The sequence below is a fragment of the Octopus bimaculoides genome, chromosome 1 (genome assembly GCF_046866305.1).
Source record: "Octopus bimaculoides isolate indiv1 chromosome 1, ASM4686630v1, whole genome shotgun sequence".
NCBI lineage: Eukaryota > Metazoa > Mollusca > Cephalopoda > Octopoda > Octopodidae > Octopus > Octopus bimaculoides.
In genome coordinates, this window is record NC_142928.1 from 130,021,501 (window position 1) to 130,309,858 (window position 288,358).

At 36.1% G+C, this 288,358-nt stretch overlaps 6 protein-coding genes across 14 annotated transcripts in view; 2 read left to right on the forward strand and 4 right to left on the reverse strand.

The window, feature by feature from the left end:
• The first annotated feature begins 10,860 nt into the window (after positions 1–10,860).
• Positions 10,861–38,968, forward strand: LOC106870825 (transmembrane protein 231). The gene is made up of 7 exons (XM_014917048.3): positions 10,861–11,082; positions 13,097–13,266; positions 16,447–16,575; positions 17,769–17,912; positions 24,130–24,211; positions 26,163–26,268; positions 37,010–38,968. Exons 1-7 carry the CDS (start codon positions 10,944–10,946, stop codon positions 37,179–37,181), a joined length of 942 nt encoding a protein of 313 aa, XP_014772534.1. The 5' UTR covers positions 10,861–10,943; the 3' UTR covers positions 37,182–38,968.
• An 11,660-nt stretch (positions 38,969–50,628) lies between these two features.
• LOC106870829 (dihydrolipoyl dehydrogenase, mitochondrial) lies at positions 50,629–77,283 on the forward strand. The gene is made up of 14 exons (XM_014917053.3): positions 50,629–50,719; positions 58,300–58,378; positions 60,626–60,705; positions 62,224–62,359; positions 64,088–64,188; positions 66,480–66,623; positions 68,274–68,375; positions 69,886–70,110; positions 71,188–71,324; positions 72,087–72,148; positions 72,834–72,961; positions 73,881–74,018; positions 75,797–75,886; positions 76,929–77,283. The coding sequence occupies exons 1-14, from the start codon at positions 50,684–50,686 to the stop codon at positions 76,992–76,994; spliced, it is 1,524 nt and encodes a 507-aa protein (XP_014772539.1). The 5' UTR covers positions 50,629–50,683; the 3' UTR covers positions 76,995–77,283.
• Positions 77,284–82,178: 4,895 nt separating this feature from the next.
• Positions 82,179–95,141, reverse strand: LOC106870826 (ankyrin repeat domain-containing protein 45). The gene is made up of 4 exons (XM_014917049.3): positions 94,725–95,141; positions 88,877–89,044; positions 86,767–86,852; positions 82,179–83,711 (listed from the first exon to the last, which is right to left on the reverse strand). The coding sequence occupies exons 1-4, from the start codon at positions 95,014–95,016 to the stop codon at positions 83,565–83,567; spliced, it is 693 nt and encodes a 230-aa protein (XP_014772535.1). The 5' UTR covers positions 95,017–95,141; the 3' UTR covers positions 82,179–83,564.
• Positions 95,142–104,552: 9,411 nt separating this feature from the next.
• LOC149137723 (uncharacterized) lies at positions 104,553–117,209 on the reverse strand. 4 transcript variants are annotated; one of them, XM_089358133.1, is made up of 5 exons: positions 117,128–117,209; positions 114,869–115,034; positions 110,491–110,568; positions 108,036–108,130; positions 104,553–105,924 (listed from the first exon to the last, which is right to left on the reverse strand). In XM_089358133.1, exons 2-5 carry the CDS (start codon positions 114,930–114,932, stop codon positions 105,733–105,735), a joined length of 429 nt encoding a protein of 142 aa, XP_089214259.1. In that variant the 5' UTR covers positions 114,933–115,034; positions 117,128–117,209; the 3' UTR covers positions 104,553–105,732. The 4 variants fall into 4 exon arrangements, with proteins under 4 accessions (XP_089214259.1, XP_089214278.1, XP_089214268.1 ...); XM_089358152.1 differs by lacking the exon at positions 117,128–117,209 and adding an exon at positions 115,601–115,840; XM_089358142.1 differs by lacking the exon at positions 117,128–117,209 and adding an exon at positions 115,566–115,838.
• Positions 117,210–137,353: 20,144 nt separating this feature from the next.
• On the reverse strand, positions 137,354–222,280 carry LOC128248161 (uncharacterized). 4 transcript variants are annotated; one of them, XM_089358167.1, is made up of 6 exons: positions 221,805–222,280; positions 198,338–198,404; positions 144,430–144,507; positions 141,826–141,920; positions 138,584–138,774; positions 137,354–137,571 (listed from the first exon to the last, which is right to left on the reverse strand). In XM_089358167.1, the coding sequence occupies exons 1-6, from the start codon at positions 221,835–221,837 to the stop codon at positions 137,562–137,564; spliced, it is 474 nt and encodes a 157-aa protein (XP_089214293.1). In that variant the 5' UTR covers positions 221,838–222,280; the 3' UTR covers positions 137,354–137,561. The 4 variants fall into 4 exon arrangements, with proteins under 4 accessions (XP_089214293.1, XP_089214298.1, XP_089214301.1 ...); XM_089358172.1 differs by lacking the exon at positions 198,338–198,404 and having other exon boundaries at positions 221,805–222,234; XM_089358175.1 differs by lacking the exons at positions 198,338–198,404; positions 221,805–222,280 and adding an exon at positions 179,632–179,953.
• A 48,869-nt stretch (positions 222,281–271,149) lies between these two features.
• The window catches only part of LOC106870823 (uncharacterized), a 46,301-nt gene continuing 29,092 nt past the window's right edge, over positions 271,150–288,358 (reverse strand). For all 3 annotated transcript variants that reach the window (XM_052970335.2, XM_089358186.1, XM_089358185.1), the window contains 2 exons: positions 281,204–281,420; positions 271,150–274,127 (listed from right to left, as the gene is read on the reverse strand). In XM_052970335.2, the coding sequence (XP_052826295.1) occupies positions 272,282–274,127; positions 281,204–281,420 (2,063 nt within the window). In that variant the 3' untranslated portion in view covers positions 271,150–272,281. The remainder of the gene's footprint in view (positions 274,128–281,203; positions 281,421–288,358) is intronic.

Below are 288,358 nucleotides of genomic sequence, written 5' to 3' on the forward strand. Positions count from 1 at the left end.
TCATCATCATCAAAATCATTGACATGATCATTGTTGTCATTGTCATCATTGTCATCATCATCATCACCGACAACAACAACAACAATAACATCATTGCCGCCGCCACCACTACTACTACTACTACTACTACCACCACCACCACCACCGCCACCATCACCACCACCCCCATCATCATCATCATCATCATCATCATTATCATCATCATCATCATCATCATCATCATCACCATCATCAGTGTTGTCATCATCACCATCATCATTGTTGCTATCATAAACAAGGCCAGCAGTAAATATGATGTAGAACAAACACAACAAATATCAAAAACTTGAGTGAGTGGGAGAGAGAGAGGGGGAGGGGAGAGGAGAGAAAGGGGGAGAGAAGGGAGAGAGAGAGAGGAGAGAAAGAGAAAGCTTGTCATTTTGTTGCATTTTGCATTTCTTTCTTTACTTGAAATTTTTATTTAATTTTGTTTGTTATTTATTCTTTTTTTTTCTTATTAAATAACATTTATAATTACATTAAGTTAATAAAGCAACACCATTAATAACAACAACAACAACAACCATTACCCAGATGTGTGGCACTTTCTAAAGCTTCTGCTATCTATTTTGCTTCAGTTTTAAGTCTTCGCATTGCAAATGTAGTTTCCCTCTAGCTTGATTCTAACAAGCTTTTAATACTATTCTCATTTTTGGTCTTACTTTGGTATTGAAGTTTACGTTACGTTAATTCTGTTTATTTAGTGATACCCTGTCAATATTCAAACATGTTGTGCTGATCATTATATTAGGATGAAGTTAAGGTGGTGAGCTGGCAGAAACATTAGCATGCCAGGCGAAATGCTTAGCGGTATTTCGTCTGCTGTTACGTTCTGAGTTCAAATTCCGCCGAGGCCGACTTTGCCTTTCATCCTTTCAGGGTCGATAAATTAAGTACTAGTTACGCACTGGGGTCGATGTAATTGACTTAATCCCTTTGTCTGTCCTTGTTTGTCCTTTCAGTGTTTAGCCCGTTGTGGGCAATAAAGAAATAAGAAATCTTTAGCACACTGGATGAAACGCTTAGCCATATTTCGCCCGCTACTGCTATACTGTTGCTAGTTGTTCTTTTTTTACTTATATTCTGACACACAATAAGCACCATTCATGCGTGGGTCAATGTCAGTGCTGCCTGACTGGCTCCTCATGCTGGTGGCATGTAAAAAGCATCATCCGAAATATGGTCGATGTCAGTCCTGCGCCCCCCCCCCCTCCACACACACCCCACTCTGACAGGCTTCTGTGCCGGTGGCGTGTAAAAAGCACCCACTACACCCTCAGGGTGGTTGGCATTCGGAAGGGCATCTAGCTGTAGAAACATTGCCAGATCAGAATGGAGCCTGGTACAGCCTCCTGGCTTGCCAGCCCCCAGTCAAACTGTCCAACCCATGCCAGCATGGAAAACGGACGTTAAACGATGATGATGATGATGATGATGCTGTTGTTGTTGTTGTGATTGTTGTCATCATTCTTTTATTTGTTTCAGTCATTTGACTGCAGCCATGCTGGAGCACTGCCTTTAGTCGAGCAAATCGACCCCAGGACTGATTCTTAGTAAGGCTAGTACTTATTCTATCAGCTTCTTTTTGCCGAACCACTATGTTATGGGGATGTAAACACACCAGCATTGGTTATCAAGCGATGTTGGGGGGACAAACACAGACACACAAACATATATGTATCATCATCATCATTTAACGTCTGTTTTCCTGCTGGCATCGGTTGGATGGTTTGACTGAGGACTGGAGCACTACTGGCTGCACCAGGTTCCAATCTGATCTGACAATATTTCTACAGCTGGATGTCCTTCCTAATGCAACCACTCCAAGAGTGTAGTAGGTGCTTTGGCTTCTTTCAGTTTCCATCTACCAAATCCACTCGCAAGGCTTTGGTCAGCCCAAGGTTTTGGTCAGTCCAAGGCTATAGCAGAAAACACTTGCCCAAGATGCCATGTAGTGGGACCGAACCCAGAACCATGTGGTTGGTAGGCAAGCTATTTGCCACACAGCTACTCCTGTGTCTTGTTATTTATTATCAACTTTGCTTTTTTTGTTTTTCATTTTTGTAAGGCAGCAAGCTGGCAAAATCATTAGCACACTCTTTTACTCTTTTACTTGTTTCAGTCATTTGACTGCGGCCATGCTGGAGCACCGTCTTCAGTCGAAAAAATCGACCCCAGTACTTATTCTTTGTAAGCCTAGTACTTATTCTATCGGTCTCATTTTGCCGAACCGCTAAGTTATGGGACGTAAACACACCAACATCGGTTGCCAAGCGATGGTGGGGGGACAAACACAGACACACAAACACACATACATATATATATATATATATATATATATATATATATATATATATACATATATACAACGGGCTTCTTTCAGTTTCCGTCTACCAAATCCACTCACAAGGCTTTGGTCGGCCCAAGGCTACAGCAGAAGACACTTGCCCAAGGTGCCACGCAGTGGGACTGAACCCGGAACCATGTGGTTGATAAGCAAGCTACTTACCACACAGCCACTCCTGCGGCAAAATGCTTAGTGGTATTTTGTCCATCTTTGCATTTTGAGCTCAAATTCCGCCAAAGTCGACTTTGCTTTTCATCCTTTCAGAGTCGATAAATTAAGTACCAGTCAATCACTGGTGTCAATGTAATCAACTAATCCCCTCTCCTCAAATGTCAGGCCTAATGCCTATAGCAGAAAGGATTATATAAGGATGAAGTTAATATTTTATTTTTATCTTTTACTTGTTTCAGTCATCGGACAGTGGCAATGCCAGGGCATTGATGTGTTTCATTAAACAAATCAACCCCAGTACTTTTTTCTTTTAAGCCTGAGCTGCTAAGTTGTGGGGATGGAAACAAACCAGCACCAGTTGTCAAGTGGTGATGGGGGACAAACACAAACAAAGACAGGTACACATGCATACTCTCTCTTTACTCTCTTTTACTTGTTTCAGTCATTTGACTGTGGCCATGCTGGAGCACCGCCTTTAGTCGAGAAAATCGACCCCGGGACTTATTCTTTGTAAGCCTAGTACTTATTCTATCAATCTCTTTTTGACAAACAGCTAAGTTACGGGGACGTAAACACACCAGTATCAGTTGTCAAGTAATGGTGGGGGGACAAACACAGACACACAAACACACATACATATATATACACATATATACATATATACAACAGGCTTCTTTCAGTTTCCGTCTACCAAATCCACTCACAAGGCTTTCGTCGGCTTGAGGCTACAGTAGAAGGCATTTGCCGATGATGCCCTGCAGTGGGACTGAACCGGGAACCATGTGGTTGGGAAGCAAACTACTTACCACACAGCCACTCCTGCGCTTATACATACATACACACATACATACATATATGCATGCATGCATGCATATGTGTGTGTGTGTGTGTGATTGTATCCGTGTAAGGGCATGTGGCCAAATGGCTGAGGTGCTGTATTTGCAATCACGTGGGTTCAATCCCTGGACCAGGCAGGTGGTTATGTTCATCAGCAAAACACTTCATTGTACATTGCTCTGCGATCACTTCAATATCTGATGTGGGACCTACTGTGCACTTGTACAGGCAATATTCATTTGAAGGAGGGACTGATCTAACATACAGTTCATACATTTGATCACTACAAACAAATCATTTGTGCAGGTTGTTCAGTAAGAAATTGCAGAATTATCTTTCTCAGACTCAAGAGACTATCATTATATATATATATATATATATATATATACTAGCTAGTCCTATGCTGTCAAAATTGACAGCTAATTGTAGTATTTTATATATATAAATAAGGTATAAAATAAGGTACATAATAATCACAGCTTTAATTTAGCTGGTAGCTTGCTGTGCACTCCATCCATTGAAAACAGTGAGATGTACTGTTGCCTTTCAGAAAGCAGCTGTTCTATCTTTACATCATTTTCATCCAACCAGACAGCATGCTTGCATATAGGAAAGCCAATTGAGGTGCAACTGCTTTATAGAGTATTCCATACAGCAGTGCCCAGCAAGCATCCAATTGTCACTTATTGTTATTATATCTATAACAATAGAATATTTTGGATTGATCGGCAGATGGAACAACAAAAGTTTGTGCGAACTTCCAAATGCAAAATATTTATTATCATTAACAAAAAATGTTGTCATCATGACAAACAACAGAGAAGAAATATTTACATCATGTGAAGCAATTCATGTGAGACATGTGTTACAAATGATAATAGCTGTTGTTGAGTGAACAAAAGTTGTTGAATTCTGTAGCTAAAGTTGAGTGGCATAAATTCCTACAGCCATTGGTCTTGACTATATACAACTACAATTGTTGTTATCACATTCCTTAACCAAAGTTGAGTAGTATAAATTCCTGCAGCAAGTTGTCTTAAACTGCGTCATGATCACTTACTAGCTAGTAGGTGCACCATCTATATATGGCCAATATCTGACAAAGAAAAGGCATCAAATTGGAAATTTTTAATGAGATTTTGATGTTGTTTGTTAAAAAAAATGCTTGTTTACAACAAATGGATTTCATATGAGTTAAACATCTGTTAGTTCAATTGTGTTTTTTCTTGATGGTCAACCCAGCCACTTATAAAAAAGAGACAAATTCTTAGTGAGCTTATCATAAATTTGAATGGGTTGGTCACTTGTTGGCATCATCAAATGTTGTCAGCATTCTGCTTATTGTTTAGTTCGGTGATTCAAATTTGATTCCTAGGCAGTGAATTGGTGTTTTAGACTCTGCCAATATTCCTGCTACATATCCAATATGCTAATGACAGTAAGGTCAGCCCTTACTAGAAATCAAACTGTAACTCGTTTTAGGGGTAAGCTTCTCTGATACCAAATGAGTAGAATTAGAAGTTCGATAATTCACTATACAGACACTTGGATAATGTGTCAACAATTGACAAGCTGCTGGCAAATATCTATTCCAGTTACTAAATTTATTCCCCCACTTATGTTCAGACAGATACAATACAATGGGAACAAATTATTATTAAACTTACACTCTTGTCAAATTTTCTTCATTGCCACCATCCACTGCCTTTCAATAGTCTAAGTATGGAATAAGAACATTGCATTGTTTCCATTGGAGATTTTCACTTTCTGTTTTCAGATTTCACTTCCATTTCAATCACATTAAAATACAACTAAGTGTTCATTCACAAAATAGTTACATACTTATACATATATGTATGTGTCTAAGTTTTGTATATATATATGTGCATATATGTGTGGTGGATGGATGCATGTGAGTATGTGTGCATGTATGCATATGTTTGTATGTGTATGTATTTCATATTATGTGTTATGTGAATGTGTCTTGTATTGTTCATTCAATGTTTGTATTGTTTATCTATTTTCCATGCAAGTATAGGTTAGACATATGTATTACAGGGGACGTATGTTTTACAGCCAGGTGCCCTTCCTGTAACTAACTCTTACCTATTTTCAAGTAAGAGATTTCACACTTCTTTGAATGTTATGCAAGCAGGCAATTTATTGACACAAGTGACAACAACAATACCAGTCACAGCAAACAGCTTTTATAAATCCCAAACATAAACCCCAAATATAAACACACACACACACACACACATACATATATAGATGCAGATGTGGCTGTCGGCTGTCTGGTTAAGAAGTTTGTTTCCCAACCACATAGTTTGAGGTCCAGTCCTGCTGTACAGTATCTTAGGCAACTATTTCTACTAAGGCTAACCAAAGACTTGTGAATGGATTTAGCAGATGGAAAATGAAAGAAGCTCGTCATATAACAGCAGATGGATAATGCATCAATCCACTACAGCTGTTTCCAACGAATTTTTAATTGATTAATAAAGACATTACATCATTAGAAAAAAAACCTTTTGAATGTTGTGATTCATGTATTCACCTGATGAAAAGGTTTTTTCCAAATGATGTAATGTCTCCATTAATCAATTAAAAATTTGTTGGAAACAGCTGTAATGGATTGACATATTATCCATCTGTTGTAATTTATTTATTTATTTATTATTCACCTCACTTGGAACCTGCTCTTTGCATAGATCCAAAGTATATTATGGACCAAGGCAGCAAGCATGCCAGGCAAAATGCTTAGCGACATTTCATCAATCTTCACATTCTGGATTAAACTCATCCTTTCGGGGTCAATAAAATAAATACCAATTGTGCACTGGGATAGATGTAATCAACTTACTCCCTCCCCTGAAATTGCTGACCTAGTGCTAAAATTTTAAACCTATATTTCAGTTCACCTAACTAAAAATAGATGGTCACAGGGAGTAGCTATACTGAATCATTAGGTGCCTTAGTGAACCTAAGGCATTTATGTAGAATTCTTGCATAGAATGAATTTTAATTTTTTTTATTTCCAAGCATTTAGTTAACTTTCCATGCTCAGCTCATATCCTTCCCAAAGTCTTGATTAATTTGAATACGATTTTAATTCACAATTGAAGCTTATTCCCATCACACCATTTATGCTAGGCATGACTCTGTAGTTAAGAAGTTCACTTGAAAACCACTCGGTTTGGGCCTAAGTCCTATTGCATAGCACCTTGAGCAAGTGTCTTGTAAAATAACTGTAAGCCAACCAATGTCTTGTGAGGAAATCTGGTAGATGGAAGTTACAGGAAGCCCATTGAGTATGTAAAAGTATGTGTTGCATGTGTGTGTGTGTGTGTGTGTGTGTGTATGTGTATGTGTGCATGCACTGTGTCTGTGTGTGTGCTTTTGTTCACGTGAGTATGTGTGTGTATGCAAAAGTACTGCTGACATCTGACATCTCACAACATTGAGTAAAACAGTGAATGATGTTTAGATTTCTTTTTGACACTATGACCTGTCACTCTGATCTTTCAAAAAAAACTTGAGGAATAAAAGCAAAAAAAAAAAAAAATCCCTTAATTGAAAACTGTTAAGGATAGGTGATAGGAAAGGCATCTGGCCATAAAGTCCTATTGCAACATATCCTTGTCCAACCCATGCCAGCATGGAAAGAAAGTAGAGATTAAACAAACAAACCAACAAGCAGACAAACAAAAGAAAAACATCACAACATATTTGTTACCATCCCCACCACCACCACCACCATCATCATCATCATCATAATCATCACTATCAACGACTACAGTGTGAACATCACAACATTCCATTTCCCTTTCTTTCCCCAGTTGATTTTCAATAACTTCAATGTTTCTATTCTGCTCAAAGCTGTTTCACATTGTTTCACATCCTTTCAGTATTTTGAGGTCATTGTTTGTACGGATGGAATGGTCATCAATATAGAAATTTTGTGAAATATTCATCTAATTTTTAATTTTTTACCTCTAAATAAGTATTTTCAGGAAAGGATTTTATTTTTGTATTCTGTGTATTTTCATCTCAAAATATAGGTTCTGTAATTATTTCTTGTGGCAAATGATTTTTTTTCTTTTTTTTTTTTTTTTTTTTTTCATGAATTGTTCTGTGGTTTCTAAATTGATATTCTTCCTCAGTCATAGCATCTTCACTATTCTCTGCATCTTTCTCGCTTTTGGTCTGTACTCAAATAGAATTTCTTGTTGATACTCAATGCCAGAGTAGTAGTAGTAGTAGCTGGTGGTGGTGGTGGTGGTGGTGGTGGCAGCAGTAGAGACAGCAACAGTAGTGGGCGGTAGCAGAGACAGTGGCACTGGTGGTGGTGGTGGTGGTGGTGGTGGCAGTAGTGGGCAAGTGGTGGCATCACCAATGACACTGGTGGTGGTGGTGGTGGCTGTGGTATAAGTGATGGTGGTGATGGTGATGGTGATGGTGATGATGATAGTGGTGGTAATGGTACAATGCTTCTGCTCTCCTAATTATTGTTGCTGCTGCTGCTGCTGTTTTTACTCTTATTGGTTTTCTTAAGATGAATGAGAAAGAGGAAAGAAGGAAAAAGGAAAAAGGGAAAAAAATAGGGAGAGAGAGAGAGAGAGAAACAAAAGAATGAAAAAATGAAAGGAAGAAAAAAACAGAAAGGCAAAATAAAAGAGAAGGGAGAGAATTTTTCTGTGTGTGTGTGTGTGTGTGTGTGTGTGTGTGTGTGTGTGTCTGTGTGTGTGTCTGTGTGTGCATGTGCGTGTGTGTGTGTGTTTGTGTGTGTGTGTGTGTGCACCTGTATATGCACACACACGCCCCGAGAGGCTAAAAAGAGAGAGATAGAAGTAGGGAGAAAGAGGAAGAAAATAACAGTACATCAAATTTCTATTCAATCAGAAATTTTGAAGATTTCCTGAGAAATAAAAATAAATTTGAAGAAAAATATTCTGTTAAATCTATTTTGATACCAGCTTTCATTTTCCCCTTTAATTTTCATTTTATTTTATTCTATTTTATTCATGTGTTCTTGATTTATTTTCTTCATTCCATTTGATGAGTTTTATAATATTGAAAGATTTCTTTAATAATTCTGTCAATAGACTTCTCTAAGAACAGATCAAAAATTTATTCGTAAGATATTAGCATTAATTCAATACCTAGTCGTGTGAGGTGGTTAAATTCTTTGCTGAGTCTCTGATTTAGCTTCAATTCCTGGCTAGAAAAGTTAACTTTATACTTCCAAAATGTTTCTTCACCCTTAAAATATACAAGCTCTTCAAACCCCTCTGTGTAAATAAAGAATAAAATAAATGCTAAAACAATGATGACAATGATGTGTTTTCATTATGAAAATGTAAAAAAAATGGAAAGTGAGAAAGAAAGAAAAAGAAAAGAGAAATGAAGAGAGAGAAAAAAGAAGAGAGACAGCAAAGAGTAAGAAAAAGAAAAAGGAAGTGGTCAGAGCATCAGAGGTGTATTTCCAGAAGAGTTCATAGACAGGGAGAAGATGGGATGGAAGAAGGGATACTGGGAAAATTCAAAATGTATTGTTGCAATAATTTTCCTCTTCCTTATCCTCTTCTTCATCGTCATTTGACATCCATTTTCCATGAATAAAAACATAGCAGCCTCTCGCAAACAAATATGATCTGGTAGTGTGTTTTAGGTGCCATTGTACATGTGAACAGAAAATAGGCAGCAACACATTGCTCAGTACAGAAATCACCCACAAGCTTATGAGTGTTAGCTTAACCTTCTAACCATTAGGCTATGTACCTTCACACACACACACACACATATACAGTTGTTAAATTTATGTTAAACTGGATAACACTGTTTTGTTTAATGCAAATGTTTCACTTAGAGCATACCTACACAAGTGTGCCCCCTGCCAAATTTGTTTCCTTGTAACTTTTGGAAAAATGGATATTTTGGGATGAGATTTTCTATAAATACTTTTCAGATAGTGCAAATTAGGATTATATTAGAATTTAAAGTAGAAAGAAAAAAGATTAGTGGGCACACACACATACATACTAACATACATCACATATATATCTACACAATGTGTTTGTAGGAAATTTAATTAGAAAATATCCATTTTTCTGAAAGTTATGAGGAAATAAAGTTGGCAGAGGGACATACTTGTATATGGATGCCTCATATTGTTACATGTATATGCCCATACTAGGATTAGCTGTTTAACATAGAATTTAGAATCAGCCAAAGTTCCGGGTGAAGAATTGTGCTTATTATAAAACAGTTTGACAATGTAGTTTAGCCCGGGTCAAAGTTGATCAAAGACGTTTCAACCGTTGTGATTTGGGGTAAGATTTGGTTGCTATTTCCAGCAGATCGATCGACCTGATAGAAGCTCACTTTTTGAATTGAATACAACTTAATTTTAAAGAGGTGGTGCCAAACTGCTCTAAGATGGACTGCAGAGATCTAATTCGCCAATCATGCGAGAGTAAATTACTAACGCTATAGTAATTGTAGGCGTGGCTGTGTGATTAAGAAGCTTGCTTCCTAGCCATATGATCCTAGGTTCAGTCCCTCTGCGCGGCGCTTTGAGCGACTGTCTACTACTATAGCTCCGGGACGACTTGCGAGTGGGTTTGGTAAACGTAAAGAAGTCTGTTGTATATATGTGTGCGTGTCCCACCACCGCCTGACAACCGGTGTTGGTTTGTTTACGTCCCTGTAACTTAGCGGTTCACCTAAGTGACCGATAGAATAAGTACTAGACTTTAAAAAAAGTCCTGGGGTCGATTTACATTTCATAACGCAAGATCTCGTAACTATCTGCTTTAAGTACGCTTCTTACCGCTTTAGAGATTAGGTATTTCATTAATTCTATGGCATAACTTTAAGGAAAATGGATATTTTTTTATGAAATATTCAAAAAAGTATCTTTCAGATTATGTAAATTACGATCATTTAGGAATTTAAAGAAAAAATGAGAAAAAAAGTGAAGGGTGCGCACACATACGTGCTGATACATCACACATATATCTAGAAAATGAGACTTTAAAATTTTGAAAAAGTTAATGTTAGTGTATATGTGTTCGTGCCCACCATATTTTATTATTTTTTTTACTATATTAAGTTCCGATATAACTGTAATCTACATCATTTGAAAAATATTTGTAGAAAATTTCATCAAAAAGCACCTATTTTCTTAAAGTTATGAGGAAACAAAAGCAGTAGGGGGACATTTATGTAGTTATACTCAGTACAAAGGAGATAGAAAACTAAACGTAGATTGATTGATGGAAATGGGAAAGGGACAACGCACGATTATGGTGTACTATTTATCAAACAACGGACAGCGGGAGACCTATAGTGTCTAGCCCCAACTCCTCAACTTCAACCATTTGAACCTTAGCGTACCCTTAATTCCTAACACCAACTTCCATCACTATAAATGTGTTCAGTAAACATAAACACACAGTATTAGGGCGGGGTTTCAGAACCCGGAAGTGACGAAATATCCATACTATGGTTACCGCGGTTACATTTCCGATGCAACTTTAGTTTGAACATGGCGGTCTTTGAAATCTTTTCTCATGCTGAATTACGCCGATATCGAAGTCACATTTTCTCCAAAGCTACAGCTCTACAGGTTTTCATTACTCTTTCAACATACATACTACCTTTTGTAGTAATTTACCTAAACAATGGTAAGCTTTTGTCGCCAAATCATCGAGTTTATTAACTTTCAATATATAACAACGTTTATGATTGCGTCTGCTACTCAATTTTGTCTATTGTACTTCTCATTGACAACGATACTATTTCCTGCTCACTTTCTCTCTCCTATAAATTTCGAGTATTAAGATTGATTAAAAAATAAATTATCATTTCTTGTAAAAAATGAATACTTCCGAGTTAATTTTTTTCATGGCAAACTAGTTGCTATACCAAGTTGAAACTTTAGTACTATACTTACCTACGGATTACTTCTTAACACACCCCCTAAAAACAGGTGTCCCAAACATCATAAAACAAACAGAAACTTTGCGCACGGCCGTATTTTTAGTGCATGTACAAAATATTTCAATATAAGTATGGCTTTCCAGCCTTGACTAGCCTGTTACTTAGTTCCTCACCCTAAACTTTTACTTAACTCTAACCGATCCCCTACGTCATAAATTTTACTGGCTATTAACCTTATATATAAAAAACGGAAATGAATAGGACCGTCAGTTTAGTGTTTCGAAAATTTTCTGTAATTTATTTCATGATAAACTAAGGAGAGAGTTCTACACTATCACTTGATTTACTAGAAATAGCCACTAAATCTTCCACCTATCACACCAAGCAGATCTCCAGGGTCAAAAACATAGATCAAGACTCTTTTGAACAATTCAGCATATCTAATTACAATCTTGTTAGGCATCATAATAAGCGATTCAGTATCGTGCAAGTGTGGAACTCTCAAGGTAAACATTTAATGCCCATGTTCAATGCTGGCATGGAATGGATAGTTTCACAGAACCCAATGAGCCCGAGAATTATATCATGTTCCAGTGTCTGCTTAGGCATAGTTTCTATGGCTGGATGCCCTTCCTAATGCCAACCACTTTACAGTGTGTACTGGGTGCTTTCTTTCATACCACCAACACTAGTGAATTGACCATGCAACTTAAAGACTACAAACCCTGAGGAGATGAGAAATAAAGAGGGGTAAAAATGAGAGAAAAGTGTCAGAATAGAACAGGTTTATTGCTGTAGAGCCGCTACATGGCTGGTTTATTTCAGAATTTGGTTTGAAGTTGTCAGAAGTGCTAGATAAGCCCTGACAGAGCTACTTCAGTGAAGTTTGATTGCAATTATGAGAAGAAACTCAGTAAGTGTTAGTTCTTGTGCTGCTGCTGCTATATTATCATGTATAAGTTATGCCCTATATATTTGATAATTAATAGTTGCACAGATTGATTTACTTTACCAGAAGACACTCAAAATGTTTCAAGTATTTGCTCAACCACTCTGTTTCTTTCTCCCCCTCCCCCCTTTATTATTGTCCCACAACTGCCCAAACTTATTGTCATCATCAAATCAAGCTTCCTCGGATTTGCATGACCCTGATCATCCATCTCTATTTTCCATAGTATGTGATAGTTCCACTTTGTGACATCCTGTGTTATCTGTTCACTAATCAATGTATGCCTTCACATGGCAACTGTTCTGAGGTGTCCAAAACAAAGTGTCACTAACCAACTCCACTTCTTCAGCAGTGTCTAGCAAAGCAGATCCTTCTTTCTCTAATGATGTCTGATACATCTGGCAGCTTATTATATGATCTTTTTCTGCTTGGGTAGTCCTTCAAAGACACATTCAAAATGATACAAAGCATGCATAGTTTCATGCTTTTTGGTTAGTGTCTAACTGAAAGAACCATTAAGTAATACAGTTTAAAGTAATGTGCAGATGTTCCTTTTCAGATTGTCTGAGAGCTTAGATTTCCATTTTTGTGCTGAGACTTTTTAGTGCTGTCCAAGCTCTTCTAATACATAGCTTAACATCTGCTTCTGTAGATATTATGCTGTTTCTTCTTTTTAAATCACAATAATCACATCAAATTATCATAGGCACCAAAAAATACATAGGACACTTAATTTGTTTAAAGACAGTACCTTCGTTAAACGAGCTATTTTGAGCATTTATTTTGTTTTTATTCTGTATTTATCTCAGGTCTTTGGATTGGTGAAGCTCGTTTCAGAGATCAACCCAAAATTGTGTTCAAAAAGGAACTGCTATTTCTTTTATATACTACTGGTAGCACTCAGTCATATGTCACATACAGTACTTTTGAAAATTACAACAAATTACAACAAGATTCCCTAAGGATTCCACTGATAAAAGTAAGACAACTCATATTGATGAAAACTAAAATCATTCACATCGCATTTCTGTTATTATGGTACCTAAATTTTTTTTTTACCATTCTTCTTCACTCCTGGGCTTTCAATCATCCCAGTATAGAAGTTGTCACTTCCATTCTCATTGCACTTGGTAAACCTGGTAGCACCCATCCCCTCCTCAAGAAAGGGGTGTCATTGGCCCTCAAGGAGTTCATCACTTTTGACAGGTTTTGTTTTTATTCTGCTAAAGATCCACACTTCCTCCTTATTGGGCAGGCCTAGTAAGAGTCCAGTTTAGTCACCAACTACTTGTCTTGGAGCAAGTGATACTGGATTACATGGTTACCAGCAGCAGGTTTCCCTCAGCCTATGATACAATTGGTCCTGATATATTTATGAATGGAGGAGTAGATATATTTAACTTCTATTATTTTACTTTGTTTTGTTGTTTTTATTTTGCTGCAGTATTTTTAAAGTGCTATAGTACAGAGTGAGTCAGAAGCCACACACCAAAACATTTGATGTTTTATTTATTTTATGTTATTATTATTATTATTTTATGTTTGACTTTTGCTTTGCATTTGTACAAGTTGGATCCAAGTCTCATATTATTATTATTATTATTCATTTAGTTTATCATGTACAAGTAGGTGTGTAGTCATCATTATTTTATTTATTTTATTCAATTTTAGAAAAAATAGAAGCATGCCTTTTGATAATTCTGGAATGTATTGAACGTATTTTGTGCATGACTTTTGGCCCATGTTGTACATTAATCCAGCTTTTCCCATTATAATCATCATCATTGCTTTACTATTTGTTTCTCTATACTGACAAAGCAGAGATGTATCTACACATCAGAATATTTCCAACCATTGTAAAATAAATGTTCTCAATAGTACTCAGCCATTTTTACCTATGGACCCCTTTTATCTATATTTTACTTGGGTGGGCCCTCATAGCCATGCAATATTTTAAAAATCCTATTATATTTTTATATTTATATATTATTAGGCATTGTACAAAAAAAAATGGTTGAAATATTTCATGTACTGTAAAAGTATAACCAATTTATTGCACATAATTTTTAACAATGAAATCTTGTATGGACCCCTAAGGGTCATATGGAATCCAGTTGCAAACCACTGGTTTAAAACCTTGATTCAGCAGATACGATCAACTTTGTGTATCTTTCTTCCTTTCAGAGTTAATAAAATAAAATACCAGTCCAAGGCAGTGGATTGGGAAAATTCATAACATGTTGGACAAGATGCCTTACAAGTAACTGTTTCAGCTCTTTGCATTCTGAGTTCTTGGTTAATAGGTCTAACCTGTTACCCAGTTTAACACCGGCACCTGGTCCTTGGGAACCAAAGGTAGGGTTCACTCTACTAAACGCAACCAAGTATTTAAACCAGACCTCTTGATTTAAGGATAAATTCCTCTTTTTCTCTCACCATTCTTAAATTGCCTGTCTTGCCTTAAACTAAGTGATAAAAAAGGCACTCCAGCCATGACCATGCCATCATTTTGTCTATCTAGAAATACATGTATTCCAGTGTATTCTTCCTTTTACAAGACAAGGATTAATTAGAGGGAATTTGGCTATTTGTGGCCGGTTGAGAGATTATATATTGGCTTCTCCATCTAGTTTGAAAGTTAGTATGTTGGTTATGGTTTAGAAATAGCAATAGTGGTGATGCCAGCAACAGCTGAACTTTTTAAAGTTTAGTAAACAAAAAGGGGTAGAATAGTCCAGAGCTCTGAAACAGGAAGCTCAAACTGTCCAACATATTTGTAGCTATGTTGAGGATATGAAACTCCAAAATAGGATGCTATAGAAAATTCAAAATACTGTGTACAAAAATTGTAAAAATTATAACTAAGAATTGTAAAGATTCTAATTCTTGAACAAAAGAGGTGAACTAAATTTTATACATTATTTACATTTGACGAATATTTGTCCTTATCTTGTTTGTTGTTAAGACGTTTTGGCTGATATACCCTCCATCAGGTGTTTTGGGGAAATTTCAAACCTAAGTTCTCATACCTAAGGTATTTTTTGATGTTATTATTATTATTCAGCTCACTGCTTGGAATTGAACTTGGAATCTTGGGGTTAGTAGCCCGCGCTCTTAACCACTATGCCATGTGCCCATCGGCAATTATGGAGTGAATTTCAGGGCTTATAAATCTATTATTTTCCTATCCTTCCTTAATACCGGTTCCCATATGCTACTCATATCTGCACTCGGTCTGCTTAGGAGGTTGTTGTGTCCTAGCATATATGCTGCTTCTTTTAGTTTTCATATTTTACAATGGTGTTCTCTGTCTATTATTTTAACTTCATTCCACAGGGGGAGGTGGTCTCCATTTTTCCATATATGATCAGCTATACTCGATTTATCAATATCTCCTCATGTCACAGCTTTGTGATGTTTGTCTACCCTTATTTTGAGAGGTGGGGGTATGTTTCGCCTTTGTATATCCTACCAAAGACTGCGTGTACTCCATCCTATGCAGCTGTGGTAGGTTATACATAGGTGAAATATGCTGCCCCCTCAAAATAAGGCTAGACAAACATCACAAAGCTGTGACATGAGGAGATATTGATAAATCAGATATAGCTGATCATGTATAGAAAAACGGAGACCACCTCCCCCTGTGGGATGAAGTTAAAATAATAGATAGAGAACACCACAAGAAAATACAAAAACTAAAAGAAGCAGCACATATGCTAGGACACAACAACCTCCTAAGCAGACCAAATGCAGATATGAGTAGCATATGGGAATCAGTATTAAGGAAGGATAGGAAAATATTAGATTTATAAGCCTTAAAATTCACTCCATAATTGCCCATGGGCATATGGTGTAGTGGTTAAGAGCGCGGGCTACTAACCCCAAGATTCCAAGTTCGATTCCAAGCAGTGACTTGAATAATAATAATAATAACATCAAAAAATACCTTAGGAATGAGAACCCAGGTTCAAAATTTCCCCAAGATACCTGATGAAGGCTGGAGTGTATATCAGCCTAAATGTTGTTAACAACAAACAAGATGAGGACAAATATCCATCACATATAGAACTGAACTAAATTTTGTTTGTATTTTTGTAGTTGTTTATTTGGATATTGTAAAGAGCTTATTTTTTTAAAAATCTTATTGTAAATATTGCAGTCAATCGAAGAAGACGTAAATGAGGATGAGAAATTGGATAACTTACAGCTTACCCTTGAAGTGCCACTGTATGATTCAGAAAATGTTGTTGCCATTGAAATGTTACTGTTTTTCCATTATGAATTGCATGTAAGTTCATTGTTAAACATTTCATATCATTGAAATTAGAAACAGTTTTAACTCTATTGATTCACACTCAACGGCCTCCATCAATTGATAACCTGTAACAGAAACAATAGGATAATGTATGTAAAATCTGTTTGTTATATGGACTACTCTTTGGAATTCAGCATGAGTGTATGACAAGTGAACAGTTTGTGTATCACACTTTTTAACATGTTAGAGACAGGGTTATAAGAAGATTTTGTGAGGTTGGTAAGTCTTCTTGAAATGGCATGGTTTCTACGGTGGCAAGAAATTCTCTGTTTTATCTCATTTAGCTGTAAGAAAGTAGGATAGTGTTAACCCATTAGCATTTAAACTAGCCATATCCAACTCTAATATTCAAACTGGCCAGATTTGGCTTTTCACACATACCCTACAATGTCATTTTAAAAATAAACAGTCACCTCATCAAAATCTCAAAGCTATGAGATAATACATGATTAATTCAAAACAATGTCAATAAATAAGCATTACATTTGAAAGAGTAATCTGAATCCTGAAGGGTTAAATGTATTTAGTTTTTTAGTAAGACTTGAAAACAATATTCAAGGCACTCGTGAAAGGTAATATTTATTATGAAGTATTTTTCTCTGTATTTCATTTTAGAAGAATTTTAGTACCTTACAATCTGTCTACAAATATATCATTTGCTTCAAACTCCCAATACACTAGCTATCAACAATCAGTTCAGTAGCTATCAGTGATTTATGTGCTTCCACCAACTAACCCAAGTATAGATTACCACTCTATTAGCTATCAACACTCAGCATGAATGTCAAGACACTAGCTTTCTGTAACAAACCCACTAAATACAAATCGCCAGCCTTTTACCTATGAACAGACTTTTTATTTTAAAATATTGACTGTGTTGCACACACTCAATTCAGTAGCGTACCAGTCTATCAACTAAAGTATTGATGGTTCATATCTTCACACTGGCAAAGACATGCAACCCTCCATGTGCTTATTTGTCAGTTGTAATGCCATGAAAACACTTTAATTCTCAAGTATTTTGTTGCCTTGCTGTCCTAAGTTCAAAATCATACTATGGACTTAATAAATAGCAATAGCAAGTTACTGTAGTAATCAATTTAGTAATGTTCCTAATGGGTTATATAACATGACATTTAAATTCCTTATTGTCTTTCTTTTTGCAGAAGCATGGTTCATTGTATATGAATTCTATGGCTTATATTCATCATTCATCTGTAATACCAGGTGCCAAAATAGATGTGTATGGTACATTGGAAACTGTGCAGAGAATACCTCTTCACTATAAAGGCAATGATATACGATTTAACGTAAGTTTAATGATGTAATTGTTCTCTTTTCTACTACAGATAAATCACCCACTTCTTTTAACATTTGTTTTATTTTGTTTACTACTGTACTGATGGCATGTAAAATGCACCCAGCACACTCTGTAGAATAGTTGGTGTTAGGAAGGGCATCCAACCATAGAAACCTTGCTACAACAGATAATTGGAATCTGGACAACTCCCCAACTGGCCAGCTCCTGTCAAACCATCCAACCCATTCCAACATGGAAAATAGATGCTAAATGATGCTGATGGTGATTGTAACTGCTATTTTCCCATTATGGAAAGCTGAAATGATATCCTCTTTTGGGGAGAGAAGTTACTGTTTCATTTGTTAAACATTGCTGAATCTGTATCTAAGAGAATGTTTGTTATATGGACCACTATTTGTAACCCAGCTTGAGTGTATAACAAGTGAACATTTGTGTATGACACCTTTTAACATGTTAGAGATAAGGTTATTGGAAGATTTGGGTGATTGGTAAGTCTGCTTGCAATGGCATGGTTATTTACTGACTACTTATGGGGATTGTTTCCAAGCACAGCAAGAAGAAAGCCATGCTCAACAAAATAGAGCAATAGCAATGTTCATGCATTTTCCCAATGCTTGCAACATTTTTCCTTTTGTGAACAACCACTGGAAAAAACAGAATATTTATACTTCAGAAATTGTGATACTCAGTATTAGAAAAAATGAGAAAAAGTGATGGTCTCAGATGAAATACCTCTATCATATGTCTTCTCAGTAAGAGTCAATCTGATGCTTAACAAAAATAGCAACAACTGTTAATGCAACTAAAACTCCATGACCTTTAAAAACATTATTACGCAGTTAAGTTTGGTAATTTATACCAATACTCATTGTTAGAGCTTTAATATTGGTTTCATATTTGTGACAGCATTAATTTGGACTGTTGTTTCTAGCAAAAGGTCCTGTCTCATCTACACTCACGCATTAAATCCACTTCAGAATCAAAACAACAAACATTGTGCTGTAATTTTTAACAAGTCAACACTGCCCTATTTATCATATATCTCAGGAGAATTTTCTTCAGTGAGGAATTTCCAAACATTCTGTGTCACTAATACCTTTTGGCTAGAAATTCACCTCCTGTAGACTGAATGTCCTTTCTTACAAAAAAGAAAACAAACACAATAAGCATGAGTTTGTTTTTTTGCTGGAATTTTTTTTTCTGCTTTCATAACAGAGTAAATTTCTCTGTGAATTTATCAGACTTTAAGCTTTTCCTTGGACAGCCTTTTGTTTCATTATTTTTGTCTTTTCCTTCTAAAAGCCATTTTGCTTCTTATTAATCATGTTGGCAGAGAGACAGACAAATGAGAGGAGTGACATTTATTTTACATTCCTGTGTCTTTCTGTAATTTCATTTCCATTTTAAGATATTTAATGAAATTTTTTTAAATGTTAATTCATATACATAACGCATAATATATTTATTGTACTTATATATACATATATAATACATATACTTGGAAATGGATGCGTGGCATTCGATCATATAATAATATAAATAATATATAAATATATGCATATATCCATACATATATGTACATACCTACATATATATGTATATATACATGCATATATGGGTACAGGACATCAAGAAAACGTTGAACACAATGAGAAACAAAAACATAGAAAACAAACTTTGTTTTTGTTTTCGTTTCTCATTGTGTTCAACGTAAATAGCACCATTTGAACATGATCGTTACCAGCGTCGCCTTACTAGCACTTGTGCCGGTGGCACGTGAAAAAACATTCAAGCGAGGTCGTTCCCAGTGCTGCTGGACTGGTTCCTGTGCAGGTGGCACGTAAAAATCACCATTTGAGCATGGCCGTTGCCAGTACCGCCTGACAGGCACGAGGGCCGGTGGCACGTAAAAGCACCCACTACACTCTCAGAGTGGTTGACGTTAGGAAGGGCATCCAGCTGTAGAAACTCTGCCAGATCAGATTGGAGCCTGGTGCAGCCTTCTGGTTCACCAGTCCTCAGTCAAATCGTCCAACCCATGCTAGCATGGAAAGCAGATGTTAAACGATGATGATGATGATGATGATATATATATATCCTAGGATCACTACCCTCAAACCAAATTAAATGAATGGTTTTTAAACATATATATATATATATTTATGTATAGGCATAAGTGTATGTTTGTATGTACATGCATCTATATATATATATATATGGGCCAAGTTTAGAGAGCTCTTACCTCTGCTGGCGACAAAGGGACTCTCACTCAGCGTAAAAGGCAGACTGTATGATGCATGTGTACGAACAGCCATGCTACATGGCAGTGAAACATGGGCTGTGACTGCTGAGGACATGCGTAAGCTCGCAAGGAATGAAGCCAGTATGCTCCGCTGGATGTGTAATGTAAATGTGCATACCCGTCAGAGTATAAGTATCTTGAGAGAAAAGCTGAACATAAGAAGCATCAGTAGTGGTGTGCAAGAGAGACGATTGCGCTGGTTTGGACATGTGGTGAGAATGAATGAGGATAGCTGCGTGAAAAAGTGCCACTCCCTAACAGTTGAGGGAACCCGTGGAAGAGGTAGGCCCAGGAAGACCTGGGCTGAGGTGGTGAGGCAAGACCTTCGAACATTGGGCTTCACCGAGGCGATGACTACTGACCTTTGGAAATGTGCTGTGCGTGAGAAGACCCGGCAAGCCAAGTGAGATCGCTGTCAGTGCCCCTGAACTGGCTCTTGTGCGGGTGGCACATAAAAGACACCATTTCGAGTGTGGCCGTTTTCGTGCGGGTGACACGTAAAAGCACCCACTACACTCTCTGAGTGGTTGGCGTTAGGAAGGGCATCCAGCTGTAGAAACTCTGCCAAATTAGATGGAGCCTGGTGTTGCCATCCGGTTTCACCAGTCCTCAGTCAAATCGTCCAACCCATGCTAGCATGGAAAGCAGACGTTAAACGATGATGATGATGATGATGATATATATATATATATATTTATATATATATATTATGTGTGTGTATAGGGAAGAAAATGTTGTAACTGTAACAATTTCTTCCACCTCTCTTGTGTCAAACTCACTCGATGCACCTTGGAATCGCTGCATTGGTGGCACTGCCCAAGCTGCCTAACCTCCAGAGGAGAATGTAATTCTCAATACTATGAGCGAACACAGAGGTGTGGCGTAGTTGTGACTTGACCCCACTCAGTCATGATGAAGTCTTGGTGTCAATCTCCGGCCTTACACAGTGGCAGAGAATCATCTTCAGAATCCCCAAAGCTGCCCATACTTTTGTGGCTGAAGTACTAGTGTCATCTATAGACCAGGCACTTGCTACCAACAGCTTGCAAGACTGGAACATCCAACACACTCATGGCTGCTGACAACAGGGTTGCTTTTTCCACAGGTATCCAGCAGGGTGACCTTCATAGTCCACTCCTTTTTGTGTTGGTTGTCAGTGATGTTGCCCGACCAGTCCACTGACCCTTCAGTGTCTGGTACCTGGATGACATGACCCTGGCTGGCTCAGCTGAGCCTGTAGTTGGAGACTTTCAGCAGGTCATCCCAGCCCCAAAGCTTCTTAGGTTTGAGATCAAATCTGCCCAAGTCAGAGGTGATAAACATGAACTGTGATGAGGTTGATTTCTAGGACACCATATTCAGCATCCAACCCATCTTGGCAGGGGCTCAGCTGACTCCAAGAGATGCCATCTGCATTCTTGGCTTCTCAATCCTCCTGAAAGCCATAACAGAGTGCCTGGAGACTAAGCTTGCAGACTTGTCTAGGATGACTGAGAGATTGCACCTCATTGACACACATCATACTCTTCCTTTTGAGGAATTGTTTTGCTCTGCCTAAGCCCCTTTTCTCACTATGTAAGATGCCATGTCATCCTCTCACAGATTGCCTCAGGGAAGTCAATGCCACCATCTGTTATTGTGCTGAACTGATCTGCAATGTCAGTTTTGACAGCACCAGCTGGCAACAGGCTAAACTACCTATTAAATTCAGTGGCCTTGGCCTCCATTCCACTATTGACCTGGCTCTGGTAGCTGATCTTTTCCTCAATCTCCTCCTGCCACACCCTCATCAACAAAGCACCCCACAGGATGACTGAACCCAATGTGACCCAGGAACTGGAACAGTCAGCTCTGGCCAATTGGACCATTGAAGGTCTTGCCATCCCCCAGAATACAGATGTCTAATGTAACAGCAATGACATCAAATCAAAATCTACCTTCAGGCAGAATGAGACATCCTTAGACCAGCGCTGCCTTGCCCACCTCCATTCTGCTTCACAGTCAAACAGTGGTGCATAGCTCAATACAATGCCTTCTTCATCAACTATCTTGATCGTGAGTGCACTCATATCAAGGTGGCTCAGGACCTTGGTCTGTGTGTGTGTGCGAGCCACACAAATGCCATTATGGAACTGTAGTCAATGAATTCAACCTGCATCAATTATTTCGCAGCCATAGTGCAGGCAGGTTCTCTTGACATGCCACCCTGAATGGTATAATTAGAAGGGGCCTCCACACAGCCTGCTGCATGTCACAACTGAAGCCAGTTGGTCTTGACTGCAAAGATAGTAGGCATCTTGATGCTATAAGCTTCTTATATGAAGGAGACACTGCAAAATGCTGCAACACGTTCTCCAGCTCCAACCATGTAGAGGAGAGAAAGATAAGCAAATACATGAGCCTAATCAGCCGTTGTCTGTTTGTGCTAGTCACCATCTAGACCTCAGGTGCTCTTGGATCCTGCACTGTTGATTTTCTCCACAAAATCAGGATGACTACAGCCCCTCTGAGAAATGATCCCTGCAAGATGGGGTAGTTGTTGCAGTGAGTATTGCTAGTTACTCTCTATGGCAATGCCTTTGCAGCTATGTTCACAAGGCATGGCTGCACACCACACCATTTAGTCTGGGGTGTACAGTACAACTTGTTACTCCCTCCTCCTCCTCCTGTAAAAATATGTTAATAAATAAACAAAAGATTAAACAAAAAAATTATGATGATTATTTTTCACCTTTACATTGGTTGGATGGCTTTGCAGAACCCAGTATTTCTACAGTAGAAAGACTTTGGTTTTATACCCTTTCTTAATATTAATTATTTAATGAGAAAGCAGTTTCTAAAACCAATTGGAGCTTGTGGAAGAGGAAGACCAAGAAAGGCATAGGAAGAAATGATGAAAGCTGATCTCAGGAGAGGATGAAGATGAGATCCAATACAGAATCTCACCAACTAGTGTGATGTGCTGTACAGACAAAGACCTGCACAACCCATGCAAATATGGTAAAATGGATGTAAAGTGATAATGTGCTGTATCCAAGAATACAAGGCAATAACTGTAGCAATATTTGAAAGCACAAACTACAGTTAAGTCTGAAAACAATTGTCTTTAAATTTATGATTAAGAAAGTAATTATTTAAGTATGTGGAGATTCTTATCTTATTAATTACTATCAAGAATTTCATTTAATTGTTGTAATTACCTAAGGACACAATTTAGGTAGAACAGTTTGCCAAATTGGCACAATAAATTGCTCTTAGCAGAAGTTGATATTTTGACTTTCAAGGGTTTGTAATCAATTCTTTTAATTTTGTTTGGAATTATGTTCATGTGAATTTGCTTTCCAATGTCAGTCAGTTATAAATCATCATCTGCAGACTGATGATTGGTAATGTCAATCGCAGTTGTGAGGGTGATGGTTGTGGTGGTAGCAATGGAGGGAAGAGGAGGAAGAGGAATATTACATCGGCAATGATATAGACATGATAGTGAGTAATGAGTATTATTGTGCTGCTGGTATATGAGGACAATGACAATTACATTGTTGGTTCTAATGATGTTAACAATAACAAAAGGGGGTGATCATTTCTAGTATAGGAATGATCATTTCTAGTATATGTTCAAGACTTCAGATTTAGTGGGAGGAATATGGTCAATTTAATTGATCTCAGTACTTCACTGGCTCCAATTTTTGGCTCTGGGACTTAATGCAATAGTACATGACATTTTATCCAACATTTTACTATTGGAATTATACTTATAATCATAAAGATGATTAGACATGCAAAATTGCTGTAAAACAAACTCTATGTTATATAGTTCATCTTGACACAATATTTCATGAGATATATTAACTAACATTCTTTCAATGTCTATAATTCAATCTGTTCTCCCATTCATTTCCAGACATCCGTAATTGATTCTGACAGTGCATTTGCCTCAGCTTATGATTTGTCTAATATTCTGAAGAAGTATCATGAAAGAAATGGTATGTTCATTCTTTTGTAAAAATTTGCTGGAGGAACAATATCTTGCTTCATTTAACACCTGTCGAGTGTCCTAGTCTAATCACCTATTTGTCCAAGTTTTTTTCCCCTATTTGCTCTACTTTAGTCACTCGCTTTTCTTTATTTATTTCCCCTATTTGTTTGAGATTATTTTCCTTATTCTAATTTTGGCCACCTACTCATCCATATTTAATTTCCTGAGTAGTACTACTTTAACTTCCTTAGTTACTATTCTTTACTCCACTTACTAGTTTACTCCACCAATTTCATCTATTTTGATTTATCTATTTGTCCTAATTTAGCCAAACTATTTGTTTTGATATAATACTACATTTCTCAGTGTAACCAACCTACTTGGCATGTTCTAGTTTAGTCTCAGTTTAGTTCATTTATTTGCCTAATTTTAGTTTAAACCACCTACATAGTTGGTCTTAGTTGAGACTGCTTACATTACCATTCTCACTTTAGACCACCAAGATGATGTGTCATTTTCCTTACCTTCTTAAACATTTCCAGGTTTTATATTTTTGCAAAAAATTCCTATACTATTAACTCCATATCCCTAGAACTAGTAATTATCTTAGTTCAGATGCAATCATAAACACAAGAGATATGTTAAACAACTTTTGGATTACCTCTAGAAGATAAATTGCTCCTACAACCATCAATTAACCACTAGGAAGATGAAATTTATTAGAGCTGGACTTTTGTTGTGTTGGTAGTTTGGTAGTCTGAACTGGGATGCATTATGTCAGTGGACAGGTATCAAGACATGACAATAACCTTGATTTATTTGTCAAATATCTCACTGGCAATTTTTTAAACAGCTCATATTTATTGCTTTTTTTTTACATGTGCAGTAAAGGAAGTGGTATTGACTTCATCATCATCATGTGTGATGTTATCATCATGATGAACATTCAGCACATTATTAATATCATCATTCCTATTCTCACACATATATTGTTTGAAAAACATTGTAATCATCATTATTATCAGTTTAACATCTATCTACAAGTATGCAAGGGTGAGAAATATATGAGCTGTGGTTAAATATGTGTTCTAGTATAAATTTTATAAAAGTTTTTCTCTGAAAATTTTTTAAACCAAATTTTATCGCCTGTCAAATAATTAAAAACTTGACAATCTCTTTCGTAATATATGGTGTTTATATATGTTTTATCATCCATCTTGTTTCAAACTTGAACTTCTATACTGAATAGTAAAGAGTTCAAGAAAGTTATATGTAAAAGCCATATTACACTATTGCCAGCAACTGTAGATTACACAAAAGTAACTAATTGACATGAGGATTTTCAGTTAAAATAATTACATCTAGTAGCAGCCTTCACATAATGCTGAGAGCAGAAAGAATTAACTCATTGACAACAAGATTTATACAGCTGTTAGTGGTAGAGAAATATCCTATTGTGGAAAGAGTTCACAGTTGTTTGGTATGTCAGAACGTTTGTTCTTCACATAATGCTGACAGCAGAAAAAATTAACTCATTGACAACACGATTTATACTGCTGTTAGTGGTAGAATAATATCTAATTGCAGAAAGAGTTCGCAGTTGTCTAGTATGTCAGAATATGTGTTTGAGATATGGTTAGGTTTGGATTTGAACTAGTACAGACATTTCAGAATGATTGATGATTTTGTGTTTAAGACAACAGTCTCAGGTTGAAAGGAATACAAGAGCAAAGAGGAGTCATGTGCTATAAAGATAAAGTTCCCAAGTGCAATGACTTCAGGCACAGTTAGATGCTCATCCTATCACCAATTTTTATAACATCAACAGGATTTAAAGAGCATCATTTCTCAAAACCATCACACCCATGCTAACATGAGAAAATAAATACAAAATGAAATCAGTTTTGTTATATTTTACCTTATCATAACAGTGCACTAAATTTTCTGTTTCTTTCCAGTGACCACCAAATTGATAGAACCGTACTATGTTTGGACCATTGGACGTGGGGCCAAAATGCCATTTATTATTTCAGTGACCATTAACTACCCACAGCAAGAATTTATGTATCCTTTTAATCATTCATTTGTTTGTTTTTCATTCATATTTCTATGCTAGCGGAAGTGTGCATCTGTACATTTACATTCGACAATTCATATAAAAAAAGCACTGAGCTGTAGATGGTAATATTGATATTTGTCAATAATCATTTGCAAATTCCTTACTTTTGAAGGCAAGTGGAATGAAAACACCTTTACTTGTAAGATAGGTTAGTAACAGGAAGGGAATCTGGCTGTAAAACAATACCTCAGTAATATGTATTTGTTTAAACCATGCTAGCATGGAAAAATAAGACAAATGAATATATTTGAGGTGCATTCTAGAATTTTTGAAACTTTTTCAGGAGATACATTTACTAATTTCAAAGAGGTACAAAACTCTGACTTCAATGCACTTGTTGTAGTGCACCAGCCACTTCATGAAAGCCCCATGGAAGTCCTCCAAAGTGAAAGTGTCCAGGACTCTTACATTGTCCTGGTGCAGGTGCCATCAACCCAAGTGGAAGAGCTCTGGCCTTTTGCAACAAAATCTTTTCTGAACTCCCTCAAAACCTCCACAAAGTATTCTTTGTTGACCATCTGATCAGGGAGAACCCAATAGATATAGATGATACCCTTGCTGCTAAAAACAGGGATCATCATCAGCTTCCTAATGGACTTGCTTTGCCTGACCTTCTTGGGTCTAGGACTGACAAGATGCTTTCATTGGGCACTCTGTCTCTTGGTTTCTGGATCATAACAGTAGGCTCATCTTTTGTTACAGGTCACCAGAGATTCAAATACTCTTGGACTGGAAGTAATGAGCTCAACCATCTCCATGCTGTCACAGCACCTCTTCCTTTCTGTTCATCACTGAGCACTCTGGGAGCAAACTTTGCATAAATTTTTTGCATGTTCAGATCTTCATGAATAATTCTGTGTACAGTTGCCACACTAAATCTAAACTATGCTGTTTGTCTTTATAGACATACTATGTTCTTCATCCAAACCATTGCAAATTTTCTCAGGATATCCTGATGTCCCTCTCCTCCCACACTTCTCATCGTCTCTCACCTCCTCTCTATCATCCTTGAACCTCTCTTTCTGGCAAAAAACATGCTCAGCTCATACAAGTTAATCTATGAACAGTCTGTAGCATTTCACAAGTTTCTGTAGCATATTTGCTTTGTTTAACACAACACTTTATTGCATAGCAAGCTTCTAAATTGTCTTCACATCTCAACTGCATTCTGCAAACTAGCCAGCTGTGGCAAGCAATGTTTAGTAGAGTATGTTCAAAGTGCTGTAACAGCTGTCTCTTTCAATCTGGATAAAAAAAAGTTGGCAGGTCAGGTAATAATATGTATAGTAATGACATGCTAAAATTACAATCAATAATCTAGGACAGTTATAACTGCCTCTCCTAAATAAAAAGTCTCAAAACTTCTGGAATGCACCTTAATTTGAATGAAATGACTACAATTTTACATCCAGTTTTCCATGATTAGGATGCCTTTTTGTTGAATTTCATCATCCTCATCATCATTTAACGTCTGTTTTCCATGCTGGCATAGGTTGGATGGTTTAACTAAAAACTGGTAAGCTGGGCATTATGTACATTATTTACATTTGACGGATATTTGTCCTCATATTGTTTGTTGTTAACACGTTTCAGTTGATATACCCTCCAGCCTTCATCAGGCGTCTCAGAGAAATTTTGAACCTAGGTTCTCATTCCTAAGGTATTTTTCGATGTTGTTGTTGTTATTATTATTATTATTATTATTATTATTCAGGTCACTGCCTGGAATTCAACTCGGAATCTTGGGGTTAAGAGTTCAATACCAGGCAGTGACCTGAATAATAATAATAATAATAATAATAATAATAACAACAACATCGAAAAATACCTTAGGAACGAGAACCCAGGTTCGAAATTTCCCCAAGACACCTGATGAAGGCTGGATGGTATATCAGCCAAAACGTGTTAACAAACAAGATGAGGACAAATATCCATCAAATGTAAATAATGTACATAATTCCTCATCTCTTAAATATAGAACTGGTAAGCTGGGGAGCTGCACCAGGATCCAATCTGATTTGGCAAGGTTTCTACATCTGGACGCTCTTCCTAGCACCAACCACTCTGAGAGTGTAGTGGGTGCTTTTTACGTGCCACCAACATGGATGCCATTGACCTGACACTGAGATCAGCCACAACTACAGTCTCACTTGGCTTGAGAGGTCCACACAGCACAGTATATCACCAAAGGTCTCGGTCACCTATCACTGCCTCTGTGAGGCCCAATGCTCGAATGGTGCTTTTTATATGTCACTGGAACAGGTACCAATTAGACAGCACTGGCATCAGCCACAACTACGATTTTACTTGGCTTGACAGGTTTTCACAAGCACAACATATTGCCCAACATTTGAAGGGTGCTTTTAACAAGCCAGTTACATGACACTGGAATCAGCCATAACTACAATCTCACTTTGTTTGACGGGTCTTCTCAAGCACGGCATATTGCCAATGGTCTCAGTCACTCGTCATTGCCTCCATAAGGCCCAACATTCGGGGATCACGCTTCACCACCTCATCTTGTCTTCCTGAGTCTACCTCTTTCACAGGTTTCCTCCACCGTTAGAGTGCAATACTTCTTCACGCAGCTATCCTCGTCCGTACACATCACATGTCCATACCAGCACCGTCATCTCTCTCTTGCACACCACATCTGATTCCTCTTATGCCCAACTTTTCTCTCAGGACGCTTACACTCTGTTGTGCATGCACACTAACATTACACATCCAGTGAAGCACAGAACCTTCGTTTCTTACAAGCCTACACATATCCTCAGCAGTCACAACCCATGTTTCACTGCCATGTAGCATGGCTGTTTGAACACAGGCATCATACAGTCTGTCTTTCACTCAGAGCAAGAGGCCCTTTGTTACCAGCAGAGATAGCTCTCTGAACTTTGCCCAACCTATTCGTATTCTAGCAGTTAGACTCTCAGAGCATCCACCCCCACTACTGATCTGGTCACCTAGGTAATGAAAGCTATCAACTACTTCTAGTTTTTCTCCCTGGCATGTGATGGAATTTATTTTCTGTACGTTCTTAGTGTTAATTGTACCTGTGCACCTTCCACACACAAAAACTATTTTCCTTGTTAACCTTCCTCTGTTATTGCTGCACCTCTTATGTGTCCATAGCTTACACCGGGTACATTTTATGGAGTTTCTACCTATGCTTTTTCTACAGATCAAGCAAGGCCATCTACCTAAAGTGATTTGTGATTTGTCTGCCTTCCTACTTACTAAGACTTTGATTTTTGCTAGGTTAACTGTAAAGCCCTTCGATTCTAGATCTTGCTTCCACACTTGAAACTTCTTCTCTAGTTCTGGTAGTGATTCAGGTATAAGAGTAAGGTCATCAGCATAGAGGAGCTCCCAAGTGCAACCTGTCTTGAATTTCTCTGTTATTACTTGGGGGACTGGGGGGGGGGGGGTGTATTTCCTGTGAGAAACTTTTTTGCCACAAGATTGTCTGGCTGCAAAGGAAAGTAAATTTAAGTGAATACTGATTGCAACCTCTGAAGAAATACACCATGCCAGTTTTTACACATGTTTTTCCTGTAGTATCAGCTTTCTCCAGGTTTATTCTTATCTTTTTCTCCAAAGATCAACTAATTTTCCTCTTGGTATTAGATCTTAGGTTTCTTAAAAACCACTCCAGCAAGCACATCATCATTATCATTATCATTGTTTTAATGTTCAATTTTCCATGCTTGCATGGACTGGACAGGATCTGTTGAGATGGATTTTCCTTGGCTGGATGCCTTTCTTATTGCCAATCCCTACCCTTTTCCAAGTGAGGTGATATTTTCCCAAAACCAGATGTTTTCATGGAAGACTGGAAACAGAAGACACCACGTGCATAGCAGCAAAACTCATTTACAACTACAGTGGCGACTCATAGATAAAATTGGTGGGGGTGCTACATCAGAAAATTTTTAGCTGTTGTTTTAATATTATGTAAAAGGAAACAAACATATAAAAAGAAAATTTATGCATAAACTTGATCGGTTCATGTTTTAGCCACTGACGGGTAGGGTGTTTAATTTTTTCACTGAACACTGCCACAAATTCCCTCTTGTTTTTCAAAAATCCTCCCTAAATCACAAAATAAGGGGAGGAAATGTGCCTATTGTTCAAATCCTGGCAGCAACACTGAAGCTGGAAGCAGGATAATAATCTAATCCTACACTTTATCACTTTCAAGCATATAAACACGTTTTTAACCACAACACACACGGAATTAAAAAGAAACACTACCTTTCACCCAGCACTGTCGTTCATGCAGTGCTGTCTCTCCCTTGTGTAAAGCTTCCTATCCTGGACATGTGAGCATGCATACAACAGCCAAACACTGTGTCGCTGGAACTGCGAAGCACACAGTTCTATACAAGGATTTTTGTATTTTTTCGTAAACTAGGGGATGGCTACTGACATTAAACTTAAGGATTATATAATGTACAAGTATAAAGAAAGAATTAAAGAAAAAAAGGACTCATTATGTTGAATGTTATCAATAGTATCGACTAGAAATAGGGGGTGCTGCAGTTCAGAAGTTCCTATACACAAGTCACCACTGTACGACTGCCAAATGATGTCAAGACTAGGAGACAGCAATGCACACACACAGACACACATACACATGAACAGTATGAATGAAGACAGTTGCATCAAGAAGTGCCAATCTCTAATTGTGGAGGAAATGTGGAAGGGACAGACCCAGAAAGACGTGAAACAAAGTGGTGAGAATGGACCTTCAGACATTGGACCACACAGAGGGGCTGACAAGGGACTGAGACTTGGCAGTTTGCTGTGCTTGATATCATGGTTGACCTTGCATACAGATATGTCCGCTGCATCCCTCTCCAGCTGAGCATTCCTAATCTTGTTGGTTCATGGGTGCTGGTGCCACATAAAAAACACTTTTACCAGTGTCACATAAATGCACTCATGCTGCATTTGGCATTAGAAAAGGAATCCAGCTGTAGAAACCATGCCAAAACAGTCATGGAGCCTGGGAAACTCTTCAACTGGCCAGCTCCTGTCAAACCATCTAACCCATTTCAGCATGGAAAACAGATGTTAAATGATGATGAACAGACAGCTTCTTTCAGTTTCTGTCTATCAAATCCACTCACAAGGCTTTGGTCAACCTGGGTCTATAGCAGAAGACACTTGCCCAGACTCCCATGCAGTGGGGACTGAACCTGAAGCCACGTCATCGGGAAGCAAACTTCTTACCACACAACCACACCACTCTATACATAATTTTTATTATAACCAAATCACACATTACTAAGATACAAGCAATTAGTGTGGTTTATTAAAAATTAAAAACATGACTTTCTACAGCATACAAAATATAAAATACTTAAATTAAAATACTTAAATTAAGGAAAATGAGATTAGGGCTTCATTAACTCAATGAATATATTATGAAATAATTGGTGTTCTTGTTGATTTAGTTCTATCTAATAGGTATCCTTTCACTGACCTACCAACTTTAGTAGAAGATAGTAAACTCTGCAATTTGTCAGTTGGTCAGTTTATTGGCTAATTATGGATTTGGTTATAAATGTCAACAAACTTCATATGACTGAAAAGAAAATCTAACCTTTTCTGCAATTTCTCTCTCCACTAAAATATTTCTACAGCTGACTTGAAGTATGTTAGTCATCAAATCCAGAGTTATTGAGTGGTTGCTGGTCAATACATTCTGGTATTTTACTTTGAAAATAGACATTTGTAGATATTTGATACCTTAATGATTGGAAGGGATCTAAGCACTGTGCTTAATGTTATTTTCATGTCCGAGGAAGAAGGCCATTGTTGTAGCTCATAAACAGCCTTTTTGAATTTGGAACCTGGAGAGAATGATTGAAATTGATAAGACTAAGGATAAAGTTTGAATTTGGAGTCTGTGAATTGAGTGAATAGTACAGAGAGCTGGGAATGGTTTATGAAAGCCAAAAGTATATGTGGTTCTTTCTTAAAATAGTGTATTATGAATTGAAAACTATGAACTGCTCAGATATAGAACTTAATGAAAAGTAAAAAAATAAACTCTGTTATATAGGTGATAATAATTTATATTGACTGTGACTCCAGTGATAGCATGGATCCTTGGAATGTAATCTTTGATGTGGGTTTTCAGCACATGAGGAGCCAGGCAAATTCAGTGGGGGACTTCATGAAGAGTCGATATTGTATGCAACAAGTAAATAAAGGGATAAGTTAATTACATCAACCCCAAAAGGATGAAAGGCAAAGTCAATCATGGCAGAATTTGAACTCAGAACATAAAGATGAACAAAATGCCACTAAGCATTTTACCTTGTGTGCTAATGTTTCTGCCTTGGCTCTAATTATTATTAGAGTATTTAAAACTTCTGGGTCAGCAGAGGTACTGAGTTCTATAATTTCTTCAATCTTTATTTAATTTCATTTTACTCTTTCTGTATTTTTTATTATATTTAGTTATTTCCTTTTACGCAAATAGTTTCTTATTTTTCTTTTATTAAGTGGTATTTTTTAAAAGACTATTTAAGTTATGGACATTACTTTTTAAATTGTCCAACCTTCTTTCAGTTCTTCATCTTTAACATTCTCGTGTGTGTGTGCACACACATGCACTTTGGTATTATAATTGATAGCTGAGTGGAATAGCTATGTATCTTTCTATCATGTGTAGCAAGAATATTTTTTTATGCTGGGAATAGTTTACAAAAGCTAAGAGTATGTGTGGTCCTTACTTGAAATATGAATTATGAATTAAAAACTATGAACTGCTCAGATAGAGAACTTAATGAAAGTAGAATATAAACTCTGTTATATAGGTGATAATTTATGTCGAATGTGGATCTGGTGATAGCATGATGATTATCCAAAATGGCAACCAAAATACAACACTATGGAAGACTAGGTTTATAAACTTATGAGATAGAGTTTCATATTCCCCCTAAGTAACTATAGAATGTCTTAACCCTTTAGCATTCAAACCAGCCTTATCTGGCCCAAATATTCTACTTTATGTTCAAACTGTTCACATTTGGCTTCTCACACATACCTTACAATGTTATTCTAAAACTAAACAATCACATCATCATAATCTTGAAGCTTCAAGATAAAGCATGATTAATTCAAAATAATGTAAATGAATAAGTATTGCATTTGACAATAATCTGAATGCTAATGGATTAAACATTTACATAGAATGATATCAAGATGAGCAGCTAGAAATTTGGGTATATACAGGGTGTCCCAAAAGTCACTGATGGGTTTCAATTTTTAATACCTTCCTTAAATTTACAAATAAATGCATGAAATTTTGATACAATATAAAGGACATAATGGAAATTAATATGCACAAGTCAAATTTTGTAACACTACTACATCACATGTGAAAAATGACATCGCATAAATGTCAGCCATTTTCAGCTTTGCATGCCCATACTTTTTATAAAATTTTGCACCATAACACCCTCAAGAGTTTCAAACCCCACTTCTCTATTTTCTTTATTGATGTTCGCCTTCAGTTGCACCAGGGTCTTCAGTTTGTTGACATAAACCTTCTCTTCCAGGTATCCATGATTGAGACCTTTTTGCACCCAGCCAGTCAAAAGTAGACCTCACACATGGTTCCAGTAAGATGGAGCAACTGCTCATACCACAAGAGAAACAATGCAGTTGCTACAGCAGTGCTTTGGAGAAAGAATAATCTCCTGCTATGGCAATGTCAACTGGCCTTCACATTCCCCAGACTTGACTAACCCAGATTTTTTTCCTGTGGGGATACCTGGAAGAGATGGTTTACGTCACCAAATCAGAGACCTTGGAGAATATCGATAGAGAAATCAGAGAAGTGGGGTCTGAAACTCTTGAAGGTGTTATGGTGCAAATTTTGGAAAGAGCACGAGCATGTGAAGCTGAAAATGGCTGCCATTTAAGCAATGTCGTTTTTCACATGTGATGTAGTGGTGTTGCAAAATTTGACTTGTGCATATTAATTTCCATTATATCCTTTATATTGTATCAAAATTTCATGCATTTATTTGTAAATTTAAGGAAGGTATTAAAAATTGAAACCCATCAGTGACTTTTGGGACACCCTGTATTAAGCTAAAATATTTGTGGTGGTAACTCTTTAAGGACAGTTATGCAAAACAGTCTTTCACAAAGTTTCTGCCTACCTCAAAGGATTAGATAGCTGAAGAATGACATGGTGTTGTGGATAACACAAAGTTGTGTAGTGTTGTGGATGATACAGCGTCACTATAAAATGCCGTATTTACCAGATGCTTGTCCAAACAGTTCTTTTCTATGGTAGTGAGACCTGACAAATGCATGTTGCTGGTCTACAGAAGTGGGAGGTCTTTGACTGCTTCTGTATTCATCGTCTTCTCTGACCATGTATCTCACACTGCATTTTGAACCAACAACTTTATGCTCACTGCAATCTCTCACCTCCTAAGGGAACTCTTCCGACAAGGGGACTACAGTGGTTTGGTCACACATTGTGGTTTCTCCATATTGAAATCATCCAGAAGGCAATAGCACCAAATCCTCCCTTGGGTTGGCATAAGTGGAGAGATGGTCAGCTGTAGACATGGCTCACAACAGTCAAAACAGATATGGAGCTCACTTCTGGTCCTCAAGTCTTTGACATTCATTGCTGGAACTGGAAATGGCTTCAACACACTGCAAAATTGGCTGCCGACAGACATGCACGGATTGTTTTGACCCATGGCACTGAATGCAATAGGAGCCAGCTTAACCCCTCCCGGCTAAATGCCGTTACAAGACAAGAAGAGAAAATATGAGGTTGGGATAGGCCAAAGAAGGTTTAAAAGAGGATAGCTAGAGTAATGCTTTAAGAGATTAAATATCTAAGATAAATTATTATGACGACCTTCAAACATTAGGCCTCACTGAGGCAATGACTAGTGACCGAGACCTTTGGAAATATGCTGTGCGTGAGATGACCCGGCAAGCCAAATGAGACCATAACCCGTGGGCTTTGCCAGGGGTGTAGCCAGCCTACTTATGCGTACCTTTCCTTCACTGGACACTAAACTCTGCTTGCGAAGACCTGTTGAGGCAAATGAAATTGAAATCAAACCAAATTCAACGACTGACACCCATGCCAACCTTTCCTTCATTGGACACTAAACTCTGCTTGTGAAGACCTGTTGGGGCAATCAAAATCAAAATTGAACCAAATTCGATGACTGGCACCTGTGCCAGTGGAGCACTAACAGCACCATCCGAGCGTGATCATTGCCAGAGCAGCTGTCTGGCTTCCATGCCAGTGGCACATAAATAGCACCAATTGAGCGTGATCATTACCAGCGTCGCCTTACTGGCACTTGTGCCAGTGGCACGTGAAAAAACATTCCAGCGAGGTCGTTGCCAGTGCCACTGGACTGGCTCCTGTGTAGGTGACACATAAAAAACACCATTTGAGCGTGGCCGTTGCTGGTACTGCCTGGCTGGCCCTTGTGCTGGTAGCATGTAAAAGCACTCACTACACTCTCGGAGTGGTTGGTGTTAGGAAGGGCATCCAGCTGTAGAAACTCTGCCAGATCAGATTGGAGCCTGGTGCAGCCATCTGGTTCACCAATCCTCAGTCAAATCGTCCAACCCATGCTAGCATGGAAAGCAGATGTTAAACGATGATGATGATATTACTGATAGATGAGCAGTGTTTAGTTTTGATGCTATGATGTAGTACAGAATAAATCTAGATAGCCAATACTGTGTGCTTGAATTAAATTCAAGATTAATTTACAATGTTGGCAGAAATTTATTAGTTTATTCTGATGTACATCATAGCTTCAAATTATTGTTAATACAATAATCATTTTTCAAACTATAAATCTCATTTCTAATGAGAAAACAATTATTGATATTTACATGAGATAAGGCATCAAGCTGGCAGAATTATTACACCAGATGAAATCGTTAGGGGTACTTTGTCTGTCTTTACAATCTGAGTTCAAATTCCACCAGGGTTGGATTTCCTTTCATCCTTTTGGGGTTGATAAAATATGTACTAGTTGAGTCCTGGATTCAGCATAATTGACTTACTCCTTCCCCCCAAACCGCTGGCCCTGCGCAAAAATTTGAAATTAATATTTAAAAGCACCCACTACACTCTCTGAGTGGTTGGCGTTAGGAAGGGCATCCAGCTGTAGAAACTCTGCCAAATCAGATTGGAGCCTGGTGTAGCCATCTGGTTTCACCAGTCCTCAGTCAAATCGTCCAACCCATGCTAGCATGGAAACCGGATGTTAAACGATGATGATGATGAAGGTGGTGAGCTGACAGAATCATTAGCACATTAGACAAAATGCTTAGTGGCATTACATCTGTCTTTAAGTTCTGAGTTCAAGCTTCATGGAGGTCGACTTTGCCTTTCATCCTTCCAGGGTTGATAAAAGAAGTACCAGTTGAACACTGGGTGGGGTGGGGTGTGATCAATTTACCCTCTCCCCTTGAAATTGCAGGCCTTGTACCAAAACTTGAAAGGAAAGATATATTACAAATATATCCAGTATACATCAGCATGGAAAACCAAACATTACATTGATGATACTAAATCAATTTTATATTCAACTTGTAGCTTTTCTATAGACTAGCATTTCTTTTCTCTCCCTCCAAAGTTTACTTTTTTTCCTTGACTCTTCCTTGTTATACTCCAAGCTTACTGTACCAGCTAAAGTGGGGTTGGGTGCAGTATGTATCATTGCTGATTTTCTTCCTTGTAGTGGGTCATAACCTAAAGGTGTTCATCTTTAGCAACCAACTTGTGAATACAATCATAACAAGGCCTTACAGAGATACGGGGCTGAAACTTTCCTGAAGCTGTTCTTGGATGACATTTGTGTTGGTGTTCACCTTACATGTACCAAGCTACTATACTGACTAGTATAGCCACTACAAAGATATCAGAATTACACAACAACAATGAAAACTTATACATATAATCACAACATAAATATGCAGTTATATAATTAAACTTTATCACCAATGCTATGTGAAACATATTAATTCTGAACCTATTGTTGCAGCAATAAGCATCCAACTCACTCTCAGACATACACCAAGGTTGCAATGTAAACAAACATTATATTTCCAATTTTTCATACCCGTTTTCTTATTTCTATAAATTTTCTTTGATTAAGAGTATGACCCAAAACTTTAGATCCTTTTTTTTTTTTTTTCATTTCCCATATTTATTTTCAATCTACACATTCTTTGATTGTTATTGTCTCGTTTCATTTTTCTGCACTTCTTCCACCATGTGTTTTATTTGTCTAAATTCATATGTTGTTCATTTGTTTATCTCTTTACCTTATGATATGCCTCATTTTACTTATGCATATTTTTATTGATATATTGAGTGTGTTTATACACAAATTTGTACACCTGGGACATTATAAGAAATCTTTATTGTAATTCAAAGGAGATAACTACATACTTTGTTGTGTGTATTAGTTCTTCTTCCTTCTAAATTCAAACTTTGCTGATTGTAATTTTGTCATTTATCCTTTTAAGATGAATGATACAATTATTACTTTCATGTTAGAGTTCAAAATTACTCCCCTACAAAATGATAATTTGTCTGTATATTCACTTATTTATAAATTCAAACATCACTTTTACTGCATAACTATTTAGCAATGATAAGTCAGCTTAAGAGAGGTTTTGACAAAATACATAGATCTCAGTGACAAAATTAATATATTAAACCAAAGAATACATGTCATATATTGAAAATATGGCTACAAGAATTCCTTCTTTTGTTAGAGCTAGTTACAGTCATAATGATGTTCATCTCATGCATTTATTTACTAAAAGAATTGTGAGTCAATGAAGAAGTTTGAATACAGTCATTCGACCTGTTAGAAATAGTAGTCAAATCTCATAAAACATATCTCACTTACTTAAAAAAAAGAAGGTCATATTGGATAATGTCTTGGGTGCACAATGTCTTAAAAAATGACAGGATGATCTCAGCCATAACGTGTTTGCTCATAGGCATCTTCAATCAGAGTTACCTGGGATCACATAACTAAAACTGTAAATGAAAATAACAGTACCCTCTTTGAAGGCACAAAAGACCTAAGGGCATATTAGAAGCAACTTAATTTCATCAGTACATATTTTAAAAAATGGATTTAGTGCATTAAAGTATGCAATATAGGCCCAACTTTTCATAAAGGACCCGGGATAATTTTGGTGGGCATTGTTTTGGAAAAAGTACATCATATATGCTATCAAATATGATATTTATCCATAAATAATATTGATAAATACTAGAAACTCTAGTTTTCTTTCAAATGTTTTGAATATTTTGTCACTCCATTCAATATTTCAAAACATATTTAACCCTTTAGTATTTAAACTGGCCATGTACAGCCCAACTATTCTGTCTGTTTTATGTTCAAACTAGCCAGATCTGGCCTCTCACATCTACCCTACACTGTCATTCTAAGAATAAACAACCACACCATTAAAATCTCAAAAAGCTATGACACAGTGCATGATTAATTGAAAACAATGTGAATAAATAGGCATTACATTTGACAGTAATAGGAATGCTAAAGAATTAATTGCATTGTTTATAAATAAAATTAATTTTCTTTATTGAAATGTTGAATTATTTTTCTAACACCTTTTGATTTATAGATCAAGGGAAGCAACTCTACCTATGGCTTTCTTATGCCAAAATGTAATTCGGAAAATATATACTGTATAAGCATATACTATAGTTCTTCATTCATGTGAGGATGCATCATCGGTGTTGTGCCGTGGTGACACTGGGTTCTCTGAGGTCTTAGAGCATACACCCTTATCTCTGGTGTAATATCGCTTAAATTTCTTGCATTTGCTTACAGTTCAAGGGAAGCAATTCTAGATATGGACGATTATTTAAAAATCGTTATTTCTTAATAACATTTAAAAAATCGTTTTAATGATTTTTTAACTCTATATTATTTCTTTTATTTGAAGTAGAAAATAAGCCGAAAGATATTTACATAATGATATATATGTATATATTATTATGTAAATATAAATTATATCGTCATCCTCACTTTACGTCTATTTTTCCAGTTGGATCTTCTCCACTGTAGTGTCTGGTCACTTGTTGCTGTCCTTTGTTATCTTTGTAAGGTTCAATTTTTGCAACGTTTATCCATGTTTTCTTCTTCTGCAGGTTCCTGAATATTATAAATTGATATGTGTGGTAATATATATGAAGACTACCCTTCTTGCCAACCAGGCCATTATAGTTCTTGTGCATCTATGGTTTACAATGGATATGCTGTATAAACACAAATTTCATTTGGTGTACCTATTGTAAACTGGACGTACAAAATAAGTAGGGAAATCATAGGCAGGCTGAAAAGGAAGAGAGATTTGATAAATGGCAGGTGCAAGGGGTCAATTAGCTGTAATAGAAAGCATGGAATAAATTACTTCAGATATCCAGAGGACTCCCTAGAAGTACTGATAGCTTCTGATGTTTTTATGAGGTGATTTAATTAGCAGAAAGTGGGTAGTTTAAGGTGGCAAGCTGGCAGAAACGTTAGCACGCCAGGTGAAATGCTTAGCGGTACTTCGTCTGTCTTTACGTTCTGAGTTCAAATTCCGATGAGGTCGACTATACCTTTCATCCTTTCAGGGTCGATTAAATAATTACCAGTTACGCACTGGGGTCAATGTAATCGACTCAATTCCTTTGTCTGTCCTTGTTTGCCCCCTTTATGTTTAGCCCCTTTTGGGCAATAAAGAAATAAGAAAGTGGGTATTTCAAAGGTCTAGTTGCTAGAATAAGAATGAGATGAAAAAGGTTCAAGATACTATTGCTTCTGTTAGCAACAAAAGGTTTTTCTCTCAAAGTGACAGGCATGATTCTGTATGGTACTGAGATGTGGCACTGAAAGTGGAGGAGGTGTGAAGGCTGGGACAAGAATACAAATGAGCTGAGATGAAAAACTGAGTGTTAGAGGAATCGGAAACACTACTAGAGAAAACTGAGCTGGTACAGACCTGATGTGTATGGAAGATAGCGCAAAATAAGCACATGCTTAGTGCATCAAGGGAAGGTAGGGCACCACAGAAATGGTAAATGATTTATGGCATGAAAGAAATCACTTTAAACTTGCTAAAATAATATTTGGAATATTAGCTCTACTAAGTATAAAAGCAGATGCGTTACATAAGATTCATTTGAGGCTCTGATCAAAGACTTGGCAATTAAAAAAGTAGGAGGAAACTTTTCAGGTGCAGACCAAATATTCTATCTGTTTTGTAGTCGAACCAGCCAGAACTGGCCTCTCACATCTATCCCTCAGTATCATTCTAAGAATAAATAATCACAGCATTAAACCTGGCCTTGTGCCAAAATTTGAAACCAATATTATAAGTAGGCAAAGCAAAACTTATGTTTTATAAAATATATAATGTATACTTATCTGAGAATTTATTGGTGTCAAGTTTACATTCCCTGTAAGCAATACATTCCATAGCTCTACACTTATAAAGACCAGTAAAATAAAAAAATAAACATTTGTTATTTGAAAAACAGGTACGGTTTGGGTGACAAGAAGGGCCTCAATGCATCTTCATTGAATCCATGCCAGCATGGAAACGTGAATGAAAATGAGCAAACAAACTGTGTGTCTTTGTTCTATGAAAGAACTAATTGGTCATTTCTCAGTTTGGAGAATCTCATTACCTCTTTTCAAGAAAGCTGTGCTCATCTGACAGGAAGTGTTTAGGTTGCACTTGGATGATGCCCTTGTGTGGAAGGTTTGGAGGTGTTAATGGAGACATCATCTATACAATTCTTTCTACAATGAACAGAAGGCCTTAAATTTTAGGAGAGCAGGCCAACGAATTACATCAAACCCAGTGCTCAACTGGTACTTGTTTTATCAATCCCAAAACAATGAAAAGCAGAGTCGACTTTTGCAGAATTTGAACTCAGAATGTAAAGCAAGGAGAAATGCAGCAAAGCCTTTTGTCTGGCATGCTAACAGTTTTACTTGCTTGCCATCTTAGCATCATTTGTATTATAATATATCTTATTAGATGTGCAAGCAAGAAGGTTGTTAATTTACCAATTCAAGAGTGTAGTATGTTACCCAAGTGTTGATAGAGTATAAACTGGAAAAAGTACAAACAACATGTGCTGCAATAGTGTGATCCGACAAGAGGCTACTATTCCAAGAGCTGAATGATGGATGGCACCAATATGCTGTCAACTTAAGAAAGTGTTGCAGAGAATTCAGAATGGTAGAAAATTTTATTCCATGTCAGCAACATATATATGTATTTATATTTAAGACAAGGGGATAAAATTCATGAAGAGTTGTGTTGAAGTCATTGAAGATATTAACTTATATGTGTGTGAGAGAGAGAGGTGGGTTTAAACTTTAAATCTTAAACGTTAACTATATTAGGTGTTTTAACGGTATTCCAGTTCCACATAATATACTGTAGAATGTGAAATATGATGATGTTAATATAAGTAGGCAAAGGCAGTGAGCTGGCAGAATCATTAGCACACTGGGTGAAATGCTTAGTGGCATTTCATCTTTCTTTACATTGTGAGTTCAAATTTCACCGATGTTTACTTTGCCTTTCATCCTTTCAGAGTTGATAAAATAAGTAGCAGTTGAGCACTGGAGATCAATGTAATCAACTTAGCCCCTCCCCTGAAACTGCCGGCCTTGTGCTAAATTTTGAAACCAATATTATAAGGTGGCAAGCTGGCAGAATCATTAGCATGCCAAGTAAAATCCTTAGTGGCATTTCCTCCATCTTTATGTTATGAGTTCAAACTCCACCAGTGTTGGCTTTGCCTTTCAGGGTTGAAAGTTGAACACTGGGGTTCATTTAAGCAAATTAGTCCCTCCCCTAAACCTTCTGGCCTTGTGCCAAAATTTGAAACCAATATTATAAGTAGGCAAAGTAAAACTTATGTTTTATAAAATATATAATGTATGCTTATCTGAAAATTTATTGTTTACAAAGCATGAAAATAGATTTAGGACAGACTGTTATCTATTTCAGATAACATGTAGTGTTAAAATAAAAAATAAATAATATGTTCTAAGCTGATGAGATACTGTTGTTTTACCATTCAACCACATATAGCAGTGGTACTACCTGTTATACATAATTTTTCAAACATGTCTATTGCCACCAAAATAACACATTGTGTAATGTTGTACTCAATATACTGTATCTGAAGGAACATTTTCATCATTGGCTTGCTGAATTTAGGGTTAAACAATAACAATTGCAGACACTTCTACCTATCTTCATGCAAACACTTCTATATCCAGCTATCCATCCATCCATTCATCTGCACAAGTCTCTCTCTCTTTCTCCCTCTCTCTCTCTCCCTTTCTCTTTCCCTTGTATCAAGTGAATTCCTTTATTCTAAACTGAGGTTCAATGTAACACTCTAACCTCCTTGCTGTAGTGGTGGGGCAGCCCTATTAAAGATCTCTCAATTGGCCGAGAGATTAGATAGTCATTTGCTAATGCTTGAAATCAAGTTTCTAATTACAGTGGGGTGATGGTTTGAGCTCTTGTGGATGTATACTGTTTCCTCATTAGGCTTCCTGTACAAATAATACTTGCCCGTATTCAGGTCTAAGGTTACGTCCAAGAAATCGACCACAGTCAGATTGGTCACTGTTATGGACAAGCTGAATTCCTTGGATATTTTTATCAAGTCCTTCCTAAACTTGTCCATGGCATGGCCATTCATATGGCTTGAGATAGCCAGTCTCTCGTCCCTATAGAGGGCCAACCTATGTGGGTGAGTACATCTCTTGAGGGTATCCAAGATGTATAACCCAACAAAGTTAGTGATTTCAGCCCCGTCAAAGCTCCCCATAGAGACATCAAACAATGGATCACCTTTCTTCACCCAGAAGGAATCATCATGGACCAGAATTGATTTTCTGGCCTTCATGATAATCCTGATATCAAGATCACTAATGCTGGTGTATTGCTCAGCAAAAGTTAGGGCCTTCAGAAGGAGGGGCTTAGATATGGAAGGGTGGAAGTCAACAATGTCAAACCAGATGAATCTCCAGGCTGATTTATTCTCGATACCATGGAACCAATTGATCACGGCTGCACTGGAGTGCCATTGAGTCAACCCTGTAGCCCTTCTGATAATTGGAGTTGACAGTATTGAGAATACATTTGCTAATGATACCCATTTCACTTTTAGAGGGGTTGATCAGCCTGCATTTGGGATGGGAGAGGAAGTTGAGATTATAGTCCTTAAGTGTAATATATGTATATATGTATATATATATATATATCATGGTCCTTAAGTGTAATATATATATATGTAGTGAAACTACCTATCGCCATTAGATACAAAACTGCTATCGCCATTCTTCTCATTTAAATATAAACAAACGCGAACGTAGGGGAAAACATTAACCTTGTCATCACGTGACTGATCATTATTCGAATCGGCAACTTCTTCGAACCTTTCCCGCCAGAACGCAAACTGACCAATCACGGCCCCTAATAAGGTCACATGATAGAGTAAAATTCTGAAGCCATTTGGAGCCCTCTTAACGCTATAAATAGATCAACTCATACCCCACAAATTTGTCTCGGTCCAGTTTCTCTTTGAGAACTGTTCCGTGTACCACACGACAGCAGCAGCAGTTCCAACAACCACTTCAACAGCTTCGTCCAGCCAACGATGACCACCGCCGTCGCCATATCAGCAACACGTTTCTACCACTACTAACCAGCAACATCGTCATGACCAACACGATTACTACCAAGCAGCCTCAATCACCACCAGCGTCAACACGACTTACTATGTACACCAAACCAAACCTCCGCGGCACATCTCTCTCTTCAATTCTGTTAGGTGACTCAGCTTCACCACGGTAAATAAACAGACAAGAGTTCTCAGCCAGCGACGAACATCTGTATAACAAGAATCACGGCCCGGCATCGATGCCACGACATCACAACTAGTGATCAGCTCTGCCACACTCAGCCTTTCCTCACTTTCATATACAGAACTTTTCCTATAGTGTACTAAAGAACTGGTATAATTGCTCACGTGTCATTTACTGACTCTCTTTCTATTTGCTGTAATATTTCACATACACATACATGTATCACTCACATAAATACTTTTCTTTGTACGACGGCCTGTCTTTGATTATGTTATTATATGTCGCATTCACACTCACACATAGACATTCATCTTTAACGCTACAATAAATATCTCTGTTATTCATCTAATACGGTTGTGGTCTTTCATTACTGGTCATCTATGTTATCGTCGCATAACATATTAGTATATCATCATCGATATATAATTGTGTGTTCGACCGTGTGACACGTGTAAATAAAAGGAGTCCTCTGTTTTTCCATTCGTCACCATTTCTCCTTTTTTGAGTTCGCACGATCGTTCCTTACATATATATATCATGAACTCTCCCATCGTTAGACAATGTATGAGGGTTGGCAATTTCTTACCAAACAACCACACAGGTGATTTGTTTATAGTAATCAAATGTTTGTGTACACATAAGCTCACTCCCTCCATTGAATCTACATTACCTGTACAGGTGCACCATGTGCCACACGTCAGATGATGAAATGATTGTAGAGCAACATGAAATGAAGTGCTTTGCTCAAGAACATAACGCAATGCTCAGTCTGGGAATTAAACCCATGATCTCGCAATTATGAGTGTAACACCCTAACCACTATGCGCCATGTGCCTATACATACATATATATATAAAAATTGGAGGGGAGAAAGAATATTGGCTCTAGGACTAATAGTGTTTTAATCATTTCAGTAACCCAACATTGTGTAGCTCAGAGATCAGGGAGTCTCTCTACATTGAGCCACTATTTCCCCACATTGAGAGGTCACAGTTTCAGTACTATGAACATGTGATTAGGGTGTCACAAGAAAGAATTATAAGATGGATTCTCCAAGCCAAGCCAACTGGTAGGAGACCTAAGGGCAGACCAAAACTGAGATGTTAGATAGTATCCATAGTCTCAGTTGGTCATGCTAGAGAGTTCAGTCAGAAAGTGTAATGACAGTTGCTTTTGAGAGGACCCTATGAAGGAGGCACTTGAAGACCCTACCTCCATGACCCTCCCAGGAATAGCAGGCAGAGAAAATGAATGGATTTCAGCAAGAATAGGAGACCACTATCAACATGTTTTAGTCTTATTGGAACTTATCAATGAAGCACAAACTTCACTTATTGGTGAAGTTTATGCTTCATTAGTAACAAAGGAAGCATTAAATAGTATTACAGCACTGCAACCTGAGTAGGCATTGAAAATTGTATGGTAAATGCTAGTCTTTGTTGAGAAGTTCTGATAAGACTGAAACATGTCCAAAATTTTCTGTCTTATTTGCAATGATTAAAATATTAGTCTTTCAGTTATGTTCCCCTCCTCTCATTAGTATTTTTAACTAGATTCTTCATCAATATTAATTATGTTCACCACTAATTAATGTTGGTTTTCAGGCAAATAGTGTCGCTGAATAATTAACTTCAGTATTTTGCTTTCCTAAATAGATATATACGGGTCGTTGATGTCAACCTTACAGAATAGACAACAATGATCATTTGAGTAGTTTGTTGGTAAACAAGGACTTCATATATCATTACATAGAGGAAGAGATATTACAAACAAGTACATAACCTTTATATAAATGCAATCTAAAGATATCAACTTAACACAAACAACAGATATACAGACAATTGTTATTAATAAGATAAAAGCAATCTAAAAGTGTCTAGTTGGTGGAGACAGTCTATAAATGTTAATTTTATTTTTTTCTCATGACAGTTTAACAATTTTCTGGTCATTTACCTCTAAGTCTTAGTTTATGCAACCCAGGGTGGAGCATTGCCAAGAAAAACATGGCTCAACTAGAAACCCTATACATTGCACTCCAATGACTGATGGTTTATTTCTTTTTAACACTGGCATCTAAAATTACATATACTTAAATATACCAAGTGTGCAACAATGTTTTTGACAAAGATGAAATAGAATCTTGTTACATTTTTACCTTTCGCAAAAGCATTAGTGATGCAAAATGAAATCGTTCTAAGTAACAAAACAAAATTACAGACTGTTTCTCCAGAGACAGATAGTAGTCACTAAAAAAAAATTCAATATTTAATTAGTATAAAATACAAAATTAGTCATCCTAGTCTAATAGAATGATATGTTTTAACCCTTTTGTTACCACATATATAGGCGCAGGAGTGGCTATATAGGTGCAGGAGTGGCCATATAGGCGCAGGAGTGGCTGTGTGGTAAGTAGCTTGCTTACCAACCACATGGTTCCAGGTTCAGTCCCACTGCGTGGCACCTTGGGCAAGTGTCTTCTACTATAGCCTCGGGCCAACCAAAGCCTTGTGAGTGGATTTGGTAGATGGAAACTGAAAGAAGCCCGTCATATACATGTATATATATATATGTGTGTGTGTGTGTTTGTGTGTCTGTGTTTGTCCCGCCAACATCGCTTGACAACCGATGCTGGTGTGTTTACGTCCCCGTAACTTAGTGGTTCGGCAAAAGAGACCGATAGAATAAGTACTAGGCTTATAAAGAATAAGCCCTGGGGTCGATTTGCTCGACTAAAGGCAGTGCTCCAGCATGGCTGCAGTCAAATGACTGAAACAAGTAAAAGAGTACATTTCTAATGAAATACATCACCTTTGTTTCAATTAATTTAAAATATAATGCAGAATTTGGTAAAATAACTTTGTCATGATAAGGCTGGTTTTGGCGACATGAATTAGCATGAAATTTTGATGTAGGGTTTTAGTTTAGATCAATTTAAAGCAAAATCTGTATCACAGAACTAGGGAGATCTTGGACAGACTAGTATCAAAAGAGTTAAACTAATTTTATTTCTAAACTGAGTATTGTAGTGCAAAAAACAAGCTTTCAGATAGATAAATCATCAATTCAATTCATCATTGAACTTCAGAGATGTAGCAAAAGAAAAAATTTCTTTGGCAATAAACATTACTAAATCCCACTTGTCTCTTAATTCATCCAAAACATTGTAGCTTATCAAAAGACATGAAAATACATTCCAGTAAAATAAGAACATTTTTATTATTCACAAATATGGCAGTGTCATATATGTAATGCAGTGAAATCATCCAAGCGATTTGTAGAGAAAAGAAACTACCTCTAGAGATATTTAATATGTATAAACAACAAGCAAGGTTTATAACTCAAATAAAATCAGTTGACTGGAATTTTTTGACAATATGGAAACAACAAAGTGGAGTGGATTTGATCCATAAAGCTAACAGTGAAAGCAATAGAACATAGCTTCGTCTTATTAAATCATCTCAGCAATGCATATTCCTATTCAGTTGGCATGAATTTTAGAATGATCACTACGCACACACGCACACATATATAAAATTTCATTTGGGTAATAAACCCTGGAGTTTACACTATTAAGTTCATTCATGGGCCCAACCTATCAGGCAGATAATATTCCATAGATGGTTTATTTTATCAAATACATACCTGAAAATCTACAAATATCTGAGGAGTTTCTGCAATTATAACCAATGCGAATGGAGTGAAAAAGTCCTTTTTATTACATTGATTCATAATTGTTTCATTGGAAATTGATCACATGAGTATTGCTATATAATGCAATATCATATGCAAACATTGATTCATAAGGCATCACTGATACAAATCAAAATTCAGCACTTTGGATTCATACTGACAGCCTTTCAGTTTGTGTCAATGGCACCTCATGAAGCAAGAACTTCATATATTATTACATAATATAGTAATATTCGTTGGACCAATTTCCAATGAAACAATTGTACAAGTCAGCTGAAAGTTCATGGGTTGACTAAGATACTTTCATGGAGTGCGCAGGAGTGGCTGTGTGCTAAGAAGCTTGCTTCCCAACCACATAGTTCTGGGTTCAGTCCCACTATGTGGTATCTTGGGCAAGTGTCTTCTACTATAGCCTTGGGCCAACCAAAGCCTTATGAGTGGATTTGGTAGATGGAAACTGAAAGAAGCCCGTCGCAGATATGTATATATATATATATGTGTATATATTTGTGTGTGTGTCTGTGTTTGTCCCCCCACCATCGCTTAACAACCGATGTTGGTGTGTTTATGTCCCCGTAACTTAGCAGTTTGGCAAAAGAGACCAATAGAATCAGTACAAAGAATAAGTCTTGGGGTCAATTTGTACAACTAAAGGCAGTGCTCCAGCATGGCCACAGTCAAGTAAAAGAACAAAAGAATAAATGAGATTTGTTTTTCAGTTTAGTCCCCCTTGCATTCCACACACTTCTTCCATCAGTGTTTTAGTGCTTGGATCCCATTGGTGAAGAAGTTTTCGTCCTGTTGGTCATAGAAGTCATCATCAACAGTCAATATGATGTCACCATCACTGTGATACTAGTTCCCAGTCAAGTGTTTTCATGTTGGTCAGATGGGGCCAAATCAGGAGGATAGGAAGAGCAATCAACCAGTTCAATGTCGGTCATGCACTGCAGCCTTTGAAACCAAGGACGATTTTCATCAATTTTCCTGGGAATCTGGTTTTGATAACCTTTCATATCTGCCTCAGCAAGTTGGTATAGTACTCTCCATTGATAGCGTGACTCTTTTGAAGATAGTCAATGTTTTTTGCATCCCAAAACACTAAAGCCATCAGCTTCCGTGCAGATGAAACAACCTTGGCCTTCTTTGGAGCAGGTGAGAATGGGTGTTTCCACTGCATGGATTGTCTCTTTGTCCCTGACTCAAAGTGATGAACCCAACACTCATCCTGGGTTAGGAAACATTGAAGGAAGCCAGCTGGATCTGTTTCAAACAATGTCAGATTTTCCCATGATGTGATCAGCCTGATGCAGTTTAGATCAGGTGTCAAATGTTATGGCATCTAACGAGCAGAAACCTTTGTCTTGCCAAGTTCATCATGCAAAATATTCTCAACTCTCTCACAGACTTGTAATTGCCTGCCATCCATCACCATGTGATGAACGCGATCAATATTTTCTTCGGTGGTGGCAGTTGCAGGATGTCCAGACTTTGGGTCATCTTCAAGCCTCTCCTTTCCCATCCTAAATTCAGCTGCCCACTTTTGCACAGTTGACAAAGCAACCATACCAGCATGAATATCTTTGGAGGTCTAAACTCTTTTTCTGCAAATACTTGATAATATTATGATGCCAAATTTTGTCCATTTTCAAGAGAAGTTACTACTAGTTACTTTTGAAGTGCTCTTTGAACAATCAGATGGCATTCTAACTGGAATGCAGGTATAAATAGGAAGTGTTGAAATTAATGCATGCAAGATTTCACAGCTCCAGCATCAATCTTACATAGTCAGACTATGAACTTTTCAGCCCACTTGCCCACTCTCGTAAATTAATTAAAAAAATTCTTGCTACTCTATTGTATGTTATCTAAAACTTTCAGTCAATTGATCTTTTTGGAATTACTTCACTTTTTTATTGTTTTTCGGTTTTTAATACACTTAGCGAAAGGCTTTAACTACAAATTGCTTCGATAAGTTCAGATGTATGAAGTCTTTCAATTCACAATATTATATATGATATTCTAGAGTATTTGTATTTAGAATGCAGAACATTCCCTTACAGGTTTTTCCCCACTTAGCCATATAGCTGGAATTTTTAATCGGTAGCAGAATATTTCCCTTATTTCTACTAATCGATATATTGATCACTTTTAGTTTTACCAAGTAAAAAGAAAATGCTTCACTGAGAAGATTTAATAAGACCGAAACACGCCGTTTCTTTCTTCAGTTGACTTCACACACCAGATCCACTCCAATATGCATTTGGGTTTATTGGAGTTACCTCCCTTGCTTTTATTTTAGATTTTAGGGAGGTTTCCTCTAGCGATGGTTAAGATAATCGCAGCTGACTGAAGTTTATCATCTCACTACATCACATGTGAGACCTAACCATGTGCATATTTAGTATGTAAAACACCCCAACAGCCGCCCATCTGAAGTATTTTCCTTCAGCCATATTTTTATACTCCTTTTTTTTTTAAATATGTGATAAGTTTACAGCGTTAAAAACTAAATTTTCATAAAAATACATTTTCACTTGAAAGAAATGCAATTTAGATAAAATAAAAAACCAGGAAACAAAACGTGGTTTACGTAACTATGTGCATGTAAAGAGTTAAGATATAGTAGTGAGGTTTAGGCTTTGGCAGCCGTAACTAACCGATAACAAGCGTTGCTCCGCACAGGCGGCTGTCGTAAGAACTTGACCTTCATACAATGATTTCTGTACGCAGTCTTTCCCGAAGTATTCAGGTAAAATGTGATTTTTTTTTACTATAAAGATTTATTGTATGCATTTTAAATTATTCTTTATGTTATTTTTTACCCTCTCACCATCCATAGATATTTATATTATTTGAGAGAAACTTCAAACAAATATCTGGTTCACTCGAATTTCTCGCACCTTGTTGACTGTTCATTTACTTTGAAGTCATCTAACGCGTCTTGTAATAATTTCGTAGATTCGCTACGCTATTAAATAATTACATAATCTATGTGTATTCAAGCCGAGACAAACCATTGTCATTTTCTGTGGTCTTTTCTGTTACTTTCTTTTTAATAATATTCAAACTAGTTCTGATCGATCAGGTCTGACTAGGGACCAAATAATAACATCGTAACACATGAAAAACCGAGCCATTCTGCTACCAATTTATCTGTCATATATATATATATATATATGCATTCTTTCGGTAAAATCGCTTATATAATATATATATATATATATATATATTATATGTGTAGTGTATATGTGTGCGTCTGCACAAATTCACTAAAGACTCGGCAAAATTGTGATAACACATACCCTACCGATCTACATATCCTGCTCTATATAAATAAATCTGAATGAAATCGTCGCGACTTTATTCTTTTATAATTTAAGTTGACATTAAACCTTATTTTAAAATTCTGTATTTATGACAAGAGAACAAATGCTGTCACTGTTATAAGCTACCATTCTAGTTTTTACTTATGAATGACCTTGTGTGCTGCCCTTTAATTTCTAATAGTCATTTAATGTCTCTTATGTTTTGTTTTGTGTGAGTGTATATACTTACTGTTTCTAGCTATTTTCTGGTCCATGTTTCTTTTTTAAATTTTTTATCTAGCATGTATCTCTGCAATGCCTTTCTATCTTTCCTATGCTTTTCTCACGCCTGTCTCTTTCTCTTGGATTTTGTCCCTCTCCCCCTTCTCTTTCAAATACTTGTCATTGAAGACATTTGTTAGATTTTCCATCTCAATACTTCTTTATTACTCATGATACTTCCATAATTGAGAGGAGGATTTCTTGCTCTATCTAAGCTGGTGTTTCAGATTTTAGAAGGGGAAAAATGTGAAAGTCTAACACATGTTTTTCCTGATGTTGCTAGTTATGCAACTACATTAACGTGTTTTAAAACAACTGTTTGATTTTGGGGGGGTTGTCCCCTAACATTTTTGTATTGTCATAGTTATCATCAAAACATGTTAGTATTTATGTCATACAAACAAAATTCTACTGATTCCATATGAGATTAAATTTCTAACGTAGTCACAATGTCATATGTTGATATGAGGAGCAATTCCACGCAGTAAAAATTTTAGACGTGAATTTTTGTTTTTCAGCTGCGTTTGCAGAACGCAATTACTAATCAGAACGGCTAATGTACTTCAAATAAGCAAACGAAAATCAGTCTCACTGACAAAAAAGGAAAAAAAAAAAATTTAAGGTTTATATTTATACGACATCGAAAGCCTACTTATCCTCATTTTTCTATGACGATTGTATTCATGTATGCTTTTTTTTATCTTAAAAGAAATAACCGGCTGCTAAAAATACACAGAAATCTCTATTTATTATCTTTTTTTTTTTTTTTTTTACTAAAATGTATACACTTGCTGACGAAATCACATTACGTTGTGTAAATTTTAGCTTCTACTAGCATTTGCCTTTTTACTCTTTTTCTAATACATGTGTTGCAATTCTTAGATTTAATTGGAACCGTAATGTTTTGTTGCTCTCTGTCCCTACTGTCAATAACTTCGTTGCCGTGGAAAAACATGATTTGTTGATTAAGTTTGTTTCTGGACCCATTACAAGTCTGATACCCATTCATTCGAAGTCTCCTTAAAAGAATCAGGGGGAGGTAATTGAGGTTTTTTTGTCTCTCAAAACTACTAGAAAATTTAAGTTTGTCTTCAGTTAGACTTTATGTAAATGAAATATTCTTATTATCTTGGAAAGAATAGAAGAAAAAGTCTTTATAAACACAATTTATGGATTAATAAATGTTCAATTAAAAGGATATCAATTCGAAATATGCTTGCATGAATTGATCAAAAGCATATTTTTGTGTAAATCATGTCACAGATATTCATCAATGTAACTTGGTAAAATGGTTGTTTACATGCTATATATTCTTGCCTAGCTAGTAAGTAAGCTTTTTTTTTTAATTTTTACATAAAGCTCAAATAGAAAATATTACTAAACTATTTTGTCCAATTTCTAAAATTGTTTAAACCGCGATTAAGTCCCCTTGATTCTCTTAGGACCGCTAAGTATGATTGAGTATGTAACTCTTGCATCTAACAGTTCTAATACTAATTAGGGAACCACTAATTCTCTGCATTGAACCCTCAGAGTACTGTGTTTTTGCTTAAAGTATGCATTGAAAGAGTCCATTTACATACTGCCTCATTTTTATCGTATTAGATCCCTCTTCGCTGTTTTCTTGAAGGTTAGCTTGTTTTTTTAATTAATGGCTCTACAGTAGTGCCACATAATTACTGATGCTCGTTCTTTTATTCTCGTTATTATATTACATCTTATGATGGTGGATTGGCAGAATCCTTAAGAGCATCGGATAAAAAATGTCTTGTGGGTCCAACACTACAAACTGACTTTAAATCCCATTGAGGTCAACTTTACCTTTCCCCCCTTCCAAGATCATCATCATCATTATTTAACGTCCGCCTTCCATGCTAGCATGGGTCGATAAAATAAAGTGCCACTTAAGATTTATTTTGATCAACTGATCCCCATCCTTCGAATTTCTGGCCTTTTGACTATTTCAGAAACAATTATCACATTTCATGTTCCTGACAGTCATTGCAGAACTGACATTAGAGTGTAACGACCGTGACGAAGGAATGGCTCCTTTAGCGCATCGCACGGTCGGCACAAATATAAAAACAAAAAATGAAATGAGGTTAAAATGAGTTAAGCGCCAACAAGAAAAAGAGAGAGACTCAACCGGTAAAAATGTATAAAAGTAAGGTTCTATTGGTTGTCAACTAGAATGTCTGTGTGTATTATTTCTTTACTACCCACAAGGGGCTACACACAGAGGGGACAAACAAGGACAGACAAACGGATTAAATCGATTATATCGACCCCAGTGCGTAACTGGTACTTATTTAATCGACCGCGAAAGGATGAAAGGCAAAGTCGACCTCGGCGGAATTTGAACTCAGAACGTAGTGGGCAGACGAAATACCGCTAAGCATTTCGCCCGGTGTGCTAACGGTTCTGCCAGCTCGCCGCCAACTAGAATGTCTGTGTGTGTGTGTGAATGTGACATAATAAAACACAATATTAGACAGGCCATCGTGTAAACAAAGAGTGTGTGTGTATGTATACAAATGTGTATGTGAATGCAAGAGATACAGAGCATAGAAAACAGTCTATATAAGGACGTTAGAAGGAAGTCCAGACACAAGGATGAGAAATACCAGTTCGTATCTAATGGTTGAAGTGCTGTATCATGAGGTTGTGGCGTGAAGGCAGAGTCGAAGTAAGACATGTCGTATAAGAAGTTGAGGTTTCGATGCTGTGGCCGGTTACTTGGTACAGAAGTTCTCACAGGTTGAATTCTGGCTGTTAACCTTGGTGAAGATATTTCACAAACAGTATTGAGTGAACCTGTGTGGGCGCTGTTGGTGGTGTGTCGTAGAGACATCGGTGTAGATGCTAAGAAGCTGGAAGTGGCGATGAAGATGGAGTTTGCAGTAAGGTGTTGTACAAAGTGTTGGATCTCCAGTGGAGCCATGTTGTCGCTGGAACTGGCTAGTGCTCTGTGGTTAGCGGCTAGACCTCAGAAGGTCTAAAGCTGAGACCAACTTTCGCACAGACAAGCTAGCTATTTATGAGAAATAATCGGCTCAAACAGGGGTTCAGAAAACTGTCGAACTCGACCTTATTTGAAGGCGGCGATTGGTTGGGTTGCACCCTGGCGCGAGACAGAACAAGAGAGAAAAATACGTCAATACCAACCAATCAGAGTGGTGGACATAAGGCCCAATTTTTGACTGTGTAAAGTTTTTATTTGTTTTGTTTTGTTTTTAACCATTTGGAAATCAGAATATTACAATTATAGAGGAAACATCTGAACAAATAGATTCTGTATGTCTTACTAAGAAAGGCAACTTTCTAGCATTTTGCCACAGATAGGATTATAGGAAAGATTTTGTGATTAGGATGGAAATTTGCTTTGATCTAAATAAAATTACCATTATAGAATAAGTCTGAAATATTTTATCAATAGAACTCATAAAAGGTTCACCAATGTTTTAATAATACCAAAATATTACTCAAAATGTAAATTTTTTGAAGTAATGGAAAAGCTAATTACACATTTTGAAGAGAGTCCTGTGATGTTGGAATACGATTTTTAAAGTTACTTATTGCTGATACTGTGGCAGAGTTGTGACAGAAATTGGTTGGCTCTAGCTTCAGAATATTGATTATATGATCAGAGACAGATTGATTATTGCTACTTGTATGAAAATTGTGCTATAAACAATTTTGAAGAAAACAGAAACTAGAAAAAGGTGATATGCAGTGGGACTAGACCTAGAATATATGATTGGGAATCAAACTTTTCCACTGCACAGCCACACCTATTGAAATGTGTTTGTGAAATCCCAGTTACATATGAAGAAGAAAACACAAATTTAAATTGATTACCATAAAAGTAGGTACTTCATTGATGGGAAAAGAGTGGATCAGAAGTTTTGAAATGGACATAACTCCATTAGTGTTAAAGCAAAAGAGTACAATTAAATATGAATACAAAAATGAAATATTAGATGAAATTGATAGTCAATTTAGACAAATGCTCTTCAGTATTTTGTATAAAGGCCTAAACTTGGTTTAGGCCTTTATACAAAATTGAAGATTCATTTACACCTGAAAGAAGCATCCAAACAGAAATTCTACACTTTGCATTAAGAATCTTACAGTAGGTTTGAAACTACAAATTCTGAACTGGACTGAGGACATTTTAGATAAAGTTGCTTATTCATTAAGGGCAACATCCATTGTAGTAGTCCTCCCTCCAAAAAATGGTGAAATAAGAATTTGTAATGACTACAAGATTATTGCAAATCCACATTTAGTTATACAACATTTCTGATGAAGAACTGTCCAAAAAGTTGATTGGTTGTAAATATTTACATTTGGAATTGGATTAAAAACAATTTTCAGTTATTGTTAGTTGACACTCCAAAAGTTATTCCAATATGAAAGATTATCATTTGGTCTGTCATCATCCCCAACCATATTTCAGATAACCAGTAATATGTTAACAAGTGGTTTGAATAAGACTGTAGCTTATTTATATTAGTCTGCAATTTTATTGAAATTAAGGACTATATTTGGGAAAATGCCAATTTTCACAAATTGGAATTATTTTGGCCACAGAATAACTAGCGCTGGAATTCAAGCTAACAAAGAAAGAATCCTGATAAAATTTCCCAAATTTAAAAACTCAAAGAATTAGAAATATTTCAGGGACAGGGGGTTATGGGAAAAATTTGGAAAACTTTTCATTGATTTTTCAGTTCATTAAATGAATTGAGAAGTTGAATTTGCTGAAGTAACAAATTTCATAAATAAACAAGGAAGCTTTAGGTATTTGCTGCTAAAAAAATTTTATCAGTATTTATTTTGAAAGAAATTTATACTATACATTGATTGTGGACAATTACAAAACATATTCAGTCTGGAAAAAGGCTGTCTGAAATGACAATGCTATGACTACAATGATGGGCATTGATTTTAATGGATAACAATTTTGAGATTAATAAAATTTGACAAAACAAAGTTCACATGCCAGTGCTTTGAAAAGAACAATTTTGAACAAGCAATGAAAAAGAAAAGTTGTTGTTTCAACAAGCAACCAAAAGAAAATTGGAGGAATTTCTTGTGTCAAAAGAGACAGATTGTCAATATGTAAAAAAAATTGTTGACTTGACAGGTTCAAGCTCAAGAATATTTGAAACCTTCCCACAATATCAAAACTCTGCTGGGTGTTTTTCTCTGGGATATTATGCTACCAACCAAAATTGAAAATAAAATATTACAGTTTTTGTATGAAGCTTTTAAATATTGAGAATGAAAACTAACTAGAATGTATACGTTGTGACCTAAAAGCAATAAAGACATTGAAAGAAAATACTAAAGCTGGTTGGTGATGGTTATACAAGAGCAAGACCAAACCTGCTAACCAGATTATAAAACTGGCCTACACCTACTGAAAATTAGGAACAAATTTATTTAAATTTGGCAAAGTACAGTAAATGCAATTTCTAGTGGTAGTTGATAGGTACAGGAAAAGGTCTACAGTTATGTAAATGGACAGAACTTACTTATGAAATTATGTCAAGAAATTGCACGACTTGGAAGCTTGTCAAGTGATAACTTAGCCCAATTCAAATCTAGCGTATTTGAAAACTGGTACAAATTTAGAAGCATTGGTTATTTTACAAATGCTCCCTTTCACCCTCCATCTTATGATGCTGCTGTAAGATTGATCAGAACTTTCAAAGAAATTATGAAAAAGTGTAAAGGTAATGCCTGGTGGTGTGACCAAATTTCTACAGTACTCTGTCAACTCCACACTCAATAACTGGAAAAACACCAGCTTTATTGGTGCTGAGCTGGGAACTGAGAGATCATCTGTCACTGATCAATCCCAAAAATATGCCTGAGATAAGAACACGAAAAAATGACTATTTAAATATCAGCTCCTGAGTTTTCTCTCAGAATATTGCTGTGGGACCATGCTGTTTACCAGGAACTGCGGTCATGAATTTCAGGGCTTGAATCTTAAAAACCAATTTTCAGATCTGACTGTGACAACCAGGACTCAAACAATAGCAAACAAATATCTGGTCAGCTTACTCTAAAATGATCAAGAACTACTCCTAACAGCTATCTTTAGATCGTTGGTTATTCAAATCTGAATAAAAATGGTGTATTGGGAGAATTCATTTCACTATGTCTTAATTTTTATTGTATGAAACTACTGTAGATTCTTCTTATCTTTTGTAATGTTTCTTCTGCACATAATATCATCCAGATAGCAATAGATGCCACTTAGTTTATCATTGGTTATAAAATCCATCACTACATTAGAAAACAGCAACATAATCATTATTACTGTTGCCACCATTTTCTCTTCTACCTCCAGAACTATTGTACTTGCCCTTCTGTTTCTTACTACCTATCTATTTCTCTTTCTAAACACTGAACTTGGCATTATATACAGACTTTCATTCTGAGGGCCTCCATTGTGTGTGTGTGTGTGTCTCCTACATCTGGGAAGACTTCTAGGAGCTTTCTCTCTTCATCTAATTCTTTTCCTTGTTCATTGACATATATAACTGTATCTAATCGATCATGTTTTATTAGAAGTAACATTTTTGTGGTTGAAAAATTGAGAAGTAACAAGATTCTCAAATTGTTAAGATAAAGAAAATTATTGGAAAAGTGAATGAATAATGTGACCATTTTATAAGTGTTGTAATTTGAATGGCAAATATGATATTTAAAATTTCTGTCTTTACAGAATGGAAGCCCTACTGTCCAGGTTGGAAAATACCAGGCACTTATTCAGCAAGTTATCTGCAGAAAATACTCTGCTGGAGGTTTGTATTTAACTTACAACGGTTACCGTTTGAAAGAAAAGGTGTGTGATACTTGACTTGTAGAGACCATCATTAAGTGTTGTATGTAGTTTCTCTTGGTAACATATTATATGAGTAACTTAAATAATTACTCCTGTAAAAAGAATCAACATTTGTCTGATTCTTTGCTGTGTCAGTTTCATCAGCTTACAAATATTAATTCCTTTTAACACAGATCTCTTTTTATTGAGTGGAAAGGTCATGGTACATTTGGCTACCAATATATTATTAGTATATGTAGCTTCATTTATCACTGATTCATTCATCACTGACCTAGAATAACACAATATGCTCAATTGTGAACCATGTTACACTTATCAAAGATTGATCTGTGATAATATGGATTGATGATCTGTCAAACATTCTACCTGTACTGCAGAAATGCCCTTCAGCTACCACCCAAAATGCACTGACTATCACTTGTGATTACATAATTGTGCTGCAAGACTGTATTTTATGTACAGATTTACATACTAGTATGCCTCAATCAGTGAACAGAGAAAATACAAAAGCACCTAACTCTAACAGACAAAGCAAATGTGTGTATTTTCTACAAGAGAAAGTAGAGATGGTTAAGAAAGTGTGACAGTGGAAGCTTCACTGCTGTGGACCATGAGTTTGGTATCAGTGAACCAACTAGTTGTTCCATTTACAAAATGCATGGAGATGATTCACTTATCACTGTTTATTTTTTATTTTTATTTTTTAACCAAACCCCCATGATAAACAAGGTTAGCTGTACTAAATTTATCAACCCCACCATCAAAATAGTGACAGCTTTATTGAAATTTGAAGCCATTACTGAGATCCAGTTCAAACACACACTACACTAAACCAACATATTTGCTACAGTTTCAGCAATGATAGCTAAATCCTTAGTTTACTGGCCTAGCAACTGCAGGATTCATGGTTTGCAACTTACTACTCATTATGGGTCTTGTTTTTATATCACAACTGATAAGTATACCTAAATGTAAATAATTACCTAAAGCAACATAGTTTACAATATTGAATTCAAAGGCTTTCATTCATGAAAATAACTTATGATATCCTGACATTGCCATCCTGAGAAGTTGTTATTTCTCACCTGCTTAATACTATGAAAGACCAGGTAAACTTCATCTTGCCAGGTAAACTTCATCTTACACACATAGATGTGTGTAAGATCTTGCTCAAATTAAGTTCCACTGTTAGTGCCCTCTCTGCAATACTCTAGATCCACCTCTACTCCACCAATAAGGCTGATATTCTCAATCCTGGATTTCCTTTTTATAAGTCTCAAGCCAATCAAGGCCTTGTGAGTGGATTTGGTAGACTTAAACTGAAAGAAGTTTGTCCTCTGTGTGTGTGCACTTGTCTTGACATTGTATGATGGTTATAAATGAGTGTCACCATCACTCAAATGGTGTTCCTCATTTCCAGTCTTCTGTGAGAATGTCTGGCCATAGAGACATATTAACTTGCTTGGAAACAGGTGAGGTTTAGTTACTGTAAGGGCATCCAGCCATAGAAAAATCTGCCTTAGTAAATTCTGTCTGACCCATGCAAGTATGGAAAAATGAACATTAAAACAATAGTACTGGTGGTGAAGAAATCGTTTAATAGGAGGAGGTGTAGTTTCCATGGCTTCTTACAGACCTTCCAAAATTGGTAAAACTGATGCAGATGATACCCAACATGAACCTTTATAGGTCAATGTCTGCAGGAAAGAGTGAATGGCAGTTCTGGCTTGAATGCTTGCAATGTAGAAAATTCTTCTAAAGTCGCTCAAGAACTAAGTTGTGGTGTTAAATTAGGTAGCATGTTAAATCTGTCTGGTGAACTAAAATGATAGAAAAGAATAGACTCTACCTTACTGCACCAGATATTAAGATTAGTTTGTGTCTGGATTTAAAATGCTCATAATTAGTATCAATTAGCTTTTCTCTTCAGTTTTTTATTTGAAAGATTAGTTTATTTTTGTGTTTTCCTTTGGTTTTATTTGCAGCTAAATAAGAAATTGAGAGGGGTTAGAATGTCATTTATACTATTTCTTGATTTTTGAGGGGAGTTAAAGCATCAGCTGGACACTTTGTGTGCTGGGGAAATATAAGTCTGGTTGGTTATTGGGCTGAACATTTTAATGAAGTACTTGAAGTTACTCTATATTTCCAGTTTGTAGGGATAAGGCTGCTCAATGTTTAATGCATTTATTTTATTTTATTTCAGCTGAAAATGACCTAGTGGTTATCGGCTCTGGCCCTGGTGGTTATGTAGCTTCCATTAAAGCTGCCCAACTTGGTTTGAAGGTATAAACTTTCTGTAATCAGTTATTCATATAATTTCAGTGTGTGAATTGACAGATTTAATTTTTAGCTTTGATATTCATTAAAAAAATTTTTTATTTGTTATATATATATATATATATATATATATATATATATATATATATATATATATATATATATATATATATATATATATATATATATATATATATATATAGGCACAGGTGTGGCTGTGTGGTAAGAAGCTAACTTCCCAACCACATGGTCTTGGGTTCAGTCCTACTGCATAGCACCATGGGCAAGTATCTTCTACTATAGCCCTATAGCCTCAAGCCAACCAAAGCCTTGTGAGTGCATTTGGTAGACAGAAACTGAAAGGAGCCTGTTGTATGTATGTTGTGTGTGTGTGTGTGTGTGTATATATATATATATATCATCATCATCATCATCATCATCGTTTAACGTCCGCTTTCCATGCTAGCATGGGTTGGACGATTTGACTGAGGACTGGTGCAACCGGATGGCTACACCAGGCTCCAAATATATATATATATATATATATATATATATATGCTGTATATATTTATGTATGTGTGTCTGTGTTTGTCCTCCCATCATCACTTGGCAACCGGTATTAGTGTGTTTATGTCCCTGTAACTTAGCAGTTTGGCAAAAGAGACTGAATGAATAAGTACTAGGCTTACAAAGAATAGGTCCTGGGGTCAGTATCTTCAACAAAAAGCAATGCAGTTAATCAAAGTATGCACCTAAATTACCAACACAATTTTGCTATTTTATCAGTAGCTTATTTATGCCAGCAGCAAAGAATTCTGGAGAGCAAGAGGTGATGAAATCATGAACGCTGTTTTTGCATCTTCTTCAGATTAAGATTTTCCATGCAAAATGTTGTCCAATGCCTGAAAAATGCGATAGTCAGTTGGTGCAAAATCTGGTGAATATGGTGGATGACAGTGTACTTCCAAGTTCAGTTCCTGTAACTTGAGTTCCGTTCTTTGTGCAATATGTGGTTGAGCATTGTCTTGCAAGAGAATTGGCCTGTCTCTATTGACCAATCCCGGTTGTTTAAATGCAAGTTCACTCATCATTTCATCAAATTGGTTCATATATACATCCACTGTAATTGACTTGCAACTTTTTTTTGTAACTTAACTTTGTACACGTAACAAATCATTCTTAATTCTTTCCACTCCAGTTCTATATTGTCTATGCTTAGGTTTCTATTTATCTAACTGATATACTACGAAATTAATTTTAAAGTGTTTAAATTTATTGAACTGAAAATGTTATACCTTATTTTGAAAATAATGACTGCATAAAAACAATAATGATAATTGTGTTGTATTAATAAATTTTCAAGAAAATATATATTTATGTTTTCAAGAATGTGAAGTAGCTTTTTGATTTAAGCTGCTGGAAACACTCCTACAGAAGCATTCACATGTTTACATACCTCACTCTTGCACATCAAATCTCTGCATATGCACTACTCATTAATTTGTTTTCTTTTTTGTTTTTCAGACTGTTTGTGTAGAAAAGAATGCCACACTAGGGGGTACATGTCTGAATGTTGGATGTATCCCATCCAAAGCTCTTCTCAACAACTCTTACCTCTATCACCAAGCTGTAACAGACTTTGCAAACCGTGGCATTGAATGTAAGTCACTAGACAGTAAAATGCTAAATTATCTTTTAATCATCATCGTCGTTTAAGGTCCGATTTCCATGCTAGCATGGGTTGGACTATACAGTAACATATTTTGTTTTATAATAGAAATTATTTTCTAGGCATGTAAATTGATAAGAAAGGCAGATGCAAAGTCAGCTGCAGTGATGTTTAGGTAATGAACTATGAAACAAATATAATAGTCAGGTGACTTATACTTTATTACTGTAGGAAGTAAGTAAAAGTAGAGAAATCGTTTGATAAGCCCCTAATTTACACATGCTTGTATGCACACACAGGTGCTTGTATCCATAAATGCATATATATGTATGCATACCTGCATGCCTATTTGTGTGTGTCTATGTAATATGTTTATAATATGCATGCATGTAAACATATGTACACACTTGCAAACATGCATACACAAATGTTTACATACAATTTCAAGTTGTTTACAATGACAATTTTTTTTTAATGTTTGGTCTGAGATTGTTTTAGTTTATCTTCTTGGATAATGCAATTTGATGGCTACAGGGAAATATGAGCAAGGAAGGGTAGTCATGGCTATATGGAAAGTAGTTTGCTTCTTATCAACATAGTTTCACATTTAGTCCCACTATGTGGTACCTTGGGCAAGTGTCTTCTATAGCCCCAGGCAACCAAAACTTTGTGAATGGATTTGGTTGACAGAAACTGAAAGAAGTCTGTTTTACATGTATTACTGTCTTCTTGCCTTTACATCACATAATAGTTGTGAGTATCACCGTCCTTTGTTTCCTATCATCTGAGACATATGTAGTCATGGGGAAATATTACCTTACTTGGAAACAGATGAGGGTTGGCAACAAGAAGAGCAGCTGGCCTTAAAAAATTTACCTCAACAAATTCCAACTGACCCATGCAGGCCTGCAAAAGTGGATGTTAAATGATCATGATGTCTTTTTGAGAAGGTGGAGGCGCAATGGCCCAGTGGTTAGGGCAGCGGACTTGCAGTCATAGGATCGCGGTTTTGATTCCCAGACCGGGTGTTGTGAGTGTTTATTGAACGAAAACACCTAAAACTCCATGAGGCTCCGGCAGGGGATGGTGGCGAACCCTGCTGTACTCTTTCACCACAACTTTCTCTCACTCTTACTTCCTGTTTCTGTTGTGCCTGTAATTCAAAGGGCCAGCCTTGTCACACTGTGTCACGCTGAATATGCTCCGAGAACTACGTTAAGGGTACACGTGTCTGTGGAGTGCTCAGCCACTTGCACATTAATTTCACGAGCAGGCTGTTCTGTTGATCAGATCGACTGGAACCCTCGACGCCATAAGCGACGGAGTGCCAACAACAACTTTCTTAGAAGGAAAGATAAGGCAGAGTAGTTAGTGCATGGATGAGACAAGCACAATACATGGATTAAGAGAAGGAGATGAGTGAGTGAGAAGGGTCTTGATTGGAGGTAGCACAAGATCAGCCAGATCTAGGGAGTGGAGGTTATTCTAGTTGCAGAAAAAAGAACAAAGAGAGGAGACAGCTTGTTAATGTTTCAAAAATTTCATACTAATTTGTCAGGTGGCCTTTTTATAGAGTGCAATCAAGGGTTAACGAAGTAAATGCTTGTAATGTACCTAACTTTCAGGCTATTCAATGCTACAAAGAACTATTTCTCATTGATTGCTTGATTTTATCAACTATTACTGATCTATCTCCATCTATCAATCTTGTTTTCTTAGGTTCAGACATTGCCCTCAATCTACAGAAAATGATGAAGCAAAAGGAAAATGCAGTGTCCTCCCTGACTGCTGGTATTGCACATTTATTCAAACAAAACAAGGTCAGTCAGTCAGTCATTACAAATTATAATTGTAATTATCAATTGGATAACACTGTGTAGCAAAATTTTATCTTATTTATTTATTTATCTTTTTTGTCTATGGCTAGTAAGTGTTATTTCCTATTTGCTTTTATCTAGAAATCAGAGGAAATGACTATTATTCCCTTTAAACTTGACTTTTGTATCCTAGACATCAACATTTTAAAACAGCTATTTTCCATTACATTTCAGACAGATTCAGCACTGAGTTGTTGAAGTAGAAATATTGTTATAGCAAATATTCTGCTCAGTACCACAGATTTGCTTCTCAGTTGCTTGTTCTTAACCACTGGAGTATGTCCCTTAGTGGCTGACAATATGTGCATCTCTGATCATGAGCAATGGGGGAGCATCATAGCCATGTGTTGAGAGGGATTCTTTGGGATTTGAATAAATGTAAAAGTAAAGTTTGAAGGAAACGTTAGCCATTTTTCATACTCTGTAGGGATAAGCAAATACAAAATAATAGTTGCCGCCCAAGGATAAAAATCGTGTTACACAGTATAATTATAATGGTCAACTGGCTGAATTTTATTTTTTATTTATTTAAAATCACTATTATTTTATTAATTATATACATCTACCTCAAATTTATTTCTGAAACATGCCATGCTTTTTGAACACATTAATTAAGAATCTGAAATAGATTGTGAACTCAGTCTGCTGTGAGCTTACAACCATTTCACAGAATTTGGTACAGAATCACAGGAACCTGTATGCAGGTGTCATAACACTTCTTTTTGTTTTTAGCTCTACTTTTAATTCTGCTGTATACTTATTGCTAATATGTTTTCAAACAAGACAATGACTTTGAAAATATCTCAGTGGAGGATATGGCAGTCTGGTGGTGATGAATAATACTAAACTGTAATAGTTACTTATTCCACAATGCATAAAGTATCACCCTATGATATGTGGTGGACCTCACCAGCTCCAGTTCTCTCTTGCACAGACCCCATATTCTTGACAAAAATAACTGGCTTTCTCTTTAGAGCCAAGGAATGCTTAAAATCTTCTGTTAAGTATTCTTTTCAAACCTAAACATGCCTTGTGATGGAGAACATTTTCTAAAATAGTACATCACCGTCAATTAATGGTGTCTAAACGTGATTCAAAAGGAAACTTTTCCTTAGTAAAATCTTATGATTGCTGTGAATGTTGTTGCTTACTTAATGCAAGAGAGAATACAGTATGATGCTGTAACGTTAATTTCAAATTTTGTGGGTGGAGTAAGTCAATTACATCAACTCCAGTGTTCAACTGTTACTTATTGACTCCAAAAGGATGAAAGATCAAGTTGACCTCAGCAGAATTTATACTCAGAACATAAAGACAAACAAAATGGCACTCAGGAGTTTGCCTGGCATGTTAATGAGTCTGCCAACTTGCTACTGTATGGTGCTGTAATGTTGAGAGCAAATCTTCCTTTCATATGAAAGTGCAAAAAGAATCTATTACATTAAAGTGTAGATCCCTGTGGTATAAAGTTGTCATGTTGTGGAAAGAGGATGGTAAAAGTGAGTGTGCAGTAGAGAAAGAGAGATTCACATGAAATGCTACTAATATATGCGCACATACATACACTCACACACATGTGAGTGCTTTTGGTGTACACACACAGCAATTAATTGTATGTGTGTGAAGAGTGTATATGTTCACACTCTTGTATGTGTGAGAACTAAAAGAGGACAATTATGAAAAATATTATCTTCAAGTACAAATGAGTAAAATCTTTCATTGCAGTAGTTTTGATCATTTGTTTAATTCAACTTTTGTTGCATTGTAAATATATAATTAGGTACTGTATATATTATTTGTATGTATGTGTTTGTGTGTAAAAAGTACCCAGCACTCTTTGTTAAGTGGTTGACGTTAGGAAGGGCATTCAGCCATAGAAACCATGCCACAACAAACAGTTGGAGTCTGGACAGTACCTGTCAAACCATCCAACCCATGTCAGCATGGAAAATGGACATTAACTGATGATGTGTGTGTGTGTGTGTGCGCGCGTGCGTGCATGCATAAAGCACTTAAAATGCCTTATTGATCTTTAATACTTGATAGTTGTTTCTAATTGAACTATGGAATATTCACGGAGTCAGTTAATAAATAAATAACATAATGTAGAAAATGAGAATGTTTTGTAATCTAGATATGTATTTGTTAACTTCATGTGAGTTGTTGATTGCCTTCTTTCTTATTTATTGATTCTCTTTCATCTTAACATAAATATCTGAACACTCTGTTATTAGGTGACTCGTGTTACGGGACATGGTACCATTACAGGAGTCAACGAAGTCACTGTACTGAAAGATGATGGGTCACAAGAAAAGATCTCTGCCAAAAACATACTCATAGCCACTGGGTCAGAAGTCACTCCATTTCCGGGTATACCGGTAAATTATTTTCTGCTTGTGTTTAGTGTGTATATGTGTTCATTCGTGTTTAATTGATAGTCTTACAATTGGTACAAATGGAAGAAGCATAGCTAGACACTTCACTCATACTTCTGAGTTCAGATCTCTCTAGAACTGATTTTGCTAATTAATGTCATCAGACCAGATATTGATAAGCTTCAGGTGAGTTGAATACCTTGCTCAAAGAAATGGCAACAGTGAAAAAAAATATATAGTCAGAGCTGTGGGTAAAGTGTCTTAATTTATCCACTAAGTTATTATCTTAGAGCCAATTGTTAATAATAGCTTTTGAAGTTGCAAATATGTAGGAAGTTTTTTGAGCCAAGAAATATGTTTCAAGTGTAAGCAGCTTTTTATACTCTACAACAGTGGTTCTCAACCAGTTTTTATCTATGAACCCCTTGGATTATTATTTTATTCAGGTGGACCCCAGAGCCATTTGATATTTCTCTCAAAATTCTTATTTTGTTTGTCACACATTCATTTGTGTAGGTAGAACTATGTAAAACATTAGAGAAAGAAATCTTGCTGTTTCTTGCAAATAATACATCCAAAGCAAAGTTTTTTCATGAACCCTTAATATACTACCGTGGAACCCCAAAATCTTATATGGATCCTGATTGAGAACCACTGCTCTACAAGATTCAAATACCAAGTACTCTTATATTTGAGGCAATACAGCATATTCAGTAACACATTACTATGTGGTTATGGAGTTCACTTAACCATCACATAGTTCTAAGTTTGATTTCATTGTGTGATACTATGAACAAGTGTCTTCTACCATAGCCATGGACCAACCCATGTCTTTCAAATGAAATTGAGCAGACAAAACTGGAAGCCTGTCTAATCAACTACATTTGTTCTTTAATTGTAAATTTAATGTCACCCCATTTTAACCCACTGCCTGTCCCTTGGTTGATTGCTTTTAATGAAGTCCCATCATAAGCATTCAGACCAAGTTTCCAGTAGGTCCTGCAAAAATATTTTTGTCTCTTCCCATCCTCCTCTAAGCTAATAAAAAACAAAGGCTCTATCTAGAAGAAAGCTAATTTTCTAATCCCTGAAATCTTCTATCAAAAGTATTATTCTCTAGTCTATTATGTTATTCTTACTTCTCCATCTCTGCTACTCTTACTTCACTGCAATCTTCAATATGGAACTAACTGCCAACCTTCTCATTGTATTCATTTCTTACAACCTACACTGAGTTTTCTCTTCCTAACAGCAAGTATTACTACAGGCCTTTCTTTCTCATTAGTAACTTGTCTCCTTTTTATAGAGCTAAAAGAATGTTATTCCTAAGTTTTTCTATTACTATAAGATCACATTTGTCACATTGAAGACATTGATAGGATTCTGTGCAATACATTCAACATGCTTTATGGCTGTCTCAGTATAATGTTGGCCAAGATTAAATTTCATTGTTTGATCATCTCTTTTTTTATGAACATTCTGTCCTAAGATTTACGACTCAGACAGGTGATCCTGAAAATTTGATGGTTTCAACCTTAGTCCTTCTTCAATGAAATATTCAATACAGAATTAAATGATTGCACCTTGCCTCTATTCAGACCTGTATATTGCACCCATTTTATGCTAACATTTTCTTTTTATATTTTTTTAAAGGTGAATGAAAAAAATATAGTGTCTTCAACAGGAGCTTTGTGTTTACAAGAAGTTCCTAAAGAGCTGATAATCATTGGTGCTGGTGTCATTGGTGTAGAATTGGTAAGAGAATGATTTTATTTTCTTTAATATGTAAACATTTCTTTTCATTTTAATACATAATGTGAAGAAATGGCAAAAGTTAGTGGTTGTCTGTTACTGCTGATTCAAATCTGTTTATCAGTACAGGTGCTGGAAAATACCATGTAATTAAATCTCATGTGAATATATAAATGTGTGTGTGCATGCTTTGATTAACTGACACTTGCAACTCTGATAGAATTGTGCAATTTTAATGGCTTATAACAACTATGTTATTAAGAAGTTTGCTTTACAACCACATGGTTTTGGATTCAGTCTTCCTGCACAGAACCTGGAGCAAGTATCTGCTATTATAGCCTTCACTTCACCAATACCTTGTGAGTGAAATTTGGTAGACACTTTCTGTATCTATGTGGAGTGAGAGGTGGAATATATGTATTTATGTTTACAGTGGTTTAAAATCCAGTAACATATTGCATTCTTTTATGTCCTGAAACTAAGCAATTCAGCAAATAAAGAATGATAAACTAAGTACCAAAGAAATAAAGAGTAGAACAATATGACTAAATCCTTGAAAGCAGCACCCCCAACACAGCTGCTGTCTAGTGACTGAAACCAGTAAAAGAATAACTATTTTAAATATAAATCTTGATGCCAGTACCTTTATCCTTTTCATAGTCCACAGATACTGACTGACTGCTACATAAAACTATTTTAACTAAATGCAATGTCATCATGATGCCATGCCATTGTATAGATGCTGTTAGACATTTCCTTTCACTATAACCTTCGCTAAAGCTTACGATAAATGTACCTGCAATCACACTTGACGTTAGATTTGCCAACAGTTACTTTCAATACTGAGAATTGAGGAAACTACTTGAATGTCACTGTTCAACAAATAAGAATTATGTGTTAGATCATGTTTCTTTCATTAACTTACAGAGAAATTTGAAAATAAAGAACTAAAAACATTTTGTAAATCTTCCTTAATATAAAGCATAAAAGAAAAAAGCAAATAGTTTGTACTTCCTGTTTGTATTATTGCTGTTGTGGGTATATGTGTCTATATCTCTTGTATATCACTCATGATATTTTTTTATCTGCTTCAAATACTGTATATCACATCAGTAATATACATAGCTTTTATTATAATGATTGCAGGGTTCAGTATACTTTATATATACATATATATATTTTTGATAATCAAGAAAAAATTCTTTAGGAGAGTATTTTGCAAGCTAATTATATGAGACTGATCGTTTCTCCTTCTTACCAGTTAAGGTGGATATGTTTCAGTGATGAAACATATTTTCACCAGTTTGCTTTTAAAAACAGCTACTCTTAACTGCATTGGCTTTATTTTCTAAAAAAAATGAATCAGTTGATGTTACTAGTTTTCTTCCTTGCTTGCATTTTTAGATGTTAAACATCCCAAAGTGTTAATTGCCAGAATAATTGTTGTTAAATTATTCTCAGCTCACTGTTACATACATGTGTCTATACTGTATTTCCTTGATAATGATTGCAGGGATCTGTGTGGTCAAGGCTTGGAGCTAAAGTCACACTAGTAGAATTCATGGGTCATATAGGAGGTCTTGGAATAGATATGGAAATCTCTAAAAACATGCAAAGAATTCTTCAGAAGCAAGGTTTGAAGTTCCGTTTAGGTACCAAGGTGATGGATGCTTCAGAAGGAAGTGATGGCAAGATTTCAGTATCACTAGAAGCAGCTAAAGATGGAAAAACTGACCAGGTAACCCTTTTTTTATTCTCCTCCTTCTTCTTTAGCCTCAAGTTAGGCATGAACTTGCAGATTTATAATCAAAAGTATTCCAGTGATAAACTTCCCGGCCCATCTTTTGTCATGAAACTAAGCACACTTCATCTTTCTTCTATCATATCTAATTGACACTCATTATCTGTCTTCTAATATATGCAGTGTGCAATCTTTTTAATCATGTAGGATCTGAAACATTTTCGTCCCACATGTCTCCTTAATATACTTATTAATTTCCAACCCTTCAAACATTAGTTAAATAATAGTCCCTAGACCTAGTGAAAGATGCCAGTAATAAGTATGTACTAATCTTATTCATCCACTTGATATGATTTTGAACTTTCTTTTCTTTTTAATACATAATGAGAGGAAATGGCAGAAGTTGGGTGGTTAAGTTGTCTGTTACTGCTGAAGTTCAACCTGAACTGAAGCCATAGAGCTATATTCCCAAACAAAACAGTTGTCTCCACCTGCCTCAGTGTATCTAGCTACATAATAGCTGCCATTTTTAATCATTACTCATGAAAATGTAAAACTGTATCCTTATACTTTGAGATAAGTTATTATGAGAATATTTATGTTATTCAAGAATTTAGTTGCTAAGTAGCTTAAATCATCCACATGTCAAGCAGATTTGTAGCATAGAGATAACTGAATATTTAGTTCTTAACCTGTAAATCAACCACACTAAATGGAGGTCATGCTCAAGAATAATCTTCATTGAGTATTCAGTTGTGTAATGTACAATATAACAGATTAAGTTTGTTGTTCACTGCTTTTTTTTTTTTTTAACTGCAGTTTTTAGTCTCATGGCAATCATGTTTGTGTGCTTGTGTGAAATATGAATGGTCAGATATTTAAAAAGTATTAAAATATAAAAATAACAAAAAATAAAATTACACATTCACTATTATTAACAATAAACCATTAAAAAAAAAAGTACAGTTACACCTTATGCTAAAAAGTCTAAAAATATTTCAAACCAGAGCTATAGTGATAAATTTTGAAAAATTTACCATTATAAGGCTTAACATATCCAATATTTCATTTCAGATGTCTTGTGATGTTCTTTTGGTCTGTGTTGGACGACGGCCTTATACCGAGAAGCTGGGCATAGAAAATTTTGGCATTCAGTTAGATAACCGAGGACGAATTCCCATTAACAGCAGATTCCAAACATCAGTTCCTAAGTACTTTTTTACTCTCTCTCTCTCTCATCACTGTATCAACCAGACTATCAAATATTATACACTGCTGGTCACAATGCACTTCCAAGTCTTTCTTAATTGCACTTGTCTTTTCTACCTTGGCCCAAATTATTTTACTAAATTGTTTTCCTGTCATCATGGATGCCTTCCAAGTCGCCTTTTCCAATCTCTTGGATACCACTCAGCAGATAACAGTCCACCTGTTGTCTGTGAATTTTGCAACTTGTGCTTCAATATTCTGTGATCATATCATTCACTCTGCTCCATTCTCAAATTACCTCATTTCAAAGATACTCTTGCAATGATATTCCTAGCATGGATCTTTCCATGGCCCTCTGCATCGTAGCCGATTGATGTTCTTCTGTCTTCAAGTATTTTATTTTCATGCATTTCATTTTAAGGCCTACTGCTGATCTGTGGTTTTGGCAAAATAGTTGTATTAGTAGCTCAACATTGATGTTTCTATCTCTTGTTCGGTCAGTGTCTTTAATGAACATTTACAGACACACAGTGAAGAGCTTTGGAAAGATGGTGTTTCCTTCTTTGACACCCTTGTGAATTGGAACTCAGCAGAGATATATCAGTGGATAACAACAGACAAACATTATCAGTAGTGCATCCAAAGTTCACATTCCTGAGCTGTTTGGTGTATTGCTCCTAGACTCTTTGCATTGTCATTATGTAATTTAAAGAAAGTAACCTCTTTTTAATTTTAAATTTAAAATCCCTCTTATTTCTATTTAGCATATATGCTATTGGAGATGTTGTCCAGGGCCCTATGTTAGCTCATAAAGCAGAAGACGAAGGTAAGCTGTTGAGTCATCATTATTTATCTGCACTTAATACATTTTTCAAACTATTGTTTTTTGTCATTAATACTCACAGGGTCTTGGAATCTGTCTCACTGGTTATATTTCTTGTATCTCCTCCCTTCCAGACTAAGGTAGACTTAAAATAATTATGGAAACTTACCCACTCATCTAATCAACTAATGTTCCATCTATGACTGCCAGAAAGAGATATTTTGATCTTAGCGAGTCATGGAGAGGTTATCTTCATGATTAGAAAACAAATGGTCACTCAAATTGTGATCAATATGAAGATGGAAATGTTCAGGTGTAAGGGACAGCTTAGTAATGTAGCAATCTTGCAGTGAGTAGTTATGATGTTCATTTGGGCTTAGGAAGAGAGAAAGTTGTATAAGTTGCAAGTGAAGACAGTTGATAAGTTCATTCAGCTTCTCCTGGTGTATTAGTAGTAGCAGTATCAGTGTTAGCAAAGGCTGAGTGTAGGCACAGTATGATTACTTCATCGCGTAGGTGATTTTTCTAAAATAATAGTACAAGCTTCTAATTCTGAAACAATGAAATCAATGGCTCATAGTTAAGTTTTGACATACAGCAAAATAAAGTTATTAATCCTTACATTTAATATTTGATTTAACCCTCTAATAATGTACTTAACAGTAAAAAGATAACTCTTCGTTTACAGGTGTAGTCTGTGTTGAAGGTATTGCTGGTGGAGCTGTTCATATTGACTACAACTGTGTGCCCTCTGTTGTATACACTCACCCAGAGGTAGCTTGGATTGGCAAAACAGAAGAGCAACTGAAAGAAGAAGTAAGGCATAATTTGTATTCCCTGTAATTAGTCTCTTTCTAATTTATTTGAACTCCACAATAGAAGGGTGAAAGATAGTTTGAACTAGGTGTATATTTTTAATACATCATTTGACTCTCACCACTTCATTGAAATATAAACACAGGAAAGTAGATGCTGTAAATATCTAGACTGATTTTATAAGTTTTCCTCAAAAGGAAGACAATGTATGTTATTCTAATGAATAAAAAAGATATCAAATGTTCTGTGGTTCCAGAATTCCCAATCAAACACTTGGTACTGTCCTGTAAAATTAATTCTACCAGTCAGCTCGTGTGTGTGTGTATGCATGCACACATGTATAACAAAAAAAGTGAAGTGTTTTCTTTTTATATTCACCGAGTCGATGACTACGGACCGAGACCTTTGGAAATGGGCTGTGCGTGAGAAGACCCGGCAAGCCAAGTAAGATCGTTGCCAGTGCCCCTGGACTGGTTCTTGTGCGGGTGGCACATGAGATGCACCATTTTGAGCGTGGCCGTTGCCAGTACCGCCTGACTGGCTCCTGTAGGATTTTCGAGCGAGATCGTTGCCAGTGCCCCTGGACTGGCTTGTGCGGGTGGCACATAAAAGACACCATTTTGAGCATGGCCGTTTTCGTGCGGGTGACACGTAAAAGCACCCACTACACTCTCTGAGTGGTTGGCGTTAGGAAGGGCATCCAGCTGTAGAAACTCTGCCAAATCAGACTGGAGCCTGGTGTTGCCATCCGGTTTCACCAGTCCTCAGTCAAATCGTCCAACCCATGCTAGCATGGAAAGCGGACGTTAAACGATGATGATGATGATGATGATGATTCTGAATGTATTTTTTATAATGCTTATTAGTATGATTATAGCAGCATTTGTTAAATCAATGTATTTTCTGTTTTTACCAACAGGGAGTGAGTTATGTTGTTGGGAAGTTTCCATTAATGGCTAATAGTCGAGCTAAGACTAACAATGATACTGATGGCCTTGTGAAAGTCCTTGGACACAAAGAGACTGACCGATTGTTAGGGGCACATATAATTGGCTCTGTAAGTTGAACAGTTAATAATGTTATTGATTATAATGATGTTGTCTTGTTGAGATTGTTGTTTAGTTCCAGGTTAGCCCTAAGTGAACAGATCGATGATCAGAAATATTCCACTTGTGATCAACCATCTCATTTTCCCCAAAACTTTAGTTGAGTTGACGAAATAAAAATAATAATTCAATTAGAACTCAAAAAGGAAATATTGATTTTGGTGGCTCAGTTACAAAATTTAGAGTTAATACCACTACAGAAGACTTGAACTTGAAATTTGAATTGAGAATGGCAATACAAATGAGAATAGTGTGACTTAGATTAAAGGTATAAAATAATAAAAATAAACTAAATTTTAGTAAGTCCCAAACAAAAATAGTTTCAAGGAAACCATATAGGTTCATGTTAAACAGATTTGGATCCCTTCAAGTCAGTGTGGTTTCAAAATGAGCAAACCTTATGCCTTGTAGACAAAGAATTTAAGTATTTGTCCCCAGTATAATTAATATCATCAAAGCGTAAATAGTAACATGAAAGTAATCTCGTACAACTGTAGAGAGTTTGGATTAATTTCAGAGCTAAACCTTCCATTCATAATATTTTTTTTCTATATTTCTAAGAGACTTGTTTTATAAATTCATTAACATCAATATGAAAGTTATGAACACTTTAACATTTGATGTAGATAGTTGTGGAGTTGTGGATACTAACATTTGCAAACAGTTCAACCACTGCATCAAACAGTGTTGATATGATAGAAGTAAATATGAAAAACAAGTCTTCTTCATTGAAGTTATTGAAGCTGATAACTTTGAAGTGAGCAGATTGCAGAATGAATTTAGAGAAATGACTATGGGAGTGTCTGTGACAGTAACTGGAAACCTTTGTTGCTGACATCCATGTGAGAAAGGTGAATGATTTAAAAATTCCATAATTACTATCCATTGTTATAATGTAACTTTCGCAAAATATTAATACGAAAAAGTAATTTATAACCTTCAGAGAATTACTTTTTATATGAATGGTCCAAAGACAATGATTTGGTACCTGTATCAGATATCTCTGTTCATTTGCCTTTCAAATGAATTTTACATCCAAATTTTCTTTTTACACACTGATTGTAGTAAACCAAAATAATACTTAATATTTTCTGTAACTCTGGCATATCTCCAAGCAATTCAAAGCTCAAAAAAGCATCCTCTTAACTGAAAATTGTACTTAAAACATTGTTTTTTCTTTTGTTTATAAAATATTTTGCTGATATCTTGGTCTTGCTTGCATTCATGAAAAACTAGAAAACTGATAGAATAGCCAGGATAAGATTGAATGAGAGTCATTGGATATGTAATGAGAAGTGTCTTTTAGTAAAATGTCTAGAAAATGTGATGAGAGAGCAAATATTTTATAATATTTTGTATTGTATTTTTTTAACTTGTGAGGAACTGATTTTATTTATTCACTTAACATTTCATCATTTTTAAACACAAAATAGTTTAATAGTTTTGATTAAAGCACATACCAAACATTAGCCAGACCTCAACACACATATACACATCTTATTCTACGATATATCAATAATTGGTTTTGTCAAATAAAATGCATTACAGTATTTACTCATAAACTGTCACACAAAAAATTCAAATACTTACCAAGGTTTCTTTAGCCTTTTATCTTTCTGAGATCAGAACTAAACATGTACTGAGGTCAACATTAACCAACTGTGCCTCTTACCAAGACATTTGTAACTTTGTGCCAATATAATGAATTATTATTATTTTGTATTTTAAGGTTGCTGGTGAGTTGATTAATGAAGCAGCTTTAGCTATGGAATATGGAGCTTCTTGTGAAGATATTTCTAGAGTCTGTCATGCCCACCCTGTAAGTATTGATTTCTCACATATGATATGTTTTTTTTCAAGTTATTTGTGTATCCTGGCTCCCTCAGCAGTTAAGGTATCCAATTAATCACCGCATACACATGGGTACAACCTTTTAAGTTGCTATACTATTATGTATAGTTCAGTATTCTTAGATGGAAATGTATTTCACAAACTTTGTAGCATTAGGAAGAGAATTCAGTATTACGTGTATAAATATTGTTTCGCTCAACTCTATTGCCATGCCAACAACAAAATGTAGATGTAAAAAGATTTTTAAATTATTTGTGATACTTTATATTATATTGCAATAAGTGTCATGATATAACAGTAAATTCTGAACAGAGTTTTTCTGCATCAATTTTATTTTCAATCCTCTCTACTCTAAACCCTGTTCTTACAACAGGATCTGAAGCCATACTGATAAACTATTGAATATCATAAGACTTGAAACATTGGTCTTTCTGAATACTGTATTTTCAAGTATACAATTTGAATTTTTCAGGCCAAAATTAGTAGATTGACTTAACCCATTAGCATTTAAACTGACCGTATTTGGCCCAAATATTCTACATGCTTTATATTCAAGCTGGCTAGATTTGGCCTCTCACACCTACTCTACAATGTTATTCTAAAAATAACCAGTCACACCATCGAAATCTTAAGGCTACAAGATAATGCATGATTAATTTGAAAACAATGTGAATAAATAAGTATTACATTTGACAGAATAATCTGAATGTTAAAGATGACTTCAGAGGCCAAAAATTCCATGTGAAGTGCAGCAGAATTTGGAAAGATAATGACAATGATTGAATGTTTACTCTATATACTACATTGACTTGTATGTTGGAAAATACAGTATAAGGTGCTGAAATGTTTTCATTTGTTGGACAGATGGTATAGGACAGTCCTATATCATCCAAGTAAACATAAAACTGACTTTGCTTAATAGCTATTACTAAACGTCTATGTCCTTAGATTATATATATATATATAATTCTTCTTTATATTATTTGCTTTGTTTGTTTTTTATTTTCCAGACGGTTTCAGAAGCATTCAGAGAGGCTAATTTGGCAGCTTCTGCTGGGAAAGCAATTAACTTCTGATGAAACACTCCTACTTTGTTTTTTTTTAATAGTATACAGTAGAAACTATTCAGATGTTGCTCAGTTCCAGATTAAAAAGAATGAGACATTTTAACAACTAATCAACCTGATGACTCCACTCTTGCAAAAAAAAAAAAAAAAAAAAAAAAAAAACTGAATTTTTACAACTATTTTCATTTCACATGAGTCATTAGAGCCAGGTCCATATTTTCCTCTGGAATCCTTAACACCTCTGTATCCATAAAAAGATAATAAAATGTTACCAAGTTATCTTGGTTGTCTAAAGCAATGCAATGTTGAGGCTATAATATATTATGTAATAAATGAATGAGTTATACATTAAATTAAATATGTATATATGTGTGGGAATGTGCATTAATTTATTATTTCTTATGCCTAAAGATTTTGTATTGTATGCCTATAAATTTGAGATATTTGTATAGTTGATATTAAGGTTCTCTCATTTTGAATCTATTTGTCTACTCAGTTGCCTGACTAAAGTAAGTCATAACTGGATATATATATATATATATATATATATATATATATATACCAGTAGATATAATTTTTTTTTTCAAATAAAAAAGTATTGCATTTCCAAAATCATCTAACCTACTTAGTCAAGAGAAAACTATGTATACTACAAATTTTCTTTCTCCCTTCCACCAAAAACATTTCCTAAGGATTATAAGTAATATTCAATTATCAAATGAATTGATTCAGCACATAGAAGCTAAATGTTAGTGTACTGAATGAAAGGAAGGATATAATTTATTCGTTTATTTATTTCTCATATGTTTACACCTTATTGTAATATTTATCAACAGGAATAATAATAAAAAAAAAAAATTCTTTCAGTTGGTATCAAAGAAAAGAAAATTTTTCAGGAATTCAGAGTTAAATATTTTAAGAAAATCAATCGATGAAAATATTCTGATCAAATTTAAATATTTTTCTGACAAGTTCTCATCTGAGAAACTAGATATTCATGCATTTTTTAAGTATTTTAAGTAAACGTCTTCTTGAATAGTTTTTAAAAAAAAGGTCTAAAAGAAGCAAAATTTTTCAATCAAACCAGTGAAGTCAGGGCAATAAGAGGTAGCAGTGTATTTGTGATTAAGGTCCTAGACTACAGACACCAATGTGAAATTCAATCCTACAGCTATTGGGATTAATATTCAATACTAAGTTTGTTTCAGTTAAAAAAAAACTGTCTCTTTGCGTCTGACAAAGCTATGAAAACTATTCCAATAATTATTGTGCTAATAGCCAATCCCTTACTATATCCTCCTGAAGTAAACCAAAATAGGATTTTCTGGAGTAGTCAACTGTTTAAATTTTTTTGAGCTATGCACATGCATAAGACAAATCTGTGAAAAGTCTGAAACAATTATCTAAAAATAAAAAAATATTCTATATTGTATCAAACATCATTTTAAAATACAAATATTACTATATTCGTCAAGTTAGGTCATATGCCTAGTGATAGTCTTCTGATGGTTATGTATGAGTAGCCTTCATGTAGATAAGAAGGGAGATAATTTTGTAAACTTTTATAACATTAAAAGCAGCTAGGAAAATATAGCACTCATGTTGGCACAATGACAGAAATTTGTTGGGATGGAGTATAATCAATTGAATCAATCTTGTTTCATGATAACTTTTTATTGGCCTTGCAATGTTGAAAGGTGAAACGTACCTTCACCTAATTTGAATTTGGTGGGGAGGGGGCTAATTACTATAAAGTATTTACTCTGCCCTTTCTGTTACTTCACTAACCTTCAGCTGTGAATCAATGGAGCAGGTGACTATTTAAATAGTTCTTGTCAGTTTTAAGTCATAGTTTTGTCAGAACTGTCACAATTTTAAATGGTAAAACCTTTTCTGTAATCTAAACTGACTACTGAAAACTTCCTATGTAATGCTTGACACTTATTTAGATTAAATAACAAATTCTTTGTATTTTTTTCATGGTTTGTCTTCATAAGAAAGAACTTCACAATTTGCTGAATAGATTTCAGTCTTAAATATTGAATGAAAAACATTTTTGAAAAAACCTTTTCTAATTTGATGTTCCTCACAAATGTTTTTTCACCTACCAAAAACATTTATATACTGACTAGTGTATAAGGAGTAAGACTGTAGCTTTTTAACAGTTGTCAGTTTAATTTCAATCACTTGGTTTCCATGATGGTATGAGGCCCTATTAACATTATGACCTCATACCATTATTGGATATTTAAGGCAACAAACTACTCATCATTTTTTAAAATGCATGCTGAGAAAAAGTTAATCTACTTATCCCTTTACTATATGAGGTGCCCCCAGTAGAGACATTGCATAGAAGTTGTTATAATCAACTAATGTTTACTGTCTTTATGACAATACAACATCTGGTATAGTTAAGAACCTAAAATTAGTCAGGTTGAATCTGTATTCACTCATACTTCGAACTTACTTGTAACAATTACATATCTCAAACAAATGAAACCATTCTCTATCCAGGACATTCAATAAATCATGAAGAATCCAACATTTCCACCTAAAGTCTGGAGCAATAAAAATTTGATCATTTGTTTAAATAGGTAACTTGTCTCTTTGTTTCTTTTTTTTTTTTTCCATTACAGAAATTCTTATATAACAAAATTTCAGTGTTTTAATATACAAAATTTGTTAAAAAGTCACATAACTTCTAAATGTGAAACAAAAACAGCTGTGGAATAGTAAAACATCAAAATTGGACAGAAATATTTATGAAAATTTAAGTGATTAAACATTGCTTTTTATTTCATTACATACTTTTTATGAATTACATCAATTGATGCTCAAAATATGTGCTTGGTCTAAATACAATTGTTCGTTAAGCATAGATCAATGAAAGGAACTGTTATAATTTTGTTCTTTGGAAATTAGAGTTTCTTTTGATATATCCAATGACAGCCTTTCTATTTAATTACATTTGGATATTTTCTCAGATTGGTCTATCTTTAGTTTGCAATTTTATAGTTTATTCATTGCCCATCACATCTGGTATAAAATTGATATATCAATTGACTAATTTTCTTGGACATCTTTTATTCAGAAATTTATTGTTATAGACTATGAATTTAATTCCCTTCCCCACCAGTTCATAAACTCATGCGTACATGTTGATTTGTAATTCCTCTGTTAAAATATTAATGGTTCTATTTGGCAACCTTAGATTTAGAACTGTTTTGCATTATACTTTTATCTAAAATTAACTTCTATATCTTGCAAGCCTGAAAGATCATCATATAAGATGATTCTTTTACTGATTTGTAATTGGAATTAAGCTTTGCTGGAGCACCACCTTTTAAAGCTTTAGTTGAGCATATCAACACTCTGCCCCTACCGTCCTTATTTCAGTCTGCTACTTTATTGATGTACCAGCATGGAAAAGGGAATGTTAAATGATGATGTTTATCAAACTGCTAAGTTACAACACTGGTTTTAAGCTGTGCAAACATAAACACATCATCATCATCATTTAATGGCTGTGATGATGATGACATATCTAAGTGTATGTTTGCACTGCTTAAAACCAGTGTTGTAACTTATCAGTTTGATAAACATCATCATCATTTCAGCATGTATATATAGATATATATATGACAGGCTTCCATCAACCAAATTGGATTCACAAGATGTTACATAGTGGGGGGGTCAAACATGGAATCACATGGTTGCCAAATAAATTTATCTACACAGCCACAATGGTCATATCTCTAAAGTTAATATTTTGATTTATGAAACCTGAACTTTTGAGAGACTAAAATAGTGTTATTACACGTTTGCCCTTCCCAGAGATATTAACAATATAAATTAGGTTAAATGATATCAACCAAACATCATGGGCTCAGCTCATCAAGAGCTTTATCTCTAATCTGTGTTATTTATATATTACAGATAATTACAATTAAATGCTTTCCCAGTGAATCACATATTTTATCTTATAAGTAGTCTATATTTTCAGAATACTAAACTTTTTATCAAAATGGCTATGTTACAAATTTAGGTAAATTTACATTACAAATTACTAAAGGTTTTTTTTTTTTTCTCACTTTCTCTGTAAGAACCAACTTTCTACAATTTGATCTAACCACCCAAGTTCAAGTTTACTTTTTTCTACTTTTGGCTTCGATAAAATCTTAGTACATATTTCTTCCCACACTATTCTTATTACATATCCATGATGTTTCTAATTTCCTATAACTTTCTCAGAACGTACCTCTATTTTCAAACTTATATCACGTATCAAATATAAAGCCTCATAATCTCTAATGATTTGCTATGGTAACCATACATCTATAATATTGCCAAACCTACTCCCAAAGAGCTATATCCACTTTTAGGACCAGAAAATACTTAAGTGCTGATCAGTTGCTAATCCTTTACAAAGCTCAAATGTAACTCATACGAGAATACTTCTCACAAATATCAAATGGTATTGCTGCTATATTACACAAACATTGTAGATCACACAAAAACACTTTTTGGTTTATTGGCATAGACTGATAGCCAACTAATACAATGCTACCTCTATCTTGTTTCTTCTGCCACCATTCCTTTGAGCTAGCAAGATGCATATTACCACCACCCAAGCTCACTTAAGTCACCTGCCTCTCCCCCTCTCATCTTTTTGTCCAGAACTTTTCACTAAATGCTTTGCTCCAGAATCTTTCTCTTAGAACTGTGTCCTATTGTACCTGTCTTCATGTCTGTTTTTTCCTTCAGTTATTAACTGATAGAATTTCACACAGAATATTAACCACACCAATTGCATCAGTCATTGAGGACGTACAAAAAACATCAATGTCTGCCTTTCTTCAGCAAATGAATTACAGTTGTTTAGCCTCAGAAGCCCCAAATAGATATAACTGAAAGCATTTCAGCTGTGATGCACTTTTTTTTCTCTGCCATACAGTGTGTTGCCAGAACTTGGTATTCTGAGTTCAAGTGATAGACTTACTCCATTGCTTGGTTTATCATTGTCACCTCACCTTGAGTGCATCATCAGAATCCACTCTGTTGCAAGCATTTGGGCCAGGGCTCCAGTTTCAGGATTCCTTTCTCCTTCCACACCAACTGTCTCAGTGGTCCTGTAAAGAGTCGTAACCACAGCCTTCCCTCCTGACTAAAATTTTTTTTTTAAATTAGGATTTCATTAATATATATTTTGTAAACCAGTAAGATATGACATGAGGGAGATTTAGCTGCTATATATAGCAAGCTAGGCAATCACATAGAGGTTATTTTGTTGGCTCATGTATATATATATAGTGTAAACAGACTTGCAACACTAGTTTTTTCTCTAAATTATATACATATTTTATATTGGGAAATTTGATTTAGTATTGCTAAATTGAATTTTTCCCTGTAAGTTTTGGAATTTATTCCCTATTATTCATCATCATCATCATCGTTTAACGTCCGCTTTCCATGGGTTGGACGATTTGACTGAGGACTGGTGAAACCAGATGGCTACACCAGGCTCCAATCTGATTTGGCAGAGTTTCTACAGCTGGATGCTCTTCCTAATACCAACCACTCAGAGAGTGTAGTGGGTGCTTTTACGTGTCACCCGCACGAAGGCCAGTCAGGCGGTACTGGCAACGGCCATGCTCAAAATGGTGTATTTTACGTGCCACCCGCACAAGAGTCAGTCCAGGGGCACTGGCAACGATCTCGCTAGAAAGTCCTTACACATGCCACGGACACAAGTGCCAGAAAGGAACGCTGGGCACAGGTGCCATCACGATTTCGCTTTCGCTTGCCCCAACATGTCTTCGCAAGCAGAGTTTTGTGTCCAATGAAGGAGGTGTGCTTACACTGAAAATCTTTTGTTCTAGAAATTTAAATATAAAGGGAACTCCTAGCTAAGTGCGTACATTGCTTGGTTTCAATCTCCAGCTGTTAGTATTCATTTCTCCATTATTAATACTTTTCATTAAAGCATGAATGTCACAACTCTTATTTCTTATGTTTTAGTTTACATGCCTACTTAGAGAAAGCAATAGGACCCCATTTTAGTGTAATAATCCTAAGACACTATGATAGTCAAAGAGAACTAGATCTTTAAACACACATAGGAAAAGTATCATTATACATATTTTCTTTCTATAAATATCTTTCTATTGTCGTTTCTTTTAACTGCTATTCATTTGTTCCCACCCTAGTTACATCAATATGGAATTTTTTGGATGATTTGTTTTCCTAAACAACTAATAATATCTCTGTTATTTTATGTTCATTTTATTAGAAAGGAAAAAGTATCAAATTGTAGTCTAAGATATAATTACTCACCTCTGATAGATAATTTTCCTGTCTTTTTCAACCATCAGCAATTAACATTGATTTATTTCCAATACAAAAGAAACCCTATAAATTGACTGATGAACAAGTGTTCATTATCAATGTCTGGATAATAAATCAAATCGATAATATTAAGAACAGAGTGAACTGGAATCTCTGAAAAGGAATCTATTTTGGACAGTACACCCTCAGACTGTTGATTTATTCAGATTGTCAAAGCAACCTCTCTTTTTCAGTTTATTTGCGGGAGGTGGTAATTTTAGATAGTACGGCAGACAATGCAGTATCCAAAACAACTTGCTGTGAGATGAATTCTTGGGTTGTTGCTGTAGGAGAATTTTCAATCCATGCCAGTTTTTCTTTGCAAGAATTTATAATAAGGTTCTGGTGATAAGAGAGAAACAGGACTTATTTCAGCCATAAAAATTGGTTAAACAATTTTACAGATTAATTCCTATACCGTCACTTAATGAGCAAGGTAATTTCCATATTACCGCCTAATTTTTAGGTTAATTTCTCTATATTCCTCTAATCACGAGGCCAATTTCCATGTTATTCTACATTGCTACTAACATATATCTTCTATACAAGTCATACATAATGCACCATTTATATACTATTGTTTCATGAAGTCAAAAATCATTTTAGATCCAACTTTCTATTCATACTCAGTTTTAGAACCTATCTGTTTTAAGTATACAGATTAATTTCAAGTTTAAAATTTATGCTTAGTATCAAATATAGAGATAAAACTTTACACAATACTGGTAAGTTTAGGTGATTAAAATATAAGAAATAATATCAAACAAATAAAACTTGAAAACAAACCAAATGTTCTTCATTCAATAATACCTCAGCATAGGAGGTGACACTGTATAGTTATATCAATCTTTACTTTCAATAAAATTAAGGTATTCAGTTCACTGATAATGAATATAAAAGATTAAGTCTAACAAAATTTAAACTAAGAACCATGAGACTGCATAAACAAAGAGGCTGTAGAGTTTCCTTATTCAAGGAGTCAACAATTGGTAAATTAAACTGGAATCATTAAAAATTCTATCACTGAGGATTTCTTTGAACTTAGGTTTTACAATCTTGCTTGGTTTTTTTAAATTTATTTTGCAGAAAATATGTTGATATGGCTGTAATAATTTAGACCAAAACTAACTTATTGCCATTCTAAGTGAATAACTATGGGTAAGAATCACTGAAATTTATTGTGCATATATATATATATATACATTATATTAATATTTCACTTAGGCATAGCGAGACTAATAACCTGGTGTAGAACTCAATATACATATGGTCCAGAACACAATGTTAGATGAGTATAGAGTGGTAATAGGAAAAAATGATGATGCTGGAAGAAAACAAAGGTTATGTAATGAACTTGGCTAGCTTACAGCTGTTTCTGTTATATGATGTAGTGGACTGTTAGTTGAGTCCCTGGGTAACATCCTATACTACATTATTTACATTTGACAGATATTTGTCCTCATCTTGTTTGTTGTAAACACAGCGTTTCGGCTCATATACCTCCAGCCTTCATCAAGTGTCTTGGGGAAATTTTGAACCTGGGTTCTCATTCCCTAGGTATTATCGATGTTATTATTATTATTATTCAGATCACTGCTTGGAATCAAACTCGGAATCTTGGGGTTAGTAGCCTACGCTCTTAACCACTACGCCATATACCCATGGGCAATTATGGAGTGAATTTTAGGGCTTATAAATCTAATATTTTCCTATCCTTCCTTAATACCGGTTCCCATATGCTACTCATATCTGCACTCAGTCTGCTTAGGAGGTTGTTGTGTCCTAGCATATGTGCTGCTTCTTTTAGTTTTCATATTTTCCAGTGTTGTTCTCTGTCTATTATTTTAACTTCATCCCATGGGGGAGGTGGTCTCCATTTTGCCATACCTGATCACCTGGCTTGAATATAATGACACCAGTGGATTCATATAAAGCTAGAAGAGTAGCAGAAAGGGCAGGACATGCCCTCGTCTGTGAGAGGATCCATTACAACCATTGGAAAACACATCAACTAAATAACGAAATCAAAGAGAGGTTATCTTCATTACTTAGGAAAATAACCAGAGATGATGATAGAAAGAGAATCCAACAAGATCTAGAAAAGTCGTACATGAAAGAATTTGAAATGGTGAAGACACGCCAGATTAAGAAGTTTATGAAACTCAAAGGTCAGAGAATGAAGACTGAAGTCCATCACCCACCTGTGAAAGCAGTAATTAATGTAAGTAGCCGACATCTAGAAAGCTCTGAAGAAGCTGTACTAAACAAAGGTCTCAACTTTACGACAACCATCAAGCACATTCCATACTTGGACATAATAGCCCCTATTGAAGAGATAGCAGTAAAGATACCAAAAGCTCAGGGAGATGAACTAAGGTGGAAAGTGAGACAGGTACTGGAAAAAGCGAAACTTCCCAAACCAAATATCACTAAGGAAGAAAAGTTCGCTATCAAAAGACTACAGAGTGACAATTCCATCATAATATTTCCGGCAGACAAGGGAAATGCTACAGTGGTGAAGAATAAGGCTGACTTCTCGGAAAAATTGGCAAGTCTTATGAACCTGGGTTTTCATTCCTAAGTTGTTGTTTTTTTCGATGTTGTTATTATTATTATTATTCAGATCACTGCCTGGAATCAAACTCAGAATCTTGCGAATCTTAGCCCAGGCTCTTAACCACTATGCCCACGGGCATATGGCATAGTGGTTAAAAGCACGGGCTTCTAACCCTAAGATTCCAAGTTCGATTCTAGGCAGTGACCTGAATAATAATAATAATAACAACACCGGGGAAAAAAAACCTTAGCAATGAGAACCCAGGTTCAAAATTTCCCCAAGACACCCGATGAAGGCTGGAGGGTATATCAGCCAAAACGTTGTGTTAACAACAAACAAAATGAAGACAAATAGCCGTCAAATGTAAATAATGTAAAGAATATAAGCAGCGATTGTGATACCCACCACAAAGAAATGATCACGCTCAGTAACAATCTATTAAGCAACAACTACCCCCATAACATACTATCAACACCAATTATGAAGAAAAGAGAGGATGAAACCAATAAACTATCTGCAGTCTGTCTACCCTATGTGAAAGGCCTCTCCGAAAAGATATGCGGCCCATATGACATCAGGACAGTATTCAAGAGTAATACAAGCACTTCCAGGCAGTGACCTGAATAATAACAACAACAACAACACCCCAGGTTCGAAATTTCCCCAAGACGCCTGATGAAGGCTGGAGGGTATATCAGCCAAAATGTTGTGTTAACAACAAACAATGTCTGTCAAATGTAAATAATGCAAATAATATACATAATTCCTCATCTCTTAGATATAGAACTGTATCATTCAAACCTAATCTAAGGATATTTAAATATTTTGCTTCTGTCTCACCTTTTCTTCCCTAGAGGGTTTTTTCTCTGGTTCAATAAGTACATCTTGTATAGCTTTAATTCTGGCCAAAAGACTTTCTTTGGCAACTAAAAATAAGAACATTAAATTACAATTACTTATTTTCAACAGTGAACTATACTTACTTTACAAATCAGCAAACCTACTTCAGAAACAAAACTCACACAAACATAAATCCTATTTAATTAAAGATCCACACAGCAGTGATATGATTAAAATAAAGCTGTGCACATTTATATTAAACATGTTCATGTACACTCAAAAGTGGAAAAACTTTTGCTCTGTTGACTGACTTAGAAGAGAAAATTTCCACATAAATAATATGTGTAAAAACATACCAAGCTGAGCTTTGGATGAAATAACATGTGTTTTTGCATTGTTAGACTTCATTAGCTGCAGACACAGAATCTGTCATTCATAGCCCACTAAAAACTGCCATTCTTATGTGTAAACAGTAAATAATAAATTTGCTTAAGTGTGCAAAGCTTTGTCAAGCAGTGAGAGTGCTTTCAATTAATTAATGCTCTCTAGACATTTTCAAACCAAGATGAATACAAATAGCAATTTTACCATTTTTATCCTATCAAATTAGGTATGGAGTACATTCACAACTACAATGGCCTTCAATTCCTTTGAATGAGGGCATAGAAAAATGTTATTAAGTCAGAACAGTGTATTGTCCCAATAATCGCCAGGTTTTGTTATGATGGCAACAATGATGGTCAAATATTTTGTTCCTTTTCTATAGCATGGTTTGAAGAAGATCTGTCCATTATAACTAGCAACTAAAGCAACCAAACAGAGGTTTCCATCTTGTTGTTTAGCCCCAGGTTAATCCTGTGTAGGCAGACTTATGATCAAATGCATTCCAGCAATAACTACCTTGTGTTTGTCCAGTCCACTCCATATTACATTATCCAATGTGCATTTGTTTTCTAAAATAGGGTGTGATTTGAGAAGGCATGTGACCTATTGTTTCAGGGTGTTGCACACACAATCACAAAGTGTGGGGTTTTGGTTCCCAAATTTGGTGGTGCACTGTGTTCTTGAGTAAAACATTTCATTTCCTATCACTCCAGTTCACTCAGCTGTAAATGAGTAACCCTATGATGGACTGGTATCCTATTCATAGGAAATGTTGTGATCTTGGTCACTTATGCACCATGGAAACTGGGTACAGCCAGACGGGTCCTAGAATTTGATACATGATTTAAGAAAGATCTGTTTACTATTTCTAAAAGAGGCTAAGTGACTGTGTAGAGGCTCCCTCATTGGCCTGAAAGTCACCCTTATTGTCACATTAAGTCAAGTATAGGTAATGAGTATTAATATGTCATGTAGTTATAAGGCAGTGAGCTGGCAGAGCAGCTACCACATGAGGCAAAATGCTTAGCAGCATTTCATCTGTCTTTACATTCTGAGTTCAAATTCTGCCAAGATCAACTTTGCCTTTCATCCTTTCAAGATCAATAAAATAAGTATCAATCAATCACTGGGGTAGATATAATCAGCTTACCTCCTCCCCCAAATTTTTGGTCTTATGTCAAAATTTGAAACCAATATGCCATGTAATTGTTTAATAGTTAAATAGGAAAGCAAGCGTTAGCTGCACCATCTTAACTCAGTAATCGTTTTAACAGTTCTGATATCTTTTATAAGAAAAAAGGAAAATTAAAACTATTATATGCTTAATATCAATATCATCATATCGTCTTATAACAATTTATGTTAGCATCTGAAATTATACAGAACTATAAAATCCCTGTACGAATGAAAAGTTAACAACAATGAAAAAATTATTACAGCTAGCTTCATTAGAATTAGTATCGCACTCTCTCTCTCTCTTTCTCTCTTCCACTTTCTCTTCCCCTCTCTCATATATTTATTCACTCTCTTTACCTTACATACTATTATAAGAGTACACTTGTACATATATACTCAGACATGCACATATAAACATACATACATGTACATATGCATGCATAGATAAACATAAAAGAAACACACTTTTAAACATTCATTCTAAAGTTCTAAAAGAAGCCCCTATATTAAAACCCACAGAATTTATATGAAAAACAACAGGATTTCTTACAAGCCCAGTCAATGAAGTCAATGCATTCAACTTTTCCATAACGTTGGGCTATATCCTTTGGGCTTTCATTACGGATATTATTTATTGTAAGATCAGCACCATACTCTGTCAGGATTTTGAGAACAGCAACTTGACCCCAGGCAGATGCATAATGAGCAGGAGTGTACCCTAAAAATAGAAACAAAGTGTGAAAGATAAATATTTATTTATCCTTTGCTCTTGTACATAAGCAGAGTCAAGCATTTGACTATTCAAAATCATATCTATGTATTAATGGTTGATCAGTCCTTCATTAGTTTATTGAACTTTAAATAGCTCCAAACAGCAACTGCAGAACACAATAATTACTTACAATACAACTACACTTTTTAACAAGTTTTAATTAAGTGTTTGTGTGCTGGAGCATCTACAGAATACTTTAGTGGGTATTTAGAAATGCCTTCATTGCACAGTTAAGAGTAGTAGGAACTGGAGGCTAATGTAGATTATACAGTCAAAACAACATACTTGCAATGTCAGACTGACCTAAAAATGACCTAGTGGATAGAATGCAAAGGTTATTGACCGATTAAGCTAAACTACCCACTACAAATTCCTCTGCAAATTTAAGATGTATAGAAATCTCACTTTATGAGACGCTCTCATATGTTAAATTCAAATTACGACAAACATATGAGAGCATCTCATAAAGCGAGATTTCTATACATCTTAAATTTGCAGAGGAATTTGTAGTGGGTAGTTTAGCTTAATCGGTCAAAGCATCGTGATGTGTAATCACGGGGATGTGAGTTCGAGTCCACAGCTAGCCACCTACACTTTTCTCTGCAAAATAGGGGTAGTTTATCCTGTTCAGGCTATATTATTAGCATTATTCTGCGATTGAGAATTTAAAATCACTTCTTTAACTTTCTAAGACATCTCAACGCTTCTAAAAGCAAATTTCGTTTGTTTGTTTACGTTTGTTGTAATTTGAATTTAGCAAAGGTTATTATTATTTTACAGGTTTTCAATCTACATAATAATAATAATGAAATTATTGTGTATAGTGCTCAGGTGCAATACAATTTATCAAGGGTTCATGTATAGTACATAGAATTATGTACAAATGTCAGGAAAGTGAAGTATATGAGTCATGATATACATGTGTGCATGTATATGGAGGTGGTGATATCAGGTGTAGTGTTGGCGAATTTCAGGAAGCATAGAGGTTTTAAAGGATGCATTGTCTCAGCAGCCAACAACTGATGCAGGTAGTTGTGAATAAATGTTTCCAAAAGTCATAGGGGCTGTGCTGTTTTCTGACTCTGTAGGCATGCTCATGTGTGTTAGACACATGGAATTCAAAAAGGTGCTCAAGGTTGTTGTTGGCACGATGGTTAATAATTTTGTGGGTCTTTACTAAGTCAGTTGCCAGACATCAGAGCTTCAATGTATCGATGCCCAGCAAAGCAAGGTATTCAGAGTGTGGTAGATGCCTGGTGGAGGGTATTCATTTGGTTGCACATCTCTGAACAGTTTCCAGGAGAACAATGTTCTGAGCAAGATAAGGGTTCCAGACTGGTGATGCAAATTACAAGTGTGACCACACCATAACCATATACAGCCTTAAATAGATAGCTGGAGAGCAGCTGACTAAGGTCTTGCTGAGCGATGCCAATATACCCTCAGCCTTTTTGGCAATTTTAGAGATGTGCTTTGTCCAACGCAACTCGCTGATGACAGCAATGCCCAGGTCATGTTGTGGAGGGAGTACGTGGATGCTGGGTTTTTCCTCCCAAAATGTATGGTGGTACACTTGTCCACAGCCAGCTTGAGTTGCCAGTCCATGATTCATTGCTGCATTATATCCAGATCCAATTGCAGGAAAGATCTATAGTGTTCAGGATCTTTTTATCTCAAGGTACAGCTTGATATCATCTGCATATTTCAGTATTGAGGCATTCTTTAAGTTGGCATCTATGTTATTAATGTACAAACAAAAGGGGACCAAGAACAGATCCCTGCGGTATACCAGATAACATCTCATAGAGTGAAGAATGCTGTCTTAGAACTGTGACTACTTCTTTTTTTGGCTACCATCCCTGCAAGGGTCATTAAATATATTGTTATGCACTGTGGTCTATTCAAGCACATACATCTTGTGCTAGAAGACAAAAAAAAAACGGGGAGCAGCATTTCTTTTTAAAATACAGCATTGAAAACATGAGTATATTCTACTTTTAACTTTTTTATTGGAGTTTTTTTATATTTTCATATGAATTCTTTGGTTCATTTGTTAAGTTCTAGTTCACAGCCAACTACAACAATCACTAACTAATGTCTGTAACTACATTTAGTTGTTAGTCACACCATGAAGTCTTCTGATGGACAGTAAAAATTGTTTGAAGTGTACATTGATATTAATAATAATAATAAAGAGTATGGAAACTTGTACATTCACAAAATTTATTTTATAGTTGTATACAGCATATTATAATGGCCTATAAGTTTCCTCTGCACCGATAATATTGCAAAATTGCATTTGCAACAGTGAGTAATTGTTGCAGTGGAAACACATGTAGGTCATTATAATATGCCGTACATAACTATAAAGTAAATTTTGTGGATGTACAAGTCTTCATACACTTTATTATTATTGGTGTATATATATATATATATATATATATATATATATATATATATATATATATATATATATATATATATATATTTCTATATATATATATATCATCAGTATCATCATCATTATTTAACGTCTATCTTCCATGCATGCATGGGTAGGATGGTTGACAGGAGCCGGCTAGGTAGAAAAACTATCCTAGGCTACTGTATCTGTTTTGGCAGGGATTTTACGTCTGGATGCCTTTCCCAACACCAACCACTACAAAACTTAACTTCTACTAAATGTGTTGAGTGTCCTTTTATTTCAATTGCCCACTCATATATATATATATATATATATATATATATATATATATATATGTATGTATGTATGTATATATGTACACACACACACATGATGGGTTGCTTTCAGTTTCTATCAACTAAATCCACTCACAAGGCTTTGAGGATACAGTAGGAGATACTTGCTCAAGATGCTGTGCCTGCTCTTCACAACCATACCTTCTCCTCACCACTATAATCAGGCTCTATCTCTGAACACATGCTAGTGATATATATATTTTCAAAGAATATTTTAAAAATTAACATAAAATATATAATCATCCTCATCATCAATTCTATGTCTACTTTCTTTGTTTGCTGGGTTGGACAAGCTTCCACAATCCCAGTCACTTCCCATTAGGAGCTACTGCTCAGTATTTATTACTGGATGACTTTCCTAATACCAGCCACTTTACAGTGTACAGGGTGCATTTTATTCATGGCACCAACATTAGAGAAGTTGAATAGTCTTCAATAAGAGAGGACAAGAGGAACCTCATAACCCAACACTTTCTCAGGTCATTTAGCCAACCATTTTACAGTGGGAACAGTAGGTCGGTGGCAGGTACACATTTAATGTAAATTTATAGATTTCTCAATAACCTAAAGTGTTTATACCAAGGTGGGGAAGGAGAGGGAACACAACAACAGAAACACTAGAAAGATACACACACACATACACATGTATGTGTGTGTATGTGTGTGCCTGTATAGTGTGTGTGTATATATATAACAATTACAACATTACAACCATTATGATATATACCCAAATTTGCTATATGTTCTTTGATGTGTTTTTGTCTAAATAGCTGAGCATTACCACTGCTTCAGAGTTTTGTGGTTATTGTAAGAAAATATAAATTTATAACTTGTGCCAATCAATATGGGAAATAAATATTAATATGAAATATAATTTCAAGCTTGTGACAGAACAAACGTCTACTTAAAAAAAAAGAAAAATTGAACCATTCCAGTTTCTGTACAACACTTATTGAAATGGAACTGCACTGTATCAGACATTATTGCATAACACTGCACTATACCTCACACAAATGCAAACACACTGTGATATTTCAAGGCTATCATTCTTCAATGTTTGATCTATAACTATGACATTGGATTGGTGGAAATGTTATGCCGTATTTAGTTATGTCCCTTTATGTTTCATGTTGAAGTCCTGTTAGCATTGACTTTGACTTTCATCCTCACTGTTGTGTGAGCAAATGTGGAACGAATTCATCAGATCTAATCCTTACTTGTAAATGCGAGGCCTTATGTGAAGTCAATATTAGGTTATAAAATTAAGGCAAGAATCAAACTGAAGACTCCTGGATTGAATTGCCAACACTGAGATATCTCACTGATGCAGGAGCAACTATATAGTTCCTCTCGCTTGACTTGCATTGTGTCTTTAAAAGTAGGAAAGACACATTATGTGTTAAAAAAAACAAAGTAGTCATAGCTGGAATTGTTCTGAGATTGACCTGGGACTCTAAAAAACTATCAATACCATTCATGCAATTTGTATCAGCTTAATCAATGAATGATAACTGATAGATTTTTATCAAGAAAACAGATTGCTGTAACAGTTGTGCTTATAGGAAAATGATGTCTACATCAATTACTAAATAATTAAAAAAAGAATACTTTGTGTCTTACCTGAAAGACAAAATTAGTATTGGTTTCTAACTTTGGCATAAGGCCAGTAACTTCAAGGTAGGGGCATAGTTGGATACATCAACCCCAATGCTCAACTAGTATTTATTCTATCGATCCTGAAAAGATGAGAGGCAAAGTCCACCTCAGCAGAATTTGAACTTAGAACATGCAGGTGGATGAAATACCACTAGGCATTTTGCCCAGAGTCCTAGCAATTCTGCCAGCTCACTGTACCAAAGACAAAATTAATATCAAATGACACTATTTTCGAGAAATTTATAAAGAAATGATTTTTTACATTAGGACTTACTTCATCATATATAGATCTTAGGAGAACAGAAGTCGAATTCAACCCCCAGCAGGACTGTAAAAGGGCTGTATATAAAGAATGTAAAGTGGGTGCAACTAATTACTACAAAGCTTTTAAGGTACTGTAACATATCAACTATCCACTGCCTTCTAAAAATTTATGACATGTTAATGATTGTATTTCCCTTATTAATGTTATGATTCTTCAAATACTCAATGAGAATTTACTAAGATATAGTTTTTCTTTCCCGCTGATTTTTTTTTTTTTTTTTTACTAGACTCAAGGCTTCATACCATAGGAAAAGGAAAGAAGGTGGATTAAAGTCAATGCATTTCTCAATTACATCATTGTAATGTAAATGAATAAAAATAGGTACAAGTGAGAATTGTAATAGGCTCACTGATTCAGCTTGTTTGCCTCAACTCTATATCTTACAAGTTAATGAGATGATACTTGGAGTTGTAACTAGAACCTTGATATATATACTCTTTTTTAAAAAATAACTGAACATCTGATGAGATTTGGAACCACAGATTCTTGAGTTGAGTAGCTGACCATTAGAAAACGTATGTCAGCAGGATTCATAGACCTATTGCATTCCTTCCTTGTGTTGAGTGGGTGAAAAACTAGTAACAACCTGGATAGGTTGCTAGTAAGTAGCTTCACAGAAAAATTAATGAGCACCTATTCTCTACAGTTACCTAAACTTAATATAGAAACTGAATCAATAAATATAAACATCAAGAATAAATTTGAATTCCCGAATCTTAAGCTGACTTCCCAACCCTTTCATTTTAATGTTTTTTAAATAAAAAAGGATTTTGTAAATAAATTGTTTCTAATAAAGCTGTCGTGGAGGTAGAATTAAGTGTGGTAAGGTACGTCTGTGTGATGTATGGGACATGAACTTAAGAGGTGAACTAAGAAATCTGATACCTTCACAGTTGGCTAGGTTGACGTCCGCTCCCTTTGACAACAACTCTCTCATGATGTCAGTTCGCCCCAGAATAGCGCACAACTCCAGGGGTGATTTACCCGTAGCATTGCGTTCGTTCAATAACGGAGGCACTAACAATTCATTTTCTTCATCGTTTAACGTATCGACCAGAAGTTTAACGCTATTATGTAGAATACAATGGGTGATAGGAGTTTCGTCTGGGCTAACATTGATTTCTGAAGAACTGACTTCTTCTGTCACTTCCACATCTTCAGATATTTTCCTCATCATTGATGCGCTAAATCTTCTTGACTTTGTTGTTTGAGGAATGAGATGAACAAGAAAATAATTTAGAAAAAGTACTCATTGGACAAAGTTTCCGACTGTTGTGACGCCATATTGTTAGTCGTTGTTATAGCTACCACCGGCTGACTATTTTGAAATTATCGCTGCAAGTTTGTCTAACACTTTATCTCTAGCTTCCCTATCTCAAGCTCAAACACAAAACCTGTGAATAAACAGTTATCGAATTTACTCCGCCTGAGAACTTCATTCTTCGTATTTCCAGCTCCTTGAATCAACAGAATAATTATAATGGAAAAAGAAGATACCCCAAAAGTATCATAATAACCTTCCTTCCGTTAATAAGTGCATGTGTGTGAGTGTATGTGAAAAGGGGGGGGGGGGGGCGTCTGTCTCAAAACTTCAAAGTTGAGTAACGTTTTTATGCTTGGATTTGTAAACTACGATAAGAATAACACTGGTCATCAAAGAATTTGTCCAAAGAAAAAGAATACCTGTATCTTGTATGTTTTTACGAAATGTTCTTTTTTTTGTTGGCACTCCGTCGCTTACGACGTCGAGGGTTCCAGTTGATCCGATCAACGGAACAGCCTGTCGTGAAATTAACATGCAAGTGGCTGAGCACTCCACAGACACGTGTACCCTTAACGTAGTTCTCGGGGGAGATTCAGCGTGACACAGAATGTGTCAAAGCTGGCCCTTCAAATTACAGGCACAAAAGAAACAGGAAGTGAGAGTGAGAGAAAGTTGTGGTGAAAGAGTACAGCAGGGTTCGCCACCGTCCCCTGCCGCAGCTCAATAAACACTCACAACGCCCGGTCTGGGAATCGAAACCGCGAGTCCGCTGCCCTAACCACTGGGCCATTGCGCCTCCACTATGAAATGTTCTTAATTAGCAACGTACTTTTTATTATTAATGCTGAATTACTGATTATATTTACACTAATTAATGTTGGGAGAAATCACCTTAATTTGCAATAAAAATACTTTTAAAAAATGAAAGTAATAAGAAATAGTGTAAGGAAACCAAATGTTGAAGAAGTCAATATTATGTTGGAAGAAATACACACACACACATTCGTTTCCAAACTTAATTTCTCGGTAGGTGGGAAAAAAATTGTTTTGGATCGAAGAAGGAAAAAGTGGAGAGGAGAGGTCACTCTTGGGTTTGTTTGATTTTCACACACGCACGATAAAGAAAACTATATTATAACAACTTATAAATATTTTCTAATATATATATATATATATATATATATATATATATATATAAAGCTTATGAAGGGTATTGGAGTCAACCAAACCCTAAAGATACAGGTAATACCGAGTAAGTGCTGTATACTGACTAGTTTTGCCCCTGTCGTTGTAGCAACATGAGTGGGGAATATAACATAGGTCGTGTATTAGCGTGTGTATGTATAAAGAAAGAAAAGGATAAAGAGACCATAACTTTGCTATTCGTCTCTTTATCCTTTTCTCTCTTTACATATATATATATATATATATATATATATATATATATATATATATATATATATATATATATATATATATATATATAGACGGTTTAGATATAGATTCAAGGCTTGAATATGGTACTTATGCGAAGGCACCCGAATATCGCATCCCAAAAGGATGGGTGATTAAAATCAAACAATAAGCAACACGGATTTCAAAAGTGATTGCAGTACGCACGTTTCATGCTACTTCAATTTATTTAAGTAATGTGAGCATTACCTTAAATGCAATATGAAGAGCAATCTTCAGCTGCACGAAAATGTAGAAAAAAGACATATTATAAATGTGGCAACATATTAAATCCAAGTGGGAGAGAGCATACATAAAATCCAAATGTGAGCCTGATAGACTCCGCTATGTCAAGATGGACTTATATATTCTTCCTCACATTTGGATTTTATGTATGCTCTCTCCCACTTGGATTTAATATGTTGCCACATTTATAATATGTCTTTTTTCTACATTTTCGTGCAGCTGAAGATTGCTCTTCATATTGCATTTAAGGTAATGCTCACATTACTTAAATAAATTGAAGTAGCATGAAACGTGCGTACTGCAATCACTTTTGAAATCCGTGTTGCTTATTGTTTGATATATATATATATATATATATATATATATATATATATATGGAAATGTGTTGTTGAAATGCACCTAAATTTCAAAAACTCGTAATTGTTTAAAATACATTTATTTACATAAAAACCAAACTAGTTTCAACAATATTTTTTGCTCATCAATGGTAAAAGTTTAAAATTATGAATTAGAAAAACATCTTTAAAAGTTTCAATGTTGACAAATTAACATGTTCAAAACAGATAAATTTAGCATTATGAATTAGGAGGACAGGTGCAAGTTTGAATGTTCATAGCAGTCAATAATATAAATTATATATCAATTTGTATGAATGTACAAAGTTCATTAATGTTAGCAGTGATCGACAAGTCATACTGAGTTAAGAGGAAAAAAACAAGGGAGAAATGAAAATAGTAAAAAAAAAGGAATTTGGTTACAGTTTCTCTGATCCTCTTTCCGTAGACACTTTCGCTTGTAGTGTATGTTTTGGGATCAGATGTATTTATTATTTTTTCCGCAAGCGGATCTGATTTTTGATTCGTTAAAATACTGGTGACGTTTTTTGGTGGTCAAGCTTGTCGTTCTGCTTGGTTAACTTCTCTGTGGAGGCGGTCATCAGTCATTGTGGTTGGTTGGTTGGTTCTCATAAAGGGTCATTTCGTTATATTTGCTGAAGTTCAGTTTTGATTGGTCTGGAGTTAGGTAACGTCAGCAACTGGTATTTGTAAAATTCCATTGGACTAGAGGTAGGGGACATCAGCAACTGGTGTTTGTATGGTGATTTGGAGTTGCGGTTTCAGAACCCGGGTGGAAGATTGTAACTAAAGACTTGAGCTCATTTTTCCCTTTATGCCTACGTATGGTGAATTGCTTTTAGTAAGAGTATTATGCAAAAGTAATGCTCATAAGTTCTTGATAGCTGCAGAGTTTTCATTCGAGAACTATGCTATTCAAGCTTTCTATTTGAACTTTGCCCAAGAGTGACATTAAAAGAACCAGTCCGTTTGCTTTGAGGAGATGCAAATTGAATTTTTTTACAAAAAAAAAATGATTTCATAAAATGGTTATAAAGAGCAAAGAGCTTACAGCTACTTTCTATGCTCTATGTTATATATTTTAATAATTACTGGTATTTTTGTATTTTATATATTATATATGTAAAGCATAATATGTTATATATATATGTGTGTATATATATATATATATATATATACACACACACACACACACACACACACACACATAACGTATATATATATATATATATATATATATATACAACATGTAACTACGTGAATTGTTGGCGATTTTCTTCCATCCATCTTCCCTTCTTTTGGACTTTCCTCTATTTTTGAAGAAGAGCTTTGCTCGAAGTGTTAAACCATCTTTCTTTCCTATCCTTATATATATATATATATGTATATAAATTTAATGAATGGAATAAAACACATATTTTAACTGCATACTTTTATTTCCAACATATGTTTCGAAGAATTACAAATTATACAATCCATAGGAATTTATTTTATCTGAGTTATTTATTAATTAGGAGAAAATAAATACATATAATAAAATATGTATATATATATATATATATATATATATATATATATATATATATATATATATATCACTTAGGCATTGTGAGACTAATAGCCTGGTGTAGAAGTCAATATACATGTTTTAGAACAAAGTGTTAGACAAGTTTAGAGCTGTAATAATAAAAATGATGACACTGGGAAAACATAACACCACCATGGTGTCACCTCTTTTCCTTTTGTGTATGTGTATTTGTGTGCATGTGCATGTGTGTGTGTGCATACATGGATGTGTGCGTGCATACATGCATGTGTGCGTGCATACATGCATGTGTGTGTGTGTGTGCATGAATGCGTCTCTCTAACTGCAATTCTTCCTTGAAAGCACTAATCCTTCTCACTGCCTGGAACCATTTCATCTGATATTACACCATTATACATCTTTTACTCTCCCCATACATTATGCTTGCTTTCTTAAAAGGCATCAAACTGTAAGTTTTGGTCCAGTTCATGTCAGCATGGAAAAACAAACACAGAACAAACAAACATGGATATACTAAATGTAATGAAATATATTTGTTTAAAAATCATTAGTAGTCTTCTTGTGAAATGCTAGTTAAGTATATACATTGCGAGCTCTTGCCTATACAGTGTAAGTATTACACTAAGTCGTGTTTGAGTCATTTTCCATGATGCTTACTGAAAAAGTATCTCATGCCTACATAAAAAAATGCTTTTTTGGTTCACAACTATGTAGTCTAATTTGAATTAATGATAACAACTGCTAAGATAATGAACAAACAGCATTAAATGTCCACAGTGAGTGTGTGGGAGTAGGAGAGAGAGGGAGAGAGAGAGAGAGAGAGAAAGTTGTTCTTTTCATTCGATGAAGTTATGAAATTCTGGGAGAATGGGAAATTGGGTAGTCATGCCTTTACAAATTGCCATTGTTGACAAAAATAGGTATTGATAGTTATAGTCTCAGTTTGTTCAGAACCTTCCATCATTCAGACAGGAATAATTAATGTAATTATGATGTATAATGGAATTTATATAACCATGAAGTTACAGGCTACAAGAAAGAATTCAATTAATGTTATGTTATGAGTGTATAATTATGAGAAAATAATTGTGCAAACTATGTTAAAACTTTGTTTTTGAAACACACCCACACAATCTGTTTGTCTGTCTGTCTCTCTCTCTCCATATATATATATATATATATATATATATATATATATATATATATATATATATATATATCCAAAGTTTTAAATTTATTTTTAAATTTAAGAGAGAGATTTGACGCTAATATCCATTATTATTGTAATTTATTCCTATGTCAACATTTCTGTATAAAGCTATATTTGACCGTCAAATTTAAGTCAAACATATAAGTTGCCTTACACGTCTTCAGGGAATACATTTGAGAACAAACAAAAATCAAACAAAAGTCAAAAATAGGAGATCAATACCACATATATATATATATGTATGTATGTATGCATGTATGTTGATGCAAACCAGAGAAATAGAACTCAGGATATGAGTATATGTATATTTTTACTAATATTTAGCAGAAGTAACAGAGTAACTCAAGGTCAAAATGTCAATGCATGAAACTCTCAGACTTTAAGTTACTCTATTACTTCTGCTAAATATATATATATATATATATATATATATATATATATATATATATATATATATATATATATATATATATATATATATATACATACATATATATATATATATATATATATATATATATATATATATATATATATATATATATATATATATATATATATATATATATATATATATATATATATATATATATATATACATATATATATATATACATATTGCTTTAACATGTCTTTTTTATGCAGATATTTGTTGAACAGGACTATTTTTGCAGAAATCCTTTTACGACTTCAACAACTTCAGAAAAAACATCTCTATCTTGTGTCATTTCATGTTAGACCCCAAATACGCAAACACTTGTTGCTAATCCACAAAATATTTCTTTGCAACCTGACCTGTAACAGAAAGATAAGAAAATTGTAACAGTAATCAACAAACAGTTAATACACACACAAATATAACCAACCATACACTACTTTTGTTGATGTCATAAGAATTTATAAACTTTGAGAGAATGTGAAATAATTCTTTTAAAACATTGGATCATGAAGCAGATAGGCTACAAATTATTGTTTATAGCTTATATGTTTCATAATCCAACATTCCAAAATAGAATTGATACACTTCCTTATGTTGTATGGTACTACGGTCCATCTTTGAATGGTTCTGTTAGCATTTTAGTTTTTCTTTGAAAATAGCATATTTCCTTCTCAACTGTTCTACTTCCTGAAGGAGGCTGTGTGGTAAGAAAGCTTGCTTCCCAACCACATGGTTCAGGTTCTATCCTACTGTATGGCACCTTGAGCAAGTGTCTTCTAGTATAGCCTTGGGATGACCAAAGCCTTGTGAGTGGAACTAGTAGATGGAAACTGAAAGAAGCCTCTCGTATAAGTGTATATATATATATATATGTGTGTGTCTATCTTTGTGTCTGTGTTTGTCCCCTCACCATTATCACTGCTTGATAACCAGAGCTGGTGTGCTTTTAGTCCCTGTCACTTAGTGGTTCAGTAAAAGAGACAGATAGAATAAGTATCAGGCTTGAAACAAAAATAAATACTGGGATCACTACATTCAACTAAAATGTTTTCATAGTGGTGCCCCAGCATGGCCTTAGTCTAATGACTAAAACAAGTAAAAGATACAAGTGATCCACCTCATCTTTCTTACAGTAGAATGTAACTTACTCTGAGCGAGACAGACAGACAGGCAGACAGTACTTAACTTGTAATTTTATTTATTGATCCCTGGATGACAAAATATAAAGTTGGCTTTCATGGTATTTAAGTTCAGAATACAGAAAGCCAGAACAGATACAACAAAGCACTCAATCCAATGCTCTACAGCCTTTGCCAATTCGCTACCTACATACTCAGTAGGGATAAAATCCAATTACTTATGTACAACTAAGGTGGTCTAACCACATCATGTGGGGAAACAATTCTTCAATTAATTCTGACATATATTTGAATAACATAACAGTCATTTACACCAGTAAAAATATTTGGATTGAAGTAATTGATTAAATGTCTTCTTTTCAAAGAAAGTAAATATTATGTATATACGTTATCGTATTTAAAGAAGAAGTCAATGTTTTTAATCTATATCATTGATAAAACTTTCTAGTCTTGATACATTTAGTGTTAAAATGAGAAGTAATGCTGATCGATCTATGGTTGTGTACTAGTATGACAGTTGAAAGTTATTAATATGGGCTAATTTTACGTTAAAAAGTGGAACATAAAATTTCATGCATTTTAGACCACCTTATGGTCCCAGTAGACAAAATGGAAAAGGTATTGCTCTGGAGGATAGTGAAAGACTTGCACTGGAACAGTCACTCCGACCTACAGGGCTAACACTTGCGGATGGCCTTCTCCATCCCGATAGTAGTGAGAAGGGATATGTTCGGGGTTGGGGGCTAAGAACGCTGGAGGTCTCCACTGTCAGAGAGTTTACTTGACAGTTTACTTCTCTCAGCCTGCCAAGCAGCAGAGACTGGGCTATTTTCAATGTTATATTTTGAGTACGTACAACTAGATGTTAATGTTGTCTTCTAGCTGTATTACAGATTTGCTTTCCTAAATCTTAATTCAGTATTGAGATTGGTTGTTATAAACCCATTATCAATGAGTGTCATGAAGTAAACAGTGTGCTCCTAACAAGCCAATGATGCAAGTTTTACATCCTTATTGAAGCCCTTTTACTTTACTTACACTGTTGATTTATAGGGAACATCTTGAACATCTCACATTCAATGCTATAATTCTGCCACATTGTATTTATTAAAAAAAATTACAAATTTGATAAGAGTGATGTATGTCTTTTCATTTCTCACAATCTCAGTTTCAAATCTTGTCAGCAACACTTATATATCTCAGTCCTACTGGGATGAAAGGTAAACAGAACAAATAGGAATATACTTGACTATACTTCCAGTAATTAAAGGCAAAAGAAAAATCTAAGAGAATTTCAATTCAGAAAAATGAGACACAAAAATAAATATGAATAGTACATTGACTAATTCTCTGTTGTCTGCTCCATCAAACTGTTAATACTAACTATTCTCTTTCAATTTCTCAAAACTGTTGACTAGTTTACATCTGTTGCATTTTAAAAAACAGCTTTCATAATATCTACTATATCGCTTGTCCCATAGCGTTTATGGTCCTTTACTGTACCATTCTACACCACATCATTTTCCATCAAGCTGGAACCTTGCACTATCCACAATAAAAGTCTATATGGCTTACATTTTCATCTTATTGATAGCTGATCGAGTAGATGGCAGGTTTCATAAAGTTAGTGCAGCAAATAGTTATGTCATCTACATGATACAACTCCAAGAGACTTGATCTATAGTCATTCTTTGTACCATATGCATGTACTTTGGATAACCATCATAGTGTTATCCAACATTTTAAAAGTCAGTAGCCATAATAACAACATTGCTGTGGTTCATTACTGAGATAGTCTACAAAACAATCAAATAGGCCCTTTTGTTAATCTCTTAACCGTTATTGTAGCGCATGTGCAGAGATCACTGTAGCTCTCATTGCTTATAACTAGTGTTACATACACTATCTCAGTTACTTTATCTCACCATTTCTCTGTACAATATGCTTACACTACCCATTCCAACCCTGTTACCAATTCAGAAGAATCTGTATCTGTGAAGAATGTAAGACTCCATTCCATTTTCTTGTACACAGCACACATCTACTTCACTCTGATTTAGCATCTCTACTTTCATTATATCAACATTGATAATAACAGTTCCTTAGTGTTTAACCGGACAGAATAAGAACATTTTTTGGTGGTGGAGTTTTGGAGTTGTTTGATGCCCATCTCCTGCATCTTAAAGGAAAAAAAGGACTTAAATGCCCTTACTGTATTGTGTCACTTTTTATTCAGGTTACTACTTTCTATGAGTTTATTTCATTGCAGTTTAAGGAGCCCAATCTCCAGCCAGCAAAATTTCATTTAAAGTTACTGCTCTCTAGTCAGATTGCCTTCACTACAGCTGAAGAGCCATGTTTCTCCATTATGTTCCTAGAGGTACTCACAGTGTTCATAGAAGTGAGGAGAACTTTATAAGTCATAGGTGCTTAGTTCTAGGTCAACCACCATTGAGCTGGACAACAAAGGGCACAGTATTCAGGACTGTGGGGACTATCATATAGGAATCTCTTACTCTCATTGTCAGGATAACTGGAATAATTACATTAATGGCAAGTAAGATATGGAGGGGACCCATCTTGTCACTGAGCAGACATATTTACTAGTTGGGACAGCATGTCTTCATAGCCTGAAATATTAAGAGTGAGTGGGAAACAAAGAGAAGAAATATTTGTCAACGTAAAAAGTTAATTAACATTTTGATGAATAGTGATGAAGAAATAGATAATTATTCTCTTATCTAAATTTTATGCCTCTGTTCTGCTATCCATAAACATCTTTGATGTCTCCAAATTTCACAGTTTGCTCCACAGATACGCAAATAAAGAAATAATTGACAAAAAACCCCAAAGAGTTGTCATAGCTTGAGGGTTTTGTGAATGAAGTATGTGCAGAAGAGAGAAAAAAAATTAACTAGAAAAGAAATATTCATCAATGAAAAAGTCAGTTGAGAGTTTGGTAAATTGTGATGGTATTAATAAACATTTCATGTTTGATATCCTATCTTCATTTCAATGAAATTAAAAACAAATCTTCTATAAGTAAAAAGAAAACAAAACATGCAATTTATTAAAATTTTTATTATCTTTTATTGAACAATAAAAAAAAAAAAACTATTGTAAAAACTATATTTCTAGCAATGGATTCATAGAATTCAAATGAAGGTTTTGATATCTGTTCAGCAGGATGATAACTCTTGAAATCATCTCTCCATCTTGGTAATAGTTATTGGAAACTTTCGTAAAAATGCTTGCTCACAAAGAGATATTAAGATTTTCTGTTAAACATATGAGAGTATAATTAGATATGTAAAAAAAAAAAAAAAACCAAAGGAAAGTTAAGAAAATGTTAAAAAAATTATTGTTATACACTTGTTACAATGATATAGAAGACTGCAGTTGAATATATATACATGTATATTAGTGGTGCTAATGTTGTAAACATTATCAACCACACATACTCAGTGTGTGCATTGCCTGTTCACCAGTAGGGATGACTCCCTCGAAGTGCCAGATGTTAAAACACCTGAAAGTCATAGACAGGCAAAATAACACACCCCAAATTCCATTCAGGAGCAATGGAAATTGAGATTTCACCGCTTTTGTGACTTATCAACATCACATACCTGAACCAAATCAGAGGGGAAAAGAATTGCTAATCTATGACAATATACAAATAGTATAAAAACCATTTGCTGGTATGCCACGATGATGTGTATGAAAGAATGAATTCAAATATGAATTAGAAGCAGCGCAAGTGTTGTAAATATTATTGACCGCACATACTAAATGCATGTGTCTTTCTTGTTTGATAGTAGGCTGCAGTTTAGCGTGGTGGGGATGACTCCATCTAAGTGTCAGGTGTTAACACACCTGAAAGTTATAGACAGGCGAGACAACTTGTTTCAAAGATATATATATATATATATATATAAACACTCCCTTAAAAAATTATTTTTACTTTAACAAATAGAAACAGATAAACTCGATTAATTTAAAAAGTTTTAAAATAACGAGTAAAATGTTATGAAATCCATGGCTGCATATGCTAATTATCAAAACTATTCTGTGAATACTAAGTAAAATAAGATTTTAAAGAAATTAAGAAGCAGCAGACAGAAAACACTGCAAGACTTTCTTCTGGTTTAAGTAACAAGCATTGTTGTATAAAGAGAGTTTACTTAGTACTATAAAAGATTAAAAAAGTAAAAGAAAATAGAAAAGAGGAATGTCGCTGATTACTATTTGCGGACAATAATAACTGGAATTGCAGAATTATGGGCCACATAGTCACTAACACTGCCCAGTATAGTACGGCCTACAACTCCAAGCCCTCGGGTACCAGTTACAATTATGTTTGCTTTCTCTTCTTTTGAAGCAGCAATAATTGCTTCCTTGGGTTTGCCAGTGAGTCTTAGAACTTTGCCTTTAATCTGGAACATAATGAGATAAAGAGAAATATAACTGAGATGTTAATGCTTAAAGAGAAATCTAGTTATTCGAAAAGATGGAAGGGCATGAAAAAAAAGTTCACAAAATAGAGCAGAGCTTAAAAACTTTTCACGTTAGCGATATACTTTTTAAAAATAAAATATTTTGCAGTGCATTAATTAAATGTTGTTGGCATTATGAAACTAAGGAAATTAATAAATAAACAAATATCATTTCATGTGACATCAGTCACTTAATTCATAGTCAAAAACATTCATAAGAATTAACCAAATTTGACTTAATTTCAAAACACACTAGGATATTATCAGCGACATACCAAAGTGTGATGGCACACAATTTTGGAAATCTCTGAAATAGGGGAGAGACTTATAATTAATGCACTGATGCAAACATATGGCAAATTGAGGTAAACAACTATATTTTGCATTTATTTTGCATATCTGTCTAGGCCCAAGTCATTGGCCTGTGAGACTACAGGCCCAACACAAAACTTACTATTTCAACAGCCCCTCATGTTATGTTTGGCTTCTCCCATCTGTAGTCAAAGTTGAACAATACACAAGTGCATAGTCACTGAAATTTTTTTACTTACTGCATTCACTTTACAAGAAACTCCCTTGTTGCCTTGTGGTGTAGTTGAGAATCATCATCATCAACCTTTAATGTCCATTTTCCATACTGGCATGGGTTGGATGACTTGACAGGAAGTGGCAAGGCCAGGGGCCACATCAGGTTTCATAGTCAGTTTTGGCTTGGTTTCTATGGCTGGATGCCTTTCCAAGTGCCAACCACTCCACAAAGTATACTGAGTGTTTTTTTATGTGGTACCATCACCAGTGCTTTCAACATGGCACCAGGACCAGTGCTTTTTATGTGGCACCAGTACCCACACCAAAGCTTTTTACATAGCACCTTGGTTTTAGGATCTCAATTCTGTTGTGGCAGACAGGTGTTGATGTAATATGATTTATACAATGAATTGCCAGTCTATGACAATACAAATAGTGTAAAAACCATTTGCTGGTATGCCACAATGATGCATATGTAAGAATGAATTCAAATATGAATTAGAAGCAGTGCTAGTGTTGTAAACACTATTGATCACACATACTCAATCTGTGTGTTTTGCTTATTCACTGTGGATTAGTATATTATGTTATTTAGCCCCAGGCTGGTATTGATTGAGCAGACTTATTATCAAAGGTATTCCAGCCAGAACATCAGGTCTATTATTCAACTGGTACTAGACTTTCCAATGTGTTCTACCTAGAAATAGCAGGCCAACTATGTAGATATCCCCTCATTGTTTTGTGTATGATAAACTATGGCGTATAATAGCATGGCATGTTAGGGTATCGTGATACAGTAGAATAAGGTGTAGTACAGTATGTAGTGTGAAATGAATCAGTGTAGTATGGTATAATATTGTATATAATAGTATCTCTGAAATACTTTGAGCAGTAACTAAAGAGAAGAAAGGTGAAGTTTGTCCTAACATGAACTGAACTCAAACATAGTACAGAACATGAACTAAGAGTCAATACTGTTTATATAAAAAATTATACTTTGGTATAGAGAGAGTGAAGGCGCATGGGTCAGTGGATAGGGTATCAGGCCCACAATCATGAGGTAGTGAGTTTGAATCCTGAACCAGGCTGTGTGTTGTGTTTTTGAGCATAACACTTTATTTCACATTGCACCAGTTCACTCAGTTGTAGAAATGAGCTGCAACATCACTAGTGCCAAGCTTTATCAGTCTTTGCCATTCCCTTGGATAACATCAATGGCATGGAGAAGGGAGGCTGGTAAGCAAGGACAACTGCAGGTTTTCCATTAAGAACCTTGCCTGGACTTGTGCCTTGGAGGGTAACTTTCTAGGTGCAATCCCATGGTCATTCATGACTGAAGGGAGTCTTTATACTTTGATAAGAATGTTGTTGAGTCTTCATTTTTTAATGTAAAATGATCACAAGCAGTAAACAGCAGCAATCATGTAACCAGTTAAGTCTGACAATAGTAATTAATACTAGTTAACTATCCCTCTCGATCAATATTATTTATTCTTCCTAAAAGTATTTAGTTGAGAACTTACAGAGCTTTTCTTCAGAATTTCAGCAAATTTGGCAATGAGGTTTTGCACACCATCTTCAATTACTTTAAACTGTTTACTAATTGCAACAGAGTCACCTATTTCAAAAAGAGAAAAAAATATATACATATATATTTTAGGAGAAGAAATTAGAGTTGGGTGGCAGATTTCACCTGATATCTAGTTTAGTACTACTTTGTATCTTGAGGGCTTTCAGCAGAATCCAATTTGTTGTATGCATTTAAACTAGGTCACCAGTTTGAGATTAACTTCCTTTGACCAGTGTCAAAGGCCCTGAAAAAAAAACTCCTTGACTATAATTGTTGACATATGAGAACAAGCAAGGATGTTAGTGTGTGTAAACTAAGATTTTTATAAATAAAAATACCCAATGAATTGTAATAATTGCTATTTCATTATTCATGTCATCTGTGTGAACTATCTATGTATGAGTATTACAATGGTCATCGTATTTTATCCATAATATTATTCAGCATTCTAAGACAAACATACTGTAATTAATAAATAAAGGGTGATGCATAATCAATACAAACTCTTAAGATGTCTGTTTTCTATGCTGGCATGAGTTGGATGGTTTGACAAGAGCTGACCTGTTGAAGGGCTGTTCAGGCTCTGTGTCTGTTTTGGCATGGTTTCTCTGACCGGATGCCCTTCCTAATGCCAACCACTTTACAGAGTGTGCTGGGTGCTTTTGTGCAGCACCAGCTCCTACAATCCCACAAGATTAGAGATGCTCAGTTGGAGAGGGTTGCAGGAGACAAGCCTGTATGCAAGGGCAACTATGCTAACTTAGCTTGATGCATCTTTTCAAGCACAGCAAACTGCCAGGTGTCTTGGTCCCCTGTCAACCCTCTGTGGATCCCAATGTCTGTAGATCCTTTCTCACCACTCCATCCCACATCTTCCTGGGTCTACCCCTCCCACATATATAACAAATAATTTCATTTCAAGCAGACTTTAGAAGGAAAGGATAAAAGATACCAAGACTATATATTACAATTAAATGCAGATTATTTAGATCATAGTTCCTTGACGTTTTATAATTCAAAATCCCTAAAGGATTACCCTATATGTTCCAAGATGTGTGTTGCTAAACTATCAAAATCATCATAATCAGTTCTATTCAGTGTCACTACGACTTCAAAAGATGTTAATAACTTGGTTTTATGTCACATGTGGATAACCATGAGAAATGAGTAATACTATAGACTATGTCTCATACTGCCACCCTTTGGTTTCCATACTCTCAAGAAGAATGGTATCCCCAGTAGAGAAACCCTAATATGTATAGTTACACAATTACATCCAGTTCTCCATTAATTTGGAAAGAAAACTATATGTTTAATAATTAGGCTAATCAATTTTGATGTATGGAATGTACATATAAAAAATTAGTTTTTGAAAAGCTTTTCTATTTTATTTTAAAATGCATTGAGTAAACTGCAAATTTAAAGCAAGTTACTTTAAAAAGAAAGTATTAATTGACTCAACAAGACATATACAGACCACTTCAAATGCATCTTTGAATAGTTAACACACAATAATAAGCAGAATATTGGCTTATCCTAACTTTTTTATACACAGACGCACAAAATTTAGTCTGAAGCTGAGATACAGTGCACAAAATGCTTGCAACCAATGCCAGACTATTGCAGTTTATCCAGTCAATGTTCAAGTTTGAACAGCTACAGATTATTTTGCTAGATGATGGTGGTGTGGAATATGGGTGAAGAAGAATTCAAAAAGTTGGAGAAACTATTGGAACAAGTACTTCATAGGAGCCAAGGGAGGAGAAGCACAGTATAGATGATAAAGGAGAGTTGTTGCATTTACTAGGTATGACTTGAGTAGTTCAAAGGTGGAACAAAGATCTAACAGACATAGACCACAACACACGGCTGAGCTATAGGTTATAACAAATTAATGAAAAAGAGCTTTTGCTTTTGATTTGATGTTTTTGTCAGAACAGTCTTGACTGTTTGCATATATGATAGCTTTACTATATAGATATACAAGCAGTAACATAATGTGGAACATATCTCTACTTAGTAGTGAGTCTGGATACTATTCAGAATGATATACTTTTCTTGTCTTAAAGATGGAACAACCAACCTTTGGTAAACAATGATAGCACTGTCATAGCTATGTAATGGCCATGAAAAGTCATATTTCTAGAGGTCTGATTCTTCTGATTTTTTTTTCAGCTGTAAGTTATTCAATGAGTAGGAAGAGTGTTGTGCTATAGGTGTATTTTCTTTCACACGAATTGTATATGGTTTATCAAGAGAGACAAAGCAGGCAACTGTAATACTCGTGTCTTAGATAAGAGTTATTTTACTTAGTAAATTGGTTCCCCAACAAGTTAATTACAAAGTGGGATCACAGCCATACGGCTGAAAAGAGTAAAAGAGAAAAAAAGAAAGAAATCACTACTCACCTGTTGTTAGAGGGATAGGCTCAGGACAGTGAGCACAGATCAAATAATCATTATCTTTTAATACATTTTCAATAGTCCCTGTAATAGAAGAGAAGAAATGCAATGAATTATTAAAAAAAAAAAAAAGAAGCAAATTAAGGGATAAATCAATATTATCATCAACATAGATGTTAATGAGCAGCCTGGCCTGTATTATCTAATAATTCTTTGTAATTGTTACTGGTCACTTCATGAAAACATCATGCTATTGAAGTTTACACCTCCATATTCAGCATAACTCATGAGCTACAAGCATGTAAAACTTTTTCAAACGCAGAGCTCAAAAGGGCATTACACAAATATGCAACCAAGGAGAAACACAAATATGAAGAAAATACACACTTTCAACACACACAAACACATCCATCTTAAGAAAGATGAAATGCTTTATTGTTGGTTCTCAAACACTCTAACTTTTTAAAATATATCATGGATAAGATTAAGCAGCAGTGATCTCTGGCCACCACTTAATAAAATCCATATTGCATGTTTTATTTTATAGTTCATTTGAGTAAAGATTTGTTTGATTATCAGGAAAAATGTCTTGATGTATGAAGATTGCCAGAAATTATATGAAGAAACTTGCCAGGATTCAGTTTCAATTTGATAGAATTTTTGTTTGAGGAATGATGAACAGAGCAGGTTAGATTAATATAAAAGTTGGGGTCACTAATGATTTTATGTCAAGAATGGGATATTTTCACAAAGATGTTCCCAAGTCCCAATTCAGGGTAGTTTTTGAAGTGGATATTAATATCATTCCTACATTATCAAAATGATAAATTATGTCATTCAAGGAGGAAATAAAATCTAAATATTTCAAGATCTATCATATCTGTATTCAATATTACATAATTACAGAATCTTGTCACTACTGTGAACAGTAAAAAGATTCCCAAGCAAAATATGTCACCAAATATCTCTTCTTAAAACTTACAACAAATATTGATTAAATAAGGGCATAACATCGACTTTGTTCCTCATAACTTCCAGAAAAATGTATACTTTTTAACAAAATTTTCAACAAATTCTGCTTAGATACTATGGATTCAGAGTATATAGGGATTTATGGGAAAGAATTTTCCGAGAGGGTGGGGAGAAGAGTTTCGGAAAATTCACACAATCCGGCTTTCTTCCCTCATAACTTTTAAGAAAATGGATATCTTTTACTGAAATTTTATACAATTTCAAATGCCTTTCAAACGGCATAGATTACGATTATAAAGAAATTTGTGGGGTAAATTTTTTCTGAGGGAGTGGGGAGACGAGTTTTGAAAAAGTGGAATTTCAGATCATGAAGATCAAATAAGTTGGAACTACCCCGTTTTGACAGGGATTTTTCCCATTTTTCTTTAACCACAGCCTTTGAAATGTTCAGTTGGTGGGGTATATTTTATGAAAAAAAAGTTCTGAAAATTTTTTTGTACAACTCCCACCCCTCTCATCATCCCACTCCTGATTTTGGCCAATTTTTTGAGGCACTACAAAACCATGGGAGGAGCCTTTTCGGTAAAGAAAATATTTTAAAAATTGTTAATATTTTCAGAGGAAAAAGTGAATGATTTAAGGGAGATTTGGCTGTTTTTTCTAGCAAATCCTAAAACAACCCTCCTCATTTCTTTCTCACTCTCGAAAGCATTGATATTTTTCAATATTTTTCTCCCCATAAATACATTGATATGCTACTAGACTACCCGTGAACTGTTGGATCACCGGGAAACTCTGAGTTTTCCAGCAACAGAGTTTTGTTTCGTGGGTTGGAAAGATTTGGCTGCTATTTCTTGCACATCCTGCTACCACATAACAGGTATTTCGGGTCCTTTATCGCAAATAGCTGTTACCTGGTAACAGGGTGTGCTAGAAATAGCAGCCAAATCTTTGGAAGGGAGATATATTGAATGCACTTGAAAAAACTATTTCACACTGAGGTTATGAACGGTCTTTTACAAAATACCTACTGTATTTTTAAAGTCATTTTCACTTTAGAATATTTTAAAGTATACCAAAAAAATTTTTTGTAATGGTATTTACTTGGAAATAATTTTAAAAAACATTAAAATAGTGTCTGTTTAAAAAACGCTAAAATATACATGCTTACATTTTTGAAATCCCATTCGCTTAAAAATATTTGTAAATGATTAAAATATTGTGTTCAACAAAAAGCGAAAATAGAAATTGTGAAAAAAATTTTCCGAAACTCCTCTCCCCACCCCTCAGAAAAATTCTTTCCCATAAATCCCTATATGCTCTGAATCCATAGCATCTAAGCGGTATTTGTTGAAAATTTTGTTAAAAATATCCATTTTTCTGGAAGTTATGAGGCAACAAAGTTGGTGGGAGTACACATTTGTAGTTATGCCTAAATAAGAACATTCAAACAATTTTCAGGAGCTTAGTGGCAATTTTTCTAAAGCATTACTCTCCCACAACTACACTTTTGAAGAGACATACACAAACAAGAACTAATAACAAGTAGATTAAAACTAAAACAGGTATTTCAGACGTGATACCATTCACATACAAACCTAAACAACTAAAATGTATATAGGTCATTATCTGTGAGAAATAAATAAGAAAGAGAACAATGGTACAAGCTAAAAAGAAATTTGATATAAATCTTATATATTCTCTTATTTGTTCCGGTCATTTAACTGTGGCCATTTTAATTTCTACCCTCCCCACCTCAATTTTTTAATTTTTAACATTTTCGAAATTTTTTTTTGTAATCCACATCAATTACAGATGTAATCCACATAGATACAGAGATTATGAATCTATTTTTTTAAATTTTAATTTTTCTTAAAGAAACACTGGAATCTCCTTCCTTGACCTCCACCCATCGCCTCCCTACTTTCAAAATGCTAAAATTCTGCATGTTTCACTTTTAGCTTTTTTGAAAGCGGGGAAGTTTTTCCAGAAATGTTGTTTAGCTGTTTTTCTAGCATGTCAGGTTTTCTGGTGGTGGTCTGATATTTTTGATGTCTGATATTTCAGTAGAATTCTACACATGTGTAAAACAACAGACAAAAGTGAAACATTCGGAGTTTTTAGCTTTTTGAAAGTGGGGAGGTGATGGGTTGGCGAGGTGGGGAAGGAGCACTGATTGATTCTTTAAGAAAAATTAAAATTAAAAAAAAAACTTCCCAGATTTGTAATCACTCTATTTTTCTGCGTAGATTAAACAAATTCGAAAAAAAGATAAAAATTAAGAAATTGGGGTGAGGAGGGGGAAATTAAAACTTTGGAAATGTGATTTTTGGACAAAATCGTATTCTCCTATATCAAAACCAGAAATCCGAAGAAATTTTGGAAAAAAAAAAAAGCGGAACTGGGTGGTGTGCACATGCTTTACCTTCGTCAAAAATAAAAATAATTGTAAGCGTTGTTAATTGTAAACTGCGAGCTGGCAGAAACGTTAGCATACCGGGCGAAATGCTTAGCGGTATTTCGTCTGCCGTTACGTTCTGAGTTCAAATTCCCCCGAGGTCGACTTTGCCTTTCATCCTTTCGGGGTCGATTAAATAAGTACCAGTTACGCACTGGAGTCGATCTAATCGATTTAATCCGTTTGTCTGTCCTTATTTGTCCCCTCTGTGTGTGGCCCCTTGTGGGCAGTAAAGAAATAAGAAACGTTAGCATGTTAATTGTAAACTGCGAGCTGGCAGAAACGCCGAGTGAAATGCTTATCGCTATTCTGTCTGTCTTTACATTCTGAGTTCAAATTCCACTGAGGTTGACTTTGCCTTTCAATTAAGTACCAGTGGCGGAGACAGACTATATGTAATCTGAACCTTCCCCCCCCCCCCCTTATTTATTAATTTTTTTTTACAGAATCCCACGTTTTAGGCTATGGAGATTCCGATTCTGAAAAAAAATTGTTTGAAAAATTTCAATCCCTCCCCCCACCAAGCAGGCTATTTACATGCTAGAAATAACAGCCAAATCTCACAAAACTAGTGTTAGGGTTAGGTTTAGAGTTAGGTTTAGGGTCAGGGTTAGGGTTAAGGTTAGGGTCAGGGTTAGGGTCAGGGTTAGGGTTAGGGTTAGGGTTTGTGTTAAGGTTAGGTTTACCCTGTGGATCTATATAAAAACCGGGGGGGGGGGATCAAAATTTTGAAATTGAGATTTTTGAAAAATTTTTTTCAGAATCGGAATCTCCATAGCCTAAAACGTGGGATCCCGAAAAAAAATAATAAAATAAGGGGGGAAAGGTTCAGATTACATATAGTCCATTTGGACCGTACCAGTTGCGCACTGGGTCGACCTAATCGACTGGCACCCCACCCCCAAAAACAATTTCGGGCCTTGTGCCTAGAGTAGAAAAGAATTGTAAACTTACATTGTAAACAATACTCAGCATGTTCACTGCCGTCTAAAGCGACCAGGATTCTTCTTTCAGGCATATTGCTGGTTAGAACGTCTGTTTTATGCTCTCGGAAGCTTTCTCCTCTCTCTTTAATGTGTGTGTCTCTGACTTCAAGCACGATAGTGACAGCGTCGAAAGACTGTGACAAAAGTGGGGAAGCATTTGTGGTTAACAGTGGTGGTGGCAACGGAGAAGGGGTAATATGTAGCATTACATTGTGGAGGTGGAGCTGGAGGAGCAGGCAGTAGTGAATCAGACGGTGGGATTGTCATGGAGGTGGTTTGTGATTAAGTAGAGAAGAGGGGGGTCGGCAACGGTACACAAAAGGTGACCTGTATAGGTATGTAGAGCGGCGATACAATTGTATAAATGGAAAAGGAATACAAAAATAGATTTGAACAGCATTTTTAAAAAAGAATTCGATATAGATTTTAGCCTTTCACGTTCACTTTTGCTCTTTCTTCATCTAATTTCTCATTCCTCAAATTTACAAAAGAAACGGCTACAGTGTATTAGGAAACAGAGGCATTGTTTGAAGGAAATGGCTCACATATTACATATCCTATGAACTCTTAAGCCAGGCATTATGCCATGAGACTAATCCTCTGTTATTTTAAGCTTACTATCAAATATAATCTAATATATAAAATAGAGATGTGTGTGTATTCACTTTTCATGAGAAAACTTCACTAATTGCTTTCATACTTGGGATGCATGAATAATTTGACCTGGATATATGTTAGGCTCTTCATTTGTTTTTTATTAAAAATAACATGGTGGTGTGCTGAACCGAATTAGCATAGAAATCCTGTCTAGAAACCCGGACGATAAATCGCTACAACAGATACGAGAGTCAGTCTGGATAAACAAAACACGACCAGTTTTGAATAGTAAATACTCTCATTAAGCAGAGGCCTTACGAAGACCTATGGATGCACACACGAACACACACACACGCACATGCAAAGACAAATAAGGACACAGATATGCCTCAGGCCCACACAGACACACTCATACGGAAACATGCATACAGAAGTATACACACACACACAGGAACTCACACACATGAATGCAAACATACACACATATATGAATGCAAACATACACACAAACATACACACACACATACACACAAACACAGACACACGCCCATACACACATGGACACGCGCACACATACGCATGTTCATGCTCACGCACAGATAGATATCAATTTATTCAACATTTATCAAAGAAGACGGTTTAACTGTCTTTGAGAGAAATGTTATATGGATGAATGTGTGCGTTTGTGAAGAAAGCAAGAAGACCAAAACCACTATCTTATGTATATGAAAAATGACATAGTATTTAAAAAACACACACATACGGATGCATACACTTATGTATAAACACACACACATGCAAACATACTTATCTTACACACTTACATACTCATCTCAGACAGATCTCAGACGAATCCCAACGCCGGAACATAAGTTCAAAAGAAATAGAAGTAGAGAGACGTGTCACTGAAGAGATTGCAACAATGCGATGAAATAATTATTTGACAAAAAAAAAAAAAAAACAGAAAAGAAATGACAACACTAACAATACTGAACATTTGAACAATTAACTATTTGACCAAAGTGTTTAACATATGAGGTTGAAAAACTAGTAAAAAAGGCTAATTGATAAATTGGCGATCTTTCGTTACAACACACGACTGCTAGTTACAAACCACGTGTGTTTATTTACATTTGTGAAGATGATCGTCGACTTCCGTAAAATTTTATTATTTTTTTCCATATGGGTTTGGGAGGAAATGGGATCTTTTGAAAGCGAAAGAGACAGAGAGAGAGCGATTGTATGAGGGAAGTTCTTTTGAAGTTGGTGTGAATCGGAAGAATTGATGTGCGTGCGTGTGAGAGAGAGAGTGTATGTGTGCTTGTGTGTGTGTGTGTGTGTGCTTGTGAGTCTGTGTTTGTGTGTACAGGCGTGTGTGTGCAAAACAAAAATAAAATGAAAGATTTTAAGTTCCAAATGTCTCTACATCCAAAGGCTTCCTGATTCATACTAACAAGAATTGAATTACGGGCCTGTATTTATATAATACATTTCATGACAAATAATATAAACGAAAAAAAATTAAATAAAAACGTATCTATGAATCTGATCATAAAATCGCTAACAAACATAAAAAAATAAACTGAGAGAAAGAAAAAGTTAGCAGCAGGAACAAAATTGTAGCACTCACACAGACACACACAGACGGAACGCCAACTTAGAAAAAACTTCCCCGATCCAATCCCTTTCTCTCTGTCTCGCTTTTACGCTGACTTGAAAAGATACCCTCCCACCACTCCACATATATATAAAAAAAATTACGGAAACTGACGATCTTCTTCAAATGTAAACAAAAGCACGTGCTCCAGTTTGACAGTAACGGTACTCATACCGTAATTTTGCGGAAACCGACGATCTTCTTCAAAGTAATTTTACCAAAGCACCTTTATTCTGTCTTCCTACTTAGCCTGCACATAAGCTAACAGGAATGCCGCATAAAGTTAAATTGGTATGGAACTTTCGCTAGTGGAAGTAAAACTCAAAGGTTGATTCTTTGGGATGAATCGTATGTGATTGTTTAGAAAGGGCTAGAACGACAATGCTAAAACGTACAGATTGCACAGTCAAAACAACATACTTGCAGTGTCAGGCTGACCTAAAAATGACCTAATGGATAAAATGCAAAGGCTATTATTATCTTACAGGTTTTCAATCTAAATCCGGTGCCATATTTCATCATGCCTTTTTGCAGGATACATAATCATATGGGTGTCAGTTCACTTAGAAGTCAAGAAAGGAAACTAAAACCTTATTGGATTATTACTCATATAAGTAGCAGAGAAACAGTAGAGTATTAAATGCCTAATAATGTTTAAGTACATCCTTTGATGTTTTGTGTTCAAATCCTACTGAGTTTCTTTACCCACCACCCTTGCAAGGTCATTAAATATATTGTTATGCATTGTGGTTTATTCAACCGCATGTTTGAAGTCTCATTTTAGACCAAAGTTATGGAACTTTGCATTCATAAATTGCAGTCCGTTATCTGTCACAAACTCAACTGGGATGCTGTCTGGCAAAGACAGATTTCACTGCTGTGATTGTTGTTTTACTTGGTAGGTCAGACAATTTCACAATTTCAGGGTAATTAGAGAAATAGTCCACACACCAGGTAATCAGGATTCTTGTACACAAACAAATCGGCTCCAGCTTTGGCCCACGGTGAATCAGGAATTTTATGGCCCTTCAACGGTTGTTTCGGATTACTCTTTCTGTTCTCATTGCACACAGAACACCGTGATCAAACTCTTCAATTTTTACAGCCATTCCTAGCCAGAAGATAACATTTTTGGCTCTGCAAGCGAAAGCGAAATTGTGATGGCACCTGTGCCCAGCATCACCTTTCTGGCACTTGTGCCCGCGGCATGTCTAAGGACTTTCGAGCGAGATCGTTGCCAGTGCCCCTGGACTGGCTCTTGTGCGGGTGGCACATAAAATACACCATTTTGAGCATGGCTGTTGCCAGTACTGCCTGACTGGCTTTCGTGCCAGTGGCACGTAAAAGCACCCTGTACACTCTCTGAGTGGTTGGCGTTAGGAAGGGCATCCAGCTGTAGAAACTCTGCCAAATCAGATTGGAGCCTGGTGTAGCCATCTGGTTTCACCAGTCCTCAGTCAAATCGTCCAACCCATGCTAGCATGGAAAGCAGATGTTAAACGACGATGATGATGTGTATGCACTTTGTCACTCCACGCATCATGAATTCTGTTCAATATTTTGTAGTGTTGCAAGAATTACAACTTTGTTAGCTTTGAAGATGAGGTCATCAACAACAGTCAGTTCATCTTGAATATTCCAGTAGTCTCTTGCAATTGCTGGAACATCCTTTCTGTTTTCTGGCCATCCGCACAGAATCACTGATTTCAGCTGTTGCAGTTGTGGGTCATTTACTGTGGCAATCCTGAATTCGCTCAGCTTTCCTGAGGCTATTGGCAGTTGTGATATTAGGTCCACATCACACTCGGTTTCATCAAACCAATCATTACAGGCTTGAAGATATGCCCAGCTCAAGGTGTCTGCAACATCAGTTCTTTACTTGATCTGTAGGTAACTTGAAGATCATACTTCTGCAGACGCAGCAACATTCTCTGCAACTTCTGGGTAGCTCTACACAAGAGTTTCTGAAATATGATTTCAAGGGGCTTGTGATCAGTTTCTACTTGAACTGTTTTCCCATAGATGTACTGATGAAACTTCTCACATTTATGCAGGATACCTAGCATCTCTTTCTCAATTTGCACATACTTCTTTTGTACACTTGTCAGTGACCTTGAAGCGAACACTACAAACTTGTCACCTTGCATTAGCATTGCTCCTAGCCCTTTGGAGCTTGCATCCACTGATAATGTTACTGGCTTTGTAACATCAAAGTACTGGAGTCTTTGTCACTCTTTGTTTCAAATTCTTGAAACATGTTTGCTGCCTTTCTTCCCAGTGCCATGCAATGTCCTTCGGCAATAACTCTTGTAGAGCTGCAACTACACTGGAGAGATTTGGCATGAACTTTCCCAGATACTGTATCATACCAAGGAATCTCATCAGATTTGTTTTGTTTTCAGGCTCCAGTATTTCTTGGATAGCTTTCACCTTTTCAGGATCTGGCTTCAGCTCTTGTCAGTGAGAAGACACCCTACATATGCAACCTCCATCATTCTCAAATTGCATTTCTTCGCTTTCAATTTCAGGCCACTTAACAGCATTCTGTTCAGAATGGTATGCAGTCTTTCATCATGTTGCTTGACACCTGTACCCCACACCAAAATGTCATCAACAACACATTCTGTGCCTGATAAACCTTCTAGAATCTGTGACATTGTTCTCTGAAATACCTCCAGTGCTGACTTCACTCTGAAAGGTAGCTGAGTGAATCAGTATCTATCAAATGGGGTATTGATGGTACACAATTTGGAACTGCTTTCATGAAGTCCCATCTGTCAAAATCCAGACTCTGTCAAGAATGGTGAACAGCTTGGCACCTGGCATTCATGATATAATTTCAACAGTTCTCATGGGATAATGTTCTGTTTTTATGGCATGATTGAGATCTTTTGGGTTTATACAAATTCCAATCTTGTTTGGTTTCACTACTGCCACCATGCTATTAACCAGTTTGTGGGTTGAGTCTCTTTGACGACAACTCCAAGCTTGGTCATTCGATCAAGTTCTGCTTGCACTTTGTCCATCAAAGTAGCAGACACTTTTCTCAGTGGGTGTACCACAGGTATGATTTTGTCCACTAATTCTATGTGGTGTTCTCCCGGCATGCATCCAAGTCCTTTGAACAGCTCTGGATATTCTCCCAGTATGTCTGTATGTCTGTTGTGAACTCGTACCAACTTCAATTTCTCACAGGTTTTTTCCCTGTATACTTGGGCAGTTTTCCACCACAGCCTCGAATAGTACTTCATTCAAAATGCCATTGATTTTACTTGATACTGATAGTTCTATCTGTTAAAATGTGAATTGCTTTTCTTTGAAGTATGACACAAGTTTTGATCTTGACAGTTCCTTATTCTTCAAATTCAAACTGTCAAACAGTGAATTGGAAATGATATTGCAATGTGCACCTGTATCCAGTTTGACTTTCACTGGTCTCTTGTTGATTGATAAAGTCTCATACCAGTCTTCATTATCTTCATTGGTGGTCATCTGTCCAATGAATAATTCAATTTCTTCAGAATTGTCAACATTTTTGTGTTTCCTCTCTCTTGTGTCTTGTCTGTCATGCCTAGATGGTATTCTAGTTTTACACATGCTGGCAAAATGATGCTACCACTGCATTTGTCACAAACTTCTCCTGCAGCTGAACACTTGTCTTTAGCATGTTTGTAATCACACTGTCTACACTGAGGGTATTCTTTTGTTCTACCTCTAGATTCATACTTTCTTCTTCGACTTCTACTGGCATTCATGGCATTGATTTCTTTAAATATGGTTGACTGTTCATCATCAAGAACTTTCAATTGTTGTGCACTGATTTCTGTAGCGCTACACATATGTACAGTTTTGTTTTTCCAAATCAAGATCATGTTCTCTCAATATCACTAAGAATTCTACAAATAATTCTGTCTTTAATGAGCCCATCATTCAATGTCCCAAACTCACAAGCTCTAAATTTACCCTTTAAATCTGTCACATACTGATCAATTGTCTCATCTGGGTTCTGAGATCGTGTGAAAAATGCATGTCTCTCAATCATCAGATTTTTCTTAGGTTTACAGAATTCCTGAAAATTTTGCTTCACTTTGTTGTAATTCTTGCTATCCGCTTCCTCACTCCACTCAAAAGAGTTATATACATGAACTTCAGCCTCTCCCGCCACGTGTATTAGATTAGCACACTTCACACTCTTTGATTTAGCTGCGATTCCGCTAGCCATAAGGTAAAGTTCAAACCTTTGTAGCTACCATTTCCAGTTCTCAATTGTGTTCACTTTGAGATTAAACTCATTTGGGCTTCTTATCTGATTCATTCAGGTGCTTATTCAATCCCTCTTCTGACACCATGTAAAGTATGATATATCACAGGGTGCAGCCATTACTATGCATATTTGTTACATCATACATCTCAAACACATGACGTTACACATTGTGTGTACATCTTTGCGTCACTTTCATTACACTTATCTTGTCAGATGTAGGTGTTTTCTAGATCAAAAAGTAAAAATATTTACATAGGCGGAAAATAAATGTTAACATTTTTTAAACATACATGATAGACAGATATCATTTATTTAAATAATTGTTCAAATGTACTCTCATCACTTCAAATGGTAACACCAACTCTACCGATTTGATTAAGATTTGGAATAAAATGCTCTGTACTTATATTACAGTAGTAGTTTGTAGCAGGATGATGTAGCAAAAGATGTTGCTGAGGTAGCAGATGAAATAGGCATGTGAATGACATCAAAGTAAAACAATGGGAAAGCGTCAGATTGTAATTTAAATAATTTATTTAAGCGACACTTGCATTTGCATGTTGTATACATCAGAAAACTGCTTTGAGCTGGCAAAATAGAAAATAAACAGGGGAAATATTGTGTTGATGTGATGAGGTAGAACCGGGCATGTTTTGTGTCTGTGTGTGCATTGGTCATTTAGTTGTGTCTATTTATGTTCTGCAACTGCTATTGTGTTGGGTCATTCATGCTGAATATGTGGTTCTGTGTTGTCTGCTTGACTGGTGCAAGTTAACTGCTAGCTGTCTGCTTGTCTCTTGACTGTTCACCTGATGATGGCTATCTCCTCTCTGTCGTATGTCTGACTGTATTTATAATGGTCATGACAGCTAGAAGGACAGACATACCACAGGAGTAATTTCTATCTATGTAGGTCACCTCCTGTCCACTTGAACCTTAAATGACACAGCTCAGGTCATAGGTCAAAGAGAAATCCATCCATCACTTTTTGACAGGACAAAGAAATTTCTTTCGCGCCTGTTTGACTAGTGGTGGATCAGACGAGCGAGAGTCCTTATATCCAGTTTTGAATCTCAGCTCGGAAAAGGAACTGTTAGTTTTTACAAGTTCTTTCCAGAAGGCAATTCATACTCATCATGTCATATGTTAAATAATACATGAGTTCAATACTTGCACATCAGATGGTTGTCCTTGGGAAACAATTTCTTATGAATTCATCTACACGATACAGGTCTTCCTTAAGCTTCATTATCTTCACCAGTACCAGAACAAAGTGAAATGCCATACATAAGGCCATCATTTTTCAGAAAAGTAATTATTTCTTCTGTTAACATTTGAAAAAAAACTGTACTTTGTTCATGTTAATCATGAATGTAATCACAATACATGATGGATCTAACTAAAAGATTATAAGAACACTACATTGGATGCATTTTAGTGTCTAACCAGCACAATACTAGTGTACTTCGAAATAGCTCATTTCTTGGATTCTTAACCAGGAATCAAAACCTTAGTCTAGATTTTTTGTAAGCTCCTTTCCGCTGTTCTCAGTATTAGCACTAAGAAATTCATGGATCAACTGTCATACTTAAGATTAGTTGTACTCTTTAACTTAATATTGTAGTTTAAATTCAGTTCAATAAAGTTAAATAGATTAACCTTCTTTTGTTCTTCAACCTACATCCAGCTTTCAGACATCGCACATCTTATTCTTTCATTCAGCACTTTGCCGAAGGAGCACTTCTTTCTTTCACCCGACACCATGTTGGAGGAGTGTACTCTCTCTCTCCAAATATTGGGTTAGCAAGAAAGTAATTTCGGTTTTTTAGTCTTTCATTTTCATACAAAGAATGAACTTTAATCAATTATATATTTTCCATTTTGTTTGATGGCCTTTTGCCATCTTTCTGGCAATTTGATGATTCTGAACTCATAGAACTTCTGGTCCTTATCAGCCAAAAATTGAAGCAAGTGCGATTTCAGGTCATCATCATTATTGACAGTTTTACCATTCAAAGAATTTTGCAAACTTCAAAATAAATGGTAATCTGATGGTGCAATGTCAGGGCTATATGGTGGATGTAACATCACTTCCCAACCAAGCTCCAATAATTTTTCAGAAGTTGGCAAAGATATGTGTAGTCTAGCATTGTCATGGTGGAACATGATTCCTTTATGATTTGCCAATTCTGGCCATTTTCCTTTAATTGCTTCCTCCAGTTTCATTAGTTGTTGACAGTAAACATCTGAATTGATCACTTGGTTCCTTGGAAGCAGTTCAAAATACACAACACCTTTTGTAATCCCACCAAACTGACAGCATGACCTTTTTTTGATGCAATTCAACTTTCAATGTGGTTTGTGCTGGTTAGTTACGCTTGGATTCTGATCATTTTCAATTGATGTTATTGTAGACAATCCGTTTTTCATCACCAGTGATGATTCGTTTAAAAAAAAGTCGATTTCATTGCGTTTGAGATGCATATTGCAAATATTGATTCGTTGTGTGAAGTGAATCTCTTCCAATTTATGTGGAATCCAAATATCAAGTTTCTTAATGAGTCCAAGACATTTTAAGTGGTTTTCAATTGTTGTGTGTGATACACTTAACCTCTCTGCAATCTCTCACACAGTTGTATGACAATAAGATTTAATTATGGCTTTGATTCTATCATCATCAACTTCAGTAGGTCAACCAGAATGTTGGTCATCTTTGAGTGAAAAATCTCCAGAACGGAAGTTTTAAACCATTTCTGACATGTGCAATCTGTTAAGCAATCAACAGCATAAACTTTGCATATCTCTTTGTGACACTTATCAGCTTTCTTGCCTTTACGGAAATAAAACAAACAAAATATAGCAAAAATGTTCGTTTTTGCACTCCATGTTAAAATTGACACTGAACTAACAGCTGTAAACAAAATTATGCACAATTTGCTTCTAAAGTAAACTAAAAGTAATGACTTCAAAAGTAAGCTAAAAGTAATTGCTTCAAAAGTAATCTTCTAAAATAAGCTAAAAGTAAAAGGAAAAAATCATAACATTAACAAAAGTCAGGCAAAAAAATCATATCTCTATTTACGAAAAACGAAATTACTTTCTTACAAACTCAATATTTTAGGACAGTTTGTTTTCACTTTTTGATGCAGCATGTCATTTTCTGTCTAGCATGCCTGTCTCTCTTTTCTGCCTGACACTTAGTTGGAGGTGCATGGCTGCTTTTCACACCACTAACATCCCTTCACCACTGTAGAACAGCAGATTGTTACAGCCTTTGTATACTGTTCCTAATGATGAATAGATGGAAAAATATAATCTGTACGAAATAACCTTTTTCCTTCTGTTTATTTATTTGGTGCATATCACACTGTCCCACAAAGTTTAAATAATCATCTATCAATAACATATGTCTGTCACATTTGATGATGCTAGCATACAAACAGCTTCGTATATTTATTACATTTGGCAGCATCCATCAGTTTAAGAATGTTGCATTCCTATGAAGAGACAACTGCCACCACCAACGATTGGAGACAAAGAATCAAACTTTTGTAGAATTGACATCTGAACTGCATATATTTGTTACATTGGGTCACCTGATGTTAATAGCGCAAAACACTGTCAAGTGTTTATCCAGAATCTTTACTACAACTTAGAAAAATTCCTGTGCAATGTTACCATTAATTCTTTTTGAGTGTTGTACTTTCTGTAGAGTTGTTGATATTAGAAAGTGCATCCAGCCATAGAAACCATGTGAAAAAAATATGTACAAGTGAAGTATGGTCCCCTGATTATGCCTAACTCATACATTTCAATTTGATTGTCAAAGAAAAGTTTGCTGACGTTTTAAAGATCTAATTCCAAGATCCCTTCTTTAAATTACTATTCTTCATTATACACAGAGTCACCATCTTTATTTGACCGCTTTTAGAAACTTTGTATTCTCAGCAGCTCCAAAGCAACAAGAATATTTGACTTCTTCTTGAGAGCTAAGAAATATTTAAGTCCTAAATGATTTTCTGATTTTGTACTTGATCCAATTGTGAAGTAAAATTTTACATCTGGTATTTTCATTTCTCTGGTTAGAGATGTTTTGTCTGTCTGTTTTCTATTATTGTATCTAATTTATAAATCTCCTTCATCTATTATACTATATTTTCTCAAAAGTAGTTTTCTACCCCATGATAACTGATTCACTTCTTTAAACTTTCTGGCAAGACTTCAGTCATTTAAACCTCTGTCTTTTAACTATATCTCTCATTTTTCTCATTGATATTCAATTTTTCTTTAAATTTTGCTTCAAACACTATACACAATTATTTATTCACAGAAGTACTACTATGAAGTAAGTTTTGATTGAGCAGATTCTCTGATTTGGTTTCAGCTGCTGGTGAAGCTTGTACATCTAAGGCAGGGGTAGGGTTCCATGTAGTAACTTGACCTGCAAGAAATAGCAGTCACAGCATGACCCTTGTATTACTTAGTAATTTTGCTACAACACTGAAGATTGATGTCTCTCTAGCAAACAAAAAATGAAAATAAAAGGAAAAGTCATGTGAAACACCTTACTATTTCAAACATTTTAGATAAATTTTTATTTTATATTCCTTCAAAATATAATCTTCAGGATTCCATATTGCTAACATTTTTAAAAGACTAATATTATCCATAATACCTTTCATCATCATTGAAAGTTTCTCATCTCTAAAAACTATCCCAATACACTGGTTCTGTATTGTAAACAACATTGCAATTCATGCAGAGAACTAGTCTGGAACTCTTTGGCACTCAACTGGAAACCATCTATAATTTCGCATTTCTACACTAGCAGGCAAAATTTTCCTTTTCCTTTCTCCAATCTGTGATTCTTTTCCAAAGCTATTTTTTATGCACAACTAACAAATGCTATTCAGTATTCACATATGGAAATGCTGTCAAAGCCAGCCATTAATAATGCCTGCATAATAAATATGAAATGATATATTTTTCCTCTGGAGTTTTTTAATAAAAGGCATTGTCAGCCAGAAGTTTCCCAGATTCATCTAAATTGACATCAAAACCATATTGCATTTGTACACACACTCACATACACTTATGTTGCTTTTTTACTCACTCACACACACACACACACACATGCAATCATATTGCCTTTGTACACATACATATACACAGATTCTTGTTGCCTTTGTACATACAAACACAACCTTTGTACACACACAACCTTTGTACACACACACACACACACACACACACAACACACACACAAACATGCATGCACACGTGTGCACACACACACACAACACATAGACACAAACATACGTGCACACACGCACGCGCACACACACACACACACACACACACACACACAAATGCTTCTGGTATATTTTTGTTTAATCCATCTAATGTGATATCACAGGGAGAAACAGACATTGTTGTGTTTTGACATTCTCTATTTGTCACTTTCTTAATTCAATGTTAAAATAAATTACATTGCATTTAACTAACTGGTAAATACAATTTGAAAACACAAAATATATACATCTTTTTTTTTTATCTTTTATCTTTTATTTGTTTCAGTCATTGCTCTATGGCCATGTTGGGGCACCATTTTAAAGGGTTTAGTCAAAAAAAAGATCAACCCCAGTACTCATTTTTTCAAAGTCTAGTACTTATTTTATCAGTCACATTTGTTGAAGCACTAAGGTATGGCACATATAAACAAGCCAGTTGTCAAGTGGTGGTGGTGGTGGTGGTGGTGGGTGTGTGTGTGTACAGAGAGACAAACACAAAAATAAAGACGCATAGATACAACCACATGCATAGATATATATCATCATCATCCATATATATATATATACACACACACATATATACATACATATATGTATACATATATATATACACATATATATATATATATATATATATATATATATATATATTTTTATTTTTTATTTTTTTTTTTTTGCTGTAGTTTCAGCTCAGAGCTGTGGCTATGCTGATGCACTGCCGTTAAGTGATATATAAGTTTTGGTCCAGTTCATGTCAGCATGGAAAAACAAACACAGAACAAACAAACATGGATATACTAAATGTAATGAAATATATTTGTTTAAAAATCATTAGTAGTCTTCTTGTGAAATGCTAGTTAAGTATATACATTGCGAGCTCTTGCCTATACAGTGTAAGTATTACACTAAGTCGTGTTTGAGTCATTTTCCATGATGCTTACTGAAAAAGTATCTCATGCCTACATAAAAAAATGCTTTTTTGGTTCACAACTATGTAGTCTAATTTGAATTAATGATAACAACTGCTAAGATAATGAACAAACAGCGTTAAATGTCCACAGTGAGTGTGTGGGAGTAGGAGAGAGAGGGAGAGAGAGAGAGAGAGAGAAAGTTGTTCTTTTCATTCGATGAAGTTATGAAATTCTGGGAGAATGGGAAATTGGGTAGTCATGCCTTTACAAATTGCCATTGTTGACAAAAATAGGTATTGATAGTTATAGTCTCAGTTTGTTCAGAACCTTCCATCATTCAGACAGGAATAATTAATGTAATTATGATGCATAATGGAATTTATGTTACAAGAAAGAATTCAATTAATGTTATGATATGGGTGTATATCTCTGAGAAAATAATTGTGCAAAATATGTTAATATAAAACTTTGTTTTTGAAACACACCCACACAATCTGTTTGTCTCTCTTTCTCTCTCTCTCTCTCTCTCTCTCTCTCTCTCTCTCTCTATCTATATTTCTATCTATATATATATATATATATATATAAAATTTACAATAAAGCCTCATGCTTAGAGGGACAACATAAGTTAAAACTACCAAAATAAGCACATTTTTACTGATCGGTAAAAATGTGCTTATTTTGGTAGTTTTGAATTATGGAGTCCCTGTAAGCATGAGGCATTATTGTATAGTAATGCTCTTATATAAATTAAATTATATATATTTATGGAAAAAAATGATGTTTTTTTTTTCCTTATGAGGTTTTTTCACGCTAACTACTTGATAAATTCTTATAAAGTCTTTATCCTAATATTATATACATATATATAGGTATGTTGATATGTTGATGCAAACCAGAGAAATAGAATATGAGTATATGTATATTTTTACTAATATTTAGCAGAAGTAACAGAGTGTGTGTTTTTATATTATTAATAAATTCATAAACTTATCAATAATATTCTCAGGAAATCAATATTTAATATTTCGAAAGATATATATCCAATATGACATGGTAATATAATAAATTTAAAATATAAATATACGAAATATAAATATAAATATGTATAAAAATATAAATGTAGATAAAGATACATGTGAATATAAATGCGTATAAAAATGTTATGAGTAATTAAGCATGAATATTGTAAAGTCTAAAATATAAAAAAGCCTAAAATTTAAAGAATTAAACATTTGACGATCGTTTCGCGGATATTACTATAATCACAATGTGATCAAAAGATCAACATACTATCAGTAATTCCGCTCTTCGGAGATGAATTAAGAACCAATGGTATATATATATAATATTAATTAAAACATTAGAAATATTAAAAATTAAAAATAATAATAAAGTGTATACTGTCCTTCCTATAAATTGTAAAATTAATCCTTCTGAAATTTGTAAAGTTCATTCCTTTCATCCTTTGTTGAAATTTCAAGTGTTAAACACTTTTTTGTATAAAAATTGGTATATTTTTTTCTAAATGTATACAAGACCTCGGTAAAACTCATCCTGCTGTTGTACGTGTTGGTAATCCTATAAATCCGATCAAAGTTTGAAAATTCATCCACCGCGAATATTTCAACATTAAATGTATATCTCTTTATTACCCACTAGGGGCCAAACAAAGAAAGGGACAAACAATCTGATTGGGGTCAGATAAAACATATGGGGTTACAAAAAATATGAAACAATTAAAAATTCAGTGATTAAAAAATATATAATAAAATCGAAAATCGGATGTTACAATAAACAACACACAAAACGATATAGACAAATGAAGTGGGGGACTGGGTTACGCTCCGACCCCACGAGCCCCATCCCACCACTGACACTTTCGAAGACACCTATGGCGTATTCAATTGGACTCTTTCACTCGCAACTCTCGAGCGATATATTTCCATCTTGATTGAAACATTTTCTCCGACAAACACTTTCTCTCCACTCGTATTTTTCTTTTCAAATGAAAAGAAAAATATCTCACCAGACCTTGACTGGAGATGAAAGTGCCCGTCTTGTTCCCTTCCATTCTAGTCTCCCACACAACCTCTTTCGCTACTGCTACTGTAATGAGGAAACATTTCATACCTTCGTTTGATAACAAACTTGGCGGGTCAATTTTTATAATTGACTCAGCCGACAACTGTACTCTTCCTTCACTTGACATTAGGTGTTCCACGTAAACCCACATTTCAGAGACCTCCGGACACCGTACAATAGCGTGCGGGACAGTTTCCCTATCCCGCCCGCATCTTGGACAGGTCGGTGATATCTGCGTTCCATGTCTTGCAAGTTTATCGCGAACGGGCAAGGCTCCTCTGTAACATTTCCAGGTCAAAGACATTTGGACATTATCCAATGACTTCAACCCGAATGTACGGAAGAACAGGCTGTCGAGTTCAATAAATCCGAGACCCAGAGTCGTTCCCAGGTCATCGTCACATTCTGCCTCTACTAACCCTCTATAAAAGAATGCTGTAGAACCCCCGCTGCCGGCGTTGCCCGAGCGTCGGAATAGCAGGAGAGCCTTACGACACTCCGTGTACCATAGGCTCAACCTCGGTCTACGAAAGCACCAAGCTTCCTTTGTACTCATACTGGCGAAGTTGGGGAACATTTGTCTTGCCAACGGAGACCACACCTGGTCACCATCCAGGAGTATCCAAAGAGGCCTCAACCTCAACGCATGTCTGCGCATCATCAACCAAGGCATCCCTAAACCTCCCTTTAACGGTTTCTGGCAACAGATAGAGCGTCTCACAAGTGGCTTCGAGCCCCTCCACAAAAAGTGAAAGAGCTGTCTTTCCAACTTGGTCAACCACGAATCAGGGCAAGGAACGACGGTCAGGCGGTAGGTAATAACCGATGCGATAAACACATTGGCTACCTCCGCCCTCCCTTTCAAGGACAGCCTTCGCCAAGACCAACTCTTGGCTATACCGGCTATCTTGCTCAACACCTCTGCCCAGTTCTTCTCCACCTGGAGGTCTGGACCAAACCAAACCCCCAGCAACTTAACCGGCCCCTCCGTCCAGCGTCCTACGACGCTATCCGAAGGCATCGACTTGCTCCTCCAGGTGCCGAGTTGCAAGCCGACTGACTTATCCCGATTAATCTTTGCTCCTGCCACTGTCTTGCACTCCTCAATAACTTTGCCTACTTTACGTAAGTGTGTCATTGTGGTCACGCTGATGGTGATGTCGTCCGCATATGCTGTAACAAACTCCTCCACGCCCGGCGCTCTCGTGATCCCCCTCAGCTTTCTCAGCAGCGGCTCCAGAGCCACGACGTACAAAAGCGGAGAGAGTGGACACCCCTGACAAACCGAACGTTTGATGCAGAACGGTTTAGAGAGAAAACCGTTCACCCGAACTATCGAGTCAATGTTGTGGTACAATTGAATGATCCACCTGAGGAAACCGACGCGCAAGCCAAACCTCGCAAGAACACTCACCAGGTATCGATGGCCGACCCTATCAAATGCCTTAGATTAGTCTACATGCACCAAAGCCCCCCCCCTCTGTCTTAGTCCCAAACGTCTCTATGGTATAGCGGATAAGGTGAAGATTATCCTGAATGGTCCTATCAGGGATGGCACAGGTCTGTGCCTCCCCAATCAAACCATCCGCGACACGCGCCAACTTTTTCGCTAATACTTTGGCCAAAATCTTCACTTCTGTATTTAGCAGAGTGATGGGCCTAAACTTTTCTAAACAATCCCCCCTTTCGGGTCCTTCCTGACCAGTGTCACTACTCCCAGGCGCACAGATCTGGGGATCCACCCATTCTGTTGCCAGTTCGTGTACACACAAGCCAAAATTTAAAATTTAATGTTGAAAAAAGAGCCGTGTTGGACGTTTTTTGGATAGTGTGATCTTCGGAATATTTTTGAATTTTGTCTGTGTTTTTGTGCTGTAAAACTTTAACTGTTAAATTTTGAAAGAAAGAGAAGAAATCTCTTTGTCACAGTTGGTGAAACCAGTAACGGTTTCCCCGTGTAGGGAGGCCTGCACGATGGCCGAAGCAGGAAGAGTCAGTCCTACACATGAAATGGAAAAAATATGTGAAGAACAGTTGATGGAAAAAGATTGGCCAACATTGGCGAAAAAGAATAATAACAAAGCAGTAAATCTGAAAATAGTAAAGGACAAGGAAGAATCAGGGAAAAGAGTTGATTTTGCAGCAGTCGCTGGTGACAGGAAAAGAACGGTCAACATCGGGAATGCCGAGAGGCATAAGCATATGATGAAGAGAGATGGTGGAAGAAAAACAGGAGCAAACACCGGTGCCAGTGGAAAAGGTTGGAGAGGGTTGGACTATTGTGTCCAACAAAAGAAAACAACCCTCCCCAACGAAAGAAAAGCAAAAAGAAAAAAAAAATGTGAATCAAAAGTAAAAGACAGTGTGTATATGGTGGTTCGAACCGCAAATAGAGATCTAATGAACCACCTAGCAACTATCGACAAAGAAAAAATGAAAAGGATAGAGTTTAAAAAAGGAAAAGCTGTTTATAAAACAACGAGGAAAATGTTTACCGTACTCAGCAATACCTATAGGAGAGACATAGGGGTGCCAAGATTGGATTATGTACCAACCATATCGGAGAATTTTATACCTCCGACACCACAGGCCCCAGATGGAGTGGAAAAGGCGGGGGTTTACCCCCCGCCAGATACTGATTAAGGTAAGACACTTATGGCTGTTCGAATTGGATGTTTAAATGTACGCGGCCTGTCGTCGAGTTGGAAGCAGGGGCGCTTCCTAAATGACATCAGGTCGCGAAATTTAGATGTGATTGCTGCCACAGAAGCCCGGATAAGCAGGCCAAGAGATCTGCTCCCCCTCTTGAACGGCTATGAGAGATACGTCTCTCCATGTCGGCCGGGAGGTGGGGTGGGGTGTTGGTCTTAATAAAAAGAGACCGGGTTCCTGAGGTAAAGTCTATTTTTATTGATCCAGGAGGCAAGCTGGTCGTCCTGGATTTGACATTTAGTTGTGGTAAGACAGTCAGGTTGGTCGCAATTTATGCACCCAATACAAGTGGTTTACAGAATCAATATTTCCGTGACCTCGGGAAATTCCTTGCGACATCACATTCTTTAGTCGTGTTAGGTGACTTCAACACAATTGACGATGCGCGTGTTGATTGTGTTGGCTCGCAGACAGATAGAACAGCGAATCCTAGCTTTCGGGACCTGCTCAGCCACTTTCAGTTGGTAGACCCGTATAGACTGGAACACCCAAAAGCTCCACTGTGGACGTGGTCAAATAGCGATGGGTCTTCCAGGTCTTATTTAGATAGGTTATTGATAAGAAAAGTAGATAAAGATATAGTTAGGTGTCCACAATTTTACCCAGTCAGCTATAGTGACCACAAGATGGTCACAAACGAGTTGACTGTAGATAAGATGTATAGACAGGGAACTGGCTAATGGAAACTCAACAAGTCCCTCTTGGAGAATGAGGAATACAGAAAGCGGATCAAGCTAATAATTCAAAGGGCGTTAACAGGTACCATCATTAATAATAAATGGTGGTACGCCCTTAAGCGAGCCATAAAATATGAGTCGATTAGATTTAGTATAGGCATAGCTAAGAAGGAACGTAGAATAGGCGATGGTCTAGTTAAGGAGTTAGAGAAAGCCATGGAGAATGGTAATGCGGACCAAGTGAAGGCCAAGAGACTGGAACTAAACCAGCACCTCGAAAGCCAACACATGGGAAGCATTATCAGAGCAAAAATTTGTGCAATGGGTTGCGAAGGAATCAAAGCTGCCGGATGGGCCCGAGTGGTGGAAGCTCAACGGGGTAATGACTCCATTATTCGGTCTGTGGTGAACCTTCAGGACATATTGGTAAACAAACCCGAGGAGATGTGTGAGGCCTTTCAGGAGCACTTCGCCAAGCTTTTCGGGGGTGATGGTGAGCCGCGTGGTGGGGAAGACCTTGAGAGCTTCCTTGCTGGGCTGCCACGCCTCTCGGGGCCGAATGCGGAGGCTTGTGAGGGGCCGATCACGACTGGGGAGATAATCGAGGCGTTGGCGAACTGTGGTAGGGGCAAATCGCCGGGACTTGATGGCCTACCCTATGAATTATATAAAAGTATGCCAGACTTGTTCGGACACCTGTTGGCTTGTGTGTACACGAACTGGCAACAGAATGGGTGGATGACAAAAAACAAAGTTGGCTTTCATGGTATTTAAGTTCAGAATACAGAAAGCCAGAACAGATACAACAAAGCACTCAATCTAATGCTCTACAGCCTTTGCCAATTCGCTACCTACATACTCAGTAGGGATAAAATCCAATTACTTATGTACAACTAAGGTGGTCTAACCACATCATGTGGGGAAACAATTCTTCAATTAATTCTGACATATATTTGAATAACATAACAGTCATTTACACGAGTAAAAATATTTGGACTGAGGTAATTGATTAAATGTCTTCTATTCAAAGAAAGTAAATATTATGTATAGAGGTTCTCATATTTAAGGAAGAAGTCAATGTTTGTAATCTATATCTGTATATATAAAAGGTAGGATGTGTGTATGTGTGTGTGTACGTGAATGTAATTTATGCACATCCACAAATTAACACGCATGTCGTTTCAATTTTAGGAGGACATTCATCTGCATTTTCGTCAACTTTTTCTCTCAGACGCACCTGCGTATATCTGTAAAAATCGATTTTCAACCATAACTTTTACCAATTTTGAAGTTTGCTAACATGGCGAAGTGAAAGTGTATGCGTGTGAGGGAGAGAGAGAAATTGTGTGTTGATGTATGTGTGTGTGTGTGTGTGAGAGGGGGAGTGAGGGAGAGATAGAGATTGTTTGCCAGCGTCTAACAAAAAAAAAGTAAAGAAAAAGTGGGAGAGGGAGACAGAAAGCGTCTAACGAAAGAAAAGGTAGGTGTGAATAAGGAAGACAGTAAGTGTTAGCGTAAAATGCTTTTTTTTTTTCTTAAACATGAGATATAGTTTCAAATATAGGAAGTTTTTGAAAGACACTATATTTTATAATGAGATTATATATACTTTCTCACACAATTAAAATATATTTATTTTAAGTCATTTATTTATTTTAAATCGTTCATCTTTCTCCCCCCCCCCCCTCTCACACACACACATACTACTTTGGGAGAAAAAGAGTTTTGTTTATATTTCACACCAAAGAAAAAAGTTTATTGACAATCCATTTATTTAACAACAATGAAACAAAGGAGTATGTAACAATTTGTCAGTGACTTACACAATATAAATGGGTAAAATTTCGGAGGCTTCCACCACACCCCAACTCGTTTTTCAGACCACAAAAAGGGTTTTGTAGCATATTAGCAGGCCAGGATAGTTGATTCCACGCAAAAAATCCGATTTATTTTTTTCTTAGTGAAAATCGTGCGAGTGTTATCTAAAAATTTAGCTGGAGTTTTTCATGGTAAATTTGAGATTTAAAAAAAATTTTCATCCAAATCTCTGTATTTTTCCCGTACATTGAAAAATAGATGGTGAAAAGATCAATGTGAAGGGGGAGTGAAATTCTGAGGATTTCAGCACACCGGTGGCAGGCATCCATTTGGGGGAGCCATGCTTTTCACATGGGCAACTTTATGTGGTCCACTCCTGTGTGGGTAGTACAAACGCTCTTTTTGTGTATGCACCTCAGGGCAAAACACGCAATGTTGTCTATAGCGAAGTTTTATAGACAAGTTGTCATTGCAGCCCATGTGGTTATAAACTGATCAGGAAGCATTGGTTGGACATATTCTCAAACCATGGCAACATGACTTATGAACTCTTCCTCTTTTTTATTGGACAATGCTGACTTCAACAACAATGCTCACTTGGCTGATATCAGTGATTGACTAAGTTGCTCATAGAGTTAACCTAGAAGGGACAGGCCCCTTATTTCTTGGTTAAGGCTGTTGGTAAGTTTTCCTAAGTTACTCCAATCCAGATCCCCAATGCAAACCTTCAGATCAACCTCCTATGCAGATCTCTAATGTAACTTTAAAAAAAACAGTCAATGAGTGGAAATAACCAATAAACTGATTCCTTATGGGATTTCACAATCAAATTGCCAGCAAACCATTTTCAGCCAAACCAATTTCAACGGATTTTGCTCAAATCTGATGTTGATGTTACGTATTTTGGTTTAAAATAAAGCACTTGATCACTTAATAATCCTAGCTTATTCCCGGGCAATACTGCTAGTCATTGATAAAACTTTCTAGTCGTGATATATTTAGTGTTAAAATGAGAAGTAATGCTGATCAATCTGTGGTTGTGTACTAGTATGACAGTTGAAAGTTATTACTATGGGCTAATTTTACGTTAAAAGGTGGAACAAAATTTCCTGCATTTTAGACCACCTTCTGGTCCCAGCACACAAAGTGAAAAGGTGTTGCTCTGGAGGATGGTGAAAGAGATGCACTGGAACAGTCACTCCGATTTACAGGGCTAACACTTACAGATGGCCTTCTCCATCCCAATAGTAGTGAGAAGGGATACGGTTGGGCTGGGGGCCAAGAATGCTGGAGGTCTCCACTGTCAGAGAGTGACCGATACCTTGACAATAGCAGAGACTGGGCTATTTTCAATGTTATATTTTGAGTATGTACAATTAGATGTTAATGTTGTCTTCTAGCTGTATTACAGATTTGCTTTCCTAAATCTTAATTCAGTATAGAGATTGGGTGTTATAAACCCATTATCAATGAGTGTCATGAAGCAAACAGTGTGCTCCTAACAAGCCAGTGATGCAAGTTTTACATTCTTATTGAAGCCCTTTTACTTTACATACACTGTTGATTTATAGGGAACATCTTGAACATCCCAACATCTCATATTCAATGCTATAATTCTGCTACATTGTATTCATTAAAAAAAATTATAAATCTAATAAGAGTGATGTATGTCTTTTCATTTCTCACAATCTCAGTTTCAAATCTTGTCAGCAACAGTTATATATTTCAGTCCTAAGCAGAACAAATAGGAATATACTTGATTATACTTCCAGTAATTAAAGGCAAAAGAAAAATCTAAGAGAATTTCAATTCAGAAAAATGAACGCCTCATTTCTTACCACTCTTTGCACGCTCACCATATTTAATATTATGCTACAAGCATCATACAATCTTCCCTTCACTCAAAGAGAAAATGCCTTTGTTGTTAACAGAAGCAATAGGTCTCTGAACTTGGTTTTTTGCATATCAAGCATAACTGCTCTCATTGTTGCAGAGTTTTACTTTCATTCTTGCAAAAACTGTGAGTGAGTGAGAAACAAAGAGAAGAAATATTTGTCAACATAAAAAGTTAATTAAAATTTTGGTGAATAGTGATGAAGAAATACATAATTATTCTCTTATCTAAATTTTATGCCTCTGTTCTGCTATCCATAAACATCTTTGATGTCTCAAAATTTCACAGTTTGCTCCACAGATACACAAATAAAGAAATAATTGACAAAAAACCCCAAAGAGTTGTCATAGCTTGAGGGTTTTGTGAATGAAGTATGTGCAGAAGAGAGAAAAAAAATTAACTAGAAAAGAAATATTCATCAATGAAAAAGTTAGTTGAGAGTTTGGTAAATTGTGATGGTATTAATAAACATTTCATGTTTGATATCCTATCTTCATTTCAATGAAATTAAAAACAAATCTTCTATAAGTAAAAAGAAAACAAAACATGCAATTTATTAAAATTTTTATTATCTTTTATTGAACAATAAAAAAGAAAAAAACTATTGTAAAAACTATATTTCTAGCAATGGATTCATAGAATTCAAATGAAGGTTTTGATATCTGTTCAACAGGATGATAACTCTTGAAATCATCTCTCCATCTTGGTAATAGTTATTGGAAACTTTCGTAAAAATGCTTGCTCACAAAGAGATATTAAGATTTTCTGTTAATAAACATATAAGAGTATAATTAGAAATGTAGAAAACCAAAAAAATGTTAAAAAAATGTTAAGAAAATGATTGCTATACACTTGTTATAATGATATAAAAGACTGCAGTTGAATATATATATATGCATGTATGTATGTGTATAAATATATATATATATATATACATACACACATATATATACATGTATATATATATATTCAAATATGCATTAGAAGTAGTGCTTATGTTGTAAATATTATCGACCACACATACTCAGTGTGTGCTTTGCATGTTCACCAGTAGGGATGACTTCCTCGAAGTGCCGGGTGCTAAAACACCTGAAAGTCATAGACAGGCAAAACAATACACCCCGAACCAAATCAGAGGGGAAAAGAATTGCTAGTCTATGACAATATACAAATAGTATAAAAACCATTTGCTGGTATGCCACGATGATGCGTATGAAAGAATGAATTCAAATATGGATTAGAAGCAGCGCTAGTGTTGTAAACGTTATCAACCACAAATATTAAATGCATGTGTTTTTCTTGTTTGCCAGTAGGCTGCGTTTTAGTGTGGTGGAGATGACTCTGCCTAAGTGTCAGATGTTAACACACCCGAAAGTTATAGACAGGCGAGACAACTTGCTCCAAAGATATATGTATGTATATATGTATGTGTATATATATATATATATATATATAAAAACACTCCCTTAAAAAATTATTTTTACTTTAACAAATAGAAACAGATAAACTCGAATAATTTTAAAAGTTTTAAAAAAACGAGTAAAATGTTATGAAATCCATGGTTGCATATGCTAATTATCAAAACTATTCTGTGAATACTAAGTAAAATAAGATTTTAAAGAAATTAAGAAGCAGCAGACAGAAAACACTGCAAGACTTTCTTCTGGTTTAAGTAACAAGCATTGTTGTATAAAGAGAGTTTACTTAGTACTATAAAAGATTAAAAAAGTGAAAGAAAATAGAAAAGAGGAATGTCACTGATTTGAAAACTGATTACTCTTTGCGGACAATAATAACTGGAATTGCAGAATTATGGGCCACATAGTCACTAACACTGCCCAGTATAGTACGGCCTACAATTCCAAGCCCTCGGGTACCAGTTACAATCATGTTTGCTTTCTCGTCTTTTGAAGCAGCAATAATTGCTTCCTTGGGTTTGCCAGTGAGTCTTAGAACTTTGCCTTTAATCTGGAACATAATGAGATAAAGAGAAATATAACTGAGATGTTAATGCTTAAAGAGAAATCTAGTTATTCGAAAAGATGGAAGGGCATGAAAAAAAAGTTCACAAAATAGAGCAGAGCTTAAAAACTTTTCACGTTAGCGATATACTTTTTAAAAATAAAATATTTTGCAGTGCATTAATTAAATGTTGTTGACATTATGAAACTAAGGAAATTAATAAATAAACAAATATCGTTTCATGTGACATCAGTCAATTAATTCACAGTCAAAAACATTCATAAGAATTAACCAGATTTGACTTAATTTCAAAACACACTTGGATATTATCAGCGACATACCAAAGTGTGATGGCACACAATTTTGGAAATTTCTGAAATAGGGGATAGACTTATAATTAATGCATTGGTGCAAACATATGGCAAATTGAGGTAAACATATGGCAAAGTGAGGTAAACATATGGCAAAGTGAGGTAACCAACTATATTTTAGAATTATTTGGGTATAATTCAGATTCAGATGAAACTAGTGAGGGCAAGTCAGAGAAAAAAAACTTGTTTATTGATTTTCTTACATGCATAATCAAATTGACCAAATTAAAACCCCTGGTTATTTTAAAACTTAGAACTATAAATCCCTTCAAAATTTTCTGTCTGGAATCAACATCTATGTCTAAACAGAGGGATGGATGAAGGCTGGACAAAGATTATAATAAACTTTGTTTACAATGTATGGGGAGCAAGGCCAGGTCAAAGTAATCACTACTGTAACAAACGTTTCTCTTTATTTAGAGTACGTTTCATGCATACCAAGCAGAAAAATATTGTTAAAGCTGTTTGTGAAACTAAGATTGACATTGTAATTATTCCAGGTGGATTAACCAGAATCCTGCAGCCACTTGATGGTCATATTAACAAACCACTTTAAGGTAGATTGAGGAAAAGGTGAAATAACTGGATGATGAATGACAAGTAAACATTCAGAAATGGTGGTTCCATATAAGCATCTTTTTTGTGGTACAAATTTGAATTAAACAAGCATGGAAAGATATTGATAAAGAAATTGCTGTGAAATCTTTTATGAAATATTGGATTTTGTGTTATGGATAGCACAGAAGATGGCACTTTTCTATGACAATGATAGTGATGCAAACCTGTTAACTACTCAAGATTATAGAATACTATTTAGTAGTTCTGGTGATAACAGTGTTTTTTGCTTTTAAGGTTTATGTTTGTAATAACTGTTTTATGAAGTATTTTGAATAAATTACAGCATACCAAATAATATTTTCTTTTCAACACTCATTTTCACAAATGGTAGTTTATTGTCAATAGGAGCTCATGAAAGATATACATACAGCACTACTATATGATATGCATTGCAAATGATCATCACCAAGGTCAGCACTCCCTTATATTTCAATTCTGATAATAATTGTAAATTAATAATAGGTGTATATCTGTCTAGGCCCAAATCATTGGCTTGTGAGACTACAGGCCCAACACAAAACTTTTACTATTTCAACAGCCCCTCATGTTATGTTTGGCCTCACCCATCTATAGTCAAAGTTGAACACTACACAAGTGCATAGTCACTGAAATTTCTTTACTTACTGCACTCACTTTACAAGAAATTCCTTTGTTGCCTTGTGGTGTAGTTGAAAATCATCATCATCAACCTTTAATGTCCATTTTCCATGCTGGCATGAGTTGGATGGCTTGACAGGAACTGGCAAGGCCAGTGGCCCCATCAGGTTTCATAGTCAGTTTTGGCTTGGTTTCTATGGCTGGATGCCCTTCCTAATGCCAACTGAGTGTTTTTTATGTGGTACCATCACCAGTGCTTTTAACACGGCACCAGGACCAGTGCTTTTTATGTGGCACCAGTACCCACACCAAAGTTTTTTACATAGCACCTTGGTTTTAGGATCTCATTTCTGTTGTGGTAGGCAGGTGTTGATGTAATATGATTTATACAATGAATTGCCAGTCTATGACAATACAAATAGTGTAAAAACCATTTGCTGGTATGCCACAATGATACATATGTAAGAATGAATTCAAATATGAATTAGAAGCAGTGCTAGTGCTGTAAACACTATTGATCACACATACTCAATGTGTGTGTTTTGCTTATTCACTGTGGATTAGTATATTATGTTATTTAGCCCCAGGCTGGTATTGATTGAGCAGACTTATTATCAAAGGTATTCCAGCCAGAACATCAGGTCTATTATTCAACTGGTACTAGACTTTCCAATGTGTTCTACCTAGAAATAGCAGGCCAACTATGTAGATATCCCTTCATTGTTTTGTGTATGATAAGCTATGGCGTATAATAGCATGGCATGTTAGGGTATCGTGATACAGTAGAATAAGGTGTAGTACAGTATGTAGTGTGAAATGAATCAGTGTAGTATGGTATAATATTGTATATAATAGTATCTCTGAAATACTTGAGCAGTAACTAAAGAGAAGAAAGGTGAAGTTTGTCCTAACATGAACTGAACTCAGAGATAGTACAGAACATGAACTAAGAGTCAATACTGTTTATATAAAAAATTATACTTTGGTATAGAGAGAGTGAAGGCGCATGGGTCAGTGGATAGGGCATCAGGCCCACAATCATGAGGTAGTGAGTTTGAATCCCGAACCAGGCTGTGTTGTGTTTTTGAGCATAAATACTTTATTTCACATTGCACCAGTTCACTCAGCTGTAGAAATGAGCTGCAACATCACTAGTGCCAAGCTTTATCAGTCTTTGTCATTCCCTTGGATAACATGAATGACATGGAGAAGGGAGGCTGGTAAGCACGGGTAACTGCTGGTTTTTCCATTAAGAACCTTGCCTGGACTTGTGCTTTGGAGGGGAACTTTCTAGGTGCAATCCCATGGTCAGTTGGTGAGTCTTCATTTTTTTAATGTAAAATGATCACAAGCAGTAAACAGCAGCTATCATGCAACCAGTTAAGTATGACACTAGTAATTAATACAAGTTAACTATCCCTCTCCAACAATATTATTTATTCTTCCTAAAAGTATTTAGTTGAGAACTTACAGAGTTTTTCTTCAGAATTTCAGCAAATTTGGCAATGAGGTTTTGCACACCATCTTCAATTACTTTAAACTGGTTACTAATTGCAACAGGGTCACCTGTTACAAAACAGAAAAAAAATATATACATATATATTTTAGGAGAAGGAATTAGAAATCTAAACTATCATAGAAATACAATGTAAAACAAGAACAATTTAAAAACAGAATCCGATTGAGTTGGGTGGCAGATTTCACCTGATATCTAGTTTAGTACTACTTTGTATCTTGAGGGCTTTCAGCAGAATCTAATCTGTTGTATGCATTCAAACTAAGTCTCCAGTTTGAGATTAACTTCCTTTGACTAGTGTCAAAGGCCCTGAAAAAAAAGAAAGAAAATGACACTCCTCTTCTACCTCTGACTGAACCTTAAAAAAAAACTCCTTGACTATAATTTTTGACATGAAAATCTTGCACACTTACACATATGAGAAGAAGCAAGGATGTTAGTGTGTGTAAACTAAGATTTTTATAAATAAAAATACCCAATGAATTGTAATAATTGCTATTTCATTGTTCATGTCATCTGTGTGAACTATCTATGCATGAGTATTACAATGGCCATTGTATTTTATTCATAATATTATTCAGCATTCTAAGACAAACATACTGTAATTAATAAATAAAGGGTGATGCATAATCAATACTTTCTCTTAAGATGTCTGTTTTCTATGCTGGCATGAGTTGGATGGTTTGACAAGAGCTGACCTGCTGAAGGGCTGTTCAGGCTCTATGTCTGTTTTGGCATGGTTTCTCTGGCTGGATGCCCTTCCTAATGTCAACCACTTTACAGAGTGTGCTGGGTGCTTTTGTGCAGTACCAGCTCCTACAAGCCCACAAGATTAGAGATGCTCAGTTGGAGAGGGTTGCAGGAGACAAGCCTGTATGCAAGGGCAACTATGCTAACCTAGCTTGATGCGTCTTTTCAAGCACAGCAAACTGCCAGGTGTCTTGGTCCCCTGTCAACCCTCTGTGGATCTCAGTGTCTGTAGATCCTTTCTCACCACTCCATCCCACATCTTCCTGGGTCTACCCCTCCCACATATATAACAAATAATTTCATTTCAAGCAGACTTTAGAAGGAAAGGATAAATGAAATGCTCAAGATACCAAGACTATATATTACAATTAAATGCAGATTATTTAGATCACAGGTCCTTGATATTTTATAATTCAAAATCCCTAAAGGATTACCCTATATGTTCCAAGATGTGTGTTGCTAAACTATCAAAATCATCATAATCAGTTCTATTCAGTGTCACTACGACTTCAAAAGATGTTAATAACTTGGTTTTATGTCACATGTGGATAACCATGAGAAATGAGTAATACTATAGACTATGTCTCATACTGCCACCCTTTGGTTCTCATACTGTCAAGAAGAATGGTATCCCCAGTAGAGAAACCCTGATATGTATAATTACAGTTACATCCAGTTCTCCATTAATTTGGAAAGAAAACTATATGTTTAATAATTAGGCTAATTAATTTTGATGTATGGAATGTACATGTAAAAAAAATTGTTTTTGAAGAGCTTTTCTATTTTATTTTAAAAGGCATTGAGTAAACTGCCAATTTAAAGCAAGTTACTTTAAAAAGAAAGTATTAATTGACTCAACAAGACATATACAGACCACTTCAAATGCATCTTTGAATAGTTAACACACAATAATAAGCAGAATATTGGCTTATCCTAACTTTTTTATACACAAACACACAAAATTTAGTCTGAAGCTGAGATACAGTACACAAAATGCTTGCAACCAATGCCAGACTATTGCAGTTTATCCAGTCAATGTTCAAGTTTGAACAGCTACAGATTATTTTGCTAGATGATGGTGGTGTGGAATATGGGTGAAGAAGAATTCATAAAATTGGAGAAACTATTGAAACAAGTACTTCATAGGAGCCAAGGGAGGAGAAGCACAGTATAGATGATAAAGGAGAGTTGTGGCATTTACTAGGTATGACTTGAGTAGTTCAGAGGAGGGACAAAGATCTAACAGACATAGACCACAACACACTGCTGAGCTATAGGTTATAACAAATTAATGAAAAAGAGCTTTTGCCTTTGGCTTGATGTTTTTGTTAGAACAGTCTTGACTGTTTGCATATATGATAGCTTTACTATATAGATATACAAGCAGTAACATAATGTGGAACATATCTCTACTTCGTAGTGAGTCTGGAAACTATTCAGAATGATATACTTTTCTTGTCTTAAAGATGGAACAACCAACCTTTGGTAAACACTGTCATAGCAATGTAATGGCCATGAAAAGTCATATTTCTAGAGGTCTGATTCTTCTGATTTTTGTTTTTGTTTCTTTTTTCAGCTGTATGTTATTCAATGAGTAGGAAGCGTGTTGTGCTATAGAAGTATTTTCTTTCACACGAATTGTATATGGTTTATCAAGAGAGACAAAGCAGGCAACTGTAATACTCGTGTCTTAGATAAGAGTTATTTTACTTAGTAAATTGGTTCCCCAACAAGTTAATTACAAAGTGGGATCACAGCCATACGGCTGAAAAGAGTAAAAGAGAAAAAAGGAAAGAAATCACTACTCACCTGTGGTTAGAAGCATGGGCTCAGGACAGTGAGCACAGACCAAATAATCATTATCTTTTAATATATTTTCAATAGTCCCTGTAATAGAAGAGAAGAAATGCAATGAATTATTTAAAAAAAAAAAAAGAAGCAAATTAAGGGATAAATCAATATTATCATCAACATAGATGTTAATGAGCAGCCTGGCCTGTATTATCTAATAATTCTTTGTAATTGTTACTTGTCACTTCATGAAAACATCATGCTATTGAAGTTTACACCTCCATATTCAGCATAACTCTTGAGCTACAAGCATGTAAAACTTTTTCAAACGCAGAGCTCAAAAGGGCATTACACAAATATGCAATCAAGGAGAAACACAAATATGAAGAAAATACACACTTTCAACACACACAAACACATCCATCTTAAGAAAGATGAAATGCTTTATTGTTGGTTCTCAAACACTCTGGCCACCACTTAATAAAATCCATATTGCATGTTTTATTTTATAGTTCATTTAAGTAAAAATTTGTTTGATTATCAGGAAAAATGTCTTGATGTATGAAGATTGCCAGAAATTATGTGAAGAAACTTGCCAGGATTCAGTTTCAATTTGATAGAATTTTTGTTTGAGGAATGATGAACAGAGCAGATTAGATTAATATAAAGTTGGGGTCACCAATGATTTTATGTCAAGAATGGGATATTTTCACAAAGATGTTCCCAAATCCCAATTCAGAGTAGTTTTTGAAGTGGATATTGATATCATTTCTACATTATCAAAATGATAAATTATGTCATTCAAGGAGGAAATAAAATCTACTTCAAGCACTTATGAAACTCAAGATCTTGCATAATTACAGAATCTTGTCACTACTGTGAACAGTAAAAAGTTTCCCAAGCAAAATATATCACTAAACTTAAAACTTATACCAAATATATCCTCAAACTTAAAAGTTACACCAAGTAGCCATGAAATAAGAACATTCAAACAAGCTTCAGGAGCTTTGTGGCAATTTTTCTAAAGCATTACTCTCCTACTATTACAATTTTGAAGAGACATACACAAATAAGAACTAATAACAAGTAGATTAAAACTAAAACAGGGTTTTTTTTAGACTTGATATTGTTACGAACGCCCGCACATGAAGCACCTCCTTAACGAAGAGAGAACTCGCACGCGCGCGAATGTCGAACGCTCGCCACGGGCCACCAATAAGCCCCGGCTGGAGCACGCAGCGAAGAACAACACAGGCAAAAGGAGGGGAGGAAGAAACAACACGGAGACCATACGTTGGGTAGCGGAACTAACCCTTTCTTTTTACATGATCAAAACATCATCAATACATTACATAACAATTCAATAGCATATAATGGCGCATGCAACATAATCAAGGGTTTGCAATCGTTACATAAACAAGAGTTCGCACATCGAGTCCTTTAAAAGTTCTTTCTTTTCTTCGTTTTCTTTTCAGTTACACATGTAAAAGTTCTTTCCTTTCTTTCTCTTTCAAGTTAACATCACAGTTAACAGTTCTTTTTCTTTATACATCATAACGACAAATACATTTTCTTGGAAGAATATTTAGACAAACCTTTGCTGTAATAACTTCCTTTCTTTCACAAACACTATAATCCAAGAGGTAAACAACTGACTACTGCTATCTCTTTTGGCGGCCACAACAGTTCCATCTCTCTGTCCCTCTCTCTCTGAGACTCTATGCATTTCTGCTGACTATAGGCGCTCACTCTCTCGGCCTCTCTCTGTCAGACTTATCATTGTTCATCTTCACTTCATCCAACTCGACTGCCACCAACTCCTCGGGCAAACTGCTGTCCCCAACTGCTTCGGCTAACTGCTGCCACTCAACTGACACTAAATCCTCCGGCCAACTGTGCCGCTTCAATCCCTGTTCTCGTATTTATCACAAAATACCGTAGCTCAATCGTGCTACCTTACCCCCTCCCAAAGCTGGGTCAGTTCAGTACGATTCCTATCCTGCTTTTTTTTAACTTTCGCTGACCGGAAAGGGGAAGTGATCACTCCTACGCTAAAAATAGCTGTGGTTGCTGACAAGACAAAGGAAATGCCATTGTCCCCAACAACCAGAATACGGTTTCAAAACCCAGCTCGGGAGATAGGGATATAACACTAATTGTATTTTCGGTGGTCGCATCAATATCATTCATGTACAAACCTAAACAACAAACACCAATTGAAAAATGTGTCTGGTACCTTGATGATGCTTGTCTGGGAGACCCTCCTGACAAAGTGCTTGCAACTGTGAAGACAATTATTGAGGAACTTGGTCATAGAGGTGTTAGCGTTAACAGCTCCAACTGCGAGTTCTGGTTCCTCAATCACCCAGCTTCGCATGAGCAGACTACTGAACTATTTATTTGTTGATTCTCTCCCCTCAATTGTGATTCCTCCTTCATCAGCATGGTACTCCCTTGGAGCCCCAATTACTGACCTAGCTTTTGAGTCTATCTTTAGATCCAACATGGCTAGCCGCAAACAACTTCTAAAAAAACCCTTGAAGTAACTGAGCCCCACTAAGGTTTTTTTATACTTAGGAATTACTTGTTGATTCCTAAGCTATTGTATTTTCTGAGAGTTAGTCCCTCTTATAGATTCCTGTCATCCCTCCAATAATTTGATGATCTAATCTTCAGAAAACTGAAATGCTTGGTAAATGTCAAACTCTCCCCAGGCTCCTGCAACCAAATGCTTGGGGTTCTAGGTCTGCACAAGTGCTCATCTTTATCTCTTCCCTGTTTTCTTTCTTCAATCCACACTTGCTCCTCTTTGATAGGCAACATTCTCTCCTCAGTTCTGGTTACAGTGGAGGATAGACGGAAACAGAGAGAATGGGACAATCTGCGTTCAGGTGTCACTTTCAACTTTCTCCTTCATCAATCTGATCAATTTTCAAGGTGTCGCCTACTTTCAGCTTGAGCAAAATTCTCAGGAGACTGGATTGATGCCCTGCCTGTGGCCAACATTGGAGGTCTACTCAGTCTAGACGAACTCCACATCTCCATCGCACTCAGAGTGAGAGCTGACATCTGTAGGGGACTAAGATGCCACTGTGGTAGTCCCTTCCACACAACAGGTCTTTAGGGTCTGTCTTGCCACCTAAATGCTGGGCACTTCACTTGTCACACCAAGCTAAACCTAATCATTAAGCAGGCCCTGGCTCGGATTAATATTCCCTCAGTTCTGGAGCTGTCAAGGTTATCCAGAAGTGATGGAAAGAGACCAGGTGGGTTAAAAGTAGGTGCCTCATTTGGGACACCATAGTCTGTGAGTCCTTTGCTCCCTCTTACATCCTGGATGCTGCAGTTAATGGGAGGGTTACTGCTTTCACAGCTGAATGGAAAAAACCCTGAAGCATTGAGACCTGACAGTGAACTACCTCATCCAACCTGTGGAGTTTGAGACATTTAGCGGGACTGGGCCACTGACCATGAAGTTCTTGTCAAGGTTGGTAGCTCGCCTCACCGAGCCATCAAGTGATGCCCATGAGGCAAGCTCTCTGGTAATTTTCTTTCATGCAAATAAATGTTTATGTTGATTTTAAAATTTGCCAGCAAAATCTTATAAAATGACAATGTTCTCAAAGATGTACATGTTTATATGTTATATATGAACATAAAAATTGTTACAAGCTAAAAAGAAATCCAATATAAATTTTATACAAAAATGGCAATTTCTATCTTTCTGTCTGTTACTATCTTGTTGCCTAAACCAGTAAACCAATCTTCACGAAACTTTGCCTACATGTTAAACTAACATCCAGTTCAATTATAGACTAACTGGATTTCAATAAAAATCTATAATGGGCCCCCTAGTAGAGTTAGGCTATTATATATAACTCCAAGCTAATTAAAATCATCATCAACTGGATACACTAAAAGTGAATATGGGTGAAAAGCAGATTTTAATAGGATGTAGAGCAGGAATATTTCAACGACAAATATTTTTCATTGGAAACAAGCAAAGACACACAACTGAATTGTGAAAAATATCACTTGCAATTTACAAAATCCTTTCAAGCTAATGAGAGCTTCTACATGGTCTATTAGAAATAGAAGAAAAACATCCCTCAAACCCAATCCTACCATCCTGAATAAGAACAAATGAGTTAATGTGGTTCTGAATACAGTATACCTGGAAAAATGATAGGATTGTCATAGCTGAAATATCTTTGATTATAGTTTTGTTTGATTAGAGATGACTAAGAGTTAATCAAGAGTTTATATAATGTAACTCCTACGAAACAGACTTCAATCAGAAACATCGAGGCAAGAGAACCTAATACCCAAACCTTTCTCTCAACACCAACAAATATAAAATCCTGTCCACATGCATCCCCCAGGTTGTGGAAATGGAAATTAATAAAGTATGAACACTAATTTGGAGATACAGCCTGTAATTCCACCTTTGCAGAAACCTCTGTATCCTTTTATTCTTTTACTTGTTTCAGTCATTTGACTGCAGCTATGCTGGAACACCACCTTAAAGGGTTGTAGTTGAAGAAATCTATCACAAGACTTATTCTTTGTAAGCTTAGTACTTATTCTATCAGTTTCTTTTGCTGAACCGCTAATTTACAGGGACATAAACACACCAGTATCAGTTGTCAAGCAATGGCCGGTGGGGGGTGGGGGGAGCTGACAAAAACACATATAAATATATATATAAACCAAGTTAAATAAGGCCGGTTAATGGGATTACCCTGAGTCTCACGTCCATAAAGTGCTTAGCTTTACAGCACATCAGCAGATCCCAAAACCTGTTGGTTTAATGCCTCTCTATGATGGGCTTCTTCCAGTTTCTGTCTACCAAATCCACTCACAAGGCTTTGGTCAGCCCAAGGCTATAGTAAAGGACATTTACTCAAGGTGCCACGTAGTGGGACTGAACCCAGAACCATGTGGCTGGGAAGCTAGCTTCTTACCACAGAGCCACGCCTGCACCTGTATATATTAATGATTTTAAAACCTAAAATCATGATTCATACATTTGTGTACAAAAAATTATTTTTTCTGAGAAATAATATATATGAGATAACACTTTATACATCCAGCTGCTCCCCTTACCATTTTTCTGTCTGTATTCTCTATAAATTTTTGTTACTTACAAGCTTTTCTTCTACAAACGTTTTCTAGTTTTTTTTTACATTGCTCTAACATTATTGCCAACAGCTACTTAATGCCTTCTCTACTCCCACACTTTGTTTTTAATTGCTTTCAATATGCTTGCTAACAACTAGCCATTCACTCCTCTACCACACCTTATTTGCATGTGTGTGCATGCGCACAGATGTATGTGTGTGATACCAATTCAGTTAACCTCATTTCTCAATGCTGTCAACAGTTTTGCCCTGTTTTTTTTTTTACTAAGTTTAATCATATATTGCTCCCTATCCTCAATACAGCTCACACTTTTCAAACTCACTCCTCTAACTCTTTCATTCTAGTATTTTCATTTTGTGTCCAAAGTAACAAGACCACTTTGGGCAGATGCAGCTCATTACTATTTTCCTTAGATTTTATTGCTGTGCTGTTTGGTGCCACTTTCCCATCTATCTTTCCTAACAATAGATTTTAAATACAAATGTGCACAGATGACTGGGAAAGGGTCATCACGTAGAAGTGAAAGTAATAGTGTCAAAACAAGTTCTAAAAGTGAGATTTTGTTGGATGTTCAACTTGATGTAACTCCTACTGCCCCATTTCTCATCATCTTGTGTGGCGAGTTAATTATTCTACTAAGACATTATTGCATTCTTATTTATTTCCTTATGCATTTCTCGGCAAGCATTTTTTTCATGTATACATACTGTATTGTGTATGTTTAAAAATTGTTATTTTCATACATAGAAGTAGTTGTATTCCTCTTATATCCAACCTCTAAAAAGTTGACACATAAATTTTTAGTTTCATTACTCTGCACAATCCTTGTAAATTACTGGACCTCATTTTAAAATTATCAACCGCTTAGTTTAATTCTCTATCTTGAGTAATTCTTATCCAGAAATTAGATTTCTTTATCAGATTTCTCATGCCCTTATAAAATTACAGAAACACAATCTCCATATGATCTATGTTAGCTCTTTTAATCCATCCCATCCTAAACAATCTCTACAATACTACACTTACATGTATCAAAGTTGAAAGAAATTTGATTTTAATATGACAAAGTTTTCTTTAAGAAGTTGGAACAGAGAGTGGAGAATGAGCTACTTGGCAATATATTTTGATATCTCACTGTGTGAGTTCAAATCCTATTGAGATTTGTAACAAGCAATAGAAGATAAAGTTAAGTTAGAACAGTAATGTGATGTATAGGAGATAGAAGTTATGTTACCAGTTTGACAAAATAGAATGACAATACCACATTGGCTTGGTTAGTATGTATGTAAGAAATATCAGAAGGCAATGTTTTTTGTTAATAAACATAACACTTTTATTCCTTGATGGTAGTTCACACATGTAATAGTAGAAAAATACACCCCTAGGTAATTAAAGGTTCAAGTTAAATAGCGTGTTGTGAGACAAAAGTTAATTTCTAATAACATACAAGTTAGTTTATTTTGTAACTTGAAGGTTTCAAGAATATACAACAAATCCAACAAGTGGCATGCAAAGCAAGTTAGAATCTCACCGAAAAATCAGAGACAACATCTTGTCAACTTGAAAGTCCAACAGCAACTGGATGTTTTCATCTCAGTCATCCAATGGCAACTGGTTTTTTGCCTTTGAAAAACATGTGCTTCACTGCTGGGTGGAAGTTGCCACATGTATTCTTCTGCAACCACCAGTAAATGGACAAAATGGGCATAGCACAAATGTGTTATGCCACCAGAACAAAATAGTGCTAACATGTCTCACTACAGATTTATCTATTTTACTCTCCATACAACTGAAGATTGATAAAATAAATTATCAGTTGTATAATAAATAATCAGTTGAATCAAGTACTCTCCTATTCCTTTTCAAAACTTTAAAGTTGGTCTAATAAATTATAATGATAAAATGTTAAAAAAAACAAGCCAGTTCAATTTTAAGAGATAGCTAAATTTTCAGTCACAGCTGGGTAGGTGTAACTAAAATTTAGTTGTCCTTGAACTCCTTCAATGTGTCTTACTTTTATTTAGTCTCTACATATAGCTTTGTATCTAATAAAATAAAGTCAATGTTTCAGGTGAAAATACAATAAAATATCTTGAGCAGTAATAGTGTGACAGTAGGCTATGAATTATTTATAAGGGAGGAGGGACTAAGCTAAGGAAAGTGAGACTAAATAAAATAGGAATTTGAACACAATCAAGCAAGAAGAAAGTAGACTACACAAAATCTCTTAACACAGCAAATCAACAACTAAAATTAATTTTTCAAAGGAAATATGCTAGCTATTCATTAGATTAAATTAAAAATCAAAAGAGTAAGTCACAACTAATTTATTACGTATGTTGCTCTGTCTCCTAACACAGAGAAAGAGAGAGAGTAAGCAAGATTATATTCTCTTATGACAATAAATTATAAATACCATCATGCAATTTATGTGAGAGAGAGGGAGGGAGACTGAGTGTGACCCTTCAATGCAAAAAATTATATACATATAATGGTTGTTGTGCAAATATGGTGTTTTCTCTCTTTCTTCCTACCTTTTCCAACAGCTTCATCAAAGATTTGTCCAGGTAGGTAATCAGCCATCTGCAAATACTGACAGCTTGTGAAGGTGACATATTGTTCACCATTTCCCAAAGCTGATATGAGCAACTGTGCTAATTTTAAGCTAAGAAAATATTTATGTTACTTTTATTGCTATTACTATTAAGAGTCTTCTTTAAATTCTAGGAAGTGTACATAATCTCTCTCTCTCTCTATTTGTCTCCATGCAAACATAGTTGGTGGCCCTCCATTCTCCCATCCCGAGCTTGACAAATTTGAGCAGTCATTACTCAAACTATCCTTATATTGCTTCTCAGCTTTCCCCTCCACTCTACTTGGCCATGGAGGTTCCCTGTCTAATACTATGAAGATAGCCTAATCCCCAGCTGTCTGCCATAGACAGTAAGGGCAAAATGCAACAATCTCAGGCAATTCCCATCTGCTTGGTAATCAAATACCTAACCCTAACCCTATGTTAGGGAGAGATGTGCTACCATGTTATTCTTGAAGCATGACTAGTCTAGAAATTCAGGTACTCCAAACAAACTTACCAGTTTACTATAACTCTCAAACCTTCAGCTACCACACTGTGCGCCCCCTTAACAGTATATTATACTGTGAGCAAGCAGCATTATGGAGAGACTTGACCCCACATCTGACTTGGAGGCTGGGCTGTACAGTAACTAAACTGGGAAAGCAGTAATTGTGAATAAACTTCTGCAAATGTGAGATGTGGACTCTGCAAGACACAGCAACAGCAATTCTGATTAAAAATTGATGCAATAAGACGAGATCTTTCAATGCTGCCAAACAATCTCTCTAATGGTAGCAGTATAATAAAATGTATCAAGTTCATGTTATAAAAACATTTGTGATAGGAAGGGTATCTAGTTGTCAAACAAACAAAAATAACATGCAAAAAACATGACAATCAAATCAATGAACAAACCTAATTCTGTATAAAAAAGCTTCCCATTCTATTGTTGTTCATAGCAGTGTGGTGACCAAATGGGAACATCTGGCCATGTGCATGAACCCTTTGGCCATTTACATCAACTCAACTCTTCTTTTCAGATGCAGAAAATAGGCATCAAACAACCCAAACACCACCAGAAATTCTCCTCTCCCTGTCAGGTGCAAAACTTCAAGGTTGCCACCATCAACTTTGGCACGATGAAAAGTAAGTCTGAAGAGGATATAGAGATGTTAAAATGGAGGCAAGTAGATAAGCTGGAGGAGAGCTCAGTCAGACTCCTCATGGGAAAATAACATAGGTGCAAATTCTTCCAGGTAATTTAGAGAAATGTAGACAGAGAAATGAATAAAGAAACTCAAATAGTCAGAATGTGATAGAATATTTACCATACAAGTCCATGTATAATACACATCTCAGTTGGTGTACTTAAGTTATCTTAAAAACATATAATTCTACATATAACATGCAGTGTTGCACAACTGCTAAAGAATTAGATAATCTATTATAGTCCAACATACTAATTTTTTAATATATTATTTTAAATAAAATATATGAAAGTATAATAAAAAAATTATTTGAAAAATGAAAAAGTTTTACTTTATTTCATAATAAAAATGCATTGGGAAAAATAGGTAGCAGCCTTGTACTATGTATTCTATGCACCCCTAGTTTTAATATTGATTTTGGTAGGGTAAAGTGTGTAATTAAACATAGAAAGTTTAGGCAAGTCAAAAGCAACATGACAGCAACAATAATCTTTGCATGTGTACTACAATTAGGACTGACAGATAAGTGAAAGGTTATTATTTGTATAGGGCCTTCTTGCAGACTATCTTCATAACTGATGATAACTTTAATGGACATGCTTAGCAACATCACAGTGGCTAATCTGACAGTCATGGAAGCTATGGTTATGGTATAACAAAATGAAGATAAATTAAGTCTCTTAAAGTTCTGTGAGCCAAATTACCTTATTTGCAGCATTAACTTAAAGGAAACAGCTAGGCACCCACTTTATCGCCTATCACTCAACTGAACACACACAAACAAGTCAGACTTCAGAAAGAACATAGGAAGTTGAAAGATTCCTTGGATAGAGATAGCTTCAAAGAAGTTCTAGATGATGTGCATATTGAGAAACAGGTGGAGATAGAAACCCATAACATAGAGACAACAGTCTCTATAAGACAACCTACTCTAAGTCACAGCCTATATCTGGTGGACAGAGCTAGGTTCTAACCAAGCAGAAGGGGATATGGGCATAGAATGATATGGTAGATAGTGTCATAAAAACTCAAAGACAAACCTGGAAAGAATGGAAAAGTGAAGTGCAAAGAGCAATACCAGGTAGCTAGAAGGAGAGCTAGATGTATTTATGTAGTCCAAGATATACAAAACAGATGGAATTGTCACAGCTGGAATGCCATTAACCATAAATCTGTTGAATCAGAGCTAACTTATAATTAAATAACAACTACAGAAGTAATTCTAGGCAAAAAGCAAAGCACTAGACTTAGCGTTAGCTCAAGGAGTAAAACTAAATGTATATGAATGGTTTGTGGAAGCCATTTACAGAGAAATTTAATACAGGCTGCCTGTATGCCTATGACCTATTTTTCTTAGCTGAATCTGTTAAAGAGTTAAAGAAGAAATTGTAAATGTGGAAGCAAGTTCTAGAATCAAGAGATCTTAAAGTAAACACAGTGAAAATGTTTAAAAGTTTTAGTTAACTAGAAAGAAGACAGAACTATACTGCAATCTATGAAGTGGCTATGCTTAACTGGCAAAAAGGAACAGAAAAGAATTCAATACTCTTGTTCACTCAATGTGGACAAGAGATGCAGAAGTATCAGAATGTATAGGAGTAAAGAGTAAGAGCAGCCATGAAATTAATTCTTAGGAAGGTTTAGGTTTCTTCGTAGTTAATGAGTTCTTTTACCTAGGTGACCTAAGCAGCACTGGAGGAAGGTGTTCTTAAAGTATAAAAACCAGAGAAAGGATGGAGTGGGAAAAGCTAAGCATGCAATCTCTGCTGTCAGTAAAGGGATTCTCTCTCCAAGTAAGGATCAGATACACTGATAATAGCAAAACATGACCACTGAATGCAGAGCATGTGAACAATGGGACACAAGTGAGCTGAGAAAAAAATCTGGATATAAAAGTAATCAGATATAGTGTTGTATGGATATAAACCAGATGTAAGCCAAGATGGATATGTGATGTGAATGTAGGATGATATCTGGATACAGAAGTGCCAAGTGATCTAAGTGGAAGGAACCTGCAAGTGCGAAAGACCAATGAAGACACAAGTGATGGAAGGTAATCTGAAGAAGCTGAACCTCATGAAAGAACTGTAACAAGTAGCAAGATGCTGTGTTGAAGAAAACATCCAACCCATGCAAGTATTGAAAAATGAATATAAAATGATGTGGATGAGAGAACAAGAAAAATAAACATGTATTTATGATGATTAACACTGTTAAATTACATCTACTTCAAATACAACATAACATTTCAGTAAAGTTCTGAACATCATTTACTAATGTTCCAAACTTAAATATAAATATATATTTAAGTTGTAAAATTTGAAAATGATAGATATTTTGATTATAATATTACATAGCATTAACTAAGTGAGAAAATGAAATCCAGTTTTATCCAGCAAAGCTTTCAAAAACTCAATATTTCATAGAAATACTTCAACATTTCTTTGATCAAGTGAGAATATAACAATTTTATTTATATTTCAGCAAATAGTTAATAACAGAGAAAACAAATTAGATTATCTCCACTCAAGAAAATGTACTTCACATGCATAAATATTAAGTTATTGAATTTTAGATGACACAGAAATCAATATATCTTTGCTAAAATGCACATGGGAAGATAAAATTCACAACTGCTGGGCTTCAGCTTTCTTGACAAGGTTTTTATGTGAGAAAATATTAAAAAATTTTTTTGTTTAATGGTCAATGTATTACTAATAATAATTTCAAATTTTGACACAAGGCCAGCAAGTAAGTGTGCAGGAGGGGACAAGTTGATTACATTGACCCCAGTACTCAACTGCTACTTATTTTATTGACCCCTAAAAGTCAACCTTGGCAGAATTCAAAATCAGAACATAAAGGCGGGCAAAATGCTGCTAATCATTTTGCCTGGCATGCTAACAATTCTTCCAGCTCACTGCCTAAAACGTTAATAATAACATGAGAAGAAAGTTAGTGCCTGAGGGATAAAACAAACTTCATAGCTTTTTAAACAGTCAAATACAATAAAAGGTCTACATCCACTTGATGTTAAGCAAGTTGCATTCTATCTAATATGCTTAACCAATCACCTACAGGTGTCTATAGCAAAAGGAGAAATCATCTACAGCCCATTATTTCATGATTGGACACACATGCCACAAAATTACAAATTGAGTGACTGCAATGCTCCAGCATGGTCATAACATTATTGTTTAAACAAAAATATTCAGGATATAATAAAAATCTGATCCAAGCATACAATAATGAAAAACACATTCAACCAATAGTAGTGATTTCTAATATTGTATAAAGCAAATTTTTGGTGGGAGAACATAATTGATTAAATGAACCTCAAGCAAAATGAATTTCAGCAAAATTTGAACTCAGAGTATAAAGAGTCATAAACTAAATACTGCAAGGTATGTTTTCAAGCAATCTACCTATTCTGTTAATTCTTTAAGAAATCAACTGTCATGGTTGTTGCAGTAATGACATTAAATATGCATTTTCTAGAGTGTTACATTACCTCAATAAACTTGACATGTCTCAACAAAAGATAGATTAATATATAAAACTGCTTTCTGCAGTTAAGGGTAATAAAATTATGAATGAATATATCTGATTTCTACAGTAAAAGGGTCATGCACTGCTTCTCTCTACAGGATTACAATGTCAGCATATAACAATATATTGATAATTTTAACAGTATCAGAAAGATAAAGGACTAAGTTAAGCCTGATGGGGTTTCTACTCACAATGTAAAAGCACATATCACAATATTGTAAAGCATTTCAACAAACGTACTACCTTATCTCCCATACACTACCAAAACAATTAACAATGATAATAATAGGTACATCATCAATGTTACTAAATTATCTTTTGAATAGACCTATCATTGAATTGAAAATGCTTTTAACTGTTGACCTAGTTTTTTACCCATAAAAAGCAAAAAGATTTATCCCTTCTCTCCCATTTTAAATTATTTGAAATCATGAGAATATTTTTTCATCTCTAATTTCACTTGAACTCCAGTTACAAAGCATCATATATATTCTAATGTGCTGTTTATCAGCCCTTCAATTTCAAGATGACAAGCAACTGATACAGGTTATAAATGCATTTATACAATTATTGATCAATAACTATCAAAATATAAACAAAATAAAAACAACAGCTTTGAAAATCATGAAATCTAATGGTCAATATAAGAATCAGCATTCGAGAGATGTATAGCAACATTATGCAGACAATATTTTAGTTTCACCATTGTCATAAAGCCAATCAGAAACTGGTAGTCTGTGAGCTAATCTTCGGTTGCTTAAACAGAAGTAAAACTGCTGTCTATCCCAACTCTCATAGTTGTCATAGGCAACCTTAGATAAGATCTCTCTCTCTCTCTCTCCCCCTTTCATTAGTAATTAAATTCTATCTTGGCTTAGCCTCTACAGAATAACTTTTGACAGTTTAAAAAACAAACATTATTTTTGTCTACCTTTACTTCTTTAGTAATCTGCTCATAAACATTTTGACCTTAAAGACAATAAAATATACTTTGATTATTGTGATAATTTAAGAACTACTATATTTACTTCATTTAAGTTATGTTACATTGCATGCCTGTATTCACAATCACATAGTGTGTAATTTTAATTGCATTATTCTACCAACAAGAAACAAAGCATTCTGTTTTCTAAATATATAGTTGATATACAGAAAATAAAAGGAAGAATTGTATATAATTTATCACTATACATAGCCTTGGGATCAATTCTATCAAGTTTCCACAGATGCCTTAGTTTCAAATTTATTCAATTTTCAATGTTTAATTTTAAATGGTTTCAAATTTAATATTGTAAGTCATTATCAACTTAAAATGTTCTTACACTGCAAGAATGGAATGAAAGTATTACAAAGTATTCTATAGAGGAATTACCACCTAAGGCTGGCATTCAAATATCACAATATGTGAGACTAGAATTAACATCCCCTGAAAAAAGATTATAAAGTGAAAATGATTTGTGCTGTTATATCACATTGACTGACCCTTCCTTTTACATTTCTCAGAGGAAATTCATGAATACTGACAATTACCATGAGTACAACTATTATAACATTGCAATCAGTTATAATTGCTCTTAAAAGTCACAAGATATTCCAAATTACAAACTGGTAGAATATTGGTATTTAGAGATTTGAAACTATTGACACATGAATATATATGTCAGTGCACCTGATGCTCATATCATAAGTGACATTTTTGAAACCCAAGATAAAAAATAACAACTTCTATTTTTATACTCAGTGCATGAAAATATTAGAAGAGAAATATATTAGTGAATAAATAATAATAATGTAATAGGGAACATTAGTACGACAAAAGACGTTGACTACTGTGTGAGGGATTGCAGTGATTGTGGAATAAGAGTTACAGGAAAGACAAGGGACACTATCTTCTATCTTACATTTCATCTAATTGAGGAGCAAAAAACTTATCCAAAATTGTTTGGTGTTTCTGGTGCATCATCTTTTTATACAGCTTAGTGTAGAAACTGAGCACATTGTTAACTCCTCTTGTAATTTTTATGCCACATTCATGATTAGGGTCATCAACAAAAACTTGCAGACCTTACTCTGTAAGTACCAACCCTTTAGCAATATTCTTTGCAGTCCATTTAAGTGGAGTTGGTAAAATTTCTGTATTTTCATTTGTATTCTCAGTTTACTTTTGTTCTAACAGCATCAACTCCTAATTAGATAAAGTTTCTCTGTAGAGAAATCATTCAACTACATCATCCTATATGACTTCTACAAATCATCAACTAATCATTCAAATACAGCATCCTATATGACTCCATTTGTAAGTGTCATATCTTTCCAATTTTGATGTAGATTTTCTATTTGTGAAAACACTGTAGTTATGGATGTAGTCTGGCCTTATATTTTCCCCAAGCACCATTCAAAGTTAAAGGTTTTATGTCATCCCATGATTCAGTATCCATTACGTTGAACTTTTTTCAAAAATCTCTAACTACTTCCATAAATTGTTTGAAAGTTCTTCACAGATGATATATGCCTTGAAGTTAGATATCACACCTTGATTCACTGGATAGAGTAAAGAAGTTGTAGTGTTAAAGATATATTCTACTCTCACATTATCAGAAAGCTCATTTAAGTTCACTGGCTGGTTTGGTGCACTGTCTAAAAGAAGCAATGCATTTGGAAATATTATGTCTAGCACTCACTTTTTGAAAAAAAATAAGGTCAAATATCTATGAAAAAATATCCAAGCAGGTAATGGAGTAAATTCTTGAGCACTTGATTTAATTTTCTCCCTATTGTCATGTAATTATCCCACCATAGATGTTGCAAGTATTAATGCTTTACCAATGAGGATGATTTTTTTTTCTTCTACTTCAAGCCCTTTTAAAACATCAAGTTTAATATCCAGTGTAATCCTTATACAATTCCTTTTTGCTCTACTACATTCAGTTCCACTTGATGGTTTCTTTCTAGATAAGTTGAATTGAAGGTAAATCCAACAGCAGTAGCAATCAATAACTACCCACAACAATTATGCAGTAAAAAATAGCACTAGGAAAGAACTGTTTTGTAATAGCAAAAGATTGTTGTCTTATTCCTATAGATGTAAGAATGGAAATGAGAAAATGAAAAGGAGTGAGGTAGGAGAAAATACTTTATGATTACTGGTTCATGGGCACTTCACCATTGTACCTCTAAATTGTACCATAAAAATGCACCCTCTACTCACACACGCACATGTACATACACAAATAGTTACGTTGACATACAACCCACATAGCTACAGACATGCTGATATTACTATTGTTGTTGCTAGTTGGTAGGTTAGTAGTGACACTTGGAGAGGTGTTAGTTGCATTGGTTTTGATGTTAGTGCTGGAGGTAATGATAATGGTGGGAATACAAATTGTCGGTAATTGTAGTGGTCATAATGTTCTTTTAATTTTATTGGTGTTGTTGTTTAGTCCCAAATCAATCCTCATTGGCCTAAGATCAAAGACACTTCATTCAACATTTAAAATACACTAGAGTACCACATTATCTCAAGTGATTATTTTAGATGCAGTTTCTTATCTTATTTATGCTCGTGTTGCTGTTGTTTTGCATAAAGGGATGTGGTGGACTGGTAATGGTAGTGGTTGTATTACGTTTTGTATTGATGTTGGCTGTGTGAGTATCAATGATTGGAAGTTGGGATGGTGAATGTTGAGACAGATTGACAGAAAGAGAGATAGATGCTCATTGTGGCCAAAGAAAATGTATATAAACAGATGCACAAATATTCATGGTGAAGAATTGCACCTCACACTCCATGTTTATAGTATCACACACACACACACACAGATATATAAATATATATAAATTCAAATTACGATGAACGTAGACAAACAAACGAAATTTGCTTTTAGAAGCGTTGAGATGTCTTAGAAAGTTTAAAGAAGTGATTCTAAATTCTCAAACACATGATAATGCTAATAATATAGCCTGAACAGGATAAACTACCCCTATTTTGCAGAAAAAAGTGTAGGCGGCCAGCCATATATATATATATATATATACAAACATGCATACATATGTTTGTGTTTGTGTGTGTGTGCACAAGCACATGCAAGTGTTTATATATGCTTTACTTTAAACAGAAAGTATGAGAAATTTTTCACAGCAAATATTTGTCTATGTTTTCTTGGATTGGAAACTATGTACGTATCATGATTATAGTTCTTCAAATTATTAACTAGTTTGATCTTAGCTAGAAAGTTGAGAAGCAGCTTTTTTGCTAAGAAAAATGTGTAACTTTTTAAAGTGACTATTATCACCAGTGAAAGAATGCGTGTATAGTTAAAAGTAACAACAAAAGGAATATCCAAGTACAAAAAGAGGGTAGGGTACACTTGTATTGGCAGAACCTGGGTCAGTAAGAGTCATCAGTGCTCCCTACAATAGATAGTCTGAGAGCAAACTTCTGATCCAAGAATTCAGAGTTAGATGAAGCTCATCAAAGATGTCCGACTGAAGTTCATAAGAGCAAGCAACCATAAGTGTGTGACATAAGACTACATGTGTCTGGTAAATACAGCTCTAAACAAATTCTATTAGTAGTTACTGGAAAAGGAGAAAGGAGGTTGAGTCCAGATGATAGGGAAGTTGACTGTTTACAAATATTTTTATGTATGAATTGCTGAAACAGTTGCAATGTCAAACAGGTTGCCTTTTTTGGAAATGAGTTCCACCATCATATGTTTCCATAGATTAAGATTGAAAAGCTGTAGGAAAAGAAAAAAATGAAGAATTCAGTGAAGTAGTTTCTGGGCATACAGTTTGAAGATAAAAGGAGTACTGTTAGTACATGGTACTACACTTGATGACTATATGTGGTGAGGGTGTGATGAAAATGGAATCTCCTAATATAATAATGAGCACAGTGTTTTTATATATTAGTCCAAAATCAGGAGGCAGTAGGAGAAAGAGTAGTATAAGTGAAGGGAGAGGAGAGAAAATAGTAATTCAGTGAAGGAGATGTAATGAGAGTAATAGCCCTGAGTGAGAGAAAGTAATAGCAATGAGAGAGAGGAAGTGGCAAAGAGCATGCCATGTATCTTCTATTTTTCTCCATCACAACATATGAATAAAAGGAAGGGTGATAGATGAATAATGAAGGAAGGGAGAAAAAATTCAGAACATGTCAACAAGCAGAATACCGCTAAGCATTTCATCCAGCATGCTAACAAATCTACCAGCTTACCACCTTAATAATAATAATGATTTCAAATTTTGTCACAAGGGCAGCTATTTTTTGTGGGGAGGGAACAAATCGGTTACATCAACTCCAGTACTCAACTGGTACTTAATTTATTGACTCTGAAAGGATGAAAGGCAAAGTCGACCTCAGCGGAATTTGAACTCAGAACATAAAGACAGACAGAATGCCACCAAGCATTTTACCTGGCATGCTATTGATTCAGGTAGCTTGCCGCCTTAATTATCATCATCATCGCGACGGCGACAACAACGATGACAACAACAAGGATGATGATGGCAATAGGAAATAGCTTTCCTTCTGTAATAGAACGAGAAATAAACAGCTCTTAGTAAGTTGCAAAGAGTTAAATCTAATATTTGTTTTCCTTGCTATTAAGTCTATCAACATACTGTCATTTAAAAGGAAATAAAATACTAAGAAGCTTATTTTCTCCATAAATAAATTACATTATTTGCATACAGTAAAACCAGTTTGACTATAAGTTTTAAATAGCCTCTTCAATGCTTGATATTAATGCTACTGTCTTGATTTTTAATGTTTACTATTAGCACTCATTGTCATATTTAAAAACTCAGGAAATTTGCAATAAATCTAAGAAATGTAGTGAACAGAATATGAACAATTAAGTTTATGGTTCCAATGTATCAACTATATGTAGGTTGAAGTGAAATTATTGTTAGTTTTTAATCCGCTCCAAGAAAAATAAGGATGTATAACTAACTGAAATAGATCCACAAAGACACTTAATCACCATAATTATTATTCATTCAGAAACATTTTAAAAATTAAATCCACTATTGAACTGCTTTAATTACTAATGCCATTTTGCATTAATGCATGTCTCAAAAGACATGCATTAATGTTTATGAATTTGTGTTGCGAGATTCCTGGTGTGAAGTTGTATGTTGAAACAGATATTGTTGTATTTGAGGATGGTCATTTTTGTTTTTTGCCAAATAAACACACACACTATATATTTGTTCTTCACTCATTTATTACTGTTCTTATTCTAACTCATGTACATTGAGAATGGAATAAGTAGAGCAAGAGCACACACAAAGACGGAAAGTGTCACTGAGAAGATCACAGATGTGTGACAAAAGATTTCAGGACAATGAACATGAGTTAGGAAAAGAACAGTAATAAACAAGTGAAGAACAAATATTGTATATACTTGACTATAAAACACCCTCGCTATAAGACGACACCCCCGACTTACAAGGTTCAAATCGGGAATTTTATGATTGACCTGACTATAAATCACAGTGACTTTTTTAATGTTGGAGAGCAAAGTTGAATTAGGAATCACGCTGGCAAAGTTGTTGTTTGGTAACCAAGTTTTCAGTAAGCTGAAGATGACTTACAATGACTGTTGTCCCATTAAGTCCATGCATTTTACAAACCGCTGTTTATAATGTAAAATTTTATCCTTGATAACACTAGTTGATTTGTTTATCATATTGAGACTTAATTGTCTTGATCCTTTCCCTTTACTTTTTGATTTATGCCTTTCATTATTAGGATACTTTTGCAGCAACTGGCACACAAAACCATGCAGTCATACGTACTATGATTGGAAAACAAATACAATAAACTGTTTTAAATTGTAAGGAACTGTATGAAACATTGTGACAAAAATCAGAAGAATAAATGAAGGAAGAATCAAGTTATACTAATCATCACTTTCACCAAATAACTGGTAAAACTCCCCAGTTGCGATGATCTCATCGTATATATCCTGATCTTGGTCTTCACTTGTCTTATCTTCATTAACTGATGAAGCACTGGGAATAACATTTCTAGTACAAATGAAGTCATTATATAGTTCATCATCTTCTGTACCATCCATGCAATTTGAGATCCCACGCTTCAAAAATGATTTCATCACAAGTTCACTTGGTATTTCAGTCCATTTCTTGGTCCGTCGTAGCACGGTATTTCATTCCATTTGGCATGCATGCTCACCATAAAAGGCTTGCTCACTGACATGTCGAGTGACTGAAGCACAGATGTATATCCACCTGGAATCACAGCTTGGTAGGTACAATGCTCCTTTAATCTATAATTCATGCTGTTGATCAGATGAGCCCTGAGCATGTCCCATAGAAGCGACTTTGAATTAAGCATAACCCCTGGGCGCTTGAACTACACATCGTTTAACCATTCGTCAATATGGTTTCATCCACCCCCACTTTCTCCAGAACATACACTACCATACCCTTTGGAAACTTCTCTTTCACCAAAGTCTTTCTTTTGAAAACAACAGCTGGGGTAAGTTTCATATTGTCAGCCATACAAGCCAAAATTGTAGTGAAGTGAGCCTTGTCGCTCCCCGTAGTTTTTACTGAAATTGTGTTTTTCCCTTTAATGTCAACTGTCAGAGTTCCAACCATATCGAGAAAAGGGGTGTCTAATCCATTTTACTGATTACTTCCAAGGCAAACTTGTGGCTCTTTCATAGATCTATTACATACCGATGGAAGGAATCAACTTTGCTCTCTCTACGTTGGCAAGTAATTTCTGTGCAATCTCAGCATAAGATTCTGGCATTTCATAAACCCTCAAATATATCATGTTGTTTAGTCATTTGGAGAGTCCACAATCTAATGATGTTTCTCGTGATGACAAGTCCATTTGTGCGTAGTTCAGTCACCCAGCCTCTCAAAATAGTTTCCAACTCTTCATTGGGACTCATTCCTATCCTAATTTTCTTTTACAATTTGATGTCAACAGATTTCATTTTCTCCTCTTTCAAACGCCAATCCCTGACCATTTTTTCTGAGACTCCAAATTCTCTTTCGGCAGCTTGATTCAAATGCGACTTCACATATTCAACAACTTTCAGCTTGAAAGTGATATCATACAAATTCCTCTTTCTCTTCGTGTTAACAAATAACATGGTGTCGAATTAACGAAAGACAAGTACGGTACAAAAACAAACAAGCATTAAACTCACTTTTTAAAATTAATTGTTTATTTCATACTAAATAAAATAAGTCAAGAAATATATAAAGAAATATCTAAAAATCGTTTTCCATGTATTTCTTGGCTTCAGAATTAGTGATTCAGGTTATTTTGGTTATTCCAAATGTCGGAACTTCAGACATGACTTGCACCTAGAAGATTTTTTATAGGAAGTGTTTATAAGTTGCACCACCAACTTTAGGTGAAAATTTCAGGGTAAAAAAGTGTGATTTATAACCGAGTATATATGGTATATAGTGCGTGTGTTTATTTTGGAAAAAACAAAAAAAAAAAATGTAGTTGTATGCTGTCAACTTAATGTGACAGTCCCATGAAGGGAATCATTAGAAGACTAATCTGAGAAACAAGTAAAATACAGCCTCAGAAAATTTGTTTATATACTAAACCTCTGCAATGGAAACTATATGAGAGTGGCTGTATGATTGGCTAAATATGTAACACTCATTAATGACTATGTGTTGCACCAATTATCTCTGGTTGTGTGGATAGCTTGACTTGGGTCATACTGTGAAAACTATAAAGAGATTTCATTAAGCTCAAATTGAATTAACAACAATTTTTAGAACTCTCATCTTTCAGAAGAATGAAATGTTCATGAGTTACATAAGACATTCATCCAAAAAACACTACCCAAAAAGAACTGATAGAGAACTGTATTTTATATATATATATATATATATATATATATATATAAAAGATAATATTGATTTCAAGTTTGGCACAAGGTCAGCAATTTCAGGGGAGAGAGTAAGTCAATTACATCAACCCCAGTGCTCAACTGTTACTTATTTTATCAATCCCGATAGAACGAAAAGCAAAGTCAACCCTGGCAGCATTTGAACTTAGAAAGTAAAGTCAGAAGAATAGTGCTAAGCATTTTGTTCAGCATGGTAACTATCTACCAGCTTGCCACTATTATATTAGATTATATTACATGTATATATAAAGATGCATATACATTCTCATACATATACATACATGTTTTATAATTGTGAGAAGAAATTGGAAGCCGTTTGTTAATCACCTGTTGCACATCTGTTTTTCTAGGTCTGTAGCAGACATTATGGGGAAATGGCCAAGGACAATGAAATCTAAAGTTAAAGGAAATAGACAATATGGCATTTCTTCAAAGAAGTATATTTTTTTCAAAATTCAGAATCTTACATTAAATTAATTTATAAGACACATACCAACTTAAAATATTCATGATTTATCATATAAAAAAAAGACAAATGTTTCATAATTGTTCGTAATAGCCAAGTTTAATAATGTTTTTCTTAGGCAGAAAGCCAATAACAGAATAAATAATTATTATCTCTATCATTGGCACAACGCCTTACACTTTTGCGTCGAAAGCATGACAACTTAATTGACACTAGTACTTAATCAACCTCAAAAGTAATGAAAGACGTTGACTCTAGCAAGACTTGAATAAGCAATGTAAACAAACGTTAATTAAATATCACAAAATATTTAGTTTGGTGCCAATTATTTCTTACATCATACAGGTTAGAAATGTTTTCATGTTAGGAATATAGTTGACTGAATTGACCCCAAATACATATTTTATTTTAAGTTTATCAGATCTGTTAGTATTTGGTGTATGATTGTATCAGTGTTGTATCCAAGTATCTGCAAGGTCAAGGATCCAATCACACGTCTAGACTTGACAATTGAAAGACAAGAGTTGAGATAATATTAATGATAATTATTCTTTCAGATCTAGTTGGTTTGGCTGCCGGCATCAATTTCTGTTCGAATTGATTTCATATTCAGTATAATGATACACTTTCATAGGCTAATGAATGACATGGAAATCATTTTCGCTATAAATAGTTATTAAATTTTGGGTAATTTTAGCCAATCATAAGCCACAGACACATTCATGCATGTTTCCATAGTAACAAGCCAAACATTAGAACTCTTTTGTCGATGTCATGTGCGTTGATGCTGTTCTGTTGCTTGTATCATTGTCGTGAGATGTGCTACAAATAACAGCTAAATAGGCCTTAAATCACGCCCCCGTATGGATTCCCATGTGTAGAGTACAAATTTGCGAAATTTTTCTGAAAATTTCAAATTTTAAAAAAGTCTTGAGGGGTTATATGTCGTACATTAAGCAGAATTTGATTTGTTTACAGTTAAAAACACGTGCTATTTTCAGGAAGTTGACAACACGTGCAGTTACACACAAAATGACAGCTTCCAAATCCCGTTTCCTCACTGGGTGAAAATGATCAAACTTGAAACCTCTATGACTTTATAAAAACATTTTTCTGGAAAAAATGAAATAACTCCAGCATTTCAGCTTGGAAAAAATATATTAATGTGCCAAATAAAAAAAATTTCGATAAACTTTAATTATTGAAATGCTGGCACCCAAACCAACTAGATCCATTTTTTCTACTATAAGCACAAGACCTGAAACGTTGGGAGATTTATTTTATTTTAGTTTATCGACCCCGAAAGGATGAAAGACTAAGTTGACCTCGGCGGCATCTGAACTTTGAACGCAAAGAACCAGAAGAAATATTGCGAAGCATTTTGTCCGGCATGGTAACAATAATAAAATTAATAATTATGATGATGATGATGGCGATTTCAGATATTGGTTCAAGGTTACAATTTTGAGAGGAGAGAGAAAGTCGGTTACTTCCACCGCAGTACTCGACTGGTATTGAAAGGAAGGTCTGGACTTGGAACTTAAGGTGTCGGAATAATTACCGCAAGGGCTTTGTTTTGTCTGACACTAACGTCACTGCTAATCCAATGATTTCTAATGTTATGATGCTAAACATTTCGAAGGAGATATTTAATCGCTACTTATTTTATCGGTTATAGAAGAGAAAACAAAATCGACCTTCGCGGAATTGTCAGACCGTCGGACCAAATGCTTTGCTATGGTGCCTTACGTTCTCAGTTCAAATCGCGCTGAGTTTAACGTTGCCTTTCATCCTCCTAAGTTCAATAAAATACAAAGGCCATTCAAATACTGGTGCCGATTTATATTCGTATAAAGTATCTACGTGTGAACGAAATTATATAATGAAAACTACGACATAATATTGCAATACCTTAGGCACAATAGAATAGTGTGTTTGCTTCCCCAAAACGGTTGTGGAGGAAAGCTAAATATTTTTATAGACTAAAAACTCAAAACAATATTAACTATTCACTGATAAATAAACAGTCTGTTCGAAAGAATACAGTAACAGTAATTTTGTTCATAACGAAATATTAAGTTACGTAATTCGCGCACACAGACACAAACACATTAGAGCAAAATTGTGAGATTATTTATGTATTTATTGTATAAAAATAACTGGCTTGATAAAATTTTAATTTTCATATATAACATATAAACATGTACATCTCTTAGAACACTGTCATTTTATAAGATTTTGCTGACAAATGTTTAAATTAACATAAACATTTACATGAAAGAAAATTACCGAACTTTCCTCTAATTCTTTCAAATCTTTCTAGCAAAACTGTATTGAAGCATTTGAGGGGATTTTTTTTATCACAGCAACTAGTCGCACACCACAAGGTTTAACGGAACCTACTGAAGCAAGCCAACGCACTCGCAGCATTACCACAGTCGATGGCTATATTAGATTTTATAAAACAGAACAATGTGACTGAAACAGCCAGAGCAATATTTAATGTCCGTTGGCATGACCTTGACAATGAAAGCAGGGTCATGGGCAAAAATATTTCACAATTAGAATTTCTCTAAGGACGCGTAATATTATTTTTTTTAAAATTAATAGAAACATTAAAAAAACTAGGTGCAATAAATAAATGCCAGCTTGGTTATTATTTTTATTCTTCAGTGAGGGCCATATTTGTGAGTTACCTTGATAGATAGCAAATAATATCCATGTTAACAGAATACTGCAAATGGTATAAACACATTTTTTTTGTAAGTAATGCAAGTGTGCTTTTTACCACTAGGTTTAGTGCCAACTATGTCTGACAACATACTACACAAAGAGATAACAATAAAGGTGTGTCGTCAAAGCAATGAACAGTTTGGATTATAGTGACAGTTAAGAGGGAAAATATGAAATGAAATTCCAGCTATAAGAATAAAAAAAGTGAAAAAGTGCTCAATAAGGTGTGTGTGTGTGCGCGCGCGTGTGAAGCTAACATCTTTTAGTATTTCACTGATACACTGGAAAAAACCGGAGAACCTGGGTCGCCCGGGGCGCCATGTGCTAAGGGGCACCATGGAGGGCGTGACAAAGACAAGGAAATTTCCACGACCGTCAGCTTGTACACGCCAAAGTTCAGCTTGTTTGGGATGCCAGCAACCCTAGGGCCGGCTGCGAAATTTTTTTCCCACGATAGTGTCGGACCCCAGTAATGAACTCATTTGCATACAACCAACCAGAGCAGACCACCTTTATCCTTTCTAGTCAGTACCGTGCATTCCTTACTGTTTCCCTCTCTACTAGCAGGCAGCAACTATCCGTCCTCTAACTACCTGTCGGGCAAAAGAATAAATATATGGAAATACTATTTCTTCCTTCTTGGTGTTGATGTTCACTGGTTACTCCGACGTTAGCACAATAATACACTTGCAAAAACTGAATTACTGGAGTTATTTCATTTATTCTAGAAAAATGTTTTTAAAAAGTTATTGAGGTTTAAAGTTTGATCATTTTCACCCAGTGAGGAAACAGGATTTGGAAGCTGTCATTTTGTACGTGACAAAATAGCACATGTTGTCAATATTTGTAAACAACACATGTTATGTCTCCGGTAATTTCCTTTCGTGTAAATAAATATTTATGCTAATTTAAAAGAGAAAAAACATGAATGTGTCTGTGGCTTTCCATTTACTAAAACTACCAAAATTTTCAAACTTTAATTACTACTAACTCTTTATTTATTGATTTATAGCGAAAATTACTTTCACTTCATTAATTAGCCTATAAAAGTATATTATTACACTGAATATGAAATCAATTCGAACAAAAAATTGACGCTGGCAACCAAACAGAAAAGATCCCCCCCCCCAAAAAAAAAAGTCACGAAAATGTGTGAGTACTAAATAATTTCGCTGAGTACTATTATATTATTAGTAGTAAATTATAGATCTATCTAAAATAACTAGCTAGATCCGTGAAAAAAATCACGGAAAATATAAGAAATGTAAGCATTTTCAGGATGTTGACGACAAAATGTGCAGTCACGCACAAAATGAGTTTCCAAATCCCGTTTCCTCACTGGGTGAAAATGATCAAACTTTAAACCTCAATAACTTTTTAAAAACATATTTCTAGAAAAAAAATTAAATAACTCCAGCAATTCAGTTTGGGCAAGTGTATTATTGTGCCAACGTGGGAGTAACCAGTGAACATCAAAGAATCAACACCAAGAAGGAAGAAATAGTATTTACATATATTTATTCTTTTGCCCGACAGGTAGTTAGAGGACGGATAGTTGTTGTCTGCTAGTAGAGAGGGAAAAAGTAAGGAATGCACGGTACTGACGAGAAAGGAAGAAAGGATAAAGGTGGTTCTGCTCTGATTGGTTGTATGCAAATGAGCTCATTACTGGGGTCCGGCACTATCGTGGGAAAAAAATCTCGCGGGCTGGCACTGTATACACACATATACATACAGACAGACAGGCAGACGGTGATATACACGAGCACACACGATCGTGGAAGTCAACTCGCAAATCAATACGACCACTTTGACATTGTATTTCTTAGAGCAGCAACACCTAAGGGCGTTGCCTTGCTGGTGACTGGCAGATCACGACTGCTCCTACCTAGGCTCCAACAACCATGTGTCCTCACGAGCGAGGTAAAACAGAAGTACATGTGTTACCCCAACTACTGGAGTGACAATGACCACTTCTGAATGATACATTATCAGTTTAATGTTTCTTAGTTCCTATGCATGAAGTTGACAAGAGCGAATGAAGCATACACATGACTACATTCACATATCAGAGATAACGGCTTTTCCTCTAAGTTGGGATGGCCTGAAACTAAACGATCCTGGTTTCACATTAGAGTATCCATCTCAAAGACAAATATTCTCGCAATAACTAACTTACTAAAGTGATTTTAACACATTCATTCCCTGTCTCGAGAACGAATTAACGAGTCTTGATTTTTATCTTGCTGGCTTACTCGTCCTCGTCAGGCCAATTTAGTCGGCGACGACCCAAGTCGTTACAGGTTGTATTAGGTTACATATTCCCAGAGACACTCAAAGCAACCTGATGCGCGCGTACACATCATACGTACATAAACACATATATGTGCAGAAAATGGAGAATACCCATTACTTCCTTCTGCTGCTACCCTTTTCGGCTACGGGGAATACGAATCTGCAAAAAAATTGGCAAAAATCGACATTTCTAAATTACACCCACCCCCATTTTAAAACTTTTTTCGGAATTTTTTTTTTCAAAATATGCGGAAAAATACGGAGATTATGATTCTGAAAAAAAATTTCCAAAAATCTTTATAAAATTTTTTTTTAAGAATTTTTTTTTTTTTTTTTCAAAATATGCGGAAAAATACGGACATTATGATTCGGACAAAAATTTCAAAACATTTCTGTACTTACGGTTATGGTTTTAGGGTTAGTGTTGGAGGAAAAAAAAAAAAAAATCAAAATTGAAGTTGGGGGGGGGGGGGGTTCACAATGCCGATTTTTGGCAATTTTCCCGAACCTCCGTATCCGAAAACGGGGATTTTTGGGAAAAAGAAAAAAACATTTTAACAAACAAATTTGGGAGAAAATTGAGGTGGAGGGGGGGGGGCGGAAATCTTTCCGTGATAAGTTCAAAAGAAGCTATGTTCGATCACTTAGAATAAAAGAAGTCAAAGATAAGTCTGAGGATGAATGAAAATAGCTTCCGACGAGCCATACGCGAAACAAAATATATATTTTGACGGACTAACGATTATAGATTAGATATTTTTACACACAGCGTAAGTCACTAATCATATGTAATGCATTTCTAATTTTTTTTCCCTACTGGTGGGAAAATGAGAAAATTAGTTGTGCACGCATGGCTAGTTTAGTCTGAACTTGTAACATCAATTAGGTTATTACGTTAACCATGGTTGCTTTGTTTTCTGTTTGCTTCAACAAATAATAGTGTTCAGTTGTCTATTTTTTGTAAGATGAAGAGAAATTCATTGAAGGCTTTCAGCAAGGAAACTGCTTCGGCTGATAAGAATTGTCTATGAATGGATTGAAGAATTCAAAATGTTCACACAAGTATCACAGAAACCTGAAAGACGTCAAGACAATATTGAACTCGACGTGATTTTGTTAAACAGACGGGTGACTTGATGAAATGAAAAATTATATAGAAATTAGCCATAGTTCTACCTCTGGAACCATCTACAACAGACTTAGTAAAGTTTGTTTAAAATAACTCACAGGACTGCACAAGTATATTGGAATCGGCCAATGATTTGAATTACTATGGAAACGGAAGGGAAAATCATAACAGGCAATGGAACCATAGATACAACACTATGATAATCACAAGTATATAAGAGTATGGAATAGGTGAAACATCTATAATCGCCCCTCGGGGGAAAAAAGTTCATAATTCAACCAACAGCAGGAAAAGTGACGCTGACTGACTAAAACGGAACTAGATAATAAACCGTATAAACATGCTCTGTGACAAGCTAACGCAGGCCATTCGAAACACACCACAGATTATTACTACCGAAGATTATTGTTGCTCACTCTGTTGAAATTCTCTAGAAAATGAAATCTGAAATAATGGAGCATCTTCCATATAGACTTGACCTTGCGTCTTCGGTTCACTCAAAGACACCCGAAGATGCCATTAATTTGGTATAGACAATGTGAAGGCAGTGATCGCTCAGTTTTGAAGTACATTTTTGTTCTTAGGACATGCATAAAAAAAACCTGTGCTACGACGGACCAAGTGTGCTTAGAAGGCACGGTAACAAGGTTAAAAAATTTGTTTGTACTGTTTTCTGTAATAAATTTATGAAAAATAATGAAAAAAGATCACTGAACTACCCAAGTGGCAACATTTGGAACAGAAAATTTAGGCAGCAAATATTATCAATATATTAACAACAGCACAGCTAAAACAATTTTATTCTTAACGTAACTTCATTAAGACTTCATAATTTATATGCCACATCGGGCTTCACAGTTTGTGAATGAAGTTACGTCTGAGAAACTTCGGATCACAAGCTAATATTAGCCAACGATGTCATCTCTTAACTAGATTTCTGACCTCAATTTTTAAAATAGGTTATGGACCATAGATTATTTATGAAGTATCTCTTAAGAGCTGTACGTGTGTATATTCGTGTGTACATGCAATGGTGAAGAATGTGCTACATTCATCTATATTCAATAAATTTCACCTACATTGAGGTCAAGCTACTTATTTTATATTATATCACAAGTGAACAATAGCCATTACTGATTACGAGTTCCCGATGGACCCATAACTGATTCATCATACTTCTGACGACGAAAATGACAAGGGACTGTCTATAACTCGGTACAGAACAAATGTATCAAGAACACTTCCTTCAAAGTGAACAAGTTTTTCGGTTTTCTCGCTGACACATACACATGTACATACACACACACACGTATATATATGTGCGTACATATGTACGTAAGTGATTTTTCAGTTTCTTATTTCTTTATTGTCCACAAGGGGCTAAACATAGAAGGGACAAACAAGGATAGACTACAAAGGGATTAAGTCGATTACATCGACCCTAGTGCATAGCTGGTACTTAATTTATCGACCTCGAAAGGATGAAAGGCAAAGTCGACCTCGGCGGAATTTGAACTCAGAACGTAATGGCAGACGAAATACCGCTAAGCATTTCGTCCAGCGTGCTAACGTTTCTGCCAGCTCGCCGCCTTTTGATTTTTCAGTTTCTGTCAACCAAATTCCACACACAAAAATTTAGAGGAAGGCATTAGTACTTGACTGCGAAGCGAACTTCTCAACCACGCATCCATTTCCGTGGACGTGCACATATAATCGACTGTAACATTGACTTCTGGACAAGGTATACATATTATACTTGTTTCGTTTGCTATACTGAAAAATAAAAACCACTTAGACTTTTTATTGTTTAGCTGTGACCATCTGTCACTTTACGATGAATAGTTTACTCATAACCACATCAAACGGCCTTCTTTTCTACAATAGTGGAGGAAATTTGGTTACTATTTCTAGCAACGTCTACAAAAACGTTTCGTATATGATTGAGATACGGAAACTTGTTATTTAGCACTAAACTGATCGCGCAAACTAATGATCAAAAGCTTTTCAGTTACGACTATCACATCTTTTAGAGAAATCTAAGGCTATAAAATACCCAACTTACCTCTCCCTATTTAAGACGATAGAGTGTAACTTGAAGATATTTTGGTTGCTGTTATTTCTAGCACGTTGCGCGACAACGTAGAAGCTCTCTTATTGATTCGAAATGCAAGACTTCAAGGAAGCGAACAATAGTATTTAAAAGTGCATATTAACATGTTGCCTTTTTCTGCAGTGACATGTAAATTGTTCCTCGTAAAGTGACGGACAGTCGCAGCTAAACAGTAAAATAGTCTAAGTGGTTCTTATTTTTCAGTATATGAAAGACTACAGGTGAGTAATCCGAACCAAAATATCCTAAATATTCCTCTCAATACACTGACAACATTCAACGGAATATATTGCAGCAGCACGTGTCTAGGTGATATAATTCTGACTGCAACATCCAGCATGTGATTAAACTAGCACTGTATACGGGTGTGTTTGTGCAGTGTATGTATGGTATATAATTGAAAATTCCATAAATGTGTGCGCGTGCGCGTGATTTCCTGGCGGAGTTGTATGGTGCAGTGCAGATGTCACGTATTTATAAATTACAAGTTTTAGGATGACTGACTGGAATTAAGGTTGTTGATACTTGTGTAATCTGTATGAAAGTAAATGAGTGAGACTAAAATTCAAACCACACCTTTGATAACATTTCCTTCTGTCAATAACATACTGTGAAGGAGAAGTCTAACTCAGGGAGTTAACACAGGCACATATACAAAACCTATGTAAATAAAGCGAAAATATGCATAAGGATTCCTGTCACTACCGCCTTTACATCGTTTAGTTTGTTTTTTTCCCCTCACTCTAAATGTTTCTCCCCTTCCATCAACAATCGTTATTTCTACCCTTTCTTTCTCTTTATCACATTTCATCTTTCTCTGAGGAAGGGTTCTTCTGGAAATGTTAAACTTTTTACTTCCTCGTGACATGAAATTTATTCCACTTTATTCCACTTTTTTAAAAATTATTATTTATGTTCTGAGTCCAAATCTCACCGAGGTCATCTTTGCCTTTCAACCCTCCGAGGTCATCTTTGCCTTTCAACCTGTCCTTTAAAAATTGATGGCCTCACTATTATCTAACACTCATCAGGGAAATGGAAGGCGTCCATAAAGGAACGGTATTCTCCTCCTTTCAGCTCACGCTCTTTCCCAACCTCAACCGCAAAGACTAGCGATTCCCTGGTTCCTAAAACTCAATTTCTATCGCTGTTCACTATAAACAAATCGCTCGACAATTACGGTGTAGTTGTATTGATCACAATCATGCAGTCACTCGCCAAACGAAACAAATTAACCGTGACACAATGGTTTTGCTACAGACCTATATAGTGACCCACGTGCAACAAGGTCAAATTTTAGTCAATGTTTTTTGTTTTGTTTTTTCCTGGACGAAGAAGGAACAAGTATTTTTCAGTAATTTTTGATTACATAAATAGAACTTAAGTTGTTACATCGTCTTTTTCCTTGGAAAGCTTTAGTACCATACAAATCAACCTAAACTTTTTTTTTCGTACAGAATTCTCATTTAAGTTAGTCTTAACTTAAAAATAACAAGTCACATTTAAGCTGAACGGGAAATCAATTTGTTGCATCTAATTTTCTACCAGCTGCCCGTACCACATGCGCTATGTTTTGTTGCCTTTTGTTTTTCTGTTTATCTCAGCAACATAATGCACTCTCACTACATATGACACTAAAAGGAAGCTTTAATTAATGCACGTTATTTTTACAATATTCTTTTCTACTCTAGGTACAAGGCCCGAAATTTTGGGGGAGGGGGATAGTCGATTAGGTCGATCCAGTACGCAACTGGTACTTAATTTATCGACCCCGAAAGGATGAAAGGCAAAGTCGACATCGGTGGACTTTGCCTTTCATCCTTTCGGGGTCGATAAATTAAGTACCAGCTGAGTACTGGGGTCGATGTAATCGACTTGTCCCTTCCAACAAAATTTCAGGCCTTGTGCCTATAGTAGAAAGGAGTTATTCCTACAATATTGAATTATATACACAGCATATGCATAAGAATTTTTACAAGACATTTATACAAACCTTTCTTTTATTAACGTTGCAATTGAAACTTGTGATATTTCTCAGTATACTTTGCTGTCTAATTCAAACTTGTACTTCACCTACGTTTGAAATAATGAGCTATATCTACAAGTTAATAACCACTAGGCCGAAAGAAGTCTTTATTTCTGATGGTAGTTAGGAAATTAAAGGGCTATTATAATTAATATATTGTTGTTATCTTTGGTATCCTATCTTTTCTATATTGCAGTTATAGAGTTATCAGCCATTCAATATCAATAACATTATAGTATAAATCACTTTCATTTTATTCTGAAATACATTATTACGGCTGATTTCCGCAACTTATTGGAATTTTCATTGATATTTCGGCGTGACGAAATAACTTCACCCAAAGAATAACCATAGTGTTATGTTCGAAAGAGTTGAAGATTGTGCTTCATGCTAGTAACTGAATGATAGTTAAGGTCTATTAAAGCATCGTTTTTCATAGGGTAAGACCTGCGAGGATTGAAAATTAGACAAATGGCCGTATTTAATCAAACATTAAAATACTTTAAAACTTTAAACTTGTCCAACAACACGGCGAAGAATTATATGGAATGCAATTTTAACTCGTCTTCCCATTAATAAATACATTCTAGTATAGATGGGAAGGGCAAAAAATTTCACTTTTGTGTGTGTGTGTGTGTGTGTGTGTGGTGAGAGAAACTAGGACTTGTCAGTTTGATAACCACTGTATAAAAGGACATTGTAGAGAAAACTATGATACGAAAATATTTCTAAAATGTTTAAATTACAGAGTACAGACCATACTTATTTGAGAAAAGAAGCCATAAGAATCAGAGCTATTTTAGAGGGAAAGCAATCCAATTTTGCAACATTTAATATCACCAGATAATGTCCATTCTATGAATAATAAATAGGTGTATGCATGAGTGTTTGTACGTATGTATATATAATAAAAAAAAAAATCCGCGAGGTTTTAAAAAAGTCTCAAAGGTTTCAAGCCTTTGATGTGACTACTAAGACTTCTTGACAGTCATAAAATCTTTGGATTTGACAATGCACACGAATAAATAAATCAATGAAGAAATAAATAAAGGGCTTTCATGATCTGCATTTCCCGTTCGCATTTAGCGTTGCAATGTAAATAGCAGACAAACCTTATAAATAGAGGACGCTAGATATAGTAACAAACTATTTTGAGGCCCAAATACAATTAGATTGAACATATAAGGCATTCAAATCAATGCAATTAAGTATAGAAACGAATTACAGACATGTAATTCTGATACCCAAGCTTTGTTTTTGAGAGAAGGGGGGGGGGGGGAATAGAAAAAACGAATTGTGGCATTTGTTAGATCTCAATAAAGAAGTCATGGAATACTGAAAATGTTTTACAGAAAAATTAAAGCAAAATTATTAAAATATCCTTGTAAGGAAATAAGTGGCACATTATGGTTTTCGTCGACATACATCTTATGTGTGAAAGTTATGGGGTTTCATTCCTTTCTCAAAACACATCAACGATGTCAGTGGGGCAATTAATTAACACTTGTGAATTGACTGAAATAAAGCAATGTCAACTTTCTTATGAATGTCATTTGAAACTGACGGGTAAGCCTTCGCATGGTCCTCCCCTCAAACCACACTCTGCTGTCTTAAACACATTGCATAACATATATAATCTAAAATTACATTATCGTTGAAAAAAAAACCCCGGATAGTTATAATTGAAATGGCTTTCTTCAAAGGAGAGTTAAGTGCTGAACTGGAGCTATATAACAAGAATCTCTTCCATGCATCTTAAAAGACGATTTCGTTCGCCTCTGTGTGTGTATACGTGCGTACGTGTGTGTGTGCGTGAGTTCGTAAGTCTGTATATGTATGTATGTATGTCCGCGCGCGCGTGTGTGCGTGTGCGTGCGCGCTCTCGATCGAAGCTTAACTGAGACATGGAGCTAAACAACATTGATTTATTGTGCCTTGGCACAACGCCTGTCCGCGAGAGGGGTGTAGTCGATAATTTTCCTTAGAGTATGACTGGTATTCATGTTACTGATTTCTAATCCATGCTGAAAACGGTTAGACACCGGCTTAGATTACTGCAAAGCATCCAACAACTTAAGTTTCTGTCTCGTCCATTACACAACGCTAGCAATTAGACATGCACGTCGCTAAATATTTAAAACCATGCACCGAAATAAAAGAGCAATAATGATCCTTTCTATTATAGGCACAAGGCCTGAAATTTGGTGGAGGGGAATAGTCGATTAGATCGACCCTCAGTACTCAACTGGTACTTAATTTATCGCCCCCGAAGGGATGAAAGGTAAAGTCGACCTCGGCGGAATAAAAGAGTAGTAATGGCAGTTCAATGAAAGAGTCTATACTACATTATCGCTGGCCTAGCTAGAAACTGTAGCCAAATCACTCTCATTCACATTTAATGGCATATCTGCTCGATCAGATTAACTTCGAGTTAAACAATAAGAAGCAATAATAACGATTACTACAAGTACACGACGCCCCCTTTTTTTTTCTTTAAGAGGAGATTGTATGTATAATCGATACAACCTACATGTTTATTACAGAAATTTATTTTATCGATCCTGGAGATATTAAAATCAAAGTCCCAACACATTTCTCTCTAAAACAGAAGCATCTTTATATTCTATATATTATGAGAAAGAAAAACGGTTTTATTTTGATTAGGTAGAATTACAAATTTTGTAGAGGAATAAGCGTGTATGCATAGAGATAGAGAGAGAGAGGTAGATAGATAGAGAGATAGATAGATAGATAGATAGATAGAGAGATAGATAGATGAGAGAGAGGGAGATTTATTTACACATACATATTGTATATATGTAAGTACATATATACGTACGTATGTACGTATGCTTGTGTGCATGCAAACATGCATAGAAGTATATTAATGATATTTATTTTATCGAAACCCTAAGAAGAAAGCGAAGTCGATCCCAAGACAATTTTCATCGATTCGCACCCACAGACACTGAAATTGATCATTCAGAGCAATGTTGTAGGTTATATAGATGGCAAATATGATAAATAAATAAAAATAATTATAAGTGTTGTTAATTGTAAACTTACATTGTAAACAATACTCAGCATGTTCACTGCCGTCTAAAGCGACCAGGATTCTTCTTGCTGACATTTTGCTAGTAAGAACGTGTTTTATGCCCTCGGAAGTTTTCCTCCCTCTCTCTTTAATATGATTTTTTTCCCCCTCCGAGAATGACAAAATTCCTTTAGTGACACCTGACAGACGGAGATTTGTTTGTTTTTTAGTGTACCGTATTCGCGTTGCTTTCGTCCTCTTCCTAGGCTGAGCAGATGAGTGTGTCTACGTGACGTTCGCTCTATAACGTCATCTCTGACTTGAAGCATTATAGCGGTGGCGTCGAAAGACTGTGGCAAAAGTGGGGGAAGCATTTGTGGCTAACAGTGGTGGTGGCGACGGAGAAGGGGTAATATGTAGCATTAGATTGTGGAGACGGTGCTGGTGGGGCGGGCAGCGGTGGATCAGATGGTGGGATTGTCTCGGGGGTGGTTTGTGATTAAGTAGAGCAGAAGGGGTTGGGTCAGAAGTGGTACTCAAAAGGTGACTTCTGTAAGTATGCATAGTGGCGATACGATTGTATAAAAGGGAAAGGAATATAGCATTGAGAATAAAAGAAGTAGGTAGGTGAAACAGAGAGATGAGTAGAGTATGGTATTCAATCAAAACGCAGTATTTCAAGAGGGTGGGAAAGTTTCTTCTTCAATTCCCATGATCGTCTGTATATTTACAATTTATTGATTAAAAAAAATAATAAATAAATAACTCGAGTATATTCTTCGTTCTAACTAGAGAAAGCTTGCCAGATCTTCCTGATTCGCACCACTGATGTTTTCATACACCCAGCTCTCGACACTCGCTCAACCTTTTCTTTCTGCATCCATCCTGACACTTTCTGACGAAATACGTTCGCAAATCAGCTTGTTTGGCTTCTCAATTTTCATATTATACGTATTTACATGGAATAAAATTAAAAAGAAAACTCCATTTTATACTTAAGACACCAACTGTTGCAAACTTGGGACAAGATGTAATTTTACTCAGACTAACGCATTTCTCTACCTCAATCTTTCTATTCTGTATTGATTAACTGGAAGCCAGAATCGGAATTCTGCAGAAATTCAGTTCAGTTCGCTTTTGCATTTACGGAAACGACGGTTTCGAACAGCGTTTAAAGAAGAAAAAAAAATCAATATAGATTTTAGCCTCTTTCGTGTTCTCTTTTACTCTTTCTTTCTCTAATTTCCCATTCCTCTTTCTACAGTGTTCTCTCTTATCTTCCCTCTTTCTCTGATTCTCCTCATACTTTCCCTTTCTCATTAACAATTTTTCTGTTACAGTATCATTGGCTACTAAACTTAAAGGAGAGTAAACTTACTGATGTAGATTGATTGATAATTGGTGCAGAGAACCGCAAATTTCAATTGTTTATAGCTTTAGAAATCAATAAAGCTTGACACGGTCGATAGATCTACTGATGATAACAAAACATGTAATACAATCCGATATTCCTTCCTTGATTTGACCTAATTGTCACTATTAGGAATTGAAAGTCGTGAAAGGACCAGGTAACAGGAAAGTTACCTCATCTCTTTACCAGCTTTTATATTTATAAAAGAATTAAAATTATAACAATCATTGTCTATCATGCAATGTTATAGTAATATATTCTTTGATGGATAATTATCCCAAAACACCTTGCTCACAAAACTCACAATTGCAGCCTTTCTTTGAGCATCTTAGAATCAAGGAGAAATTTGAGCTCAGTACCTTAAGTGAAGGCACTTGGCTTAGTGGTTAGGGTATTCGGCTCATGATTGTAAGGTTGTAAGTTCAAGTCCTAGTCGTGCATTGTCCTTGAGCAAAACACTTTATTTCACATTGCTTCAGTCCACTCAGCTGGCAAAAATGAGTAGTACCTATATTTCAAAGGTCCAGCCTTGTCGCATTCTGTGATACACTGAATCTTGAGAACTATGTTAAGAGTACACATACATGTGTCTGTAGAGTACTCAGCCACTTGCATGTTATTTTCATGAGCAGGTTGTTCCATTGATTGGATCAACTGGAACCCTCATTGTCATAACCAATGGAGTGCCAGATGCCTTAAGTCAACAAAAATGCTCAATTCTAGAGTCTCATTAGTCATTAGACCTAGGTGGAGTGGGCCAGAATCAAGATATGAACAATTGAGCCTTTGGTTTCTATTTGGCACCCTATCAATTAATCCTGTCTGGCTTTCTTAAAGAACTAGGCTTTAAAACAATGTCGTATTTTGTATTTCATTGTTAATACGTTAGCATATTCAGTCAACTTCTACACATTGTATCTACCTGGTCTGTGACAGCATTGTTATTGTAATATCATTGAAGCAGTGCTTTGCATCTGGTCAGAATGATTTCTGATGACTCAGTTCAATGTTGTGAACAATTTCAAGGGTTACTACTTAGATTATGTTAGTGAACCACAATAGTTACTTATAGAAGAGTGAAGTTTCAAATTTGTTTCTCTTGCTGCTGTGTATTGCTAACTATTATAAACAAAAACTGGTGATGAGCATTTGCAACTCTAATAATCAACAAGCAACTCTAATGGAATCTAAGCTAAAACAGGCACTCCATTACTTACAACGATGAGGGTTTCAGTTGATCCAATCAATGGAACAGCCTGCAAGTGAAATTAACGTGCAAATGACTGAGCATTTCACAGACACACAGACCCTTAATTTAGTTCTCAGGGAGATTCAGTGTAGCACAGAATGTGACATGGCTGGCCCTTTAAAATACAGGGACTACTCGTTTTTGCCAGCTAAGTGAACTGGAGCAACATGAAATAAAGTGTCTTGCTCAGGGATGCAAAGCACCACCAGGAATTGAACTCATGACCTTATGCTCCTGAGCCGAATACCCTAACCACTAAGCTATGTACCTTCACCTAATGGAATCTAATAAACACTTATATCTTGATAATACTGAAGAAGCAGAAATATGGTTAATGCTGTTTAACTCAAAACTGATGATTGATGATACTGACTGAATAGATTAAACCAAAATTACTTGCACAATATGGCATCAATCGAGAACAATGGATTTGACAGAATCACTAGAGTATCACACAAAAATATCCTGTTGTAATTCTTCTTACTCTTTACATTCAATGTTCAAATCCTACCAAGATCAATTTTGTCTTTCATCCTTTCAGCATAGATAAAATAAAGTACTAGTCAAAGATTGGAGTTGATAATATTGACAAAACTCCTTTCTTCAAAACTACTGACATTGTGTCTAAATTAGAAACAATTGGCATTTATGCAATCATCAAACTGAAAAATATCTAATATCCTTCAATGATTCAAGATTAGTGTTCTATTAAAAAAGAAGAAAAAACTAAAGATAGACATCTCAGGCAGGTTTGAATCTGGGGGTAAAAGCAAGAACCAGCTAATAATTTCATACTAAGGCTTGGTGCAATTTTCTAAGTGAACATAAGGGCTGCATGTGATGAATAATTTTGATTATTTTAACTGTCTAAGTATTAGTAAATATTATTTGGTCATGTATGTCAGAAAGCAATGCTTTTGTATGTCAGAAAGCAATGCATTTGTAAAGAACATTGTGTCAAACTGACCTGAGTCAAACTATAATCCACTAACAGCATGAACATAACTAATGGTTTTACCAAGCATGTAAAAGATTTTGAAATCATTTTGTAATAATTCAAAGATCTACCTGGCAATCTGCTGAGAAACTTGCCTGGAAACATCTAGATCCTTTGAAAAAAAAATGAATTGCAACAGCCAGTGGTTCTCAATAGGGTCCACACTGCCTCTACAGGATATACAGAGCAAAATTATATATTAAAAATTTATTTCAGGAGACCATCACTAAGTAAAAGAATTATAGAGAAAAGAGAATTATTTTGAAAACCAAGATTCATGTGTGAAAATTGCTTTAATGTGGAATGAAGCCAAGCTATTTTGATTGCTTTTTCATCACCCTGTTTTGTAGAGAAAGATTTTAGTATAGTAACTCAGAATTTTGACAAAGAATACAAACTGAGTAGAAATAATGGGGTATAGAGCTTAATAAGAGAGATTTAGTAGTGAAATGCTAAACTGGTTGAGAACTACAGAGTAGAATGATGATCAAATATCTCACACATACAACAATGAATGGATCTTAAAATGCCTGACACATCCACATACTAGGGTGTGGGTAGCTGGATCATAAAACCGGTTGCCATGAACATTTGGTGTTTCTGACAGGAGCAGAGTGCAGCAAAACACTGAAATCATAAAATTCATCACATTGGCAGCATTAGCAAGGTGTTTAAGGAAAATTAATTCCATTATGTAGATGAAAGCATATTTAATTATTAAAAAAAAACTAGAAATAAATGCAGGTGTTATTAAAAAAAATAACTTCAGTGAGTGGCTAATATTTTTTTGTTTGCATATAAATTTCTTAAAACTTCAGAAAGGCTGCACTTTACTGATAAGCTCCTGAACAAGGCAAAATGCATCTGAATATGTTTTCCATACTTATCAATTAAATATAAGTCATCCATTAATATAGTTTTCTTATATATATATAAACTTCTTAATGTTTTTACTATTAAATATACCTTCACCTACATAACTGTCTGTAGGAAAATGATATCACTAGTTTATTCTGTGGGTATTCTCATTACACTGATGTTGTTATGGATAATCAGCTTATCTGTTGGTGTATAAAGATAGAGAAACAGGAGTTTCAAGATCATGTATATAGAGACAAGATTTACTTCTGTCTATAACATAGTGCTTATACTCTGTAGTTCAATAAAATATCATAGCAATATATACAAATTGGTCTATCTAATTTAGTCAAATTCTTAGTAATAGTGAGCTGTGTAAACAATGTCCTTCTGAACAGTTCAAGAGACTCTTCAGCCACTGATGAAATCCTAACAGATCTAACAAATATTTTAGCTAATCCCACTGTTTCTGTCTACAGAAACATGGTATAAACAGATGAAGTGTTTATGTCTGTCTATTACATAGTAATAGTCTCATCTAGACTTCCAAGACAAGCCATTATCAATATTATACAATGATATGTCTATGTTAATGTCCCCATTTTGGTTGTTTTAACTACAATACTTCAGTCTTAGGTCTTCATCAAATATCTGTCACATTCAGTAATGTTCTCAGAATTTTAAACCAAACCCTTTATTAAATACATAGAGTAGGGCGTTCTCAATCCATCGTCTATACCACAGATATTCTCCTATCAGTTATGCTCCTACATGCAATGTCAGTTGTTCATTCTGCTTGAACCAGAGTGTTTTATTATTTGACTGACCCAAGAATTGAACACATACTTTCCAACTAAATTACTACTCTTAACACTTGGCACTTAATCAGTGCTTATATTCACTATTTCATTGTTCCATAAACAAGTTATGACTAGGTAGAACATCATTCAACTGTCTGATTCATCATTAAGAAAACCATACAAAATATAGGCATAAACAGGTCTCACTCATTTTACTGAAGTGCATTTTTTATGCAGTATTAATCTGCTGATACAACTTTATGGAGTCTGCTTTCTATAAAAAATGCAATTCAATACATCAACAGAAGTTATGGTTTAGTATGAATGGGCCTTAAGACATAATGCTTATTTGCCTGTGTATTAGGCTCTCCTTCAGTTTCCCCTTGCAGACAAATAAGAAACTGTCCTACATAACATTTGTATGTGTATTTTCAATGCTTTCAAATGCATTATATTACTGATACAGCAGAAGAAAACACATAAATTAGCTTCAACATTTTCTGTAAATTTACAAGAGAAACAGCTGCAGTGCATTAGAAAACAGAGGCATTGTTTGAAGGAAATGGCTCACATATTACATATCCTATGAATTCTGAAACCAGGAATCATGCCAAGAGACCAATCCAATCCTCTGTTATTTTACTTTGTAGTAGTTGAGGTTTGTGTTAACGTTCTTGGTTTCTTTGTTAGTATCAGTTCCAATCGATTCATGTATGAATTGACCCAAGCAAGTACATTTGTTTTTCTTCCTTTGATCTGTATGGATCTTGAATATATTTCACTATTAGTATTATATTTCATACATAATCCTAATATATAATTTCTGTTAATTTCCTTATGATATTCATTTAATAATAATTAAGCTAAGAAAAAACTGTAACTTCATGGATTTTCGGGTTTTTATGAGTTCATTGCCACTTCTTGTCTAGTTTTCATAATTTCTACTTCAACTTTATATGTGTGTGTGTGTGTGTGTGTGTGTGTGTGTAGCACCATTTGAGCGTGATAGTTACCAGCATCGCCTTACTGGCACTTGTGCCAGTGGCACGTTAGAAAATCATTCGAGCAAGATCATTGCCAGTGCCGCTGGACTGGTTCCTGTGCAGGTGGCACATAAAAAACACCATTTTGAGCGTGGCCATTGCCATATATATATATATATATATATATATATATATATATATATATATATATATATATAAAATTAACAGAATGAGATAAAAATCCAAGGCTGTGAAAGATTTCAGAACATTTATAAAGAGAAGGTCTTACAGCTGTTTCCGGGATATTTTATATATCCCTTCATCGGAAACAGTGCAAGAAAATGGTTAAGCAATAGTTATTCTAGAGAAGATATGAAATAGAGAGTGAAGTGGAGGAATGAAAACAGACGTGAGATATGCAGGGATATTGTATCTGCAGTTCCATTATTTAAGTAGAATGGTATACATATAAGTTTGTATGCATATATTTATGTGTATGTGGCTTTGTGTTAGTCCCCCAACCATCACTTGACAACTGACGTTGGTGTGTTTATGTCTCCATAAATTAGTGGTTCAGCAAAAAGGATTGATTGAATAAGCACTAAGCTTACAAAGAATAAGTCCGGGGGTAGATTTCAGCAACTAAAAACCCTTAAATGCAGTGCTCCAAAATGGCCACAGTCAAATGACTGAAACAAGTAACAGAATATAAATATAATTACATATATATATATATGGACTCTTAGATGATACAAACCTCAATAAGGGGCAGTTGCCTAGAACAATGGAAAATCACGAATTGTGGAGAAACTTTGTAATCTTCAACCATGGTCACAATGAAAATTCACTATAACAAATAGGTTTAGTAAGTTGAACAACTAGAATACACATTATCAAAATCTACTGGGATTCATACTGTCCAACAAATCCATGTATGGATTGATCCCCCACCCCACAGCAAGAGCACTCATTTTTGTTCCTTTGATTTATGGTATTGATTTTAAAATCAATAATTCTTCAGGGTATCTGTGAGTCATTGCCTTTACCCTTTGCCAATAAACACTTAATTTTCATAATTCCTGCTTTCAGTATAAAAATAAAGAGTGTGTGTGTGTGTGTGTGTGTGTGTGTGTGTGTGTGTGCGTGTGCGTGTGCGTGTGCGTGCGTACAGAACACAGGAATGGCTTGAATGGTTAAAAAGTATGCTTAGCAATTCACACAAATAAAAAAAAATATTACACACACACACACACACACATGTATGTGTATACAGATGGATAGATGATGTATATGTATGTATATCTTTAGAACTTTTCATACAGGCTAAGAAATTATAAACATTGGTTTTGTTTGAAATAAGTACAATGGTCCAAATTTATATTTGGAGTGATTTGATATTTTGACATTCATGCTTTTATTAAAAGCATTAACAATGTGAGCTGATGTCAAATAACCACAAACCTTTTATTGTCTCAGCTTGCCAGAAGCTTATCTCTTTCACTATTATATTTTCATTAGTTTGAAATACTGTCCTTATAGATCCTTTATTATCATGTACTTTTTTCTTACTTCAATTCCACTGATGGTCAAGCAGAACATGTCATTTATTAACTTATTAATTATTAACATATGTTATTTGTTAACTTGTTGAATATTTCATGTTAACCCTGAATCAAAACATGCTATGTATAACCCAATTGTTAATTGCTTGTATTAATGTGCTGTTAGAGCCAATTTTATTGATCTAAATGAAATAAAAATGCCATGCAGACCTTTTCACAGATTCAACAGCAGAAAAATAACATACCGCACCATGTCCACACCAACATGTTGCAACTAGTCTATATCTGGTTATAAATCTGAAGAACTAGCTTTAATTGAATTTATTTCACTGATAGTATCATATTCTACACTTATTGTTGAACATTTTGATCAAATATTAATAACAAGAGGCCATTTTTTATATCATGTCATTATTGTTTTTATGCTATTACCACAAGCACAAGTGTGGCAGTGTTGTAAGACGTTTGCTTCCCAACCACATGATTGTAGGTTCAGTCCCACTGCATGGCCCTTGGGCAAGTGACTCCTTCTGTAGTCCTGGGTCAACCAAGGGTTTAGTGGATCTGATAGATGGAAACTGGAAGAAGCAAGAAGCCCACCATATATGTGTGTGCGTGTAAGTCAACACTATACCTGATATCCCTCCACCTCAATACACATGCACATCATGACTCACACACTGTTCACTTTTGTGACATTTGTACATAATTCTATGTACTGTACATGCACCTTTGATGAGTTGTAGTGCACCCTAGCACTATACACAATAATTACATTATTATTATTATTATTATTATTATTATTATTATTATTATTATTATTATTATTATTATTATTATTATTATTATTATTATTATTATTATTATTATTATTATTGCCGTTGCCAGTACCGCCTGACTGGCTCCTGTAGGATTTTCGAGCGAGATCGTTGCCAGTGCCCCTGGACTGGCTTGTGCGGGTGGCACATAAAAGACACCATTTCGAGCGTGGCCGTTTTCGTGCGGGTGACACGTAAAAGCACCCACTACACTCTCTGAGTGGTTGGCGTTAGGAAGGGCATCCAGCTGTAGAAACTCTGCCAAATCAGACTGGAGCCTGGTGTTGCCATCCGGTTTCACCAGTCCTCAGTCAAATCGTCCAACCCATGCTAGCATGGAAAGCGGACGTTAAACGATGATGATGATGATGATGATTATTATTATTATTATTATTATTATTATTATTATTGAGTGAGAGAGCACTGAATGCCATCAAAGTGACACTGGGGTAAAATATACGAAGCCCATTATACCCATCATGACTACCCGTCTGATAAGGGTACACTAGGCACATGCATCACAACCATATGTGCGCGACATGGTGATCTCATATTAAGATAAACAGCGCATGACCACGCAGGTGGAGCCCAGTTAGAATTTTGTTCAGGTCGAGTAGCCCATCCTACTCAAAAGATCCTGAATAAGGTTTGTTTAAGGATGCTGAGCAAAACACCAATGTTTCCAAAGGTGAATTATCCAAACCCAAAGAATTCCTCTCAGCACATGGCTTTGATGCTCCTCGACTACTTCTGCTCATGATCAGAAATGCACATATCATCAACCATTAAGGGACATGCTCATCCAGTTAAGGTCAAACAACTGACAAGTAAATCTGTGGTATTAAGCAGAATATTTGCTGTAGCCCATCTTTTATACCAAGACAAAACAATGTACATGATAACACTTCCAATTAATTAAGATCAGAAGCCATGAGAGCCACTGCCTGGTACTGCATCCGGGCATTTATCATCATTATTATTATTATTATTATTACTACTACTACTGCTACTGCTACTACAAAAGAGTCCACTGTATACATATTACTTTCTGGGTCTGAAGAAAAGAGTATTCTCCATGGCATTTACAGTCCCTCCAAGACCAATGAGATTGATGCCATTAACATTCCTCTTGAACCTTTGTTAAATGAACACCTGCAGAAAAATATGGGCAGGGAGGGAATTCCAAAGAGTTGGTGTTCTGAGAAGGGTTCCAGTTGATCTGATCAACAGAACAGCCTGCTTGAGAAATTAACGTGCATATGGCTGAGCACTCCACAGACACATGTGCCCTTAATGTAGTTCTCAGGGATATTCAGCGTGACACAATGTGACAAGGCAAGCCCTTTGAAATACAGGTATTACTCATTTTTACCAGCTGAATGAACAGAAGCAATGAGAAATAAAGTGTCTTGCTCAAGGACACATGTCACTGTAAATTGAACTCATGACCTTATGATTTTGAGCCAAATACCCTAAGCACTAAGCCACGTGTCTTCACTCAGAGAAGGAAGGAATGGGAATAGAGATTAGTGTAAGCTTGACAAGTTGGACACAACAAGAATGATGATAAAAGGAGAAACATGTAGAACAGAGATGCTTAAATGAAGGTGTCATGAGTGCAGCTAGCTCCAAAGAGTAGAAACCATTATAGTACTGGTAGAAAATGCAAAGAGAGGAGACAGCATGCTGCTGTACAGACAGACATTGTAGACTGATCTATAGAATCATTCACAGAAATGCTGTAATCTCTGGCAGCAGCACTGTTTGAGATACAAGAGTGATGTTCCATTGTGAGCCTCATTTGAACTTTCTGGAATATTTACTATTGTTAAGAGTTTCTAGCTGTGAAGAGAAAAACCAATCATTGGAATGCAGTTCTAGCAATGTTAAGGATGTGCTTTCACCAGGAGAAATTCTCAGTAATAGGGAGACCCAATAGTTGGAGCAATTCTGAGGGCTCTAGATGAGTGCTATGAATGATTAGGGGGTGATGGTGATGATATTTTATTGATATGAGTAACGTTTATGTTTTCTTGCTGTTGAAAGAGTCAAGATTGGCAGAGTATCTCCATTAGAGGATGCTGTTCATGGAGCTGACAGGGGTTTAGTGTGTAGTCATTGGATTGTGAGTGGACGACGCACAACAGGAAGATGTTAGGAAGGAATGAAGAGTAATGGGTGTTTTGGAATGGGGTAGCAAGTATGTCATCTTTGATGTGTAGAAAAGATGAGGGTAGGGAACCTCACTGAACCCTGGGATACACCAGTCTTCACAGAATGAGTGAAAGAATTCTGTTGACGCCCTATCCCTTCATCCTGCGAACCCTCCATCACCTCCAGCTAGATCCCACCACCCTATTTTCCCAAACCCACCCTTGTCCTTCTTCAAATGTATCCGTAACCTACACAATCTACTGGTCCATAGCTCCTTTCCTCCATTTCCATTCCAACCCAACGTGGATCATTCCCTTGCTCCAGACCCTGTTGCCATACCTGCCCTTTCATCACCAACACCACCTCCCTCACTGGATTCAACCAGCACACCCTCTATGTTAGGAACTTCTTCTCTCACACTTCTTCAAACCTCATTTACTGCAATAAACTTTACATTAGTCAGACGGGCTGCCAGCTAGCTGACCAGTTCACCAAACACCTATGAGATGTTTTTCTACATAATAATACCCCGGTACCTGTTGCTTTTGCTTGGCTGACCACTCCACCTCAAACCTCACCATCTTTGCCCTTGCCCTACACCATGGATCCATGAACTCTAGACTCCGCCTGAAACAGTGTTACATTTTCACTCTACATACTCAAACTCCTTTTGGATTCTTCCCCACACCCTTTTTTAAAAATACATTTTACTCTATCCTATTCTTTATTTGTTTATTTCATTAGTTTAATTTTTTTTTTATAATTTTTATAATTTTCATTTATTTCTGTGACTTATTTTCTCTCTAACTGATTTTCTTTTTTTATTTATTTCTGTTACTGATTTGTTCACACAATCTTTATTATTACTAATTTTTATATTCATTATTTATTTGTATTTTGTATAGGAATATAAACAATAAAAAATAACACACACACACACACACACACACACACACACACACACACACACACACACACACACACACACACACAATACCCACATCCTTGGCTACATTAATGCAGCCATACATATTCCACCTCACCCCTCTCTTCCTCTCATGCATGTGCACACATGCACGCACACCCTCTCACACACACGCACGCACACCCACACCCACACACATGAATGCACACACACACACACACACACATAATTACACTTCCACACACACTCACACAGACACATACATCCCCACAAGCACACTCGTACACACACATATACATATATACAGAGAGAGAGTGACAGAATGACATACAGAGACACACACAAGCACCCATACACATGTGCACACATATACACATTCCCACTCCATCCACGCACACACTTTTTCCCTGTTTTTTCTGTTTTTTTTTTAATTAATTATATATATGTATGTATGTATGTATGTATGTATGTATGTATATACGTGCAGGGATGGCTGTGGTAAGAAGTTTGCTTCCCAACCTCATGGTTTCAGGTTCAGTCCCACTGTGTGGCACCGTGGGCAAATAAATGTTTTCTACTATAGCCTCAGACCAACCAAAGCCTTGGGAGTGCATTTGTTAGACAGAAGATATGTAGTGAATAACTTCCTAGATTCTTAGACAAGATTAAAAAAACTAGCTTAGATTTTTCTGCCGGTTTGTTTCTCATTCTTGGCTTTTGCACTAAGAAATTTATGAGTGTCAATTGTTAACCTGTAACCTTTCAAGTCAAACTGAGGTCAATGCAGATAGAAGAAAGAAAATTCTTTATTTAGCTAAACCTAATTTAGTTAGAAAAAAAATTATAAATATAGAACCCAAATTCAGTTCTACTGCCTTTTACTTGGCCCCAGACCAAAGGAGCACTTCACATATGGTCTGTCATCATGCGACTATACAACTTTCACCCTCTCTACTTGTCATAAATTCTCTTACTCCTCTCTCTCTCTTTTCCATCTGCTCTTCTAGCAGTTAACAAAGTTAACTGCTAGAAGAGCAGATGGAAGTTAACTATCTACAGAATGGTAATAAGGAAAATAAAAAGTCATTTCAACTAATAATATTTTTCTTCCTCTCATTTATTTGCTACATATAAATCATTACAATTTTGGTACATATTATCATTATACTTGGTGACTCCCAATTTAAGAACTACATGCCTTTTCAACCAATTGCTGCATAAAATGTTACATGTATATCCACCACAACCACCACCACCCTCCTCCTTTAACAACCATTTTCCATGCTAACATGGGTTGGACAGTTTGGCCAGAGTTGGAAAGCAGGAGAGCTGCACCAAGTTCCAGTCTGATTTGTCTTGATTTCTACAACTGGATGCCCTTCCTAATGCCAACCACTTTACAGAGTGTGTTTGGTGCCCTTATTGTGACACTGGCACAAACGATTTTTTTTGTGGCACCATCACAGGTGCTTTTTACGTGGCACTGGCACAGGGTTCTTGCAGTCTAATCCTCTTCATCAGGGGGAACAGCATTAACACTTCTGTTGTGGAGGACGGGTCTTCTTATATATATATGAAAGACAGGTTTCCACCTTGTTTCTATCTTCCCAAATTCATTCTCAAAGTATTTGGAAGACACAATGGAACACACTTGCCAAAGGTGTCACATGGTGGAACTGAACCTGAAACCATGTGGTTGAAAACTGAGCTATATTTCTTTCTGTCCTGTATTTGTTTTTATCCTTTTAAACTGTCCACCAGCATGAGAGTTGGAAGGGTTGGGGAATCAATATTTCACCAATATTTTAGCAGGAGCTTGGTATTGTCAGTTTGAGAATTGTGTGTTAGGAAACTGACTACTACTTCCCACATACACCAGGGTGCATAAAACACTTGGCCACAATTCAAGTCTTTAAAAGAAAGAATTTAGTAAGGAAAATGAAGAAAAAGGAGGTAGAAATAATAAGAAAAATAAAGGGGATGGAGTAAAGACAGAAAAAAAAAAAGGGGAAAATCAGAGTGAAAGAAAAAGTAAGAACAAATCAAAAACAATAAATTTTAAGAGCAAGATGAGTTTTCTTTTTTTTTTAACGAAATATGTATTTGTAGCATTTGTCTCTCAGAGAAAATACTAAAGAAATAAAGCAAAACTGTTGATCTTCATCAGTAGGTCAAAATGAAAATAAATGTTGGTTAGTACACTGACAGTTTATATAAATAAATGTTTCATATATATAGTGTACCCCCCACTTATTCGCAGGTCGGCATTCGCAGTTCTGGTTATTCGCAGAACTAATAATTTTTCATTGAAACCACCGGATATTCGCGGAATTGTAAGTATTGTCTGTGATTTTTTATGGCTATTTTCATGGTAATATATATTTTTTCACACTTTTTAAGGCTACATTATTAATAACAATATACCGTATTTGCCAGCTTATTGGACACCTCTTTGCATCACGTCACATGATTGTTTTAGATACACGTACGCTGTATCTCGTATCTTTTTTTCCTTCTTTCAATCAAAGCTTGCTAATTTGTACAGCAACATCTATCTATATTTTACACACGCTCTCCACCTCTCTTGCTGTATTTGTCTCTCACCAACAACCTCCGAATGTAGTGACAGTATATATATATATATATATATATATATATATATATATATATCTACTTTATTAATAAAGCTGCAAAGGCATCACAAAAACTGTTACTCAGACTTTCACATTCCCATTCATCAGATAATTTTGGTTGGTCAGACAGTTTTTCAACCAAAACTGTCCAACAAAAGGGAACATTTCTGTAATGTCTTTGCAGCTTCATTAATAAAGCATTTTACTCTACCTCCAGTATTCGAGTATTATTTTTTTCACCTTGTTTCACATTTATGTGCCTACTCTGGTGTGTATATATATATATATATATATATATATATATATATACACACAGTGTATTGCACCTGTATTACTTGACAGATCAAAGATATATACAATACGAGACTGAACGTTATTTTACATCAGCGCTTTTTTTAAATCATCGCTACATTTCTTTGTAGGCCTAGTACTTATTCTATCGGTCTCTTATGTTGAACCGCTAAGTTACGGGGATGTAAACACACCAACATCAGTTGTCAAGCGATGATGGGGGGGACAAACACAAACATACACACACACACACACACATATATATATACGACGGGCTTCTTTCAGTTTCAATCTACCAACTCCACTCACAAGGCTTTGGTCGGCCCAAGGCTATAGTAGAAGACATTTGCCCAAGGTGCCACGTAGTGGGACTGAACCCAGAACTATGTCGTTGGTAAGCAAACTACTTACCACATAGCTACTCCTGTGTTATATTTTGACATTTATAGGCATTTTTATGGATCACGTCCAATATTCGCTGCTTCTCACTATTTGCGGGTGCTCTAGGGACGTAAACCCCATGAATACTGGGGTCTACTGTATCTCCAATTATACTAGTTAGTGTAAGAGAAAGAAAAAACGATATGAGAATGGAAACAAGGAAAAAGGATTTTTGCTACATCATCTCTCAACACAGAGACAAAATAAATTTTCTAAGTATTCTTTTACTCTTTTACTTGTTTCAGTCATTTGACAGCGGCCATGCTGGAGCACCGCCTTTAGTCGAGCAAATCGACCCAAGGACTTATTATTTATAAACCTAGTACTTATTCTATCGGTCTCGTTTGCCGAACCGATAAGTTACGGGAACGTAAACACACCGGCATCGGTTGTCAAGTGATGTTGGAGGGACAAAGACAGACACACAAACACACACACTCATATATATATATATACATATATACGACGGGCTTCTTTTCAGTTTCCGCCTACCAAATCCACTCACAAGGCTTTGGTCGGCCCAAGGCCATAGTAGAAGACACTTGCCAAAGGTGCCATGCAGTGGAACTGAGCCTGGAACCATGTAGTTGGCAAGCAAGCTACTTACCACACAGCCATTCCTGCACCTATGATCATAAATGATCGTGAATCTAAAAAATTATTTGTAACAGCTGCTAACAGACTAATAAAACAAACATTAAAATATTATCAGCTTCGGTCTTATCTCAAAATAATTTAATTTTCTCAATTTTATCCCAGTTACTTCAAATTAGAAGCAGCGTTTTCATGCTAAGGGACATAACTGTAAAATGCGTTTATTCTTAGTTACCTCCCCTGGAACATTATTTCAGTTCAACACGTGTGAAAATTATTGAAGTAGTCTGGCTTTCTTTTTTCTTTGTCATTTAAATTTCCACATCAAAACGTATAGTTCCGATGAAAGATTTCTGTTTGAAATTTGTTTATATATAAATACTGTGTCATTCTCTCTTAAGATTAACAAAATATTTAAAGGAGAAAAGAAATGGAAAATTGTAATATTCAAGTTCAAGCTTTATGCGTAAATGATTAATAATTCTATTTTCCTGCTGCAACAAATGTGTGTAATATATTATACTTTATATTGTGTAGATATTTTTTTGTATAATATATTGTTCAAAGATTCTTTTATCATTGATTCGTCCCTTGCTGGGAAGGCTTCGATAATGTACTTACAAGTGGACTAAGCTATCTCCGAAGTTGTCTCCCATTTTCTCTGAAAATTTTGTTTTTATAAGGCTTAAAGTTTTTGAGGGCGAGCGCTTTGTCGATTACATTGATTCCAGTGCTCAACTGGTACTTATTTTATCGAACCCGAAACAATGAAAGGCAAAGTCAACCTCGGCTGCATTCGATCTCCTTCCAGAAAAAAAAATTAATGATTTCATTATCAATACTAATCAAAACTCATTGCTGACTTGATTATTACATGCCTTAATAATAAATTACACTACCTTATATGGAAATAATCAGTGTTACATTTATAATTAATCAATATTCAAATAGCACATAAGACGGTGAGCTGGTAGAATCGTTAGAATGCTGGACAAAATGCGTAGTGACATTTCATCTGTTTTTAGTTTCTGAGTTCAAATTCCACTGGGGTTGACTTTGCTTTTCATCCTTTTCAGGGTTGATAAAATCGAATACTTGGGTCGATGTAATCAATTTACCCTCTCCCCGAAACTGCTGGCTTTGTGCCAAAACTGGAAACCCTTATTTTAAAAGCATTATTGCTATTGATAAAATATCAGGTTGAGTAAAAAGTAAGCAACGTTTTGAAACATGAGGAATTTGTACTGGATTTTTTTAAAACATTTTTTTGCAATTGTTTGATAATACAGACATAGACTTGCCTAAATGCATCAATAAATTAACATTGATATTTTTTCCACCGTTCTTACAATCATCTGTGTGTCTTCATGATGTATGAAGATTTTTCAGACGGAACAACGTCTGAAGAGGAATTGATGAGGAATCTGGATGCAATAGACCGAGAAATGGAAAGGAGTGCAGGAGGAAGTTTTGCAGCTGTGGTCAGAGGACACAGTGAAGAGCTGAGCACAGAGAGGCTCAAGAGAGACAAGTTTAAAGACATGTTATGCAGGGAGGGACAGGAAGTCATTGTGTCCCCTCCCAGCAACGTTATAAAGTGAAACAACAGAAAGAACTGTAATATACAGAACGTTTAATCCAAAGGTAAAGAAAGTGGAGATGGCAGCAACACTACAGATCGAGAAGGCATTGCAACCAGTCTGGCAAGAGGATTAAGGTTTGCCATGGTGGAGGTGCAGTTTCATACTGCAGCGAAAGCCAGGCTACACGCAATAATTCCACTGAGAACGGATGAGGTGGTGCTTCTACCCAGCTACCTTACAAGATGTACTTCCAGGGTGAGGGTGAAAGACATCCCTCCAGAAGTAGATGTGGCCTGGCTGAGGGCAGCGATTCTGCTGGGTCTGGAGGATGAAACAGTGGTCTTCCAGGCTGCAAAAACAGAACCAAGAAACTGGCAGGAGCAACGCCTGGATATGGTTATCCTGGCTACCTAGAAATAACCATGGAAACAATTAAGATAGGTGAAGAGATAGTACTTAGTGTGATAGTGGAGGGCAGGAAGCCCTGTTGTTTCAAGTGTGGTCAAAAAAAGCCACATAAGACTGAACTGTCCCCCATTGCCCACAACGGCACCAATGAGTGCCAGAAAAGAAAATATACCTCTGCCTCCAATGGTGACAAGTTCTGTGGGAGTTGACAAGGAGGAGTTGAGCAACAGAAAACTTGGCTATGTAGAAAATGAAGGAGAGTATATTTTAGATTAAAAAAGAACTTTGTTTATCTTAATTTTGAAAAATAAAGGGAATATAAGAAAAACTGCATTATTTATGGGATGACCCAATATATTCTCAACATCACCTGTCATATGACAGATACCACTCTACATGCCTCATATATTTTTCCAAATGCATATTTAGATGTGTAGCCGAATGGTTAGAGTGCTGGGCTCATGATCATAGGATTATGGGTTTCAGTTCCTGGAGAGGACACCATGCTGTGTCCTTGAACAAAGCATGTCATTTTATGATATTGTAGTCTACTCAGCTGAAAATATGTACCAGCCAAGTGCTCTCAACTTCTAGCTGTCATATCCTCATTTTATTCCACAGAGATAATGGTGGGAAGACTGAGAGGGTGTCTGCTTGTAATTACATAGGTACCTAAAACCTGAAAACAGGTACATAGGTACCTGAAGGCATGATACATGCTACCAAGTCATATTTGCTTACAAGTGACAGCTAAGCTTTCATCCTTTAGCATCCACAGTATTCTTTCAAAAGTAATACTTATTTATTCACATTATTTTGAATTAAACATGCATTATTTTGTAACTTATATTATTGAAGAGGGAACGACAGAATCATCTGTATAGGAATATATGTGGTTCAAGGTAACACCAACTATATCATGTGAGAGAGAGGTGGCAAAAAGAGAATGGAAAGAGAAATAAAGAAAGAACAAACAGCAAAAAGGAAAGAAGAAAAGGAGAAAGAACAAAAAAAAAATTAAAGAAAGTAACCTGGTAACTGTAAAACACTATTCAGTATTTTTGTGCAGCGATGACACTGCTCTCCAGTTTCAAATATCTAGAACAAAATCAAAAAGGTCAAATTATCTGTAGGAAACCTGTACTCTGTAGAAGGCAGGTTGTGTATACCGATCGACACCTGTGAAATCAAAAGAAAGTTTAATGACTGATATTTCATTGTGACGTGTGACACTGATACTAAGATATTGGTGTCATAATCTCTCAAAATCTAGGTTCTGGCATGGGAGGTGTTGGTTGTCCCTTTAGTAAAGGACATTATGTTAAGGCAAATGACCTCTACAGTCATTATTATTTTAACCTTTTAGTGTTTACACTGACCGTATCTGGCCAATGTAAATGCTACCTGTTTTATGTTCAAACTAGCCAGATCTAGCCTCTCACACTTATCTAAAATGTCAATCTAAAAATATACAATCACATCATCAAAATCTCAAAGCTATGAGATAATACATGGTTAATTCAGTACAATGCGAATAAATAAGGATCATATTTGAAAGAATAACGTGAATACTAAAAGGTTAACTTTGAGTAAACCTATGAGCAAGCAAATTCCCACCATAGCCATCTCATCTTTTACTCTAATGTATCATTGCTTTCTTTAATACAGTAGAACAATGTAGGGTGTCTGCAACCCCTGGGAATATGGAGGTGGCATTTCAGAAGTTGTAACAAGGAAGGAAAGTAATATACGTTATTGAAATTGCTTTTGGGAATAATGTGATTAAACTTAACACTTGAACTTACTTACTGTACGTAGGTTAATGTAAAAGAAAGAAAGAAAGAAAGAAAGAAGGAAAGAAAGAAAAGCCCATTATGCCACACCTAAATACACTTTGAGAAAAAAAATATTAGAAAGAAAGTTATTAGAAAATTGACTTTTTCACCTTCAAATGTGATATTACATTTGTAGGGACATGAGAACTAAACATTTCCTAGGGGTGTGGGACATAGAAAAGGTTGAGAACCACTGCAGTGGAGTGTAATTTGACCTCCCACTGTTTAATGTGAACATGAATAGCTAGTTTAATCTTTCTTTGTGTCTCTGCAAGTTCCTTACATACTAACAATCTCTCAACTCTGGCATTTAGCACAATAAAACAATCACATAAGTGTTATGTGAAAATAATCAAAGCTTAGCATTGTATTATAGGAAATGAGAAAGATATATAGAGAAGGGAGAGGTAGTAAAGTGACTGATTGCATGTGTGTATGAATGAGAGATACACAGATATAAAGAGATAGAGGTGGAAGTTCTATCTCTGTGGTGAAGCTCATGTAGCTGGTCAGGTTTTTTTATTACTACCATTATTACGACCACTGCAAGACAGCAAGCTGGCAAAATCGTTAACACGCCAGGCGAAATGCTTAGTGACATTTCGTCTGGCTTTACTTTGTAAGTTCAAATTTTGCCGAGGTTGACTTTGTCTTTCATCCTTTTGGGGTCAGTAAAATAAGTATCAGTTGAGTACTGGGATCGATGTAATCGACTGTCCCACTCACCCAAATTTCAGGCCTTGAGCCTATAGTAGAAAGGATTATCACTACCAGCTGGCAGAATTGTTAGCACACTGGGCAAAATGCTAAGCAGCATTTTGTCCATCTTTACATTCTGAGTTCAAATTCTGCCAAAATCAACTTTGCTTTTTATCTTTACAGGGTCAATAAACTAAGTATCAGTTAAGCCCTGGGGTCAATGTAATTGACTTATCCTCTCACCTAAAATTGCTGGCCTTGTGCCAAAATTTGAAATCAGTATTACCATTCCCCTCATAAGGCAACGAGCTGACAGAATCATTAGTATGCTGGGCAAAATGCTTAGAAGCATTTCATCTGCCTTTACAGTCTGAGTTCAAATGCTGCTGGGGCTGACTTTGTCTTTCATCCAGTTGGGGGTCAATAAATTAAGAACCAGTTGAGTGTTGGAGTTGATGTAATCGACTTATCTCCTCACCCAAAATTGCTGGCATAACACCAAAATTTGAAACCATCATTACAACTACTGTTATAGTAGTAGATGACAGGATCATCGGTACATTAGTGTGTTGGAATTACTAGGTGGTATTTAGTTACCACTAGCTTTTTTAGTGGCATTTAGTTGGCACTTCAGTAGACCCTCTTTACATTCTAAATCCAAATCCTTCTTAGATTGATATAAAATAAAGCATAAGTCAATTACTGAGTCCATTATTTCAACGACATCCTTCCCCAACATTTGTGACTTTGTGCCTATATTAGAAATCATAGTAGAAGGAGAAATGGAATACAGATAGATAAAATTTCAGTAGAGACAATCACCTTGCAGTACAGATATCCAATCAGTTCTCAACCTATAATTCAGTACAGTCACTACTCACAGGTCAAGTGTCCATAAAGGTTCTCTATCTATCTATCTATCTATCTATCTATCTGTGTATATGAATGTGTGTATCATAGGTCAAGTATCCATTTAGACTCTCCTTCTGTTTATCTGTCTATGTGTACATGTGTCTGTCTGTTTCTGTTTTTCTTTCTTTTCTATATTATTCAGATACCTAAAGTGGTAAACTAGCAGAATCATTAGCACACCTGAGAAAATACTTAACAGTATTTCATCTGTCTTTACACTCTGAGTTCAAATTCCACTAAAGTTGACTTTACCTTTCATCCTTTTGGGGTCAATAAAATAAGTACCAGTTGAGCACTGGGGTCAATGTAATAAGCTAAACCCCATTCCCTCTAAATTCCAGGCCTTTTATTATAATAAAAAGAATTATTATCCAGACACCTGAAAGGATGAAAAAGCAAAAATGACCTTGGGAGGATTTGAACTCAGGGATTAAAGAGATACCACTAAGCATTTTGTCTGACATGCTAACAATTCAGCCGGCTTACTAGCTTAATATTTTGAGTTTAAATCCTATTGAGACCAACTTCAACTTTCATTCTGCAGAGATTGATAAAATTAGGACAGGTTATACTGATTTCAAATTTTGGCACAAGGCCAGCAATTTCGGAGAAGGGGGCAAGTTGATTATATTGATCCCAGTGCATAAATGGTACTTATTAAATAGACCCTGAAAGGATAAAAGGCAAAGTCAACATCAGCAGAATTTGAACTCAGAACGTGAAGTCAGATAAAATGCCACCAAGTATTTCCCCTGCATGCTAATGATTCTACCAGCTCACTGCCTTAAGACAGGTAATATATTAAAATTGATATAATCAACTATATTTTGACTATAAAAGACGAGGTGAATTTTATATTTGCTTCATGCAGTGTATTTAAGATGCATGTGTGTCTAATAGTGCCATCCCTTCTAGAACTATACCAACAAAAGAAGCTGAATGCAAGACTTCATATAAAGAAAGCACTTGTTAATGAAGAGTATACTCTTAGTGCTTAGAGCACTGGGTTGTACCACATTATGATGCTTATTTACAGTTAGGAAAGGTTGAACTACTGAGAGTTAAATGCCTTGGTCATAGGTACAAGGTAATGACTGTGGTAATATACAAACTAAGATGCTTGTGGCTGCAGGACCAATTCCCTATTGACTAAGCTAGCAGCAACTCTAAGGGTTATAAATGTAGACAGCAAATCAGTTGACCCATAAAAACTAAACATTTCAAGCCTCTCTTCTCAGAAAAGTCATTAAAAAATGTATCGTTCTTTTAAACACACACACACACACACACACACATAGGCACTAACACTAAAGACAGACTGTAGCTTTATATGTAAGTCAGTATTTCTGTAAATATATACAGTGTCTGTCTCTAAAGGAAATCAGAAGTTGTGTAGATATTATATGAACATTGGTTTCAAATTTTGGCACAAGACTAGCAATTGTGATGTGGGAGAATCGATTACATCAACCCAATGCTCAACTGGTGCTTTTTTTTTTTTTTATCAACCTCCAAAATGATGAAAGGCAAAGTTGACCCCAGTGCCTTTTGAACTTAGAAGGTAAAGTTGGAAGAAATGCACTAAGCATTTTATCCACTGCAGAAATAACTCTGCCAGCTTTCCACCTTATATGAACATTACTTCTATAGTTAGCATCTTTATAAATCAAACAAAATCAACATGAATATTTGAATAAGAGGTGCTAAGTTATGTTCCAATAAATAAAATCAACATGAATATTTGAATAAGAGGTGCCAGAGTTATGCTCCAATAAATGCACGTTTGCAGTCCAGTTATGATACTCGGCAAGAGTTATTTGATTTCACTTAAATTGTTAACACCCTCAATAATAGTTGCAATAATAGTTGCAACATCACACAGTTTTTTCTCTTAAAGTATACCTATTATACTTCAATCCTAAGCAAACACAATTTCTATAAAGAGTCAATGTTTCTACAAACATTAGTTAATTAATATGTACATAGTACTGGAATTAATTCAACTGCCACACAACCAGACTAATGATTTTCTTCCCACTGTGCCTCATCACTTCAGGATCAATAAGTACAAGGAATATCGTGAGGGGTTCAAATCAATTACCTTTCCATTTACTGTAAATGTGATTTGTATCTCAGACAAAAAGAAAAATGGTGAAAAGTAGAGAAAATATCAATTGCTATTGATTTCAATTTTAGTAACAAAGTGAGAATCTAGATATTTTGCCAAGTGATTGACTTCTAAAACTTAATGGCTGCTTGTAGTATACTTATTTTGCAATACCTATCTTTCGATAAGTCTTTCATATTTATATGTAAACCCACTGATACCTAAGTGTGTAAATCCAGACGCATTAGCAACTATACATATGAACTTAGCACTTAGAGCTATTTACAAGCTTGTAGGTGCTTACTAACTGCATACAGTTGTACAGGTGCTTTAAATACAAGGTTACAGCTATTATGTGTATACAATCAAGTCAATATATATGTTGCCTTATATAATATACATCATAACTCTAAGGGCCTAAACTGTCATTAAAAAAACCCTGATATGTGTCACACTATATTGCACAACTGCTGCAAGAGAAGATAATCTAATAAATTAGTTTTGTAAAATTTCGTTTTACATGAGACAGAAAGCTGGCAGAATTGTTAGATTGCTGGACAAAATATCCGTCTTTACATTCTGAATCCAAATTTTGCCGAGGTCGACTTTACCTTTCATCCTTTCAGGTTGATAAAATAAGTACCAGTTGAACACTGGAGTCAATATAACCGACTACCCCATACTCAAAATTGTTGGCTTTGTGCCAAAATTTGAAACCAATATTTCATTTTACATAAAATAATTATATATATATAGTGGGGAAAAAAGCAATCTAAAAACAATAAATTTTTTCTCAGACAATTAAAAACATGGGTTGGGAGAAATTTTGCTGTCTAATATTATGTATCATATGCACCTCAATTGCTTTGGTAAAAAAAAAAATTTAAAAAAAAGGAGGGTGGAATTATATGTAAGGAGTTTTACAGCATAAACATACTTTACGACAGCCTAAGTATGCTTTTATATTAATAAACGCTAAATGTTATCATTGAAAACTTATTTTGTTTAATATTCCCTGTCCGAAATTGAGATGAGTGTGGGGACTTATATGTCAGTGGGTCTTATCAGATTCCAATCATTTAGAAATGTATTTCACATTTTGTTTCAGTTTTTTTTTTTTTTTATGAATAATTATGTAAAACTAGCTTATTATTGATAACCGAGATTTAGCAACATTCTTTTTTTTTTTTAAATACAGGCTCGTAAACATAGCAGTTAACTTCATGTGGCCTTTCAACAAAAGTATCGTTAGTGCAAATAACAATTAGATCGACTCCAGTACTCAACTGGTACTTAATTTATCGACTCTGAAAGGATGAAAGGCAAAGTTGACCTCGGCGGAATTTGAACTCAGAATGTAAGGACATACGAAATACCGCTAAGCATTTTGCCCGGCGTGCTAACGATTCTGCCAGCTATTATTATTAATAATAATGATGATTTCATGTAATTGCCATAGGAGTGAAGGATGAGGGGAACACTACAAAGACATGTGTAAACCCCCAAACTTTATGTGTGGGGGTTTATATATAATGAAATGATAAAAGGAAAAAGAAAAAAAGGAAAGAAAGTACGCACGGTATACACTGAAGAAGAAGGAACAAAAGAGCGTGGAAAAAAATCAGCGGTTGAACAGAACAGCTGTTGAAGAGAATGACAGAATGGAGAAACTATGATGCGGAAAATAGACACTGCCGTAATTGACAACCTCTATCCTTGAAACATCCTTGAGTCGCTCGGCAAAGTCCTTGACACCCGAGAAGCTTTGTAACTAAATATAAAAGCAAGCGTCCCTTCATATGGTCAAGAAGCAAAATACACGTTTAATATATTAATATATTATGCGCGCGCGCAATCACACACATACACACACACACACATGAGCATATATATGCTTCTATGTGAGAGATATGCATATATGACAAATATATGACAATATATATACATATATCATCATCATCGTTTAACGTCCGTCTTCCATGCTGGCATGGGTATATATCATCATCATCAGCTAATGTCCGCTTTTCATGCAGGCATGGGTTGGACGGTTTGACAGGAGTTGGTTAGGTAGAAGATTGCACCAGGCATCAGTATGTTTTGGCATGGTTTTTACAGCTGGATGCTCTTCCTAACGTCAACCACCCTACAGAGTGGACTGACTGCTTTTTACATGGCACCAGCATGTATAACAAAACAGGAATGTGGAAGATCTGGTATTATTTATTCATTATTATACATGTTTCTTTGCTAATAGGAATCACAAAGCCATACATATCAGATAAACATGTAAGAAATTTCCTATTAGAAATTCATAAGACAGAGAATCAAATATGTAATTAGTATTATTTGATTCTCTGTCTGAAGAATTTTTAATAGAAATTTCTTACACATTTATCCAACATGTACAACTATGTAATTCCTACAAGCAAATGAGGCATGTGCAATAGTGAATAACTGATACCAAAATTTCTTCAACCTTCCTATTTTGATATATCATCCTTTCTACTAAAGGCACAAGGCCTGAAATTTGGGTGGTGTGGACTAGTCGATTACATCAATCCCAGTGTTTCACTGGTGCTTAATCTGTCAACTCCAAAAGGATGAAAGGCAAAATTGACCTCAGCAGAATTTGAACTCAGAATGTGGAAGATGAACAAAATGCCTCGAAGCATTTCGCCCAGCATGGTAACGATTCTGCCAGCTCACCACCTTATTTTGTTATATAACAACTCTGAAAATTATATTTCTAGAATTTTCAACTCTAATATGTACCTCACATCAATACAACAGCTACAACTACATACTATATTGTAATACTGAAATAAGCAGATGTTCTTCAAGAGAAGAACAGCTTGGACTTTACCCTACATACATAATATATACTTATGTATGTGTATGTACATTCTAGTTCAGTGGTTCCCAACCCTTTTATTTGAATGAGTTTTCCTACATACCCCTTTTAATACGCTTATCTTTATGTATATATATATATATATATATATTTATTTATGTGTTTCAGCCAAGTGGCTGCGGTCATATATATATATGAAATTTTGAATTTAGTTCACAGACCCCCAGTACTACCTTTGTGGATCACCAGGAGCCTGCAGACCCCAGGTTGGGAACCACTGTTCTATTTATATAAGTTTGATGATGCAAACAGTAAAATAGCTCAAAACAATATTACATATACATTTTTATTAACAATCGGCTGAAGTTACAGAGTGACTCAAAAGTTGAAAGTTTTGTACATTGGCACTTTTCATACATGTCTCTCTACCTGCCTATCTCTCTCTCTCTCTCTCCCTCTCTTTCTCTCTCTCTCTCTCTCTCTCTCTCTCTCTCCCTCTCTCTCTCTCCCTCTCCCTCTCTCTCTCTCTCTCTCTCCCTCTCTCTCTCTCTCTCTCTCTCTCTCTCTATATATATATATATATATATATACACACACACTTGGGCTTTAACCAAGACTCTTGAAGACAAAAATTAAAACCAAACTCTGGCTTTAATTTTTGTCTTCATTGGTTAAATGAACAAAAGCGTTAATAAAGAATTATCCAAAATTCTGACTGCCTCCTTTTTCTCAATGTACAATATCTGTACACCACTTCAAACACTCTCTCTCTCTATATATATATATATATAATTAGAAAATGGAAAAAAACATAAATTAACCCACATATCGATTGGACCACATTTATAGCTTATTTATTAATACAAAGCATGATATAACAAATCTTACAGCTGTTTCTAATCAGATTGCCAGAATGCAGTCTATACATAAATGCGAGAATAAAATTCTTCATCTTCATAGGGCATTCGAATTAAGGCAACAGATCTTCATCAGAGTGAAAAACAAGAGCATATAATATAAACAAAAGGACAAAGGGAAAGGAAAGAAAACATGGCTTAGACAAGTAGTCTAGAAGCCCAAGTGCACATAATTATTTACCATCAGGGCTACAAGAGCATTGATGAAAGAGTGACCTAGTAAAGGTCTGGGGAATACTACAAATTATTAACCCATTAATAATTTTCTATATACATATTTTTCTTTACTAGTTTCAGCTCGAGAGCTGTGGCCATGCTGGGGCTCTGCCATTAGCTTTACTACACTTTCACTACTTGAAACTTCCTCTGATATGTGGCATTTGATGAATGAGGGAGTTTGGTGTTGCTGCCCTCATCTGCATTTCTTACCATGAGGTAGGTTCATCCTGAACTCTTGACAGAAGATCTTGTTTTGTTTTGCAGATGCCTACATCCACCTCAGGCTTTTGAGGAGGATATTGAAGAGAGCTATAAGCCCTTGAAACTCAAGCTGTTGCAGTATCTGGTTCTGTATCCTGATGGCAATGTTGAGATTTTTGATACAATGCAGTGGCACCCCATTCCACCTGTAAATTGTGTCCAATTCATGTAGAAGTTGAGTGACATCTCCATGGTTCTTTATCCTCTGACAGACTTTTGTACCATCTGCATAACTAGCAAGGTTAGCTATCTGAGCAGCTGAGGGCATGTCTGAGAGGGACGGACACTCACACGCACATACACACACACACACAGAGGCATATACATATAAACAAATACAGCTACATCAAATACCATACAACACAAGTTCTAGATCTGTTCAAATTATTTCTGTCATTTCTGTCACCAGATGATGTATTACAATTACGAAATGGCAGTTGAAAACAGCTTCAGATGAGAAAGGGAGGTAATTTCACAAATCAAAAATTCTCCAAAATTGATATTAATTGATATCAAAGAAAAGGACAAGCTTATTTTCTAAAGATGAGAATAGTCATGGACATACACATGTAAATGTATACATATATGTGTTTACATAAATAATATATAGATATAAAAAAAGGTAAAGACCCCCATCGATCATGCATGACAATGGCATTGCACCTAGAAAGTTCTGCTCTGAAGCACAAGTCCAGGCAAGGTTGTTTATGGAAGATCAACAGTTTCTCATGCATAACAGCTTTCTCTCTCCACACCACCAATGTTATCCAAAGGCAAGGGAAACGCCAATACAGCTTGGCCCCAGTAACAATGCTGGTGACACATGAAAGGCACCCATGCCAGTGATGTGTGAGAGGCACCTGTGCTGGCGACATGTACACTCTGTTGAGTAGTTGGCATTAGGAATAAACCAAGCCAAAAAAGACTGGGGCCTGGAGCAGCTCTCCAGCTTACGAGCTCCAGTCAAACCATCTTATCTACACCAGCATGGAAAATGGCCACTTAATGATGATATGTGTGTGTGTGAGAGAGAGAGAGAGAGAGAGAGAGAGAGAGTGCGTGTGTATGTGTGTGTGTATGCATGTGTGTGTGTGTGTGTGCAGGTGTGTGTATTTTTATATGCATGTCTAACTGCATATAAGTATGCATATATATATATATATATATATATGAGCATAAATAATATATACATATACATATATGCATATGTGTGTATATATACATATATATATATATATGTGCTTTTATGTTCCACTTGCACCGGTGCAACATGGAAAATGGATGTTAAATGATGATGATGATGATGATATATATATATATATCAGTCAAATCGTCCAACCCATGCTAGCATGGAAAGCGGATGTTAAACAATGATGATGATGATGATGATGATGATGATGATGACGATGATGATGATGACGATGATGATGATAATATATATATATATAGTTGGAATTTACAAAAAACAAAACAAAAGATGAAGACGGGTGTGTAAACAACAAACAGATGTATTACTTAAACGTTCAGGAAGTGAGAAAGTCTTTTACATTTCGGGCCTACACTCTTCAACAGAAAAAAAACACAGAAATAAGCAAAGAGAGAAAAGGCCGGACAGAGGTGGTCAGACAGGAGAGCTAGGAAGAAGGGGAAATTTTAAAAAAAGGAAAGTGGGGTGGGGTGGGTGGGGTGGGGTGGGGTGGGTGGGGTGGGGTGGTGGGGTGTGGGGTGGGGTGGAATATATAGGGATGGTGGGTGGGAATGTGTACAGGTGGGGTAACGATGGATGGGGTGACAATGAAAGGAGAAGGTGGAAGGGAGAAGGTGGGTAGGAGTGAAGAGAGGAAATAGGTGTGAGAGGAAGAGAGGAGAGAGGAGGGGGTTAGATGAAGAGGGGAGGAGAGTTGAGCCTGTGTGGTGCAAAGGAGAAAAGAGAGAAGATTAATTCCTGTTCACGGCAAAGATGGGTGTCCGGATGGTCCATGTGCAAGGACAATCCGAACACATACAGGTGTTGTAAAGAGTGACCGGTAGAGAGAAAATGGTGCGAGACCAGGGATGCACGGTCCACGGAACGTGCACTTGCAAGGGCGGTGTGGATAGTGGTGAGGGGATATCCATGTAGGATGAAGAGGTGAGCCATGAGTTGAGACTGAGTCTCAAAGTCATGGTTGAGACTGCAGAGCCTGCACAGATGGAAGAATTGGGAATAAGGAATGGAGAGCTTGGTGTGTTTAGGGTGGGAGGAGGAGAAGTTGAGGTAGGAGTGTGAGTCTGTGTGTTTGTAGTGGATGGAGGTGGTGAGAGTGGAGTGATGAATGCTGACCAAAATGTCAAGAAAGGGGATGGAAGTGTCGGAAATGGCACAGGAGAAGTAGAGGGCAAGATGGAAGGATTGGACAAAAGAGAGGAAGGAGTCTAGTTGTTTGCAGGAGAGTGAGGTCGCACCGATACAGTTGTCAATATAATGACCATATAGTTCAGGAGTGGGACCAGTGAAACTTGAGAATATTTGGGCCTCAACATAGCCAACGAACAGGTTCGCATAGTTGGGGCCCATTCTCATTCCCATGGCCACTCCCGTGATCTGCTGGTAAAAATCACCCACGAATGAGAAGCAGTTAAGGGAGAGAACAAGTTCGGCCAGACAAAGAAGTGTGGATGCATCAGGTTGGGGGTTGGGTTGGAGGTCAAGGTAGTGTTGGAGTGCATGAAGCCCCTCATGGTAAGGGATCACCATGTATAGGCTCTTGATGTCAAGAGTGAAGAGAAGTTTAGAGAGGCCAAGAGGGAAGAGAAAAGAGTTGAACAGACGAAGAGCATGATTGGTGTCATGGATGTGAGAGGGGAGGGAAGCCACAAGGGGGGGGGCTAGGACACGGTCAAGATATCTGGAGATGAGCTCGGTGGGGCAGTTGCAGGCAGAAACAATGGGGTGGCCAGGGTTGTTGGGTTTGCGGATTTTGGGGAGGAAGTAAATTGTGGGGGGATGCAATGGGTGCAGACAATAAGTTTGGAGGTGGTGGTGGGGAGACAGGAGGAGGAGACGAAGTCATGGACAGTGGAGGACACTGTTTGTTGGAGGGCAGAGAGGACAGATTTCACAGGCAGGCTGCAATCAGAAAACCACTACTTTCAAAAACAAACATTACAAAGCATTTAGAGTGGAGTAAAAACCTACACAATAGGTCCCTGGAGCAGTGGAAGAATGTTATTTCCTCAGACAAGTCATCCTTTACCTTATTTCTGACTGAGTATACATGTGGAGTCAGCTTATTTCCGGCTGAGTATATGTGTGGAGACAGCCAAAAGAAGCATTTGACCCAGACTGCCTTCTTCCAACTGTTAAACATGGAGGAGGATCTGTGATGATCGGGGAGGGGGGATATCTTGGAAATCCGCCAGTCCAATGGTTTCCCTTCATGGCAGAATTAATAGTCAAGACTGTTTAAGCATTTTATCTGATTAAATTCATCCTATGGTTGCGGAACTGTTTCCGGAAGAAAACGCAATCTTTCAGGATGATAATGCACCAATTCACACAGCTAAAGTTGTTACTGAATGGCACAAGGAACATTCTAGTGAAGTTGAACATCTTATCTGGCCACCACAGTACCCAGATCTCAATATTATCGAACATTTATGGTGCATTTTAGAAAAACAAGTAAGGAGTCAATATCCTCCACCATCATCACTACAAGAACTGGAGACTGTTTTAGCAGAAGAATGGACAAAAATTCCTTTGAAAACAATTTAAACTTTGTACAAGTCCATACCTCATAGAATTCAAGCTGTAATTACTGCCAAAGGCAGTCCAACCTCATATTAAAATAAATTTGTTCGAAATTTTAAGGTGTTTCCATTATTCTGCCCAAACTCTGTATATATATATATATATATATATATATATATATATATATATATATATATACATATATATACTAGCAGAGATACCCAGTGTTGCCTGTGTCATATGGAATTGAAGAATTAGGCTTTTCTTTTATATTTTCTCTAATGAACTGGAATATCTATGATATGAATTTCATCAAAATTGGAGATTAAGAATTTTAATGAGGGTTCTTTCCCTCTTTACCCATCCTAACAAAAATTCTAATCATGACATATTTATTCCATACTATTCATCATTATGATTAGATCCCAAAATCCAAATCTTATAAAACCTATTCAAAGATTTTTGCTCCTGAAAAATGGAGCACATGGAGCTCTAAAATGTGTAAGTTAAGGCCCCTATTAGTGGGTGGTCTTAAAGTCAACCAGAGAAGTTGAATTGTTGGGTAACTTTTTTAACTTGTGTCTTATATCTATTGTTTAAATTTCTTTGAAATTGGAAATATATGAAAGTTCACTGGGTTTGTAAAAGAGAGCAAAGCTACAGGAAACCAAAAGGCAAATGATCTCAATAAGCAATCCCCACTGTAGGATTCCTCACCAGACAGGTGACCGGCACAGCCATAAAATGCATTGTGGATCTATAGCAATTGGAAGGGCGTGACCCAACTCAAATAAACATTAACAACTGTGTGACGTGTGGGCTAAGGGGAAATGAAAGTGTCACCTCTGGAGTTTGCCAATGATCACTATGCCGATAGGTAACCGAACATAAATGTTTTTGAATGACCAATCACTTATCTGGAAAGACCTTGAAATCAATGTTACCATCTGGGGACTATCTCTGACCCAGTGATAATAAAAAAACTTAAAGGAGGTCTGCAACCAAATAACTTTACTCAAAATAACACTTTGCAACTGAATCAGTGGAGGCAAAGATGCTTCTCCTTTACATGACAATTTATGCATCACATTGCAAAAATCACAATCTAAATATATTTCAAGGCAAACTCTTACACAGTTGTATCATTGAATTACAAATAGCACTCATCTTGTATCCTCAGGTGATTGTACAACTTCCAAGACTACAATTGTATTCATCTTGGCTTATGAAAAATGACTAAATTGTGGGGGTTGCCCCCATTAACGGGTCTTACTAACTCATAAGAAGTTGAAATTTTAGGAATATTACTTCATCTGTCTCTAATATCCATGGTTTAAAATTTCATCAACAGCAAAAATATATGAATTTTCATGGGGTTTATGACCTCATTTATGCCCCCTCACTTTCAAACATATACTGCATTACATCTGTCCTTATGCATAGAATATTATTTCCAAATTTCATAAATATCCATTCAGTACTCTTGACCTAGTTTTGGATCATAAGAAATGACTAACATTTGAGAAGCAGAAACTTTGGGAATACTTCTTGATGTGTGTCAATTACCCATGGTTGAAGTGTCATCAACATCGAAAATATATGAATTTTCATGGGGGTTCTGCCCCCTTTAAGCCATCTCAAATTCAAACCAAACATACTGCATTATACCTGCCCTTATGCATTGAATGTAAGTCCCAAATATCATAAGGATCCATTTAGTAATTTTGGGCCATGAAATTGTATGAAATATATGACATTACCCTTCTCCCTAGGCTTGGATTTTGTGTTCCAAATTTCATTAGGATCGGTGCAGTAGTTTTCACATGAACACACATTAAGACATTGACTTTTATATAAAAGATATATATGCACATATACATACATGTATATATGTATGTGTGTATGTGCATGTATGTGTGTGTGTATTATATATATAAACACAGAAAGATAGGTTGATAGATACAACTGAGTGGGCAAAAAAAAATATGAAACACTGCCTTGAAGAATTTTTCTTCGAATGAATCGACCCCAGTGCTTTTTTTTAAATTTGATAAGCCTGGTACTTATTCTATCAGTGTCTTCTTGTCAAACCAGTAAGTTATGGTGATTTAAATAACCCAACACCAGTTGTCAAGCAGTGATGAGGGAGAAACACATACACTTACATATATACATATATACATATATATATATATATATATATATATATATATATATATACGATAGATTTCTTTCAGTTTCTGTCTACCAAATCCACTCACAAGGCTTTGGTTGATCTAAGGCTATAGCAGAAGACACATGCCAACTTACCACAGTGGGAGAAATGGGCTGATAAGGTAATCGAGGTAGTCAGAATCTGCGATAGAATACTTAAGATTAGATTAGTGCTACATCATGGGTTAGCAACCATTATCTTGGCCTCTGCCCCTCAACCGGGGCTACCTGATGGACAGAAAGACTGATTTTATGACACACTCTTGCAGACTACCTTGTTGACGAATGACAGGGACCTTCTCTTGTGGATGGTAACTTCAATGGACATGTTGAGGGAGATTCCATGGCGTACATGGAGGCTATGGTTTTGGTTCCCGCAATGAGGAAGACAGTGAAATCCCCTGGCCCATCAGGAATCCTAATGCCAACTATTTTCCAGAGTGGACTGGGTGCTTTTTACATGGCCACCAAGGATCCTTTGAGAAAGGGGTGTTATTGAAAGAGGTTGCTTTATGCCAGGTGATGAAAGTTTAGAGTAGGACAGAGGGACAGAAACAGGTGTCGTGTTATAGAGGAGATATATAGTTACCTCATTGAGAGGGAGAGAGAATGAGAGTGAGAGAGTGAGAAAGAGCACATACACATATATGTAATGGATGAAGGATTATTTGTGTATCAGTTGAAATTTAATTGTGATGGTTAAGATTGATTAGGTACGCAATAAATAATATGAAATATCGGAGTCATCAGTTGTAACGATAAGGATTTATTATAACAGCATTTTGTAGGATGTGAAAGATGAACAATGCATGAAGTTTTAAGAAAATATTTATTTTTACCGTTACACTATACAATACCTTGCCTCGACAGGAAGGTGATAAAAAAAATCCCAAAGCATGCAAAATAAAGATAGATGTATAGTTTGTGTTGGTGTTCTCATCATTGTTTAGTAGTAATTATAAAGAGAGAGATAGAATGATGTTGTAAGAAAACAGAATTAGAGCTAGTACGAGTGAGAAAGTATGGGACGAAACAACTGCTTTGTTGGTGAGATACCATAGTTGTTCTAGCCGGTCAGTCAGACTTCGTACACCCTGAGTTGTCACCAAAGTGACTAACTCGTTGAGTCGTCACCAAGTGACTAACTGTCTTTTGCTTGCAGGTTCTTGCTTTTATAACTATCCAGAAGGATAGACATATCATTGAGAACAATGGGCTTCGTTGGTGGTACTGTGATATCTCTATTCTAGCTTTTAGTGAAGTAGAAGAGGTTATAAGGGTCAAGTGGTGAAGACATTATTTCAGCCTAGCTAAAGGCATCTGATAAATGTAAAACTGCTGTCGCAGAAAAATCCATTGTTCCACCGTGAGAAAAGTTGTGTTGAACTGTTAATTTAAATTTGGCTATCGTGGATTGAATCCACTTCATGCTTGCAAGATTCACTACAATCGAGTGAGGTTGCTGCCAGTGCCGCTGGACTGGCTCCCGTGCAGGTAGCACATAAAAAACACCTTTTGGAGCATGGCCGTTGCTAGTACCGTGTGACTGGCCCTCGTGCTAGTGGCACATAAAAGCACCCACTACACTCTCGGAGTGGTTGGCGTTAGGAAGGGCATCCAGTTGTAGAAACTCTGCCAAATCAGATTGGAGCCCGGTGCAGCTTTTTGACTTGTCAGTCCTCAGTCAAATCGTCCAACTCATGCTAGCATGGAAAGCAAACGTTAAACGATGATGATGATGATGATATTTATATCATATTTTTCTTGCCTCCCAACATTTTTTCTCTCTCTTTTTCTCTTCCACTATTTTTTCTCTGGTATTTATTCTATATCCTTTCAAAATTTCTCCCAGGTGTTACCCATTACAATGTGTTTTGGCCTAACAGCCCTTAATGTTTGGCTTCATCAATTGTTTACACTGTACGTCTACTCTACCATTGATCGTTTGTTCAAAGTTCTAACTCTCCAGAAATTTTATATTTTTAAAATTTCTCGATGCTGCTGTTTTATAAAGTTTTCCTGTATTGTCATAGAAAGCTCCAAATAGGAAGTAATTAACAGTCAACAACTGAGGAGGGATGAGACTTTTTGGTATTTTGTCCTGTACTTGTCTCTTATTATGTGTTTACGTATTTTTCACTCATTCGTGATGTCCTGTTCTTATTGTGTATTTTTTTTGTAATTCGTCCTGTACTCATCACTTGTGTCTATGTAATTTTCACTCATTGGTGATGTCCTGTACTTGATGTAGTTTATCGTCGTCATCATCATCATCATCATCGTTTAACGACCGTTTTCCATGCTGGCATGAGTTGGATGGTTTGACTGAGGTCTGGAGAGCCAGCGGCTGCACCAGGCTCCAACAGCTGGATATCCTTCTTAACACCAACCACTCTGAGAGTGTAGTGGGTGCTTTTTACGTGCCACCGGCACAGGAGCCAGTCAAGCGGGCCTGGCAACAATCCCGTTCAGAAGTGCTTTTTATGTGCCACTGGCACATGTGCCAGTCAGGGAGTACTGGCATCAACCACATTCAGATGGTGCCTTTTATGTGCCACCAGCACAGGAGCCAGTCAGGCAGACCTAGCATTGACCATGTTCAGATTGTGCTTTTTACGTGCCACTGGCACAGGCGCCAGTCTAGGGGTACTGGCATCGGCCACTTTTGGTTGGTGCTTTTTATGTGCCACTGGCACGGAAGCCAGTCAGGCAGACTTGGCATTGACCACATTCGGATGGTGCTTTTTACATGCCACTGGCATGGGAGCCAGTTAGGGGCACTGACCCCAGCTACGATATTGGCTTTATTTGATTCAACAGGTCTTCTCAAGCATATGTATCGCCCGACACAACAGGGGTATTCTTACCAAGGCCAGACATGTGTGGCTGCGATCTCACTCTAATTGCCAGGTCTTCTCAATCACAGCATCTCTCCAAAGGTCTTGGTCTCCTGTCATTGCCTCTGTGAGGCCCAATGTTCGAAGGTTATGCTTCACCACCTCATCCCATGTCTTCCAGGGTCTACCTCTTCTACAGGTTCCTTCTACAGTTAGGGAATGACACTTCCTCACGCAACTGTCCTCATCCATATGTAACACATGACCATACCAATGCAGTCACCTCTCTTGCACACCACATTTGCTGCTTCTTTAGCCCAAGTTTTCTCTCAGGGCACTTATATTCTGTCATGTATGCACACTGACATTACACATCCAGCTGATCATACTAGCTTCATGTCTTTCAAGCCTATTCATGTCCTCAACATTCATGGCCCATGTTCCACTGCTGTGTAGCATGGCAGTTTGCACACATGCATCATACAGTCTACCTTTCACCCTGAGTGAGAGGCCCTTAGTTGCCAGCAGAGGTAGGAGCTCCCTGAAATTTACCCAGGTTATTCTTACTCTAGTTGCTACACTCTCAGAGCAACTGCCCCTACTACAGACTTGGTTGCCTAGGTAGCAGAGGCTATTAACTACTTCTAGTTTCTCCCCCTGGCATGTGATGGAATCTGTTTTCTGTACATCTTCAGTGTTTATTGCCCCAGTGCATCTGCCACGCATGAAAACTATTTTCCCAGTTAACCTTCCCTTGATATTGCTGCACCTTTTATGTGCCCATACATCATATGGAGTTTCTGGTACATCGTATGGAGTTTCTACCTACACCTTTTCTACAGATCAAGCAGGGCCATCTACCTGAAGTGGGTTGTGATTTGACAGCCTTCCTACTTACTAACACTTTGGTTTTTGCTAGACTGACTCTAAGGCCTTTCGATTCTAGACCTTGCTTCCACACCCTAAACTTTGTCTCCAGTTCTGGCAGTGACTTGGCTATTAGAGCAAGGTCATCAGCATAGAAGAGCTCCCAGGGGCAACCTGCCTTGAATTCTTCTGTTATTGCCTGGAGGACTATAATGAATAAGAGGAGGCTGAGGACTGTGGACCCCTAATTCTACTCGGATTTCTTCACTACACTTGTTGCCAACCCTCACCTTACTGACAGCATCCCTGTACAGGGCTTGTACAGCTCTTACCAGCCACTCCTCTATCCCATATATATATATATATATATATATATATATATATATATATATATATATATATATAATCTTTTATTCTTCACTTGTTTCAGTCATTAGACTGTGGCTATTCTGGGGCATGGCTTTGAAGAACTTTTAGTTCAATGGATTGACTCCAGTATCACATTTTCTTTTCAAAATCTAGTAATTATTCTATTGGAGTCTTTTGCTGAACTACTAAGTTACAGGATGTAAACAAACCAACATTAGCATATATGCATATACATACATACATATAAATATATAGATAGATATAGATATATATATATGCATGTATGTATGTATGTATGTATGTCTTTGTCTACATATAGAGAGATAGACAAAGATAGATAGATAGATAGATAGATAGATAGATAGATAGATAGATAGATAGATAGATTGCTAGATAGATAGAGAGACAGACAGATAGACAGACAGACAGGCAGGCAGGTAGGTATGTAAGTAGGCAGGTAGGTAGGTAGGTAGGTAGGTAGGTAGGCAGGTAGGCAGGCTGGCAGGTAGTTAGGTAGGTAGGTAAATTCTGAGAAAGTGTTTATAAACATAAGCCACCCACTTTAAAAGAGGCAGTACGGAAATCAATACCATCCCAGCTCCAGATGATGGGTCTACAGTAAACTTGAAATGTTGATGAAGATTCATTTGGGAACTTTATTTGTTCCAAATAAACCATAAGGGTTCAATAAGCAGGCAGGAAAAATACATATATGCACATACACACAGACACACACACTTATAAACACCCACGCATACATACATATATGCATGTATTTAATAATACATAAATCAATATATGCACTTGAAATAACATTACATTAACAAGAGGATATGTATCACATTTATAATGTATATACTAACTATAGAACAATTCTATCTGTAATACTTTGGGTCAGAGAAACTTCTTGTAGGAGACTGTGTTTTAAAGATGTTTCTCTGAGGTAGAATTTTACAGCTAGAACCATATGTTAATACATAGATTAAATGTTACAGGCACACTCAAATTAATATATCTACACGCATCATCATCATCATCATCATCATCATCGTCATTATCATTTAATGTCCACTTTCTGTGCCTGCATGGATAGAACAGTTTGCCAGAAGCTGGCAAGCTAGAGGTCTATCCACAGGTCTAATGTCTACAAAGAGTATAGAGTGTCTATATATACACATATGTGTATATATAGAGTGTCTATATATACACATATGTGTATATATATAGATACACATATATACATATATATATATATATATATATATATATATATATATATACACATGTATATGTATAAATACACACACATATATGCATATACATACATACATACATACATACATACATACATATACATAGATATGCATAATAATTTGTTTCAGAGAAACTTATACATGCAAAAATGCATGCACATGCACACACACACACATATTTATACACACACAACGTGTAAGTAATGAACCTTTAAGCTTGTTTAACATATTATTGTGCTGATGGTATCATATGAGAATACTCTAGATTTTATTTTCTTATTTTATTTGTTTACTTGATTAAAATGTAGTAGAATTTATTTACTTGATAAAATTGCTTATTGAATGATTAGTTAATTTAAATTTACTAGTGATTTCTTTAATAGATGTTAATCATGTTTCAGTGTGTTTCTATTTTTTTTCATACATTATTGGCAAGAAATCTTGACATCAAACTGAAAAATGACATACATACAAACATACATATACCTGTATACACATGCACATAGTGCCATCTAAAGATAGTAGGACACTAAGCATTTGCCCAAGGGACCTCACAAGTCTAGGGGACCAATTCTAATCTATGTATGGTGTCTCTTGTCAGCCTGTGGGATTATAATGCTGCTGAAACAGCCTTGCATACAGGTATATATATATATATATACATATATATATATATATATATATATATATATCCTTCCTTTCCCGAGCGTCCAATAACACTATCCGTATCACATCCTCACTTTGTTGTTTTTTTGTTATTGTTTTTTTGAACTTATATATATATATATATATATATATATATATGTATATATATATATATATATATATATAAAGGGCATTACTACAGAATAATGTCATACACTAGACTTCCCAAATAAACACATTTTAGTTCAAAATGTATTTATTTGGGAAGTCTAGTGTGTGGCATTATTCTGTAGTAATGCCCTTTATATATATATAAACGAATAAGTATATTCTTGGGAATAGAAATTTCGCTTACGAATTTTTTTACACACTAGCTTCCTGATAAAATTCTTGTAAAAGATTTTTATCCTATTTTGATTTTATATATATATGTGTGTGTGTGTGTGTGTGTGTGTGTGTGTGTGTGTGTGTGTGTGTGTGTGTGTGTGTGTGTGTGTGTGTGTGTAAGGTAAAAAGAGAGAAAATAAAAAGCTTCCATCAATGTGGAAAGTTTTATAAAACCTTTATATTGCAGGCACAAAGGCCTATCTTCAGATGAAAAACAGTCTGGGAAGTGTTCAGTTATGTAGGGTCCCATTCCTGTTAACCCATTCAAATTCCCTAGCGTTATGTATTATACCTAATCATATATATATATATATATATAATAATACAAAGAATATATATACATGTATACACACATATATGTACATACTTACATCTACATGTGTATATACATGCATATCAGAGTACAGGACGTTAGAACAATAAACTACAGACAACGGAACGAACACATAGGAAAACGGAAAGCCACTTGGAATATCCCTTCATCAGCTGTCTCTATTCTATCTAGACGTTTCGAAGACAAGACAGAACGTACTCTAGAATAGTCTCTTCCTGAGTAGTGGATCAACCCACTACACAGAGGATTCCAAGGTGGCAAACACAAACCAAGACAGGAAAAAATGGACAGTGAAAACAACATTCAAAAGCCGTATATATATACATACTCATCTACTTACGTACACATACACGTATATATATTCACCTTCATATACACATATTCACCCATATACATACATAAATACATACATACACACATACATATTATATATAGTAATACAGAGCAAGGTTTTGTATGGTTGGTATGTCAGCAAACTTGTTGGGTTTAAATGTGGTGAAGAAGGTTGCCAGAGTCCCAGCAAGACAAAGAACCAGTACTTCTCAAAAGTAGGGATAACTTGGTTGCCCACTGCACAGGGACTTTGAAATTCCAGATTGGTTTTCAGCTTTATTTTAGGGTCCCTGGCTTAAATAATGAGAAAATGTGGTATTCTACAAACTGTTCTCGACTTAAATTTCATACAGGTTTTGCTAGCTTATTTTCTAATTGCTAGTGATGGTCATATTAATTCCATGAGAGGACAGCCAACACACACACACACGCATACATTGCACACACATACATACATCCATATATGCATATGTGTGTGTGTGCGTGCGCATGTATATGTACGCATGTATATATGTATACATATACATACATACGTGTGAATGTGCGTGCGCTTGTGTGTGTGTGCGTATGAGCGCGCGCGTATGTATATGTACGTATATATGTATATTCATTTCTGTATAACTACTTTATAAATGTTTTGATGCCATTAACAACCACCTGGATTCTGTCTCCCATCGTTTGTATTTGAATTTTTCTACCAGCTGGTTCGCTCTCAGCACAAATTGTCTCTATATTATACGCCTTTTTGACATATTCTTATCTATTACTTATATACATATATATATATATATATATAGAGAGAGAGAGAGAGAGAGGGGGGGTGAACAGATAGACAGATAGATAGATATACCACACTTCAATTTTAGTCCCAAAATTATATGTATGTGTGTACGTGTGCGAGTATGTATGCGCGTATGTATGTACATATGTTATATATATTAGGATTTTTATTTCGTATTAAGACCGATGTATAAGAATGCGTGGCGTTAATGTATATACCACTGGGAATAACAACTTTAATCGTAAAAAAGTATACCTGATATCCGAAATATGATCACTGATTAAGTTTCTTAACGACAGTTGTCTGTAATTAAACTGTTTGTTACGTAAGCAAGATAACTAATTCTTAAATTGAGAAAATTAAAAGTTTGGCAGTCCATGCCCTTTATCAAAAGCACTAACTACATAAAAAAAAAGATTAAAAATTAAAACGTTTCTGACAGGGAATCGAAACAAGGTTGTTTCTCTTGAAGTTGATTTCTTGAGGACTTGCCCACTCAGGAATAAATTATATAAGCCTAGAGAAAGTGCGACTGTGTAACATTCATGACAGGCTCAATGTAAGTATAGAGAAGAAACTGCAACTGAAAATCGAAACCGTGTTGCGATTTTGGTTTGTCAGTAACTTAAAGGAACCTATTAGTAATAATGACAGTAATTTATTATAGCTTGGAGACAGCCTTGATTTATTAAAAAATGTATAAATATGGTTATCTGTCGTCCATACCTTCTTCAAAGCATCAGCTCAGCAGTTTAAGTAAAGTGAAATATGTATAAGATATAGAGACAGGATTCCAGCTCACCGGGTGCTTATTTTTACTGCATGGTACAAACGCCGAAAATAGAATAAGCTTCTGTGATGTAAAAACATCTAACCTCTGTTGCTTGGATATGCAAATGTATTACACTTATTAAGAAGAGTGAATGCGTTAAAAGTAGTTTACTTACAATTGAATGCATATTCGGAATCGCTGCTGCCATCAACAGCTATCAAAATGACTCTTCCTTGTGCCATTGCGAGGGTAGTCTTTTTCTATGACGTTAGAATGAAGGTCAGGGATAACAAAGTTAAGATTTATACTGAATAAACCCGACTGTAGTCAGATCAATAGATATCTGGGACAGACCAGTGGACGGAAAAACGATCGTTGTGTGAAGGACAGAGAGAGATGGAGAAAGTGATTTTAGAGGTAGGCAGAGGTAGTGAATAAGGTAGAGAGGAATAGAAATAAAGAGAGGTAGGAATACAGCAGAAGAGTTAGAGGTACAATGAGAGGCAGGGGGATAGAGAAGAGGAGGAGTTAGGAAAAGATAATAGATTTATATTTATGCAAGTATGTAAAAAGGAAAAGAGGGATGAGGGTTGGCAGTTTTACTAGAATGGAGGAGAATAGGAGGGGAAAGGAGGGGGAAATTTAGAAATAAGAAAGTGAGAGCGGGGTTAGACCGAAACAATATCATAGAGGGGTGTGAGAGATAAATACTAAGAGTAACAGAGAGAGAGAGAGAAAGAGACTGACAAGCGATAATGAAAAAATGATAATCAATGGATGGCGTAAAGAGAAAGGGGAAATTAGAAAGACATACAGAGAAAAAGAGAGGGTGAGCTATATGATGGAAGAAAAAGTCGCATAAAGAGAGGAGTAAGAAAGAGTGTTCGGAGAGTTAGGTTGTTAGGAGAGCAGAGCAGAGAAGAGAAGAGAAGAGACATGGAAAGAAAGAGCAGAAGACACACAGATAGAGAAAAAGGAAGGAGGTGTGACGCAGGAATTCGATCGTCTCCAGAGATGATGGTGGTGTCGAGAAGCGCAATGAGCATTGCTTTAGAATCAATAAGGAAATGTTGTGGCAGACGACTAGTTGAACGTGTTACACATGATAGCAGTGAAGTCTTCGTGCTTCATTACCGAAAATACAATTTCTGAACATCTCATAATGCGGGAGGTGTTACTATGGAAAAGATATAACTAGATATTTTGTTTATTAGCAACCAAGACAGTATTAAAAAATCCTTTTTAGATCAACTATATATAGATACACACTAGTGCCTACATGCATGCACGCATGTGTGTGTGTATGTGTGTGTGTGTGTGTGTGTGTTTGTGTGTGTGTGTTTGTGTGTGTGTGTGTGTGTGTGTGTGTTTGTGTGTGTGTGTGTGTGTGTGTGTGTGTGTGTGTAGGCGCAGGCGTGGCTGTGTGGATGAGAGATTTGGTTCCCAACCATGTGATATTGGGTTCTATCCCACTTCGCGGCATCTTGGACTTCTACTATAGCCTCGAGCAGAGCAGAGACTTGTGAGTTGATTTAGCAAACGGAAACTGAAAGAAGCCCGTCGTAATTGTGTGTGTGTGTGTGTGTGTGTGTGTGTGTGTGTGTGTGTATCCTCTCCTACCACTTGACAACTGGTATTGGTTTGTTTGTGTCCCCATAACATAATGGTTCAGCAAAACAAGCTAATGGAATAAGTACCAAGCTTTAAAAATAATAAGTACTGGGGTCGATTAATTCGACCAAACACTTCCAAGCGGTGCTTCAGCATGGCCGCAGTCCAATGACTGAAACAAGTAAAAGCTAAATATACACGCACGCACAACCACAAACACGTGCGAGCGAGCGCGCACATACTCACACACAGATAGATAGATAGATAGATAGATAGATAGATAGATAGATAGAATCAATGAACTTAAAAAAGGTGGAGAGCCGGCAGAATTGTTAACACGCTGGACGAAATACTTAGCAGTATTTCTCCCGCCGCTCCGTTCTGAGTTCAAATTCCGCCCCCTCCCCCAAAATTTTACATTTTGTGCCTATAGCAGAAAGGATATAATTACAGCCTTAACTCACATTCGAGGATGACTTAGTATCACTATGAAGCACGCTTTTGCTAATGGTTTTTAGGTACACGAACAGATACAGACACTCAGTCTTTCTCGACCCGCCCACCCTCGTACAAGATGGGGGAATCCAGGATGTGATAGGTGAAGAGAGAGAAAGCTGAATCAGCATTGAGCGGATACTATGGTTATCGTGCTGAGTAGATGAAAGGTAAAGTTACCAACGGCGGGATTGGAACTCGCAGCAGAAAGCCGCAGGTAAATATCGGCTTTGGCAAATGCGGCTACTTTAGTTTTAGTGGGTGTGTATGTGTATGTATGTATGTGTGTGTGTGTGTGTGTGTATATATATATATATATATATATATATATATATATATATATATATATATATATATATATATATATATATATATATATATATATATATATATATATATATATATATATATATATATATATATATATATATATATATATATATATATATAAGGATAAAATCTTTATAAGAATTTATCAAGTAGTCAGCGTGAAAAAACCTCATAAGGAAAAAAAACCCATCATTTTTTTCCATAAATATATATAATATAATTTATATAAGGTTATTATTTTTAAAGTAATGCCTCACGCTTAGAGGGGCTTAATAAGTCAAAACTACCAGAATAAGCACATGTTTACCGATCGCGAGGAATGCAACTTTCAAAGCTAACCTCCTAAAAACTTTTAACTTAACGGCAAACCACTGGTTTCATAATTAATACAGCAAAACTATGCAGTAAGCTGCATCTTTTATTCATCAGTGCACGTATGGTCAAGACACATAAAGAATAAACAAAAATCAACATACCCTGATGTACCCAACACAGCACGATGACTTCTGTTCATCCTTATATTTTTACTTGTTTCAGTCATTTGACTGCAGCAATGCTGGAGCACTGCCTTTAGAGGACTTACTCTTTTGCCGAACCGCTAAGTTACGGGGACGTAAACACACCAGCATCGGTTGTCAAGCGATGTTGGGTGGGGGGACAAACACAGACACACAAACACGCACATATATATATACATATACATATATACGACGGACTTCTTTCAGTTTCCGTCTACCAAATCCACTCACAAGGCTTTGGTCGGCCCGAGGCTATAGCAGAGACACCCGGCATTGCTCAGGATTAAAATAGCATAGTTTGTATACAATATATTACAGTTATGTTGAAACAGGTGATATGGGAAAGTGCAGCATTGACTACAAAACATTCGTGGAGTAAATGATGGGCTAATTCGACTAAGCAACATGCTATGCGTCTGTTTGGAGTATTTCAGGCCCTAACCTTTCAGCGTTATGTAATTTTTGAACGCACTGAGAAGCTGTCAGTGGATATACTCTCTTTTGCAGCAGTCGGCGCTGTGTCTAACACGATCCTTCATCTGAAATGTGACACCTACATCACTCTTAAAGTAAATTTGGAGGAACTGTGGTTGTTCATTTGTGGGTAACAGGGAACCAATGAGGTGATAGACTTGCCCTTGAACTTTGACGTTGTCGTAAATTCATGTTTACCTATCTTCTTAGATGCACCAAACGATGTCATTTGCAGAGTTGTATTGTCTGATATTGTTCAGAAAATCCTTTGACTGGATGGAAATGCCTTCTACAAGATCCATGAGAGGTTGAGAAGGAGCTGGTAGTGCTGGCAATGTTACCTGACCGCCTGAGCAGCACATACCATTTGTTTCATTTGAAAATTTTAAAGCTCCACAGAAAAGACATTTTGTGTTTAGCATACCAATTTGGACAGGGTTATTATTTTTGTAAGAATGGGATTGATCATATCTGAAAATAGCTTCAGGAGGTGTGAAGAACGAATTTGTACGTGGTCTATTTCTGAGAGCAATTTAATTGGACCTCTGTCTAATCATTAAAACATTGATTTAATGACCAGCATTAAGTGCTGCAACATGCATTTGCTGACCTTGAGAAAATCTCATCTAGCTTCTCTCTTCAAACTCTCGCCTTCGGTTTTCTACAATCCTCCTTGTTTTATACTTGTTTCTGGAGAGATTACGTCTTTTCTTTGGGGTCTTATTTTTCCCAATATTGTAAACAGAAAATTATGAACATAGAAAGAAATTATACATTAATCCCTATTTTGTAAGCAGTTGTATCCGTAAGAAATTGAAGAGAGCAGAAATTGAAAGAAGAGAAAACGAAAAGAACAGAGAAAGAAAGCGAAAGATGTATGTACGTCTATATGAAATAGACGTGTGTGTGTGTGTGTGTGTGTGTGTGCGTGCGCGCGTGTGTGTGTGTGCGTGTGTGCGTGCTTGTGCGTGCGTGCTTGTGCGTGTGTATGTGAGAGAGAAAGAGGGTGAGAAAGAGAGAGTGAGTGAGTGAAGGTGTGTGTCGTGATGATTGATGTCTTTTAAGGTACACACACATATAGAAAATGTGACGTCGTCGTATAAAATTTTTACGATAGTTGATTTATGGAAAAGATTATGTCAAATTTTTGAAATGCAAATATGTGAATGGAAATTAAGTTTAATTTGTAGCCAAAATAGTACTGAATCTTTTGACACCCCATACGTCAAAATCTGTAACTCGGTTTTGGAAAGCACAAGGAATATATAATATATAGGACAGTATCTCATATAACAATACAGACGTAATACTGAAATAGTGTAAGAGATAAGAGATTGCTCTAGGCTCGCATTAGGCAAGAAGCTGGAAATTTTTTGGCCCATGACACTGCATGGACCTTGGCTTTTGTATTTGACGCCTGTTGCTTTAAGTATTTTATATATATATATATGTATGTATGTATGTATGTATGTATGATTAAGCCAATGAGGCAGACCTCTATATGGTAGCGAGACCTGGTAGAAATAGCAGCCAAATGTCCCTCAAAACACCCTAGTGTATTAATCCGACAATTCTACCTATTATGTAGTTTGAGTGAGAAACTGTAACTAAAGATTAAGATTATTAACCCCACAGAGAGAGGAAAGAAGAGAGACAGCATAGCGACGGTTTTGGCTGACTGTCATCCTGTACTCCCCTTGGTGCTAGCGAAATGATATGTGCCGGCTGTCTGAGCGACTGGCTGTTTTAATGGCGGGACAAACAGGACATAAAATAGCGATTCTCACTTTGAAATTAACAACTTCAGCGCGATCGGATGGACAATACTCGAGTTATAAGCGCACAAACAGACAGACAGAACAGATTATATATATATATATATATATATATATATATATATATATATATATATATATATATATATATATATCAAATTCAAATTACGATGAACGTAAACAAACAAACGAAGTTTGCTTTAGAAGCGTTGAGATGTCTTAGAAAGTTAAAGAAGTGATTTTAAATTCTCAACGCAGGATAATGCTAATAATATAGCCTGAACAGGATAAGCTACCCCTATTATGCAGAAAAAGTGTTGGTGGCCGGCTATGAGACTCGAAATCACACCTCCGTGATTACGCGTCGCGGTGCTCTGAACCATTAAGCTAATGCAGTGTGCTCCGGGCAGTCCTTGAATTTCACGTCCCACCCCCGGACTCCAAGCCTACACAGGCTTATGCAGCAGACCTCCGTACACCCTCATAAAAACGACGGCCGGGACAGACCGCCTTCTGTGCTACGCTATTGTCTTGATAATAGATGTTAGATTAGATTTAACTTGGAACTACACTAAAATAACCAACTACCCCAATTGGTGCTAATAGGATTTTAAAATCATGATTGGAGTATACGTTGTATCTTGAGCTTTCCTGGGTCGTTTTCCTTTAATTTCTACATCAATGCACGTTTATTTTTTCTCTATTACTAACAACTTGTCTGTTACATTAAGATTTTACAAATGCTGCGCAAATACGCGCACTTGGATGCATGAATGAATGAGTGTATAAATAGATAGATGTGTGTGTGTGTGTGTGTCTGTCTGTGTATGTGTGTGCGCGCGGGTAATTAAGCTAAAAGTGATAAAATTTCTGATCACCTGGCAGTCGTTTTCTTCCACGGATATCCTGTCGATGCGTTTTAATTTAATACATTTAAAATGTGTGTGCGCGCGCATATATGTATCTATGGACAGAGAATCGTGTAGGTATCACAGAAAGTCCTTCTAACGAATTCGGCTATCAGACCACATAGCAATTCAAATGTAATGCAGTGTCCAAGAACTGATATATGTAATAATATTAATAATGCGATGAATCGTCCTTTGTGGTTTATACACACAAACACATACACACACATACACACGCACGCACGCACACATACACACAGAGGTGTATATGTACATGGATAAACATATACGTATGTATGCACACTGATGTAGGAGTAAAGGTCCGGGTGTATGCGTGTAGGTATTTGTATGTGCACATCCGTGTAAGCATTATGGTCAAATGGTCGTCTTCGACATTTTCAATCCAAAGGGATTTTTAAACCCAATATTTATACGCTATTATTTATAGTTTACCTTTCAAGATCCAACGTTCTAAAAAGAAAAGAATTATTTCATATGCTATGAAAATACACACACACACTCTTACGTACATTCGTAAATGTGTGCGCGCGCGAGTGTATGCTCATATGTATGAGTCCAACATAGATTCAACGGTTTTTATTATATAAATACAACATATATACAGTATGTGTAGATATCACTGCAACATTTTGAGATACAGTCAGACATTCTTAATATTCAAAAAATAACTTAAAGAGGAGGAGCACTAAGCAGGCATAAGTAAAATTGTTTCTTCAACCAGCTCGTAACACCTGCCAAATGTCTGCGGCCGAAGAGAAGGTAACTACTCCGAAATGCTTTCATCTCACAGTCTGGGTGGCGCTGCGAGCTGATCTAGATGTATACACACCATTTGTCAATAAACGGAATATATTTTCTGTGCCAACTCAGTAGTAGCTTGTTCACCGGTTCGAACCTGGCTCAAGTATATTCGCACTGATAATAACATTACAATTTTACTTATCACTGCTTAGCATTCCCCCTCTGTAATTACTTACGGTGAGCCGCCACACAGCGCTACCAGTTGCCGTGTGGCAACTGGAAAAGCATAAGAGAGTCAGTCTCTTCAATCAGCTCGTAGTGCTGCCTGCCTGGTTTCTGTGACTGAAGAGAAGATAACTACTCCGAAATGCTTGCATCCCACGATCTGGGTAGGTGACGCTGCTAGCTGATCTGGGGGTATACATACCATTTGTCAACAAACGGGATATATTATCCGTAACAAAACACAGTAAGTAGCTTGTTCACTGGTTCGAACGTGCTTCAAGCACATTCAGACTAATAGTAACATTACAATCAATAAATAACATTTCCATATATTGATTTGTACCACTTAGACTACGCCAGCTACGATAAATTTACCGTGTCACCATAAATGGCATTAACACCTACGTAAACATGGTTCGACCTGTCAGATCGGCTGGTGTATAACCTGCAGTGGTGATTCTAAACCATAGCCGATAGATACTCGGTCAGACAACACAAGCAAACCACCATAGTTTCACGTGATCAGTCTATTAATCGACTAATCAGCGTGAGACTGCTGCGTTATATAGTTTTCTCGAATGTTCTCGTACCCTATAGAAGACCGTTTTGCCATTGTTAATCGCAGAATGTTGAAAGCGGCTGAGCGACATGCGCCTCTATTCATGTTTTTCTTTCTATCCCAGTCAGCAAATATTTATGTTGTTCATTGTATTTAACCAACACCAAATATATTTATCTCCAACAATAAATATTTCAGTTGAATGTCAGCGAATGTGCTTCAGTTATTATTCACACAACCAAAGAAATATATCTCCATTGACCAGCTTAACTCGAGCGACAGCAATCAACTCGTGACAAACCGAATAAACTTTAGACTTGAAAGTAGGTTCGGTGAATTTTCCCGCCAAATAGATCTGCCGAAAGTTCTAGAAGCTTAACTAAATGCTATAAAAAGTTGGGGTATTGAACTCCCAAGCACCCTCAGGTACAACGCAGAACTTTATCGGGCAGTTTTATGATAAGCTGTAAAACATTTGATTTCTACCCCATTTTCGACTATATGTGAATTACGAGTTTATCATGCGTGCAGACCTCGTTTCAGCCAATCAGAACTTTTTGTTCATATTATAATCACTAAAACTTTCTATGAACGGAGGCTTTAAATAAAGCGTTATTAGCGCGAGAAAAAGCAGAATGAATTGGGACCCAGTTGCTTAAGGTCCAGGGTGAATTTCTCTCTCGCTAATAGCTGTTTTTCACTCTCCATACTCAACCCAGCGCGTGTAATCTAATAGCTATTTTCACATCTCTATACTCAACCCGGAGTTGGATGAAGAATCAACACGACCTCGTGAATATGCATCGTTGTGAAAGATCAGTCTAATTATCAAATTTCTGTAGATCTCCAGCTCCTGTAAAACACGATGTTCATATAAGATTGACGTTGCCTGTATGGCAAGAAGCCTTGTACTGATGTAAATGGTGTATATAAACTGACAAGTCTTTTGTCATAACCTCACTACAGGTGTTTTCACTCTTTTTATTTATTCTGTCTTTAATAATCATTAACGATTTTCACATAAATAGCTGAATTAGTGTATGCAGTTGTAGCAGAAGTGATTTACACTATCATTGTGTGAGATGTTTTCATTTTGACTTATATAGGCTTTACCCAAGTATCGGCTCCACAAGGCCTTTTCATTCCAGCGGTCACATGACCTCGTGATTAAACGAACCTGTTGTTTGCATTGGTTGGCTTCCAGCTGTCCAATTGCGTTGGTGCAACAGTTTATTTTTCCGTACGCAAGAAATTAATCACCAGCTTCTAGGAGCCCACTAATCTCAATAAGAACGGTAGTTCTCGACTGTTCTAGGTCTTTGGCACGCGCCACAGACCACACGTAACTCGTCTCCGGTAATGATGTTCTGACACCAGCCAGTCTCCGCTTTCATCTTCTCCATGGCGCCTGTCTACATCATGCTGTGATCAACAGATCAACGGCTGCCTCTACACCACCACCAAACGGTATGTCAATTTTGTCTACCAAATCAGTCCAGCCTAAACACGAAGTCTCTACTGCTTTATTCAAATAACTGTTGTACATATGTAAATGCAAACGTTCAGAATAGTAAAAAATATGGAAAGCTATATAAGTATTAGTGTGGTAGAACCTTCAGACGCAGCTACCTAATTCTATATAATACCAACAGCGATTTAATGACCAAACCTACTAAATGTGTATCATTTTTATCTTTCATCTTTTACTTGTTTCAGTCAGTGGACTGTAGCCATACTGGGGCACTACCTTGAAAGGCATAGTTGAAGAAATAGAACCCAGTAGTTTTTTTAAAGTCTTTTACTTATTCTGTCGGGTTTTGCCGAACCGCTAAGTCATGAGTACGAAAACAAACCAACATTGGTTGACAAGCAGTAGCGGGTGGCAAACATAAATACAAAGACACCCCCACACACACATACATATATATCTGTCTACCAAACTCACTCACAAGACACAGGTTGGCCCGAGACTATAGACTATAGTAGAGAACACTTGCCCAAGGTATTGTACAGTGAGACTGGACTCGAAACCTCATAGTTGCAAAGTGAGACGTGCTTGTGCCTCTTAAGCATACACGCATGCCTGCACTTATACATTTTCTCTTTTTTGTTTGGTTTCACTTTTTTGTTGTTGTTTTTACCAGAAACAATACTATATGTCCAGAAAAATATATTAAGTGTATATTTCAGATATAAATGTTTTGTTAAAATGTTCCATCGTTCGCATTACTATTATTATGTCTCACCTACATGAGACTGTGTTTTGGCAGAATAATAAGAGGCACAAGAGACAATATGCGGTATTTCTTTCGATTTATATCATGGGCTCGAATCCTACCGAGGTTGGTATCTTTTTTTTTTTCCATCCTTTCAGAATCGCTTTAATAAAATACCAGCCAAGTACTTGGGCATATTTAAATTACTTGTCATCTCCACCTGGTTTTGTGACAATGTTGGAATCAGTTACTGATATCTATGTGAAGTATTCAATTACCAGACTCGTTAAAACGTTGATATTTGTTCCGCTCTCTGCGTTCTGTCTACAAATCTCACTAAGGTCAGCTTTTGTCGTTTATTCTTTCGAAGATCGATAAAGAATGTATCAACCGAGCACTGGTGTAACCCTTTCTCTTTCTGGCTGTCGGATCCTGGACGTTCCACTGGGTCAATGGCGAGAGGAAGAAAAGTGGGGGAGTCTTCGACCGCTTGCGTCAATATGGACTCCTAAGACAATAAGCGAAAGCATAGTACATGCAGGTACTAAGTCATCCTTGATGCTGAATGACAACAATAGTTTCGTTTAATGCCTATACTGATATACGCACATGCATATATGCGTGTGTACGCATAAAGTTCGAATTACTTTGATGGAAAAGTGGTTAAATATTTGTGAGGTTAGAAGCATTAGAGATACAGCGAAATGAAATGGCACCAATTTGGAATCGAAATCAGATGATGAGAGTTCAAGACTCTCCACAATTATCACATCTGGACTCGAAGTCAATGTTTATAAAGTAAGAGAAGTAACGGTGTCACTTTAGCGTGTGTTTATTTGGCCATTTACACTTTAGTGTACAGTCTAACCTTAACCCTAACTCTAAACCTAATTCTAAACTCTAACCCTAAACCTTAATCAGAAGCTAGCCAGATCCTAAAGTTAAGGGGAGCGAGTACATGAAAAAAAAAAGGCACCGTGACACATAGCAAGTAATTTTTAGCTCATTTCTCTTATATTACGTGAAATATTTCATTAGTTACAATATATGTAATTGTATTCTACATTCATTAATTTCATGTTTCAGTAACAATGTCAATATGTATGAAACTTACAACTACTGATATACATAAGTGAAGAATTTTAAAAAATTGTTGAAAAGGTGCTAATTTTGAAAAATTTGTTCGGGGAAGGTCGCCCCCCTGCTCCCCTATTAGCTACGCCACTGATCCTGATCTTACACCGAAATCCTAATCCTAGCCCAAATCAGATTATTTCACTGCGTAAAATACAGACATAGCGAAAGACCGCACGCTAAAGTAACATCGAAACGATATTGTTGATGGAATGTATTCCGGTGTTATTTCAGTATTTGATATATTAACAGGGTGAAGTGTACGGCAAATTTTACTCCAACGAGCCTAAATCAGAATATTTAGGGCAGCAGCAACAACAATCACAATAATGATAAAAACGTTGTTGTTGATAATAAAACGAAATATTTTATTTCAAACCTGAATTTACAGAGGTAATTATTTCGCCTTCAACATGAGATTAAAGAGGTATTTAACATTTCAATCACTGTCACGAAAACATTAACAATACTAATCAAAAGGTAGTATTATCTGTAGTAATTTACATGGCATTATCGTAATTAATCTGATTATAATAGACTTGAGTATGATGGGTATAGTTAATGATACAGTGGTTTGCTAAGGTACAACTTAATGCAATTGGAGAAAGCCTTTTTTAAAGAAGATATGTTGGGCTTATGTGTCTGACCTAGTAAGAATTGAAAGGTTGAATTCTAATTTCAAGGTGAATTAACGGAATGCAGCGTAGGATTAAGCACATATTTCTCAGAGATGAGGTTAAATAAATTAATAATTATATATACATATATTATGCATACTCAAAAAGGTATACATATATCATGCGTGCATACATACACACATGCACTCACATATAGACACTCACACATAGACATACACTTGTACACGTAAATATATGCAAGTACATATATATATATATATGTATAGGAGAATTCACGAAAAAACAACAGACGAAGACAGGTGGTGTAAACAAATGGATATATTAGTATAACGCTCGGAAATAGAGAAAGTCTTTAACGTTTCGAGCCTACGCTCTTCAACAGAAAGGAAAACAGAAAGAAACAAGGAGAGGAAAAAAATGTGTAGTAACGCCGTGCGCATGCGTAGAATTAAACAACCAAGCGTTTCCCGCTCAATTCATTCTCTTTCTCGCTGGCCAGCGATTGAGCATGGACGTGTGTTTAAGCTGTCTCTCTACATCTTTCGGACTTACACTCGACAGCTCGCTCACAACTACAGAACAACGTCCCAACAACTATGCTCATACAATCAGAAGCTGTAACAACAAGAACTAAAGATATGTATGTTTACCACCTAAATAAAGTGTTGTTTAAGTTGATAGTCTGGAGTTCAGAGTTCCGTTATATTCTTTAATTACATAGTAGGAAAGTCAGGTATACAATCTAAAGATGTATAACCTACATTCCTCTATACTGGTGACCCCCGACGAAGAAGGAACACAGCTATAGCAGTTCCTGCGCCGACGTCTTCATCAATGTACTCTATCTCGGTGTTTTGGGATTTTTCGCAGTCTATACTACAGACACTTTCACTTGTTCTGTGTTTTTTTCTCACACACACACTTGTGCACTCATACATTTTCTTTCCTTTCAGGGAAAACAAACACTCAAACTTTTACATCGCGTGATTCCAGTTTCCTGGACAGTTGTCATCACGGTTGTTTTGTCATTGTCATTTCATTTATACGTTGCATGCATGTATTTCACAAGTGTACATTTCATTTCTTTGAATTTTCTTTGTGTGTGTTTGTACCACATCTTGTGGGTGGTTTTCAGTGGCCATCCTGCCTCAGGCGCTCTAACAGATTTCATTTATCGTGCGTTTCCGCACTGGCAAGGGAGCTCTGTAGTAACGCCGTGCGCATGCGTAGTCTTACGCATGCGTAGAATTAAACAACCAAGCGTTTCCCGCTCAATTCATTCTCTTTCTTGCTGGCCAGCATAGAGCAATGGACGTGTCAAGAGTGTCTCGAACATTCGAACTCTGGAGACAGCCTCTTTACGTGTTAAGCTGTCTCTCTACATCTTTCGGACTTACACTCGACAGCTCGCTCACAACTACAGAACAACGTCCCAACAACTATGCTCATACAATCAGAAGCTGTAACAACAAGAACTAAAGATATGTATGTTTACCACCTAAATAAAGTATTGTTTAAGTTGATAGTCTGGAGTTCAGCGTTCCGTTATATTCTTTAATTACATAGTAGGAAAGTCAGGTATACAATCTAAAGATGTATAACCTACATTCCTCTATACTGGTGACCCCCGACGTGATTCGATCACGCAGCCCGCTGAGCTGCAATAACCCACTTTCCTCTATACTGGTGACCCCCGACGAAGAAAAACGCAGCATGGACTCTGGACTACCAACTTATAACTAGTGTACTCGACTAAAGAACAAATACGGCCATGGAGACTGAACTACATATTACCAACATCTCCAACCATAGTCAACACGACTCAACAAGAGCGGTTTTTATTCTCGCCTCTGTTAGAGTGGATTTTTCCACTCACGAAAAACAGACAGGAATTACGGCCTGCTTTTTATTATGTTTTTATATGTCGCATTTCACACTCTCACATACACATACATCTTTTATGCCACACAATAACTCTTGTTATTCATTTCATACGGTTGTTTTTTTTTTCTATCGTCTCATTACTGGTATTTACGAATTCACTAATGTTCGTAGTATAACGTAATTACCTGTATATCATCTTTGATATATATTTTGGTTTCGACCGTGTGACACGTTTAAATAAAAGGAGTCCTCTGTTTTTCCATTCGTCACCATTTCTCCTTTTTGAGTTCGCACGGTCGTTTTTTCATCTTGGGTTAAGAAAATTTTTCTTCGAGGTTTTCGCTAATGGTCGTACAGAGATTTGTCTGTCGATCGTTCTGTAAAAGCGTACGTCTTCAAACACTCATCACCAAACAGTCTTTTCGCCACCAGCGTCGTGTGCCAACCAAGATTACCACCGTGACGACAACAATTACTACTATCAATTACAAGCTTTTCCCCCCGACGTCGCCAAGTTTCAACTGAATCATTACCACTGTCAACATCATTACCACCACACATACAGAACACAGCTATAGCAGTTCCTGCGCCGACGTCTTCATCAATGTACTCTATCTCGGTGTTTTGAGATTTTTCGCAGTCTATACTACAGACACTTTCACTTGTTCTGTGTTTTTTCTCACACACACACTTGTGCACTCATACATTTTCTTTCCTTTCAGGGAAAACAAACACTCAGACTTTTACATCGCGTGATTCCAGTTTCCTGGACAGTTGTCATCACGGTTGTTTTGTCATTGTCATTTCATTTATACGTTGCATGCATGTATTTCACAAGTGTACATTTCATTTCTTTGAATTTTCTTTGTGTGTGTTTGTACCACATCTTGTGGGTGGTTTTTCAGTGGCCATCCTGCCTCAGGCGTTCTAACAGATTTCATTTATCGTGCGTTTCCGCACTGGCAAAGGAGCTCTGTACTAACGCCGTGCGCATGCGTAGAATTAAACAACCAAGCGTTTCCCGCTCAATTCATTCTCTTTCTCGCTGGCCAGCGATTGAGCATGGACGTATGTTTAAGCTGTCTCTCTACATCTTTCGGACTTACACTCGACAGCTCGCTCACAACTACAGAACAACGTCCCAACAACTATGCTCATACAATCAGAAGCTGTAACAACAAGAACTAAAGATATGTATGTTTACCACCTAAATAAAGTATTGTTTAAGTTGATAGTCTGGAGTTCAGCGTTCCGTTATATTCTTTAATTACATAGTAGGAAAGTCAGGTATACAATCTAAAGATGTATAACCTACATTCCTCTATAAATGTGTAGTGGTCAGCGATCTATTATGGCGAATGCCGCACAGAAGGATCACACAGGAGAGTTAAGAAGGGGAGAGAACAAAGAAACATTCACGCACACACATACATACATTTAATGTACAATATATGGATTTGTTTAATCCAATGGTAATCACAAAAAAGGCTCCTTTAGTGGACCCGACTATACACCACATAGTAAACTAATACGTAGGAGTGTAAGGTAGTCCTATGTAGTTGAAATCCAGTAAATCCAATCACTGAAAATTTATATAATATAAAGAAAGTTAGGAGGTATGAGATGAATATATTTATTTCACCAGTTGATATCCATAGGGTGACAGCCGTTTCGCAGCCAACATCATGCAAAAATAGCTTATTTTAGTGTATAATGAATTATGCAATATATAATACAAGTATGTGTGCTATAAATTGCATAGTACTATTGTACATTTTACAAACCAATGCAGATATAGAAGGCTAGCTCTTCAGATTGACAGAATATCATGGTTAAATCAATTTTTCAACTCCTGTATACACATACAAAAAAATCCTCCTCAAATTTATAATGTATTGAAGAAAAATTAGAGGGCTTAGAAAAACTGAAGAACAATTACAATAAATGTGTGGATCTGAGGGGGGAATATATTTAATAAAATCATAATTAATTGATCCTCTGGTATTTTCTTTTACCCAAAACCAGTGCGTGTGTGTGTGTACCAGTTTGAAGACAGGTTATATGCCCGCAGCCATTGGAGCCTGACGAGTCGTCTATAAAGCTAAGCGATTCATGGATGCGAAACCATTGGTCACTCTATGACCAGGCATATATTTAACTGCTCTAACTTTTAGAGTGTGCTTCATTTTTGGATATATGATCCACTAACGATATATATATATATGAAACGAAAATGAGATAAGGTAAATAACTTGGAGTAGCCAGTGGCATGTATTTGAACAGCAAAAACGAATGAGTAAGTTAAATAACTTACCAGATATATACTTCATTAATGGAAACTATCTCTGATTCCAGTGTGGATAGACCAATCGCTTGATGCCAATTGGTACCAACTCCAAAGGAGAAACTGAGATAACATTAAGAACCAAGATTTCTCCAAAAGTTAACATGCCATTAAAGAAAACACAATCTGATTGCCTGAAGACAAGACGGCGAGTCTGAATAGGTGTCATCAGTGTGGCAATTGTCCAACCTTATTTTCAGTAGACGATACACATAGATGAGCAAAACACAGCAGAACACATTTATGGCCAAGATGATTTACATATGTAAATATGTACGTACATAAAGTGTGTGCGCATGTGTGTGTAAATATATATGTAGAAATGTATAGTCATATACAAATACCTACAATATATAATATACATATGCATATACATGCACACAGTTATAAATACATGCATATAGACACGCGTGCGCGCATGCACACATATATACGAGGGGGGTACCAAAACGTAACCGGAAACGTTCTCTGTGGGTGTAGTTCAGATTTCTGCCGCTTGAAGTCACTTACAGCGTGCTTCCATGAAATTCTGTTTTCTGCTAGGGAAATTTGTGGCCGAAACAGTTGTCATGCTTCAAACAGCTTACAAGGCCGCTGCCATCAGCAAAACACAAGTTTACGAGTAATTTTTCTCGCTTTAGGAATGGTCACTTGTCGCTTGAAGACCAGCCTCATTCGGGGCGACCGAACAAATGAAAACGTCACGAAAATTCATGAATTGATCTTGGGGAGCCGTCGTCGAACAATTGACGAACTTGTTGATATGACTGGTGTGTCCTGGAGCACTTGCCAAAAGATTTTAAGCGAAGAATTGCGAATGAAAAGAGTTGCAACAAAATTTGTACCTCACTTGCTCACAGAAGTTTTTGAAACAGATCGGTGCTGAGTTTGAGGTTCTATAAAAGAAGATTAACTCTATTACGCCATAAACTGCGAAAAACACCTCAGGAAAACGACAATAACTCGAAAATTTTATAGGAAAAATAGTAGCCGAAAGTAACAGATTTGCAGTCCCAAAATATGGAACATTCTTTTGTAGTGAGACTCAAAACCAAGTCATCAAATAACGAAGTCAAAAGTCACAACATAACAACGGTTTGTTCACGTGAGGGTCCGAGTTCTTGGCCAATCAGCCGTCAAACTTCACGCGATAGATCCTTCTGAAACTTTTCCCTACAAGGGTTATATAAAGATTAGTTTTAGCACCAATTTTTAGAGTGCGAACCTACGACACATATCCTCTCGCCTTTTGTAATAGTCGTTTTTCACGAGTCTGCTCAGCTTGGCTATGACGATTTAACTGGCCAAAATTAATCTACTGTGTATATTCTCTCTTGTCTTGGCAAGCTTTAGTACAGAGCTTTTGTAATCAACTAATTATGAATGCAACAGAATTATTCCTCAACTGTGTTGACTTAATATTAAAACTTTATGGTTCATGAGCAACTTAGATATTATATGTGCGGTGAAGTAAGGGTTACTATTAAATGTTGGCCTGGTATTGTTATATCATTTACACGCAGCCTCACATGCATATAAACAACCTGCTATATTTTTAACTATTACCAAATCACTAACAATCTCGAACCCTAAGAAGAAATTTGAAACTTTCTTTTCATTGAACTTGAATATCATTTCGTAAACGTGAGATATAACATTTTGTGCAATTGTAGACTACTGTGACACAATCTTGGATTGGTAAACAGATTACGTTTCATCATCATCAGCAGTAGCAGCAGCACCATCATCATATGATTGAAAATATCCGCTTACAAAACTAGTAGTTAAGACCCGTGGCATTTACGTCAATAGATTTGTTGTCTAAATTGTAACAAAAGATCCTTTATTGCTTTAAACAAAACCGACTCTTCTTCTGTTATACAAGGTAATAATGAGAAATTACACTCTCACACACATTCATATACCCGTCCACTCACCCACCCACCCAACCATCTGTCCATCCATACATATACACTCACACATACATACGAACATACACACTCGCGCGCGCGCGCACATACATACATACACAACTAATGTGTATCGATACATCGTATAAACGATTGCTGAACAATATTAATTGCTTATTAAGATGGGTATTTATTTATGTGATTATTATGATGGTACAGTATAGAAAATACAACTTCGTCGGGTTGTTTGTATACAGGAGTTATTTGTAGATCTCAAGTCCATTGTGTAGGTAGTAAATTCATCTGCAACGACTAGAGAAAGAAAGGAAATCGAGGTAATTAGAGAGTATAAGCAGTGTTGTTCTACGCATAATGATGTTGCTTCCCCATCGTCGACGGAAAGAAAAAGGGGGAAGAAAAGATGTGTGCTCCTGGTGGGCGACACAAGGTCAAGTCAAAACAAAAGGACTTCTCTGTATCACATTTCACACGTGAATAACTCATAAAGATCTAAGAGGTCATCTCATTCTCATTTATCTCTTAGTGCCACAGGCTAAAACTATAGGTTGATGACTTGTGACAAAATGTGGATTTGATTTCGTAATCCTAGCTTAGAAAGTTGGAAGCTGTTCTCTCTCTCTACACACACATTTTTTTTTTACTTGCTTCACACACACACACACACATTCATTTACCTGCTTCAATCATTAGACTGTGGCCATGCCTTTACGGGTTTAGTCTTTTCAAGATGGCGTCCCCGTAATCTAGCACTTATGTTTTCAATCTCTTTATATTTGTAGTGACTTCATGCAGGCATGGCGTGGATTCGACCCTCGATAGCTAAATTTCACTTAATAGTTCAACAGCACTTTTCTCATGGTAAAACAATAATTTTTCTGTGAGTGACAGCAGTTACATTTGCCAGATGCCTTTGCTAAGCAGAATAATGTATTCACAGAATAAAGCAGAATTAAGGCGGCGAGCTGGCAGAAACATTAGCACACTGGGCGAAATGCTTAGCGGTAATCCGTCTGCCGCTATGTTCTTAGTTCAAATTCCGCCAAGGTCCGACTTAGCCTTTTATCCTTTCGGGGTCGATAAGTACCAGTTACGTACTGGAGTTGATGTAATCAACTTAATCCTTTTGTCTGTCCTTGTTTGTCCCCTCTATGTTTAGCCCCTTGTGGGCAATAAAGAAATAAGAATAATGTCTTCGCCACGTGACCCTTCTAACCTCTTCTAGGCCACCAGAGGCTGGAATGGAGATAACAGACCTCCAACAAAATCTATTGTTTTCAACAATATGTTTCTCCTTCTGGCTAGTTTTGGATAGTTATAAAAACAAGAACTCCATAAGCCAAGGTCAGTTAGTCTGGGCGGTCGGACTGGGCCCGACTTTCCGTGGATGGATCAATGCTATTATGCATAGCGACATCGATTCAATTGTCCGGGTGAACGGTTTCTTCTCGAAGCCGTTCGCGATCGAATGTTCAGTTCGCCAGGGTTGCCCCATCCTCGCTTCTGTATGTGTTGGCTCTTGAGCCATTGCTGCGGAGGTTGGAGGCCATGGGAGGAGACTTGCGTGATCTATGTTACAGTAGGAGAGCGACGGCATATGCAGATGATGTCACCATCATCGTATCTGATGAAGGGCAGCTACCTCGTGTAGAAGATGCCATCAAAGGATACGAAGCAGTAGCAGGAACAAAAATTAACCAAGAAAAATCAGTTGGCTTGCAACTCGGCACCTGGATGTCATGAAAGGTCCAGTTAGAGGCCCAACCTTTCTAATTCTTTTACAGGGCTTAGAAAAACTGAAAGACAGTTGCAATAAATGTGTGAATCAGAGAGGGGAATATGTTGCATAAAATCATAATTAACTGATCCTCCTGTATTCTTTTTACCCAAAGCCAGGAACTTTTCAGCACCCCCTCGTATATGTATACGAAAAGACAACACGAAACCGGTTATTTCTCCAAATACAATGTTTATATACCAAAAAAATTTTATAACATTTTTCTGACAATTTAAATATATACTTTAACCATGTAACACAAATCTTCTGTAGTTTTTTCACTCTTATTATCTTTTATATATATATATATATATATATATATATATATATATATATATATATATATATATATATATATATATATGTATGTATGTATGTATGTGTGTGTGTTTATGTGTCAGTAAGGTGAGGGTAGGCAACGAGTACAGTGAAGAATTCTGGTAGAGGTAGGGGTCCACCAAGGTTCAGTCCTCAGCGCCCACCTATTTATCATAGTCCTCCAAGCAATAACACAGGAATCCAAGACGGGATGCCTCTGGAAGCTCCTCTATGCTGATGACCTTATCCTAATTGCTGAGTCACTATCAGAACTAGAGGAGAAGTTTCAGGTGTGTAACCAAAGACTAGAGTCGAAGGGCCTTAGAGTCAACCTAGCTAAAACCAAAGTCCTAATAAGTAGGAAGGTAGACAAGACACAAGCCCCTTTAGGTAGATGGCCCTGCTCGATCTGTAGAAAAGGTGTAGGTAGAAACTCTATAAGATGTACCCAGTGTAAACTATGGACACATAAGAGGTGCAGCAATATCAAAGGAAGGCTAACTTGCAAGATAGTTTTTGTATGTGGCAGATGCTCAGGAGCAATAAACACTGAAAATGTGCAGAAAACAACCTTTACCACATTCCAGGGAGAAAAACTAGAAGTAGTTGATAGCTTCCGTTACCAAGGTGACCAAGTTTGTAGCGGGGGAGGGTACATTGAAAGTGTAGCTGCTAGAATAAGAATAGCCTGGGCAAAGTTCAGAGAGCACTTACCTCTACTGGTGACAAAGGGTCTCTCACTCAGAGTAAAAGGCAGACTGTATGACGCATGTGTACGAACAGCCTTGCTACATGGCAGTGAAACATAGGCCATGACTGCTGAGGACATGCGTAAGCTCACAAGAAACGAAGCCAGTATGCTCCGATGGATGTGTAATGTCAGTGTGCATACTCGACAGAGTGTAAGTACCTTGAGAGAAAAGTTAGACCTAAGAAGCATCAGTTGTGGTGTACAAGAGAGACGACCGCACTGGTATGGACGTGTGGCAAGAATGGATGAGGATAGCTGTGTGAAAAAGTGCCACACCCTAGCAGTTGAGGGAACCTGTGGAAGAGGTAGACCCAGGAAGACCTGGGACGAGGTGGTGAAGCACGACCTTCGAAATTTAGGCCTCGCCGAGGCAATGACTAGTGACCGGGACCTTTGGAAATATGCAGTACGGGAGAAGACCCGGCAAGCCAAGTGAGAGCATAAGCTAGGACCTCTGCCAGAAGTGTGGCCTGCTCACTTATCCGTATCTTTACTTCATTGGACACTAAACTCTGCTTGCGAAGACATGTTGGGGCAAGTGAAATCGAAATCGATTCATATTCGATGACTGGCACCCGCGCCAATGGAGTACTAACAGCACTATCCGAGCGTGTTCATTGCCAGAGCAGCTGTCTGGCTTCCGTGCTAGTGGCCCGTAAATAGCACCATTTGAGCGTAATCATTACAAGCATTGCTTTCTAGCACTTGTGCTGGTGGCACATTAGAAAATCATTCGAGCGAGGTCGTTGCCAGTACCACTTGACTGGCTCCCGTGCAGGTGGCACGTAAAAACACCTTTTGAGCAAGGCCGTTGCCAGTACCGTGTGACTGGCCCTCCTGCTGGTAGCACGTAAAAGCAACCACTACACTCTCGGAGTGGTTGGCGTTAGGAAGGGCATCCAGCTGTAGAAACTCTGCCAGATCAGATTGGAGCCTGGTGCAGCCTTCTGGCTTGCCAGTCCTCAGTCAAGCCATCCAACCCATGCTAACATGGAAAGCAGACGTTAAACGATGATGATGATGATGTATGTATGTATGTATGTATGTGAGCTTCCGTTTGTGTTTGTCCCTCACCTCTGTATGACAACCAATGTTGGTTTACTTACGTCCCCGTAAGTCAGCGCTTCGGCAAAAGAAGACCGAATTGAATAAGTACCAGGCTTAAAAATAAGTACTAGAGGCAAATTAGTGTGACTAAATCCTTCAAGGCGGTTCCCCAGCATGGTAACAGTTGAAGAACTAAAACAAGTAAAAGATAAGGTTATTTAAAGTGCCGTCCCACTCGAGTTGGACTGACCGGCGTCCTCTATAACCAAGCTACTGCCCGAATTTTTTCAACAGACTAAATAGACAACGCTCACAGGGTGAGGGTAGTGTTTAAACCAGACAATGGATTAGGATTTGTACCACGACAAAGAAATCAATAACAGCATTTGGTTTCCGAATAGCTTTCGTTTCTAACGCTAAAGGCCACTTGAGTGTCATAACGGAAGGAAATAAGAGCATTTTTTCCCCCACTTTAGTGACTTAAATGCAATCAATATTCTAAATCTAAAACAATTTTCACAATGTCTCTCTCACTCTCTCTCTTTTACTCTCCCTCCTCCTCTTTCTCTCTCCCTCTCTCTCTCTCTTCTATCTCTCTCCCTCATCTCTCACTCTCTCTCTCTCTCTTTTACTCTCCCTCCTCCTCTTTCTCTCTCCCTCTTCTCTCTCTCCCTCTTCTCTCCCTCTCTCTCTCTCTCTTCTATCTCTCACTCTCTCTCTCTTTTACTCTCCTCCTCCTCTTCTCTCTCTCCCTCATCTCTCTCACTCTCTCTCTCTTTTACTCTCCCTCCTCCTCTTTCTCTCTCCCTCTCTCTCTCTTCTATCTCTCTCCCTCATCTCTCTCTCTCTCTCTCTCTCTCTTTCTTAGCTGGCTTAACTGCTGCTTGTCTGTCCATCGTTATGTTAACAATCTAATAATAACAATAGGAACATGAGCATCACTGTCAAGTTTAACTATCCACTTTTAAATTATTCATTATCGCCATCTGTCTGAATCATCACCATCATCATCATCATCATCATCATCATTATCACCACCATCACTGCCATCACCACCACCACCACCTTTAACATCATCACCATCACTAAAATCATCACCACCACTATCATCATCATCATCATCATCACCAATACCACTATCACCATCAGCATCCACTTCTACCGTCACCAATCAACTAGCCAAGGAGGAAGCATCTAGTGGGCCGCTCAGCCTGTCAGAAAGAGCAGCCAAAATTCTCCATCAGATCACACACTTCCGTCTTAAAAACAGGAAGGTGATGTTGGATAATGTTATCTTATATAATAAGAAATGATGACCATGGCTCTAAGAACAACAATAACAAACATAACAATCTAACCACTGAAGGAGCTTTTACTTGGTCGTTACATATGCTAGAAATAGCAAAACAAATCCTCTCAAATCTCACCCTTACTGTTTTAAAACAGGAAATACCTTGGACAATGTTCTAGAACAAAAAAACAGGATGGTCAAGGTTGGGATATCTTTGATCATAGATTTGCTCAGTGAAGGCCAAACTGCACTAAACAATGCCAATAACAACTACAACAACAATCTAATTATCTCGACCGTCATTTTTAGTCGGATCTGGAAATACTGTATGCTCCTCCCCGACACACAGTTCTTCAGCTTTTTTTTTTCTTCTTTAAATGTCAATACAATAATTGATTCTGACATAGACACAAGGCTTGAAATTTGAGGGAGCAGGGTTTGTCAGTTACACAGGCCCCAAAATTTGACTGGTGTCCTACGTTATCGACTCCAAAAAGATGAAGAAAAAAAAAACGAAATTGATCTCAGTGGGATTTGAACTCAGTACAAAATGAGCCAGAATAATACTACAAGACATTGTCACCGACGTTCTACCGGCTTTTCTGTCCCTACTCTATGCTGTCAACTGATTATTCCACCCACGTTCATTTGACTTTTGCAAATAAAGCTGTTTTGTTTTTATTGGTGTTAATGGATGCGTTTCTGTTGCTTCTGCATATTGGCACATGGGCAATGGATGCAGGAATATTACATGGATGGCTAACAAAACTTGTGGGGGTATATATACAAATAATAAATATATAAATGTGCCCTTTTAAAGCCTAGCCAAGCTCATGGGCCCGATTTCCCGGTTTCAATGGCGTATGTGTTCCCCAGCTGGACGGGACGCCAGTCCATCGCACCGTTACTCATTTTTACCAGCTGAGTAGACTGGAGCAACGTGAAATGAAGTGTTTTGCTCAAGAACACAACGCGTCGCCCGGCCCAGGAATCGAAACCACAATCTTACGATCATGGTGCTGACACCCTAACCACTAAGCCACGCGCCTCCACATATATACAAATGAAATGAGAATTTTTTAGAAAATGAAAATAAAAGCATTCACTATACAAACTTTTTTGGGGGCCTTGCACAAGGGTAATGGTTCCTAACCATTTTTTTGCCTGTTGACCCCTTTGATACCTATTTTACTTGGATGGACCTATAGGAAAGTGGGTTATCCATCATTGGATGTATACCTGACTTTCCTATATAAAATTAGAAATTAACGGAACGCTGAACTCCAGACTATCAACTTAAACAACATTTATTCAGGTGGTAAATATATACATCTTTAGCTCTTGTTTGTTGTTACAGCTTCTGTGTGTGTGAGTATAGTTGGTGGGACGTTGTTATGTAGATGTAAGCGAGCTGTCGAGTGTAAGTCCGAAAGATGGAGAGTGACAGCTAAACACGTCCATGCTCTATTGCTGGCCAGCAAGAAAGAGATCGAATAGAAGCGGGAACGCTAGGTTGTTTAATTCCACGCATGCGTGAGACTACGCATGCGCACGGCGTTACTACAGACCCTCATAGCCATTCAATGTGTAGCGAGACCAATTTCTGTCATGGCATATTGAAAACATTTCGATTTATATAGGCTTATCATGTTAATCTATAGTGATTGGTCAACATACCTATCATGGGAGTGTTTGGACATTTGTTGGGTCCTGTCTTGTGTTTGGTTGAGTGCTGCACGGGAATTGGATCGAAGGTTCAATCACATTGCGCATAATATATTCTCAAACAACTAACCCGTATGTGTTCTGGAGCCTCCTTCTTTCCATAAATTGGTGCGACAAATTATTTACGAGTCAGAGGGGTGAGAGGTTTTCAGCAATGAGAATTAATATAACAGAGCCCTTGTAACCAATGACGACCCAAGCTGAATTATCCAAACAATGGATGAACAACAACTACCAGAATTTATAATTCTTAAAATATTTTGTTCATTGTAGATATATAAACAACTTACTGCACATAAAATTTAAGAACAAAATCTTATATGGACTTCCAAGGGTCATATAGACCCCGGTTGAGAACCATTGTACCAGGGTGTCATCTAAAGACAATCAAGGAAGCCCAAGATTTTGGATTACCCTGACCATCAAAGATAAATTGTCTTTCCCAGTTGTCAGTCTCCAGTCTCTAAGTGCATGCCAGAAGTAAATTCATGCATTCAGGATATTCACAACACTCAGTCACCTTTCAACGAATTTACTAGATGCGCATCCCATCTCTAACCTCATCTTCCTCTCCAAATGAAAATTGAAGATGTCAATGAGGCGTTGCCCAAAGAAGAATGTACGTATCATTTTTCGGTCCTTTCAGTTGAGTCCACAATACAACCTCTTTTGCCATAATCACGGAAACTACCAGCACTTCTTCATCAAAGAAGGTGGCATGATCATTTTCATAATGGACTCCGCCAACAGCTGAATTCGTTCTACATGTGACAACAGTTATTCAGCAAAATTACACAAAGAGTCAGCTTGAACACTGAACAACTGGGCGTGTAGAATGATTCATAATAATTACACTCTGAGTTTTAAAAAATCAGTTTGTGTCAATAAAATAAAGAACAGGGCAAGTACTATCGTGGATTTGACTATACTTTCCTCTAAAATTTGTAGTTTCATACCCATGGATTGTCAGAATCACCATGAGCTTTTCTGTTCATTTTATTGCATTTTTCTTGCACTTTTTAATACTCTCATGAGCATCCATTCTGTAACATGCCTTTTGATGCTGTGAAACGCCCTCTACCCAACACCTCGCCTTCCACATCCAGTCTCCGATGTACAGCTTTTGCTGGGGGATACTGTGTCAGACTCTGCAATCGGTGTTGTTTCACAGTGCTTCAAGCAGTTATACTTGCACATTATTTTTTTGCAGGCTTCATTCTTACTGCATTTAATGCATTCATCCTTCAACCTACTCACCGCTCTTGCAGGCTTACAACTATTTTGCTTCTGCAAAAGGCTCGCTGCTCTTGCAGGCAAATTCTTGGCACTGCTTATGTCCAGCAGCTAACATCTGCAAGCGACCCACCACTCTTGCAGGCAAAATCATGGTACTTGATTATGTCTCAGCAGCCAACATTGCATTCATACACTTTAACTTTCGCATCCTGTGATTTTCAGTTTCTTGGACAGGTACTATCACATTTGCACGTCAGGTTTCGCTTGCTCTGTCTCACGGAGACCACCTTTCAGGGCAGCAAGCTACGAAGAACCTCCTTCAGTTTCCTTTTTGTTGTGTTCACATTCCCTTTTTGTCATTTTCTTTTGTTCTTTTCTCCTTAATGTTGATCACCTTTTCAGTCTGAGCAGTGGGATCATGTAGGAACACTATTTCCCTTTGGCAGAACACTTATCCATCTAGACGTGATTTGGTTAGTATCTGCTTTACATTGGGCGTAGATACACACTACTGCCTATCACTAACATGTGGGGAAAGATTTTAATCAGTCCCAGCCAAGCCCCCAAGGGAGTAAGATGTAGTGACATGTCGCTGTCGGAGCTCAACTCCACCACATGGACAACATCTAATGGAGAAACACTCTTGAACTAAATAACTATTTATGGACTGTTCGAACATCTATCATGTTCACATTTTACAATATACAGTAACAGTAAGTGTTACATATTTAATATGCTGCATACACCTTTTTTGGGATTTGTGACCCTATAATGAGGAGCTCGAACTTCTGTTCACTTAGGACACTGTTATACTCTGTATGCTGGCCAGCAAACCTTGACTTAATGCTATCATCACTTACTCTTATAATAAATTATTATTGATCTGTTAAGCCTTCTGAGCGTTTTCTATCATTTCACTATATGGTATTATGCTACCACTGTTATAAAAAGTCAGATGCTATTTGAGTGTACCTCTGCTAAAAATTGGTGACCCTGACGACCCTAAAGACCAAATGCCTTGTGGTATTTAGTTGCGTTATTCAACGTTCTGAATTTAAATCCGACTGAGGTCAACTCTGCCTCTTAGTGTCGATAAAATAAAGTACTAATCAAGTTCTGGGGTCGACATAAACGATTGTTCCCCTCCCCCTGAAATTCCTGACTTTGTACTTATGTTAGAAACTATAATGGTGGATTGCAGAATCGTTAGAACATTGAAAAATAACGCTTTGTGGTATTTCTTCTGGTTCTTTACGTTCTGATTCCAAATCCCGCTGAAATCAACTTGGCCCAACATCTTTTCGAGGTCGATAAAATAAAGAAGTAGTCAAGTACTTGGGGGTCGATGTTATCGAATAATCTCTTCTCTAAAATTGTTGGCTTTGTGCCTAAATCAGAAAACATAATTAAGAGCGGTGGATTTGCAGAATCTTTGGAGCAGCGAGAAATAAATGCTTTGGGCGGTGGAATTTGCACGGGTACTGCGAATTATTATTTCTAAAAAAAAAAAAAAAAAGAAAAAACAAGGCGGTGAGCTGGCAGAATTGTTAGCATGTCGGACAAAAATGCGTAGTGACATTTTTTCCGGCTCTTTACGTTTTAAGTTCAAATACCGCCGAGGTCAATTTTTCGTCATTTCGGGGTTCGATAAAATAAAGACCCCTCCCCCAAAATTTCAGGCCCTGTGCCTATAGTAGAAAGAATTATTTCTAAAGAAAAAAACAATCACATTTAGTGGAAGAAGTTGTTGATTTAATTGATTCATTAGTTAACGTAGTATGTATTTTACCCATCTCGGAAGGACAGAAAGCGAAGTCGACATCATCCGAATTTGAACTATAGTAATTATATTCAATATCACCGAAGTTTCTTCATTGTGACTCTCTTGCTATTAAAAATATTGATTTATGAACATTTTATTTCACTGTTTCAGCTTATTGAAAGGGAAGGCTAAACAGGAAATTCCAGAAAAGAGATAACTGCGAATAATAGACAACTTGTTTAGTAGCCAGTGATTTAGCAAGTGTCAATCTGGACATTTGGTGCAATAGCGAACAAAAGAGACACTAAGTGGTCGCACGACCAGCAGAAATAGCAGTCAAATTTCATTCAAATTATACTTACTATCTATTAAAAAAAAGAAAACATTACAAAAAAAGGGGATATACAAGATAATGTAGTCCTGGATACACTATACTTAGAAACAACAAAGGATGTGATGGTCAGCGTTAGGATGTATCTGATCATTGGCCTGCTACATCAGAGTTGGCCTGAGGCTAAACAACATCAATAACAATGGATGATATAGCCCTGCATACTTTATATACTACTATAGCATACAGGATCCGGACAAAAACCCCATAGTTAAAGTGTGAAAGTGGCCAAAAGCCCCACGGTTATATTTTTCAGTTTTTTTTTTTGTTTTTTTGTTTTTTTACTTGTTGCACTCATTAGACTGTGACCATGAGGAATTTTTAGTCGAATGTATCGACCCCAGAATTTTTTTAGGTGATTTTCAACCACCACATGAAGTTAAGCCTAGAAGATCTCTCCACATGCTAGAAATAACAGTCAAATCTTTAAAAGAAATTTTATAATTTCACGTAAACAGAAACGGAAATCACGGTTGTGAAAGAAAAAAAAAAACTTATTTTCCAAAAATTCCAATTTTTAAGTAAACATTCAATCGAAAATAAATAACAGGACCCACTACTACTCAATGTATATATTGTCTGAATTCTAACAAAAGAGAAAGCATTTACTTCAAGAAATGTGTAGAAACATAAAATCGATAAGAAGTACGTTTGAATGACTAGCCTTCGGCGCCATAATTCTGTTAGACATTCAACAGCCGGAGAAAGTTCAAAGGATCAGCTCATTCTCATTAATCTCCAATATTTATCTCATCAGATTAGAGAGTGGCAGCTCTGTCACTTCTTGTGGAAGAAACAAGTTCCACTGGTCAAACGGTTCATCTACTGCCAGCATCCTTTTCGTGAAGGGGTGATATACTGTGACTGATGATGCGCAGGCATCTGCTGAAGCTGCGGCACCTACGAAACTTCCTTACCGCTGAACAGGTGTAGTTACCTTTTGTCAGGTGGATTTTTCGCAGGACTACAGCTTGCCTTATGTCAAACGAAAACCATGAACGAGTGCCTGCAATCTGGAATGTTGTTAAGTGTTCACAGCCATCTACTAGTTAGGCAATGCAGTTAGTGGAAATTCTACTTTATCATTCTATAGAGAGCCAACGGAAAGAAGCAACCGCGTGCTTGAGAAAACTTTAGGCCTCTATGTGAACAAACAAGCGCAGCAACTGCCCGAGATGCGTACAGAGCAACGCAACTGTTCTGCATGCACTCGGCTGGTGTCTGTGCAATGCTGAATTGTGGAGCTACGTCAATCACCTTCTGTCAAGTACACAACGGATCCAGCTATCAACTGAGTCCATTGTGAAGATCGTCCTGCCTCTTTCTTGCGGCAGGTAAGGACAGACTAGTTAACTGTCATGGCAAAGCAGAGTTTGATGGGAAATTGCACCCGTTTAAACTTGTAGGTCGTATCGGAGGGAGTGAGGGACATGGGAGTTATAAGTACGTCTTTGCCTGCCGCCGGTCCATTCAAGGTTGTTGCCTGCAGAACTTGGGAGCACAATATTTTGATAATCATCCGTGTACCATTGCACATTATTGAAACATCTAAATTCCTTAGCACCATGATTGGCGCACTATCCTTCAGATGCAGTTCGTGAGGTGGTAGTCCTGCGGGTGTTTGGGAGTTAAGGAATTCAGGTGTAGCATTTCTCAACCTTATTATTTCGGATCCCCTGTTTCAGTTGGAGCCTCCAGCTGTACGAAAATTTTCTGACTTCCGCCCTCGTTAGATTTGTCATGGGCCGGCCGGTCTATCTCAGATACATGGGAAGCTGAATTAAATTTTTCATCAACACAGGGGAGCCAAAATAAACTTTTTCAATGTCCAATGGAAGCCAAATCGCGAAAAAGGTTGAGAAATGCTGATCTATAACGATCATTTTTATTTAGGCACATCGTAAAAGTAATTATAAAGAATTGCTAAATATAAAGAAAAGTAGGTTTTTTGAAGCAAATGCAGTTAGAAAAAATATTTGCCATTTCAAGTCATCACTAAAAATAAAGCTCATCAATTTTTGAATGAAATAATAATTTTATTCTTTTATTGTAAGTTGTAAATTTTGCCCACCAAATTGATTAGAAATGCATAAATTTAATAATAATGATGCTAAATAAAATTTAGTCGAGAAATACCAAAGAAATTACTTTATATCAACAAAAAACAGACATGTACCTTTATAGAGAACAGGTTGTACTCAAGCGATACATACCAAATACACAGAGTTGAAACAGTATAGGATTTTTCTTTTCAGCGTTGAATGTTAACCATCTCACTTCCATTGCGCGCACACACGCACACATACACAAACACAAACACACATACACACGCACGCACGCACACACACACACATTCACATCCCCCCCTTTACATACATACACATATATTCACACACAGTCAAAACGCTGACATCACCCCTTCCTTCCTTATTCATGTATCACCCCTTCCTTTCTCATTCATAAACTCAATAGGATTATTATAGATTATCTCGGTAACCATGGAAGCTATGAAAAAAATATGACATCACCCCTTCCTTCCTTATTCATGTAGCACCCCTTCTTTCGTTATTCATGTATCACCCCTTCTTTCCTTATTCATGTATCACCCCTTCCTTTCTCATTCATAAACACAAGAGTATCATTATAGGAGATTATCTCGCTAACCACGGGAGCTAAGAAAAAAATAAAAAGTCCAGCATCATCACCAGATGATTCTATACATCTGTGTAATTTTTCGCGCACATCCGCCCAGCCGGTTGACCGTGAATGGCAAGGCAAGTAAGAATCGCCCATGTCAAATTTATATATATATATATATATATATATATATATATATATATATATATATATATATATATATATATATATATATATATATATATATATATATACATATACATATATATGTATGTATGTATGTATAGTTGTATTTTGGGATGGTCATTTTATTTATTTATTTATTTTGCCAAATAAACACATGCACTATTTTTTTTCCGGATCTTTGTGATTTGACGGGCAACATTTTTTTATGTAGTGTTTTTGGTACCGAAACACTTTCAAACTTCGTATACTTGTATATTTTGTGTTATAGAACAGATAAAAAAATTTGTATTCTAAGTTATTCATGTAAAAAATTGTCGTATTTCGGTTAGGGTTATGATTATTTTTGCCATAACCTTAACTCTAACCCTATAACTCATAACCATAACCCTAACCCTAACCCTAACCCCAACCCTAACCCTAACACCCGAACCCTAACCCTAAAACCCTAAACCCTTACTAGGGAATAATGATATAATTAAACAGGGAATAACACACTTGACACCGAACAGCACTAACTGTATTCAGCTGAATAGACGTCAGTGATTGGTTGAAATTACAGAAATACGACAACTTTAACATGAAATAACTTGCGATGTACAATTTTTTGTTAAGAAGGTTAAGAGAAGAAGTTGTTTTATATGACACATACTACCAGTGTCCCAAGTTTGAAAGTGTTTCGTTAAGAAAACAAGTGTTGCCCGTCAAATCACAAAAATCCTTTTTTCCTTCACTCATTTATTACTGTTCTTATTTATTTTATGTCCATTGTCCGAAAATCTTTCGACACACATTTGTGACTTCTTCAGTGGCACTTTCCATTTCCGTGTGTGTTCTTGCTCCTCTTACTCCTGTATGTATATATATATATATATATATATATATATATATATATATATATATATATATATATATATATATATGTGTGTGTATGTATGTATGTATGTATGTATATATATATATATATATATATATATATATATATATACATATATATATATATACATATATATTCATATATACGTACATACATGTACATACTTACATTTATATGTATATACACATGCATATATGGGTACAGGACGTCAAAATACGTAAACAACATGAAAAACGAGAACATGAAATACAAAATCATGGAAAATGAACTTTGTTTGCGAACAGTGAAAGAAACAAATAGAAAAACAAGACAGGCAACATAAAGAACAATCCCTTCATACGTTGTCCACTGTTTTATCTACTCTGCATTTCGAGCGTTAGGACAAGATGCGTCTTCGTCAAAACAGTCAATCCCGCAAAGCAAATTAAATACAATTTGGGATTTGTGGAGAGTCAAGGTTGGTAACAAAAACAGGACAGTTAAAACAAACAGTAAGGGCTGTTAAGAGCCATAAAGAGGTGAAGTGGTGAATGCTGGTGAAACAAGCTTTGACAGGAGACAGACTAAAATACATGCTATCCCTTGTAGCTTAACGAGAAGAAAGAAATTTGAGTTAGGAGAAGAAAGATGGCCGCTGGTCACGTGTGAGCAACGAGAGAGTCAAGGAAGAAGAGGAGGAGTGAGGGAGAAAGGAAAGATAGAGAACGGTGAAGGAGAGGAGAAGAATTAGAGAAAGAATAGTAGAGAAAAAAATAGAAAGAAAGGAGGAAGAGAGAAATAGAGATAGTGATAGTGTCACATCAGGATTATTGAGATAAAACTTAATTGGAAATAGATGCGTGGCGTTCAATCATATAATAATATCAATAATGTATATATATGCATCGTTTTTTCTATTTGTTTCTTTCACTGTTCGCAAAACAGTTCGTTTTCCATGTTTTTGCCTTTCAGGTTCTCATTTTTCATGTTGTTTACGTTTTTTGACATCCTATACCCATCTATGCATATGTATATACATATATATGTAAGTATGTACATGTATGTATATATGCATGTACTCTTTTACTTGTTTCAGTCATTTGACTGTAGCTATGCTGGAGCACCGCCTTTTAGTCGAGCTAATCGACCCCAGGACTTATTCTTTGTAAGCCTAGAACTTATTCTATTGGTCTCTTTAGCCGAACTGCTAAGTTACGGGGACGTAAACACACCAGCATCGGTTGTCAAGCGATGTTGGGGGGGGACAACCACAGACACACAAACATATACACACACATACATATATATACATATATACGATGATGATGATGATGATACGATGGGCTTCTTTTAGTTTCCGTCTACCAAATCCACTCACAAGGCTTTGGTCGGCCCAAGGCTATAGTAGAAGACACTTGCCCAAGGTGCCATGCAGTGGGACTGAACCCGGAACCATGTGGTTGGTAAGCAAGCTACTTACCACACAGCCACTCATGATCGAGTGCCACGCATCCATTTCCAAGTAAGTTTTATCTTAATAATCCTGATGCGACACTATTACTATCTCTATTTCTCTCTCACTCTTCCTCCTTCTTTCTTTTTTCTCTCCCATCCTTTCTCTAATTCTTATCCTCCCGTTTTCTCCTCCTCTTTCTCCTCACTCCTCCTCTTCCTCCTTGACTCTCTCGTTGCTCACATGTGACCAGCGGCCATCTTTCTTCTCCTAACTCGAATTTTTTTCTTTCATCTCGTTAAGCTACAAGGGATAGCACGCATTTTTATCTGTCTCTTGTCAAAGCTTGTTTCACCAGCATTCACCACTTCACCTCTTTATGACTCTTAACAGCCCTTACCGTTTGTTTTAACTGTTCTGTTTTTGTTACCAACCTCGACCCTCTGCAAATCCCAAATTTTATTTAATTTGCTTTGCGGGATTGACTGTTTTGACAAAGACACATCTTGTCCTAACGTTCAAAATGCAGAGTTGATAAAACATTGGACAACATATGAAGGGATTGTTCTTTATGTTGCCTGTCTTGTTTTTCTATTTGTTTCTTTTACTGTTCGCAAAAAGGTTCGTTTTCCATGTTTTTGTATTTCATGTTCTCGTTTTTCATGTTGTTTCCGTTTTTTGACTTCCTGTACCCATAAATGCATCTGTATATACATATATATGTAAGTATGTACATGTATGTTTGTATGTATGTATGTATATATGCATAATAATTGCATAATATTTTTATTTGTGCTGTTAAATGTTTTAATTCTTTCTGCTTTCCTCGCATACTGTTTTTCTCTGTTATATTGGTGCGCTACGGTGGATTATTTAAGACTTAGCTCTTATTTCTAGCAGGTAGATGCTCATTAAGCATCATTACGCTTCGTGCAAATTTATAATTCATAGCTCTTTAAAGCTATTATAACTGCGTTCCACCCATGCCCCTACTGGTGATATCATCAAATTTTGAATTTATCCACAGATGATATGAACAGTAGTGACATCTAACTTCAAATCTCAGTGTTTGAATATTTCATTTATTTATATATATATATATATATATATATATATATATATATTATTTATATTATTATATGATTGAACTCCATGCATCCATTTCCAAGTAAGTTTTATCTATCTATCTATCTATCTATTTATCTATCTATCTTTCTCTCTCTCTCTCTCTCTGTATATATATATATGTATGTATGTATGTATGGATGGATGAATGGATGGATGTATGTTTAAATATATGTGTGAAAAGAGAAAAAGAGAAGGGGATGAGCGCACCAGCGCACATGTGGGCATAAATGAATTCATAAGTCTTCAGACGCGTAAATAATTTGCACTCTACCATCCGTTATTGAGTACTCCTTCCTTAGTTCATAATTTCAACGTGTACATTGTATTATGTATATATAGAGAGAGGGTAGAGAGTGTCAGACAGAAAGACTGATACAAGGCTATATACAAATGTATGGATATATTAGTGAGATTTTATGCACGCATACATATGTGCATGTGTACATGGGGGCATATCTTTGGTAGTGTGCATGCGTGTGTCTGTGTTTATTGATTTTTTTCTCGTGGTATAAATAGCTTTTTTTGTGAGTTGCATAACCTATATAGTACTGGGTAAACATCAACTCGTCTTTCATCGCTGTGAACTTCCAGTTATCTTTACATTTTTAGGTCAATCTCAGTAAAAGGAGTTTGTTCTAAAAAAACTATATTCAAGATTTTTTTTTTTTTTCACCAATAAAAAAACGATCAAACCTTTTAACCATATTCTTTCTCTTCACCACATTTTCTAGCTTACTTTCTTATTAGTATTTCTTTCTCACCTTCTCTCTCCTCCACTCTGACTGCCTTTTTCTGTCTCTCTCTCTCTCTCTCTCTCTCTGTCTCTCTCTCTCTCTCTCTCACTCTCTCTCTCTCTCTCCCACTATCTAGCTCTATCTGTTCTCATGCTTTCTTTATTTTTATTTTTCTCTATGTGAATGTCTGTTTCTGTCTCCACTTCTCACTTTTTCTTCCACACTACCCCCCTCTCCCCCCCCCTCCCCCCCTCTCTCTATCTCTCTTCCAATTTTCCCACTTCACTTAAAACTACAAAGAATGCTTCACAATAAATGGATATATTGATTAATGTTCTAGAATTATATAATGAGAGATTATTCTAAGTTTTGTTTTCAGGAGAAGCTATTGTTTTTCCAAATTCTCTTAAACGAGAAATAATGCTAAGGTCAGCGCCCTCTTAAGGTATGGACACACGGAACAGTTGCCAAGAGGTCTCACAGGTCTAGGGGACTGATTCAGATCTACGTATGCAGTGGTTTGCTGTTAATAAATAAATACTTTAGGGCCCAGAGCATTAATTTACCCTGGGACCAATAACACTGCGAAGATGACTTTGGTTAGGATTAATCAGGATGATATTCTTGCTGTGGCTTTGTAGTTGTGGAGAGAGAGAGAGAGAGAGAGAGAGAGAGAGAGGAGGGGTGAGAGACAGTTGATCCTTAATTGATAAAAAAAAATGTGGTTTTGAAGGATCAGATATTCATACTTATAATAAATGAATGTAGTAGAGACAGATACTCTTTTACTAGTTTCAGTCATTTGACTGTGTCCATGCTGGAGCACCACCTTTAGTCGAGCAAATCGACCCCAGGACTTATTCTTTGGAAGCCTAGTACTTATTCTATCGGTCTCTTTTGCCGAACTGCTAAGTTACAGGGATGTAAACACACCAGCATCGGTTGTCAAGCAATGTTGAGGGAACAAACACAGACACACAAACATATACATGCACATACATATATATATATATATATATATATATATATATATATATATATATATATATATACACATATATACGGCAGGCTTCTTTTAGTTTCCGTCTACCAAATCCACTCACAAGGCTTTGGTCGGCCCGAGGCTATAGTAGAAGACACTTGCTCAAGGTGACACGCAGTGGGAATGAACCTGGAATCATGTGGTTGGTAAGCAAGCTACTTACCACACAGCCACTCAGATTTTTCTGTGGACATCTGCCTTATTACATACTGTTACTCATTTTGCTAGGTTTAATAATACCGAAAAGAAGAAAAGCAATATTGGCTTTGAATTTCAAGTGAGAATTTGAAGCACCAAAGTAATAGCTTAAATCATTGTACCCTTTCTTGAGCAACTTCCATCACCTTAAAAAAAGAATGCAAAATGCTTGAGAAGGTACAAGGTCAACAAAATTTGTTGGGGAGAAGTATGCGTAGTTTGATAAATCTCAGCAAAAATCAGAATTTCAAGCAACAGGGCAATATTTAGACATCAGTTTAGTTTGAAATTAACATCACAAAATAAGAAACTTTTCAGTTTAAACTACCCCTTTTGATTTTATTGAAAAATTTGTACACAGATGTAGTTTTTCATGCCAATTGCGAAAATCACTTGTTTATTTTATAGAAATTAATAATGTAAAAGTTTATGCACCTTTTAATATGAACTTATATACTTATAATAAATACATTTAGATTGATCTTCTGCTGTTTCTACCAAAATGCTATTGCCTCCCGCCAAAGTCTTATATAAGTGTGTCACTATAACAGGATTTAAGGTTTTATAGGTTTTCCCAAGGGGCATTCATTGACCACTAATACGGCCTTCAAAACCGGGTCTACTGGAGATTTAAATTCCAGTCACTTACCAATGGGCTTTCACCTTGAGAAATTTGGTGGAAGCAGTGTTGTTGCCATCAACATTAGCAAAGCTCTGGCCAATGTCTGGCTTGCAAATTTCTTGGGTAGACAGTAGTTCTTATACAGAGAAGAAGGGTTCTTCCTGAGCTATAATACATCCTTCACCACAACACCCTTATACCTAGAATGATTCCTATCACTGTACTACTTACGTCACACCAAATGATTCATTTTCTGATTTGGTCCATTACCCATTTGCTTTTACTGGGTCCTCTACTCTCTTTAGAATGTATTACATCATACCAACTGTCTTCTCTCCCACCCTGTTGCCACCAGTTCACTCACTTCATATTCTCTCATGATATAGCTGCATTCTGTCCGTAGCCATCTTTCAATGGAGTGGTGACCTACTGGCTTTCCACACATTGAGAATAGTTCGCATCTATTCATGCACTCACCCAGTTTTAGGCTCTCATTTCCTCTCCAAAACACAAGCTGTACACTTTGTCTCTCTCTCTCCAAATTGAAACCCAGTGCAGCTCCTCCTCCTATAGACTCTGGTGATTTTGTGGTTTAACCAAATTTCTAGAGGTTTTCTACAATTTCCTCTGCCGACACTGTGGTCTCATTTACAAGAATGTCAACCATATAGGAACACGATTGCCCTGAGGGCCATTGCCATGATTTTTAGTGCTGAATTCAACCTGAATCCCAGCCTGGTCAGACAGTATGTCCTCTCCTTATATCCCACCAGCTGATACCTTCACAATTTCTCAGCCACGTGGAGTTGTAGATATAGTGAGTTTAGATCGACTATTGTAGACATCCCAGTTATTTGCCTCCACTTTTGCAAAGCCTCCTCACAGACATCTGCAACTTCACTGCCCATATGACATGATACATTTTTGTTCAGCTCCCCAATATCTAGCACTTTAGTTTTCGCTGAACCAATGCTATCCTCGGCAATGCATCACTCTTTACCTCCTTTTTCCAAGGTATCAATATACCCTCTTCGATCCATCTGTTCACCTCTCTCTCGAACTCATTCATGATCTCTCCTTTCACTCAACTGGAAAAACCAGTTAGTCCAGCTTGTCTCCTCATTTCATGTACCTAGTTGTTCACCAGTTTTCCCGTCCATCTCACTCTCCCTAGCTGGATGTGTATGCCTTGAATCTACTCTCCATGTGTGCATCTTTTGACCACCCTGTGATCTTCACAATCTCTAACTGGTCCAACTCATCCATCTCCAGATACAAATTAAATGCACTTCTTTCAAGGTATAGTAGCATGGGGCTTGCCACATTCTGTATTCTGTATAAATGAATAGAAAAATAAATAACTAAATAAATAAAAAGACCGAACTAGTTTGAAGTATAAAGGACAAAAATTCTCTTTCCTTAACCTCTGATAATATCTTCAGAGGGAACCTCTCTCTCTCTCTCTCTCTCTCTCTCCTTCTCTCCCTCTCTCTCTCTCTCTCTCTCTCTCTCTCTCTCCTTCTCTCCCTCTCTCTCTCTTACTTCTAGTTGTGTAAATGAAAGGATTTGAAACAGTATGAACTAACTGTTCTCGTGTTTGTAGATTGTAATAAAGCATAGGTTCCTACTTTCAAAGTTTACTTTTTTAAAAGACTTTTAATATATTTCTAAAACCCCAAAGTTCAGTTCGACCGATACACCCGAAACTTAAGGACAAGTCCTGATTCATGCAAGAGTGAGAAACTATTTTCTGTGCTGAATCAGAGCACTCCATAATTCTGGCCTTTCATTCCTGATTCTTTCCAGTTGGTACTTTTTTACATATGTCCTCAGAAGAACACATGAAAGAAGCTCTGGCTGGTGTATAGAATATTGTGGTTTCCATAGCATGCATGATCTTCAAGAAAGAGTATGAACTGAGGTAACAGGCTACTTTTGATGCACCATACACACCTACAAGCAACTTCTTGCTGCATGAGTATGCATGATCTCTTTCCAGATCATTCAGCTGAGCCATCTAAAATCCACCTGTGAACTGAACATTCGTGTATTCCTTGCCATCTCAGAGGTTGGGCTCCTCTCTCTGAAGTTTTGGCAATTTTAATTTTGTATATTTTTATCGTTTATGCACTCATTTTTCTATTTTTACAGTCAAGCACAGCTTTCCACTCCATGCCTCCATTTGCTTCTCATCATTAGAAGATGAAGGGGTGGTACTACAGAGAGCTGGGCCTTCTACTTTGTGGTCATTAGCTGCTGGGGATGTGATCGAGGCAATTAATTCCAGTCATCTTTAAAGCCAGTACCGTTTTTTTCTTGAAACTGCTGTTTCTTGATTCTGATGTTATTGCTGACCCTGTTACTATCCACCTCTCTCTTTCCTTCTCTGCCTTCCCAGCTTCTCAGAACAGAAAGCCCTTGAGTGACACCTATTTCCATAAGTGCAACAACTGGGCTTTCTGTCCTGCACCATCAGTTGTAATGGTTTCCCTTTTTGCATCCACGATGGGGTGCAGCTCTGGTATGGTTTAATGGTTTCCAGAGGTCATCAGGACCTGCATGTCTATGCAGACACTAGCTGGCTGCATATTGATTTTGCTTACTCAGCTCGGCACTCAAAGTCTGCCTGTACTACTTGCAAATATGACGACGAACCAAAAGTCAATATTACCAGCAATTTCTCAGGCTGTGATTCCACTGTGTTCCACCGTCGCATATATTGCAGCAAGAAGTTGCTTGTAGGTGTGTATGGTGCATCAAAAGTAGCCTGTTACCTCGGTTCATGTTCTTTCTTGAAGATCAGGCATGCTATGGAAACCACAATATTCTATACACAAGCCAGAGCTTCTTTCATGTCTTCTTTTGAGGACATTCTGTAAAAAATTCACTTTTTAATAGGTATGTCACTTTTCTCGTTGACCTTTCAAGATATGAGACAAGGTGACAGAAAATTTTGACATACTTATCTCACGTTCTTTTCTCTCTTTCTTTCTCTGTCTGTCTCTCTCTCTTCTTTAAGTCCACCCCTATCCTGAATAAACTTTTCAACATTAACATAAGATTTGTCGCCTTTATTACAGCTTTCATTGTCAACTGCTGTTCGTGAACCTGTCACTAATATTTTCAATATCATGTGAATATGTGTATTTGCTTATTCGAGTGTTATTATTTTCTTTCCTATTTTTCAAGTTCATTTTTTTAATTCATGTTTGTATTTACAAAATGTTCTAAGACCTATTCAAAATACTTGGGGCATATTTGCTAGACATGCTGTTATGCAAGTAAGCAAATGTTAACAAAATAGAACAAACAAGTGTCCAAAAACAAAACTTACTTTCCATCCCAAAGAAAAACAGGTGGAGGTTCAAATATTCCAAAGTTTAATAAATCCACCACAAATGGGTTTTTTCCTTTTTTTATTAAGTACAAACACAATAATCTGACTCTCCCATACATCTGAATGCATCTACTCTCCTCAAAATACAACAATATCCACATCAATAACAACAATCCTATCTTCAGCTGAATACACATCCTTGATTTGTTAAAATTACCCAAATACAACTTTTTAACATGAAATAACTTCTAAAATACAAAATTTTGTCAACGTGACACATTCAACCAGTATCCAAAGTTTCAAAGTGTTTAGTTTAAAAAATTAATTAAAAAAATCTGTGCTTGAGATGGAAAAGAAACTGAAAGAAGTCTGTCGTGTATATATATGTATGTATTTGTGTGACTGTGTTTGTCCCCCTCCTCACCACCACCACCACCATCGCTTGACACCGATGTTTGATGTGTTTATGTCCCCATAACCCAGTGGTTCAGCAAAAAAGATCGATAGAATAAGTACTAGGCTTACAAAGAATAAGTCCTGGGGTCGATTTGTTCAACTAAAAGTGGTGCTCCAGCATAGCCACAATCAAATGAATAAAATATATATTTAAAACCTTGCATCATCTGAGAAGCTAATAAACTCAGAGATACCATCTACATAAAAAAAATAATTAAGTGTTGACAATTGCTCAGAAAACGATAACCATTCACTAAGGAGCCATAATGTCAAAACATGCCTATAGTTGTCTTCTGTCCTTGCCAAAAAGAAAATTAAAATATCTTAATTATTTTTTATTTACATTGGTTTTTCCTTGCCATATAATTATATCTTGTGAGCTTTTTAATGCTTTGAATATGTTAATACTAACTTAATTATTAGAAGACAAAAGCCTTTCTCTCCATCACTTGTTTTACACATGGAGATTACATAGTCCACAAAGCTATAAGTACTCAAGAATTTCAACTGTTTGTTTCAGACAGAATTCTCTGGATCTAGAGTTAAATAGAACAACAATGTGACAACTATTTGATATTCTTTCTGTCAATGACACATTAACTGACTCTTCTTACATTAGCAGAATAAATGAAGCTATATGAATAGAGAACCTGACCCACATTTTGGCAGGTTAACTGATTGCATCCTGAAACAAAAAAGTCACAATGAAAGTCTTATCTGCTTATCTTATCTGATTGCTTGTCAAACCACATATGCCCACAGACAATTATTTCTAATTTTGGCACAAGGCCAGCAGTTTTGAGGGAAGGTGGCAAGGTAATTACATCAACTTCGGTACTTGGATGGTACTTTATGTTATTGACTCCAAAAAGATGAAAAGCAAAGTTAACTTTGGCAAGAATTGAACACAGAGCATAAAGAACTGGAAGCATTTTTTTTTTTTGATACACTAACAATTCTGCCAGTCTGCTATTTTATACCCACATATATAATTGGCAGATCATTATATAAAATGGTGATATTCTATTTTCAGATTGCGCAACAGTTTTTATATTGTAAAAGAAATTATAAATGAATCTTCATGTATTGTTTTGAAGTCTAAAGATAGACAATCAGTAAGTTTTAAAAATTGCAACTGAAAAGTTTTTGATCATATTGAATAATTGACATCTCTTTCCTATAAAGAACCACCTGGCTCAGTGAACTTCAAAGATATGACAGATTATTAAAAGAAAAGCAAAATTTCTTGCAGAAATTTCTCTATTTGATATGAGTTGATATTAATTCACCTAATACTTGAAGTTTGAAGTTTCATTTTGTTTTATTTTCATATTTCAGCACGTAGTATTTGTATCAGAATGTAGTCAAACTCCATTTGGTTAACATATTTGTTTTTAAATGTCAAATTAATGATGGTATACCAGAATTCTTGAATGTACAAAAAAGATATATATAACAAAACTGTGCAAATGAAGATACAGAGGCCGTAACCGCAAGGCATCTAAATGCTAAATCCATTTCATTGCCTGTAGCAATGAAACACTGTATCATGAACAGATCCAAAGGTAATTGTCACATGTTGGTGGTGTGTATAGTAATACACTATTGTTTAAAGGTGACTGATTGTTTTTAAAGATTACTGCTTAAAACATTGACTTTATATTTCTGTCATCTTGTCTCATTGTAATAAAAATAAAATATACAAGCAAAAGTAAATTTTGACCATTTTTGTTTTTAATTTAAAAACAATTGGTGCTTTTTCTAAAAAATTTTATTTATTTGTATCATATTTTATTTTTTAAGTATAGTTGGCCACAAATGAGAAACAACATTTATCAGCACACAGATATAATTGAAGAAAATTGGTAGGATTATCGTCAAATCCTCAATGGCAACGAAACTTATGTATTCTGGAAAAAATGTCAACAAGAATTTTTCTGGCAAGAAAAGAGGCGATGACACCAGGTTATAAAGTACCCAAGGATAGATTAACACTTCTACTCAGAGGTAATGCCAAAGTTGAATGCAAATTAAAACCGATGCTAGTTTATCGTACAAAGAACCCAAGAGCATTAAAAGGCAGTAGTAAGCAATCCCTTTCAGTAATTTGGAAACCGAATAAAAAGGCTTGGGTGATAAAGCAGTTGTTTGAAGAATGGTTCAATATGCATTTTTGTTCCACGTTTGGAAAATATTGCAAAAAAAAAAATAACAACAATTTAGATTTCAAAGTTCTTTTAATTTTAGATAATGCCCTTTCTGTGAACTATCACAGAGTACAATCAATGGCTATGGGTGAGATCAAATAATTTAGCCCTAAAGAACAGGTTACAAATATAGGAAAGGGCATTTGGACAAGAACAAGTTTATGAACTGCATTGGGTTCTCCAGGAGCTCAAGACCAGCACCACTAGCTGACAGGGAGATACCATCTTTGAGATGCTGAGGTTGTAAGCCATCGATCCCAGTGCCAGAACCCACTAGAAAGGATGCAGTCACCTTCCTAACATAGTTAGAGGTAAAAACAGATTGTAGAAATCCATCTAAATTTAATTTTTTTACAGACATTCAAAGATGAAAATACTTCCATCAAAAGTTTATGAACTTAAGTTCTCCAAGAGCTCAAGACAGCACCACTGGCTGACAGGGAGATACTATCTTTGAGATGCTGAGGTTGTAAGCCATCGATCCCAGTGCCAGGACCCACTGGGAAGGATGTAATTGCCTTCCTGACATTGTCAGAGGTAAAAACAGGTTGTAGAAGTCCTGGTGTGTAGGGCCAGTGTAAGTACTCATCTGGAGGAGCCAGAGGACATTTCTCCTTCAGTCGATTGAGAGAATCTGTAATACACTGGGTGAAAGAGAACAGAGAGGAGAGGAGGTGAGCAGCCCCTTTATTGTCAAATTCACTGAATTTGGCATTAACAGTCTTCTTTAAGTTAGGTGCTTGACCATTGCTCAGAGCTGTGCTGATCACCGACCTGAGATGAACAGTGGTAGGGGTTGATGACAAATTCATCAGTCGCTTTGGTATAAAAGGTATCAGCATCACACTCTATCTTCATTTTCTTCAAAAGGTCTTTATTCATGAAAATAAAAACTAAATTATTGAATCTCTCTTTACATTAGGAACACCTCATATAACTATTTACTCACTTTAATGAAGAAAGCTATATATTACAAGAAGCAGATGTAGGTATGGTCAGAATCAGACATCGTAATTCTGTTACTCTGGCCAGGGCTTGATTTAGTTCAAGCTTCCATATTATGTCTGCAACTTCTTAAATGTTTGACACTTGTTTTGCAAAATCTGCAACATTTATTGGTTTTAGCTCGCATTTCAATCCATCTAAATTTAATGTTTTTGCAGACATTCAAAGATGAAAATACTTCCATGTTCTGCCTTTCTTTAAATAAATCTAATGTTTAATATTTTCTGTTTGAAATATATGGAGCGAGCCTAATCTCAATTAATACAACAGTTACACCTACCACTACAATATACACCAATTGCTTTTTTGGTTTCTCAACCTCACAAATACTCCTTGAAATATCAATCAAAATTTTTTGAAGAATGGAAAACAGAACCTTCTGAGCCACTCAATATGGTTTGAAAAACCACAAAAAAAATCTTCTAGGATTGCAATGAATCCCACTGACAGTGCAAATTCAGAAGCACTCCAATCATCTGGATTTTGTAATATGGTTGAAAATACCTTATGAAACAAAGAAATTTTGTTGGACAAAATGAATACTTGTTGAGATGAATAATTTCAATTCAGGTAACTTTGAAAATCACCTTCCAACAATTTCATCCAGTAGGGGTTATTCAAGCCGTCAACTTTGAGAAAAAAATCAAAATTCTTTTTAAAGTTCGGAAGAAAATTCAACATTCACAAACTGGTTGGAAGAGTACCAAATTAAGTGGATGTGTATAACAATGTACAACTTCTGTCAGTGATGCAGCTTTTCTGTCTTTACTGACATCGACTTATCCCCTAAACCTTTCTTGAAGCCTTTCCTTCTCATCAACAAATCGCAAAACATGTGACAGTTAAGATTTCATTCAAAGGTCTGTAGTCTCACCAAACATAACAGCAACAAATACTGTTTTTTTTTCGATCATTGGCTTAATTACACTTTCACTTGTAACAGCTATACAATTAAATGATTTCATTCTGAATATCATTTGAAAGTGATATTCATCTTCAATATCACTTCAAAGCTGCTGAGAAAATGTGTTCTTATACTGACAAATTAACAGACATGGAAAATAGAAAAATTTGTTCAGAATGGGTCATCTCATCATTCACTCATACCATTCATAATACTTTCAATCAAAATAAAAATGACATTCCTTGCTGCCCACTTCGGCTTTGATTTTCAGCTTAAGCTTTGGTTCCTCTTTTCTGAGAATGATGCCAGTACCACATGACTGGCCTTCATGCGGGTGACACGTAAAAGCACCCACTACACTCTCTGAGTGGTTGGCGTTAGGAAGGGCATCCAGCTGTAGAAACTCTGCCAAATCAGATTGGAGCCTGGTGTTGCCATCTGGTTTCACCAGTCCTCAATCAAATCGTCCAACCCATGCTAGCATGGAAAGCGGACGTTAAACGATGATGATGATGATGATGATGATGTTTCAAAGTTGGGGAAAGTAGAGAGAAAACTGATCTAATTGACCCTTTTGCCATCCTGGGGGTGATTGAAAGCATGAGAAATTCGCCTTGGTTATAATCTTTTTAAATGAATCAAAGCTTTATGCTAATAGATAATTTAGATGCTAGTTTACTTTTTTACGTAACCTTTCTTAGATACTTTAAATATTTAGAATTAAATTTCAAAGCATTGGCATGAATAGATGAAAAATTTACTTTTAAATCACACACACACACAGAGAAATTTCTGGTTTCTTCTTTTCGCTCTGTGTGAAATAGTCAAGAAAACTCAGGGGTCACGTGACTGAATTCAGGTCTTAAGAAAGGATCAAAAATACTCTCTCCATTGGTTAAATCCTTTTAGAAAGCAAGCGTGGGTGTGTGGTAAGAAGTTTGCTTCTCAACCACTTGGTTCTAGGTCCAGTCTTCTATTATAACCTTGGACCAACTAAAACCTTGTAAGTGGACTTGATATAGGGAAACTGAAAAAAACCTGTTGTGTGTGTGTGTGTGTGTGTGTGTGTGTGTGTATGTGTGTCCTTCACCAATACTTGACAACCAGCATTGGTGTGTTTACATTCCCATAACTTAGCTGTTTGACACGAGAGGCCAAAAGAATAAGCACCAGGCTTTAAAAAAAGTACCAGGGTAGATTCATTTGACTATAAAATATTTAAGGTGGTGCCCCAGCATGGCCACAATCTACTGATTAAAACAAGTAGAAGATAAAAGATAAAATGTGTACTCTTTGGTACCGAATAATCATATGAAATATATCAGAAAGCAATAAAACAAACTTGTAAACTGACTAAATAAACATTTCTCATCTAAATTTGTCCAGTTATGAGGAAAACCTCAGGCAAGTTCTTGATCTCATCTGCACAGGACAGTAAAAGCATCAGCACTTCAAGAGAAAAAAAAAGCGTGTCTGCTGGCTTAACACAGCTGGAAGGTAAGCAGTAAAATATCTTCTTTCTCTGTCTTTCTCTTTCTTGACCACTCATTTTTTTGTTTTGTCTCTCTTTTTGATGCCCCCTTCTTGAAAATAATAGAATACAAAGAAAATAACACCACTGCTCTTACTATGACTGAAATCAAGCAGTAAAAAATTTGCTTTCTTTTGCCTTTCTTTCTGTTGACCACTCATCCATTTATTTTGTCTCTCTTTTTGATGATCCATTCTCGAAGAGAATAATAGAATAAGAAGAGACTAATACCATTGCTCTTGCTGACTATGACTGAAAGCAAGCAGAAAAATTTGTCTTTCCCTCTGTTGACCACTCACTTATTTGTTTCGTCTTTCATGTTGATGCTCCCTCCTCAAAAGAACAAGAAAACAATTAATTCACAGCTTTTCCTTCTTTTAAATAATACCAATTGTTTACAATTTATACTAAAAAATGAAGGAATACAAAATAAAAGTAATTACAATGAAGCTAGTGAAGATCATCAATAACCAATTAAAAAAATTATTTATCATGGAAAACTAGTAAGGCATGCAGTGCATACATAGACCCTTCACCTCTGATATATATATATATATATATATATAAAAAAGGGTAGCAAAAACTATACAGAGTTATACTACCAGTGGCCTAGCATTTAGACTGCGTCTGCGCAGTGGATTATGGGAAAATTGGAATGTATATTTGAGAAGACATGTGCTTATGGCCTTATGTCTTGTAAATATACGTTAATTCCTTGATGGTTGGTTACTGAAGACGATTTGCCTAGTAAATTATTTTATTTACTAAAAAATCAGAAACCTATAGGTCTAACTGTTAAAAATAAGGTCAAAGTTTTTATTTTCTCTTCTCTTTGAAATGTTTTACTTTGTGGTTTTCGGTTGTTTTTGACTGCCTTCTAGCGTGTAGAAGTTACTTGTTATGGGTAATTACTCTTATACTTTATATATATAAATTACTCTTATACTTTATATATATATATTTTATTCTTTACTTGTTCCAGTCATTAGACTATGGCCAGGCTTTAAAAAAAGTACTAAGGTTGATTCGTTCACCCCAAATATTTCTTTGCTGAACTGCTAAGTTATGGGAACATAAACACACCAACACTGGTTGTTAAGTGGTGGTGGACAGACACAGACACAAACACATAAATATGCATGTATATGTGTGCACGCATGTGTGTATGCATGCATATGAAGGTATTCTTTCAGTTTCCATTTACCAAAATCCACTCTCAAGGCTTTGGTCAGGGCTATAGTAGAAGACACTTGCCCAAGGTGTCATGCACTGGGACTGTACCTGGAACCATGTGATGGCAAAGCAAACTTATCACACAGCTATGCATATGTATCAATCATATATATGTGTGTGTGTGTGTGTGTGTGTGTGTGTGTGTGTATAAATAATACAGAATGGGACAAGGACGCAAAATCTTTATAAGATTTTATCAAGTAGCCAGCATGTAATAAAACCATATAGGTAACAATTAATACAAAATATATAACTATATAAATATAATTGTAAGGGTACTAATGAGTAGCACCATATGCTGGAAATAGACACCGGCTCTAAGAGCTACATTATTTACCCCATTAGCACAGGTTGAAAGCTAAGGAAGTGAACAAAGAAGATTCATATATATATATATATATATATATATATATATATATATACATACATACATACATACACACACACACACACACACACACACACATACAAAGGGAAAAAAGAGAACAGACAGATATTATTAAGTTATAATTTACTAAGTTGATAATTTAAGATTTAAAATTAAAATGTTAAAGTAGAATCAGCCCAAATAAATAATAATAATAATAACAATAACAATAATAACAACAACAGGTAGGCCTGAAAAGTAGCATAATCTGCTATCTGCAGTCTAGTTTAACAACCCTAAATAAGACTGAGACCATTGAAGCTACAAAAACAAAAATGTACTTAATACATGCAACAAGTGTAGTATTCCAAGGCAAGGTACATAACTCTACTTGCTTCGTCACTCATATCTAGAGAACCTAACAATAAAAATCCGTGCTTGTAGTCCTTTTATCTGGGGTTTTTTTTTCGTTTTTTTGTTTAGTAATTATTTCATACCTACTGCACAGCAAAACACATTTAACCCTTTAGCATTCAAATTAATATGTCAAAAGTAATCCTTATTCATTTACATTTTTTTAAATTAATCTGGTATTATCTTGTAGCTTCAAGAGTTGAAAGATGTAATTGTTTATTTTTAGAATGACATGGCAAGGTAGGTGTGAGATACTGGTTCTGGCCAGTTTGAGCATAAAATGAGTAGAATATTTGGGCCGGATATAGCCGGTTTAAACACCAAAGGGTTAAAAATGCAACTAAGGAAAAACTGATGTAAAATAGTAAAAAAGTATTTTTATTCCTAAATTAACATCATCGTTTAAGCATATTGTTCTGGTCTCATCATCATCGTCATCATCACCATTTAACATCTACTCTTGTAAACTTGCTTGGGTCAAACAATTTTGTTGAGACATATTCTCTAAAGCAAGATGCCTTCCTGTCGCCAACCCTGACTTATTTCCAGGCAAGGTAATATATCCCTATGGCTAGGCATGTTTTTCACAGAAGACTTGAAACGAACAACATTGATTGTATGATGGATGATGATGCTTGTTTGCAACCATCACATTGGTTTGCAACCATCACATTGCAACCAGCACAAGGGCGCACGCACACACAGACATGCACACACACACACACAATAGGCTTCTTCCACTTTTCAAAAGTTTGTAAGTGGATTACCAAATCCACTCACAAGGCTTTTGTTGGCTATATTAGAAGGCACTTACTCAAGGTACTAAGCAGTGGGACTGAACCCAAAAGCACATTGTTGAGAAGCTAGCTGTTTAACCACATAGCTATGCCTGTACTTAAAACAATATTCTGTAAACATTCTTTTGCCTACAAATAGATAACCAACATGTATTTGTGCTAAAATAAGTTGATTGATATTGAATTTACTCTGTAGGGAAAAAAATGGGATTGAATAATGAAAATCTGTTTCAGTAACAGCTCCAAAGTCAGTTGTGATAACTCTACAAAACATTTCCTTTCCAAAAAGGAGAAACATACAAAGATTAACTCTCTTGTCATTTCATCCTAAAAATCAAATATTTTATTTTGCAATAATTTATAATTAGCATTTTAAATATAAATTTATTTACAGTTTTTTTTTGTTTTGTTTTTCAGAGATTTTATTCCTTCTCTTCATTCCTAAAATACAATTATTTTAATATTTATATTCAATATTTAAGAATCAAAATAGTTTGTCATCTGATATTGTTTACTCAGCTTTATATTAAATAAAATGCCACCTAACTGGTTGCAAACTAAAAAGTAGGAAATATTAGTCCTCATAATCATAATCATATCTACCATACTCATCAGCAACAAACCATTGCAATTTGTATACAATGTTCTGAATTGTCTTTAGAATAAAAATATTAAAAGATTAATAATTTTGTGTTCTTTATAAAAACAATTTAAGATTTAAAAATATATTTTCAATTTTCTTTTTCAAAATATTTAAATACATGTCAAATTTAAAATATTTGTTGTACATTTGATATTTGTCATAGATATAATGTTTGTCAAATCATTCTTTTGTGTAAGTTTTTATACCACAGAGAGAAGAGAAATCTGATGTGTCAAAGTTGATCTTCATCTAAAAGTAAAATGAAATTTTACAGTTGCAAATTTTTTTCTTTACTCCAAGGCAAAGTATCAATTCTGAAAGACCATATTCTGCTTTTCCCCATGATATATGAACTTGTCTAAATCCATGAACCTCACTGTATAGTTTTTGCCAACAAAGAGCACCATCAGTTTCCTCAGATTCTGTTTTTGACACGAAAATACTTGGCATGCCAATGTTTCTTATACATAGACATAATCCCTATGCCGTTAAAATATTATATACTTCATGACATAGATATCCTATAATTTTCTGTTTGCTTTTAAGGAGTATCATAAAGGAATCATTAAGCTACCAACCAGTTGAGAGCACAATGTGATTTCAGTTCTCTGAAGTTAATTCACTTCACTTATGGCTGCTTGTGTCCATGCAAAAGACACAGATATTAAAATGTCTTATTTCTCCTTACTAAAAATGTAGAGCTTTTTGTGCCTGACCAAGTGAAACCAATATGTGTTGTTGCTGCAGTAGTTAGGCAATAAACAGAAGCAACGCTGTCATTTGAATATATTTCCTTAAATTTTTTTTTAAGATTTCTTGTTTTCTACTTCTATGTCAGCTACAGTCTTCAAGAGTGAATTACCACTCATATCAATATATTGTGAGGAATAAGTATCGGAGGATGACAAGAGGATATCCTTGTCATTTGGCAGAGCTTTCCGTAAAAAGTTATCATTTTTCAACTGTCTGACTTTCTTCCGAATTATCTGATGCCCAATTTTGCTTTCTAGTGACATTGTTCGCCTACGGAATGTGAGCTCATAATCTGAGTCATTATCACTAGAAGCAGAATTAGAATCTGTATCATGGCCTTCACTGTAGCATCGTGATTTTCTGATCTCTTCTGACTGCTTAATTTTTTTTTCAGGAAGCATACCAAATGGATCTCTTGCTAGAAATGTTTCCTTCTCAGGAATCTTTTGTTCAACAACAAAAACACCTTCTTTTGTCTCTTCTTCATTCCAAAACAACTTTGAAGCATCTGAGGCAGAAAATGAATGCAGAATGCGGTTGCCACGCCATTCTGATATAGTTTGTTCTCTTTGAATATCTACAATGATGTCGCTATCACGACGTTTGAATTCTTTCTTGTATTCTCTGATAATTGTCCCAGTTTCTGGATTTACTTTATTCCCTTCAGAAAATTTCCGGAAATTATCAATAATACTATTCAAATTCTTTGTTCTCAATACTTGTTTGTCGTTTATTCTTCTTTTTATCTTTGGTGATATTTGGTGCAATGAATCCTGAATCCTTTCCATTATAGTTCCAGAGGACTTCTGTGGGAATTTGTCCAAACTAATCAGAAGTGACTTTGGTCTTTCAGGAAGTGCTGGAGGTCGGACTTCCTTTTCTGTCCAACTTTCCCCTACATAATTCACCTCTTCATACTCATGGTTACTCTTTTGTGACAGATTATCATTTTCATCTTCTTCTTTGATTTTTTTACAGGAAAGATCCCACTCTGATTGTGCCTTAGGTGAAAGAAACTGTTTTTTCTCTTTAAGATCAGGAACTATTTCCTGTGATGCATTAGCAGCATCAATATCCCAGTAAATATTGCTACTAATAGACTGAACTTCCACAGAATCTGCAGTTGAAGGCAACTTTAAACTTCTTTCTAGTATAGGACTATTTAGAGACAATTTGTTTTGGGTTTGTGATTTTTGACGTTCATATTGCAGAGACACAGCACTGTCTGTTGAATTTGATCGAAATGTTTGGAAACGATAGTCTCTAGTAATTTCTGAATCTTGACATGCTAATTCAGATGCACACATAATCCCAGAGTCCCTAGAGCAAACTGACCCTTTCATTTCTGTTGGTGTCTTGGCTTGAATTGCATTGATGTGATCATCTATTAACTGCTGCGGAATGTTGACATTTAAGTGAGGTTGTAACTCTGAATCGCTGTGTCGAAAGATACACTGTCGGTCAAAAGATTCACGGTTGATATCACAATTCATCACTACTTTGTCAGGACATGATATTGTCTCAGAGACAACTGAAGAAGCTGAACTAGGATTATACAACCAAGATCTGGCAGGCTTAGGAGGAGGATTAGCAAGTATGGAGAAATCTTGAATCCGGGTTCTTTGATATTCTTCATGAGTATTTCTCCTCAAAGTGGCAAACATACTTGGATCATATGATGTTCCTCGTCTCAAGTTCACTGGTTTAGAATTTTGATTAAATAGTAATTCTTTATTAGAAATTCTTTCCCAATCTGAAATATTTCTTACAGTTGGAGATGCAGCACCATCATTGTCTTTCTGATTCATTGCAATATAAATATTGGTGCGGATTGTGGCCAGAATTTGTTCAGCTCGAGGAGAAACAAATATCAACCTTGCTTCACCAATATTGGTCACCCTGAATAAATATATATTAATGAAAATTAAAATTAAAAAAAATTTTTAAACAAATAATTGTATTTAAAGCAGAATTAATTACACAAATTTTTTTTTTTTTTTTAACTATTTTTTAATCCTATTATTTGATGACTTGTACAGCTGAAAATTTAAATAAAGTATGTATCCTGTATTATTTTTTTAATGTCATAAAATCCCAGTTATTTTCTAGTTTTAGTAATGACAACTGAAAGTGGAGTTTTTTTTTGTTTTTTTTTTACTCTTCCATAGCTCAAATTTATTCTAACTTAGTTAAGTAAGCTACTGATGCATTCATCAGTTTTATGAGGCTACTTTTTTTTTTTATCTATAGCTTAATCAGAGATAAAAGGGCTACAACTGTGAACATTTTTTTCCTGGCTTCCAAGATTGAGGTATAAAAGAAGGAAAAAAATCAGTTATCTGATCAGAGACCTGTTCAATTGCTTCCAATAGACTGGACTCCACTAAAGACACCTAAGGGTCGGATGGTAGTGTTAAACCAAACAATAGACTAAGTCTATCAGCCAAGAATAAGCACAGTCCATTTAAAAGCTTCTGCATTTTCTCAAATCACTAAATTTCACTCACAGCCATAGTATAAGACACTTGCCCAAGGTACCATGTGACTGTAAAGCAAACTCTTTAAGCAGACTGTCCTCTCTGAAACCATAATGGAAAAGATTCAGGATTCATTGCATCCTTTCTAACAGTAGTGAACTGGTCTACTCTGTAATAGCTACTTATATTGAAGTAGACATAGCTGTTGGAAATTAATTACTATAGCTTTAAAAAGATTGCAACATCAAGAATAGATGGTGAAACCTGAAATACCTTTAATGACAGATCTGCAAGTTATGAGGAAGATCTATAATCAAAAGTAGATTTATGTATTAGAGCTTGTATATAGTTGCTTGATGCCTGATGAAAATAGCAATCAAATTCCTCAAATATAGCCTACTGTCTTAAACAACGATACAATTTAGTCTCTAATACAAGAAAGATGGAAATGGTCATATGTCTACCTGACCAGAGCAGACCTAGGCCTAAACAACAATAGCAATTATGTCACCTTTCTCACTGAATCATAGCAATTTGACCACTGAGATTTAACCACTTGACATCAGGAATGAATGAGATTAAAAACTGAATAATGATTAATATGCTGACTACCTTAAGTAAAAACCCACTTCAGTCATGAATGACCATAGTATTGCACCTAGAAAGTTTCTCTACAAGGCACAAATCCGGGCATGGTTGTTTATGGAAGACCAGCAGTTGCCCATACATACCAGCCTCCCCTCTCCATGCCACTGATGTTATCCAAGAGTAAGGCAAAGGCCAATACAGCTTGGCACTAGTGATGTCGCAACTCATTTCTATAGCTGAGTGGATTGGAGCAACGTGAAATAAAGTGTCTTGCTCAAGAACACAACACACATTCAGTCTGGGAATCGAACTCACTACTTCATGATTGTAAGCCCGATGCTCTAACCACTCAGCCAGTCAACGCAATAATCATTAGTCAGTTTCTTTCTCATTCTTGCCACTCACATGATTAGAGGAGGCTTTTATAAAATATGAGAAATGCCTTTTTCCCCAGACCCACTGACAAAAGGAGATGTTTACACAGGACTGCTTTTGATTACAATACATTTAGAACAGTGTTGCTGCTATACATAGAAATATTTATAGAGATATTCATCCAAAAAAGAAAATTCAACAATCTCTAACCCACTAATACACTTGTCTAGCAATAGACCATGTTTTCTCTCAAAACCCCTTTCACATCTAAATTCTTTTTAAGAATCTGTTATCATCCAGAAACCATAATATACAAATTTACCTAATCTTTCATTTCTAGAAATTTCCTTTCTTACAACACTTTTACTTGTCTGAAGAGAGTAAGGAAAGGGTGGGGTGGGGAGGACATGTATGAAATGATTCTCTCCTGCTTCATAAGAAGCTAATTTTTAAATATACATACAGTTCTACACACAATACAAACATTCAAACATACATGTTTGTGTTCTGTGTGTGTGTGTGTGTGTGTGTGTGTGTGTGCGCGCATGCATGTATGTGTTCTCTACTAATTGTCATTATTTGAAATCTTCCTGAAAAGAAGGAACTGGTTTCTAATGACAATACAAAGCTCCATCATTCAACTCTAGATAACAAAAGCAATGTCCATCATTCAACTCCAGATAACAAAAGCAATGTCACATTTTGTCCTTGAGGAAAGTTTTGCATATTTTTACTGTTCTGCTTACAGACTTTATTTGCAATGTGCATGTTAGCTGGTTGACTTCTTTTTCTGAAAACCTTAGCTTTTTCAGATTGTCACAAACAAAACCTAAGAGCACAATTATTGATATAAATGTGAATTTATAATCTGGGTATAAAAGCTGAAAATTTTAAGCAGTTGTCTTTAGTTATCCTCTTTCTCCTGTATTTTCAAAGAGGTATTCACATCAGTAGGGTGCACACACACACACACACACACACACACACACACACACACACACACACACACACACAACATTGTTTATTAAATTCATATCAACTTTCCTATCATTCTAACTTATCTAACCTCTTGCTTTCTACGCCTATCTCTTTGTGAATGATTTATTCATACATTTCCTGGTACTTCAGACCACAGCATAGAGATATGACACTAATTAGGATGGTAATTTACCACAATGAAGAAGATATGTTTGAGGTAGTTAAGGCCAAGGAAATTAGAGTAAGTGTGAGATTAAAAGAAGAGGGAGAGAAGAAATGCCAGAATTAGAGAGAAGTAAATTAGAGAATTATAATAGAAAAGGAGAGTAACAAACGTGATGAAAGGTGAGAAAAGATAGAGAAAAAAATGAGAAGTAAATTAAGAAGAAGAGGATGGTAAGAAAGAGAGAAATGGGTAGATAGAAAACAGTGGCTTCATGTATTCCAGAGGTTCTCAACCATTTTTTATGTATGGAACCCTTTGTTTACAATTTTACTCTGATGGACCCCAACAGCCACTTGATGTTTAAAAACTAATTTTATAGATACTTCTCATAAAATTCCTATTTTGTTATTTACTCATCCACTTGTGAAGGTTAAACTATATAAAACGTTTCTTGCTGTTTCATGCAATATGTACATTTAAATCAGAATTTTGTGTGCAACATTAAAATTCTACTGTGGCTCCCCAATTTCCTATTTTGCTAGCATGGACTCCCCAAAATATTATATGGATCCCCAGGGGCCATATGGACCCCAGTTGAGAACCTCTGGTTTATTCATACAGAAGCTTCAGGGAGAATCTAAGATTTGTAAGTGGGGAGGGCATTGTAGGACTTTACTAAAGGCTGTTTTAGCACATGCAGCCTTTCTCAGGATAAACTGTGTAAACTCAGAAACATGTTTTCATTGCTGCATAATACCTCACTCCAAATATATATATAGTCGTGTATATATATATATATATATATATATATATATATATATATATACGGTTTCATTTTCCTGTCTTGTTTTCCATCCGCTGCTATCCTCCATGAAAAAATTTAATTTGGGTTCGTGGGAAGAGCCATTTTAACGATGCGTCCTGCCCTAACTCTTCGAAACGCCAGTGTTTTAATGGTGGCAGCTGATGAAGGATATGTTCTCTATGTGGCCTGCTTGTTTTTTGTAACTTGTTTATCATTTTGTCCATGTTTTATTGCAACGTCATGTACCCAGATATGTATCTATATGTACATGTAGATGAAGGTATGTACATACATGTACATATAAATGCATATACTCATATATTGTTTATATATATATATATATATATATATATATATATACACACACACACAATGGGCTTTTTTCAGTTTCTGACTACCAAATCCACTCACAAGGCTGTGGTCAGCCTGAGCCCATAGTAAAAGACACTTGCCCAAGGTGTCACAGAGTGGAACTGAATCTGGAACCATGTTGTTGGGAAGCAAACTTCTTACCACACAGCCACGCTTGTGCCTATAATATGCAAAGATCCTAAACTGCATCCTAAATAAATGTTATTCAGTGGCCTAATAAGGATTCATTAATGCACTGTAACTACTGACTCATTGGTAGATACAGTTTCTCTTCTCTACCCCTTCTACCACTATTTCAATAGCCTCTGTTCTTATAAACTAGCTTGCTGCATAACACCTCACTCCAAACAGATGTACCTGCCTCTTCTCTCATCATCCCTATTGTCGCTCTACCCAAACTAAATATTTTGTTCAGTCTTTTATTCTCAGGACTACAGCTACCTGAAATCACCTCACTACCCATGTTTTCCTTGTAGGTATTGATCTATGGCAGTTTAAACTGAACCTCAAAAACACTAATCTTGCCAGTTTGAGAAAGCCCAGGAAGGACACAGATGCTGCTTCTCCTCATATAACTCTTTAGAAAAATAAAACTAATAATCCATTGGCATTTATAAGGTGTTACATCACCAATTACATTTAGAATTTATATATCACTATTTTGTTTACCATTTCTTTTCTTGAGTTTAATTTGAATCTTATTCTACTCATTTTCCATTTTATACTTTACAGAATTTTTTTATTATTCATGGTTATTTTATATGTCTTTATTTTAATTTAAAAGTGAGCATAAATCAAAAATATCTGAATATATTGCAACATATCACTGCTATATTAAAATTCAAAGGCTTAAATACAATAAAACTTCAGACAATGTTAAATTAATATCATTACTTTTATAAGGTGGTGAGCTGGCAGAATCATTAAAATGCTGGGCAAAATGCTTAATGGCATTTTGTCCATCTTTACATTCTGAGTTCAAATTCTGCCAAAGTTGACTTTACCTTTTTCCTTTCAAGGTCAATAAAATGAGCACCAGTTGAGCACTCAGGTTGATGTAAGTGACTTACCCACTCCCTAAAATTTGCTGGCCTTGTGCTAGAATTTGAAACCAATACTATTACTTTTATATAGCAGCAAGCTGGCAGAATTGTTGGAACGCCTGGCAAAATGTTTAGCAGCATTTCATCTGTCCTTTACATTCTGAGTTCAAATTCAGCCAAGGTCGACTTTGCCTTTCATCTTTTCAGGGAGTGATAAAATAAGCACCAGTTGCACACTGGGGTCAATGTAATTGACTTACCCACTGCCCCAAAATTGTTGGCCTTGTGCCAGAATTTGAAACCAATATTATCATTATTATATTAAAAGTGTTATAAAAAAATAAAATTGTTACTCTAATCAGTATCTGTAGCATTGTTTACTTCTCTTATCTGAAAACAACAAGGCCATAAATCAGAAGTTTCACAAAACTACTCCCTATTTTCTCAAAACAATACACTTCTATAGAATTACTTGTCCTTTAAAAAAAATAAATAAAAATGCACTCATTCTTTACATCAATGCCTTGTTTTTCTGTCTCTCTCTCTTAAATAAATAAATATAAACAAATATCCATGTCAGAAATTACAAATTGTTTCATTTACATAAGTTTACATCTGTTTTTTATCTGTACTCTGTGTGTGTGTGTGTGTGTGTGTGTGTTTTTATCTGTACTGTGACTGTGTGGCGGTTGTTTAATGTCTATGTTTCCATACTTTCAAGAGTCAAACAGAATTCGTTAAAACAGATTTTCTATAGTCAGATGTCCTTTCTAGAACCAACCCTCACCAGTTTCCAAGCATGGTAATATTTCTCCAATAGCCAGACATGTTTCCATAGTAGACTGGAAAACAAATGACACCACTTGTATGACAGTGACATTCATTTACAACTATTACAGGATGTCAAGACAAAGAGATACAAGTACACACACACATACACACATATATAATTGGCTTCTTTCAGTTTCTGTCCACCAGCTCTACTAACAAAGCTTTTGTCAGCTCAGGACTACAGTAGAAGTTCCCCTCTGAGGCACAAGTCCGTGCAAGGTGGTTTGTGGAAGACCAACAGTCACCTATGTATACCAGTCTCTCCTCTCTATACCACCGATGTTGTCCAAGAGAAAGGCAAAGGCCAATACAGCTTGGCACCAGTAACATTGCAACTCATTTCTACAGCCGAGTGAACTAAAGCAACATGAAATAAAGTACCTTGCTCAAGAACACATCACAGCCTGGTCCAGGAATCAAACTCACAACCCCACAATTGTAAACCTGATGCTCTAACTACTGAGTCATGTGCCTTCACATGATGTTGAATAAGGTACTGCAAAATGAACAAATTACACTGTGCAGATTGCAAGACATGTTGATATGTTGTGTATGATACAGTGAAGCCATTATAGCATGTTGTGTAGGACAGTGTGACAGTCATGGAATGTTATGTAATGTGATAGTCAGAGTATGTTGTTTAGGGTGCAGTGTGGTAGTTATAGCATGTAAGAGAGTATAATGTCTTATTATAGCATGTTGTTTAGGGTGTATGAAAGTTATAGCATGTCATGAGAGGTTACAAAGTGACAGTCTGGTCATGTTGTACGGTGTGAGATGATATCAATCAGTTCAAATTGATTTTGATGTATAGCATTTGCTTATTTGAGATGAAGTGTTATAGTCAAATCCTGTTACATCTATTTTCTTCTACGCCTAGTATTTTTATATTTCTACATTGGTAATTGAAACAGATGTGGAGGCACAATGGCCCAGTGGTTAGGGCCGCAAACTCGCGTTCGGAGGATCGCGATTTCGTATCCCAGACCGGGCGTTGTGAGTGTTTATTGAGCGAAAACACCTAAGCTCCATGGGGCTCCGGCAGGAGGTGGTGGCGACCCCTGTTGTACTCTTTCGCCCCAACTTTCTGTCACTCTTTCTTCCTGTTTCTTGAGTAACACTGCGATGGACTGGCGTCCCGTCCAGCTAGGGGGAACACATACGCCATAGAAACCGGGAAACCAGGCCCATGAGCCGGGCTAAGCTTTAAAAGAGCAAAAGAAAAAAAAAATTGAAACAGATACAAATGAAACAGAGAAGCATTACATGGCATTGAAAATGATAGTTATGGAGACATTGAATACAACGATTATGACAATAACAGGTAAAAATCAACTTACAATCCACTCTCAATAATAAGAATATTGTTAGTTTTATCTTTTGGTGCCAGGGACTTGACATAGAACCTTTTTAAAGTAGACAGTGGCCACTCATAGTTGCTATCACCTGTCTGCTTCTTTAAAAATAAGGAACTTGGTGTAATTCTCATAAAATAATCACCAGTAAGTCCTAGACTTACTGAATATTCATTTTCTCTGATCCAAACTTCATAAGAATCTGAAAGAGATTTGAAATAAAACTGTCTTAGATTTATTTTTATTTTACATTAGCATGAGAAAATAAACAATCATTTTCATACATCATAAGAAAATAGTATTATATTTCTGTGGTAATGTGAAAGTCTGATTGTGTAAAATGAAATGAGTATAATTGGGAATTAATAACATAAGAATATGGAACACTAGCAACTTTCCTCTACCCTAGCAACCATCAATATTAACAACCTCAATGCCCAGCTTCCCAACAATAACAAACTAAACTATTTAGGTTGAATAACTAGAGGGCTTCTACTAAGTCACTTGAGCTATTAGAAATAGCAACCAAATGTCCTTCGAATTACAATCTATTGTCTTGAAAAGAGAGGAACACATTGGATAACACTGTACACTCGGAATACTACATTGTCTAAATAAAAAGAAATGGTCATAACTGGAATGCCTTTGATTATAGGCCTGCTCAAACAGAGCTGACAACAACACCACTAACAATACTAGGTAAAAAGGGAACACCACATAATCACTTGACATGTTTAAACTAGCAGCCAAATTTCCCTCAGATCACAGTCAAGTGTATAATTTAAAGGTGATCTGGCTAATATTCCTATAACAACAGCAACAAGAACAGTTTTATATTGATGTGTTATATAGAAGAACTAAACTCCTGCAAGAGTAGTGAATCAAACAGTAAATCAGTGTAGTCTGGCGGTCTGAACAAGCATCCATTTGAAGTACAAAAATATTTTAACCACTCCAGCTATTACACTATATTTCTACACTAGAATACACAACACTACAATACCTGGGTCAATGAGTGAGCCCCTACATAGTTGCTCAACCTGCTAGAAATGGCAGCCAATTTCCCTTCAAATTACATCATATCATCTTCAATAAAAATAGAAACATTGAATTATGTAGATCTGTATATCCAATGTCTGAGGAAGAAAATGCAAGAGTTTCAGGCAGAATGTCTTAGATCAGGTGTCCTCAACCACCTTGCCACAGACCAATACCATGCCATGGATCATTTGGTATCAGGCCACACAGAAAGGATAAATTTTAAAATTTTATTTATATTTTATTGACTATCACAATCAGTGAGGCGTTTTTGCATATATGTCTTATGTTTGTAATATATATGTATTATACATGTAATAATTAAATTATATATTATGCACGTTATTGTTTCGTTAGATGCATGGTCCTCTGATCCATGGAAAAATCATCTTGTATGAAACCAGTCTGTGCTGCAAAAGTGATTCAGGGGCCACTGCCTTAGATCATAGATATTTTCAAGGGTTAAACAACAACACTACCACACTTAAACTACAAAATACAGAGTAAAACCATTAAAATATCACAATATAGTCACATTTCATAATTTCAGTTTATTTTCATTCCATAAGACTTTTTAGGACAATCATAATAACAATGACAACAACAAAACCAATATCACAACTAAAAACAAATTAACAATAATTAACAAGCAATGTACCCCTAACACACTCCCAATAACAACAACAATGAAAACTCTACCCACCACTAGTACCATCACCAACGATAACAGCAACAATATCCCTACCACCCCTATCAACAATATCTGTACCAGTTACAACATTGTACCAAATTAACTGATCTAGATTGTAACAGCAAAGATAAGAAAACCATGGTGAAAAGTTCAATAATTCAATGACTCAGAAATTAAAATAAATATTGAATAAATGGTTCAGTCTGAAATAAATAAGTAAATAAATAAATAAATAAATGAATAAATAAATAAATAAATAAATAAATAAATGACATATTTTGAAGATGTTAGGAAGTATGAAGCAGAAAATGTGGAGGTCACAGCTTCTAGATGTTATTTTGTCTGAGATATTTTCTTAGACAAATAAGTAAAGTTCAACTCTAAACACTTAATTCTTGTTTAGCTTCAACTTAGCCTGATTGAATAAGCTTATGGTTAAAGGCAGGCCTTGACCATCCACATCATATAGCATATCCAGGGCCACACTATCCCATGTATCCTTCCTTTTATTTAAGGTGGTAGGGATGTGATTTGTGGGATATTTGGCTGCTATTTTTAACTAGCCAAACAACTATATAAAAATTCCCTACTTAACTCATCAAATAGTTGATGAAGCCTTTTTCTGTGGAAATCAGATATATCCACTTAATATGTCAAAACCCCTAACTGCAGAAAGCAGTTTTATACACCAATGTAGCTGAAGAAAGTCCTGTTTGAAACTTATTTTTTGCTGAGATATATCAAGTTTAGGACATGAAACTTGGCTTGTAAAGGCCTGTTGGGGCAAGCGAAAGCGAAATCATGATGGCACCTGTGCCCAGCGTTGCCTTCCTGGCACTTGTGCTGGTGGCATGTGTAAAGACATTCGAGCGAGATCGTGCCAGTACCGCTGGACTGACTCCTGTGCAGGTGTCACCATTTTGAGCATGACCGTTGCCAGTACCGCCTGACTGGCCTTTGTGCTGGTGGCACGTAAAAGCACCCACTACACTCTTGGAGTGGTTGGCGTTAGGAAGGGCATCCAGCTGTAGAAACTCTGCCAAATCAGATTGGAGCCTGGTGTAGCCATCTGGTTCACCAGTCCTCAGTCAAATCGTCCAACCCATGCTAGCATGGAAAGCGGACATTAAACGATGGTGATGATGATGATGATTGAGGCAATGTGACTTGCATAAAATATCAATTCTACTTTTTGGAAGATATTTAACATATTGCTAGAATAACCATGCAGTAAAAAGGTTAAATGATCTGGTGGTTATTTATCTACCAGTTAAAATATTGTCTAAATCTAGTGAATTGTGCTACTGGCGTAGAGATTAACTATCCATTCATCATCATCATTTAACACCCATTTTCCATGCTGGCATGGGCTGAACAGTTTGACAGGAGCTGACCAGCTGAAGAGCTTCCCAGGATCTATGTCTGTTTTGGCATGGTTTCTACATCTGGATGCCTTTCCTAATGCTAACCACTTTACAGAATGTACTGGGTGTTTTTACACAGAACCGGTATGGATGCCTTTACGTGGCACCAGCACATGTGCTTTTTATGTGGCATCAGTACCCATGAGCCCACAAGGTTAGGATCACTCAGCTGAAGAGAGATGCAGGGGACATGCCTGTGTGCAAGGACAACCACGACTTTACTTAGCTTCTCAAGCACAGCAAACCACCAGAAGTCTCAGTCCCTTGTCAGTTTCATATACAAGTTATCACAATGGACTATACAGACACTACAACCAGCAAGTATTTTGTGGATGTGCAATGCTAAGTTTAAATCCCTCCATAAGGAAAAACTTACAATAGGATACTATTCCTTTTTAAAGTAAGAAACTTCTCACAACAATTTAATATAGATTAAAGGTACAGGCATAGCAGTGTAGCTAAGAAATTTATTTTGCAACCCTGTTTTCAGGTTCAATTCCACACTTTGGATACAGGTCTTCAACTAAGGCCCCAGACTGACCATTACCTTGTAAATGAAATTTGGTAGACAAGCTAAGTGAATCATAGTTGTTGCCAGTGTGCTGACGCGTAAGAGGCACCCATGCCAACAACACATAAAAGGCACTTGTGTCATTGCCACATAAAAGGCATCTGTGCTGGTGACACGTAATAAGCACCCGTGTCGCTGACACAAAAGATATAAACAGACATAAATAGGTATCATATGTAGATAGTTGGAACACTCTGTAGCTAGCAAATATTGTGAGTTATCAGTGCTAAATCATTTTTACTTTTATAAATTATAATTAAATTAGTACATCATATGAAGATACTTTATAAATTTTAACAAGTAACCAGGCCTTATTCTTTTATATATATGTAACTGAGTGATGCCATACAATATATAACTGACTGAATATCAAACAACTAGCCAAGAGATATTTAACTCTAGAATGATCCTGTTCACCTCGCTAAAAATAGGTACCCACCAGGCAGGGACAACTCACTGTATTTTTAAAACGGTATTCTAAAAATACAGCAGCATTTTTAAAATGACAAGTGGCTTGTCAGTTTGCAGTACAATTTCAATTCTTGATGGTATAAATTGGAAGGAGATGAATTCCACAAGGTTGATATTTGTCAAGATATACTGCAAGGAGACTGAGTCTTTGTTGATGTTCCAATAATGAAAGGGGCTAAGGAACTCACCAATCCATATATTATAGTTTGGTGTGCTTATATATTCAGAAAGTTTTAATGAACACAACTTATTCTGTAACTGTGGTAAGGTGAGTGAGCAAACTAAAAACATATTTAGTCTCTCACAGCCTGGTACTCAAATCCTACTGTAGCTGATTACCTTTTATCCATCTAATACTTGAAAAAAAGAGGTATCAGTAATATATCAATCCTAAGGCAGCGAGCTGACAGAAATGTTAGCACACCGGGTGAAATGCTTAGCAGTATTTCGCCTGTCTTTACGTTCTGAGTTCAAATTCTGCCGAGGTCGACTTTGCCTTTCATCCTATCGGGGTCGATAAATTAAGTACCAGTTGCATACTGGGGTCAATCTAATCGACTGTCCCCAACAAAAAAATCTGGGGCTTTGTGCCTAGAATAGAAAAAAAAATCAATCTTTTAGCATTCAGATTACTCAGTCAAACAATGTTTACTTATTGAAATTGGTTTGAATTAATTATGCATTATCAAGTAGCTTCAAGATTTCAATGATGTTGATTGTATATTTTTAGAATGACATTGTATGGTAGGTGTGAGATGCTGAATCTGACCCATTTGAACATACAACAGGTGGAATATATGGACCTGAAATGGCCAGTTTAAATTGCTAGAGGAGTGTTACAAGAATTGACATTTGTAAGGTATCTTATCTTGTTTGAAATCATTATCATTTAATATCTACTTTCCATGCTAGCATGGGTTGGATGGTTGAACCAGATCTGGGCTGCATCATGCTCCACATCTTATATTTAAATGTTTAAATTCCATAGGATTCACTTTTAAATCCAATTTCTTTGAAGCCAATATGATAGTGCATGTAGGATACTGGGATATATTTATTTAACCATCTCTTTACTAAAAGGACCAGGCATTTGCACAAAATATATTCTTATATTGCAAATTTTTGATCTTTGTCCTTTAGTAGCCATCTCATATGTTTTTAAGTCATTTATGATAACTGAAATGCTAAACAAGTGATATAGAGTGCCCAGTGAGCTAGGTCCATTGCATTCATATTGATACTCAAGTGTTACAATTCTCATTTCAACCTCCTGATCCACTATTTATGTAAACTGTTGGTAGTCCAATCATCATACCAGAGGAACAGCAAAGAGAAACTGTGCATTATTATTATATTTCCAGCTATTTATATTCTGAGTTCAAATTCTGCTAACTCCTGATTGATAGAATAAAGTACTAGTCTAGTACTGGAGATCAATATAATCAACTATTTCCTTCTCCTCAAATTTATGGCCTTGTACCAAATTTAGGAATTATTTTTGTTGTTGTTATTATTATTATTGTTCAGTAGTTTTATTTTTATAACGTGCTTTCACTTCACTACCGAGCGCAGCTCTGTGTGCCTTGGGTATGTGCTGTGGTTTGCTGTGATGCTCTTATGGTTACTGTATTGAAAGTGTTTTGCGTAGGATGTGTGCAGTGCCCAGTAGTGCAATTTTCTGTATGTTATATATATTTGTAAACCCTGGTGTTTTTGTTATGTATTTGTCTGAATATTTTTTTATTATACCTAAGGCACCTACTATGATAGGAATTGTTTCTGTTTTTAGATTCCACATTCGAGTTACTTCTATTTCCAGGTCTTTGTATTTTGAAAGTTTTTCCATTTCTTTTAGGGAAATGTTGTCATCTGCTGGTATTGATACATCAATTAGAAAGCATTTTTTTTCTTTTATTATTATTATTATTATTATTATTTAAGGTGGCGAGCAGGCAAAATCATTCAGTCATATCTTACCATCTTTGCTTTCTTTGCAATGAGGCACTGTTTCAGTTCCTGTACTACTACTTTCAGGCCCTTTCTTTCAATATTATACTTCCTTTTCAGTGCCCTGTATTTTTGTTTGCTTTTAAGCTCCCCTTTCTCTTTTAGGTCTAACACAGAGATTTCCTTCAAGAGCATGTCTAACCCTGCCTGGATTCTTCTTTTCCACCATGGATCTTTTCTTTTGTCACTCCCATTATGTTTTGTTTTTCTTGACATCATTACCCACGTTTTCTGCTACAACAATACTTGCTGCCTTGATCAAATTATCTGTTTCTGCCATGATGTTTGTTCTGCTGTATTTTAGAATTTCATTGACATTTTTCGTTTCTTGGTTCAATTTCCATCGATCAACCTTTTTAAGGCTGCAAATAATGTCGCTATCGTTCTCCTGTAGTCTTACCTTTATTCTGTCATAGATTACCTTTTGTTCATCTGTTATGTCGCCATTAGTTTTATTGTCTTCTTTGATATGTCTCTCATCAAGTAAACTACCACTGCTCCTTTCCTGTGCTATGGGATTACTCTTATTAGTAAAACTGTATTTTCATTGTCATACCCAATGACTGGTGTAGCAGCACCATAGTCAACTGCTACAAAGGTAAAGGTGACACTTTAGATACAAATAATTACAGAGGCATCAAGCTGTTAGATCAGGTTATGAAAGTTACGGAGAGGGTCATAGCCCAACTAATTAGGGAGCGAATCAATTTAGATGAGATGCAGTTTGGGTTCGTGCCAGGTAAAAGCACCACTGATGCCATATTTCTAGTAAGACAGCTGCAGGAGAAATACCTAGCCAAGGATAAACCTCTGTACCTGGCTTTCGTTGACACGGAGAAAGCCTTTGACAGGGTCCCCCGATCCCTTATCGGGTGGTCAATGAGGAAACTTGGGATAGAAGAATGGTTAGTGAGAGCTGTGCAAGCCATGTACAGAGA

What these genes read in the sequence shown, in the direction of transcription:
- LOC106870825 (XM_014917048.3), top strand. Translation starts at nt 10,944, where the DNA reads ATGGCGGTCTTTGAAATCTTTTCTCATGCTGAATTACGCCGATATCGA. An exon ending in TTTTCCATTATGAATTGCAT is followed by an intron (nt 16,576 to 17,768) that starts GTAAGTTCATTG and finishes TTCTTTTTGCAG; the next exon opens with AAGCATGGTTCATTGTATAT. An exon ending in TACCCACAGCAAGAATTTAT is followed by an intron (nt 26,269 to 37,009) that starts GTATCCTTTTAA and finishes GACTCTTCCTTG; the next exon opens with TTATACTCCAAGCTTACTGT.
- LOC106870829 (XM_014917053.3), top strand. Translation starts at nt 50,684, where the DNA reads ATGATTTCTGTACGCAGTCTTTCCCGAAGTATTCAG. An exon ending in TCATAAAGCAGAAGACGAAG is followed by an intron (nt 72,149 to 72,833) that starts GTAAGCTGTTGA and finishes CTTCGTTTACAG; the next exon opens with GTGTAGTCTGTGTTGAAGGT. An exon ending in GGGCACATATAATTGGCTCT is followed by an intron (nt 74,019 to 75,796) that starts GTAAGTTGAACA and finishes TTGTATTTTAAG; the next exon opens with GTTGCTGGTGAGTTGATTAA.
- LOC106870826 (XM_014917049.3), bottom strand. Translation starts at nt 95,016, where the DNA reads ATGATGAGGAAAATATCTGAAGATGTGGAAGTGACAGAAGAAGTCAGT. An exon ending in TGACTTCATTGACTGGGCTT is followed by an intron (nt 86,853 to 88,876) that starts GTAAGAAATCCT and finishes TCTTATTTTTAG; the next exon opens with TTGCCAAAGAAAGTCTTTTG. An exon ending in AACCCTCTAGGGAAGAAAAG is followed by an intron (nt 83,712 to 86,766) that starts GTGAGACAGAAG and finishes TCTTATCACCAG; the next exon opens with AACCTTATTATAAATTCTTG.
- LOC149137723 (XM_089358132.1), bottom strand. Translation starts at nt 115,106, where the DNA reads ATGCTACATATTACCCCTTCTCCGTTGCCACCACCACTGTTAACCACA. An exon ending in TGCTGAGTATTGTTTACAAT is followed by an intron (nt 110,569 to 114,868) that starts GTAAGTTTACAA and finishes CTTCTATTACAG; the next exon opens with GGACTATTGAAAATGTATTA. An exon ending in GCCTATCCCTCTAACAACAG is followed by an intron (nt 108,131 to 110,490) that starts GTGAGTAGTGAT and finishes TTTTTGAAATAG; the next exon opens with GTGACTCTGTTGCAATTAGT.
- LOC128248161 (XM_089358167.1), bottom strand. Translation starts at nt 221,837, where the DNA reads ATGGCAGCAGCGATTCCGAATATGCATTCAATT. An exon ending in TAGTGTTTTACAGTTACCAG is followed by an intron (nt 144,508 to 198,337) that starts GTTACTTTCTTT and finishes CTTCTATTACAG; the next exon opens with GGACTATTGAAAATATATTA. An exon ending in GCCCATGCTTCTAACCACAG is followed by an intron (nt 141,921 to 144,429) that starts GTGAGTAGTGAT and finishes GTTTTGTAACAG; the next exon opens with GTGACCCTGTTGCAATTAGT.